Here is a 288,358-nt window from a genome sequence, read left to right as displayed (position 1 = left end):
GGAGCAACAGAGCGATGAGCACCCCGCCCAGACCTGCAAGATGCTCAGCATGTGCTGCTAAAATCTAATGGTCCGAAACTAAACCACACGAATAACAACACTGCACATTATGGAACACAAAGCTTTTTACTGGAATATACAAGGTCTGAGGTCATCTGCCTTTGGCCTAAAGAGCAGGAACCCAGACTTCACCAAATAAATCAGAAATGCAGATTTTGTTGTCCTAAAAAGACATGGTATAGAGGAGATGGACCCACTGGTTGCCCTCTAGGTTGTAGTCCCATCCACCAAACTACCAGGAGTAAAACAGGGAATGGACTCAGGGGTATGCTAATTTTGTATAGATCAGACATAATCCACTCTATGAAATTAATAAAAACAGGAGCATTTCACATCTGATTAGAAATTAATCCCTTGAACTTCCGGCGCCGACAGAGATGGCCGCCTCGCTTCGCGTTCCTAGGAAACTATGCAGTTTTTTGTTTTTTTACGTGTTATTTCTTACACTAGTACCCCAGGTCATCTTAGGTTTCTTTACATACAGCCGAGAAGAACTACTGAATATAAGATCAGCGTCAACTCACCATCAGTACGACCAAGAATATGTTTTTCGCGACGCGGATCCTGTGTCCTGCCTTACAACCAGTGTAACCGAGTGGATTACATGCAGCGACCAAAAAAAAAAACGACTCAGAAAAGAGGGAAACGAAGCGGTCTTCTGGTCAGACTCCGGAGATGGGCACATCGTGCACCACTCCCTAGCATTCTTCTTGCCAATGTCCAGTCTCTTGACAACAAGGTTGATGAAATCCGAGCAAGGGTAGCATTCCAGAGGGACATCAGAGACTGTAACGTTCTTTGCTTCACGGAAACATGGCTCACTGGAGAGACGCAATCCGAAGCGGTGCAGCCAGCGGGTTTCTCCACGCATCGCGCCGACAGAAACAAACATCTTTCTGGTAAGAAGACGGGCGGGGGCGTATGTCTTATGGCCAACGTGACATGGTGTGATGAAAGAAACATACAGGAACTCAAATCCTTCTGTTCACCTGATTTAGAATTCCTCACAATCAAATGTAGACCGCATTATCTACCAAGAGAATTCTCTTCGATTATAATCACAGCCGTATATATCCCCCCCAAGCAGACACATCGATGGCTCTGAACGAACTTTATTTAACTCTCTGCAAACTGGAAACGATTTATCCGGAGGCTGCATTCATTGTAGCTGGGGATTTTAACAAGGCTAATCTGAAAACAAGACTCCCTAAATTTTATCAGCATATCGATTGCGCAACCAGGGGTGGAAAGACCCTGGATCATTGTTACTCTAACTTCCGCGACGCATATAAGGCCCTACCCCGCCCCCTTTCGGAAAAGCTGACCACGACTCCATTTTGTTGATCCCTGCCTACAGACAGAAACTAAAACAAGAAGCTCCCACGCTGAGGTCTGTCCAACGCTGGTCCGACCAAGCTGACTCCACACTCCAAGACTGCTTCCATCACGTGGACTGGGAGATGTTTCGTATTGCGTCAGACAACAACATTGACGAATACGCTGATACGGTGTGCGAGTTCATTAGAACGTGCGTTGAAGATGTCGTTCCCATAGCAACGATTAAAACATTCCCTAACCAGAAACCGTGGATTGATGGCAGCATTCGTGTGAAACTGAAGGCACGAACCACTGCTTTTAATCAGGGCAAGGTGTCTGGTAACATGACTGAATACAAACAGTGCAGCTATTCCCTCCGCAAGGCTATCAAACAAGCTAAGCGCCAGTACAGAGACAAAGTAGAATCTCAATTCAACGGCTCAGACACAAGAGGTATGTGGCAGGGTCTACAGTCAATCACGGACTACAGGAAGAAACCCAGCCCAGTCACGGACCAGGATGTCTTGCTCCCAGGCAGACTAAATAACTTTTTGCCCGCTTTGAGGACAATACAGTGCCACTGACACGGCCTGCAACGGAAACATGCGGTCTCTCCTTCACTGCAGCCGAAGTGAGTAAGACATTTAAACGTGTTAACCCTCGCAAGGCTGCAGGCCCAGACGGCATCCCCAGCCGCGCCCTCAGAGCATGCGCAGACCAGCTGGCCGGTGTGTTTACGGACATATTCAATCAATCCCTATACCAGTCTGCTGTTCCCACATGCTTCAAGAGGGCCACCATTGTTCCTGTTCCCAAGAAAGCTAAGGTAACTGAGCTAAACGACTACCGCCCCGTAGCACTCACATCCGTCATCATGAAGTGCTTTGAGAGACTAGTCAAGGACCATATCACCTCCACCCTACCTGACACCCTTGACCCACTCCAATTTGCTTACCGCCCAAATAGGTCCACAGACGATGCAATCTCAACCACACTGCACACTGCCCTAACCCATCTGGACAAGAGGAATACCTATGTGAGAATGCTGTTCATCGACTACAGCTCGGCATTCAACACCATAGTACCCTCCAAGCTCGTCATCAAGCTCGAGACCCTGGGTCTCGACCCCGCCCTGTGCAACTGGGTACTGGACTTCCTGACGGGCCGCCCCCAGGTGGTGAGGGTAGGCAACAACATCTCCTCCCCGCTGATCCTCAACACTGGGGCCCCACAAGGGTGCGTTCTGAGCCCTCTCCTGTACTCCCTGTTCACCCACGACTGCGTGGCCATGCACGCCTCCAACTCAATCATCAAGTTTGCGGACGACACAACAGTGGTAGGCTTGATCACCAACAACGACGAGACGGCCTACAGGGAGGAGGTGAGGGCCCTCGGAGTGTGGTGTCAGGAAAATAACCTCACACTCAACGTCAACAAAACTAAGGAGATGATTGTGGACTTCAGGAAACAGCAGAGGGAACACCCCCATCCACATCGATGGAACAGTAGTGGAGAGGGTAGCAAGTTTTAAGTTCCTCGGCATACACATCACAGACAAACTGAATTGGTCCACTCACACAGACAGCATCGTGAGGAAGGCGCAGCAGCGCCTCTTCAACCTCAGGAGGCTGAAGAAATTCGGCTTGTCACCAAAAGCACTCACAAACTTCTACAGATGCACAATCGAGAGCATCCTGGCGGGCTGTATCACCGCCTGGTATGGCAACTGCACCGCCCTCAACCGTAAGGCTCTCCAGAGGGTAGTGAGGTCTGCACAACGCATCACCGGGGGCAAACTACCTGCCCTCCAGGACACCTACACCACCCGATGCTACAGGAAGGCCATAAAGATCATCAAGGACATCAACCACCCGAGCCACTGCCTGTTCACCCCGCTGCCATCCAGAAGGCGAGGTCAGTACAGGTGCATCAAAGCTGGGACCGAGAGACTGAAAAACAGCTTCTATCTCAAGGCCATCAGACTGTTAAACAGCCACCACTAACATTGAGTGGCTACTGCCAACACACTGTCAATGACACTGACTCTACTCCAGCCACTTTAATCATGGGAATTGATGGGAAATGATGTAAATATATCACTAGCCACTTTAAACAATGCTACCTTATATAATGTTACTTACCCTACATTGTTCATCTCATATGCATACGTTGATACTGTACTCTATATCATCGACTGCATCCTTATGTAATACATGTATCACTAGCCACTTTAACTATGCCACTTGGTTTACATACTTATCTCATATGTATATACTGTACTCGATATCATCTACTGTATCTTGCCTATGCTGCTCTGTACCATCACTCATTCATATATCCTTATGTACATATTCTTTATCCCCTTACACTGTGTATGACAGTAGTTTTTTTGGGAATTGTTAGTTAGATTACTTGCTCGTTATTACTGCATTGTCGGAACTAGAAGCACAAGCATTTCGCTACACTCGCATTAACATCTGCTAACCATGTGTATGTGACAAATACAATTTGATTTGATTTGATTTGATTTGATTTAATAGGGAAATTATCTTAACAGAAGAAAATGTCCTCCTGTGTGCTACCTATATTCTCATGATAGAATCACCATACTTTAATGACGTCAGCTTCCCTAGAGGGGAGATAAACCATTTCCAGGCCCAGGGACATGTACTAGTCTGTGGGGACCTAAATGCCACAACTGGACAAGAACCTGACACTTTCAGCACACAAGGGAACACCTACCTAGAGGTGACAGCATTCCCTCCCCAATATGCCCCGCTAGACACAACTACGACAAAACAACCAACAAAAACGGTTCACAACTCCTTCAGCTCTGTCGCACACTGGGTCTGTACATTGTCAATGGTAGGCTTTGAGGCGACTCCTACGGTAAGTACACCTATAGCTCATCTCTTGGCAGTAGTACTGTAGACAACGTCATCACTGATCTCAACTCAGAGTCTCTCAGAACATTCACAGTCTGACACCACTATCAGACCACAGCAAAATCACCATCTACTTGAACAGAGCAACACTCAACCATGAGGCATTGAAGCTGAACAAACTGCATGCTATTAAGAAATGCTATAGACAGAAGGACAGTAGTGTAGGAACCTACAGAAAAAACAATATGCCTACAAAAAAATCCAATCCCTCCTAGACAACTTCCTGGACAAAATGTTTCCCTGCAATAGTGAAGGTGTAAACTTAGCACTAGGAAGCCTGAACAGTATATTTGACCCATGAGCTAACATATCACATTTAAATTCAAGCAGAAAACCTAAGAAAACTAACAACAATGACAAATGGTATGATGAAGAACGCAAAATCCTTAGAAAGAAATTGAGAAACCTATCCAACCAAAAAACACAGAGAACCAGAAAACCTTCATTTAGGCCTTCACTACGGGGAAACACTAAAACAGTACAGAAGTACACTAAGAAAAAAGATGGAACAGCATGTCAGAAAACAGCTCAATGTTATTGAAGAATCCATATAATCAAATCACTTCTGGGAAAATTGGAACATACAAAACAAAAAACAACACACAGAGCGTGTGATCCAAAACTGAGATGCATCGATAAACCCCTTCTCCAACCTTTTTGGTTATATAACAAAGAACCAAGAACAAAAACATATACAGTGCCTTGCGAAAGTATTCGGCCCCCTTGAACTTTGCGACCTTTTGCCACATTTCAGGCTTCAAACATAAAGATATAAAACTGTATTTTTTTGTGAAGAATCAACAACAAGTGGGACACAATCATGAAGTGGAACGACATTTATTGGATATTTCAAACTTTTTTAACAAATCAAAAACTGAAAAATTGGGCGTGCAAAATTATTCAGCCCCTTTACTTTCAGTTCAGCAAACTCTCTCCAGAAGTTCAGTGAGGATCTCTGAATGATCCAATGTTGACCTAAATGACTAATGATGATAAATACAATCCACCTGTGTATAATCAAGTCTCCGTATAAATGCACCTGCACTGTGATAGTCTCAGAGGTCCGTTAAGCGCGCAGAGAGCATCATGAAGAACAAGGAACACACCAGGCAGGTCCGAGATACTGTTGTGAAGAAGTTTAAAGCCGGATTTGGATACAAAAAGATTTCCCAAGCTTTAAACATCCCAAGGAGCACTGTGTAAGCGATAATATTGAAATGGAAGGAGTATCAGACCACTGCAAATCTACCAAGACCTGGCCGTCCCTCTAAACTTTCAGCTCATACAAGGAGAAGACTGATCAGAGATGCAGCCAAGAGGCCCATGATCACTCTGGATGAACTGCAGAGATCTACAGCTGAGGTGGGAGACTCTGTCCATAGGACAACAATCAGTCGTATATTGCACAAATCTGGCCTTTATGGAAGAGTGGCAAGAAGAAAGCCATTTCTTAAAGATATCCATAAAAAGTGTTGTTTAAAGTTTGCCACAGGCCACCTGGGAGACACACCAAACATGTGGAAGAAGGTGCTCTGGTCAGATGAAACCAAAATTGAACTTTTTGGCAACAATGCAAAACGTTATGTTTGGCGTAAAAGCAACACAGCTCATCACCTGAACACACCATCCCCACTGTCAAACATGGTGGTGGCAGCATCATGGTTTGGGCCTGCTTTTCTTCAGCAGGGACAGGGAAGATGGTTAAAATTGATGGGAAGATGGATGGAGCCAAATACAGGACCATTCTGGAAGAAAACCTGATGGAGTCTGCAAAAGACCTGAGACTGGGACGGAGAATTGTTTTCCAACAAGACAATGATCCAAAACATAAAGCAAAATCTACAATGGAATGGTTCAAAAATAAACATATCCAGGTGTTAGAATGGCCAAGTCAAAGTCCAGACCTGAATCCAATCGAGAATCTGTGGAAAGAACTGAAAACTGCTGTTCACAAATGCTCTCCATCCAACCTCACTGAGCTCGAGCTGTTTTGCAAGGAGGAATGGGAAAAAATTTCAGTCTCTCGGTGTGCAAAACTGATAGAGACATACCCCAAGCGACTTACAGCTGTAATCACAGCAAAAGGTGGCGCTACAAAGTATTAACTTAAGGGGGCTGAATAATTTTGCACGCCCAATTTTTCAGTTTTTGATTTGTTAAAAAAGTTTGAAATATCCAATAAATGTCGTTCCACTTCATGATTGTGTCCCACTTGTTGTTGATTCTTCACAAAAAATACAGTTTTATATCTTTATGTTTGAAGCCTGAAATGTGGCAAAAGGTCGCAAAGTTCAAGGGGGCCGAATACTTTCGCAAGGCACTGTACATATACATGATGATTTACAAAACTTAGAAGGAGCTATTAAAAACTACCAGAGCTTATTGGACTATCCAATTACATTGGATGAGCTACAGGACAAAATACAAACCATACAACCCAAAAAGGCCTGTGGTGACGATGGCATACTTAACAAAATTATAAAATATACAGACCACAAATTCAAATGGGCTATTCTTAAACTATTCATCATTATCCTCAGCTCTGGTATCTTTCCCAACACTTGGAACCAAGGTCTGGTAACCCAAATCTACAAAAGTGGAGACAAATTCAACAGCAATCTCAGGAAAAATCCTCTGCAGTATCATCAACAGCAGACTCCAACATTTCATCAATGTCCTGAGTAAATGTCAAATTGGCTTCATACCCAAATACTATTTGACAGATCACGTATACACCCTGCACACCCTTTTTTTAACCTTTATTTAACTAGGCAAATCAATTAAAAACATATTCTTATTTACAATGAGGACCTACCGGGTAACAGTGGGTTAACTGCCTTGTTCAGGGGCAGAACAACAGATTTTTACCTTGTCTGCTCAGGGATTTGATCTTGCAACCTTTTGGTTACAAGCCCTAACCCCTAGGCTACCTGCCGCCCCTAATTCTTGAATAGGCAGACCTGGCTCTCAAGAGAAGACAAGATATGTGCCCACTGTCCACAAAATTGGGTGGAATCTGAATTACACATCTTAACCTCGTACCAAATGTATGACCACATTAGAGACACATGTTTCCCACAGATCACACAGACCCACAAATAATTTGAAAAGAAATCAAACATATTTGTTAGGTGAAATACTGCAATGTGCAATCACAGCAGCACAATTTGTGGCCAGTTGCCATGAGAAAAGGGCAACCAGTGGAGCACAGAAAACATTGTAAATACCACCAATATTTATCTGTTGATTTACCTTCCCCCAGTATTTGTACTACAACTATTTGTACATTGCTTAAACACTGTACATAGCTTATAAGCTTATAATATAACACCTGAACACTTTTTGAGTGCAATGTTTAACATTTTTTGTTAATGTTAAATGAGTTTTTTCTCACTTTTGCTAATTGTTTATTTCACTTGCTTTGAAAATGTAGACATATGTTTCCCATGCCAATAAAGCCTCTTTGAATTGAGAGAGAGAGAGAGAGAGAGAGAGAGAGAGAGAGAGAGAGAGAGAGAGAGAGAGAGAGAGAGAGAGAGAGAGAGAGAGAGAGAGAGATGGAGAGGGAGCTCATGTACATGAGGATGTCTCCAGTCCTGAGAGGAAACACTGCTGATCACTGTCCAGCACATTATCACTACTATCTCCCCACGGTTGAGGAGGTTCATACAAAATCATCTGCTCATAGGCAGAACACCAACAGGGCTGTTATGTAAAAATAGATCTATAACAACAACAGATACTCCAAAGTAACACTTATCGGTAATGTGATACCAAGCAGTATATAATTTGAAAAGGATCACCAGCTGTAAATGTCAAGTTTGAAGAAGGTCGAAGAAGATGAAATGATAAAGAATAAAGGCAGCTTTTTATTTAACAATTAGATAAGGAGACAGCCACAAGCTTGGTGAATAATATGGGGCATGGCAATAGATTAAGAGTAATATACGTCTTCTCTTTTACATTGTCAATAGAATTGGCGTTCAATCACTAATGAGATCAATATGAGGACAGGATAGACAGGACATTGAACCAGTTTAGATTCTTCAGTAGCATTCATAATGCTATGAATAGAGAACACAGGAGCCTGACAATGCTATAGTTCTAGAGTGATATACACTTGAGCTTTACTCTTCTATACACTTAATCCCCATTTACCCTCATATTCACTCAACAAACAAGAAAAGGAAAATGGTTTATTTAAGGTAGTTGCCAGATCTGCAACGGTTAACACATTTGTACTTCCTGAATGCTTCATTTACTGAACCATGTTGGCATAATCTGTTCACTTAGTGTGCGACCACCTATTTGTTCCTCTACATGGCAGGGTAGCGCTTTCCTGTCAGAAGTGTTTTTGTTTCCTTTTAGTATGCTTCCAGCCTTGAAATGTGCTGAACACAGAGAAGAGAGGGAGGGAGAGGCAGAAAGAGAGAGAGAGAGAGTGAGAGTAAACAACGCTTTGGCTCTTTAAATAAAACATTTGTTTGTGATTGAGGCTTCATGATGTGAACAGCATGACCTGTTTTACTGGGAGCCTCTAAACAGCCACCCATTCTTCCTCAGAAACAGATCCCATCTCTCTACCCACAGACTCAGGGCCTATTTATATTGCATGAGAACAAATATTTCTGACAACTTGAGTGATAGATTTGTACAAGGCCTGGATGTTTTTTTGGGGGGAGGCCCTGTCTGAGTGACATAAATGGCTATTAATAAATATTTTAACAATACATGGCAAATTCGTTTTTTCTGTTAACATGGTATGAGTGGGACCAAATTGTGCTTGTGGTGGGCTTCTCGGGAATAGGTTTGCTGTCTGAGTCAACATTGGGAGACAAAACTCAGTTTGGCTCAGTTGTAAAAGCATGACACTTGCAATGCCATGGTTATGAGTTTGATTCCCACAGGGGATCAGTATTAATGAAAATGTATGTACTCACTACTGTAAGTTGCTCTGAATAAGAGTGTCTGATAAAATGTAAAAAGTGATGGGAAATGAAACATTCATTGTCTTTGTGTGTGTTTTAACAGTTGGTATAGTCCAGCCTGCTACCATCTACTGTAAATTTCACAATATAGAAAGATTTATTGACACCAATGAATTATTTACCCATTAGCTACATGTTTTATCGTCAACACAGCCTTGCTTGAATAAAATGTTTTTTCCTCACAGTTTCATATTTACCTATAGTAAAGCTTTTCCCCATCCTTTCTTGTTTTTGTTGTTTCAATCCCTCACTTTTATTTAGTTTAGTTTTGGTCTAATTAAAGAGTACACCCACGGCTGTGTGTTGTAGAGTCAGTTGACAGGGAGAAACAGTAGGCATGGAATCTAGTTTTGGTTGTAGTCTGGATCCCGCCTCACAGCGTTTTGTCTCTCTCTCGCCTCAACTGAAATAATTGACTGTGAGCATGTTTGAAGGCGGAATTACAGTTGTCTAATTGTGGTGTGCGTTGTCATGGATACTATCAGGCAATCGGTGAATAAACAGCCTTACTTGGCAGTGTTTGGCTAAAACAGGGCTTTGTGCAGATGTCAGCCACACAGTTTATGATGTTGAGGCAGATTATATTTGGCAGGGAAATCAATATGGATTTGCTGCTTATTTTGATAAACAACTCTGTTTATGTAGGCTGCTCAGAAGCTTGTCTCCTCATTTTTTTGCCTTGAATTAATTCATGTAAATGTTGACTTAATGTAAAGCACCATGGTCAGCCATTACTTGCCAAACCCTCATTACACAATTCTTAACTTTTAACTGGAAAGGTTACAGACCTTTTGAATGTGAATGTGGTTAAGATAGGATCAGTTATTCATAACCAAACAGATAAGCTGCCTACCCGTATAAAACAGGGGCCTGCAATAAATATATTTATCTTAATGTTTGGCATGTAACACTTTATTGGTGACCATGAAGCAGATGCTTGACTGACCTAATATCCATATTAGATATTGTCAGTGTTCATATTGTATTTGCAATTTTTTTTTTTTTTCAAGTACCTTCCCAGTCTCTTGGTAGATCACTGGTAAGAAAATAACCACCACTAAATAACCCCTCCAGCATTTAACTTTCCAAACACACTGGCATCCCTGTGTACTGAAACTTGTCCAGTTAACTAAAAGACAAGAGAAAATGTTGCAAGAAGTCAATAAACTCCTATCTCCCCCAGGGTGTGCATCTCCATTGTTGTGAGCCAGGTTAATGTACTCCAAACAAGGTTTGTTTCATATTGCAATATGCAATGGAGGTGTGCATTGCATACATGGAGATGAGAGTAGTGGCAGGCCAGACTGTTCTATGTCTGAGGGGAGAGTAAGTATTGGATCTGGTGAAGCATCTTATCTCAAATGGTGATCTGACACCCAATATCCTTGTGTAAAAGCTGCTCTAGGTATATTAGTATAATGATGCCAAAAGCTGCACAATGTAAGTGAAAGTGCATTACTGCCATGGACTATTTAAAAAAAGAAACACAGTGTAATATAAGTATAGGAATTGGTTATGTGGCGAATACCCTCTTTTCTATCCCTGTCTTTTGATTGTGTGGGAGTAATTGTCCCAGTCAGACCAGTGTGTCTGTGCTCTCCCAGCCCACTGCGGTGTGCTGCAGCCCATTGGGTCAGATGAAGTCAATCTCCTCTCCCAGCAGGCCTCCTGGCCAGGGAGAGGCTTTTAAGGGGGCCCTGCTCCACTGAGGGGATTGCCTGCCTATTAATATTGTATTGGCATAAAATAGAATGGCACTGGAGAAGAAGGGTACTGTGGCCTAATGCACAACCATGTCCACAACCCTGGAAAGTATATACTAGGAATATAGATTTATTGCAGCATGCAATAGTCCTGTGTGGCTCAGTTGGTAAAGCATGGAATGTGCAACACCAGGTTTGTTAGTTCAATTCCCATGTGGAACCAGTATGAAAATATATGCACTCAACTGTAAGTTGCCCTTTTAGCGAGCGTCTGCTAAATGACTCAAATAAAACAAATGTAAACATTGATTTAATTTTTTAATTTTTATTTAACTTGGCAAGTCAGTTAAGAACAAATTCTTATTTACAATGACGGCCTAGGAACAGTGGGTTAACTGCCTTGTTCAGGGGCAGAACGACAGATTTTTAGCTTGTCAGCTCGGGGATTCTCTAACCACTAGGCTACCTGTCACCCCATCCTGTTGAATAAATGATAACAAACACACAGGGTTTACTGCACAATTTCACAATGGTAAAGGAGATGAGATCTGTTTGAGAGAGATGCATGGTGGTTTTTGCTGTAGAGCTCCACGCATAAAGGTCCATCAGTACCCACTGGGCACACCATGTCTTTCCAACATGGAGAATTGGGAAATATTTGGTAGATGTGTTGATCAATGACATTCCAACCTATTTTCAATCACACAAAAAGACAGCCAAATGTTTGTTGAATTCCCAATGTGTTATCACTATAATTTCAATCATTTAAAGCACACTAAAGTTCAAATACAATGCAGATATTTTGTTTATTTACACAACTTAATGTGTTATCTATCACTGTGCTTGATTTAGTAACACAACCAAATAACCTGGATTGCAGTTGGTTGAGATTACATTAAAGTACTGTAAATGGTGCAAGTGATCAATGCCGTTTGAGATTCTGTGCAGACTATTATAGCCATTGTGAAGATTTCCACAGATTACAAAAGACATGTATTGTTACAGTAACCTCCAAATGTGGCCATGGGACGTGTTACTCATTTTAAGGTTGAATAAATACTGTTACATAAGTTTGTAAGACTTAACATTAGTCTATTTACTGTCTTACAAAAGTAATATTGAATTGTGTTTGATTGACATATCGACATTTAAACGAGATGTACTGTATCTATTGCTTCGATAGTTCCATCTGAGCCATTAGTTTAATCCTATTCTTTAACTTTTATTTTTGGTTGAGATGGAGACGTGAATCCAACATATAATTTGCTAACGTCAACGAGTTAATAGGCTATTTATCGTAATGCAAAAGTGATATTGAATTGTGTTTGATTGTCAATGTAGCCACATATCAACTTTGAAGGAGATGTATTTTTTGCTTGGATAGCTCGATCTGTGCCACTGAGTCTGGCTTTAAATCCAGTTTGTCTACAAATTAATAATTGATATTCTGGATTCACATCTCCATTTAAAACAAAAATCTAATTTAAATGCACTTTAGATACAATTTGATTTGATTTAATCCTATTCTTGAACTTTTATTTGTGACCAACCGGCTCGATTCGGTCTTATGTAGCAAAATTTGAAATGGCGTTTTTTTTTACATTGGATTAAAGTAGAGACTCAGAGCTAGAAAATTGTATATCATACACTACAGTTGAGGAACAATGGGAAAGTAATTATGCTCTGAAAGATGATAAACTTGTATCCTCACTTTTGATCAAATGGCCTTTAAATGTTTTGGTACCTACTGGAGAGCCCTTCTTTGTCTACACCCATTCAGCATTGTTCACACCCTCTTAATTTTAGTCCCACCCCTCCACCCCCTCTTTAAGGGTTGATTCAAGTATTCTGTCCTATCAACAGCAGTCAAGCACCCAAGCTAACTGGCTAACATTGGCTAGCTTGCTAGCTACTTCCAGACCCAAATGAGAGCTCACTGCTCACTGACCATTTTACATGACCTAGCAGAGCTAGTCACAGTATTTTTATGTTATCCAGAGCATTGATGACTGCAACTGTGCTGCTGGCAACAATTTATGCTTTTTTGCCAACATTTACTGACACCGGCCATATTCAACAGGTGTTGAATGTTCATAAATTCTTTCAGTGATTCTGCGCTCTGGCACACTCAAACGAGTGTGCCAACTTAAAGGTCTCAGAGCAAGTGACGTCACCTATTGAAATGCCATTAGCGTGCACCCCGCTAAATAGCTAGCCATTTCACACTGGTTACATTAAATGACATGTAGCTAGCTAGCTAGGTAAACAATGAACCATAATCCCAACTCATGACGTTACTACCCTGCAGGAATCTACTGGTAGCTAACCAACCAGGTTCAATGTTTGCTAGCTAACATTAGGCTATAACTTCAAAGCAAATGGCTCTGAGATACGAATAATATTACTACACAGATCATACAGGTAACATTAAAGGTCTCAGAGCAAGCGACGTCACCTATTGAAATGCTATTAGCGTGCACCCCGCTAAATAGCTAGCCATTTCACACTGGTTACATTAAGACATGTAGCTAGCTATCTAGGTAAACAATGAACCATAATCCCAACTCATGACGTTACTACCCTGCAGGAATCTACTGGTAGCTAACCAACCAGGTTCAATGTTTGCTAGCTAACATTAGGCTATAACTTCAAAGCAAATGGCTCTGAGATACAAATAATATTACTACACAGATCATACAGGTAACATTAGCTAGTGAGCTAGCCAGCTAACATTAGCAAACTAGCTAACAGTACACTTGAAATGAAAATTACTTTCTGTGAAAATTTGAAACGTGTAATATCTGAAAATGTAGCTAGCTAGACTATTTTACCCGTATACATGGAATGGACGCTTCTCTCTGTCATGGATGCCATGGTTGCCCTTACTTAGTTTGAAGATGTAATCCGGAGACAGGTGTTTTCTCCATCTCCTTAGCTGTTATACTCTAATTCCACTGATTTCAAAACTCGGTCCTCCAGAAAGTGGAGAGCAACACTTTTGCAGTACTACTACGCAATATTTGTTGTTTTAAAGCCGCGTTAGGATTACCTACACATACGGATCAGCTCACATAGACAGAAGCGTGCTACATGCATACCAATCAGAACTCACCTCTCAGCATGTCCTGCCCACTTACTATCTCAGCCAATCATGGCCAGTGGGAAGGCTGTTGTATTTATCTGTGGCTAAACCAACGAGGCTCGTAAGTTAACAATTGTATTCAAATTTACAGATGGCATACAAGTTTGTTATTAAGGCACATGAAAGTTCACATTTTCCAGAAGGCATTTCTGCCCAAAAAAAAAACACATTTTGATTTCAAAAAAAGTTTACATTCAAATGGCTCTCCTGTAAAATAGTGACGCGTGACATATGCCTAGTTTCCTGAAACGGGTCTCAATTTTGGTTGAGATGGAGACGTGAATGCAACGTATTTATTATTAACTTGTAGATTCCATTTGAAGACAACCAAAGCTTGAAACCATAGGCTTATGTCAATTGTTTATTTTTAGTTGAATCCTGGGCTGGATTTCAACAATAGGCCTAGCTGGTGATGACTTCCCAAACGCTGTATAGGCCTAAATAGCATAATTGATTCTATATTATTAATAAAGTATGGTTACGTTTCTTTTGCTCTGTTGAACCTACCCTTTGGAATGACTTCGACGGCAACAGTGAATGTATTAACTGGGGATTTTTCAACAATTATTCTCACAATAACACATTGGTAATAGTCAGTGACAAATATCAAAGCTAAGCAGGGCTTGGATGAAACACTGGATGGGAGACTGAAGGGATAGCTGTAGATAGATCAACTCTACAGTAGGAGGTGTTGCCCAGCCTATTTTTTTCTTATAGTGGATATTATGTTGAAGATCTGGCATTGTTTCAAAGGTACAAATTCAACATACAGTATTTATAAGGTTCGTCTATTGAAAATTGTTTACCATGATGACATAATCCTGTGGTTGAAATGATTCTAAATTACACAGAAATGTTCCCCCCAATTTATGTAGACTTTCAAATCCAATGTATTTTCCACATAGATTCCATGTAACAATACTTTGACAAATTACGTTGAAACAACATTGATTAACTAGTTTGTGCCCAGTGGGTAGGGTGTTGAGGGGCACTTTAACCCCTCTCTTTGACCTGCTTGGTGGTAACCGTGGATTCCCTTTCTTTAATGGACTGCCAAACCCACCAGGTCTTCACACATCTTACCCTGCCTACAGAATTATCTGTTCTACCTCAAAGGGATGGAAAGATTACCTTTATTTCCATTATAAAGTACTTTAGATATGACTGACATGTTGAACACAACAGGGACCCCAAATCCTGTGCAGTATTCCTTCATTATAGGGCTAGCTACCTCAGATGAAGGGCTACGGTGCCTCTATAAAAGACCAATGAACGGAACGCATCCTGTATTGACTTGTTTGCTGAATATCAAAGTGGATTTCTGATGTATTTATAATGGCCTTATTAAAAAATCTTTTGATCTGAAGAATGCAATAATATCACAAAGGTTTTTATATTGTTTTGTACCCACACTATCCAAGATTCACCAATGTAAAATCGACATTTTCAGTGGTAGGTTTGGCGGAGCATTTAATAATTTTTCCTTTGAATCATAAAATGCAATAATTATGTCAGATAGGATAGTTGGTTCTCTTGTGCAGATATCCTTTTCTATCATTGACACATAGCTGTTCATACATTGATAATGCACTGTATAGGACTTTTTAAATAAATTACATATTCTATTTGATATACAAACATTTTAAATAATTTAACTTCATATTGCATTCTACTCTGAATGAGGAATTGATTCCCATTGTGTATCATATCAAAATTGGATACAGACACAGTTTGAATGGCATGTGTGTTTCTTACATGAACACAGTTACGAGGCCCCTCTCGTGTAAGTGTTAGTTAGAGGGTGAAGACAAACAAAGTCACTTGACAAATGTTTACTTATTTTAGAAGAAGGCAAGTCAGACATGGTGTGCTCTGTATTACTTAATACAGCACTTTTATAGTAAACGTTAAGTCATACCCTGCAAACAACAATGAGTCATTGGGACATCACAAAATGGTCACCTGAAGTCGTCAGGACGCTGTGTCAATGTCCCCTGGAGGTTTTTGTCTAGTTCCCTGTTTGTCTCGGGGACGTCACCTTATGGCCTCAAATAAACGTTCTATCTAGGGCACGCAAAGCCTAGTTTCATCACACACACATCACCCCTTGTTCTTGTTGTCAAGCTCATCTAGGCCCTGATTGGTGAACCACTGATCCATTCACAACTCTTTGTCTTTTTGGCAATGCTAAGGGCACCTGAAACTCTACAGATTTTGTGTTGATGCAGAAAGATCTGCATATCCCAAACCCAGTGGTTGTGAGTTTAAACCCCAGGTGTGGTCATATTGAGAAGTCAGTACTAAGTGATCATGTAATTGTATTTTCATTTATTAAAGACTTTAGCTGAACAGCGCACCACTTACCTTAAAATCCTGATACCATTTCATGAATTTACTTATAATGGTTTGGGACACCTGGGACAATCAGGGGAGCTTCAGAAGACCATGACACAACGTCCCAAGAACGTCTTTGGGACATCCCCGGGACAAACCGGGAACAATACCTCCAGGGACCATGACACAACGTCCCAATAACGTCCTAAAAATGTGTTTGGAGATGTCCCCAGGACAAACCGGGAACTAGACAATACCTCCAGAGGACCATGACACAATGTCCCAATAACATCCTAAAAATGTGTTTGGAGATGTCCCCAGGACAAACCGGGAACTAGAAAAAGGTCCCCAGAGAACGTCCCCTTGGGACCATCACACAACTTCCTAAGAACTAGTCAAATTAAAGTATTGACATGGTCCTCAGGGACATCCTGGGGAACTTACAGGGAACTAGACTAAGGTCCCCCAGAGAACGTTCCCTTGGGACCATCATGTGACGTCCTAAGGACTAATAAAATGAACGTGCTGAGAAAGTCCTAACATGACATGGTCCTCCTGACATGGTCCTCAGTGGCATCCTGGGAACTAAGTCTAAGAAGTGGTAGATCTGTTCTATGTGCACTATTTCTGTGCTTCCTGTGCTTAAGTTTTGTTTTTGTGTCTCTTACTTTCGGGTTTGTAGACCAACTTCAAACATCTGAAAGTACAATATTTTGGGTTATGTAAAATATATTTCACAGAGGTTTAGATGGTACAATGATTCTCTACATTACACGTTGCTTGTTTTGTCACATAAACTGAAATGAGGCAAACTATTTTAATTTTAGCAACCAGGAAATGACAGAGTGATTTCTGAATATTGCAACTTTAAGGGAACTATACAAAGGTCCCCCAGACACTGTTCCTTTAGGACCATCACGCAACGTTCTTAGAACATTCTCAGAACGTCAGAGGGATAACGTTCCACCCAAATCATGGGAACCTCACCGAATGTCCACAGGACGATCCCTGCTTGCTGGGTCGAAATCCAACCTAAATCCACATTTTTAAAGGCTTGGTATGTTATTGGATGTTAAATTTAACTTCTCGTCATCACTTTCCGCAATTGTCATCAGTGTAATGTGCAAACGTTGTGTTTTTAACAACAAAAATCTGTTGTCCATATTCGGGGAAATTTGGTCAATACCCAAAAATATACGTTTTCTTGGCAGGCCTTTGTATGCGACCAGTTGCTACTGCCTTCTGCCTTTGTAGTTGTAAACCAGCAACAAATTTACACTCCTTATGAATCCAGTCACAAATAACTACTGAGCTAGACAATTTATGAACAGTTATTTCCTTCAGATGGGGTGTGCATACCTGTTTCAAATTAAGAGTCTTAAAGAGTTATGGATATCCTCAGCAATTCAGATGTGCTCAAATGGTTCTTCATTGGTTTTGCACATAGTCTACATTCTCTGAAGCAAAAACACACTGACCTCATCTGCTTGGGGCCTAAGAAAATGTTGCAAATGAAGAAAAAGGTCAGTATAGCATTTGATAAGTGCGAATGGCTATTCAATAGGGACACTATACATATTCTGAAAATATGCTGAAAGTCATACATTCTGTCAAAGATGATTAAAGACAGATGCCAACACATACAAATGACTTGTTCTGTTGCTAGTTGTACTGTACTTGACAGGATAGGGGGCAATAAATAGAGTAGCCAGAGTAAACAAGGCTCTGATTGCTTGAAGCTGAGACTGTTCCATTTGAGTGGATCACTAAGTCCCCATGCACATACTACAATGTGTCTAGTGTTTAGTTTGTGCCTATGTGTGTGTGTGTGTGTGTGTGTGTGTGTGTGTGTGTGTGTGTGTGTGTGTGTGTGTGTGTGTGTGTGTGTGTGTGTGTGTGTGTGTGTGTGTGTGTGCATACGACTCACCATCAAGGATGTACTGTGGAAAAACGTGATACTGAGACACTATATCCAGACAGCTTTCTGTAACTTTTGAACTGTGTGACTTGAGTAACTAGCATTCCCACGTGAAAACACCATGATGGTGCTCTAGAGTTTAGTGGCCTCTTTATGTTTTCTCTTTATAGAGTCTATAGAGTTGATGGTTCATTTATAACCATACTTTGCCTTTTATACCGTATCTGTTCAAAGTGCATAACTCCATCAGTACATTTTTATATCACAATATCACTGTACAAGAGGAGATTGGTGAGGCAGTAAGCTCTGTCCAGATGTGCTTGTGGCAGCGAAGGTAGAATAGTCATTTATTCTGTTCAGTTGAGTAGAGAGAGACTAAATATTTGACTTCTCCTCGAGTACACAGTTTTAGTTTGCCACTTGTGACAGTAGCACCATTGTTTCATTTTCAGCTAGTTCACTGAACAAAAGACAGATTGGAAAATGCAACTACACCACAACACAACTATACCACAATGCTACTATTCCACAATGCTACTATACCACAATGCTACTATACCACAATGCTACTATACCACAATGCTACTATACCACAATGCTACTATACCACAATGCCATGGTTTTGGGGGTCTTTTTGTGAAATTCCTTGGCAATACTCTGCATTCAACACCTTCACCCTGCCTTAATTACATATGCTGCAGACATCTCCATTACACCCAATCAGACACAAGTCTTAGTGAAATTTGCTTATTTTGAGAGGAAATGAAAACAACGAACCTAAATAAATAAACAATGCTATCCGTCAAATGATTTCATTCTTTCACATTTCAAACAAAACAATAGTTAATTATAGCCTTAAGACATGAGCTTCGATGCATTTCCCCCAGCTGGATTCCTTTACCGTTCTTTTCCTGCAAGTGTTTTTCTTTAGGTCCTGAGGTAAACTGCCCGATGGCGCGCAGCAGGCTCTGATTATACTGAGCCTATCATACACACAGAGGTGTGTGTGTATGTGTATGGATAAGAGTATGGGTTAGAGTTAGGTTTAGGGAAAATAGGATTTGAATGGGACTGAATTCTGTGTCCCCACAAGGTGAGTTGTACAGTGTGTGTGTGTGTGTGTGTGTGTGTGTGTGTGTGTGTGTGTGTGTGTGTGTGTGTGTGTGTGTGTGTGTGTGTGTGTGTGTGTGTGTGTGTGTGTGTGTGTGTGTGTGTGTGTGGCATACGACTCACCATCAAGGATGTACTGTGGAAAAACGTGATACTGAATAACTCACATAAATATGATAAGTGAATAGAGAGGCTAAGGATCTGCTACTGGTCACGAGCGGAGGGTGTTGACTTAAGGGCCTATTGAACTAAGGCACAAAGCTTTGTCTCACACATCTTGCAGAAAACGGAGTATCAATGACCAAAGAATACCTTCCTCATAAAATTCTATGTTGTTGGTGGTTAGATTTCATTTTTAACATTGAACTCTTTAGAGAATGGGACCAAGATCAACAGAGGGAACACAAACCACCTAGCGTGTTGGTGTACCCCTTGTCACATGCAGTGCATTTCTCCTGTCACACTCAAATGGATGGTCATGGGGTCATGCATGCACACACGGGTGAAAGTGTATACCCTGGGCACAGCCATTTCCTATTGGCATCCTTCCCAGTCTCTTTTAGCAAGCCCACACCTCAGGCCGACATCCAGCCGGTCTTTCTCTCACCCGTGTGGAGAAGTGTGAATAGGGGATCCACTATGGGCCGCGCTGTGCCGCTCAGCTAGTGGTTTATAAGATATCCCATTTCCCTGCATTAGAGTGAGACAGCTTCATCTGACCCAGGGCAAAGCCTCTCCTGTTGAAGTGGGACTGTGGTACCATATGACATACAGACATGCGAGTGTAATTGTTTTTACTGATGCTCCTAAATGCAGTGCCTCATCCATGTATGAGGCTCCCTGTCTCACGGCCACACTCATGTGTTTCACATCAGGGAAGTCTGTGGTTATCTTCCTGAAAAATATAGCTAATATGGTGTGATCTGGAAAAAGCTTTGATGCAAGAGCTTTACAAATAAACCTCTGAATGCCATATGGTTTACATTCATCTCTTAATTTATTTTCTATAAATGTCTATTGAATATTCTTTTGAGGCAGCACGTGTGTAACAATGAATGTGAGGAGCAACAGTTCACTAGGACTCAACAACCAAACTAGTTTTGAGTTGAAGATTGGGTTACCATGGCTGTAGGTCTCCTAGCAGACCAGCCAACACTGGAGAACATGGAAATTGACTTTTCCAAAAGCCTCAGAGTTTACTATAGTGGAATCCAAAGCTGCTAGAGGTGAGACAGACAGACAGACAGACAGACAGACAGACAGACAGACAGACAGACAGACAGACAGACAGACAGACAGACAGACAGACAGACAGACAGACAGACAGACAGACAGACAGACAGACAGACAGACAGACAGACAGACAGACAGGCAGGCAGGCAGGCAGGCAGGCAGGCAGGCAGGATATAACCTGGTTTCACTTTGAGCCCTTCCTCTGACACAACGATTCAGGCATTTCTCATCGACATTTCTGAGCCACAGATGGTTGCAGGTGTGTTCTCTGTTTTGCCACACCACAAGTTCCAGTGCCACTTGTTTAAACTATGTAATTAAGACATTGAACGTGCATTTCTTTCACAGTTACAATCAAATGTGCTAACAATCACAATACACAAATAATATAAACATGTTCCACTAGCCTGCCAATGTCATCTTCCATGTTGTTGATTATTTGTTGATTTGTTTTCATCTCTGTAAGTGTATGGAAATCAAAACTTCTGTCACGAGGGACTAGGTGTGTGAGGTAAGAATCAGGCGCAGAGAGCCGACAACCGCCGAGCACCGTCGAACAGGCAGGGGAGCCAACTTTGGCGGAAGTCATGACAGTACCCCCCCTGACGCGCAGCTCCCGCAGCGCGCCGCCACCGGCTTCGAGGGCGGTGGAGTGGAGGCGGTGGAAGTCTCTCAGGAGTGAAGGGTCCAAAATGTCCCCCACCGGTACCCAGCACCTCTCCTCTGGACCATACCCCTCCCAGTCCACGAGGTACTGTAGGCCCCCCACCCGGCGTCTCGAGTCCAGAATGCCACGTACTGTGTACGCCGGGGACCCCTCGATGTCCATAGGGGGCAGAGGGACCTCAGGCACCTCACCTTCTTGAAAGGAACCAGCCACCACTGGCCTGAGGAGAGACACATGAAACGCTGATTCCTGGACGGCTTTTCAGGTGTCCTTTGAGCGCTGTACCCCTTCCTCTACCGCAGGTGCCTCGGCCTGGCCCTGATGTCATGGGGTCAGGACCAGCTGGTAGCCCAACACACACTGAAAGGGAGACACGTTTGTTGAGGAGTGGCGGAGGGAGTTCTGAGCAAGCTCAGCCCAAGGAACATACCTCGCCCACTCACCTGGCCGGTCCCGGGAATATGACCACAGAAACCTGCCCACATCCTGGTTTACTCGCTCCACCTGCCCATTACTCTCGGGGTGGAAACCCGAGGTCAAGCTGACCGAGACCCCCAGCCCTCCAAACTCTGGACGTGAATTGGGGGCCCCGATCAGAAACGATGTCCTCAGGCACCCCGTAGTGCCGGAAGACATGGGTTAACAGGGCCTCTGCAGTCTGCAGGGCTGTAGGGAGACCGGGCAATGGGATGAGACAGCAGGACTTAGAAAACCGATCCACAACGACCAGGATCGTCTTCCTTCTCTGGGACGGGGGAAGGTTGGTGAGGAAGTCCACCGATAAGTGTGACCACGGCCGTTGTGGAACGGGGAGGGGCTGTAACTTCCCTCTAGGCAAGTGTCGAGGAGCCTTGCTCTGAGCGCACACCGAGCAGGAGGAGACATAAAATCTCACGTCCTTAGCCAAAGTGGGCCACCAGTATCTCCCCCTAAGACTCCGCACTGTCCTCTCGATGCCAGGATGACCCGAGGAGGGTAGAGTATGAGCCCAACGTATTCGTTTTTCACGGACCCCCTCGGCACGTACTGAGCCCCTGCTGGACACTGAGGGGGGGGGCTCTAACCGTGATGCCCTCTCTATCTCCGTGTCCACCTCCCATACTACCGGTGCCACGAGACATGAAGGTGGAAGGATGGGGGTCGGCTCGACAGACCGCTCCTCGGTATCATAGAGGCAGGACAGCGCGTCGGCTTTAGTGTTTTGGGAGCCTGGCCAGTACGAGATGGTGAAGCGAAACTGGTTAAAGAACATGGCCCAATCTAGCCTGACGCGGATTCAGTCTCCTCGCTGCCCGGATATACTCGAGATTACGATGGTCAGTCCAGATGAGAAAAGGGTAATTAGCCCCCTCAAGCCAATGTCTCCACACCTTCAGAGCCTTGACTACAGCTAACAACTCCCGGTCCCCCACGTCATAGTTTCGCTCCGCCAGCCCGATCTTCCTCGGGAAAAAAAGCACATCGGCGGAGCTTTGGTGGCACGCCCGAGCGCTAGGACAGCACGGCCCCTACCCCAGCCTCGGATGCGTCCACCTCCACTATGAATGCTAAAGAGGGGTCCGGATGCGCCAACACGGGCGCATTGGTGAACAGCTCCTTCAGACGACTGAAAGCTCTGCCCGTCTCTGCTGACCAACGCAAGCGCACTGGTCCTCCCTTCAACAGTGAGGTAATGGGAGCAGCCACCTGACCAAAACCCGGGATAAACCTCCGGTAGTAATTGGCAAACCCTAAAAACCATGCACCTCTTTCACCGTGGTCAGAGTCGGCCAATTACTCACGGCTGTAACGCGGTCACACTCCATCACCACCCCGGAGGTGGAAATACGATAACCCTAGAAGGAAACGGCCTGTTTGAAGAACACACATTTCTCGGACTTGACATACAGGTCATGCTCCAGCAGTCGCCCAAGTACCTTACGCACCAGAGACACATGCGCCGCGCGTGTGGCAGAATAGATCAGGATGTCATCGATGTACATTACCACTCCCTGCCCGAGCAGGTCTCGGAGAATCTCGTCTACGAAGGATTGGAAGACGGCTGGAGCATTCTTCAACCCATATGGCACGACAAGGTACTCATAATGGCCAGATGTAGTACTAAATGCGGTTTTCCACTCATCCCTTCCCCGGATACGCACCAGATTATACGCACTCCTCAGGTCCAGTTTTGTGAAGAAGCGCGTCCCGTGAAATGATTCCACCGCCGTAGCGATGAGAGGTAGTGGGTAACTAAACCCCACTGTGATAGAATTTAGACCTCGATAATCAATGTACGGGCTCAGACCACCCTCCTTCTTCTTCACAAAAAAAGAAGCTTGAGGAGATGGGTGATGCAGAGGGCCGAATGTACCCCTGTCCCAGTGATTCAGCAACATATGTCTCCATAGCCACTGTCTCCTACTGGGACAATGGGTACACGTGACTCCTAGGAAGTGAAGCGTTCTCCAGGAGGTCTATCGCGCAGTCCCCTCGACGATGAGGTGGTAATTGGGTCGCCTTCCTCTTACTGAAGGTGATAGCCAAATTGGCATATTCAGAGGGAATGTGGAAACCTGGACTGGACTCTCTACCGTAGTAGCACCAACGGAAACTCCTATACACCTGCCTGAACACTCCTCTGACCACCCTCTAAGAGCCCCCTGTCGCCAGGAAATCACCGGGTTGTGATGAGCTAGCCAGGGAATTCCCAACACCACTGGAAACGCAGGTGAATCGATAAGGAATAGACTAATCCGCTCCTTATGACCCCCCTGCGTTACCATGTCCAGTGGCACCGTGGCCTCCCTGACCACTCCTGCTTCAGTCTGGTTTTAGACCCCATCATAGCACTGAGACTGCACTTGTGAAGGTGGTAAATGACCTTTTAATGGCATCAGACCAAGGCTCTGCATCTGTCCTCGTTCTCCTAGACCTTAGTGCTGCTTTTGATACCATTGATCAACACATTCTTTTGGAGAGATTGGAAACCCAAATTGGTCTACACGGACAAGTTCTGGCCTGGTTTAGATCTTATCTGTCGGAAAGATATCAGTTTGTCTCTGTGAATGGTTTGTCCTCTGACAAATCAACTGTAAATTTCCTGTTCCTCAAGGTTCCGTTTTAGGACCACTATTGTTTTCACTATATATTTTACCTCTCGGTGATGTCATTCGAAAAACATAATGTTAACTTTCACTGCTATGTGGATGACACACAGCTGTACATTTCAATGAAACAAGGTGAAGCCCCAAAATTGCCCTCGCTAGAAGCATGTGTTTCATACATAAGGAAGTGGATGGCTGCAAACTTTCTGCTTTTAAACTCGGTCAAAACAGAGATGCTTGTTCTAGGTCCCAAGAAACAAAGAGATCTTCTGTTGAATCTGACAATTAATCTTAATGATTGTACAGTCGTATCAAATAAAACTGTGAAGGACCTCGGCATTACTCTGGAGCCTGATCTCTCTTTTGAAGAACATATCAAGACTGTTTCAAGGACAGCTTTTTTCCATCTACATAACATTGCAAAAATCAGAAATGTTCTGTCCAAAAATGATGCAGAAAAATGTATCCATGCTTTTGTCACTTCTAGGTTAGACTACTGCAATGCTCTACTTTCCGGTTACCCGGATAAAGCACTAAATACATTTCAGTAAGTGCTAAATACGGCTGCTAGAAACCTGACTAGAACAAAAAAAATGGATCATATTACTGCAGTGCTAGCCTCCCTACACTGGCATCCTGTCAAGGCAAGGGCTGATTTCAAGGTTTTACTGCTAACCTACAAAGCATTACAAGGGCTTGCTCCTACCTATCTCTCTGATTTGGTCCTGCCGTACATACCTACACGTACGCTACGGTCACAAAATGCAGGCCTCCTAATTGTCCCTAGAATTTCTAAGCAAACAGCTGGAGGCAGGGCTTTCTCCTATAGGGCTCCATTTTTATGGAATGGTCTGCCTACCCATGTGAGAGACGCAAACTCTCTCTCAACCTTTAAGTCTTTACTGAAGACTCATCTCTTCAGTGGGTCATATGATTGAGTGTAGTCTGGCCCAGGAGTGTGAAGGTGAACGGTAAGGCTCTGGAGCAACGAACCGCCCTTGCTGTCTCTGCCTGTCCGGTTCCCCTCTTTCCACTGGGATTCTCTGCCTCTAACCCTATTACAGGGGCTGAGTCACTGGCTTACTAGGGCTCTTTCATACCGTCCCTAGGAGGGGTGCGTCACTTGAGTGGGTTGAGTCACTGATGTGATCTTCCTGTCTGGGTTGGCGCCCCCCCTTGGGTTGTGCCGTGGCGGAGATCTTTGTGGGCTATACTCGGCCTTGTCTCAGGATGGTAAGTTGGTGGTTGAAGATATCCCTCTAGTGGTGTGGGGGCTGTGCTTTGGCAAAGTGGGTGGGGTTATATCCTTCCTGTTTGGCCCTTTCCGGGGGTGTCATCGGATGGGGCCACAGTGTCTCCTGACCCCTCCTGTCTCAGCCTCCAGTATTTATGCTGCAGTAGTTTATGTGTCGGGGGGCTAGGGTCAGTTATTATATCAAATCAAATCAAATTTATTTATATAGCCCTTCGTACATCAGCTGATATCTCAAAGTGCTGTACAGAAACCCAGCCTAAAACCCCAAACAGCAAGCAATGCAGGTGTAGAAGCACGGTGGCTAGGAAAAACTCCCTAGAAAGGCCAAAACCTAGGAAGAAACCTAGAGAGGAACTAGGCTATGTGGGGTGGCCAGTCCTCTTCTGGCTGTGCCGGGTGGAGATTATAACAGAACATGGCCAAGATGTTCAAATGTTCATAAATGACCAGCATGGTCAAATAATAATAATCACAGGCAGAAGAGTTAAAACTGGAGCAGCAGCACGGCCAGGTGGACTGGGGACAGCGAGGAGTCATCATGTCAGGTAGTCCTGAGGCATGGTCCTAGGGCTCAGGTCCTCCGAGAGAGAGAAAGAAAGAGAGAAAGAGAGAATTAGAGAGAGCATCCTTAAATTCACACAGGACACCGTATAGGACAGGAGAAGTACTCCAGATATAATGGGTTGGTCCACTGCTGCTCCAGTTTCAACTGTTCCAACTGTTCTGCCTTATTATTATACGACCATGCTGGTCATTTATGAACATTTATGAACAGTTATAATCTCCACCCGGCACAGCCAGAAGAGGACTGGCCACCCCACATAGCCTGGTTCCTCTTTAGGTTTCTTCCTAGGTTTTGGCCTTTCTAGGGAGTTTTTCCTTCTACACCTTCATTGCTTGCTATTTGTGGTTTTAGGCTGGGTTTCTGTACAGCACTTTGAATTATCAGCAGGGCTATGTACAAAGGGCTATATAAATACATTTGATTCAATTTGATTTGAACCTAATGGTCGGCTATCTAAGGAGTGCACGGGAAAGGTAGGTCTAACGACACCAGGGGAATCCCTAGCCTTAACGTGAGCCCACGATCCATGAAGTTCCCAGCTGCGCCTGAATCGACTAGTGCCTTATGCTGTAGAGAGGGAGAAAACCCAGGAAAAGAGGTTAACACAAACATTTGACCGACAGGAAGCTCTGGGTGAGTCTGGTGCTGACTCACCTGGGGTGACCGATTAGTGCTTTGCCTGCCCTCCCGACTTCCAGACGAGGTCCTCCAGCACCGGTCGGCCGTGTGTCCTCTCCGACCACAACTGGTGCAGGAGGAAACTCCACCTCCGATCCCCCTCGATGCAGCCCCCCCTAACTCCATGGGGATGGGAGCAGGAGGGCCTGGGGGTGGAAATAACAGGGCCTGTTCCGGATGCCCGCGGGCAGCCAGCAGGTTGTCCAGACGAATGGACATGTCTATGAGTTCATCCAGTTCATCTGGTGGATGATCGAACACAGCTCGGAATCGGCGGGTGAACTCGGGGTAGTGATCCCTCGCCGAGTCTGGGCCATTCCACACTGCGTTAGCCCACTCCAGGGCTCGTCCCGTCAGACAGGAGATGAGGAAGCTCACTCTCTCCTCCCCTGAGGGAGTAGGAAGGACGGTCGCAGGGTATAGTTCCAGTTGGAGGAGGAACCCCTGACACCCAGCCGCCGTCCCATCATACTCCCTAAGGAGCGCCAGACGCAGAGCCCCGGAGCCGGATGCTGAAGCAGGGGTGGAAGGGGTGGGGGGGTGCTGGAGATGAGGTGGGAAGGCCACTCCTCTCCCATCAGTCCATCCTCTCCATCATCAGATCCATTGCCGATCCTATTCGGTGGAGAATGCTGGTGTGATGGAGGACCCTCTCTTCCATCGACGGGAGAGGAGTTGCGGCTGCTCCTGCTGATTCCATTTTGGAAGGTGCGGGATTCTGTCACACGGGACTAGGTGTGTGAGGTAAGAATCAGGCGCAGAGAGCCGAGAGTTCCAAAGGGAGAAGTGCACTTTAATATGGCACCAAAAAGCAATGCCCAAAACACAGGGCGCGAAAAATATGGACCAACCCAAAACACAGGGTACCCGGTCCGGAGCATGAACACAACACGTAACACAAGCATAATCCCGCACAAAACAAGGGCGGGTTTATAGCCTTAAATAAGGAAGCCCATCAGGAAAACACAGTTAGACACTGGTGCAAGTAATAAGACAAAACAAACAGAAAACGGAATAGGGATCGGTGGCGGCTAGTAGGCTGGTGACGACGACCGCCGAGCACAGCCCGAACAGGCAGGGGAGCCAACTTCGGGGGAAGTCGTGACAACTTCCTCCCTATTTTCAGAACTTCCTCCCTGGTTTCGAGTTGAAAATGGTATCCTTGTCACGCCCTGGTCTTAGTATTTTGTGTTTTCTTTATTATTTTGGTCAGGCCAGGGTGTGACATGGGTTTATTATGTAGTGTGTTTAGTCTTGTTTTTTTTGTAGGTATTGGGATTGTGGTATAGTGGAGTTTTCTAGAAAAGTCTATGGTTGCCTGAAGTGGTTCTCAATCAGAGGCAGGTGTTTATCGTTGTCTCTGATTGGGAACCATATTTAGGCAGCCATATTCTTTGAGTGTTTGGTGGGTGATTGTTCCTGTCTCCGTGTTAGTTTGCACCAGGTAAGGCTGTTTAGGTTTTCGTGTTACGTTTATTGTTTTTGTACTGTTTGTGTTCTTATTCATTAAACATGAATCTAAATAACCACGCTGCGTTTTGATTCGCCTCTCCTTCACCGCAAGAAAACCGTAACAATCCTCCACTGCAGTAGTCATGGTAAAGATCTTTCACTGAATATGCTGAATAAAACCATACAATACACAAATTCAGTTAAAGTAATTGTCCAGTGTTTTCAGATTTCTACGAAATATGACCTATAGTGAATTACATGAGTGAAATAGTTTTCCTTACAAAAATGTTTAATTATGTTAAAAAGCAGCATTTCTGTGTTGGAAGTGGGCATACCCTAACAGAATGGTGTGGGTGTATAACGGGCATAAGAAATATTCGTACTAGTAGACAGCTGATTGAACAGCTCAGCCAATGAGTCAGGATGACATTCTTTATGAGGAAATAGCAAACTTGTATCTGTTTGAGATACAAGTTTGAGGTGGTGTTTTTGAAGTGTTTTTCTCCAATGTATTCTTTGGGCACAAATATGAGTATGAGATGAGTCAACCACATTATTTGGGTACTATGAACATGAATATGAACTTTTAAAAGTGTGATTTTGTAACAGCTTTCTTCCGCTGAAGGAGAGGACCAAAATGCAGCGTGGTTAGAGTTCAACATGTTTAATAAAGACCATACACGAGAACACTACACAATACAAATGTGAAAACCGAAACAGTCCTATCTGGTGCAATGACAGAAGACAATCACCCCCAAAATACCCAAAGAACATGGCTGCCTAAATATGGTTCCCAATCAGAGACGACAGACAGCTGCCTCTAATTGAGAACCAATCTAGGCAACCATAGACATACAAAACTACCTAGAAAGGAAACAGCCACATAAACATACAAAACCCCTAGACCGATAAAACACATAAATCCCCCATGTCACACCCTGACCTAACCAAAATAATAAAGAAAACAAAGATAACTAAGGTCAGGGCGTGACAGATTTTCACTGGACATTTACTTTAACACAACAACTACAACAAAAATATAAGCCTTTGATACTTAATGTATGGGCAGAGTAATAACAATTATGAAAGGGTATATTATAACATACAGCACACAATACATATATGGCATATAGTATATACACACAACATTCATTTCCAAAACACACTATTCATGTGGCTCTCTTTCATATGGTCTCTGTATGCATGTTAGATTCTGAGTGATATAGATAGCAGAGTCACATATTCAGTGGTTCAGAGTAGAAAAGCCAGCTATAATCACTGATTAAAATGGAAATGTGAGTATGCGGAGTATCAGGGCGAGTGAGCTGAGTGGATATATGAATGACAATCTCACTGAAAAAGATTTTCTCATGACATTATGTAAATAGCCTTGTAAATGTGAAGTAGTATTTTAAACAAAAATCGATGTTGGAGTTGATAAGAAAGGAGGATGGTTGATGGCATGTGACTGAGGTGCAAGTCTGCATACACAGGTACAGTATATACAGTATGGGTCCTATAATTTATAACAAAGCAGAATACATTAATTTGATATAGCTCTCTGAAGTTGCATGTTATTTTAAGGAAAGGACAACCAACTGTTTCAGTGTAATATTACTTTCCTGTGTTGATTCTTGACTTTTTGTATACAAAATGTGATTGGTACAAATGTGAATGTTTATTGTACCACTTACAGTAGTATCTTCTTCATTTTGAAAATTATAACAGAAACTAAACGACATTGATGACTTTGTCTTTATTTTCTTAAGACAAAAGGTCACTATTTTGCCTCTTTATTATTTAATTTTCTCTGTGAGAGGACTGGCCTTGACAGGCTGGATTACAAGCAGACTACAGTGACAGGCTGGATTACAGGCAGACTACAGTGACAGGCAGGATTACAGGCAGACTACAGTGGCAGGCAGTATTACAGGCAGACTACAGTGACAGGCTGGATCACAGGCAGACTACAGTGACAGGCTGGATTACAAGCAGACTACAGTGACAGGCAGGATTACAGGCAGACTACAGTGGCAGGCAGTATTACAGGCAGACTACAGTGACAGGCTGGATCACAGGCAGACTACAGTGACAGGCAGGATTACAGGCAGACTACAGTGACAGGCTGGATTACAGGCAGACTACAGTGACAGGCTGGATTACAGGAAGACTACAGTGACAGGCTGGATTACAGGCAGACTACAGTGCAGTGACAGGCAGGATTACATACAGACTACAGTGACAGGCAGGATTACAGGCAGACTACAGTGACAGGCTGGATTACAGGCAGACTACAGTGACAGGCAGGATTACAGGCAGACTACAGTGACAGGCTGGATTACAGGCAGACTACAGTGACAGGCTGGATTACAGGAAACCTACAGTGACAGGCTGGATTGCAGGCAGACTACAGTGCAGTGACAGGCAGAATTACAGACAGACTACAGTGACAGGCAGGATTACAGGCAGACTACAGTGACAGGCTGGATTACAGGCAGACTACAGTGACAGGCAGGATTACAGGCAGACTACAGTGACAGGCTGGATTACAGGCAGACTACAGTGACAGCCAGGATTACAGGCAGACTACAGTGACAGGTGTCTGCAAACTGCCCTGCCCAATTTTACAACTGTAAACAATATGAGTGTGAATTAGTTTGGAAACAATGTGTTCATTTAAAAAAAAAACTTCCTGTACGGATTTAACAACTTTTCCATAAATGTTATTGGTGGCGGCTCCAGTTTCCCAAATCAAAAAAAGGGAACATTTCACATTTGCAGTTGGTTCCTGTGAGATACAGTAAATGCATTAATAGATTTCCTGATGCTTATTTGTTCAGTACAATCTCAGGAATCTAACATCAGAGAAAAAATGAATGATTCAACATTTTGTTGTTTTTGTTAAGACTGCATTACACTGCTCAAAAAAATAAAGGGAACACTTAAACAACACAATGTAACTCCAAGTCAATCACACTTCTGGGAAATCAAACTGTCCACTTAGGAAGCAACACTGATTGACAATACATTTCACATGCTGTTGTGCAAATGGAATAGACAACAGGTGGAAATTATAGGCAATTAGCAAGACACCCCCAATAAAGGAGTGGTTCTGCAGGTGGGGACCACAGACCGCTTCTCAGTTCCTATGCTTCCTGGCTGATGTTTTGGTCACTTTTGAATGCTGGCGGTGCTTTCACTCTAGTGGTAGCATGAGACGGAGTCTACAACCCACACAAGTGGCTCAGGTAGTGCAGCTCATCCAGGATGGCACATCAGTGCGAGCTGTAGCAAGAAGGTTTGCTGTGTTTGTCAGCATAGTGTCCAGAGCATGGAGGCGCTACCAGGAGACAGGCCAGTACATCAGGAGACGTGGAGGAGGCCGTAGGAGGGCAACAACCCAGCAGCAGGACCGCTACCTCCGCCTTTGCGCAACGAGGAGCAGGAGGAGCACTGCCAGAGCCCCGCAAAATGACCTCCAGCAGGCCACAAATGTGAATGTGTCTGCTCAAACGGTCAGAATGGTATGTGCTTACAGCCCAACACCGTGCAGGACCTTTTTCAATTGCCAGAGAACACCAAGATTGGCAAATTCGTCACTGGCGCCCTGTGCTCTTCACAGATGAAAGCAGGTTCACACTGAGCACGTGACAGACGTGAGAGTCTGGAGACGCAGTGGAGAATGTTCTGCTGCCTGCAACATCCTCCAGCATGACCGGTTTGGCGGTGGGTCAGTCATGGTGTGGGGTGGCATTTCTTTGGGGGGGCCGCACAGCCCTCCATGTGCTCGCCAGAGGTAGCCTGACTGCCATTAGGTACCGAGATGAGATCCTCAGACCCCTTGTGAGACCATATGCTGGTGCGGTTGGCCCTGGGTTCCTCCTAATGCAAGACAATGCTAGACCTCATGTGGCTGGAGTGTGTCGGCAGTTCCTGCAAGAGGAAGGCATTGATGCTATGGACTGGCCCGCCCGTTCCCCAGACCTGAATCCAATTGAGTACATCTGGGACATCATGTCTCGCTCCATCCACCAACGCCACGTTGCACCACAGACTGTCTTGGAGTTGGCGGATGCTTTAGTCCAGGTCTGGGAGGAGATCCCTCAGGAGACCATCCGCCACCTCATCAGGAGCATGCCCAGGCGTTGTAGGGAGGTCATACATTTAATTTTGAGTGTGACTACAAATCCAGACCTCCATGGGTTGATCAATTTGATTTCCATTGATCATTTTTGTGTGATTTTGTTGTCAGCACATTCAACTATGTAAAGAAAAAATTATTTAATAAGAATATTTCATTCATTCAGATCTAGGATGTGTTATTTTAGTGTTCCCTTTATTTTTTTGAGCAGTGTATATATTTGGTGCTTCTTTGTTTCCAGACAAGAAATTCAAGGAAAAGGCCTTGTCTGTTCATTTTTGTCTTTCAACATAAAACTCCATGCACAGTGTATTTCGGAGTTGAGGTTCAGCAAGCACTAGGGAGAGCCCAGGAGCTATACCCGCAGGCCCTTCTTCCCAAAGCCACTTCCTGTCCAAAAGGAGCGGGGTTGCAGTTTTCTCTGAAGGAGAAACAGTTGAATTAAGCTAATTTGGATTAAAAATACTCTGCAAACGTCTTTAGGAAGAATCCTACAGGAATACATAGTTATCATCATACAGAGATGATTACTTATAATTTCATATTTTAAAGTGTGTTTAGAACATGGTGCTATACTCCACAGTATAAGAGTTTTTTTCCCCTCACTAGTTTACATCCCTGATATTGAGTAGCCTCAACCAACACAGTTAGTAAGTTCATTTGCAAGACTGACAGATATGGAGGAGCATGAAAAGGCATTAGAAATCAGCAGTGCAACCTAGCCCATACAGACGTGTGATCAGAGGGCGTAGGTGTTAACAGGTAAACTCGGGGGAGGGTGTTTAAGCCCTAGTTAGGCATGTAAATCCCACCCTTTACAGGCAAAGCGCTCCAGTATATCCCTGTCAATTTCCTGCAGCTGTGCTTGGGCGGATTTACATGAATACACTCTATCACTTGCGCTTAGCCTCCTATATTATACATTTCCTTACATTTTGGGGAAAAGGTTACAAAATCTTCACAAAGTTTTTCTTTCATTCTTTCAATTTTCTTTAGTATTTTCCAGAGAAACTAAGATTTTATTTGCAAGACACCCGTACAGAATCTTTTGTAAATTGACTCCTCAGTTCTGTCCATGGGCCAGCCACAACAAGGTTAGCTGCCTGTTCCCTGATAAGCTGGCAGAACCTATCAACCCCCGCAAGAAGATAGTGCTGTGTATTGCTGTCATGCTTTATCATCAGCTGAGGTGAAACTAAACCGGTTCTAAGCGAGAGTAGAGGGGCCATTTCCGTGGATTACAGACGCCGACTTTAATTTCAAAGACCAATGGCGTATCCAGGGAAGGTGTAGGCTTCGCTTGCCACAGATTGGCAGCATGGCACAGATAAGAGCTCACTCTAGTTGTTCGTATTCACCATGGGAGCCTATTGATCTCTGAGCTGGTGGTTCATTTCATAAAATACATGGCAAATGGTGTTAGAGCAGTGGTGTGGGTCTCCATACACCAGGCACAGTGAGCCGCTTGCCAACTCTTCTCCCCTTTATGCCGACGTATACAGGAAACGCACCACAGGAAGTCAGGGAATTTGTCAGGAGTCATTAAGGAAGGAGGTGACAGTTCAAATGAACAGCTTTTAGCATTTACAATACTGTACAAAAAGATTGTGCACAGAACAACTGAGCTGCATCATTAGGATGCAGGAGATACATTTGACTGTGAATTCTTCTAGAATCCCAGTCTGGATTGGAAGAGAGAGGTCCTCTGTGGTATTTTCAAGAACAATAAATTAAAAGTTGTCTTGCATGTCTGGTTAAATCATGCTATATAATTCCATAGTTGACCAAGACTCTTTATGAGAAACCTTGGGGAATCTTTAATATCCATTAGATTTAGGAGCACAATTCATATCGACATGTCTCTCTGTCTCTGTGCAATTTTTCAAGACCAAATTCGTGAAATGCATAATCACAACGAGGGCCTCTTATTTTAATATCAGTGGGTGTTATTATTAGACCATTTCAAATGATATGTCACAAGGGAGCAAATATCATTTACAAATCACTAATGACTTGCAAACACTCCTCTAGCCTCCGGTGGAACATGACGCCTCGACACAGTATGTGCTCGCCATTCTGCAGGGAGACTCAATGGGATCCAACATTTTGGTGGGAGGAAATAGAAGGGATAGATCTAACACACGGTGACCACTGTACACATAAGAAGAGTGATTCAGTCGTGATTCCCTGTCTTAACTCTTAAAATCCAATCACTCAAACAACTCATTACTATGGCTGTCTAATGGTTTTGTGGTGTGCTTGTTCAAAATATGCAAATGAGACACTAAAATATGTATCCTGTGTAGAAATGGATTGGGTTTTGATATCAATTATTTAGCGGGCATTATTATTATTACACTTTGCATCCTCAATCTGGGTGGATCGAACTCCCCTCATTGCCGGACTGTCTATAATGAGTCATCAATAAAACATTCATAATGTCAGAGAAGACACTTTACTAGATCCTTGATCTAATTTACATGGACTTGTTAGTTCAGTATGGCGTGAATACCATTCTACGCAAAACATGGAGGGGCGGCCGGGGTGCTTGATATGGCCTGACAGTTAGTGCATCAAGCTGGTCCTTCATTAATGTTAATCATCACACAATTGCAAATGATCAAATCAGTGCACCTATATGCATATATTCGAAAGCACTTATTTCTTAATGTGAAAAATGTGTTGTTGTTTCTGGATTGATCAGCTGCATGAGTAATGCTGGTTCCTGGTACTTCTCCCCTCAGATTCACTGCAGGTTAAGCTACCTGCTTTTCATGAACCAGACATGCTGAAATGTGTAACTAAAAGTTATAGATGGATACAAACATATGACAGATGTTGTAGTAATTATGCCACCATTTCCATTTCAGTTAAGTTTTAGCCACTAAAGGAAAAGTTGTAGCGACTGTTGGATTGAAAACATTACAAAGTTTTGTGAATTGTAATAGAGAACTGAGAAAAAGAGAGACAGATACCACAAGGAGGAAGCTGTCTTTATCCACACCCAGACATAATAACTTCATGCAAATTGTAACTAGTTAAGCACAGCAAAATTATATGATATCATTGTCTCCAGCAGATTGGTATTATAATGATAGCATGTCAAAATAATTACATTTTCTTCCTGATACAATTACATTATTTGTTCTGGTTGTATTATACACCAATAAAAGCAAACATCATATTAGGATTCATGGCACTTTTCGCATTACATTATCAATATGTGGAAATAATTGTCTGCTGAGAGATTAAATTACATTATTGTGTATCTTTTTCATGCCTAATAAATAATGATGGATGTCTTTTATTTTCAGCACCACCTGCAACCATTTTGTCTTCCCCCTGCAAGTTAACAATGAATAAAATAAATACATAAAAAGTATGAGAGTGAACACCACAAGCAATCTAAACCCAGAGGTGGCTTTTCAATGCTTCTCAGACTCTTACATTTGAGCATTTGTTCTTTGTGGGAAAACACCAAACAAAAGCTTATTATTTCTGTCTAACAAATTGAATCAGCTTGCCATCAGCACGGCTGTATATTTATTCATTGATTCCTGTCTTGAATAGGAGACAGACTTAGATATGGGTAGTTAGTAATGTGTGTAGACATGACATGGGGAAGATACTGTAGTAGGAGTAGATTCTGTATCCACATTTCTTAATAAGCACATCTTTTTTTAGTATTATCTATATTTAAAGCACAGGGACACAGTCTCCAAATATATGTGTTTCCTTAAAAGCTGTGTCACTAATTAGGATGTCTGTTGAATTCCTTTTGGCTGATAAATGTATTGACAATGCCTCTAGGTGTGCATAGATCCACAGTGTAATCCTGCCTATGACTAATGGCATTGAAGCTGGCCTGACTGACAGGGAGACTTTAGGCAAGCATTCTACAGATTGTTTCCCATCCTGGCAAATGCCTTAGATTGTGTCCACACACAGAGGCATTTTTCTCATTTACAATTCTGTTTCAGTATAGTTTTTTTCTACCTTCAATTTTAATCAGTCAATTTGCACTTTGTGAAGATAAGACAATTGATTAGCTACCAGTCTTCAGGAGGCTTCATGTTTAATTGGGTTCTATTTTTTGCAGTCCATGTATCTTAATAGTCTATACGACTCCCTCAAACTCCTGTTGCATTTGATGCATTGGTTGGCATGCTGTTATTGAAGATAAAACAAGGTGAGGACACTATAGTCCCAGTTAATTGGCATCAGAAAGAAAAATGCTGTTATAACTTCATAACTTCTTAAGTCATGCCTTGTGCACAGCTAGACGTACACCATTGTAAAATTTACATTTTAATGAAATATTTGAATAAGTACTTGCAATTCACTCTACCAGGTCTCCCAGTTCTAAAACCAACATTGCATGTTTGTGTTTTGAATGGCAGCATCAGGGAAATTAGCATGCCAGTCATACAGATTAGGAAGGCATCAGTGTGAAGTCACAGACTGCCTCAATCAAGGTTAACTGCAAGTAAACACTGGCCATGACATGTTTAAACGATAGCTTTTTGGAGAGAGAAACTTTTACATTTAAAGGGAAATGAGAGGGGGAGACTGAGAGAGATTGAGTGTTCACACAAACATCAAACCTGGTTTCCATTTGGATTAATATGCTTTGCCAGAGGTGTGGTGGGATAAATGAGTACAATTCTTTAAATCATGGATCAAATAACAATTTAATTATGTAGGGTCAGGGTTAGTTAATAAACAAATAATTATGTAGTTGTATAGGGTCAGGGTTAGTTAATAATCTAGTAAAAATGTAGTTGTGTAGGGTCAGGGTTAGTTAATAATCTAGTAATAATGTAGTTGTGTAGGGTCAGGGTTAGTTAATAATCTAGTAATAATGTAGTTGTGTAGGGTCAGGTTTAGTTAATAATCTAGTAATAATGTAGTTGTGCAGGGTCAGGGTTAGTTAATAATCTAGTAATAATGTAGTTGTGTAGGGTCAGGGTTAGTTAATAATCTAGTAATAATGTAGTTGTGCAGGGTCAGGGTTAGTTAATAATCTAGTAATAATGTAGTTGTGCAGGGTCAGGGTTAGTTAATAATCTAGTAATAATTTAGTTGTGTAGGGTCAGGGTTAGTTAATAATCTAGTAATAATGTAGTTGTGTAGGATCAGGGTTAGTTAATAATCTAGTAATAATGTAGTTGTGTAGGGTCAGGGTTAGTTAATAATTGAGTAATAATGTAGTTGTATAGGGTCAGGGTTAGTTAATAATCTAGTAATAATGTAGTTGTGTAGGGCCAGGGTTAGTTAATAATTGAGTAATAATGTAGTTGTGTAGGGTCAGGATTAGTTAATAATCTAGTAATAATGTAGTTGTGTAGGGTCAGCGTTAGTTAATAATCTAGTAATAATGTAGTTGTGTAGGGTCAGGGTTAGTTAATAATTGAGTAATAATGTAGTTGTGTAGGGTCAGGATTAGTTAATAATCTAGTAATAATGTAGTTGTGTAGGGTCAGGGTTAGTTAATAATTGAGTAATAATGTAGTTGTGTAGGGTCAGGGTTAGTTAATAATCTAGTAATAATGTAGTTGTGTAGGGTCAGGGTTAGTTAATAATCTTATAATAATGTAGTTATGTAGGGTCAGGGTTAGTTAATGATCTAGTAATAATGTAGTTGTGTAGGGTCAGGGTTAGTTAATAATCTAGTAAAAATGTAGTTTTGTAGGGTCAGGGTTAGTTAATAATCTTATAATAATATAGTTGTGTAGGGTCAGGGTTAGTTAATAATTGAGTAAAGATGTAGTTGTGTAGGGTCAGGATTAGTTAATAATCTAGTAATAATGTAGTTGTGTGGGGTCAGGGTTAGTAATAATCTAGTAATAATGTAGGGGTTGTTGGTTAGTTTGGCCACGGGTTGGGTTCTAAATGTTCATGTGTCAGCCAACTGTTGTAGTTTTTAATGGCATAATAACTGTATGTGTCTCCATGCAATTGTCTGTGTTTGTCAGTGCTCCTCCGTGACCAGGTTGTCATCAACACATTTCCCCTGAATTTTGAAATACAAATTTAAAAAAACAACTTGGTCTCATCCATTAATTAATTGTGACATAAAGCGAGAGAGTGAATTGTAAATATTCATGTTTTGCATTTCTTTAATTATTCAAACTCAAGAACACTTCTTAATATTTAATATTGGAACATGATAATAGTTTGGCTGCTTGTTTGGGTGCATTTATTTTCTTATTTGGTCATGGGGTTTAGACAAAGAGAAGAATACAGATACCTGTAGTCAATACCACAGTCACATGTAACGATGCAATTGTCAGATACACACCTACTTCTTAAAGGCCATTGACTTGCCTGTACAGACAACGGGACAGTATGTATGTACTATTATACAGAAGCACCAGACGTCTATCCTATCTACAATCTCCCCTTGAAGTTGTTGGGTACATCTATGAAAATTGGGCCTGACATTGACAATACATTTCTTCTGTGCAGTTTCCTTGTTTAGAGGTGATGGGAAACCATTGGAACACAATAAGGTGATGGGTGAGGTGAGTTTGCTTTATCTGACTGATTCATGCTAAGGATAGGAGACCAGAAACCTTCTGAGATAACTTACTGACATACACAAACATCTCATTCTAAAATCATGGGCATGAATATGGAGTTGGTCTCCCCTTTGCTTCTATAACAGCCTCCCCTCTTTTGGGAAGGCTTTCCACTAGATGTTGGAACATTTCTGCAGGGGACTTGATTCCTATCAGCTACAAGAGCATTAGTGATGTCGGGCACTGATGTTAGACGATTAGGCCTGGCTTGCAGTTGACGTTCCAATTCATCCCAAAGGTATTCGATGGGGTTGAGGTCATGGCTCTGTGCATGCCAGTCAAGTTCTTCCACACCGATCTCGACAAACCATGCACGAGGGCATTGTCATGCTGAAACAGGAAAGGGCTTTCCCGAAACTGTTGCCACAAATTTGGAAGCACAGAATCGTCTAGAATGTCATTGTATGCTGTAGCATTAAGATTTCCCTTCACTGGAACAAAGGGGCCTAACCCGAAGCATGAAAAACAGCCCCAGACCATTGTTCCTCCTCCACAAGCTTTACAGTAGGCACTATGCATTCAGGCAGGTAGCTTTCTCCTGGCATCCAACAAACCCAGATTTGTCCGTCGGACTTACAGATGGTGAAGCATGGTTCATCACTCCAGAGAGTCCAATGGCGACAAGCTTTACACCACTCCAGCCAACGCTTGGCATAGCGCATGGCTATCTTAGATTTGTGTGCGGCTGCTCGGCCATGGAAACCCATTTCATGAACATCCCGACGAGCAGTTATTGTGCTGACGTTGCTTCCAGAGGCAGTTTGGAACTCGACAGTGAGTGTTGCTACTGAGGACAGACAATTTCTACGTGCTACATGCTTCAGTACTCGGTGGTCCCATTCTGTGAGCTTGTGTGGCCTACCACTTCGCGTCTGACCTGTTGTTCTGTTGTTGCTCCTAGACGTTTCCACTTCACAATAACAGCACTTACCATTGACCCGAGAAGCTCTAGCAGGGCAGAAATTTGACGAACTGATTTGTTTGAAAGCTGGCATCCTATGACAGTGCCACGTTGAATGTCACTGAACGGTTCAGTACGCGCCATTCTACTGCCAATGTTTGTCTATGGAGATTGCATGGCTGTGTGCTTAGTTTGATACACCTGTCAGCAACGGGTGTGGCTGAAATAGCTGAATCCACTAATTTGAAGTGGTATCCACATACTTTTGGCCATGTAGTGTATTTGGCAAAGGATTGTATATGGTACTTCTTGATACACCTGTATTAAAGCATGCCCCAACCATTCACTATCACACAAGCCTACACGCCAGCTGTCATGTTGTCAGTATTACAAGGCACAACAGTTCCCTCTCCTCTGTAATGGTGTATAGAATACAAGGAACTTTGTTATTTACAGGACTAGTTAGTGTTGGCTACACACAGAGGAGTGCTATACCTGATGTGATAAGTACATTTATTCTTTAATCAGCCCTTCCTAACTTTCCTTTTAATTGCTTCGACTCTCTTTGAAACCTAGATGTGGCTCCTAATGATGAAGAAATCCACGCCAGGCGGGTATTAATATGTGTTCTGTTGGAGCTGGGGCTGGGAGCCATACAAGCCCAGCCTTGTTTAGACTGGGGGCATCCAGGCATGCCTTTTGAACAGCAGGTGGTAATTGAAACAAAACAAGGGCTGATTAGCGAAGCGTCTGGCAACTCATGATCCAAACAGCACCGCTACAGAAAAGACCAAACACAAGAGCCCTGGAATAAAGTGGTCATCATCTAATTAACAGAACATGTTTTAATTACAGAGTAAACCAAGCAGCGCAGTGTGTCAATTTAACTGACGTGGTAAGTGCCAGTTTACAATATCAGAAACAGACAAATAATTGGAATCTAATTACAGGCAGGTCTATTGCACATCAACGCCTCTAGCCCTTCTTAATAAACACGTTTTTACATCAAACCATGAATAGCAAATACTGCAGGGATGCTAAATCCCACACTGCAATATTAAGAATTGGCCAGCTTTGCCGACTAATATATAATAAAATATGCCATATTAGCAGACACTTTTATCCAAAGCGACTTGCAATCATGCGTGTATAAATGATACTTATGAATGGCCCCAACGGGAATCTAACCCACAACCCTTGTTGTTGCAAGTGCCAGGCTCTACCAACTGAGCCACACATAAACCTCATGTGTGGGTAGCTGTTGCTCTGCAATGCTTTAATTACAATGAAATGGAAAGCAGGAATCAAGTTGTGTAATCCAATAGAAATAAGCAGGAAGACTCGCTAATCTGCCCATTGGATTTCTCTGAGGTGGGTTTGGTCCTAGTCATATAATATCTCTATGCAACTCTAGTATACTACAGTGACTGAAATGTGAGTACACACCAATGATGACTGGATAGTTGTAAGTAGGGTTTCTTCCAATATGAGTTGTTTTTAACCATATCATATTCATACAATGATTGTTCATATTGTGTTACAATATAATTAATTGCTTCACTTGTTTTGATAGATGTTTGATGATTGATGAATCGAGACATCTGTATCACATGCAGCATCACAACACAGCAAAGCCCATAACTCCATTCATTCTTTTGAAAAAGTCAAATGAATGATTAGTGGTTTGATTTAATATTGTGTTTTCTTACCACAGCAGATGCATGTTGATGGATGAGCACCACAACTTTGTTAGGCTAAAATGATTTTCTCTCACTCAGGGTTGTATATTTCAGCAGCATGCCACTCAACCTTGGATGTAATCAACGTAAGACCAGCATGTTATTTGATGCACACTAAATTATTGCTTTCTATTCATGCTAACTATACATATATTAACACACAATTGACACATTGAGTTTATAATGACAGTTGGTGTAACAACCGTTGGTGGAAGAAGGTGAGGACCAAGATGCAGCGTGGTAAGTGTTCATCATTATTTTAATAAACTGAACACCAAATACAACAAGGAACAAAATAAACAACCGAAACAGCTCCGTCAGGTGCAAAACACACTAAACAGAAAATAACTACCCACAACCCATAGTGGGAAAACAGGCTGCCTAAGTATGGTTCTCAATCAGAGACAACGATTGACAGCTGCCTCTGATTGGGAACCATACCAGGCCAAAACTAGAAAACAAAACAAAGAACAAAAATATTGAAAAAAGAACATAGAACGCCCACCCTAGTCACACCCTGGCCTAACCAAAATAGAGAATAAAAAGCCTCTCCATGGCCAGGGCGTGACAGTTGGGTTGTTTTGTGTTGTTTACATGTTGGTATGACATTAAAATAGCAGTTATTTTGTGTAAATGAAGTGTTTGAGAGCATGCATGGATGAATTGTACAGTTACCCTGCATAGACTACCACTCTTTTTTAGATCAGGTAACTTCCAGTCATAGAAAAATCACAACAACCTCGTAATCATCCAAGCTACAAGTCTCTTGAAAGCACACCACTGGAGATACAAGGAAATTCAGGACCTCAAACTAGATAAAATGTTGCCTGCAAAAAGATTTGTCGTGATTTTCTATATTTTTCCATTAAATCTAGTCTTTCTATGGCTTTAATTAATATTATTAACTGGGTGGTTCGAGCCCTGAATACTGATTGGCTGACAGCAGTGGTATATCAGACCGTATACCATGGGCTCTAATTACGTTGGTAACCAGTTTATAATAGCAATAAGGCACCTCCGGGGTTTGTGATATATAGCCAATATACCACTGCTGAGGGCTGTGTCCAAGCACTCCACTTTGCGTAATGCGTAGGAACAGCCCTTAGCCATGGTATGTTGGCCATATACCACACCTCCTTGGGCCTTATTGCTTAAATATACTTATGTATAGGAGCAATAAGCTAAGCGAGAAACAATTTATGTCACCTAAAGCTTTTTAACGACTCAATGGAACTATTTGTAATCGCTTGTTTCACAAGATTAAAAGTGCTTAGACTTGATCTCTGTCTCCTGTTTTGTAGCCAACATGACCTGTGCTTCCATTATTAAAAAAGCAAGTCTTGGTCATCAGCATTCATTCCCATCAAGAAATCCATATCGCTAATATTTCTGGAATTTTAATGCAGTTACAATTTATAGCTCATCAAATGCTGTTACCTAAATTGCTCTTTTTAATCACAAGATAATTTAATGTTGAGGCTGAAATGATGATGGTCACCATCACAGACTCATAAGTCCTGCAGAAGATGACAAACAGGCCTGTATCTGTGCACTTAAAAAATGACAATATCAGTGTATAGGTGGAATCGCTGTGAGGAGATTTTTGGAGTATAAAGTACCCACTTACTATGGCAAGATAACATGACTCTGTCAATAAATGAATGATCAAGTTGCCTTTTATCCTTTCTGCGTCCTGCGTTGGTACACACGGACAAAGCAACTATCATTTCAGTGCTTTTTGTATACAGATCCCTGCCATTTAAACCAAGTAAGAAAGGACTTCAGATAACAAACATGAACAACCAGCATTTTATTGCATTTTTAGAAAGCTTACGTCAGTTACTGAGACTGACTGTACAACAAAATAGTCTGCATCAGACAGACCAGGAATGATGAGGAGAATACAGACTGATGATGGAGGTGATGAGCAGGATCTTTAGTTAATAAACAGAAAACTACAGAGTACAGCTTCAACAGAAAACTAACTTAGCTGCTGCATTAAAGCACTGTGACAGCTATTCTCCTGTACCCTCCTTCCTCTCTCCATCCATCCTCCCTCCACCCCTCCTCCAGAAGCATGGGTTAAGAGGGTGATGGTACAACACAGTGGTGAATGACAGTGGGGTGGTCATGATTGATGGAACCGTGGTAAATTAGCATGGCTGCAAGTGTCTTGAGGGGAAATCTAATGCCACCTACCACAGAGCACAGCAAAGTCATAAGGTTACTGATATTTCTTGTTTTACAATCAACATATATCAAGGATGAGTACAGAGTCCGATTCACATCCGACTTTTAGCCTTTAACCTTTGTGCTCCACTTAAGTCGGCTACCTGCTGTGCTTGATTTTTACTGATCAAAAAATAAACATTTCCAAACAGTTGAGATATAGATATTTAGAGGCCAACTAAAAAGCGATATGTATTTCACCTAATGAGGATGTACTGAACATGATGATGACACATCTTTGATAATATATGTAGGAATGAATGGATTCCTCTGGGGAAAAAACAAAGCATTTAACAAATATTCTTTACATCTTGGCACTGCATATTTTTCTTCTTTTCCCTATTTGTTTCATATAAAATATCATTAGATTGATACACCCTTATATTATTACTGACCACTTAACCATTATTTTTCATCTCTGTGACCCTGGAATTAGTCATGCAAGATATCTCCGTCTTGTAGAGAAAATATACCTGTCTGCCATTTCTCTGAGCACTAATGTTTATAGCCACAGAAGGCAGTGGTTAGACCATCAAAAGGAAGTATCAAAAACAGCTTAACACACGGAAGAAAACAATATGTACAAAATCCTTAGGTCAATGATAACAGAGAAAAGTCTGTTTTCTATTTTACAGTTTAAAATCCAAAATCTGGGATAATCCCCAACCCTGCCCCGCCCATCTCACACAGATGTCTGCATGTATGACTTTTTAAGCAAGGATTACTAAGTAAAATACATTTGCAGCACAGTTTGCTATTCCAATACATACAGCAGTTTTCATAGCTATTTTATAGTTCATACAAAGCCGTTGTGATAAAGCAAAAAGAATAACACAAATGCATTTTTGATCTTTGAAAGACACAAGGAAAGAAAATGACAAGAAAAAGACAAGGCTATACTGACATGTACGTACACCCTACTGTTGGAAAGCCCATGACCAAACAAATGACAATAGATTGTGGAAAATGGGATGAAATAAAGCTGGGTGATTTCTTAATGAAAAAAGGCCTAAGGTTTGGATTGTGAGACCCTCAAGATAACCAAGGTCTAATTTTATATTCATATACTTTTTTGGGGTGTTTTTTACAAAAAAAATCTCTCTCTCCAGTATTAGACTACACATGCAAGACATAGAACAAAGTACAACTGGGTGAAAGTTTTTTTTTCACTTTTCATTGAATTATTCCCTATAGGTTGGAACTGAGGTATGCATACAGTTTTCGCAGGCTGTTATCTTTAGTAATGTCAAGCTACACATACTGAGAATGTTCAAATCTCCCCCTTTACAATACCAAGCAAACCAGCAAAAGACTAGATTTGGATGAGCTCAAGTTGTTCTCACGATCCCAGTCCGGCTGTTACTGACCCATCCCACAGCTGCATGATAATGGATATTAAATACATTTTCTGAAAACCACAGACTGCCCTTTTCATGTGTAATAGTAAATGCATGGTGGAATGTTCAAATAACTGCCATAAAGTACCCTGTACCCAGCTTATTAGTTGACAGGAGTGTTTTTTAATATAAAAAGTAATACGTTGACAGAAACTAAACACAATCATAAAGCCTTACCAATGTTAACAAAGAACAGTAGAATCCCATCAAGATAGCAGGACTCACTCAAAAGTGGCATACAATCATTGGAAAGGATACAAATTCATAAAGAATAAAACAAAATATTTAATCATTGGGTGGTCCAGTTGAAGTATAGAATCCTTTTCACATTGTTCTCTACAAAGCTCTCCTGTCTACTGCTAAATCATTGCCATCCTCATTGTGACCATAATCTCCTTTCATCCCTCTAGGTTGCACAGCAATCTGCTGCTGATAGACAGAGTGATGCCTTTTCCTCTCGTTGGCCCAAAGAATATGTTCCCCTAATTTGGTCATAATGTTTGTCTGACTCTCTGCATCTCCCTTTCAGTTGTGGTCACTGCAAAGTCCTGCAGCTACTGCACTCAACAAGAGACTCCTTTGGCTTTAAAGCTAATGACAGTCAGACAGCTTGAGGAGCGTCCTCTCTAATCAATGTGCAATTGGATTGACACAGTTGAGACTATACTCCATCTTTAGATCCTTTCACAGCCAATGGGAGAGAATGGAGGATATTTGGCCTTATCTGCTATTGCATGAAACAGAGAACATTGTTTTTACTTTGTAGTTTATCTTTGGTAGTCACAGAACAAGATTTTAGAAACATCAACAACTAAAAACAAAAGTTACAAATAAAAAAAGAAATAATAATAAATAAAAAATGCAAAGTGGTTGGTTGCAGTCTTTAAAAAGTAATGTTTGTGAGTCTTTGTATGAGCCTGTTTCATATCATAAACCAACACTACAGTAGGATCAAGCCCATTTGTATTCAGCCTCACAGCCCCAGCATCAATCCCATCCACCCTATTGCAGGGTCTACATCACTACTCTGACTTAGTCATTGGGTTCTGCTGATGTTGACCCCAAACAGTACCCAGATCATCAGTTACCTTGTGGTGTGTGGGTTTCTGGGGGCATAACATGTCTGCCAATACTGGAATGAAGCAATGATCAGGTCTTATTGCCAGTTTTTGGGATTATCCCTAAATTAAGAACATGAATATTTCATCTGATGTGTGTAATTATTAATAATCACAAACAAATTTGAGAGCCAACTGGTCATGCATATGGTAAAAAAAAATAACTTTGATATCTTCAAGCAAGGCCAAACAATCCTTCCATGACTGAAATTACACTGTGGAAAACTATACATGTTTGAACTACAATGAGAGTTGTGTTCAGGAATCACAATTAGTTGGTCTAAAATATTATCTTTGTAATACACACCTGACATTTGATTTTCTTTCTTAAACTGGGAGCTTGCGAATGATCAGAAATTTGGTTGCAGCTAACGCACTGCCCTGAAGGGCTGTTTTAAAATATAATTGAATGAGGATAAATCATAACCTGCATGATTTCTCTGTCATTCATTCCCATCTTAAATGAAACTTCATTGATGCGTGGAGAGAGCCTTCATTATGAGTAGTGCATTGTGGATGGACTTGATGAGCTTGGGGGGATGCGATGAGGATGGACTTGATGAGCTTGATGAGCTTGGGGGATGCGATGAGGATGGACTTGATGAGCTTGGGGGATGCTTGGGGGATGATGGATGGACTTGATGAGCTTGGGGGATGCGATGAGGATGGACTTGATGAGCTTGGGGGATGCGATGAGGATGGACTTGATGAGCTTGGACTTGATGAGGGGGATGCGATGAGGATGGACTTGATGAGCTTGGGGGATGCGATGAGGATGGACTACATGTTAGAGGGGTGGCATTCTGAAGCATGTGGAACAAATGACAGAAAAATACTACATGGTATTTGACATTCTGCTTCATGTAAAAAAAAAAGAGAGGAAACAACAAGAAAGGAAATCCTAAACATCCATCATTAAGTGCTGACCATACAGAATCTCCACAGCATGGGCATGAGGTCTGATCAGTTACAGAAATGAAATGCAACAACAACAAACAATGGAAAATACATATTTTAAACCCCTCACCCTCAAAACACACCAAAAAACATCCCTCCCACCCTAGATGGAAGCAAACCAATGAAATTTTGAAGGCAGTGACCATGAACAAAATCTACACACACACACACACACACACACACACACACACACACACACACACACACACACACACACACACACACACACACACACACACACACACACACACACACACACACACACACACACACACACACACACACACACACACAGAGCGTAAATTAAACGTCATTCAATATCTCTTGAGTTTATGGGCATGTGTGTGTGTGTGTGTGTGTGTTTGTGTGTGTGTGAGAGAGAGAACCCCTCTGCAGTCCATGCTCAGTGTGGTTGAGTGGGCTGTATGCAATCCATACTGGCTGCACAGTGCAGGTCCAAGTTCATACTGGCTGCACAGTGCAAGTCCAAGTCCATCCTGGATTTGAAGCCAGCATGCTGACCAAGAAGTCATCCCCAGTACCAAACATGTCCATCCAACGCATGTAGAGTAGAAATTACTTTTTTCTTTTTTTCGTTCACTTAAACCAAAAAGTAGATATAAATCAAAAATACTCCCAAGTGGGACGTATTCTCTTTCTTGTGTTTTTCACTATGTATTTAATGGCACTAAAAGTCAATTGGAAACATTTGATAGCTGTCATCAGAGGACTGAGACTGCAGTCTTGTATCTGTATTATCTGTGACGTTGTGGCGTCTCACAGATGACTAAGGTTAGTTCTGCCTCTGGGAGGGGCCCCTGGGGGCCCGACCTTACAGCATGTCATCGTGGCCCTGGTCGTCATCGTAATCTCTGTGGTGATCGAAATCTGGACTGTGGTTGGCCGTCGTCACCAGGGAGAGGGGGCCTTCGTGGTCCTCCGGGTCCAGCGGTTCCTCTTTAATGTGATGCCTGCATGGAAACAGAACACAAACAGACAGTGGATGTTCCAGTTTATCTTTAGTTAGTTAATCCCTAGTTGAACCTTTCATTCCCTCCTCAAAAGAGAATCACAGACATGTATTGATTCAGATTTAAAAGAGAAAGGAGGAACAAAAACAAACAAGTGGCTCGAATGAATCTCTGAGATGGGCCTCTCTTGGCTGGTGTTGATAACTTCACCTTCTTTTAAGGTATTCCAATCCCGGGAAACCTGCAGGCTTTATTTTCATAGCAGCCGACAACAGGGTATTCACTTAGAACTGATAAATGAGGAAGATTAACAATGTGCGACGGGGAGAGAGGAGAATGGACTCTGCGGAGGGAGAGAGTGGGCTGTTGTCAGCTTCCTGGTGGCGGTAGATCAGTGACAGCGAGCGCTGTGTGTTCCTCTTCCTACTCGTTAACATGCACAACCTGCGAGGCGGGTCTCCAGAGGACGACCCCGAGCCGGCTTCTATCATTAATCAACTTCAAGCAAACACAGCGACCAGACACCGCTATACATGCTTTAAACTCCAAAATTAATGCATATTTTCACCAAGTGTCAATAATGGAAGAAAAGCGCTGGCAGGAAGGCGCGAGAGCAGAGCAGAAAGGCGAGCTCAACACAACACTGTGATAAGAAAGAGAGCCCTTAAGAGAATAATAACGCTGTCAGTTGTAAACAAGGCAAAACATGAACCCAGCCCACTGCCTGGGCAAAGGGGGCTCTACGAGATCTGCCAAATTTCTCATTACAGAAACACCGCAGGAATAAAGCGCACGGGAAGGAGGCCCGACTAGTGCAGAGAGGAGGGAAAAAATGAAAACATTATGAAAAGCTGCAGGATATTTCCCATTCTAACCTGTAGTGCCAACCCCGTGCTGTACGGCGTCAGTAGGAGACGCTGAGCCCATTTTGAACAGCGACCAGGGACAAGCATGTTCTCTGTCCCCCCAGACTCATCTCATTTATTTATGCACAAATGTCTTATGTGATATGCAAATATTTTGATGGAGACATTTCTATGCCAATGAGCTGACACATTTAGTGTAGGTGTGATTATAAAACAGGTGAAAAAGTAAAGTTAGCTTTTCTATTGGTTTCAGATCAAAGTAACTTCACAAGTCACATCGCCTCAGGTCTCAATCCCTGGCTGCAGGGCAAACATGAAATTGTTATTATTATGCTATTGAACTGCATGCTGACTCCACACTCTGCTAATTAGCTGGCTGGGTCTGGATACCTGATTATAGTCAGCCTGTAAAAGAGAAAAGCCCTGGTTTCTTCTCTGTAGTAAAAGTCTAACTCTGTCTAAAACCATGCAGGGCTTTGAGCTAGACAGCTGGTAAACACATGTAAGGCCTGGACCACTCCATAGCCAGTAGTTGTCTGTAAGCCAGGTGAAGACCTGTGAGACGTTGGGTCTATGAGCTAGGTTTGGTTTGTATGGGATGAGGATGTAGTGATTCTGTAGCTTGTGTGAGGTGTGTCTCTTGGAGAATGGAGAGGAGAGAGGGAGCTGGCTTTAGAGCAATAGAGGTGCTAGCAAGTAAACCTGAACTTTTGTTTGAAGGCGTGCTGCTTCATAGAAGATAGAAGAAATGGTGCTTTGCACGAATGCACTGAAGTTTTACGCTCTGATGCATTTTGTTCTTATATAAAGTTTATCCACATACAGTCATTGTGAAAATAGCTCAGTATATGGGTTTTATCAGCCTCAAGATAAAGAGAGGGAGAGAGATGAGGCAGCCTTTGGGCCAGCACACCCATCCTGTCTCTGCCTTTCCTGTTCCAGAGCAATGCCCAAAGCTATGTTCACAGTGATTAGGGATGGCACTTTCCTCCATTTCGCCACAAGCTCATTACTGCACCTTTCTGTTTTCAGGCACAATTTCCCTCTAGCTGAGATATTTCACAGGGCCATCCCTAAATCTAGCAGAGCTGCACATCGGTGGTCTGTCCCACATCTGGAAATTATGCTGCCTGCCCCATATTATTTTAGGCTTAGAACATAGAAGACAGTGCTATACAACAAGTGAATAGGGAACTGCGGTTTCCAGGCAGACCACAGTTTTCCTACATGGCAACCTTGGACTATTTCTTCTAGACTGATTATGATTTTTTCTTTTTTTTTCTTTCGACGACCGAGAGGGTTTTGAATGTGTTCTAACTCATGTTTCAGTGTAGAGGAGACAACAGCTCTTTCACTTTGTGTTCTGGCATTTTGTAAATATATTTTTTTTAATTGGAGGGGTGATTATGGCGGGACTCAGCCGACAGTAGGACAATTTTTAAAACCGTAATAAAGGAGAGTTATAAACTTTGTGTTGAAATAACAAGAGGGGTCCAGTCTTTTCTTCCCGGCCTGCCTGGCTTTGGAGTTTCCTTTTTCAGGGAAGGCTACAGCCATAGTCACGGTTCTGACCTTCCATTCAACCGCTCCAATGTCATCCTTATTTTATTTAGCATTGTTTCATGTTCCTTAAATATGTCATTTACATGTAACATCCAATTTTAAGGCATTTTTGGAGATATTAAAATGCTAGATCAAAAAATGTGTTTGGGCATCCCGAGTGGCGCAGCGGTCTAAGGTACTGTATCGCAGTACTAGAGGTGTCACTAAAGACCCGGGTTTAATCCCGGGCTGTATCACAACCAGCCGTGATTGGGAGTTCCATAGGAAGGCAAGGGTTTGACCGAGGAGGTTTTACGAAGCTCATCGCGCTCTAGCGTCTCCTTGTGGCGAGCCGGTTGCCTGCAGGCTGACCCCAGTCGTCAGTTGAACTGTGTTTCCTCAGACACATTGGTGCGGCTGGCTTCCGGGTTAAGCGGGCGGGAGACTTTTTCGAACATTCTGTTAAAAATCGCGCAACAATTCAGCGCCCTGCTACTCAGGCCAGGAATATAGTATATGCATATGATTAGTATGTGTGGATAGAAAACACTCTGACTTTTCTAAAACTGGTTAAATCACGGCTGTGACTATAACAGAGCGTCTGTTTCATCGAAAAGCGCAGGAAAATCTGATCACTGAAAATGGAAAAAATATCCATGCGCCACTTCCAGGAATTGTTAAAGGTGAACCGGATTAAATGAGGCCGAGGTTGCAGTACCTACAGCTTCCACAGGATGTCTAGAGTCTCATTTGCTTCGGATTTAATTCTTGGTCGAACCGACCCAAGGGAACCGATTCCCTCCGGTCTCCGGCAGGATGTTTTGGTTGAGATTTCTCCGGACATTTTTTCCAGACGGACACCTATAGAATTTACATCGCCTCCTGATGAATTTTATCGCTTATTAACGTGTACTAATACCTAAAGTTGCATTACAAAAGTATTTCGAAGTGTTTTGTGAAAGTTTATCGTCGACTTTTTTAATTAAAAAAAATTACGTTACGTTATGAAACGCTATTTTTTCCGTTTATCACACAGTCTTCATAGATCGATATCTAGGCTATATATGGACCGATTTAATCGAAAAAAAGACCCAATAGTGATTATGGGACATCTAGGAGTGCCAACAAAGAAGATGGTCAAAGGTAATGAATGTTTTATATTTTATTGTGCGGTTTGTGTAGCGCCGACTATGCTAATTATTTTGTTTACATCCCCTGCGGGTCTTTTGGGGTGTTACATGCTATCAGATAATAGCTTCTCATGCTTTCGCCGAAAAGCATTTTAAAAATCTGACTTGTTGCCTGGATTCACAACGAGTGTAGCTTTAATTCAATACCCTGCATGTGTATTTTAATGAACGTTTGCGTTTTAACTAATACTATTAGCGTTTAGCGTAGCGCATTTGCATTTCCAGAGCTCTAGATGGGACGCCTGCGTGCCAGGTAGGAGCAAGAGAAGCATGGTTTGATGGGTCATGTTTCGGAGGACGCATGACTCGACCTTCACCTCCCGAGCCTGTTGGGGAGTTGCAGCGATGAGACAAGATCGAAATTGTGGAGTAAAAGGGGGTAATTAAAAAAAAATAAAAAATGTTTGATCAAATCCATTCTGTTTGGGATCTATTTGAATCAGTGACCAGCTGAAACTCTTTCCTTCCCTTCAGTCTTAAACAGATACTGTAAATAGAAAGTAAGGAGCCACTCACATAGCTGGCAAGGGAGACCGTCCTGGGCTGCTGTCACTGCCGTTGCTGTTTCCATGGTCCATCGCTCCAATCATCTCCTCTCGGATGGCATTCGCCAGCGAGTTGAGGGTAGGACTTCCAATGGAAGCAGTAGTGTATAGAGGTATATTGTTTTCTGCCATTGAAGCCTAAAAAGCATGCACAGTGTTAAAACAGTGAAACGGAAGAGAACTGTCAGCACATTTCAGCTTCCCTTCATCCCACCAGCACTACATCCAAAAACAAGTAAGAGTGACCAGGAGTCGGAGGTGGAGACAGTGTTATGTTTATTATTTCCTACCTTTCTTTCCCCTCACAGTGAAAGGGTACAAGGTAAATAGAGCTTGATACTGAGACAGTATTCATATTTACCTGGAAGGCTGCAGAGAGAGCCGGACCATAGCCCAAGCTGGTCTGGATGTTCTTCACTAAGGCTGGACTTCTGCAGACAACAACTTTAGTTTAGAAAATGCTCGTAGTTAATTTAATAAAATGCTGGTAATTTTATCACACAATGAAAACGCACTGACTCATTTAAATTCATTGTTTTCATTGTAAGGAAGACAAGACAAGTTGATGGAAGCAGTTTTTGTAAAAGCATGATGTAAAAAGGAAGAGCTAAACACAGCGGCATGATGGGAACACAGAGGCAGAGCATGCAGGTAGTGGGGGGAGGAGCTGGGGATCAAGAGGCGGGGTGGGCCAGGCAGACGTTCTTACTGTACTAGGAGCTCATCAAAGTTCTCATCAGCTGTGTATTTCTGAGGCCGGCCTCGCTGTATATGGCGGCCGCATTTAAACTCCTCATCATCAACAGTCCAAAAGGACCCAAACTCGTCCTCTACTCTCACAAAGCACTTATGCTGGGAAAGGTTGGTGCGGATGGTACCCTGGGTGGGAGACAAGCAGCAGGGCAGCCAGATGCATATGCAGTGACCACAACACAACAGCACAGAGGACAGACAGACAGATAGACACAGGGACAGACAGAGGGACAAGGGAGGAAAGGGTAAGGATCAAAATGAAAATGAAAACGAAAACAAGTACAAGCCAATGTGGGTGATGATGCGACACCAGGGTCAGAGTACTGAAAGCATGGGGGATGCTGCACACCAAAGCAAGCAGGGACTTTGGGGGGCATCGTGGCACACAGACAATGAGATGGAGCAGCCTCTTCCTATAGATCCACAACCAGCCAGACACGAGAGTCGGCCAGAGATAGCAGACCTACCCAGTGATCTTTTGTGGCCTTCTCTTTTGGAACTCTAGTTCATCCACTGTCCACACAGCCCCTTTAACGTTTTCTACTCGCACAAAACATTTGTGAAGACTAAGATTATGCCGGACTGCATTCTGCAGTTGGTTTAAAAAAAGAAGGGAGAGAAAAACTCTATCAACACACGAAAACGTCTAATCATTAACATTTCATTTCAGAGAAGAAACATTTAGACAGGCACATACATGGTAGAACCTTGTACATTTTTTCAAGTATCAGTGATCTATCGGCAGTAAAGTTTCAAACAAGAAAAAGATTGTGGAAATATTTTCCAGTTACTATGGCAATACAGTTTCATTTCATCAACATCCTTTAAAGATATTATTCACAGAGCCTTAAGTTATGATGAGCCATTTGAGAAGAGTCACCAAGACCTTGATAACAAAAACCCAGACTGAACAAAGACCTTGATCAAATAAACCAGGCTTGTTAGTTTCAGTTATGACTTTACCTACAATTTAACAATAAGGAAAAAGACACATTTCCAAAAGCTTTAGCTGTCGGCTTACATTATAAGCTTTTTCATGAGACCATTGAGTATGAAGGTTACCTTTTTTAAATGAACCAATCACTGACACATGAGATTAGAACTCTGTAAATGTATTGGCCCCTTGTCATCTGAGTACCTTAGTGTGTTTGTGTGTGTGTGTGCACGCCAATATGCAGGAGTGTGTCACAGTGTAGGATTTTTGTTTATAACTCAAATGTGCCCCTATGGTCGGGCTGTCAGCGGCAGGGGAAACAGGCAGTTAGAGAGCTGAGGGAGGACAGTGAGCCGTGGAGAGGGGCTAGGGGGTCTCACTCACAGCTGCACTGTGGATACGCTACACTACAGGCCCTCCCTGCCTTATGAGGGTAGCCTTCAATGCTTCATCACTCTCTTTTCTCTTACTCCTTCTCTCCTCCTCCTTTTTGTCTGCCCTCTCTCTTTCTCTGGGGTTTGTCTGCCTGTGTGTGTGTGGCCCAGTGGAAAAGAAATAAGGTGTTCTCAGTTTAAATTCTGTGGGAGGGTCTCGGCCAGGAGTCCCTGGCAGCACATTGGTGTGTTAAACCGATGCCACCCACCGCCAAAAACATCTCCAAATATTAGCTGGGGATTTTTTACAAGAATGAACGTTTTCCCTCATGATTTGTCTGCAAGGCAACGGACAGTGTTTGTGTTAGGAGTGGCTCTATTTAGATATAATAAATGTGGCAAGGTTATGAATTGGATACAGGCTCATTCATTGCATTTAAACTTGATATATTTCACTATCATTTACACTGAACAAAAATATAAAGACAACATGTAAATTGTTGGTCCCATGTTTCATGAGCTGAAATAAAAGAATCCCTGAAACTTTCCATATGCTCAAAAAGCTTATTTCTCTCAATGTTTCTTTATATCCCTGTTAGTGAGCATTTCTTCTTTGCCAAGATAATCCATCTACCTGACAGGTGTGGCATATCAAGAAGCTGATTAAACAGTATTATCATTACACAAATGTACCTTGTGCTGGGGTCAATAAAAGACCACTATAAAATGTGCAGTTTTGTCGCAAAACACAATGCCACAGATGTCTCAAGTTTTAAGGGAGCATGCAATTGGCATGCTGACTGCAGGAGTGTGCACCAGAGCTGTTTCCAGTTAATTTCTCTCATATACTGCCCCCAACGTCATTTGAGAGAATTAGGCAGTACGTCCAACCGGCCTCACAACTGCAGACCACGTGCAACCACGTCAGCCCAGAACCTCCACACCCGGCTTCTTCACCTTTGGGATCGTCTGAGGAGTATTTCTGTCTGTAATAAATCCATTTTGTGGGGACAAACTCATTCTGATTGGCTGGGCCTGGCTCCCCAGTAGGTGGGCCTGCCTGCCAAGTGGGTGGGCCTATGCCTCCCCATGACCTGTTGCAGCCCTGCCCAGTCATGTGAAATCCATAGATTAGGCCCTAATTAATTTATTTCAATTGACTGATTTCTTTAGATTAACTGTAACTCAGTAAAATCTTTGAAATTGTTGCATCTTGCATTTATATTTTTGTTCTGTGTACAAAAAACAAGATAGCTTATGCATTGTAAATGTCCACAGAACGACATTATACAGACACAGGCCCTTTAGCTCTTAGATGGCTAACATTTGTTTCTGTTTGCTTCAAGAAAGGAAAAACAGCAGAACATTGCTTTGTTTTGTGAATATTGATTTCCTTATACGAACTGTAACTCAGTAAAATATTTGAAATAGTTGCACAATGCATTTATGTTTTTGTTCAGTATAATTCCACAAGATCAACACAACAATCCCTGCCCTTTATATTAGTCTAAGGTGAAGACTGATTTTACCTTCCATGTTGCGGCATTGCGCCTGAAATATGCAAACATTCGTGTGAACCAGTTGTAAATTTCATTTAGTGTTAGCTGCTTTTCCGGGGATTCAAGGATACCCTGGAAAAGACCAAGAGACAGAAACAACATTTAACATTTTGTTCCCTCTGAAAAACAAACATTATTCACAAGTGGCATGCAGGTTGTCTGTGCTCTCCTGAAAGAACACAGACAACATGGTCTGTCTGTGTGATTTTGTGCACAATCTGTACCCTCTTGCTTTGTTTATGGAACACTGTCTGGTTCCCATTCAAATTTCGCAATTTGAATATATTTCTTTTGTCAGTGTAAATGGAGGGAAGCGAAAACATTTCTCAGGCAGATTACAGGCCAGCAATTACGCCAGGCTCAGATTAATTCCTGAGATCACAGATTACTGCGAGCCGGCCGATAATTGACTGGCCATCTTAGAACAGGTTCAGGTTCATCCCTACTGTTGTGTGAAATGAATTTCATAATCACATTCACTGTAATGCTTAATCAAAAGTAATTGTTATATATGGCTGTCCCGAGCGCATTCTTCCACTCATTTGCAGATGGTTAATCTTCCGCTGCACGTCTAAATTGTATTTGAAATTTAACAAGGAGGCATAGAGAAAAAAATAAGCAGTTTGTGTCTTGGCCGAATATTTATCTGCTGCGTGCCCTGTTAACGACGGAAGCCACTGAAGCAGATTAAAGGCCCTATTCCTTTAAGTGACAGATTAAATGCATTACAAGTTACCAGCCCAGAGCAGATCGGAGCCTGCCGAGCAGAGGATCCTTACCTGGCGTATTAACGAGGCATACGTGAAGGGAGGTCTGACTTCAGCATTCATGTAGAACTCTTTGTTCTGGACAATATCTGTACAAGGGTAGCAACCACAACATACAGACGGACATAGACAAAAGCCATAGTTAGTAGCTAGTATAGACACAACATTTCCATTTGCAGTCTGATAGATTTGAAATTGTATGTGTGTCTGTGTGTGTGTGTGTGTGTGTGTGTGTGTGTGTGTGTGGGGGGGGCTATATTGGTCCAGTACCTGGGGAGATTGGCATGTTGTACTTATCAGAGTAACGTCGGCGCATGGGGCCCACACTGTGGTGGATGCTGTTGGGGGTGATGACGGAGTGGGCCTGGGACAGGGGCGTCAGGGGGGCCGTGGGGGTGGTGGGGGTCTGGGGCAGGCTCAGGGGGGGTGAGGCCTCATGGGGGGCTGTCTTGGACAGGGTGACGCTGGACACCAGGTTGAGCTGGGAGAGAGAGTAAACAAAACACAACACAGACAGACAGGCAGGAGCTTGTTAATTATCCAGTGTCTCAAGCCTCATTGGCTAGGCTGATCACAGCTTTAATTATGAGCCACCCTGAGGATGATCCGTGAACGTTTGCTAAACGTCCTGTTCATTCTCTCTCCACCTCCTTCTCCATCCTTCACTTCTTTCACCTCCTCCTCATGGATCTCTCTCCTCTCCTCCTCCTTCCATAACGGCTCAGCTTCCTGCTCTCTGTTTGCCTCCCTTTGTTTGATCTGCTGGCAGATCACACCCACACACTTCAACCAACCCCCTCCCCTCCCCGGGGATGGGCGACTGGCAAGGGTGAGGGGAGATGGGCGGCACTAACAGCCCTGACAAATGACAGTGAGATTCTCACCTCCCGCTGAGCAACCACTAATAAGCCACGTAGAGGAAGCAGACAATCTGGGCTAATTACAAGCTGAAATTGTATTGTAAGGACTCTAATTAGGAGATGCTTATGGAGGTGATGTGATGATTAAATGCTGTATCTAAATGACCCCATCATCAGGTCTAGGCTGGCTGGCGCAAAATGGCTCCGGAATATTTTGTAGAAGGGGGAGAGAGAGGGTTTGCTGTTCTTTCGAGGGGTGGGGTGTGAAAAGGGAGTGGGGAGAGATATTAGTAATAATGTCTACAAGGTAAACTAATTAAGCCAAGTGCTCCAAAGGTATACCATGGCTTCCAGCAGCTGTGGCTGCTTCCAAACACTGCCTCCACAGTGGAGCAGCAGTCAAGTGGAAAATTCTAGCCTGACCCTTTGCTCCAGTTATTAATTTGCAAGAATACTAATGACACATATACATATTCCCACAAAATTGTTATAATTGCTAATTTGCCCGAAGGAGGCCAGTTTCCAAATTAAACACCACTTCAGTCTGCGAGGAAAGAGGGGAGGAAAAAACAGAGAGAGAGAGAGAGGGCAGGATGCGTCACCTCTTTGACAATCATTTGCGGACTTTGCTAACAAATTAATGAAAAGTCGAAGCTGTCAATTGCTTTGGAGGTATCAGATGTCAAATTTTTGCTGATAATGGTTGTGGGTGCCTGCAGATGCAAGGAAGGCGGGGGGCTTGAAGGTGAAAGAGAACAGACAGTGTTTAACATCTCACCCCCATCACATGGAGCCTACATGGCCACCCAATTACCACAACCCTATTAGCAGTCATTACCATTGAGATGGCCCCGTATGATAGACAGGTATATAATAAAGAAATCTGGGGCTAGCTGCATGGCTGGCACCACTGCTTAATTCATCATTGACATGGCATTGACTTAACCAGGTTACGGCTAGTGTGATTTTTTAAATGAAATGTATTTTTTGTATTTGTATTCATTTGCATTTCACTTGCTAAAACAAAGGAATTGTGTCTGTTTTTTCTGCATCAATAGAGATATGCATGCATTTAATGTTAATTTACAATTCTGAGGCCGAAATATGCCTGTTGACAGAGTTCTTCACAAATACATGAGGGATCTGAATTTGATCACCCTGTTATAGGATAATTTTCCTGAAATGCAGGGAATGTCAAAATTCTAGTGTATTTAAAAAAGCCTCAGAAGTATGTAATTTCCACTTTCAAATTTCAGACTTAATCAACCCCTGAAAAAATGTCCATTAACACATAACTGTATACTGTAGATTCACTACTGTAAATTCACTACTGTACAAGTGGTGTTACTCTAAATCAAGACCCAAATAAATCACATGTGGGTTTATTGTTTTCTGACAATACTATCAATAGGCTGGGCGTCTGACTTATTTTCCTGTTGACTAGCAGTCTTTGTTTCATGTTTCATCCATATTCCCCAGCCATAAACAGTGAGTGGCCCTCAACAATAGGCCAGACAGCCTGGTAATAGCATGGCCTTTGTTTCCCTCACCATTTGGGCTCACTCCAGTGCAGAGACAAAATGAGACTTCACACAGAAATTAATTAAATGGTAATGGGTGATCTAATTATACTGGCTTTGATTCGCCAAGCTGCTAAAGAAAAAATAAACAAAAATTCCCTCCTTAATTTTAATTATGTACTGTGAAAAGGTCAGATTTCTGACAAGAATGCTTAGTGACACCAACTACAGACACACAATCCCACAACCACACAATCACAACTACTAACACATATGCATCGCACACACAAAACACGCACACACACACAGTTTATGCGCTGCATTCTGTCTTGAATTTTTTTACAATCAAGCTCAAAGGAATAAACACAATCCTATTCAGTTGACACTGTGTATGTACAGTATATGCTTGCTGTGTATTTAATCTAGGCTAACTATTAATTAGACCATTTATGTAGGAGAGTGTACTGTATGACGTGTGCTGTAGATACACTACATGATCAGATGTTTGTGGACACCTGCTAGTTGGACATCTCATTCCAAAATCATGGGCATTAATATGGAGTTGGTCCCCCCTTTGCTGCTATAACAGCCTCCACTCTTCTGGAAAGGCTTTCCACTAGATGATGGAACATCTAGCCTCCATTCAGCCACAAGAGCATTAGTGAGGTCGGGCACTGATGTTTGGCGAATAGGCCCGGCTTGCACAGAATTGTCTAGAATGTCAATGTATGCTGTAGCATTAAGATTTCCCTTCACTGGAACTAAGGGGTCTTTGCCCAATCCATGAAAAATAGCCCCAGGCCATTATTCCTCCTCCACCAAACTCTACAGTTGGCACTATGCATTTGGGCAAGTAGTGTTCTCCTGGCATCTGCCAAACCCAGATTTGTCCATTGGACTGACAGATGGTGAAGCATTATTCATCACTCCAGAGAACGCGTTTCCACTGCTCCAGAGTCCAATGGCGGCGAGCTTTACACCACTCCAGCCGACGCATGGCATTGCGCATGGTGATCTTAAGCTTGTGTGAGGCTGCTCGGCCATGGAAACCCATTTCATGAAGCTCCCGACAAACATATATCGTGCTGACGTTGCTTCCAGAGGCAGTTTGGAACTAGGCAGTGAGAATTGCAGCCAGGGACAGACAATTTTTATGCTTCAGCACTTGGTCCCGTTCTGTGAGCTTGTGTGGCCTACCACTTCGTGGCTGAGCCGTTGTCGAGACATTTCCACTTCACAATAACAGCACTTACAGCAGCTCAAACAGGGCAGGAATTTGACGAACTGACTTGTTGGAAAGGTGGCATCCTATGACGGTGCCACATTGAAAGTCACTGAGCTCTTCAGTATGGCCATTCTACTGCATGGCTGTGTGCTTGAGTTTATATACCTGTCAGCAACGTGTGTGGCTGAAAGAGCCAACTCCACTCATTTGAAAGGGTCTCCACATAATTTTGTACATATAGTGTATGTGCTCCTAATTAATCAATGGAAACTGGTATTGTTTCTAAGATCCACGATTCCCATTATTTTTGCTGATGATAACAACTTAATTTTATCACACAAGAATTCGATTCACTAATCAATGAAGCCAACTCAGGTATGGCCAAGTTTTCTAAATGTGTACTGTAAAACATAACTTACCAGAATGCTAACAAAATGCTAACAAGTATTAAGGAATTGTCATAGCGGAAGCTAGGTAAATGCTAACGCGCGCATACATTTAAGACAGACAACCCAGCTCATAAAGTTATGCAAGTATCTAACAAAATGCTAACGAGCGCATTGCGAACATTTTGTACAGTTTCTGACCTAAACTATACAAGTAAATAGCTAGCTAGCTACTAATTTAGCAAACCAAATGCACAACTGCAGAGCATTTAGCATATTTTTGCCAGTTAACTTAATAGTTATAAGATATCTAGCTGGCAAACATTTAGTTGTGAATTCCATACTGTAATTAGTTCACCTGGCACATGCTGCATGACAGTGAGTGACTCACAAGGCTCTGGTCTCTGGTCTCTGTGTGCTTGTAAACAAACACCATGTGACACGTGACTGGGAACTACTGTAAAGTACATATTCATTTGACAGATGAAATGAAGAAAGCAACCTATTACACAAGTTGACTGCAGGTATTTACTTAAAAAGTAAAACTTTTTTTTTTTTAAACATCCAAGAAAAAGTTAACGGTATTGACAGTATTGAAAAACCATCCTGTGGCTTTTTCCAAATACCCCAGTATAATGTACACCGCCCAAGCCAAAATCTACCTAAACCTTTCAATGGATTCTTCCAGGTTAATTCCCAAACCCATGCATACAACACAAGACACAACGATAACCTTCACTCTCCCCACTGCAACACCTCACATAGTCAATTCTCTGGCTGATACAGATGTTCCATACTCTAGAATTCCTCTCTTCACATTGTCAAAACATCATCATTCCTCAATAACTTAAAGCATAGACTAGAGGTCAGCCTGAAGAACCAAACTATCCAGTAGTTTCCTCCATGTAGCCTAACTCTCATACACACACGCACACACACATATATTTAAAAATTTATTTTCTTGTATACTGTCACGCCCTGGCCATAGAGAGGCTTTTATTCTCTATTTTGGGTAGGCCAGGGTGTGACTAGGGTGGACATTCTAGTTTCTTTATTTCTATGTTTTCTGTTTCTATGTTTTGGCCAGGTATGGTTCTCAATCAGGGACAGCTGTCTATCGTTGTCTCTGATTGGGAATCATACTTAGGCAGCCTTTTTTTCCTTTGTAGTTTGTGGGTAGTTGTCTTTGTTAGTGGCACGATAGCCCTAGTAAGCCTCACGTTTCTTGTTGTGTTGGTGACATTTACATAAATAAAGGAAAATGTACGCTTACCACTCTGCACCTTGGTGCAGGTCATTTCCACGATGACGTCCGTGACATCTACTTAATATATCATGTACATTTATAATTAGTATGCTCTGTTGAACTGATTGAACAAACTTTTTTTTGGACTTATATTGTACAGTTGAAGTCGGAGGTTTACATACACCTTAGCCAAATACATTTAAACTCAGTTTTTCACAATTCCTGACATTTAATCCTAGTAAAAATTCCCTGTCTTAGGTCAGTTAGGTTCACCACTTTGTTTTCGGAATGTGAAATGTCAGAATAATAGTAGGGAGAATGATTTACATTTCTTTCATCACATTCCCAGTGGGTCAGAAGTTACACTCAATTAGTATTTGGTAGCATTGCCTTTAAATTGTTTAACTTGGGTTAAATGTTTTTGGTAGCCTTCCACAAGCTTCCCACAAGGAATTGGGTGAATTTTGGCCCATTCCTCCTGACAGAGCTGGTGTAACTGAGTCAGGTTTGTAGGCCTCCTTGCTCGCACACGCTTTTTCAGTTCTGCCCACACATTTTCTATGGGATTGAGGTCAGGATTTTGTGATAGTCTTGGAGTATTGGAGTGGCTATGTTGTCCTTAAGCCATTTTGCCACAACTTTGGAAGTATGCTTTGGGTCATTGTCCATTTGGAAGACCCATTTGCGACCAAGCTTTAACTTCCTGACTGATGTCTTGAGATGTTGCTTCAATATATCCACATAATTTTCCTACTTCATGATGCCATCTATTTTATGAAGTGCACCAGTCCCTCCTGCAGCAATGCACCCCCACAACATGATGCTGCCACCCCCATGCTTAACAGGTTGGGGTGGTGTTCTTTGGCCTGCAGGCCTCCCCATTTTCCCTCCAAACATAACGATGGTCATTATGGCCAAACAGTTCTATTAACATCAGACCCGAGGACATTTCTCCAAAAAGTACGATCTTTGTCCCCATGTGCAGATGCAAACCGTAGTCTGGCTTTTTATGGTGGTTTTGGAGCAGTGGCTTCTTCCTTGCTGAGCGGCAATTCAAGATATGTCGATATAGGACTCGTTTTACTGTGGATATAGATACTTTTGCACCTGTTTCCTCCGGCATCTTCACAAGGTCATTTGCTGTTGTTCTGGGATTGATTTGCACTTTTTGCACCATAATGAGTTCATCTCTAGGAAACAAAACATGTCTCTTTCCTGATCGGTATGACGGCTGCGTGGTCCCACGGTGTTTATACTTTCGTACTATTGTTTGTAGAGATGAGCGTGGTACCTTCAGGCATTTGGAAATTGCTCCCAAGGATGAACCAGACTTGTGGAGGTCTACAATTTTTTTCTGAGGTCTTGGCTAATTTCTTTTGATTTTCCCATGATGTCAAGCAAAGAGGCTCTGAGTTTGAAGCTAGGCCTTGAAATACATCCACAGGTACACATATAATTGACTCAAATTATATCAATTAGCCTATCAGAAGCTTCTAAAGCCATGACATCATTTTCGGGAAGTTTCCAAGCTGTTTGAAGGCACAGTCAACTTAGTGTATGTACAATTCTGACCCACTGGAATTGTGACACAGTGAATTATGAAATAATCTGTCTGTAAACAAATGTTGGAAAAATTACTTGTGTCATGCACAAAGTAAATGTCCTTACCGACTTGCCAAAACTATAGATTGTTAACAAGACATTTGTGGAGTGGTTGAAAAATAAATTTTAATGACTCCAACCTAAGTGTATGTAAACTTCTGACTTCAACTGTATATTGTTTTTATATTTATATTATATTTGTTTTTATCTGTTTTTTACCTGTACTGTTTTGTCTGTCACTTGTTGACTTTGGTGCGAATAAATAAAACCTTATGCTTTACTTTAATTGTTAGGGTGAAGAAAGTAGGCGTTAATTTCTGTTGTAAGCTTTTTCTCCCATCAACACCCACTCCCTGTCTAAAGTCTAAAGCATAGTCTAACTCAGTCTATATTCTAAAGCCTGGTGTAACCCAGTCTATAGTGTAAAGCCTGGTCTAACTCAGTCTATAGTATGAAGCCTGATCTAACTCAGAGGGCATCTCCAGTTATAGTCTAACTGAGAGCTCCAGCTCAGACTCAGGCCTTGACCTGTGGGATTGCCCCAATGATGCAGCCACCGAGCCACGCCATGACTAGACACATTTATCATAGCATATCATTGTAGCTACCAGCATGCACTGCACTGCCACTGGAGAAAAAAGGGTGTAAAAAAAAGCAGTGTCCCCCTGAGCTTTAACACAGAGCCCTGATACAGGGGAGAGGAGAAGTAGAGAAGTCAAGATGCTATCTGCTGCCCTAGCCACTTTTCATATACAAATGTCCCTGTGTCAAGCCCTCGTTCCGAAGCCTAATCTACACAATCCGTGTGTGTGACAGAGGCAAAGCTGCAACAGACAACCTACTGTAACTCTACATCTCCAGGAGCTTTATGTTGCCTGCCTGCCTGCCTACCTACCTGCCCACCCACCTACCTGCCTACCTGCCTGCCTGCCTACCCACCCGCCCGCCTGCCTGCCTGCCCGCCCGCCTGCCTGCCTACCTGCCCGCCCGCCTACGTGGAGCGCCGTACAGAGACTGACTGGAAATAAATGATTGGGGCTTTGGAAGGAACTCGTCAGAGGAGAGGACCTCTGTGTGTGTGTATCTGTGTGTGCCGCTGTGTTCAGCCCCACAGTATTTGCCCTCATGCTTGAGGCACTATGAATGAACTGTCACAATGACTGAACTATGGTAATGGGGTTCCTTCTTAAACAGGACAAAATAGCAGCTATATGTAAGCTGTATGTTAAGTGGTACAGCCTATAAGATAAGGATTGAACAGTAAGTCACATAATGGTATGATGACATATAGAGTAGGGATGGTGTTATGGTCCGATGAATGTGGCAAAATAAGACATTAAACAGCCATCAGAATTGCTCTTAACTTGAGAGACATTGTCTTTCTGAAGCTTATTTGGTGGAATCAACAAACTACTATGTTCACAACAAGATGTTGAGGTGATTTTTCAATTAAAAGAAATGTCTATATTTAAAAAAGATATATAAATATATATACAGTACCAGTCAAAAGTTTGGACACATCTACTCATTCAAGGGTTTTTCTTTATTTGTACTATTTTCTACATTGTAAAATAACTGTGAAGACATCAAAACTATGAAATAACACACATGAAATCATGTAGTAACCAAAAAAGTGTTAGACAAATCCAAATATATTTTATATTTGAGATTCTTCAAAGTAGCCACCCTTTGCCTTGATGACAGCTTTGCACATTCTTGGCATTCTCTCAATGTTTTTCCAACAGTCTTGAAGGAGTTCCCACATATGCTGAGCACTTGTTGGCTGCTTTTCCTCCACTCTGCGGTCCAACTCCTCCCAAACCATCTCAATTGGGTTGAGGTGCAACTGAGGCCTGGACTTTCTGACGGGCCGCCCCCAGGTGGTGAGGGTGGAAAAAACATCTCCACCCCGCTGATCCTCAACACTGGGGCCCCACAAGGGTGCGTTCTCAGCCCTCTCCTGTACTCCCTGTTCACCCATGACTGCGTGGCCATGCACGCCTCCAACTCAATCATCAAGTTTGCAGATGACACTACAGTGGTAGGCTTGATTACGAACAACAACAAGACAGTCTACAGGGACGAGGTGAGGGCCCTCGGAGTGTGGTGTCAGGAAAATAACCTCACACTCAACGCCAACAAAACAAAGGAGATGATGGTGGACTTCAGGAAACAGCACAGGGAGCACCCCCCTATCCACATCGACGGGACAGTAGTGGAGAAGGTAGAAAGTTTTAAGTTCCTCGGCGTTTGAATTTGGTGCCCTGCAATTTCACTGGCTGTTGGCGAGGTGGGACGCTACCGTCCCACATATCCCAGAGACGTTAACAGATAAATGAAGAGATGAGGATATAAATTAATAAATATTTGTGAGACAATTAGACAAATGAGAGAAGAATAATGAAGGAAAACGGGCACGTGACAGAGCTGCTACTCACTGGCTGTGGGGTGGGTTTGGGCTCTGTGGATTTGACGTGGAGATGCGTCATCATGGCTTGCAGACGCTCTTTGTCTTTCGCTAGCTGTAACGAGAAGGAAAAAAATGAAATCCTTTACGAACAAAAATCGAATTCTCTGTAGTACAATCCAACACATGATGTTCTTTCTCACTGTTGGTCAAATATCCAGTAGGAAGTAGTTTTATAATATGCTAGGCTGATGTGACGATAAACCTTTGTGCATTTTGATACTTTAGTCATCATGCACGAGTCTACCGTGCCATGTCTCTTCTTCAAGGTCAAACTACAAATGTTTTGTCTTAATTTGATCACTCTGTTGTCGCAGAGAAATTTCCATTATGAAAAATGTATCAACGCCTACAAAAATGTTGATTAATTAGAATCAATATATTAGTTCACATTTCCTGTTGCTGCAGGATTATTTTCCTGCAGTGAGAAACTGTTCAAATGACCATAGAATATCTGTATACTCTGTGTCCCATTGCAAATAACAAACTCTGGATCTGCCTGCATGTCCTAAAATGTTCTCTCTGTTTTACAGTAGCTGCCAGGTCAGATTATAGAGATATGCTGTGTTAGGAGGAGGACGTGTCTGATAAATTCTCACTCTTTGAGTCGCTCTCAATGACACACAACCAGAGCGGAAATAATGAGTATGACTGGACTGTAGTGTGGTGCAATGCTGAAGGAACTGAACTTGTAACCTCATCGTTCAAGGTTACAATTCTGTTAATCATGAAACGTTGTACCTTAAGTCTACTGTATACAGCACATTTGCTATACATAAACATGCCATTGATTCGAAAGCCTGCTTAGCAACAAAAAAAAAAGACAAAAATAAGTTAGTTAATGGCATGGTTTGTTATCTCTACCTTTCAGTTGTAATAAAACATATGCAAACCTTCCACAGAGACATCTGACTCCAGCCTAGAAGGGACGGTTTTATAGTGACCAGTTAGAGAGTGTTCAAACCCACCTCTCCACAGACCTTTACCAACACACACTAATGGGCCAACAGTGTCCCATCCATTTTTCCATAAGTGCATACTTAATGTACATTATACTTAATGTACATACTGATTGCATATTTCCAGGGTCCGTCTTATGGAAGAAGTGCCTATCAGGCCACTCATACTGATGACTACATTAATATCTCTGATCGCCGTTATTTGTGAGAAATTTTGCATCTTCCTATTCCAATAAACCCAGTCGACAGCCCATCGTTGGCTGCTGCCTGAGCATTTCAATAAGTGTTTTATTGTTGGTGCCAAACAGTTAAAAGTAATAAATATCTATAAAACCCAGTAAAATTCAAAATGTAATTATCTTCTCTACTTAGCCCGGGGGCCCTTCATATATCTTTGCCTGGCTGTCATGCATACATAACACATTTTTAATGACTGGTTACTCACAAATGTACAAAATCATTTCATTCTTCCACCCCCCTCCATGTGTGACCCATGGTTCATTTCTGCGAGACAAGGAGGGGGCAGTAGACAGAGGAAGTGTCAGGAAAGGAGCCACAAATATTTTGGGCGAAAACAAAACTGGAAACAATACCTGCAGTTCCAGCTGCTGTACAACCTGCATTTGTACCCGACACTGGGCTGTGCTCCTGTCGTCCAGGGCGTGCTCATTGTTGAGATGCCTGAGAGAAAAGAGAAAACAAAGATTCTCAGCTCAGTGTGTCTTCACATGGTTTAACTGCAGCCTTTTATACAATTTGACACAAATCCTATCATGCTTTTTATGTGATTACGTGATCTAGTAATTCCTCTGTACGGGTACTGTGGAAATAACGTAGGAATGTCTGGTGTACACACGCACATATAATAATGGGTAAAGACTGTGCAGATCTAGAAGTATAAAACTACCCAAATATTACCAGGATTTGTATAACAATATATGCACAACCTGAAAAGGAATAATCCTTTAAGCAAAGAAGAATGGAATCCATATTTCATGAGGTGGCCATATCTGCTCAAACTTAACTTCATAGATAAGAAAAATGACTTAAGAATTTCAGGTTGGTTTCATTTAGTAAATTATGCAGTGCTTCAGTGTGCACCCTTTCTCTTTAAAGATGGCACCATCCTACTCTGGTCGGCACATTCTCCTTATTTTGGTGTATTTTTCGGTTAATTATGTCATCAAGATTTAGAGATCTCAAATGAAGCCAGAAGGAATGGCAAAGGACAACAAGAAGAAGATAGATGGAATCTGTCAAAAACTTGCATTATGAATATAATTATGCATGATTATTTTATTCTGCAAAGATGTTCTCTTTTTCTGCACGTTTATAACTAATCTAAATAAGTAGCTTGCCCAGCAGCAGACAGGGTTTTTTCCATGATTTATATAAAATGGTAGAGATAAGGTTCACAAGTGAAGGAAATATGATTGGAGGATTTTTATCAGCCTCCGCATGAATTACTGTTTGAAAATGCTTACGCAGGGGCATTTCATTAATCATTTAATCATAATCCGAGCAGGATGTTTGAACTGATTTCACAAATACCCTTTCATTTCACTACTTCATTATGCTCGCTAATGGATCCAATATATTATATATATCATAAATTATATCACATCTTCGGTGACCATATAGGTCACTGTCACTAGGCATGCCTCTACGCGCTCACAGTAGCGCCGGTGGAGGAAGGAATGGTGTGCGACGTGCCTGTCTTCTCAAATGCACTTTTTCTGTCATTTACTGCAAATCAAATGTAGCCAGACCTGACCGGCTGCAGAAGCAGTGACAGGCCGGACTGATATGATGGCTCAATAAATCTAAAGGCCTCCCTGGCAGTTTTGTTGTGGGCTGATTGCTTAACATACAGACAACACATTTGTGCATTAAAAAACACACAGACACACACAAAACAGAGATATGTGAAGGAGGGGAAAATGGATGGCATTCTGCTTGGATGTGAAGGTTTCGCTTCTAGTGGGCTATTTTCAACCTTGGGGAATTAAAATCTTTACGGAAAAATACACTGCTTTTCAGATGGCCGTGTTTTATATATATATATATATTATATATATATATATATATATATATATATATATATATATATGAATTACTGTAATTACTGAATTACTGTATATATATATACACTCAGTATTTCAATTGTATTATTTTGACAAAAAGACAGAAATTAGAAAAGGCATATCTAAGGAAAGTGTAGACGATAACTGCTGAAATCATAGCTGCTGAAATCAATTCTGTTCAATCTCAGCTTTACATTTATCTTAATTAAATAAAAGGCCATTTAATTAAGTAGGTTGGGAATTGAAACTGGTAAACATTTCAGAACGTCTAACTAAAATTTGAAAGAAAAAAAGGAGTAAGTAAAGACATTTCAACTTCAATTTAAACGGCATAGACCACATCTTCAATAAAGGGTGCCCTACGTGATGAGCTTTAGAATTTCTCTGTTCACAGAAACCATGCACCTTGCTTCTTTTCATCCTTTGTTACATTACTTTTTTTTTAAAAATTCTAATGACATGGAGAGCCACAGTGCATAATTAATAGGAAATGAAATATTCAAATGGCTCCTAATGCAGCCATGCGAAGAGCATCTGGATACAGGGAGTTGGCTGGGGATACAGGGAGCTGGCTGGGGATACAGGGAGCTGGCTGGGGATACAGGGAGCTAGTTGGGGATACAGGGAGCTAGCTGGGGATACAGGGAGCTAGTTGGGGATACAGGGAGCTAGTTGGGGATACAGGGAGCTAGCTGGGGATATAGGGAGCTAGCTGGGGATATAGGGAGCTAGCTGGGGATATAGGGAGCTAGCTGGGGATATAGGGAGCTAGCTGGGGATATAAGGAGCTAGTTGGGGATACAGGGAGCTAGCTGGGTATACAGGGAGCTAGTTGGGGATATAGGGAGCTAGCTGGGGATACAGGGAGCTAGTTGGTGACACAGGGAGCTAGCTGGGGATACAGGGAGCTAGCTGGGGATACAGTGAGCTAGTTGAGGATACAGGGAGCTAGCTGGGGATACAGGGAGCTAGCTGGGGACACAGAGCTAGCTGGGGATACAGGGAGCTAGCTGGGGATACAGGGAGCTAGTTGAGGATACAGGGAGCTAGCTGGGGATACAGGGAGCTAGTTGGGGATACAGTTGAGGAGCTAGCTGGGGATACAGGGAGCTAGTTGGGGACACAGGGAGCTAGCTGGGGATACAGGGAGCTAGCTGGGGATACAGTGAGCTAGTTGAGGATACAGGGAGCTAGCTGGGGATACAGGGAGCTAGTTGGGGACACAGGGAGCTAGTTGGGGACACAGGGAGCTAGCTGGGGATACAGTGAGCTAGTTGAGGATACAGGGAGCTAGCTGGGGATACAGGGAGCTAGTTGGGGACACAGGGAGCTAGCTGGGGATACAGGGAGCTAGCTGGGGATACAGTGAGCTAGTTGAGGAAACAGGGAATTGCCATCGAGAGAGACTATGAATGTTGGCATGTGTCACTTTCTATACTTTAAATTAAACAGATTTTAAAAGCTTTCTGGCAATATGACAGCCCCTAATGTAAATTGACACAATAAAACAAGTTAAATAGATATTCCTTAAAGTCAGCTTTTTACATATCATTTAGGCAGCTTTCCTTTTTTATTGGTTTTAATTAGATATACTGGACCCACTACTTTGGACCAGCCCGATGCCACATGTCCATATAGTTGACCATTGTGTAAATTAGAATGTCTATTTTCATAGTTTTTTATAAAAACTATTTGCACATCAGTTAAAACCAAATTTTTTAAATATGAAATATTCAATAATATTTTTCTATGATTTTTAAGAAACTATTTTTTGGACACGTGTTGAGAAATATGAAAAATAACATTTTCTACAAAAGAAGTAATATCCACCAAATAGCCTATTATTTCTTAAGCAATTGTCAGAGAGTGTTGCGGTATGAGTCAGTTAGTTTTATGAGTGCCAGAGAGAGGCAGAGGGTGCAGCACTAGAGGGCAGTGCAGTGTTTCACTAGCTGTGACCTTTGAATGGTCACTGAAGAGGGGTTCTTGACCGTCACCAATATCTGCTGTGACTCGACCCCACCCCACACAGCACTGGATTGAAAACAGGAATAGGATTTGACCCTTTTTATTTATCAATATAGTGCATGTAGGTATGTTATCTTTAAAATGCATAATAAATACACACACTTCAGTCCCGTGTAAGTTGTTACTGCTGGCATGCCGAGCTGAAATCTGGTTGACGTTAGAGTCCTCCTCACCTTTCCGACTCTCCAATACTCAGTGTTCTGCTGTCTCTTATACACACTGTCTCTACTGTCTCCTCCGGTTCACTTCCACCATATCTATCCACCCCAATAATCTTTTATTAAGGTGTTATTAGCATATGCCTGATTTATTGTTTGGAGACGTGGAGTAAACATCCGTCTCTGGGTTTCTTGTGGAAGTGGTTAAGGGTTTGAGACTTAACACCTTGGTGAGCTGCTCATTCTCTTGCCCGCTGTTAAACAAAGGCAGCTTTGTGGTGAATCTTCCAATGTTTTCTTAACATGTTCCAAGCAGTTTGGGCAGGCAACTAAAGTAAACAAGATGTTGCCATGATAACCACAGTTGTAAAAACATAGCAGAGTGACTTAGATACTTTTTTTCTAAAGGTGAGCTTTACCTGGTGGACAGATTGTAATTACTCTCCCTTCTATAAACAAAGGGTGAGGCAATGTCAGAATACAATGCATAGTGATTGATTGAAGGGGACACTCACAAAACTGAAATGTTGAGGGAGAGAAAAGAGATCTGTTTTTCTAATTTGTAATGAACAACTTGGTGAAATGTGTTATAAACAAAGTTTTTAAAAAACGACTCAAACTTTCTGTGATTTCTCTCTGTAAACTGAAATCCAAGGTAGCTCACATTATTATCATCAAAAATTATTTCAAACGTGTTTTGTGGTGCTGCAAACATTTTAGGGCACTTTTTAAAACCACCTTCTCTCGAAGTGGCTGGTTGCATATGATGAAATGAGAAGTTAAACACAGAGTAGGAAGAGCAGAACTGTAAGTACCGTAAAGCTTCCACCGATCTCCTGTGTGTTTGTGAGGGACCTCTGTGTGCTGTGACTGCTAGGCCCAGGATAATGGGATTGTGTCATATCTTGTTTAAAGTGCTACTAATCCGGGGAAACAGACAACCATTGATCTGCTGCCACAGCACAGATGTTTTCATCGTCTGTCTCTGTAGCCATGGTGGTGTTATGTGTTGTATTACCCATAGAACATTGCACACAAGGTTACTTAGTAAACCAGGGTTAGGCCTATACAGGGGATGATACAGTACAACGAAGGCCCAGTTCAAAGTGGATATGAATTAGGAGAAGAAGCCAAAACCCTGAGACTGGTTCAGTTTGAGAGGGTCCAGTGGGCATGGTATTGCTTGAGTTTTTTGATGAGTAGAACTATTGAATCTGACTGAGTACAAGACGTGAAAATAAGTTACTTCTGGTGCTGTTATTAAGGGATGAAATAGAGATACAGCTAGTTAGGCAGTTGAGAGACAAAACGAGATTCAGAGCAAGAGAAAGACAGCAGGAGAGAAGAAGAGAACAGCAAACAGAACGAGAGAGAAAGAAAGCAAGGGAAAGACAGAAAGAGCTGAGTGAGGAAAGCAAAAGCACAAATCCCTGTCCAGTGACAAGGACAAACATGCGGAGCTCCCTGAGTGTTGGCTGCCACAGATAAACATTCTCCCGTTGTTTGTTTGGGAAAAATGGCCAGAATCACCATGGGGACTGCACTTATCACAGGAATTAGAGGCCCCTGCAGGGCCCAGTGGAGACCACACCCCATCACTATCATAGAGGAACAACAACACACCTAGCATCTCCACACACACACACACACTACACTACACACACACTACACACACACACACACACACACACACACACACACACACACAAATAACCCGTTACACCTGTAGTGTCACTAAGCCCCAGGGGAAACATAGCCTTAATCGGCCCAAGAAGAGGGCCAAGCAGAGGGGGAACATAGACAAGATACTGGAATGTCTGACGGACGAAGAAAACAGAACAGTGAGATGCAGCCTAAAAGCTATGAAACTTACTTCAGGAATGACTGGAAGTCCTCAAACACCGCCTCGCATCCAGGCCACTTGCAAACCCCGTGCCCATAAAGCGGGTGACTGTGGTGAGAGTGTTGGTAGTCATCTAGCGTGGATCTGTAAGAGACAGACAAAGAGATAAACATTCATTCCCACTTATTAACAGTGTCAGTGCGAACAATGTTTCATTGGCATGTTACAGAAGTACACCACTTAAAATTGAGGATGTTGATGGGTTTGGTGAGAATTCCCCTTGTGTTGTCTCAACACAAAAGCCTTTCTTTGAGTTGACCTTTGAACTGCGGGCAGTGTGAAATCAGTGTAGCTTTGTGATCTCTGCTTCCTCTCTGGCTGGAGGGGGTGGTCCTTGTAGGGGCAGTCCTTGTGAGAGGGACTAAAAGCAATCAATATGTCATTATTTACTGTCAGTGATCCGAGTAGCTGCCCACTTTGATCCAGGCAGCCAGGGGTTCCCTAAGACCTTACTGCTGAACCCTTTCCCAGAACCCACCTGGAGGAACAGACAACAGGAAGCCCCGAAATCCATCTGCCAGCCTTCCGTCAAGCACAAACAGTAAACACCAAACACTCCCGTCTGCTAGCAATTTATTTACCGGTCAACGGACGGACCAACCGACGTCAGCAGGGGCCAAACGCGCACGTCGGAGGAGTGGCTTTACGGCTTCACAACATCAGCTGTAAATACCAGGACCGTCCAGATAAACAAACTATACAACAACTTAAATATAGCGTTGCAAGTCGAAACAGTAGGATGCAGAGACATGTACATGTAGAGAACGAGACAGTCTACCATATGGAGACAGGCACTGTACAAGCCACACAAGTCTCAGCTACAAGAGCCTGGGGGACTTTCCTGTATCACCACCACCTGTGTTTCTAGTGGCCCTGTCGTCTAGCACACCACTGCAGCTTACATACTGGCCCATTCTGCAGGAGGCTGAGAAGGGAGAGGGCAAGGGAAGATTCATTAGACCCAAATCCTCACAGATTCATATGGAGATGCTCTGTGTGTATTTTGCTCTCCTTAGGATGACTGTTAAAAATCCCTGGCAAAATTGAACCATTCCTAACGCATCCATCTGCAATTGCATTAAAAATAAAGTAGCAAAGCTTTACCTCAAGAGGGTCGTCACAGGTTTTCTTGTGTTATAATTACTTGCTTAAGAGTTCACATTGTTCATAACATGTGATAATTGCATTGCAATTAGGGAGCAGTGAAGCATTCATGAATGTGTTTAACATTCAAAAAATCTGAAATATAAAAAATATATATGAATTATGCATATGCATTAAGACCTCTGTTTTGATACAGCTAATAAATAGATGGTAGAATAAATATTATAATGACTTTTTAACAAGAAAATGTGTGGACTGGTGAATGTTGCGCTGATTTTATATTTAAAGAGATGCTTTTTAAAATGATTTCTGAGTAGCCCTGTTGGTTAATTGTGTATTAATAAGATATTGAATTGTGGAGTGTGTGCTGGGAGTCAGTGAGCACAGAACTCTGAAGGAGCTTGTGGCAGAAAGACCCTTTTAAACAGCAGATGACTAAACAGTGGTAAATGACAGAATTTACACCAAATCAGCTACATTAGTGCAATAGGAGAAGTGCCTGGGATTCTGGGGCGGGGGTTCTCCCTATTGTGACCTCATTCTCATTCAGCACTAGGAGAGAAAAAACATCTCCTCTCCTCAGCTCTCTCTCTCTCAGATCCTGTGGTGGAGTTAAATGTGACTCGCACCCTGGGCAGGTCTGTCAGGATGCTATTATTGTCAGGCTGCCTGGGGGAAGATAACTCTAATGATCTTGTAACAGCAATGAGGGAAACCATGCCATCTGCATCCTGTATAGAATAGGAACAAAAAGCTTCTCTACCTAGACGGAACATGGCCAAATCTTCCAGGTGTTGTTTATCCATACACACCAACAACGCATAGGCATACCATAATGCCGGCAAAAAGACAACCACAGCACACAATCTGTCTGTTTTTGAGGATGGTGACTTATATCATCAACAAGGCATGATCCTAGGGACTATAAAGTACACTAGAGCACTCAGTGTGATTATTGGTAGCTAACAGAGAGAGGATTGATGTTTCTACCAAGCTGGGTCAGAGTCTGGACATGGCCTGTCTGGAAAGTCAGTCACAACACGGTCTATCATCTCTCAGAGTGGGTATCGATGACTGCCTGCTCTTCTGTGGCCTCCCTAGGGCTCTCCAGACCCCCCGCCAATCAAGTGTTTACCCCGTAATTATTTAATTATAATTTTACGTGTGTAAAACAAATTAAAGGCAAGAAAGGGGCGTGTCGTGCCAAATCAGATTATTTATCTCCTTAACAGATTGCTGAGCTGAAGTCCCTGAGCTGTGGTTACTGATGGTTGCTGGGAAGTAAGTGGGACAAATGCTATGTGAGAAGAATGCTCTCTCTCTCCCTCTCTCCAGCTCTCCCTCGCTTTCTATCTCCATCTCTCTCTCCGTATCTCTCTCTCTCTATATCTCTATCTCCATATCCCTCTCTCTACACTCTTAGAAAAAAGGGTTCCAAAAGGGTTCTTTGGCTGTCCCCATAAGAGAACCCTTTTTGGTTCCAGGTAAAACTATTTTGCCACTCTGCAGGTAACCCAAAAGGGTTACCTGGAACCAAAAATAGTTACAGTATACCTGGAACCAAAAAGGGTTCTCCTATGGGGACAGCCAAATAACCCTTTTGGAACCCTGTTTTCTAAGAGTGCAGAGAGAGGGATATGGAGATAGAGAGATATATGGAGAGAGAGAGACATGGAGATAGAGAGATATATGGAGAGAGAGAGACATGGAGATAGAGAGAGATGGATGTGTACCGGTACTTTTTATCCATCTCTCTCTCCTTCTCTCTCTCTCCATGTCTCTCTCTCTCTCTCCATGTCTCTCCCTCTCCATCTCTCTCTCCTTCTCTCTATCTCCATGTCTCTCTCTCTCTCCATGTCTCTCTCTCTCTCCATCTCCATGTCTCTCTCTCCTTCTTTCTATCTCAATGTCTCTCTCTCTCCATCTCCATGTCTCTCTCTCTCTCCATCTCCATGTCTCTCTCTCTCCATCTCCATGTCTCTCTATCTGTCCATCTCTCTATCTCCATGTCTCTCTCTCCATCTCCATGTCTCTCTCTCTCCCTCTCCATCTCTCTCTCTCTCCCTCTCCATCTCTCTCCTTCTCTCTATCTCCATGTCTCTCCCTCTCCATGTCTCTCCCTCTCCATCTCCATGTCTCTCTCTCTCTCCCTCTCCATCTCGCTCTCTCTCACACACAAAATGAGCGCAGCATAGGGATGGGGAATTTAAGTCAGATACAGATTGAATGCATTTAATTGAAATAAGCAAATCATTGAACTAAGAGACCTGGCTCACAGGGGCATTTCTCTCCTCACATCCCGAAACTCAGAGCGGGATGAATGACAGACAAACCTATCTTCACCATATTGGTGTGATTCAGTCAGGATCCCTGTCTGTGAGTGAGGGCTCTTTGAGGCTGCTAAAAGCTGGAGCAACGTCTCATCTGCGCCGGCAGTGATTGAATTTCTCCTCCTTCCTTAAGACGGAAGTGAAAAGGCTGTGAATAATGCCTGTGGATGCACTTAAGGTTTTAGTTGCAGGCGTCGCTGTGCCTGGGCAGATTTTATATGACACATGAAACTAACTACATGGTACTTAGGGCTAGCTGTAAACCAATCTGAGCTCGGACGGGAAAGCAGGTCCATCAGCAGAGTGGCTTGTTTCTGTTGCATGACAAAAGGACTTACAAAACCACATCAATTAAAAGTTCATTAAGTTCAGCGCTAGGAGGATGAGTGGATGCTCTCTATTTACACGCAGCCCAGGCCATTATCTAAAACCTGATTATTCAAATCCCTGGATTATAACAGACATTTCTCACAGCCTTGCATGGAATAATCACGCCACATAATATTTCCTTAATTTTCTATTCTTCCCAAGGATTCTGATTAGAATGGTGTCTGCATCATCAAAAGAGAGGAATAATGTTCTTTATAGTTATATGATTTAAGCACATGGAAATTAACACAAGCAGGATTATTGGTTGTATGAATTTAAATAAGCATCATGCAGTGTTTAATAGGGATTTTTTAATGCTCATTTATGTCAGTCATCTATATTTTAAAACCTGTCTCTCTGCATCCACAGCAGAGAGACGGGTGAGAAATCACCTGTTTGGGTTTCTACTCTGGATATTCAACCCCAGATTGCCTCCTTCACTTGAACGTGTGCTAAACTGCTGTTGACGTCTTTTTTCATCTCTGTCAGGGAGCGCAAGGCATCGGGGGCAGCCTTTCACACACGTCTTCTCCAATGTTTCATGGAGCCTTCAGCTGGGCCTAGTTGTTTCTCTCTTCCCACTGATGGTTGTTGTTGTTGGTTCACATCTGAAGACGTGTGATGGAGGGAGCGTGTCAATATTTCCCCCTCCGATTAATCTTCAGCCATAGGGACGAGAGCGCTGACTGACTGGCTAACTGACTGACTGAGCAGACTGGATGCATCAGAGCCTGTGGATACTGTCTGCAGTGAGCTAGGAGAGGTGTCACTGAAGCTTGATGTGTGTGTGTGTGTGTGTGTGTGTGTGTGTGTGTGTGTGTGTGTGTGTGTGTGCGCGAGTGTGGCTGGAACAGTGTGTGAAAAGGACAGGGGGGGTCTATCTTTGTTTCCATGTAACGTTTAAGCGAAATATGGACATTTTGAGAGACCTTATAGTCAAAATATATGAAAGGAGAGTCAAAATACTGATGTCATACCACTTGACCTAAAATGTCTCACATTATTGTTAAATAAATGTACACCACCGTTCAAAAGTCGGGGTCACTTGTTTTTGAAAGAAAAGGAAATGTTTTGTCCATTAAAATAACATCAAATTGATCAGAAATACAGTGTAGACATTGTTAATGTAAATTACTATTGTAGCTGGAAATGGCAGATGTTGTATGGAATATCTACATAGGCGTACAGAAACCCATTATCAGCAACCATCACTCCTGTGTTCCAATGTCACGTTGTGTTAGCTAATCCAAGTTTATCATTTTAAAAGGCTAATTGATCATTGAAAACCCTTTTGCAATTATGTTAGCACAGCTGAAAACTGTTTTTCTGATTAAAGAAACTGGCCTTCTTCAGACTAGTTAAGTATCTGTACTATTCCCTTAACCAGAATAGAAAGAGGAGTGGGAGGCCCCGGTGCACAACTGAGCAAGAGGACAAGTATATTAGAGTGTCTAGTTTGAGAAACAGATGCCTCACAAGTCCTCAACTGGGCCAGCATCCCGGAGTCACCTTTTCACCGTTGACGTTGAGACTGGTGTTTTGTGGGTACTATTTAATTAAGCTGCCAGTTGAGGACTTGTGAGGCATCTGTTTCTCAAACTAGACACTCTAATGTACTTGTCCTCTTGCTCAGTTGTGCACCGGGGCCTCCCACTCCTCTTTCTATTCTGGTTAGGGCCAGTTTGCGCTGTTCTGTGAAGGGAGCTGTACACAGCATTGTACGAGATCTCCAGTTTCTTGGCAATTTCTCACATGGAATAGTCTTCATTTCTCAGAACAAGAATAGACTGATGAGTTTCTGAAGATGGTTCTTTGTTTCTGGTCATTTTGAGCATGTAATCGAACCCAGAAATTCTGATGCTCCAGATACTCAACTAGTCTACAGAGGCCAGTTTTGTTGCTTCTTTAATAAGCACAACAGTTTTCAGCTGTTCTAATACAATTGCAAAATTGTTTTCTGATGGTCAATTAGCCCTTTAAAATGATACATTTGGATTAGCTAACACAACGTGACATTGGAACACAGGAGTGATGGTTGCTGATAATGGGTCTCTGTACGCCTATGTAGATATTCCATACAAAATCAGCCGTTTCCAGCTACAATAGTCATTTACAACATTATCAATGTCTCCACTGCATTTCTGATCAATTTGATGTTATTTTAATGGACAAAACATGTGCTTTTCTTTCAAAAACAAGGACATTCCTAAGTGACCCCAAACTTTTGAACGGTAGTGTATGTGATGAACGAGTATCCCATAATCAGTAAAACATATAGCATATAACATATAACATATAGCTTATTTGCTTCCAAATAAGGCATTCCAAGTTCCCTCATTACGATTGAGAGCAGTGTGAGATCTCCACTACCACCATAGAACACTATCTATCTGCCTGCCTGTGTTTGAACCTCTCTCCACCTCCCTAGGCTTGATGGTTTATAGTGCTAAACGTGTTTTCATCTGCTTTCATAATGACACATAGGTTTTGATCAGCGAAACACAAGTCAGATGTTGTGCAGTGAGCTCATGGCGCCTGGAGGCTCCTCACCAGCAGTTCAGAGATCAGTGCCTCAGTGCAAGAAAACAAGTCAATGTGTTGGATGCCAAATTAATTCCTTCCTTAAAGACACAGTGGCTCAGGGAAATATTTCTGAAAACGTACAAATATCACGTCAAGCATCCAGTGAAAAGAGGAGTTTTCTGACATAGATCTTACATCGTATCAACATACTTTTCAAATATGTATAGTGTATTTTTTTAAATCATGTAATATTAAACAGTCTCTGTTTGACATATTCAAATTAACGTTGGAATGTACTTGACTTATCTAATATAATGATAATTACTATTTGAATAAAGAATGCATTCTGAACATATTGACGCAGAGCAATTCAGACACTACAGTTAATTCACTGTCACACCCACAGAAGGCTAGTTGTCATAAACGTCCCTATCCGGAAGGAAAGCGAAGGTTGCAGTGTGTGTGTGTGTTTTTCTGTTGTTGAGAGGACGTTGGTAATTTGAATTGTATTTAACCAAACAGAGCACTGCACGTCACAGCTGCAGTTTCCTAAGTGCAACTGAAATAACAGCACCCTTGACCCTCTAATTAATAGTGTGCTGATCCCATTTCCATTACTGCAATCTAAAGTCCAAATCACTCCCTCGCTCCCAGGTGTTTCACTGCAATTCCCAGGTGCATTCTGACACAGAGAACAAGCTTGTGTCTTAATGAAAACAGTAAGGTACTTACAAACTATAAATTGATATTCATCTGTGGGCAAAGCCCTATGGGAACATGTCCATCAACTTAGGCCCCTTCAAGGAATTGCAGTTTTAAATGGGGAATATGTAGGCCTCCTGTTTTCTTTATTCAAAGATGACAGTAAAGAGAATGTCACACATAATGAGTTCCAGTTTTGTTTCATAAAGTAGAAAGGACACGTATGCCTAGTTGCACCCCAGTTTAGAAAAAGAGGTCAGATTGTGGCGAATATCATAATCTGTGGTTGTTAAATCAATGAACAGAACATCCTTAGTGATACATTCAGTCACAACCCATTCCCTGGAAATTTAAAACCTATTGTGCCCAGCGTGTTACACTAAAGCTGTTGGATCAGGAGGAAGAGGACGACAGACAAGAGAGAAACTCACCCTTCTCTCTTCAGAGAATGGCTCATGTACTGTCCATTGGTGGAGGCGTGTTGGTTGAGGAGGGGCTTCTTGGGGAGTTGTGGCGAGGACAGGTCCAGGCCGCGGCGGCCGTTGCTGTTGTTGCTGTTCTCTTCCTTCAAGTTCGTCACCTCCTTCCACAGCTGCTGAAGCTCTGCTGGATTTATGCCTGAAACAAACAAATTGGATAATTAAATCAATTAACAGCTAATCTAACTCTCTTCGTCACGTAATTAAATCAAAGGGCCTGTAAACAAAGCTGAGTATTAATGAGAAAATATCCCACTAGAGGGTAATGCACTGAGAGCGCTTGTACCCTCCCGCTCTCTCTCTGTGATCTGAAGCGTGTTTGTATACACAAATCCCTGGCATTCACGCGCATTTCATGCCCACAGTAAATAATTAACATCCAGACAAGGCATGAAATCTGAATAATCACCATCATTTCTTGTACAAGAGGAGAGGCAGAACACACACAAAAAGTTTACAATAGCAATGTTACAACCAAAACAGCCCACACCACCCCACCTCCTTCAGAAACAGGACCCTGGGGTAATATTCTGAAAAGCGCATTAATGTGCAAAATACTTAAAGCTCTGCACCGCCTCCAATTGACACAGAAGACTTAAACCTCGTTTAACGAGTCAAGCACACTGCAGCTAACACAGCAGCCTTCTAAAGAGAAACATCTCTTGAAGACAGCAGACATTTTCTTGTGTCGGAACACATACACAGAGAGAGCGTGTTTTCTGTGCTGCTGTCTGACAGCCATCCTGACACCCTGGGCCAGATTGGGGATGCTGTGTTTGTACATCCCAGTTTCCATGTCTGAGAGAACCTAGCCATTGTTTGCACACAATGTATATGTGTCTGTATATATAGTGTCTGTTACCACAGCACCCACTAGCAGGAGAAGCCTGCTTTCATTTGACATAAATGAGGCAAAAGCTGATAAGAAAAATAATATTCCGCCCGTGAGGGTATGTTCTCTAGCCGTTTGTATTATGGTTCAGAAATGTATTTGGTTAATCCATATTTTTTATAGCATATTAAAATATCCAATATGGGAATGTGTGCACATTTGTGAATTTAATAGGAGCGCGATGGGCAAGACCACTCGTTTAACATTACAATTAATTAAATCTATTCTCAAAATGAGCAATGGCAAATGAAAGATGATTTGCACATGCTTATCTCGGGTGGGTTTATAGTCTCCAGATGTTTTATCGCTCGCTCTATAGATACCAGAAGTGGCCCTTTCAAGCGCCAGATCGTAATACATTTTGCAAAATGCTTAGTCTTAATTTATTCCTGTTGTGGAAAATAACTGTAAGATGAAGATCTCAATAAGATTAGCAAAAATATATTTTATTTGATAAGCTACAAAAGATTTTAATTATGCTCGTAATGGAGAACATTGGCCTAATGATGCGAAGGACTCTGGAGAGACACAGGGGCTAAGAACTGTGAAATGAGTCTGATAGGATTGCTGTAAATTCACACTAGATCGTTTGCATATCAAAGAGCAGGAAATGATTGCAGGACAAATCAATAACCTTTCCACGTGCTCTCCTCTATTCTGCCTGCCCTGTATTCTCTCATTCTCTCTTTCTGTCTTACTCCTTGATGTACCTTCATCGAAGGACACAGCCCTGACAGACAAAACATGCCAAATGATTCTGTTTGCACAAAAGCATGCTAATCCTACATTTGTTGCTTCTCACTTGTCTTATTAAAGGCACATTGTTGTTTTGATGGAGGGAAGGATCCTTGGAGGGAAAGTTTTCTATGATGATGGTTTGTCTGGATGGGGAAGGTCACTGGTAGAGTGAGTGTCCTGTGCTTCGACAGCGGGAACAATAATTTTCCCCCCACTTTGTGCCCAGTGACAGTGGGCGATGTATTTTTAGCCTGTGTGGCTGACAGGGCAGCCCACTCTCCCTCAATTACCAGTCGGTCCTGGTGACCCCGACACCACTGTTTACTCAGATGAAACAGCTCCCATAGACTCCACTGATGACAGAGGTAACGGACTGGGACCAAGCGGTCTCCTTTATTTCTCTCTCTCCCCCTCTATCCTCCACTCCCACGCCCTTCTCTTATTAAACTACCTTGTCCTCATTGGATCTCTGGAAACCGAGGGTCGTTCAAGATAACACCATGAATGACAATAAAATGTAGTGCTATGAAAATCTCAAATAGTATTATATTCTAGGTTTGGACAAACAGCTTTTTATTCTACCTGAGAAGGCAGCATCTGATTTAAATGGTAGACATAGAGTACAACATACAGTATAACACTGATGTCTAAATCTATGGTAGACATACAGTATAACACTGATCTCTAAATCCTTTTCTGCATATCTAGGATTTTCAAATGCAGGATTAGTTAATCCCCTTTTCCATTTTTCAACAAAACTATTCCACACACTATAGGTTGGAAAAACAGACAAGCACTTAAAAAAATGTCTGTTGTTGGGACACTTGATTGATCACCGGCCTGGCAACTCAATTTTACCGCTGCAGGTAGCTTAGGCACCCAGACAGGACGTGCTCCTCAACCTTTTCCCGTCCTTGTACCTCCGTACCCAGGTGACCATGATCAAGCAAGCAGAATGTTGATTTAAGGTGCATAATGACATCAGTTGCAGGTCATCATCCACAGAATAAAAAATAGCCCCTATGCTTCGGGCTCTTTCAACTCTGCTGTTGCTTTTCACACAGAGCCAATACCATGGGGGACGGTGACACCGCTATTAGTTTATTGTTCCATCCGGCAGAGACCTCTGGTGCACCACTGTTTATGTTCCTGTAATCACCGGCCTAGTGATATGCATCCCTTAGGCCTAAAATATGTTAACTCCTAATGCTGCAGGAACTATTACCAATGTCGCGCTGCTGGCCAAATCAATCACTGACTGGGGGAGCGTATTACCTGCCGCTGTCCCTGATGTGCCACTGCTGCACTGTGAACGGCTTCGTACTTTGCCACATTTTTTGCATTTGTCTTGTCACTGTCCCATTGCCCTCTCCTGGACAACTTAACTGATGTTCTCCAGCGATGAGAGCTCAGTCTGTTACAGCGCAGCCTGGGAGGCCATGGAGCCACAAAACACACTTTAGCCAATCAGGGGAGGCACGGAGAGGGGCGAGCAGCGACATATACACACACACCTGGCAGCTGCACCTGGGAGAATGGAGAGTGGAGCGTGCACTGCTGTCTCACTCACTCTCCACAGGTCAAAAGGAAAGGCTTTTGGGGGGAGGGGGGGAGGTGGGCGCTGGATCAAATGTATATTTATGAGAGTTATATCCTCCCCAAACACATTGTTGTAATTTATAACAGATATTGTCTGACTGCTTCCAAGACTTTGAACATTAATGTCAAAAGAATGTACCGCGAGAGAAACAAATTAAAGTCCAGATAAAGAACAACTGGTTATCATCCAAGTCACACTCTTCAAGCTTCTACTAAATGACTTCCTTCACTTCTGGTACTAAATGACTTCCTTCACTTCTGGTACTAAATTACTTACTTCACTTCTGTTATTAAATTACTTCCTTCACCTCTGGTATTAAATGACCTCCTTCACTTCTGGTACTAAATTACTTCCTTCACTTCTGGTACTAAACTGGATGCAGTCTATCACAGTGCCATCCGTTTTGTTACCAAATGACCTTATACCACCCACCACTGCGACCTGTATGCTCTAGTCGGCTGGCCCTCACTTCATATTCGTCGCCAGACCCACTGGCTCCAGGTCATCTATAAGTCTATGCTATAAAGCTCCGCCTTTTCTCAGCTCACTGGTCCCGATAACAACACCCACCCGTAGCACACGTTCCAGCAGGTATATCTCACTGATCGTCCCCAAAGCCAACACCTCATTTGGCCGCCTTTCCTTACAGTTCTCTGCTGCCAGTGACTGGAACGAATTGCAAAAATAAGCTGAAGTTGGAGACTTTTATTTCCCTCACCAACTTTAAACATCAACTATCTGAGCAGCTAACCGATCGCTGCAGCTGTACATAGTCCATCTGTAAATAGCCCACCCAGTCTACCTACCTCATCCCCATACTGTTTTTATTTTTATTTACTTTTCTGCTCTTTTGCACACCAGTATATCTACTAGCACATCATCATATGCTAATTTATCATTCCAGTGTTAATCTGCTAAATTGTAATTATTCGCTCCTATGGCCTATTTATTGCCTACCTCCTCATGCCTTTTGCACACTCTGTACATAGACTTTCTATTTTCTACTGTGTCATTGACTTGTTTATTGTGTTATCGGCTTGTTTATTGTTTACTCCATGTGTAACTCTGTGTTGTTGTCTGTGTCACACTGCTTTGCTTTATCTTGGCCAGGTCGCAGTTGCAAATGAGAACTTGTTCTCAACTGGTCTACCTGGTTAAATAAAGGTGAAATAAAAAATAATAAAAAATGACTTCCTTCACTTCTGGTACTAAATGACTTCCTTCACTTCTGGTACGAAATGACTTCCTTCACTTCTGGTACTAAATTACTTCCTTTACTTCTGGTACTAAATTACTTCCTTCACTTCGGGTACTGGATGACTTCTTTCACTTCTGGTACTAAATGACTTCCTTCACATATGGTACTAAATTACTTCTGGTATTAAATGATAACTCTATGTGATTATTCATGTCTATTGATAATGAAAATATGTTATATGGTCTCTATCAACATTTCCAGTAAGCATAAGACCATACAATACAAAAAATAAGCAATGTTATACATGTACAATATGCATTACACGCCTCCTTATTCTAAAACATTCAGGGCGGCTGTTAAATGTTTTGTTAAATCTATTTTCCCAGAACACCATGAGAGCACAATATAATTATACTGCAATGAGAGAATGAATTTTCTAATAATATTATTGTGATATCTGAATTTGAATAAAGAGGGAAAAAGGCATATCTCTGTCTGATCATCACCTCAGTGTATAAAAGTCATCCTAATTCATTGGCTCAGTCCAAACACATAATCACCATGGTCCAAACAGAGCAGCAGAACACATTCTTTCTGCAGTGCTGCTTACTACGTGCTGAATATAGTAGATTAGATCTCAGCTCTGTAGGTCTCGGCTGCTGATGCATGAAAGAGTTTAGTGATGTGGAAAACAGAAAGGTCATCAATAACTTCAAACAGTCAAGCAGAAAATGTGTAGAATAGGAAGGGAAACTCAGCCTGATGGCAAGTGTTTTAACAGCTGTCTTACCATCAATGGTTTCCAAGGGCGGGCTAGCCAGGATCAACTCAGTAAAATAGTGAAACCAACCAACATTCTGTGTGGTAAGGTTCAATTCCTCATTTCAGATTGTATAAATAATAACAAAGAGAAACGATACCATATTTGTATCTTAAACTGTCATCTGACAAAATATGGCTATAGTGTCCTGTTTGCTATTAGTCATGCTGTGAGACAGCCTAAGAGATATTTGATGACACTAAGCGTAAGCAAACAGTCAACAGGATGTTCAGTAACTGTTGTGCTATTCCATAAAGAACAGTAAACTGCCATATCACTGGTGTAATGCTTTACTCAAAAGGGCGTGTGTGTGTTTGCCAGATATCCAAAACAAGGTCATTCATAAGCGTACACTAACAGGCAGCACACCAGTTGCCACGCCTGTGCCTATGGCAATCGTCAGATTCCATACACAGTCCAAACAATAACATGATTGTACAAACCTTGTTTTTGTTTGCCCATTACCTAAGTTCCCCAGCCAGCCCTTCCACTTTATCGCCTTATCTTGTTTTTTCAAAACTGTTTGTCTTAGCCTGGAATGAATAGTCTATGTCATGTTCCAAAATGGTATGGAGGCTTTGTCATAGGGCTGCTCCTTAAGAAAATATTAAAAACAAATAAAGAAATAAACTTCCTGGCTAAACAACAAGCATTGACTCACACCACCATCCCCTTATGGGATATTTCACAATGAGAGGTTAAGTGGCAGTTTAGTAACAATGAGTATGTTTATGTGCACACTAATAATTCGATATTAAACTGATTATGGCTGTCGGTTGCGTATGGCATTAGTCATGTAAACACCTTACTCTGCTTATCTTAATCGGCGTGAGGTCAAAACCAAAGTAAGCATACGCCGATTAAAACACCTGGTTTTCTGAGCAACCTTTTGAGTTATCAGGACATGGAAACAGCTGAATTGGCGTTCCAGCTGTGTATTTGATCAGCATATGTGCTATCACAGGTAGCGCAAAGGGAAGTGAGTTGGGAAACACTGAAAGTACGCATCTTAGAAATACTTTTCACATACAAACTTTATATGTCCCAACTCAAAAAGGCTCGCAAAAAGAACATGTTTGCTGTGGTACAACATTTATGCTGATTTGCAGCATTTATCTAAGTCCCATCAGCAGCCTCATTTCAAATGTTTCCATGGAAACAGGATTATTAAGGAAATCATTCTTCTTGCAAAACATGTAAATGTTTAAAGAAACTATTATTTTAATCTGATTATCCACAATAATGGTATTATTGTGTGCATGTAACCGTACTCATCAGTTCCACTCTTCCTCTAGCCTAAGGAGGCATTTCCCCCTGGTCAACACCCAGTATGATGTAATTCTAAGGAAAATGTATGAATAGAGAGACCAGAGAAAGAGGCTGGAGGGGAGAGGGCATCTCTACACCATGGTAGTCAAAGGGGGGGAACAGGGAAGATACACAGTACAGGCAGTATAAATAAAACAAGGGGGTAGATGGGGAACACTTCTAACAAGAGTTAGAGGGCACTAAATAAGGTGAATACTGTAGTCAAAGCAGATGCAATATGATGTTTATCATTGGGACAAAGTGAATGTAGGGTATTTTAGAGTGTGTCTGTGTGTGTGTGTGTATGTGTGTGTTTGTGGGGAGGGTGCTGGAGGCAGGTGTGGTACGCAGTATAATCCCGTGTGGAGGTGTGTTTCGCAGTAGAGTAGAGCACTGACCCTGAGTGAGCGAGTGCAGGGGCAGGGCGGTCTGTCCAGGCTGGATGGTGAGCAGGCCTTGTCTCTGGAGGTTGAGCAGGTGCTGCTGCTGGAGCTGTTGGACCTGCATGAGCTGCTGCTGGAAGGCCAACTGCTGGGCCTGCTGCTGCTGCTGAGGACGACACACACACACACACACACACACACACACACACACACACACACACACACACACACACACACACACACACACACACACACACACACACACACACACACACACACACACACACAATAACAAACAAACAGGACATAGGTAATCCAGGGCTGATACATGATGATGATACAACGGACAAACACATGCTGATCACACTGTATACTGTATACCTGAACATTTGCTTCTGCACGTTAGGCCCTAGGTTAATACATACAGGATACAGTATGTTTACACACACACAACACACACACACACACACACACACACACACACACACACACACACAATCCCAATCAAACACATCAAACCCTACCACCTAAACTCTAACACATTCAGCACACTACAGTATGTGGGTTTGTCTGAGCACACTTCAGAACAGGTGCAGTATATGTCCCTCTTTCTCTTAATTAACCAGAAGTGTGGAGGCAAATGACAAACAATTAAACAACATAGTTAATCATTCATAATAAGAGCCATGGGATTTTAATTACACCTATTCATAATTCAGCAAACAACGTGTGACTAAATCAAAGTGTTTAATAACCACACGAGCTAGTCTCCCAACTCTCTCAGGCGTAGCACTGCTCTCAGGTAATTGCAGCAAGTAGAGTTGAATCATAGAGTGACTGAAGATCAGAGTCTTGCTCATTTTACAGCACTACATCTGCATTCTGAGAAAGTCAGTGTCTTCATTGAAATATGTATTTTTGACTTTAACTTTAATAATTTAATTTGTTTATTTCACTGTTGTATATTATCTATGTCACTTGCTAAGGTAATGTTAATATATGCTTCCCATGCTAATAAAGCCCCATGGAGAGAGAGAGAGAGAGAGAGAGAGAGAGATGTAGTCAGAACAATAAACAGGAGGAAATGATCTAATATATCCCCAATCTTTTCCAAATCAAAACAAGTAGGTAACAGCGGAGTGGAGGAGTGGAGGAGTGGAGGAGTGACCCCAGTCTCAGCTTCACCATCAAAATATGGATAATTATTCCTTAAACAACAACTGGAGATAACAATCAATCAAGACAAAGCTCACCTTGTTATGTTTTCTATGACACATAAGGACGGCCAAACAAAATAAGCCTGGGAGAGGGCAGGATATTAGACTGTATATAAGTACACAGCGCCAATTGTCAAGGCGGGGTGGGGGGCATTAAAAGCAACCCGGGCTGCCAAGCTGTGCACCGCACCCTGTTACCAAACACAGGATACACCACTATGTTTACTTCTCACAACTGAGCGCATACAAAAAAGGTCTCGGTGCAACGCTGCTGTCAGGTCACCCGCCGGCGGCTCAGAAACCGCTGAAATATCCAGATAAAATGTTCCCCCCTCCGCACGTCCTGGTCTGCCTGTCAAAGGTCTGCCGGGCTGGGATTCCCCTCCCTTCCCCTCCCCTCCCCTCATCCAGCCTCCTGCCCCACAGGCCCTGAACACAGTACAGTACACTACACTGGTCTGATGTGGAGAGGCCTTCTCATTACAAAAGGTCAAATAGGGGGCGCTTATATTTGTCCTATTTCACATGCACAAGTGTGTAACCTGCAAAATGTAAAAGTGTTTTTTTGCATATCCCACTCTCCCTGAGACACCCTCGGAGAGTGAGGTCACGGCCAGGGATAATATACGTTAGTCTGATCAGGAGGATTATGTAGTGGAATATTCATGGGCTAGCATTAAAGCATGGGGCTAGATGAGAGGGTGCATTCATAAACACCTATTTCTATGGTTTATGACCTAAACTATATTGACGATTTGAAGCAAATTTGATGAAGAGCTCATGCAGGCTTCAGTGTAATTAGTGATGCAGATAGCCTCTGATTCTTCCCATCTAAGAGCCTGTTTTTGAAAGGGTGTTGATTTTCAACAACAGTGTAAGAAGTTTCTCGTGTCTTCAATGGGACACTTCTCTGTACTGTAGCTCCTGTCTGTCTGACAGCATAAGACAATGCTAATGGTACTACGGGGGCGGGAGTTCACAGGGAACAATGTCTTTCATCAGTGCCTTAAATAAATATAGGGTGGCTTTTAAATTGCAACTGAATTTAACTCTCTCCCCTTCAGATTTCTTTCTTGTGGTCTCTTCAGCTGACAGCAGCTCCTGTGCTCTCCCAGCGCGAAGACACATTAAAACCCCCGGCCCAATAGACCAAATAAGAGGTTAACAAGAAGTGGCACGAGAGAAAAAAAACAGTTCCTGACAAGGATAAAGAGTGACAGTGGCAGCCCTTTATTGTCAAGCTTCAAATATAAAGTTAAAGATCTTAGAAAAACTACATTTTGATGTCTTTAAAATAAAAGAGGCACAAAGCAACAACAGGGGGTTATTGTCTGCCTGCCACAGGGGAGTTGCAGCGTGATTCTTATTCTGTCTTTTGATGGTTGTAGCAGCTAGAAATGCAATAGAAAGGGGAAAAAAGCAACACATCGGAGAGCAGGAGAGCCTCTCGAGGCTGCATCCATTTCCTGTGATCATACATAATACACTTCAAAAGATCTCCGTTCAGCTGATCAATTGCACCTCCTTCTGACTAGTACCCCCCTCCCTCTCAAACCCCCCCAGCTCCAGTCATGTTTACATCAGATGCCACTTGGTGACAGGCCCTATCTGAGGCCGAGGAGCTCTGCTGTCACGTTGATTTATGGGAGCATCACACCACAGCTTGTCCAAACTGAAGCTTGCAGTTCATTAATTAGAGAAATGGGACTTTGAAGTCGGTAGCTTGTGTGTGTGCGTGCGCGTGTGTGTGCGCGTGTGTGTGTGTGCGTGCGCGTGTGTGTGCGTGTGTGTGAGAGCATGTGCGTGAATGTGTTTTAAACATTTGGCTTCATTTATATGCTTTTTTCCCCCACCTTCCCCAAACGTGGCTCTCAGATAGAAAATTCCCTGATTGTCGTTAAACTTCTTTTGACCGCACAATAATAATTTATTTGTCCAGAGTGATGCCTGTATCCGCGAGTCACTAACATGCATTGAGCCGCCGCTGATGAGCCAGTCCGGCTGAACTGGGGGGAGGGAAGGGAAAAAGACGGGAAAAAGGAGAGCGTGGGCAACACAACAAAGCTGGGAGCGTACTGATATCTCACAATTACACACCTTCTCTTCCCGTTACATTTGCATGTTAATTACCAAGCAAGCCTCTCAGATTTCTGCCTTTCTTTTTCCTTCCTTTCAGTATTTCTTACAAGGGGGTGAAGGGCAATCTCTGTGTTGTAAGACACTTGTTTACTGGAGAGAACAAACGATTAAACAGCACAAAATGTAGTTATTTATTTAATTGCCCGAGAAGCAGTACGAGCCCCATCCCCTGGAAGAAGAGGGATCATCAGTATTCCTGGTTTATTCAGTTATTACTGGTATTTACCCATCGTGCCTGACATGCTAATCAGAAGCAGAACTACACTTGATTCTCTCTCTCTTTTTTTCTTCTTAAAAACCACAGCCTCTGAACAGATGGTGAGAGTGAGAGAAGACATGCCTTCCACATACTGCTCTGGGCTCTGGGCTCTGAGCTCTGGGCTCTGGGCTCTGAGCTCTGGGCTTGGCTGGCTGAGGATCGTACCACCGGGGCAACATACGAGTTCAGTAAAGCGATGGCATGCATGGCGGAGGTGGAGGTGATGATGTCATCATAGTGAGCCTACCTCTTTACTCTGCTTGCCTGCATGTTGCTGCTGGAGGAGCTGGAGGTGGAGCTGTTCCTGCTGCTTCTTGTAGAACTCTTGGAGTTGCTGCTGCAAAAGACATGGGAGCTACGTCTGAGTGACAGCTCACCAACCAATCAATCCATCAGGGCCAAGCTAAACTCAGCAGTGGGCCGCAGGCATATTTTCAGCACTCTGGCTGTTCTCTATTTGAGACAGTCTCATATTCAGAAGGAACGCCAGTGCACAGTATGGTGGTTGGTGTGAGGATGTTGATGTGTTTTATGTACAGTATGAATGTCCCGTGTGTTTACCTGTTGTAACATGAGGGCCTGTTGCTGCTGCAGGAGCACCTGGAGCTGCTGAGGGCTCAGGACCTGCTGCTGGAGGATCTGCTGCATCTGCTGAGGCGTTATTACCTGGGGTGTCATCATAGCCACTGACACTGGAACCTACGAGAGAGAGAGAGAGAGAGAGAGAGAGAGAGAGAGAGAGGGAGGGGGGTAGGCAGAGTAGTCACTAACCTGGTCTACTAAGACAGTGGTGTAGTATAAGACTGACATAGCCAGGATACATGCTTTATAGGACTATATGACCACAGCAAAAAAAGTGAGCTGGAGGACAAGCAGAGACAGTATAGACTACAGCAGCTCAACCAGACCACTTGTCAGGAGTTACACACACTATAACAGCCACTGAAATGAGAGCCCAGGATAGCCCCTCAACACCTCTGGTCTGTGCTGGAAAAATCACCTGGAGTGTCATCACAGCAAGAGATGCTACACCCCCTGAGCAGTAATGACACGATACTAGACACAGGAGTAATGACAGGAGATGGCCTGCAGTAAAGCCTGTGGAAACTCTACAACAGCCCCCCGACCTTCAGCACAACAGCCCTGCCCAGACAGACACACACAACCTAACACTAACAGGCTGCCCAGACAGACACACACAACCTAACACTAACAGGCTGTCCAGACAGACACACACAACCTAACACTAACAGGCTGTCCAGACAGACAACTAACACACAACCTAACACTAACAGGCTGTCCAGACAGACACACACAACCTAACACAGACACACACAACCCTAACAGGCTGTCCAGACAGACACACACAACCTAACACTAACAGGCTGTCCAGACAGACACACACAACCTAACACTAACAGGCTCCAGACAGACACACACAACCTAACACTAACCCAGACAGACACACACAACCTAACACTAACAGGCTGTCCAGACAGACACACACAACTAACCTAACACTAACAGGCTGTCCAGACAGACACACACAACCTAACACTAACAGGCTGTCCAGACAGACACACACAACCTAACACTAACAGGCTGTCCAGACAGACACACACAACCTAACACTAACAGGCTGTCCAGACAGACACACACAACCTAACACTAACAGGCTGTCCAGACAGACACACACAACCTAACACTAACAGGCTGTCCAAGGTTTGATTGTTTGTGTTGAGGTGAACTGCTACTACACCAGAAAATGCAAAGATAGGCCACACACTGTAGGCTACAACGAACCTGTGTGCATAAACAATGTCATTTCATTAGAATATTGTCAACAGCAATTTCTTTAATGTACAAATAAAGCTGTGGCGCCATGACAGGAGGAGGACATACATACTGACACAGGCCCCTAACTAACTCCAACAGAAAGGTGTGAGTGGATGACTCTTCAAAACAAGTGATTTGTTATGACACTGAAAGAACCTCACAGTTCCCCACAGTTGTCAGGCTGCCTTAATTGCTCCGGCGGCTTTGTGGCTTCTCAGAGTGTCTGGATGCTGCCACTCACTGCTGTGATGTGCCATACCATTAAAAGCCCTTTTCACTGACATCTTAGTGACAAACAGCTACTGAGATGTACTTGATAGCCGTCTCACATTTGCAACTGTTAACATGCCGCGGTGTGTGTGTATGTGTGGTAAACCCGTGTTCTGTGTCTCCGAGGTTGCTGATAGAGCGGACATTAGGGCTGACACTCAGTCTTCACCAAGGTTACCCAAATTGTACTGTGACCTCATAGCCAATGACGGCCTTTGAAATGTCCATGCATCTCTGAATGTCCTTTAGCTGTTTCCAATCTATCTAGCAGGAGAGGCGTTCTCTGGTACACGGAGCATGCATATCACCTGATTCATTTCCCCCACTAGAACAGAAAACAAAAACTAAATGGGTCATAATGAGCAGCTTGTACTCTCACGGCACTGGAAAGGGTAGCAGCGTCAAACAGGACGCGGTGGCGCTGACGCTCTCTGTAAACCTAATTTGAGAGCTGCTCCGCGCTGCGAGATTAGAGGTGTTTTGTCCTCCTGTAGGGGAAACTCGAGGAGGTCACGCACCACCTAGGACTCAACGCACTTAACATTTCTCATTTTCAGTGGGAGGCGATGAGAGGATGAAAATGCTATGTGAATTCCTCCTGTATTATTGTCTTAATATCCATCTGGACTTTTTCACGTGGCTTTTCCTGTCATTTGCATAGCCAAGACCCCCGTTCCTAATTTCACAGTCATTATGCACTGATGTCCTTTTTTCTCAGCATCACTAATTTTGATCAACTATTTTGAAGGTCAAGCGGGCAGCGTGTCTCGCTACAGTATAAGCCCTCTATGTGATGCGATAGATATAGACCTGCCTCAGCACCACTAACAATTACCTCACACGCCAAGGATAAATAATCATGTATCTTCTTTGATGCTTTACATTACATTACAGAAACTATCTACTTTAGATTTGACATGCTCTACTTTTATTGTCATGTTAGGGCAGTAAATGTAACCAGGGTTATTTTCACATGTAGTTAACCATTTGTATTATTCATCTTTGATAGTACATGTTTTATAGAGTCTAACATAGAGATCCAGCGTAGAAAAATAGAATTAACACAATATTTTACACCATTTCACACTTAATAACTGATCATTTCTTAACAAATTGGATTGGAATTTCATTCAATTAATTTCAATATTTTTACACCTTGAGCAGCACATCCTGTGGTTCAATCAGCCTCACACCTTTCTTTTTCATGGAAGGGGGGGTCTGGTCCACTGTAACTACCCCTAGACACCAAGAGACGGCAGGCTGAGCCCCGTCAAGCGGCTATTACAGCCCACATTTTATTACACATTACTACTGAGGTCATTAGCAGCAAGAAGGAATGTACGGTTCTTACCTATTGATCATTATAACTACTACCATTTAATCCAGTGTGTTGAATGAGTGAAAATCTGACTGAGACAGGGGGCTATTGAGGGGAAGGAGCACTTTAACCGAAAAATGTGGCCCCTGGCTGGTGTATCATGCCAATTTAACACAAACACAGTACACCACTCTCCATTTAGAACGCTCTCCATATGGCATACTCACTTATTTCTGGTTAACCTCACGACTCCAGATGATGCACAGAAATATATGTACATCTGAAGAGAATCTAAGGGAGAATTCTCTGTCGGTCTGGATAATTCACAGAGAACTAATACTAGGATAGTTTCTTTGAGCAGCTACTTGTACACCAATATGTGGGTGTGAAAAAGAAGACATTCTGGGAATGCCAGAAACAGCTGACGTTTATGGATTTCAGTAAGGTGTGGTACTCGCCAGGTGCCTCGCGTATATAAACATTCAAACCTGGAACATTCTCACACAGCTGCAGTGTGAGCAACTAACACAATCACACACACATGCACATAAGCATGCAAAAACTCAAACATGCACACACAGGCACTTAAAGTCCATACAGTATGCATGCTCAGTAAATTGTAGCGCATGGTTGTACAGTACGTAATTACAACGATGTAAAAAAAAATATACGAATATTTGTCTTTGTCTGAGAGAGGTTACTGTACCAGGCAGCGTCTGATGCCGTGCTGCCTGGAGAACAGAGCAGGAGCGTGTTCAGAGTGAAGGTAGGCCACAAAGTGATGGGAGCCTCTGCTGCCTTTAAAGTACACTACGTCAACTTCTCTTTGTGCGTCGCCACCGAGAACAAGCATGGAAATGATATTCTAATGAGGAAACATCGGCCACACATCTGACGACGTCAGGAATTCACAGATTCACACTTAATGAAGACGCTCTTCAACCAGCGTTCCCCCACAAGCCAAATGTCAAAGCGTGGTGAGAGAGAGAGAGAACGAGAAAGAGAAATAGAGCGCGAGAGAGAGAGAGAGAGAAAGAGAGAGAGGGGAAGCAGACCCAGGCATGAGACATGAAGCTAGCCACCCTCCCTTCCCTCCTGGTGATACAGGGGCAATTAAGGAGAAGAGAAAAAGTAAAAACAAGCCAACTTCAATGAGACCATCGCTGATATTAAACCAGCCATGAAGGACCAGGTTAGATGAAGAAGAAAAAAACGGTCATTTTTACATCTTTCTCCCTGGTGTGATCTTGTTCTGTAAGGACATCAAATAGAATGGAGAAGTAGAAAATAACAAACCCTTGAGAAATCAGAGGCCAGCCTGTTTGATACTGTTGGTTTACCTTGGCCTGAGACATTTGAATAGTAATGGCGCTCCGTCTTGAATAGCGTATAATCTCGAGCATGAAAATGTCTCCGAAAGGAGGATTTCACGGGAGGCATTGTATTGAAGTGATGCATGAACATAATTAGTCTACGACAAGATCGGAATGAATTACTCATTCCTCATCGTTCAGGTTTATTGAAATATTAAAGGTGGATAGCGGTTTAGAGAATATGTCAAGCATGTTTTCTCTGATGGAAAAAAAGGATCAACCAAAGACTGTTTCTTATATTGTATTTTTGGTGTATTTCTGTGTATTACTATCAAACAAATATAATCATAATCATAATCATAATTTCACAATAACCAATGTATGTAGTCCCAGACTACAACATGCTTGACAAAGAACATAAGGAGACAGAGCTAACGTTACCCATCCTGGTTTGGCTAAGCTCTCACTAATTCCTCTCTGTCATCCAAATTCAATCTGCTTTCAAAAAGTTTACAGTTCAGATAAACTGGATAATCACAGTCATATTTTCTGCACATTTGCTATATATATTCTGCAGGGGGAATGAAACGACACGCAACAACTGTAAAAACAAAACTCAAGATTGCATTTTAATTAACTTTTAAACCACAAACAAACACGTTTTCAGCTAAGCTGGGCCAGCATTCCGTAAAACAAACAAACTACACTGGGAAGTGAGTGAGCCTCTCACCCCAACAATAACAGTAGAGCTGCGTGGTGTCATCTCTTTCCCACACTCTGGGCAGCCGCCACTGCAGGTGCCCAGTGCATGGCCCCCACCCTGGCACATGTGTACACACACACACACACACACACACACACACACACACACACACACACTTGGGGGCCATTTCCTGTAGTTCGCTGTAGTATGAGCATATTACTGAATAAAAGGATAATTTCTTTCAGTTTGTCTTTATGTTCCACTGTATTCACTGATAGCCTTTTTAATGAGGCTTTCCATTCCATTTTCACTGATAACATATCTTGTCACTCTTTCTGACCTTTCAAGCACTTACCACGCTAGGTTGAGACAAAATTAAAATAGGAGATGACAACTCTAGTGCCTACAATAGCACCATTCACCTGGTCCCAGACCCAGTGGGTGCTACCCCCTCTTCTCATCCTGTGTACCTCCGTGTGCCTGTGATTTATGGTTTATCAGCTCAGCACCATTACGCAACCCTGCGTGCCTTCAGATGCATTATTTGGATCAGTTGAGATTTAATTAAGATCACAGCCTTTAAAATCCCCTTCAAATGAAAATGTACCCAAAGACAATGCCTGACACATCCTCATGCAGATTGTTTCCATACTCTGCACACCAGCAATGCAAACCTAATCCTTGTTTCCATGACGGCAGACAAGGGGCCACAAATTGTGTAGGCTTTTTTAAACTTGGCTTGTGCTGTTGTCTTTTGTGAGTCAGAAAAACCACGTGGCCAATTCATAATAATAAAAAGGGGAGAAGTCAGCAGCTGGTTCACAGAATGTGTGAAAACCATCCAGAGATAAATCTAGATCCAACACATATGCCACCTCTTATATCTGGATACAGCCTACTGAATCATTCCACAACTACTTCCACAAAGAAAACATATATTATGTTATTTGAGGAGCACAGCAGTAATTAACACCGTATTACATAATGCTTTCTAGTAGCAGAGCAGGACGGGACAAGTGGCAAATCTAGACTAGTTTATTTTGTTACACCATATCACTGTCTAAACACCATGTAGCCTAATCATACTGTTAACATACTATCTCTATACTTTGAAATATATAACATCTTTTGTGTCCACCTATCTGATAGAGACACCGTGACCAAGAGCAATGAGCAGTAATGTACCTAACGCAACAAAAGCTGTTTTCATGTCAAAATGTTCCTCAATCCAGCGAGGAGTCAGGAGAACAGCAGAGAGCAGCTGGTGGTTTTCTATATCACCGGTAAACTATTCCCCCTCACTCACTCACTCCACACTACAAAGCAGTGGCCACTCCTGTAAAGGATATCCCAGAGATCTGTGGGCTTTCGCTGGCTGTCGGCTGCCACCATGCCCGCTTCTCTGGGTACAGGGTAATATCTGGTTGCCTATGTCATGGTTTAAAAATGACAGGTGCTGGCAGCCTCTCGCCTTGACAGGCCGTTGCACAAATAATGGCCCTGCCTGAAAGGGCTAATGCACTACTAATGAACAATAAATCAACTTTGATTACAAAATGTCATCCCAATCAGCTCGCACTCCAGCTCTCCCAAACTGCACCCCCAGCCCAGCCAGTGCAGCTGCACAGCATTACAGTGCACACTGGCTGTTTAGGCTTCATTTTCCTCACAATCTGATGTTAACCTCCACCGGCCCCTCTCTGCCAGAGAAATTCACCCTCTCTCTCTAAACTCTACCAGTACAGATACACCCTCTCATCGCCGGGGCTGTTCAGACACAGTCTGGAGCTCAGTACAAACATGGCAGAGGGGGTAGAAGGTGAAAACATTAGCCTCAAAAGTGAGGAAAATGTTGTTGTTTTTTAAGCATGTGTTAATATATTAATTGAAAATGTTGTTGTTTTGGAAGACTCTGAAGGCTCTCTCACATTAAAAGTTAAACCAGCATCACAAAGTAAATAACAGTCTTCAGTCTAATATCTAAGGGGTGTTTCATGGGGTTCAAATCTACCACCAGGGAAGAGAGGGAATTTGGTGTAGAAAGGTTAAACTTTATCTCTCAATTCACTCAATTCACTACACACACGCATGCAGGCTCAAGCACACCCAGGTATGCATGTGTTCACGTGTGTGTGCATGCACACAACAACAGAAAAATGTCAGTTCTGACATTTCAAATGATTGAGTCTGGCTAAAATGGTTACGTAGTGGCAGTGTCAAATATAGAGTTGTGCCTCCCTCTCCCTTAATTTCAAGTGACAGAGTGAGGAGAGGATCAACCCCCCATCACTTCGCTGCCTCCTTCCCTTGACAGGGACACTGTCCATAGCCTGAGTGGGAGCCAGGTCTGACCGGCAAACACACACTCAGCTCACAAACACACAAACTGGGAATATCTCATGTGTAACTAACAGTAAACAATAACAGCTTGCCCTACTGAAGCTGAGGGCTACATGTGCTTGTTAGTAACACACTGGGATGCAGAATATATTAAATAATAATATGTGATAAACAACTTCACTGCTAAAATACAGCCTTTCCTATAACTTTCCATATCTTAACAACACATACTGTAGTACCAGAGCCTGATGATCTGGTTAGTACAGTGTCAGAAGAAAGAAACAAACATAACTAGAATCGTAACTACAGTATATCTAAATTGGCATATGAGCAACTTTATGTAAAGTGTTCCTTAATGTAAAGTGTTGCTTAATGTAAAGTGTTGCTTAATGTAAAGTGTTAACTTAATGTAAAGTGTTGCCTAATGTAAAGTGTTACCTTAATGTAAAGTGTTGCTTAATGTAAAGTGTTGCTTAATGTAAAGTGTTGCTTAATGTAAAGTGAATCTAAATACACAAAATTATTAACAAAATATTTGAACATTTCATTTGTTGAAGCACAATTCAGCAAATGAAAAGTGTATCTCTGAATGGCATCAGCAACTATCAGCAGGTAAACACAAACATCTAAACAACACATAGACTATCTTTAAAAACACAGCATCTCCCCACAAATCACAATGTACTTGTAGTGTAACAGCCTTCAGGGAAAGCCTGTACTCTGTCCCTATCTACAGAACACACTAAAACCTGGATCCATTCTCTCCTTAAACAAACTGCATGACAAAATTAACCAATTACAATGATAGAACATCAACCACAGATAGATAAAAGCCCCCATCTTTTCCCGGGACAAATGACATTGTCAAGTTTTATACAAGAAAGCTGGCAAAATTGCAGAATCAATCATATTGACAAACCTGACAAACTCCATTTAGCTGGCAGGGTAAACAGAGATCTGGGCCGTGCAGTGTTGAGTGGAGCGGAGAGGAGCGAGAGAGAGAGAATGAAAGGCAAAGAGGCAGGCAGAGAGGCAGGCGGACACTACTGTTCTGTGGCGTCTCCAGGCTTCCTCGGGATACAGACAGATTGCACGTGCAAGGTTGCTCCCTGGCTGACAAGATACAAAACTATCCAATCAACCACGCCCTTCTCCACCAATCACAACCAGCCCCCTAAACATAATCAATTCAAATGGCCTACACAATAGGGAGCCTCAGGCTGAGCTGCAGGTGAACCCATGCCTTTGTGTGGGACCCCTTTGAAAAAAAATACAAAGTTGACGGCTGTTAACCCTTTGACCTATTGAAACAATGGATGCCTAAAGAAAAGAAGCCCTTTAATTAAACAACAGATAAGTAAACACAGCTATCCAGCTGAAAGAAAGAATCTAGCCTGCTATCAGACACTTTATTGTTCTGGTAAATGGAATTGTTTACAGCGTCAGGACAAAGAGTCAAACTCATTTTATATTCTGAGAACAACAAACAGCCAACAAACAATTTAGATGCTTTGTTGATTTAAAAAATATATATTTTTATTTTTTGGGGGCAATACCATAAAAAAGCCTTTCAGTCTAAAATAAATACTTTTTAATATAAATGTTTTTTTGTATGTTTTTTTAATATTGTTTTATGAGTAAGAAACAGCTTTTCCATTAACTACATAATTTCTTTATTTTTCCAGATACCACATCTATCTTTTTCCAGATATCACATCTATCTTTTTCCAGGGTATCTTTAATATTTTTGCCCTTTGTAAAAATAAGCATAGTAATAAATAAACTCATTGATCTACCAAAATACATGATTTTTCCTCTGATTACTAATATCACTTGTTCTAATACTTCCCTACACAACATATACTACTCCTGCCTCTGGTGCTGTCACTACTACTCAGTCACGATAATAAGAATTAGCTGTCTTAATAGAATCACATGGTTCAACAGCAGGTATATAAAAGAGAACAAGGGGAAACAGGACCCTGCCCTCTACTGGACATGCATGAACTGCACAGGAGAGGGAGAGAGAGAGAAAGGAGATAAATAAATATACCAACAAAAAATGTTATACATACATTTTTGCTCTTTTTTGAAATAATAGTTTTTAAACCATGATAAATCTGTCGTATCTGAAAATTTACTATTTACAACTATTCATTTCAGTTTGAGAAGAATCAAAAGGATGAAATACATTAAGACACAAATACTAAGACATCAAAACAAACCTTTAGTCAGGATTAACACATAACTCAGTTAATTAACATGTTAACATGCACAACAAATTCAAACATTGCCATAACATTTTTTTCATATCAATGTCCATAAAAGCTTGGCTAAGGATGAAGGAATGCTCATGGAATACGAACATTCCAGAACACAAATCAACACAGTCCATACATACAGTAACAAGCCACTGCCCTCATCTGCTAATAACTAACAACAAGCTTTGTTAAGCTGGGTGACCTATATAAATTATTGACTGGGTGACCTCAAGTGTCAAAAGTGACAATTCCAATACATATCTTAGTGAATAATTAAGCAGAAGAAGAAAAGGCTCTTTACTTTCTATCTGACACACTCAGAGGGCTCAGACAAAGACACAGACACACAGACACAGACACACACACACTGATCTCGGCTCTGGCCACACTCTTCTCCCCAGCACTCTCCCTGGGGTGGCATGTCGGCATATTCTCAATAAAACACCTTCTCTAAGCAGTAATAGGCCACTGTTCTCATTTCAATGCTCCCAAAGGCCTCATGATAAATTTAGCAGACATACAGTTCAAGCCTCCCCTCCCTCACACTCTACTCTCCTCCTCCTCTGCCTGAGCCTGCACTGTGCACAGTAATTACACATAGGTGTGTATCGATGTGATACATATATATTTCTTCACCAAACATATTTTGTCAACACAGAGAATCATCAATATCCTTGAGCCTTCAGTTTTATCATTCACCCATCCTCTTCATGATGATCCAGAAAGAATTATTGTGCTTACGACACAGTGAGATGACATAATAAAAGACTCCATTTCCTGCCTATGTTACAGTGAAAGTATGAGTTAACGTCTGGTAGTCTGACTAGTGTTTGTTCTGGGGTTAAAGACAATGACAGCTCCCATATACAAACACAAAGGGTGAACGACATAAAGGGGTGTAGACTAAATTCATTCTAAGCCATATCAACATGGGTATACTAAATAACTAGATATGTCCAACTCATGTTACAATTCAAATTAAAATAATAACTGTATTTTTATTTTTTAAAGATAAATGGTCAAACCGTATACCAAAAGGAACGTGTAACCTGAACATTTATCATGAGAAAACAAACATTGTTGGGTTCCCTCTGAGAAATGGAAACCATTGTTTACAGACCCAGGCATCTTCAGACCAGTGATGTATTCACTAGGAACCAAACAGAAGCAAACGGAATGAAATGGGGAATAACCTATTGCTATTGTGTGCACTATTGATTACACCCCAGGTGAGCGACTTCTCGAACAACAGCAGCTCTGTGTACAGTCTCTGCTGTATCTGAAAAGACAAACTTACCTGAAATTCAGAATCTTTTTTCTGAGTTTTGGGTTGAACTAATGTGTACAGACCTCTTTAAATCCTCTCTCTAACCCCTGACATCTGCACTTTAGCCTCATCTGAAATGGGCAGGGTTATTGGCCAAGGTGAACTCATATTAAGTCATGCCTGTTGCAATGTGTTACAAGGATGTATTATGTTATTGGTTTCAGACATTAAAGAACACATTGTGTAGTCTGTATTTGCTAAATATTTCCTTGAGGTGATATGCCAGCCAGCGCAGAACGAGGTTTGTGTTTCTTTGTGTTCCGTCTGCTGTGGTTTTCACTTAGTCAAAACAAGAACATCTACAGCAAAGTGCAACATAAATTCAGGGGGGTGGGGGAATTTTGTGCCGTATTCTATCATGATTGATTCATATAGAGTTCTTCTTTTGAATCAGACACTATATTAAGACGTACAGTGCCTCATCATGACATTTTGTTCAGGAAAAATAATCCTGTAGTTGAATGATGCCAAATGAAATGAGCAGTGGAACTGTCATCTCTATCCTACAGGATTTCTAAAAGACACGTCTGGGAGCTATGATTACATCTACAAATAGTTAGTTTGAGTACATTTTGGGCGCACGAGTGCATCCATGCCAACTATTTGGTATCCAGGAACTAGTCATAGTTACATGAATTACCAGGGTGTGGACTATAAACATGTACTCTTCAGTGCCCAACACAAATATAGACGTACATATATCTACGGACTGTGTCATTCAATTCAGAACATCTCTCATATATGGTTTTAGGAACGTAGACCCTCTCTAAACAGGGTGAGTAGATAGCACTAACTGAAACTATGTGTACACAATACTCCTAATCTTAATCCTAAAAAGCATGCTGGTCAGTTAAGCATCAGTTATGCTGGTCAATTAAACAGGCTGGTCAGTTATCCCCCAGGTAGTTAAAGTCCCTCCAAGTCAATGTAAAACTTCAGGACCTCGTGTCCCTAGAGAAGCACACAATACAAATAGATTAATGAGTTGTTGAGGCATGTAGTTGTGAAGCTCTGATGCTTGACATATTGCACTCTGATGTTTTTCTGACTTGTGTCGTGAACATGTTAGTTACTGACGTACTGCTTGTTGTATTGATGTGATTTTCACCTGGTTTATATTTAATGTGTATGTTTATCTGATACTGATGTGTTGATGCAGTTGCCTTGGTCCAGGTCTCTCTTGAAAAAATATACTTTTATCTCAACAAGACTAACCTGGTAAAAAAAGGTTAATTAAATGTAGTGATGCATGAGTGGATGTTTTTGATATGGCTCTTGGTGTTTATTAATGCTCTGTCCTTACAGTCCATGCATCCACCCATTACCACCCAAAAGGGGGAGTGAATCATTTCAAACAACACATGGCTGAAATCAAGATACTGTGGCGGAGAATGATTCGAAGATACAAGATTGGGGGGAGGGGGAGACAGGGAGACAGGGAGGGGGATAGAGCTTGAAGGGAAACATCAGTCCTCAGAATAAAAAAAGGTCCTGCAAATGGCAGTGGCTTAAAGCCCTGTGTCTGGAGTCCGGAGTCAGACCGACAGTCATCGCATGGCTGAGGCTCACTAACAGGCTGAAACAGACTGCCTGGAAATACAAGGGATGACTTCATTCTGACAGAATGATCCAAACCTGTTTCTAATATATACAGTACACATAATACATTTTTACGATATGACAAGAAAAACAAGCGGTGAAAAAGACTGATCCCTGGTTACACACAGATGCAGGGATCAGCGCTGTGCTGATCATTCCTGGCATATTAAATCACCTCAAAGACAGAGACACACGGAATCATGCACATACACACACGCACAGATGTATGTGATTTGATTTTGAACCTAAAAACTGTGCTGATGAACCTGAAGAATATTGATGTCTCTTAGGTCGTGTTTACACTTGACACTTACATGCGACTTCTGCTGTCAGAATATGAAGATCGCATTGAAAAGACCGGTCTAGACGCACAAAAGTCACTTTGTGTTCAGATTTGGAGGTGGTCATGGATGCATTGTGTGTGTATTTCACCTGAGTCTGAATGCAATCAGGCTACCGAAAGCGCATACATTGGGCAATGTCATCAGCACTCCCACAAGTATCCAGAAAACAGGTTTTGGGACGGAGAGGCACCTTTCATTATAATGTTGGAGGAAATATGTTCCGAGTGTGTAAATGCTAGCCAACTAGCTAATAAATAGAAAATATTTTGGCTAGAGTTATGCTATCCCGTTAGCAATCCCTTTAGCATTGCTTGCTAGCTTGCTGGCTAGCTACAGAGGTTAGCTGGCTAGTTACCTACAGTAGTTAGCTACTGCCATCAGTTGTTATTTTATTATCATATTTAGCCTATTCCACCATTTGTAGAATGCATACTGCCATTTGAATATAGCGCGGGAAAAGGGAATCTGGACACACTGTGGACACTGTAGACACATTTGAATGTACAGTATGTGTAAATGCATGACTCGTTCGGTATTCCACGATCAGAATACTAACGCTGCATGAACTGTGAAGTCTAGACATGGCCTTACAGCACAGTATCTGTCAGAACATTCCCATTTCAATCCTCATTCAACACTAGGAGTAGGCTTAGTTTCTGCTTACTGACCACTGAAAGGATTATCCATCCACTCTGGTCGTGATTGTCTGAACCTGAACGTGTCTGTTTAAAACGAACAACTTGGTTCATTTAGGGTGAGGTTCACAGCTTGGGTGCTCATCACAGAGAGGCTGTGTCTGCCTCAATTGTACCGTTGTCTCAGCTGGCCTTCCTCCTTTTGGCAGGGAGCCAGAGTGGGCCAGCCCGGGCTCATTGTCACCTCACCTAGCTACGGTAGTGGGCTACGGTAGTGGGCCACGGATAGCGCTCCACACCACAGGGCGGCTGGGCTGCAGGAGGGAGCTCCTCGGAATGCTGCCTCTGATTGCTTTAGAGCGCTGGTGGAGGTCCAGCCGGCAGTCTAATGATTTACAGATTGGAACACTGTGGTGTACATGTGTCAGGACGATGCCATAGGTCTACCACAAACAACAGTAGCAGAGCAAGCTGGCGGCTTCTCCTCCCCTGTCAGAGAGAGGTGTGGCCCCTGCATTCTGTCACACAACACTCCCCCAAAGACCACAAATGAAGGATATGAGTGGCGGAGGGGAGGGGGGCAAAACTTAAAAGGCTTTCATCTTGTCAAACTGAAAATACATTATCTATTGACCTGGAGATGCCCTCTGTAAAACAGAGAGGGGGAGAGAGAGAGATTCACCTGGCAAAAATTTACGGTAGATGATGGGTTCGTGTTTTTTCCCGTCTTATTTCTGAAGAATAACAAGCACTGCTCCATTGATATCATGAATATGTTCAATGCAAAATCTATCAGATGATGCTGACAAGATGACCTATCAAATGAATCATGATCATTTCATTTAAATATTAAAAGAAAGCCAACGCATCATTTCAGTGAACAGAGGAAGTCAGGAAACTATACAAAAGCAGTTTCTCTTTTCTTGTTTTCCATTGCTCACCAGCTTCAAGGACTCAGCTTCAGTAGAACTAAGAAAGAAGTGATCTTTACAAGTTGCTTTCAGAGAACACACAAAAGATTCAACAAGGGATTTTTTTTTCAGTAGTCTGCCGCCCTATGTGACGCATTTGCCTGTGCTACAAACAATCTGTCTACAACCAAAAATATAATAATTATAAAGGGGGATAGGTTATTTGTCAAGGCCATTAACATGATCTGTTTTTAACTACACAAACATTCTCAGGGTTGTATTTTCTGACCTGCTAATAGTGGCAAATAAAAGTCAACTTTCTTAATGGAGAGTTCATATAGAAAAGAGAGGATGACTTGCAGCCTGCAGCACCTCACAGTACCTAATGGTACTAGCGACATGAAAAATGAAGGCCCATCAAGGCCACCATCCAGACCTGGAACAGAACAAGTCTAATCTAGGCACTGGAACCATGTTGACATAACATCTTCAGCCCAGTTGCATGTCACATATTCTAATGTAGGCGCTGGGTGCCTACCCAGGAACCCTTGCAGTGTGGCATAGTTAACTGAGCAGGCTCCAAAGCAATGCCACAAACAAGCCTCTTTTTTCCCTTCTTCCTCCGCGGTGCGAGTGGACTATCAGCGAGGGTCCGACAGTGTTGTGCCTAATGACCTATTTCTCCACTCCTGATCCTGCGGCTGGCATAATTAGTTACCTGGGGCTGCAATCCAATTTGAAGTGATGACAAGAAAGTGATCCATGAAAAAGTAATAAGTTAAATCCAATTTCAGCCAGCCTCTAATTAAATGCACATGGAACTAATGAGTCAAACCCTACCATTTCACTGATAATGCTAATTAGAAGGGGTAGGAGTTGCTCACTCTCGTCCCGCGCCACTGTAGGTGTGAAGCGCGAGGTAAAGTGGCATAGACTTTTAATTACACGTCATTCTGTCAGTAATTTACTGGCTTTTTGACCAGTTAAGTATGTTAAGCTGCTCTCCAGCCTGCTAACAGCTGTTTGTATGATTTAATATGATTCAAGGCACTGGGAAACAGTATGCAAGCAGCACATTCAGTATCTAGTCTACACATTACATTGGGGGGGTTTGGAGGTAAAAACACCCCCTCTTCTTGGAGATATAAAACACAGCCATTTCATGCTGATCAAGGATTCTCCTGCTTGGTTCCCCCCCCCCCCTTTTATGCAGGTCATTTTTTTCAGATGTTTCAGATATTCTGTGCTTCATTATTTTTGACTTGTATAAAATGAATTGGAGTGAGTCACAGAGCTTGTGCATCTCTCTCTCTGTCTGTCTAATGGGGATACTGATGAGATGAATAGGTCTTCACCACAGATATATCTTCACAGCTCTACACACATCAGGTGGCAGCTCACTGCAGATCTCATACAGTTGAAGTCAGAAGTTTACATACACTTAGGTTGGAGTCATTAAAACTTGTTTTTCAACCACTCCACACATTTTTTGTTAACAAACTATAGTTTTGGCAAGTCGGTTAGGACATCTATTTTGTGCATGTCACAAGTAACTTTCCCAACAATTGTTTACAGACAGATTATTTCACTGTATCACAATTCCAGTGGGTCAAAAGTTCACATACACTAAATTGACTGTGCCTTTAAACAGCTTGGAAAAATCCCCAAAATGATGTCATGGCTTTAGAAGTTTCTGATAGGCTAAGTGACATCATTTGAGTCAATTGGAGATGTACCTGTGGATGTATTTCAAGGCCTACCTTCAAACTCAGTGCCTCTTTGCTTGACATCATGGGAAAATCAAAGGAAATCAGCCAACACCTCAGAAAAAAATTGTAGACCTCCACAAGTCTGGTTCATCCTTGGGAGCAATTTCCAAACGCCTGAAGGTACCACGCTCATCTGTACAATCAATAATACGCAAGTATAAACACCATGGTACCACGTAAATGTCATACCGCTCAGGAAGGAGACGCTTCTGTCTCCTAGAGATGAACGTACTTTGGTGAGAAAAGTGCAAATCAATCCCAGAACAACAGCAAAGGACCTTGTGAAGGTGCTGGTGGAAACAGGTACAAAAGTATCTGTATTCACAGTAAAACAAGTCCTATATCAACATAACCTGAAAGGCCGCTCAGCAAGGAAGAAGCCACTGCTCCAAAATTGCCATAAAAAAAGTCAGACAACGGTTTGCAAATGCACATGGAGACAAAGATCGTACTTTTTGGAGAAATGTCCTCTGGTCTGATGAAACAAAAATAGAACTGTTTGGTCATAATGACAATCGTTATGTTTGAAGGAAAAAGGGGGAGGCTTGTAAGCCGAAGAACACCATCCCAACCGTGAAGCACGGGGGTGGCAGCATCATGTTGTGGGGGTGCTTTGCTGCAGAAGGGACTGGTGCACTTCACAAAATAGATGGCATCATGAGGCAGGAAAATATGTGGATATATTGAAGCAACATCTCAAGACATCAGTCAGGAAGTTAAAGCTTGGTCGCAAATGGGTCTTCCAAATGGACAATGACCCCAAGCATACTTCCAAAGTTGTGGCAAAATGGCTTAAGGACAACAAATTCAAGGTACTGTAGTGGCCATCACAAAGCCCTGACCTCAATCCTATAGAAAATCTTTGGCCAGAACTGAAAAAGTGTGTTCAAGCAAGGAGGTCTACAAACCTGACTCAGTTACACCAGCTCTGTCAGGAGGAACGGACCAAAATTCACCCAACTTATTGTGGGAAGCTTGTGGAAGGCTACCCGAAACGTTTGACTCACGTTAAACATTTTAAAGGCAATGCTACCAAATACTGTCACGGCTGGCTGAAGGACTGGACCAAAGTGTAGCATGGTAAGCGTACATTTTTATTCAAAAAAATGACGCCGACAAAACGAAGAACAAAAACCAAACCGTGAAGCTTTGGGCTATGTGCCCTGAACAAAGACAAAGTTAACTTCCCACAAAACAGGTGGGGGAAAAGGGTACCTAAGTATGGTTCTCAATCAGAGACAACGATAGACAGCTGCCTCTGATTGAGAACCACACCCGGCCAAACACATAGAAATAGAAAATCATAGAACATAGACTGCCCACCCAAATCACACCCTGACCAAACCAAAATAGAGACATAAAACGCTCTCTACGGTCAGGGTGTGACAAATACTAATTGAGTGTATGTAAACTTCTGACTCACTGGGAATGTGATGAAAGAAATAAAAGCTGAAATAAATCATTCTCTCTACCATTATTCTGACATTTCACATTCTTAAAATAAAGTGGTGATCATAACTGACCTAAGACAGGGAATTTTTACTCGGATTAAATGTCAGGAATTGTGAAAAACTGAGTTTAAATGTATTTGGCTAAGATGTATGTAAACTTCCGACTTCAACTGTAATTGTTGTATCATTGGACCAACAGGCTTCAATACAGCTTCTGCCCCAAATCCATTAGACTGCTTAATAGCCGTAAGACTGCTAAATAGTTAACTAAATGGTTACCCGGACTATCTGCATTGACCCTATCTTGCACTGACTCTATGCACACTCACAAGACTAAATTCAGTGCATTCGGAAAGTATTCAGACCACTAGACTTTTTGCACATTTTTTGTTAGGTTACAGACATATTCTAAAATTGATTAACCCCCCCAAAAATCCTCATCAATCTACACACAATACCCTATAATGACAAAGCAAGAAAAGGTTGTTAGAAATTTTAGCAAATGTACTCAGTACTTTGTTGAAGCAACCGTGGATGTGATTACAGCCTTGAGTCTTCTTGGGTATGACACTACAAAAGGTTTGCATACTTACATAAATAAGATATTTCTATTTTAGATTTTTATACATTTTCAAACATTTCTAAAAACTTGTTTTCACTTTGTCATTATGGGGTATTGTGTGTAGATTGATGAGGGGAACAAAATAATTGAATCCATTTTAGAATAAGGCTGTAACGTAACAAAATGTGTAAAAAGTCAAGGGGTCTGAATACTTTCTGAATGCACTGTATCCTCCAAACACCAGGCATTATCTGGCATTATCACTTACATAAACACTTGTCTGTACTTGTGGCTTTCATTATGATAGTTTCAACCTAGCAAAATGTAACATAACATACAACACATTACAAAGCAGGCAATTTAGCATTTTATTTAGATACTATGGCCAACTAGCCTGTGCTCTTCACAAGATTTGGGCAGAGGAGGAAAAAAGGCCCAGCTCTCTTTTCAATAGCTTAGCGACAGGTTGGGCAACATCTTAGAATTTGTATTTTTTCTTTGTCTGTGAGAGAATGTGTAGTACTTCACTATGTACCAAAAACTGGCTGTACGCTGGAATCTTCCATGTAGCCTCCCGTGTTTGTTGACCTCTGCTATACATTTTCCAGCCTGACTCGGGAAACTCTTTAGTTTGATCCCTTCAACTTATTTGAATCCTGACAAATGCACACACAACTGAAAGGTCAACACAACTAAAATATCAACACAACTAAAAGGTAAACACAACTAAAAGGTCAATACAACTGAAAGGTCAACACAACTACAACACAACTGAAAGGTCAATACAACTACAACACAACTAAAAGTTCAACACAACTGAAAGTTCAACACAACTGAAAGGTCAACACATCTACAACACAACTGAAAGGTCAACACAACTGAAAGTTCAACACAACTGAAAGGTCAATACAACTGAAAGGTCAACAGGACTGAAAGTTCAACACAACTGAAAGGTCAACACAACTGAAAGGTCAACACAACTGAAAGGTCAACACAACTAAAAGGTCAACGCAACTAAAAGGTCAACACAACTGAAAGATCAACACAACTAAAAGGTAATCCTCTAGAGCTATTATTGAGACAAAAAATTGCCTCTTTAATTACAGATGTAGGATCTTCATTTCAGTCAGTTTGCTACAGCGGGAAAAGAATCCTGCCGCAACAGGAAATGTGATTGATCATGTGGATTATAATTAATGGAGATTTTTGTAGGGGTTGATACATTTTTCACTAGGACATATCAAGTATGAACTTTCTCAAAAACAATACTGTTAATATAACCGTGTGTTAGTGTGGGTTTTCAGTGAATTTATGTAAATCATGAAGCTCATCTGCATTTCCTGCAGTGCAGGAAAATTCTCAGCGATAAAAGAGAGATTAAATTAAGATCCTACATGTGTACCTGTCATCAGACCTAGCTGCTAAGGGAAAGGGGCTATTAAATGTATATATATATATATATATATATATATACGCATATAGAACAGTCCTTCGTATTAATGACCAAATATGCCCTGAAGTCATTTGCAATTTCGCACTGAAACAAACGTTCAAACAAAGATACACATGTGAGGGGGTTCAAACGGGTGATCTGCTGTAAGTGGTGATCTGCTGTAAGTGGTGAAAACAGTTTCTCCTTGATATTACTGCCCCCATTGAGGGTAGTGATGAGAGAGAGAGAGAGAGAGAGAGAGAGAGAGAGAGAGAGAGAGAGAGAGAGAGAGATACCAAAGGGCACCTAAAGCTCCTAAAGGTTCAGATCTTCTGCTGGAGAGTTGGAAACATCACCTACTCTTCCCCTTTATCCTCCTTTAAACAGGCCACTCATGTTTCTATCACATATTAACCACTGCTACAACAGGCCTCGATCAGCAACACACATCATGTGTGCATTATTTCCTTGGCTTTGTTAAAAAATCGAATACATCAAAATATTTCCAAGAGGCTGATTTCTGAGACTAGGCTTTATTTTTTAATTTGTACTTTATTTAACTAGGCAAGTCAGTTAAGAGCAAATTCTTATTTTCAATGACGGTCTAGGAACAGTGGGTTAACTGCCTGTTCAGGGGCAGAACGACAGATTTGTACCTTGTCAGCTTGGGGGTTTGCACTTGCAACCTTCCGGTTACTAGTCCAACGCTCTAACCACTAGGCTACCCTGCCGCCCCAGGCATTCAGAACTGTGTTTATTCTACATAGTAATATAATTAATGTGTCACAGTTTGATATGTATGTTGTTGATCACACTCACATTGCAATCCACACCCACGAACACACACACGCAAACGTGGTTGGCCTACAACCGTCACTCACTCTGCCTCTCTTAATTTCCTGTTTATGAAGGTTGCTTGGTACATTCACCCATGACAGAATGAAAACAGCACACAGTGTACTATAGAAAAGATCAAGAAAGTTCAGCTCTCCATTGCTCAACTTAATAAGTGACTTTTACAACAGACCAACCGCTTTTGTTTGTCTTGAGGTCTCCAACTTGGAAGCAACAATATGACAGTTGACTGGTGTAAGCATACACTGTTTGCATGTTCTTAACAAGCATATGACAGTGTGTTCTGGTACCTGTAGGCTTGGCTGATTCTCATTGTCTTTGGGGGATTTTAGATCGGTGCCTTGCTGAAGCTGCAGTTGTTGTTGTTGTTGTTGTTGTTGCTGTTGTTGCTGTAGAAGGATCTGCCTAGCCACTTGAAGAGCCTGAAAGAGAGATGAAAATTATGGTGGGTTAAAAAAGGGAACAACATTGAAACTAAAAGCAGATATTTGATTGTGTCTTGGGGCTCAACCCTTCCCTTGAGACCACTCTTCTTTTAACACAACAGATGTAACCCAAACAACGACGTGTTCTTGGACTGCTGATAGATAACAAAACAAACAGGATGTTACACAAATCAATAGCCACAGGCCAATGCAAATATTTTCTGTTGATTTAGATTTGATTTTATTAGGATCGCCATTAGTCGATGCCAATGGTGACAGCTAGTCTTACTGGGGTCCAACTCGTAGCGAAAAGACAATACAGAAAAAAGTCTTAACAATTTACATACATTTAAAAACATGAACATGTAGTGCGTGTGTATACTGTAGGTTGCAATTACAGTAAACAGAAAAAGTCAGAGGCACAGAACGGTGCTTTTTGATCCTCCTCTCCCCCTGTCCACTCCCCTCCAGAAAGTAAATAAATGGTTTATTGCTGCTCCAAATATCTGTTAAAGGACACGGCCTTCTCAGTGGAAAACAAAATACAGTGCAGTCACATGTTTATTGCTCCAGCTACTCCCTTTTCCCTCACGATAAATAATCAAACATGCCATCCAGAACAAACAAAGCCGGGGAGCCGGGAAAAACAGTGGTCATGAAAACCACACTGATACCAAGAAAAGCAAGCGTGTATTCCCACAGTGAACCGCCAGCCTCCTCACACCTACACCAGTAAAACATCTGAGTAAATAACTAGGCTCATACTTTCCATACTCCACAGACGATTACTCCCACAATTAAACTAACAGTCCGAGCCCATCCCGCACAGCAGAGTAATAGTCCTCAAGTCAATTATTTGATGAGTCAGGTTGATTGCCAGATGCAAATTAAAAGTGGTATGTTGAAGATGAAAATCGGAAAAGGTGGAGGGGGGTGGGTGGAGTGGAGAGAGGAGGTGCTCAGAGTACGTAAGAGGGAAATGTAAAGAAACGCGCGAAAGAGTAAGAGGAATGTATGGAAGATGGTAAGAAAGTGAAATAGGAAAAGGAAGAGGGTATGGTGAAAGGCTTATAGAGAAACAGAGAGAGTGATAGGAGAAGATGATCTATAGGCCTGTAAATGCTCTATAAAAGAAAGGATGAGAGGGGAGTCCAGCTCAGAGGCAGGGGCAAACAGCTGTGCGCTGCTCTGCACCGTGTGTGTGTGTTGACCCTCTCAAACACAGGCCTGTGGGATGACATCATGAGGCAAGAATATAACCACAGGCTACAAAGAGGCCACTCTCCTGGCGTTTTACCCTTCCACCATTAAAACATGCTCTCTCTCTCTCTCTCTCCCTGCCTATAGCTTGTGAGGGGAAAACCCCAGCCCACACATTCATAAAGATAGTGTACCCTTTTCTTGATACAGTGTGAGATTCACTCCAACACAAACAGAGAAATCCAACGCAATGCTAAGGCACAAACAATAACCAACTATTTATAGCCCTAGTTATAAGAACATGATATTTAACCCATTCAGTTACAGTATGACAAACTTCCTATCTTCCCGCCTACAGTGGCAGACCTACCTAGCACTTAAAGCATGCAATACATGATCAATGTAATTCAATAACCTCAAGTAGGTTATTGTAGGTAAGAATAAGTTGACGGTTAAAAGTTATATACACATTGCACTACAGTACTTATGCAAAATGTGCAGCATAAAGTCAAGTTTAAATAGACAATAGACCACAAATGACAGAGCTGTGTAATGGAATAAAGGACAGAAGGTTCTTCTTCGAAGACACAATAATCTTACCTGGTGAGGCAGCATGGCACAAAAGAGCACCAAATAGTTAAGCCAAGCCTAGGGATTACTACAGGGGAACATTTATGAATAAACAAAAGTAGTGTTTAGTTTTCTCTGTAACTTATGACACATGCATGCTTTGGTGTAATCTGTCTGGGTTACTAAGAGGGGTGTTGGAACTAAGATACTTGAGTCAACAGGATATGATGGGAGTTTTTAGATACTAATGGGTGAAGACATATATTTATGGGAATCATTAACAGAAAAAAACCTGGCACAACACCTACAGTACTGCATCATCAATCAGCATAAATACAGTAACTGTGACGTTGCGATGGAACACTGTATTGTAAGATCATCCACGTTGATCTCAAGTTGATCATCAAATAGAAACTAACCTCATTAAGACTTTCATATTTGATAAAGTGGAAAAACAGTCAGAAAATAATCACTTACAGTATTAGTCATACTGTTTGGGCTCTGTTTTCCCCAATGACTTTATAAAATAGTTTTAAAAGCGAAAGACACAGGATGAGTCAAAAGACCGTCATTATCGAAAAATAACGATATAAAAAGGTCTAGCTGGGGAACCTATGTAGAGTGTTTCCGAGTTGAGGCCGGCTAGAGGCTGAGGAATGATTTGTTGTTTAACAAGGCGACTGTAGCTGGCTGCCTTGGAGAGGCCTGATGCTGTGCTAAAATAACCCATTGTGAGCTGTCACTGTGATGTTTACACAGCACCCACTCTTCTCTTCACACAAGGCCTCTTCTCTCTCTCTCTCTCCCCTCTTTCCCTGGAATTCATCTCCTTTTGATCTCACATTCAAAGGTACTGGGGCTTGATAGACGTACAAGCCTAAAAGCAGCTCCAGACGCGCTAAACTGCCAGCGGATGACAGACCGGAGCATCTAAAGAGCAGAGAAATGAGGAGAACAGCATGTTGTCTGGGCACTACAATAGCACAAATCAAGAGACATATTAGGTGGAACTGATCAGATACAGTTCAAAGACAGATAATACAAACAGATAACTAGGATGCAAAGGGAACAGGAGACTGCCATGCTTTAGGGCGAAGCAGATGTCAAGCTAAGGGGGGAAATACTGTATGTTTATAGAATTAACTAGGGTTTTACACAGAAATACACGTATTCAAGTTTTGACTTATTCTAATGTACAGAACCAGTAGATTGAACTGTGTGTATTTCTAACTGGCAAAACATGTCATGAGTAACATGAGGCTTGCCAATTGGATGTACATATTTGTATGTGCGGAACCTGTCTATGTACAGGTGCAACTGAAGAAGCTTCATTGCAATGTGCTGCTATGGTTATTTGTACTACAGGCTAAGTTGTAGCTGTACAGTACGAGCTAGGATAAGGAACAAAATAAACACGCACATGCACACACACACACACACACACACACACACACACACACACACAAACAAACACCCTCCAGGATCTGACAAGGTCTTATTGCCAACAAAGACAACGCAATTTGATATCCTTGTCATTTGCACATTCTCTTTCAAATGTGTTCAAAGTTCACACCTTCCCCTCTATTAAAGGGTCTGTTTTAATAAACAGCGGCTGCCTTATTTCTAAATCTACTTTCACACCATATTAGTGAATAGAGCCTCTGAAAAGGCAGGAGCAGCTCTCATGTCCCAGGGCTATCTAGCAGTGATAAGGGAATGGCTAAGTACTAGATGTCTTTATATGCAGTCTGCACATGTGGATTATTTACAGGCTTTGGGTTTCCTGCTGTTAAAGCCAGCTCTGGGTGCCATACAAATCCCTGCTCTGAGAATTACCACAAGTCTTTGCTTTGATTCAGCCCTAAACTTTTTACTATGTTGTAATGGCACGCACATTTTGGACATGACCAAAGGCACTTCTTTATCTCTCTACATCTGTTGACCTTGAGTAAACAAAAAATACAAACAACTTGTGTTCAACTGTAGAGGAATTCAAATGCACTGGTTATTGAGAGATACGTCTAGTGGTAGGCTACGTTCCTCAGAAAGAAGAGACCAGCAACAATCATCCTCCAGTTCAAACTGACAGACAAATGTGAGCCAGGTAAAGAGAGTGGTTGTGTGAAAACTGAGAGGGCTCCATTCAGGGTGGCTCCACTGCAAGGTGACGTGGGTCTGGTCTAGTGTGTTTGTTCAGGCCCATCAGGAGAGAGCCCTCTTTATTTCCTCCGACTCACCAATGTCCTCCAACTCCAACGTCAGTGTAGACCTTGAATGTGAAATGATTTCAAACAAATTGACCCTAACTGCTAGAAGATGTGCGCGCAGATGTAATCGGATCCCTGTGGCCATTGTGGAGACTGGAGAGAGAGGAAAAATGGCAGAGAGAGGAGAGGAGTGGAGGAAAGCGGAGAGGAGAGCGGGGTCCAGTGCTCGCTGTTTACCCAGTGGCTGGAGTTAACTAGACAGGAGACCAAGGTTCTCATACGGCCAGCAAAAACACAGCTAATAGGTTTGTCCTTAATGTAGTCCTGCTCAGCAGACACAGGCATTTCTCCCCCTTCTCAGGTCTGTGGGTTTGCCTGGTGATGGCCTAAATGTCGAGGTTATCCGCTTAACTTTCTAAGTGAAAGAGCACACCTCTCAACTCATCTGACATTTATGGCCCTGGCTCTACCCCTGCAATGTTTTATCCAAACAAAGGGCCTGCAGTAGCCCTGTGCAATAAGCCCACTTCTCTCTGGATCCTCCGGGTGTGTTCATAGTACAGTAGGCTGACTCCCTCCTACAGAGTGGAAAGCTGTTCCTTCCATTTCTGTAAATTATGCAGGCTATTGTAAGACTGGCGGGAATTTATTGAAACTGGGAGAGTTACTCACACATTTTTAGAATAGGACAAGTAGGATGATGTGTGATCAGCGGGGCATTGAGTGTGCAAACATATAGTAATGGAATTCACTTACAATAAGTGTAATTTCTATTGAAATGCATATGATTTGGGACCATTTTTAAACATGTGAGCAGATAAGCAGCAGTAGGAATCATGTCAATTTATATGAATTGAGTTATATACTTTTTTTGTACAATGGCTGTTTATCTGTAATGCAAAGTAGGCAGGGCTGTATTCCCTGTAAGTATATAATTAATGCCATTTCCAAAAAGCCTCTCCACATGGAAAACAGGCACCCATGTTTAAACCTCACGCATTACAGGCCCTCTGAAAAACACTCTCTAACCCATGTTTAGATTTCCAAACTAATTCATGTAGAATACATAAATAAATCAATGTTTTGTACCCACTTCAAACCATTATATGCCTTTCCTTTGCTGCACTTTTCAACTAATCTATTAATATTTATGACAACACTAAACATTTCAAATTGCCATGTTTAAACAATATAAAGCACAGCACGCAATTATATAAGATGCAAGCTGACTTCAATAAAAATCTAATTTTGTTTTGTTCTCCCCATAACAGGTAATGCAATGGCTTGACAAATGTTTTTAATGGGGATAATGGAGTGAAAGAAAAACAGGGTAGAAAGTAAACTTATTAAACATGAGTGTGGATGGAAGAGGGTGCTGTGGAGCGGGACTAATGATGGAGGGCAGGGAGTGAAGGGAGAGGGGAGGGAGGGTAGAGAGGGGAGGGAGTATGGAGCAGGCGCAGAGCAGAGAGTAAACAGTGGGCCCGGAATCTACTCTGAGCCTGGTACAGGCGGCCCGGGAGGTCAGCTCAGCTATGCAGGCCCAACAGGTTCCGTTTGTTTGGATTCTCCAGCCTCTCTTAGCTAGCAGCTTAACAACAGATGGCAAAAAGTAGGCCTCAATTCAGAGGTCTGGGTTAAAAAATGCACATAAAGAAAATCACACATACTGTAGACACAACACACACACACACACACACACACACACACACACACACACACACTCAAGTGTCATTTAGCATCAAAATAACGGCCAAAACCTACAGAAAATAAGACAAATGTAAGAAAATTTGAATGGCTTCACTGGCTTCACACAGGCAGGATAAACACACACACATACGCATGCACACATGCAGTTTTGTCTGATTATGGGACACCAACTTCCTATCATGATTCAATAACATAATGCAAATCTCCCCTCCGTGAAGGCATTTTTGTCCCCGCCATTCAGCAGTTATTAAATGAATACTGTGTTTATTACTGCTTTAGAGCGGTGTAAACTCATAAACACCCTCCCGACTACAAGGGAAGCTGTCAACTAATATTGTTTCCCTCATGAGTCGCTCTTCCACCTCAATTACGCCTTTCAACTTCCTAGGCACTGTATGATAAAGTGGCCGTAAAAATCATTCACATTAATACACCATTGTGCATCTGCTGCTAAAGGTAATTAAAGAAGTAAATGACTCATAAGAATAGACATATGAGCCGCAAAATGAAAGGCAACTGGGCTGCCTCATGAAAATATGTATCATTAAGATACTGCATTTTCATATTCAGGGTAATCAGCTCCACTAGCCTGATGCTGATTTAATCCACTTCACTAGCGAAGTCTATCAGAGCGCGTCACTCTCTCTCCCCTTGCATTCTGCTCCAGCACCGCCCGTGAATGGCACCACTAAAGGGAGGTCACACAGAGGCAAATCAGTAGGGGAGCAGTCAATGCTTTGGTTCCGTTTCGATGGAAGAAAGAAAGGGAAAAGAAGATTGAGTGAGGAAGAGAAAATAAAAAGATAAATAATTTTTTTTAAAGAAAGAGCTGGGAACAATGCAGGGCAGATCTCAGTCTATACCCTCCTGCTGCCTTTCCCTTTTCCTTGCCAATACCAACGCCTGGGGATGCCCACCATTGCATTCTGCTGTAATTTCCGTCAAGTCGATAAAACACAGAAAATGTCTTGGGCATGCAAACTATTTAGACGGGTGCTTGAAAAAAACCTTGTTTCGTTTGTTATTGCATTTTGGTCTGCAGAGTTGCATCAGGTAGTGGTTAGGAGTGTCGTGCTTGGGAAAGGATGATTCTAAAACGCAGCGTGAGGATTCTGTGGAACTGATCCAGCGTTGAAGCGTAGTGTTTAGAATGGGAACGTTGTTTTTCATCTCATTCACATTACTCAACTTCATCAATACAGCAGCAAACTCACAAGTTACTCTCAGCAAAGCCCTAAATCTCTGATTTGAGTTGCACTGAATATAGATGAATACAGGCAGCCTACACATTACACACACAACACCCCGTAACAAAGCAGTGCTTCAGGAAGAGACTGATATACTGCATCAGACAGTACATGGGGGATTTAGACTGCTCAGGGCACTGGCTGCTTCTGTGTTGTCAGTTGATTGGTCCTCAATTCCTCTACTATGGGTTAACTACTCTGCTGGTCATCTGTCTGACACAAAAATAAATCCGACCCATAATATGATGCATGCCACCAATCAGAAACACCTAAAAGGTAGAGTGACATTACCTACAGCCTATCACTGCTGTCAGGGCAGGGTAAGGAAGTCCATAGGACAGGATTTAATGTGGTGTGCTATGTCCCTAGAGAAAACACTATCTTCCCAAACCTTGCTGTTGATTTCACAAACACGGAATTCAGTCAAATGATATGGCACAGAAGCCATCCCTTGGTTGCTACTGCATTTTGGTTACACTTAATATATCTGTGGTATACTAAACATAAAAAGAAATGCTTATATCATAGCTCCACTGATCCAAAACTACAGATGTAGGATATTAAGTTGATAACTCTTTTGTTGCTGAGAACTGTCCTGCACCACAGGAAATGCAGATGAGCTTTGTGATGTACATAAATTCACAAAAATCCCTAAGAAACGGTTATATTAACAGTATTGTTATTTTCATGTAGCCTACTTTTGGCCAACTAATAGCCTAACCACTGTTCAAGCAACATTATGGACTAAACGTTCAAATCCTATTGCTGCAGGATTATTTTGGAAAAATTAAGATCCTACACCTGTATATATACATCATCTGCCATTGATTTCCCTTGTCTTGACCTGGGACCTAAAGCACGTAAACCCCCTGTATGAGGTCTATGAGGTGCCAGTGGAGGAATCCCAGTGTGGATGGAGAGAGAGTTACTCTACGGGAGAATAATTCTATAAATCACAGTGAGCCCAATTGGCCATGGTCTGTGGATTGAGTTGCAGTGGAGTGGCAGCTCCCTGTGAATAGCACTGCCTCTGTTGAAGTCATTCCAAGACGGGTAATATGATCTCAGACAGACAGGAATAAAGGAAGAGGGAAAAAATCTGATTGCTTTGGCCATAAACTATAGTGCTCTCCTGGCTGAGTCTGGACAGATCTCCAGTCAGCTTGGACTGAATATGATGCATAGTAGTGTTCTAACGAAAGACAAGAGGGCAAAGACAAGAGGGCAGCCATACTCTTTTAGTTTAATTGGCTTGAACATGGACACTGGGCGTTACTCAAACTCTCACAAGTCATATTGGCGTGGACAAGTGTGAGTGAAGTAACAACAAGTCAATGCAGGTCCTGTAACTGTAAGTAAGCACTTTTGACTAACATAACATCCTGTAGTAATTAGCATGCAAAGCGCAGCGCGGTGACAGAATTGGCTGGCTTCAATCAGCCTGAGACACCTTCAGCACTCTGAACAGACACCTCCTGAGCTGCAGGCTTCAATAAACGTTGCAGGAGAAGATGATCACGAGGAAAATTAAGTTATCTGGCAAGCTTAAAGGCCTTACATAAACATGTGGTGGAAATATTAAACAACGCAGACTGTGGCCTCCAAAAATCTGTCTTCTCTAGAAAATACACTGAGTGTACAAAACATTCAGAATATTGAGTTGCCCCACCTTTTGCTCTCAGAACAGCCTCGATTCATCAGTGCATGGACTCTACAAGGTGTCGAAAGCATTGCACAGGGATGCTGGACCATGTTGACTCCAATGCTTCCCAAAGTTGTGTCAAGTTGGCTGGATGTCCTTTGGGTGGTGTACAAACTGTTGAGCGTGAAAAACCCAGCAACATTGTAGTTCTTGACATACTAAAACCGGTGTGCCTGGCACCTACTACCATTCCCCGTTCAAAGGCACCCAAATCTTTTGTCTTGCCCATTCACCCTCTGAATGGCACACATACAAGATCCATGTCTCAATAGTATCCATGCTTAAAAATCCTTCTTTAACCTGCATTTGACAGGTGGCATCAATAAGGGATCATAGCTTTCACCTGGATTCACCTGGTCAGTCTAAGTTATGGAAAGAGCAGGTGTTCCTAAGGTCTTGTACACTCAGTGTATGTCCTGATGGAACTTGAATGAATTTGAAATTAATGCAATTAGGTGATGAATCTCTCTAGATCCTGATCTAGCATTAGTCAATAATAAATCATCACCATCATTCTATTTGACTTGTTCTGTCCACCCCTAAAAATGAGAAACATACATACACAGCATGGTGAGAATGAAACAAACCCTAAGTGAAATGCAGGCATAGCTACAAACAGTAATAGCCCAAACAACAAGCACTGCAAGAACCAAGGGCATATGGGCTTTAGAATAGGGGGGCCAGGCGGGAAATGACAGACTGCTGTTCACCTCCATTAGCTGCTACAGTATGTGAGAGCGGTGCATCTAGCAGCACACGACCTGTGAAGAATCTTAGATATCGCTCTATCTTGGAATGGGATTGCCGCATTAATTCTTGGGAACTGTAATCTCTCAAGCAAATCAAATTACTCTCATTAACCCCACAAGAAAACTGCCTCTGTAATAAGTATGAATAAAAAGTATTTATTACCAATAATCACCTCTTTAATGTGAGCCAGCTTACAACAGCTTTTATTTTTGCTGATTAAGTTTAAAAAACGAGAAAGAGGAAGGACGTTTGTGCGCACAGTGCGAGCACACACACACACACACACACACACACACACACACACACACACACACACACACACACAACTCATGTAGTTTATGAGTGATACAGTGATTAAAGGGGAGGGTATAGAGATACAGTGCTTTAGGGCCTTTGAGAGGACGTGCCTTACCTAGTCATAAACATCTCTGTCTTTAGGCCAGTGACAGAATCACTTTCAATGGGTTCACTTAGAGGTGAATCACTAGAGAATGTATATGTAAAGTAGCCCATGTCATCACCCAATCAGTGCCTGCACACAAAGCTGTCCCTGGCAACTCTGTACAGTCACTGTCATGCCCTGGCCATAGAGAGGCTTTTATTCTCTATATTTGTTCATTTTCCTATGTTTTTGTATTTCTTTGTTTTTGGCCGGGTATGGTTCTCAATCAGGGACAGCTGTCTATCGTTGTCTCTGATTGAGAACCATACTTAGGTAGCTCTTGCCCACATGGGTTTTGTGGGTAGTTGTTTTCTGTTTAGTGTTTGTATCACCTTTCAGAACTGTTTCGGTTATTCCTTTTGTTACTTTGTATTTAGTGTTCAGTTCTATTCAATAAATATGAACACGTACCACGCTGCATCTTGGTCCTCACCATCTTCCTCTGAATGCCGTTACAGAACTACCCACCACAAACGGACCAAGCAGCGTAGAGAAAAGGAGGAATGGACTTGGGAGGACATTCTGGACGGGAAGGGATTCTACACATGGGAGGAGATCCTGGCTGGAAGGGATCGCCTCCCATGGGAACAGGTGCAGGCAGCCAGGAGAGCGGAGGCAGCAGGAGAAGGGAACCAGCGTTACGAGGGAACACGGCTGGCGAGGAAGCCCGAGAAGCAGCCCCAAAATAAAATTTGGGGGGTAGCACACGGAGAGTGTGGCAGAGTCAGGTTGGAGATCTGAGCCCACTCCCCGTGCTTTCCCGGGTCGAGCATGTGACTGATTAGGCCCGTGCTATGGGGTGATGCGCACTGTGTCTCGGCTGAGCATTCACAGGCCGGTGTGCTCGGTGCCAGCGTCCCGCATTTGCCGAGTGGAAGCTGGCATCCAGCCTGAACGGGTGGGGCCAGCTATGCGGTCGAGACCGCCAGTGCGCCTCCACGGCCCTGTGTATCCGGTGCCTCAGCCAAGGAAGAGGCCGCCTGTATGTCTCCCCAGCCTGGTGAGTCCTGTGCCTGTTCCCAAAACCAGGTCTCTTGTGTCTCCATCCAGCCCGGAGCTGCCAGAGTCTCCCAACACTCCGGAGCTGCCAGAATCGCAGACCCTCAGTCCAGAGGCGCCCCTCAGTCCAGAGGCGCCCCTCAGTCCAGTGGCACCCTCTACGAGGGTCTTCAGTCCGGGGCCCGCTGCGAGGGTCCCTGCTCCAGAGGCGCCACCTAAGTGGGCCAAGACTGAGGTGGAGCGGGGTCCATGCATGTCCCGCACCCGAGCTGCCGCCGTAAGGAAGGTCCACCCGGACCCTCCCCTTTAGAGTCAGGTTTTGCGGCCAGAGTCCGCACCTTTGGGGGTACTGGGGGTACTGTCACACCCTGGCCATAGAGGCTTTTATTCTCTATTTTAGTTAGGCCAGGGTGTGACTAGGGTGGGCATTCTATGTTCATTTTTCTATGTTTTTGTATTTCTTTGTTTTTGGCCGGGTATGGTTCTCAAACAGGGACAGCTGTCTATCGTTGTCTCTGATTGAGAACCATACTTAGGTAGCTCTTGCCCACATGGGTTTTGTGGGTAGTTGTTTTCTGTTTAGTGTTTGTATCACCTTTCAGAACTGTTTCGGTTATTCCTTTTGTTACTTTGTATTTAGTGTTCAGTTCTATTCAATAAATATGAACACGTACCACGCTGCATCTTGGTCCTCACCATCTTCCTCTGAATGCCGTTACAGTCACTGACCTCTACATATTTGAGAACGCTTGTGCGGATTGCCAGACTCAGTGCAGACACTAGCATAACAATGCTATTTCTGAATCATAGACAGCTGCTGACATTGTTACTGCTCAGCTCATTTACATCATTTTGGTTGTCTGAAAGCCCAGTGCACATAACAGAGTAAAAAAACATGTCTGCATTATGTATTTCTGCAAATAGAGAAAAACAAACTGATAATTGTATACTTTATCACTCCCCAGGGAGTGAAGTATTTGCTCCCATTCCAGGATATGACATCATTACTTCAAGTAAATGTTGCCAAGTATAATTGCTCTGCTCGTAAACATAGCAGACACTGATATCCTCTCTATTTGAAGGACTGAGTTTTTCCCCCCTGAAAATACCAATTAATTACATTATCAAAAAAGGTCATAGAAAGTAAGAAAAAACATATTAAAATGGCTGATAAATATGAATTCCCCCCATTAAATCAATTATAATTGGAGGTCAGCAGTTCATTCATTTACAGGTTTAGCATAATTACCTGTTTTTCCCTCATTTACTTCTGTATGCACCTGGGACACTGATGTCCCTGTTATCCAAAGTAACGCACCAGTGATTATTCAAATTAAACTTCTATTCCAGTGGGAACATGTCTATCAAAATAAAATGCAGAGAAGTTTATACACCAAAACGAAACCCTATAGTATACCATGAATAATTATGTTAGCACTTATCTAGAACTGGATGTAATGTGATAGCAGTCCTGTGGATACTACATTATCTATACTGCACATATGCTCTACAAAAAACAAGATAATCTGTGTGTCAATCATTTTGTTGAGCTAGTGCATCAGTACAGCAGTACAGCTAGCAGTGATTGGGGTTTGGCAGCAGGACAAGTTAAGGCAGCGCTGCCCCATGGCAACAAAACCAAAGCTCTCCTATATCTTCTCAACCTGCCCATCAAAGAGGACCCAACCGCCTGCCTGCCTGTGCATGGCATCTCCTGTGATTCATGCTGGGCATGTGAGCCAGGCTGCAGGGACTGTGAGGAGCGCCACGCAAACCTGTGACCTGTGGCTATGCATCATAGCAAAGGAAATTAGCTCATCTGCAAGGGTGTATGTTCGTTAAAAACCTTTTACACCTTTTTCGTGATATCCAATTGGTAGTTACAGTCTTGTCCCATCGATGCAAATCCCGTATGGACTCGGAAGAGGCGACCTGGCCAAGCCACTCTGCTTCTTGACACACTGCTCGCTTAACCCGGAAGCCAGCTACACCAATTTGTCAGAGGAAACGCTGTACAACTGGATTCCCCGTCAGCTGCCACACAGCCTGGGATCGAACCCGGGGCTGTAGTAATGCTACATGCACTGGGATGCAGTGCCTTAGACCGCTGCGCCACTCAGGAGCCCAGGGCGTTCATTTTATAAATGATAGGGTTTTACACACATAAACATATTCAAATTGGCACCCTCAAATGTACTTCAATATTGATAGATGGAGGTATTTATTGTGTTTAACACATGAAAGCCACCTCAGTAAGACAGACTGCAGAATATCACATAAACACTTTGTAAACATACAGCTGTAAAGATAATTATTTTGATTGCGGGACTCTCGTAAGGCTTTTCTTCCCCTCCCCTACATCTGTTTGAAATAGAGTGCAAAACCAGCGTTCTGGCTGGAGCTCAGGTGGTTCAAATAGAACACACACACACACTTCTGTGTATAAACGTTCATTTCCCCCTCTAGTTTACAGTTTCTCTCTGGTTCTGTGGTGAGTCAGCAAAAAGGCAGAAGCTGCAGCTCCCCACTGTACAGTCCACCTGCCAGGAAGAGATCTGTTGTTCTGTTCTCTCCTCCACCCAGCCCAGGCCAGGCCCAGGGAGATGCAGCGAGACTGGGGGAGAAGCAAAGACAATGCTGCTGCTGCTGTTGGAGTCTCAGTAATGTACTACATAGAGCAGAGAGCAAGAGAGAGGAGAGAGTAAGGCCCTGCATTCCTCTATTTATGGGATACAGTATACCAACGTAGAGTCACAAAAGACATTCTATGGAATCACCTTGGGATGCTTTCAGTCATGTCTGTCTGTGTGGTTATACTGCACCAGTGCTTCATGGATGGATGTTATACATAGATCAAATGAACTGAAAGTGAATTACAACAAATAATGGTGGAATTAGCTAGCTGATATGCAAGCAGCCCTTCTGTAGGTTATCCCAATACATGTAGTGTTGGCTTTGTAGTAGTGACCCAGTCTGTGGGAGAGAGCAGAGGGAAAGGAAGGTGTGGGATAATCCATCAGTCAGCCAGGCCCACAGTGTCCCCAGTACCCCCAGTCTCCTAACCCCCAAATCCCACTGGCCCCTTTTTCAATTTCACACAGCACTCCTCTGGATTTCATTCACTTCAGGCTTGTGCACATCTCTCTTGTGATAAAAACCTCTTCTCTCTCTCTGTCTGTCTGTAATGTGAGATGGGTGTCCATTTTCCAGTCTCTTTCTCTTCTCTCTCCAGAACCACAAATAACTCACAGGCCTTTGAGCCCATCTTGATTTTGCTCAAAAGATAAGGACACAATTTATTGTTTTCATTGAGCTTGAGTGCAAAGACAGAGAGTACAAAGTCACTCCAAGATACAGATAAATATAGCAAGAACGGCCAGTTTAATCTGCCTCCACACGAATGACAATTTCAAGTGAACTCATGGAGATGGGCACACATAGTGAAACCAGCACAGTGTAATACCAGCTAGAGACCTCGCTACAGATGGAGAAAAACCCCCAAAATGTTTTAACGCCAATCAAAATCCCCTCAGAGAACAGCCAGTGCTGGTTCAATACGTGTGTATGTTAAATGAATCATGTGCTTAATTTTCTATGTCTCCCATAACCCTGGTTTGAAAGAGTAGATCAGGGATTGGACTAAACTAACATCGCAAGTGGAGCTCACATACACCCCCACTGACGCAATACAACCTCACAATGAATTCCCAACATACATCAGTGTTCTGTAGCCCCAGTGATGCCCTCGGTTGTGATTGTGGAGGGGGAGGCTGTGGAGTACAGAGTATTTACTGATGCGGTTATCTTGTCCTGTGACAGGCAGAATCAATCAATCACCACGCCACGGCTCAGCTCTGCCGTGCATTCCAGGCACAGCCCCTCACTTCTGGGGGAGGAGATGGCAGTGTTAGCCAAGCCAAATTTGATCAACAAATGCAGTTCCCCTGTGCCACAGCTATCTGAGATGAAGATGATATTATGTGGAAGAGAGCAAACTGAGGAAGACAGCACAGAGAGAGAAGTCCAGGTGGATTTACCCTCCTCAAAGGCTCAGCTTCTTCTTAAAGTAGTGTCTCTCTTCCAGAAGCAAGGGTAAAAGCCACCATGTCGCGAATAAAATAAAATAAAATATTATTGGTCACATACACATGGTTAGCAGATGTTATTGCGAGTGTAGCGAAATGCTTGTGACCAATGTCTTAAGGACCACGTGCAACACAGCCTGTTTTACAGATCAAGGAGCCAAGCATTTATATGCTGAAGATAAGATTGAATTACTTATCAGAACTTGAAATTAAAAAATTCAACTATTGTCTGTCTACCACAATTACAAACCAATTAAAAACAATCCTGGCAGAGGAATTCCTCAGACTGACATTTCACATAATTCCTTAAACAGATTTACTGAGATGTACGCAAGGTTACAAAATTAGCATTTAGAAATGAGGGAAAATAAATATAGTGTTGAGTCTGCAGATAAAAGTTGGTAATTAAGAGTACCCATGATGGTGGAAAACATTTCAAGAATAAACCTCGACTAGTTAGCTTTTTCTCTGTTGCCCTACAGTTATTTTACATTATTCAATCCAAAATACCATCTTTCTGATTCTAACTTTCTTTTTGCATTTTAATGTTTAATAAGGGCCCTCGGCTATCTATGGGCACAATTATTAGATATCCGCAGAGAGAAATTGAAAAATTAATCATACTCTCAATTTTGTACTTCTCTGACACATAGGAAATGGCTCTAAGAGCCGTGCCTTTTCCCCAGTCATATGCTCAGTATGGACACAATCCAATGGTTGACAGGGAATGTTGCTCAGGAGAAAGGACAATTGCATCAATATAGTAATTAAAATATTATTTACAACGTTGGCACGTCTCATATGCCATAACACCACAACACAGATTACCCTGTTGCAAGCTGCAATGATTAACGTTTATCCGAAGCACGACAAAAGAAAATTGAGTGTGTGCATAAATACAAAAAATATGACACAAGTGGGGTAGTGGGGATTGTTATACGGCAGATATTAGGGAAATGACTCCGCCTCTCTCGCTCACTCTAACACACACATTAACACACTCCCAGAAGTATCAGCCACAGTAATGTGTATATTTACACTGTCAACACCTGCACACATACAATTATACTGAAAAGTGTAAAGTGTTGGTTTCATGTTGCATGAGTTGAAATAGAAGATCCCAGAAGTGTTCCATACGCACAAAAAGCTTATTTCTCTCAAATGTTGTGCACAATTTGGTATATCCTTGTTAGTGAGCATTTCTCCTTTACCATGATAATCCATCCACCTGACAGGTGTGACGCTGATATCAAGACGCTGATTGAACAGCATGATCATTACACCGGTTCACCTTGTGCTGGGGAAAATAAAAAGCCACTATAAATAAAATGTGCCGATTGTCACACAACACAATGTCTTAAGTTTTGAGGTAGCGTGCAATTGGAATGCTGACTGCGAGAATGTCCACCAGAGCTGTTTCCTGAACATTTAATATTGATTTATCTATCATAAGCCGCCTCCAATGTTGCTATAGAGAATTTGGCAGTACGTCCAAACGGCCTCACATCCTCAGACCATGTGTAACCACGACAGCCCAGGACTTCCACATTTGGCTTCTTCACCTGCGGGATCGTCTGAGACCAGCCACCCGGATGGCTGATGAAACTGTGGGTTTGCACAACCCAACATTTTCTGCACAAACTGTCAGAAACCATCTCAGGGAAATTCATCTGTGTGCTCGTCGTCCTCGTCCTCACCAGGGTCTTGACCTGACTGCAGTTCGGCGTCGTAACCGACTTCAGTGGGCCTTTGATGGCTACTGGCTGGAGAAGTGTGTACTTCACAGATGAATCCCGGTTTCAACAGCACCGGAAAGATGGCAGACAGCGTGTTTTGTGTTGTGTGGGCGAGCGGTTTGCTGATGTCAACGTTGTGAACCATGGTGGTGGTGGGGTTATGGTATGGGCAGGCACAAGCTACGGACAATGAACACAATTTCCTTTTAACGATGCCAATTTGAATGCCCAGAGATACTGTGATGAGATCCTGAGGTACATTGTCGTGCCATTCATCCTCAGCCATCACCTCATGTTTCAGCATGATAATGCACGGACCCATGTCGCAAGGATCTGTACACATGAAAAAGCTGAAAATGTCCCAATTCTTCCATGACCTGCATACTCACGAGACATATCACCCATTGAGAACGTTTGGGATGCTCTGGATCGACGTGTGTGACAGCGTGTTACAGTTCCCGCCAATATCTAGCATCTTTGAATATCCATTGAAGAGGAGAGGGACAACATTCCACAGGCCACAATCAACAGACTGAACAACTCTATGTGAAGGAGATACAGTTGAAGTTGGAAATTTACATACATCTTAGCCAAATACATTTCTACTAATTTTTTAAAATCCTGGTAAAATAGTTAGCCTCACCACCTTATTTGAAGAATGTGAAATGTCAGAATAATAGTAGAGATAATTATTTATTTCAGCTTTAATCACATTCCCAGTGGGTCAGAGGTTTACATACACTCAATAAGTATTTGGTAGCATTGCCTTTAAATTGTTTAACTTGGGTCAAACGTTTCGGGTAGCCTTCCACAACCTTCCCACAATAAGTTGGGTGAATTTTGGCCCATTCCTCCTGACAGAGCTGGTGTAACTGAGTCAGGTTTGTAGGCCTCCTTGCTCGCACGCGCTTTTCCAGTTCTGCCAACAAATTTTCTATTGGATCGAGGTCAGGGCTTTGTGATGGCCACTCCAATACCTTGACTTTGTTGTCTTTAAGCCATTTTGCCACAACTTTGGAAGTATGCTTGGGGTCATTGTCCATTTGGAAGACCCATTTGCAACCAAGCTTTAACTTCCTGACTGATGTCTTGAGATGTTGTTTCAATATATCCACATATTTTTCTCCTCATGATGCCATCTATTTTGTGAAGTGCACCAGTCCCTCCTGCAGCAAAGTACCCCCACAACATGATGCTGCCCCCCCCCGTGCTCCACGGTTGGAATGGTGTTGAAATTCATGCATCCGCCGATACACAACCCAACCAAGCCGCACTGCTTCTTAACACAGCGAGCATCCAACCCGGAAGCCAGCCACACCAATGTGTCGGAGGAAACACCGTGCACCTGGCAACCTTGGTTAGCGCGCACTGAGCCCGGCCCGCCACAGGAGTCGCTGGTGAGACAAGGATATCCCTACTGGCCAACCACTCCCTAACCCGGACGACGCTAGGCCAATTGTGCGTCGCCCCACGGTTATGACAGAGCGGCCGGTTACGACAGAGCCTGGGCGCGAACCCAGAGTCTCTGGTGGCACAGCTGGCGAGCGCCCTTAACCACTCCGCCACTCAGGAGGCCTAGTCTGGCTTTATTATGGCGGTTTTGGAGCAGTGGCCAGCAGACTTTCAGGTAATGTCGATATAGGACTAGTTTTGCTGTGGATATAGATAATTTTGTACCCGTTTGCTCCAGAATCTTCACAAGGTCCTTTGCTGTTGTTCTGGGATTGATTTGCACTTTTCACCAAAGCACGTTCATCTCTAGGAGACAGAATGCGTCTTCCTGAGCGGTATGACGCCTGCGTGGTCCCATGGTGTTTATACTTGCATACTATTGTTTGTACAGATGAATGTGGTACGTTGATGCATTTGGAAATTGCTCCCAAGGATGAACCAGACTTGTGGAGGTCTACAAATTATTTTCTGAGGTCTTGGCTGATTTCTTTTGATTTTCCCGTGATGTCAAGCAAAGCGACACTGAGTTTGAAGGTAGGCCTTGAAATACATCCACAGGTACACTTCCAATTGACTCAAATTATGTCAATTAGCCTATCAGAAGCTTCTAAAGCCATGACATCATTTTCTGTAATTTTCCAAGCTGTTTAAAGGCACAGTCAATTTAGTGTATGTAACCTTCTGACCCACTGGAATTGTGATACAGTGGATGATAAGTGAAATAATCTGTCTGTAAACAATTGTTGGAAAAATGACTTGTGTCATGCACAAAGTAGATGTCCTAACCGACTTGCCAAAACTATAGTTTGTTATTAACAAGAAATTTGTGGAGTGGTTGAAAAACGAGTTTTAATGACTCCAACCTAAGTGTATGTAAACTTCCGACTTCAACTGTATGTTGCAAGGCGTGCGGCAAATGGTGGTCACACCAGATAATCACTGGTATTCTGATCCACACCCCTACCTTTTTCACGGGATCTGTGACCAACAGATGGTGGTCACACCAGATAATGACTGGTATTCTGATCCACACCCCTACCTTTTTTACGGGATCTGTGACCAACAGATGGTGGTCACACCAGATAATGACTGGTATTCTGATCCACACCCCTACCTTTTTTACGGGATCTGTGACCAACAGATCCATATCAGTATTCCCAGTCATGTGAAATCCATAGATTAGGGCCTAATGAATTTATTTCAATTGACTTATTTCTTTAAATTAACTGTAACTCAGTAAAATCTTTGAAATTGTTGCATCTTGCATTTATATTTTTGTTCTGTGTACATAAAACAAGATAGCTTATGCATTGTAAATGTCCACAGAACAACATTATACAGACACAGGCCCTTTAGCTCTTAGATGGCTAACATTTCATCTACTCCACATTCTATTAATGTACTTGTGTGACAAATGTAGGAGTGTAGAATATGTCTATGCTGTGACTGATGGGAGGCATTTAGTGTACCTGTAGCTGTTAGGCAGATGACAGCAGCCTACCTCTCTGGAGTATGGTACTGAAGAAGCCAATCACTTCCCTGCTGTATGTCTCACTCCCAGATGACTCCCGATGGACATGGACATGCCGTTCCCATGCTCTCCCTCCCCAGAACAGACAGACAGATGGATGGACATGCCGTTCCCATGCTCTCCCTCCCCAGAACAGACAGACAGATGGATGGACAGGCAGGGCCTGCTCTCCCCTCCCCAGAACAGACAGACAGATGGATGGACATGCCGTTCCCATGCTCTCCCTCCCCAGAACAGACAGACAGATGGATGGACAGGCAGGGCCTGCTCTCCCTCCCCAGAACAGACAGACAGATGGATGGACACAGGGCCTGCTCTCCCTCCCCAGAACAGACAGACATGCTCTCCCTCCCCAGAACAGACAGACAGATGGATGGACATGCCGTTCCCATGCTCTCCCTCCCCAGAACAGACAGACAGATGGATGGACAGGCAGGGCCTGCTCTCCCTCCCCAGAACAGACAGACAGATGGATGGACATGCCGTTCCCATGCTCTCCCTCCCCAGAACAGACAGACAGATGGATGGACAGGCAGGGCCTGCTCTAAACATTTTCCCAGAAGCAATGCTCCCTTTTCTCCAGTCCCTGTATCCTAGCGCATGTCATCCAACTCTAGTCAAGCAGAAAATAGTCATAAATATTTCTTTCTGCTAGATTTCATATTCGCATTTCACGCAGAGACATGATATTTTCCCCCTACCTCCGGGGAGCACCTAATGCAAAGAACAGTTACTTATATTCAAGACTCGTTCCCCCAGTAAAATGCAGGACATATTCCCAGTTCTGGAGAAAACAGAGGGAGAGAGAGAGAGAAAGAAGGGGGAGAAAAAGCCATTTAGGCCTGTCTTATTTTCTGTGCCATTTACTGGCTAGTACTTTCACAGCCATCCCATTACATCATGTCAGAGATTGTAAACAACCAAATAACAACAGCGCAGAGAAGCCCAAAGCTAGAGAGCAACACAACACACATCTCTCCCTGTTCTCCAAAGGGGCTCCCACCCGGCCTCCTCACAGTGGAGGAAACATTTGTTTTGATTGTCCATTTAAATAATATATATCCTTTTTTTAAGAGAGAGAGAAAGACCGAATGAGGATATATGCAAGTGGTGCTGTGAATGAGTATTTATGGCAGCCGTCATCCACAGGATGCTGGGTGGCAATCACTTTTATTTATGAGACATCACATCAGAGGCGTAGCATATCATTCTCTAAATGTAATACAAGCATTCACACGCAGGCCCCTTGTCATTTTTCTCTCAAATAGAGGCCACGTCACTACTGAACGCATCGGAGGTCATTATTAATCACTGATACATACATTGATGGGAAGAGACAAGTAAAATCATCCAATGAGCTCTGAAAGGAGGCAGGGTGAGGGTCCACACAAATATACAGTGCATTGGGAAAGTATTCAGGCCTCTTGACTTTACCACATTTTGTTACATTACAGCCTTATTCTAAAATGTATTAAATTAAATAAAAATCACAATCTACACACAACATCCCATAATGACAAAGTGAAGGTTTTTAGACATTTTTTCCAATTTATTATAAATAATAAACAGAAATACCTTATTTCCGTAAGTATTCAGACCCTTTGCAATGAGACTCGAAACTGAGCTCAGGTGCATCCTGTTTCCATTGATCATCCTTGACCTGTTTCTAGAACTTCATTGGAGTCCATCTGTGGTAAATTCAATTGATTGGACATGATTTGGAAAGGCACACACCTGTATATATAAGGTCCCACAGTTGACAGTGCATGTCAGAGCAAAAAACCAAGCCATGATGTTGAAGGAATTGTTCATAGAGCTCCGAGACATGATTGTGTCAAGGCACAGATCTGGGGAAGGGTACCAAAACATTTCTGCAGCATTGAAGGTCCCCAATAACACAGTAGCCTCCATCATTCTTAAATGGAAGAAGTTTGGAACAACAAAGACTCTTCATAAAGCTAGCTGCCCGGCCATATTGAGCAATCAGGGGAGTAGTGCCTTGGTCAGGGAGGTGACCAAGAACCCGATTGGTCACTGACAGAGTTCCAGAGTTCCTCTGTGGAGATGGGAAAACATTCAAGAAGGACAACCATCTCTGCAGCACTCCACTAATCAGGCCTTTATGGTAGAGTGGCCAGACAGAAGCCACTCCTCAGTAAAAGGCACATGACAGCCCACTTGGAATTTGCCAAAAGGCACTTAATGACTCTCAGAAAATGAGAAAAAAGAATCTCTGGTCTGATTAAACCAAGATTGAACTCTTTGGCCTGAATGCCAAGCATCACATCTGGAGGAAACCTGGCACCATCCCTACGGTGAAGCACGGCAGTGCCAGCATCATGCTGTGGGATGTTCTTCGGCGGCAGGGACTGGGAGACTAGTCAGGATCGTGGGAAAGATGAACGGAGCAAAGTACAGAGATATGCTTGATGAAAACCTGCTCCAGATCGCTCAGGACCTCAGACTTGGGCGAAGATCCTCCTTCCAACAGGACAATGACTCTTAAGCACACAGCCAAGACAACGCTGGAGTGTCTGACTGTCTCTGAATGTCCTTGAGTGTCCCAGCCAGAGCCCGGACATGAACCTGATCGAACATCTCTGGAGATACCTGAAAGTAACTGTGCAGCGATGCCCCCCATCCAACCTGAAAGGGCTTCTGCAGAGAAGAATGGGAGAAACTCCCCAAATACAGGTGTGTCAAGCTTGTAGCGTCATACCCAAGAAGAGTCGAGGCTATAATCTCTGCCAAAGGTGCTTCATCAACAAAGTACTGAGTAAAGAGTCTGGATAGTTATGTAAATGTGATATTTCAGTTTTTTTGTTTGTAATACATTTCCCAACATTTCTAAAAACCTGTTATTGCTATGTCATTATGGGGTACTGTGTGTAGATTGATGAGCAAAAAAAACCGATTGGATCCATTTTAGTATAAGGCGTTAACGTAACAAAATGTGGAAACGGGGTCTGAAGACTTTCCGAAAGAACTGTATAATTACCTTTATAGGAGTTCATTTGATTTTACACTGAACAAAAATATAAATGCAAGATTTCAAAGATTTTACTGAGTTACAGATCATATAAGGAAATCAGTCAATTGAAATACCTTTATTTAACTTGGAAAGTCAGTTAAAGAACAAATTCTTATTTTCAATGACAGCCTAGGAACAGTGGGTTAACTACCTTGTTCAGGGGAAGAATGACAGATTTGTACCTTGTCAGCTTGGGGGTTTGAACTTGCAACCTTCTGGTTACTAGTCCAACGCTCTAACCACTAGGCTACCCTGCTGCCTAATGAAATAAATTCATTAGGCCAGAATCTATGGTTTTCACATGACTGGGAATAAAAATATGCAACTGTTGTTCACAGATTCCTTTTTAAAAAAACGTAGGGGAATGGATCAGAATACCAGTATCTGGTGTGACCACCATGTGCCTCATGCAGTGCGACACATCTCCTTTGCATAGAGTTGATCAGGCTGTTAATTGTGGCCTATGGAATGTTGTCCCACTCCTCTTCAATGGCTGTGCAAAGTTGCTGGCTATTGTCGGGAACTGGAACACGCTGTCGTAGCATCCCAAAAATCCTCAATGTGTGACATGTTGGGTGAGTATGAAGTTCATGGAAAAACTGGGTCATTTTCAGCTTTTTCATGCTGAAACATGAGGTGATGTGGGTGGATGAATGGCGCGACAGTGGGCCTGAGGACCTCTTCACGGTATCTCTGTGCATTCTAATTGCCATCGATAAAATGCAATTGAGTTTGTTGTCCATAGCTTATGCCTGTCCATACCATAACCACACCGCCACCATGGGGCACTCTGTTCACAACGTTGACATCAGCAACATTTCTGGCAACAGCTATGGTGGGCAATCCTGCAGTCAGCATGCCAATTGAACGCTACCTCAAAACTTGAGACATCTGTGGCATTGTGTTGTGTGACAAAACTGTACATTTTATTGTCCCCAGCACAAGGTGCACCTTGGTAATGATTATGCTGATTAATCAGCTTCTTGATATTTCACACCTGTCAGGTGGATGGATTATCTTGGCAAAGGAGAAATGCTCACTAACAGGGATGTAAACAAATTTGTGTACAACATTTTAGAGAAATAAGCTTTTTGTGCATATGGAACATTTCTGGGATCTTTTATTTCAGCTCAGGAAACATGGGATCAACAGTTTACGTATTGCGTATTCTATTTTTTTTTCAGTATAGATTTCAGTCATTTGTCATATTTGTGCTTTCATGATAACAAAGGGAAAAAAATGGTTAAAGAAATAATTATTGTTCATGTCTCATTGTATATTCACTACCTATAACCTGCCTCCATGCTAACCCTGAGAAACATGGTCTCCCTATCACCAGTAACGGCCTCTACGTTAGAGATCCTAATGACCTGCGTGAAGAGACCAAGGCCAGTTCTTCATATATCTCCACCAGAGCACTGCATAGTGACTTAATGAAGCCGACATGTCTGTGCCTCTCTTTTTATGGTCTATCCTACAGAGGCCATTTCCCAGCTAGTTAGTACACCATAAGCATTAGGATCACAGCAACTGATGCTGGTGAGACTGTGTTAGTGGTGTAACAGGTTTACAAAATAAAGAATGATTTCCCAAACCCTCTGCACAAACAACATTACCAACCAAAAGTTACAAATCCTCTGTGCTCACTGCTCTATTCTTTGACAGAGAGAATTGATGGGTAGGGACGAGGCAAACAAAAAGGGTGAGGGAGAAAAGAGAAAAAAAAGTTTGCCATTTGCAATGGTGGGCCATTAGGCAGAAGAGGCAATTGCATCAGGCCTCACATCATCAAGGGGCCTCGTGAGCTGGTCATATTTTTTTTTTTTTAACTATTCCAGTAATCTTTTTTATATATACAGTACCAGTCAAAAGTTTGGAGTTCTACAATGTAGAAAATAGTAAAAATAAAGAAAAACCCTTGAATGAGTAGGTGTGTCCAAATTTTTGACTGGTACTGTATATAATTTCTCAGATTGAGGGCCCCGCATACTCCGCTCGAGGCATCCCCAACCCAGCCCACCCCGTCAAATGACCCGCTGTCATGGGCTGCTCAGCTCATCGCTCTCATTCTGTCTTACTTCAGCAAGTTGGTTCAGCAACTGCAAAATCTGCAGGAAGCTTAAAAGTTACAATGGAAATAGTTGGAAGGGGGTTTTGTCTGGCCACTGTGCCCAGGTTAATGAGGCCACATTGCTGACAAAAAAGGCCTCCAAAAAAGTAAATAAATCCATACAGCTGAATAATAATTCATAATATAGATCAATACTTTATTTCCATACATATACAAATATTTTTCTCAGAATAGTAGAAACAAGTGTCATTAATCACCCACGGACTGGTTCATTATAATGGACTATTCCACCCTGACAGAGTTCCCGTGCACTGTTTCACACGATATGATAGCAAACATGACTTTCAGTGAAATGAACTTACAGCAATGAGGAGCTTTCAGAACAGGGCAGAGAAAAAATAATAATAATAATTTTCACAGAAAAATTCAATCTTAAAGCATTTCTTTAGTAAAAAGACAGGTGCTGTTGATAATACTGCCTTTGTTGTCGAGGCAGGGGCCATGTACAGTATGTGTAGCACATGTATCTGCTGCTGTCTGGTTAAAAAGAGTATGGCATGTCATACTCCTTTTGGCCAGACAGCATCAGATACATGAGCTACATATAGAAAGACAGAGGGGCGCCGTTTCCCTCACTCGGATGCTTTCTTCGGTGAGATCGTTTCAACCACTTGGAAGCTGGAAATATTTTTGGATGAACGTGCAAAGGCAATCTACTTTCTGTAGTGATTTGTTTAACAAACAGATGAAAACATGACTGGTTGTGTTCATGATTGTGTTCATGGCACATAGATTTTTATTGTCAAATTACGTGTCTTTACTATATAACCCCTAAAAAAAATACATTGTAGACCCATGGGGGAGGGAGCTCAGACTGGCCTCTGTCTCAAGCCTCCAAATCACTAAGTCTGCCCCTGACAGTTTGGTACCATCAGGCAGCTAACCCATTTAGAGGCATTTTGAGCCCTTTAAGAAACAGGCGGCAGGCACATTCTTCACAAGTTGCTCTGGGGAGCAATATCACAAGCTTGCGTGTTGCTAACAGATGCCTGGCAAGAGTAAACAGGCGTTTTGCTGCCATCACTTTGCTCCCCTCCAGACTCCAGCTCTTCTCTTCCCTCTCTGTCACCCAGCATGCCCAGTTTCAGATCTGGGTTCTGACGGCGTGAATGAACATTGACGTCTGTTTTCCACAGTGTGGCGCGTAGATTATTAATAAAATATAAAAAGCCAGTTTCATTACACCGCTTTTGCATTAGCAGGCTAGTACCTCGATTGGTAATCCATCCCGCCAACCCCAATACACAAATTCACACACACTCTCTCACACACACACACACTCTCTCACACACACACACACTCTCTCTCACACACACACACACACACACACACACACACACACACACACACACACACACACACACCCTATGTATCTGTGTACTGTTGTGGCCTCTGAAGCCCAAATAGATGCTTTAATCTGAGGCAAATGCAGTTGCAAGGATTAGGGCTTTATTGAAACAAATAAGTGTTTTAATGGGAGAAAGATCCAGTTTAAATTTCAATAGCTCGTTTAACCCTTATCTGCCAAATTCCTTAGGGCCCCTTCTATGTTAATGGGATCTACATTGCACTTGCATTGGGGGTGTTAACAAGCACAGCCTATTAATATTAATTACCCATACGTTTTCTGTGTAGGAAATACTTTCTTGATACATATTTACTCTAACTTTATCCCTAATAAATTGGGTCAAATTGGCCATCCTAAAAGGCTAGTTTCTCCAAAAAAGGCATTATTATTCAACTAGATGTAAACATTCCATTCCACTGAATAGTTTTTTTGTTTAAAGAGTGTTTTGACAATGGCTATTAAAACCAGCCATGTTTGGGCTTGTACTTTCCCAACCCAAGCCTCCTGAGGCCCTGTTAAAATGGTTCCTTATTTACAAAACTAAACACACAATCTGCTCAACAAAAACAGACCAATACCAGTGTGTGTGTGTGTGTGTGTGTGTGCGCGCGTGCGTGTGTTGGTGTGTGAGCATACGTGTGTGTGTGTGTGTGTGCGATCGGGAGGTTTAGGGATGGGTTTGTGAGTATTACTTTAAATAAAACATAATCGATGCATTTAGTCAAAACCCTAGTCAGTTCAGCCCTCCTAATAAGCCATCTAATAATGAACCAACACAGACGTGTTTCCCTGTCTGACTCTCCACACTAGCTGCTTCAGACACCTACTCAGAAGTTTACAGTTTCCCTCTTCAGCACTAACGCACAGACACGGCCATCATCCGGGTGCCCCACAATGAGAGTCACTTCAGGCTTCCTAATGATCCCAGCATACACGCCCATAATTTACAAAGAAAGCAGTGGCCACACTGACCCAACATTACACACTAGATGTATTTAGTGGAGTAGGTTGAGATCTTCAAGTTCCTCGGTGTCCACATCACTAAGGAATTAACATGGTCCACACACACCAACAGTCGTGAAGTAGGCACGACAACACCTCTTCCCCCTCAGGAGGATGAAAAGATTTGGCATGGGCCCTCACATCTTGACTGGCTGCATCCCTGCTTGGTATGGCAACTGCTTCGCATCCGACCGCAAGGCGCTGCATTGGCTAGTGCATATGGCCCAGTACATCACTTGGGCTGAGCTCCCTACCATCCAGGACATCTATACCAAGCGGTGTCAGAGAGGAAGGCCCTAATAATGTTCAAAGAGTCCAGCCAATCTGGAAGCGAAAGAAACGCACACCTGTTTAGGCGAGGTGCTGGCTAGCGGAGTAGAACACTTAAAAAATAAAAGATTCCAGCCACCCAAGTCATTGACTGTCTCTCTACTACCTCACAGCCAAGCTGTACCGATGCACCAAGTCCGGAACCAACAGGACCCTGAACAACTTCTATCCCCAAGCCATAAGACTGCTAAATACACTACATGATCAAAAGTATTCCAAAATCATGGGCATTAATATGGAGTTGGTCCCCCCTTTGCTGTTATAACAGCCTCCACTCTTCTGGGAAGGCTTTCCACTAGATGCTGCAGGGAATTGCTTCCATTCAGCCACAAGAGCTTTAATGAGGTCGGGCACTGATGTTGGGCGATTAGGCCTCGCTCACAGTCGTCGTTCCAATTCATCCTAAAGCTGTTCGATGGGGTTGAGGTCAGGGCTCTTTGTCCTGGCCAGTCAAATTCTTCCACACCAATCTTGACAAACCATTTCTGACAAACCATTTCTGTATGGACCTTGCAATCCTTGACCTGAAATCCATTATCCCTGTGTTTCATGTGGCCAGGGTTAGCTACAGTATAGTATGGAGCGACTTACCTTGCAGCGTTGCAGGCTTGTTGGGGCATGAGGGAAGTTAAGAGTCTCTCTGATGACCTCATTGTCAAACAACTCCTCAGATTCCCCCCATTTGCCCAAATGAACCAGCCCCGGGGATGGTGTGTAAACAGGATGTCAACCCATGGATCAGTCAACTATTTTAAACTTAGGGGTTTGGTATGGTATGCAAACATGCAACCTGTGCTGCATCTCTCTCTGCTGCTGATTGTCTCACGGGTTGAAAGGACACGCTTAAGGTACACTTAACAAAATGGATGATTTCATGAGCTTGCCATTTTGGTGCTGCTAATGTGTTTACCTGCAAAACTCAGGAAGAAAACTCAACAAGACATGACAAAAGGCTTCAGAAGTTATACTGGGATAGACTAAACAGATCTCTCTTCCCTGGGAGAAAAATATATTGCATGTAACAATTAACTAGACTCAAAAAGCAATATGGTTCAATTGCGGAAGGCTTAGGAATCGACAAAAACAGTGATGAAGTTTTCTTGTGACACATGGCGTGTTTTTTTCTAATTATCTTTTCCAATTTCTACATACAAGCACATTACTGTTCAATTTTCACCTCCATCAGTATGATTATTAATCAGATCACACATCAATTGCCAGAACCACCCAAGAAATTCAGCCTGTAATAAAACTGTCATCTGCTCCACTATAAAGACAGATGCTGTGAGTTGTGTGATAACATAATTAAACTGTTCTGGGAGGGATTCCATACAATTATTCAAATTGGAAGAGCACTATCGTTTTACCAACAAAGCAATTTAGGGCAATATGCAGTGTCATAACACTGATGTTATCCGTTCTCCCAGATTTCCAATAAGTTGGAGCCTCTACCGTCCCCAGCCCGATCTGACAATATGAACAGTTTACAAGCAGATACCTGAGAGCACTGAGAGATGAAGGAAAGACAATCCACAGCATTACACAGGTGGCTGCGAGTGACACAGAAAAAGAGCAGTGTGTATCCTTTTAACATGATCCTCTCTGAGATGAGGAGATGAGGTGTGTGTGTGTGCACTTGTGTGTGTGGCATGCATATTTGTCATTGACTGCAACCCTCAGGAAGCAAACACACAATGAGAGAATAATGCGTCATAGCCTTTGGACACCAACCACACAGAGAAACCAGCCCTTTATCACACCTATTGGTTATGCAGTACTGAGCAGATATACTGCTGTGAGAAAACAAAAAGCTGAATTGCTGAATTTAATTTAATTAAAATGTGTGGTGATAACGAGTGTTTTTTACTTGTAGTAAAGAGGGGTGGTTCTGTTCCACTGAACTCCACAGTCAAGTGGACGCAATCAGCAGCCAGCGGTCCAGCAGCATGAGAGCTGCTCTGAGCTCACCTCTGACCTGATGATTTTAACCTTTCTGATTTAAATGCCAGTTAGTCTGACCACTAGTCCTGCTCTACTGACCAGGACACAGGCCTCAGCAGCCCTGGCCCTGCTACACTGTACTGTACTAGGCTGTACTGGGCCTGGTTGTCTACTCTACAGTACAGGGTTGGCAACGTGGGAGAAAGTCATGTGAGTCTTCTTATCACTTAGCAATTCCTCCTCCGGTGAGTAGAGTTCAGTGATGATAGACACACAGACAGACAGACAGACAGACAACCAAGGCTGTGTTGAGCAGTGTGTGTGTGTGTGTGTGTGTGTGTATCTCTCTCTCTTCCACCATGTCGAGAGGGACCTTGTTATAGTTTATATTATGCAAACAGCTAACCTGTGTCTGCGGCTCCATGTGAAGAGCCAAAGTGTTGCTCTCCAGACAGTACTGATGGCCCTGCTCCAACACAGAAGAGAAATTAAAGAAGAAAAAAGTTGGTTTGCCTTATCTTGCGATTTGTGACAAAGCTTTAGAGATCTTGTCTGACAAAGAAGCCTGGATCGATATTTCTGCTGTAAAGAAAAAGCAATGATTCATCTGGCTGTTGTTCTTTTTCTGATGATATTGTTGGCGTGTACACTGAGTGGATAAAACATTATGAACACCTGCTCTTTCCATGACATAGACTGACCAGGTCAATCCAGGTGAAAGATATGATCCCTTATTGATGTCACATGTTAAATCCACTTCAATAAGTGTAGATGAAGGGGAGGAGACAGGTTAAATAAGGATTGTTAAGCATTGAAACAATTGGGACATGGATTGTGTATGTGTGCCATTCAGAGGGTGAAGGGCAAGACAAAGGATTGAAGTGCCTTTGAACAGGGTATGGTAGCAGGTGCCAGGTTCACCGGTTTGTGTCAAGAACTGCAACGCTGCTGGGTTTTTCACGCTCAACAATTTCCCATGTGTATTAAGAATGGTCCACCACCCAATGGACATCCAGTCAACTTGACACAACTTTGGGAAGCATTGGAGTCAACATGGTCCAGCATCCCTGTGCAACGCTTTCGACACCTTGTAGAGTCCATGCACTGATGAATCGAGGCTGTTCTGAGAGCAAAAGGTGGGGCAACTCAATATTCTGAATGTTTTGTACACTCAGTGTATTTTCTAGAGAAGCCAGATTTTTGGAGGCCAAAGTCTGCGTTGTTTAATATTTCCACCACATGTTTATGTAAGGCCTTTAAGCTTGCCAGATAACGTAATTTTCCTCATGATCATCTTTTCCTGCAACGTTTATTGAAGCCTGCAGCTCAGGAGGTGTCTGTTCCTAGTGCTGAGGGTAAAAGTGTGTTCAATATTAGGAAGGTGTTCTTAATGTTTTGTACACTCAATGTATTTTCTATCACTGAGGAATATTTGAGGAATCTCTCAAACTTCATTAAAATGACACCTCTAAGAGACAGGATATTAATATTTAATACTCCACAGTTATATCAGCTGAATCCAATTTCTAGCAGAGGAATCCGTTGCTTGCATAAACATGTGCAAGATTACGAATGCAATGCCTAAATCAACCATAAATCACAATCAACAACAGTACATGTAGTAACTTGAATGTGCAGGAGTCAACAGCAGCCTACAGTATCTAACTGTTCAATCACATCATCACTATGACTGCCTGCTTGTCGATGTGGTTGGCTGCATCTGGTCTAATCTGTGACTGCTCCTTTGGACATCGGAACTTCCTCTTGCAAAATCAATAACAACAAAACAAACGGAAAACCCACAAATGTTTAGCTATTGCAAAAACACAGCCCCTTTTTAAAAATACATTTGTCTTTATGATGTCTATAATCTTCACTTCCTCATTAAAGGGATTTCTGAAAACCACAACTTCTGCTCCATCAGCAAACAAGTTGAGAGAAAACATAAAATAAAGGAGTCATATTGAGAAAATATAGGGTGCAAACCTTCTGTTTGGTTGACACAACAATACACTATATTTATCCACCAAATGGGAACATTTCTGTTCAAACATAAAATGAATGACCAATAATGGAATGACCAATAATGGGAAACCACTTCGATTGGAGATTTAGATAAGCCAGGAGACCATCTTGTTTCTGCAGAGGTATTACTGCCCAGTATTTGACTTACTAATAGAGATGTTTAAAGCAAGCTTATGGTCCACTTCCCCCAAATCTGACTGGTCTACAAGATGAATTCCCCTGTCAGAATCAAGATGATCAAACAGATTACAATTATTGTATCCCCTATCTTTATTAATGAGCACTGTCTTTCACAGTTATGTTCCCTAATAAGAATAAATGGTATACCACCACCAGGTTTGTTGTTCACCCTGACTCAGGGGGGAACAAAAACATCTAGATTGATTTCTGCATCACCAAAAGGGAAATGGTGTCTTGGATGTTTCTCAGAGTAGCCCACATATCTGTCAAGTTCCCCCCTATATTAGCACAACCAGCAAATAAAACGTAAAAGACAGACTGCAAAATGCCACAAAAGTAAAAGTTATCAAGTAATTGAGCGAAGATCTTAATGCCCATGGGACAATTAACATGGTTCATGATGCATGAATGAAAATCCTGGGTTAGCCTAATGGGAGAATAAAAACACAGGCGCATTCCCCCAGAACTCTCCACTGGTAAGTACCCTATCAAAGGAGAACGTCAGGAGCGGAGAATGAGACATCTCGTCCTTCATCCCGAACCATGCACCATTTATCACACAGAACAATTAATCCATCCGCCTCTCTCTCTCCATCATAAACCGTATGGTACGCCACAGAAATTAACCATGGGCTTTCTTTGTTCAAAGGGACAAACAGAAAGAAAAACATCTAGGATTTATTGAAATGAATAGGAAAAAAATTCTACAGGACTAAATTCACAAGTAATGTTTTTATTTCTACATTATTTTCCTAAAATGACTGATCTGAGAGAATCATTATCCCATCCATATGACCAGAGAACAGAGACCAGTGTCGGACAGTTGGCTCTTTTCCTCGGGTGAAGGATTTTCTCTCTCTCTCTCCTTGGTGTCAAGTGTGCATCCATGCCACATTTCCCTGCTCTCTCTCTCCCTCTCGTCTGCCTCACATTCATCAAAGTTGTAACCCCTGTTGTCTTTGCACAGCGAATCAGAATGCGCCCCTGGCAAAGAATGAAGGAAAAGTCAACAGGAATTAAGTTTCAGTGCAACTGTTTACTCAACTGTGGCCCGCAGTTATTGAAATTGTATCCATGGTTTTGTGCGACTACTGCAGTAATGAATTCAGTATGGCTGTGATTTTCTCACTGACGACATGTTAATGTTGAGCTGGAGAAAATAAGGGAGACGGCTAAAACAGCAGTGATGGAGGGGAGAGGAGGGAGGGACAGCCATGTGGAGTAGACCACCTATAGGTCTAACAAGTAAAGTACGTTTGCAGACATCTTTATTTGTCTACTTTTTCTATTATTGCTGAAGGAATTATTGTAAATTGTGCATTTGCAACTTTGCTGGTGTTAATGTTACTGGCTTGCAACAAATCACAAACCTGTGATTTCTTGGGCTATTCTTCACAATGTGCTGTACGTGTTCACAAGCTGATTGCTTCAAACAAATTACTTAAAACGAATTACTGTTATTATTGTTGTGACAAAATGCATGTTTCCTCATTGTTCTTTACCTCATACAGATGTTGATAGATATACTGTGACAACAGGCAGCAACAAAAGAGGCTGTGCATCATGACTAAACTGCTCTTGACAACAACCCCAGTCATTCTTCAATGCCAAGACAGCATGAGACACAGTGATCTTTTCAATGCTGTTTCCTTAAACACGCTGTCGTGTGGCACACATAACACTGACACCAACAGAAAGAGCTTGTCTGTTTCCCTCAAGTCTCAGATGCTGAAGATGTTTTGGGCTTCACTAATAATAAATCTACCGCCATTCTATGGGCCTCATTGGTTGGACACAGAGGAGTGTGGCATTAGTTGTGAGTGTGAGGCATGTTTACAATGAGCTAAGGGAAAATACTGTCAGCCCATTGCATAGCACAGCACTCCAACTGTCTGAGAATCGTGTGGCACCTATACACTTAAAATATGTTGACCTACCTCAACAAATACTTCACCAAAATGCAAAAGCTGCATAATACACTAAACATGTCCGCATCCAAACACACAATCATTGAGAGCACTACCCTCTCTTTAAACATTCAAAACGCTCTCCAATATACATAAATAATAATCATGTGTTTATGTACTTGATGTACTTTGGGTCGGGATTAAATATTAACAGGCACTTTAGAGGGGATAGGGACTGCTGTTGCCATGGGAATAATCCACTCATTTTGACATTATTTTCATTAGGCCACTGTTGATACAGTCCCAAAAGGTTTTGCATGTCAGCAATCAAGTTGTGAAGATATAAGACTTTCAAAAAGCAAATAGTAACTTGATTGCTGACATGCAAAACATTTTTAGGACTGTAACAACAGTGAAATAATGAAACAAATACCAAAAGATAGTTTTTGAGGGGATTATTCCTTTCATTAAGACAGGTGTGAAGAGAGGAACCTAGTTGACCTGCTGCTGCTGGAGATGGATCAGGTCAGCTGCCATGACGTCCACTGACGTGGCGCTCTTGGGCCTCGCGTCCCTGGACCCGTCCTCCACGCTCGCTGCTCTGTTCTGACTGGCTGGACCATTGCTTGTCGCCTCGATCCCAGATTCTTGCATCATGACTTAAAAACCTGAGACAGCAGGGAGTAGGAGAAACAGCTGTTAAAACAAGGCACAGTACAGGGGATACAGTACGTTCTAACCTGGGCCAAACTGGAAACATGTGTCATTTCCTTCCCACACGACTTCACTTCTATAACAGGTTTTTCTATTGGTTCATTCCTGACTGTTTCTTGTTTGTTTGTTTGCACTGTATTCATAGACTCTCCTTCCACTGGGTGATGAATTGGTCTTTTGCTTTGTCTTTCCGGACTAGATACTTGCAGATGACATGTCCATACTGGGCTGGAGGAAGGAGCATGGATCAGGTTCTGTTAGTGTTCTGCTTCACGGCTGTGTGGAAAGCAGGGGATAAAAACACACATCTGAGAGAAACCTAACCTCAGTGAGGCAAAGCAATGGAGTCCAAGAAAACACTCACCCTCACAAACAAAACACTTTCTATGGAAATTGATATATTTACTCCCAGAAGAACCACGCAGAATGGCTTTTTAATGGGAAACAGGTCCAACGGGTGGGCGTGCCTGCCTGCCAAAGGATCTCCATGAGAAATATCCATTTTAAAACACTCAAATCCTATGCGGTGCTCAATTAATACCAACATTTGAGTCTATACCAAAAACCTTCTCTGTTGTTACTTCATTTTAAAGGAGAATGTGCTGTATACAAATGGTTACATATGCTCTATAATTGCATGTAATTCTATAATCCAACTAAAATAAAACAAATATTCAGCCGTAGATTTTTTTACATGTTCAAGTCCTTATTGTTTCTAATTTTGATGATGCACAAGCCAGACAGACATCCCCTCACCCTCCAGCCCAACTCCCTCCCCTCGCTCCTGGGATAAGTATGAACTGAATGACACTGATGCTTATCTGGGTCTGCATTCCTGCAATCAGTGGTGAGATTTACATCTTTTGTGTTGGTCACAAGCCTGGTGCGGCGGGAGGCGCGTCTAGTTGCCCAACTCCAGAGCAGTTAATGAAGCTGACCAAGTCAGACAGAAGTAAATTAACTTGGCTGATTAATGATTTATACAAAGTAGAATAAATGCCCTTAAAACATTGGGCCTCATCATGAAAGATGGTTGAAATGAGACTAAATGCAGATTTAAAATGTTGTGTTTAAGCCGTGTTATAGGGAGGCCAGTATGTGTTAATGTGTGCTCAACAGAGGGGCTGAGTCTCCTGAGATGCCAATCTAAACAAGAGACACCCTATATGGATGAGTTCAGAGACCTGGTCGTGCGGTGCCAGGACAACAACCTCTCCCTCAAAGTGATCAAGACAAACGAGATGATTGTGGACTACAGGAAAAAGAGGCCCAAGCACGACCCCATTCTCATCGACGGGGCTGCAGTAGAGCAGGCTGAGAGCTTCAAGTTCCTTAGTGTCCACATCACCAACAAACTAACATGGTCCAAGCACACCAAGACAGTCATGAAGAGGGCACTACAAAACCTATTCCCCCCCAGGAGACTGAAAATATTTGGCATGGGTCCTCAGATCCTCAAAAGGTTCTACAGCTGCACCATCGAGAGCATCACTGTTTGGTATGGCAACTGCTCTGCCTCCAACCGCAAGGCACTACAGAGGGTAGTGCGAACGACCCAGACCATCACTGGGGCCAAGCTTCCTGCCATCCAGGACCTCTATACCAGGCGGTGTCAGAGGAAGGCCCTAAAAATTGTCAAAGACTCCAGCCACCATAGTCAAAGACTGTTCTCTCTGCTACCGCACAGCAAGCGGTACCGGAGCCCCAAGTCTAGGTCCAAGAGGCTTCTAAACATCTTCTACCCACAAGCCATAAGACTCCTGAACACCTAATCAAATGGCTACCCAGACTATTGGCTACCCCTCCTTTTACACCGCTTCTACTCTCTGTTGTTATCGTCTATGCATAGTCACTTTAATAACTCTACCTACATGGTACATATTACCTCAACTAACCGGTGGCCCCCGCACATTGACTCTGTACCAGTACCCCCCTGTATATAGCCTTGCTATTGTTATTTTATTGCTGCTCTTTAATTACTTGTTACATTTATTTATTATTCTTATATGCATTTTTTAAAACTGCATTGTCGGTTAGGGGATCGTAAGGTCTACACCTGTTGTATTCGGCGCATGTGACTAATACAATTTGATTTGATTTGAAACAAGGCACAGCCGGCCCACAGCAGAGGGGCCACAATGGGGACTCACTCTGTCTGACAGACGTCAAATGGAGCTTGACAGTTTGTCATGTTCACATTTAATATCAGAAATCAAAATAAGCAAGATAACAATAGAATAGAATAGTATAGCTCAGAGATCATCAACTAGATTCAGCCAAGGGCCAATTTTTTTCTTGAGTGGATGGTCGAAGGACCAAAACATAATTACAAATAATATGTAGACTGCAAACAGATATAATATTTGACTAAAACATAATAATTTCAAACCTTGCTTACATTTGTATCGGATCACATATATCTCTTTATTATGCATGGGATTAAAATATTTCCTAAATTAAAATCACTTGGAGCTGATTTACTGGTGTCTCTAGTCTTATGTCCAACAATGATAATGCTCTTCTCGCAAGCAGAACATCCTAGTGAGTCCTCATCAGATAATGTGGTCGGTATTGTTTCAGTTGTATGTCAGCCGCCCCCTCACCTCAACTGTTGTGTATGCTGTTTCCCCGATGGCTGAGCAGGCTCTTTTGGAGCTTCAGCCTGCCTTTATTGCCATACAGAGGGCCTTTGTTGAACTGAAGTTAGTGCTTAATGCCTTTTAAAATCAAACATGTTGTTTTCCCATTCACATAGAAATGTATCGAATGATTTATGCTACGTACACTGAACAAAAATATAAACGCAACATGCAACAATTTCAAAGATTTTACTGAGTTACAGTTCATATAAGGAAATCAGTCAATTTAAATACATTCATTAGGCCCTAATCTATGGATTTCACATGACTGGGAATACAGATATGCATCTGTTTCTCACAGATACATTAAAAAAAAGGTAGGGGTGTGGATTGGAAAACCAGCCAGTATCTGGTGTGACCACCATTTGCCTCATGCAGTGTGACACATCTTCTTCACATAGCGTTGATCAGGCTGTTGATTGTGGCCTGTGTAATGTTGTCCCACTCTTCAATGGCTGTGTGAAGATGCTGGATATTGGCGGGAACTGGAACACGCTGTCGTACATGTCGATACAGAGCATCCCAAACATGCTCAATGGGTGACATGTCTGGTGAGTATGCAGGCCATAGAAGAACTGGGACATTTTCAGCTTCCAGGAATTGTGTACAGATCCTTGTGACATGGGGCCGTGCATTGTCATGCTGAAACATGAGATGATGGAGGCGGATGAATGACAAGACAATGGGCCTCAGGATCTCGTCACGGTATCTCTGTGCATTTAAATTGCCATCGATAAAACGCAATTGTGTTCATTGTCAATAGCTTATGCCTGCCCATAGCATAATTCCACCGCCACCATGGGTCACTCTGTTCACAACAATGACATCAGCAAACCGCTCGCCCACACGACGCAATACACGCTGTCTGCCATCTGCCCGGTACAGTTGAAAACTGGATTAATCCGTGAACAGCACACCTCTCCAGTGTGCCAGTGGCCATTGATGGTGAATATTTTCCCAATGAAGTTGGTTATGATGCCGAACTGCAGTCAGGTCCAGACCTTGGTGAGGACGACGAGCACACAGATGAGCTTCCCTGAGACGGTTTGTGCCAACATTCTTTAGTTGTGCAAACTCAGTTTCATTAGCTGTCCGGCTGGCTGGTCTCAGACGATTCTGTAGGTGAAGAAGCTGAATGTGCAGGTCCTGGGCTGGCGTGGTTAAACTGGTCTGCGGTTGGTCGTACTGTCAAATTATCTAAAATTACATTGGAGGCGGCTTATGGCAGAGAAATTAACATTCAATTCTCTGGCAACAGCACTGGTGGACATTCCTGCAGTCCGCATGCCGATTGCACGCTCTCTCAAAAGACATCTGTGGCATTGTGTTTTGTGACAAACTGCACATTTTAGAGTGGCCTTTTATTGTCCCTAGCACAAGGTGAACCTGTGTAATGATCATGCTGTTTATTCAGCTTCTCTATATGCTAAACCTGTCAGATAGATGGATTATCTTGGCAAATGAGAAATGCTAACTAACAAGGATTTAAACAAATTTGTGCACAACATTTGAGAGAAATAACTGTTTGTCCGTATGGAACATTTCTGGGATCATTTATTTCAGCTCATGAAACATGGGACCAACACTTTACATGTTGCGTTTATATTTTTGTTCAGTATACTTTGGATGTGTTCCCGCGTATAAATATATGGAAATCTTGACGATAGGCTTTCATTCAAAATACATGTTGATGAGTTAGTTATGAAGTTATTCATTTAAATGGACGTCTTTTACAGGAATATGCCTTACGTTAAATAGCAGAAAACAAATCATTTTGTCTACATTGATTCCGATCTTACAATAAGGCGATATCATTTATATGAATGCAGCTGCCACTGTATTGAAACCACTGGATGCTGTATAGCATTACGCTTCATTATGGGCGATAGGTTCAGCACACATCAATGTACTCTATATGAGAAAGTAGGCTGGCCCTCTTTGAAGTCTCGCAGATCTATGCATTATGCTCTTTTTGTCTATAAAGCCCTCTTACGTAAACTATCACCGTACATCACTTCTCTGGTAACCTACAGAAATGCAAGCTATCAGACACAATCTCAGGAATGGTTCATTCTAGAGGTCCCTTCAATCTCAACAGTTAAGTAAATCTACCTTTAGCTATTTTGCTACCTTGCTTGTGGAATTGTCTACAGAATTCACTGAAATTCAATGGTGCATCTAAAGCAGTTCAGACGGCTATGTGAGGACCATTTTAAGGAAGAATGTGTTTGTTTTTTACGATTCTATGATTGATCTTGTAATTTATTTTAGATTTTACTTTATTGTGATGTTTTTTTTGCTTCCATATATTTTGTAAGTAACTGGGCCTATGTTTTTTTTTACTGTCCCCGGGGCCATGCTGCAAATGAGAATGTATTCTCAGTCCACTCACCTGGTTAAATAAATAATAAATAAATCTCATTCTGAGCCCCTGCCTCTCTGCCTGCAGGCTATGGGCTGTCGGGCCCAAGCTACAGACTGTTGGGCCCAGGCTATGGGCTGATGGGCCCAGGCTATGGGCTGTGTTCTCTGGGTTCTGGGCTCTGGCCTCAAGCCTCCAGCTCAGCCCACTCTCTCTCCTTCTCTCCAGACAGATGTTGACCCGGCTGACCCCTTCAGTCTGGCACAGCCTCCCTACATAACGGGATTTTGTAAACAAGGAGTGAGCAAGAGGAATACTGTGGGATGGAAGAGAGAGAGTCAGCCACAACTACAAGAGTCAGCTGGCTGCTCAGCTCAGGTCAGCTCAGCTCATACAAACTCCCCTTCCTTCTGAGACACCAATTAGAAACACATTCTTAGGCCAAATGAAATGTGATTTGAAATAAACCACATGCTGACGCTATTCACCCCCACTTCTTTTTCAAATAAAATACATTTTTCCACATGTAAAAAAATGGACTGAGTCTGTTTTTTTCTCTCTAAAGCTACATAAAAGGGGAAAGTAATGCCTATTATGCATGCACTGTCATTCCATGCACAATTTTCGTAATTATTATGGAAAGGCATACATTTACGAATGCAAGGCATCTCCAAAAGTAATCAAGAGAATGAGCCGCGGGGCTATTTTAATGTATGCAAAACTTGTGACCCACAATGAAGGAAAGTAAGGCGCACATGCTTGGAACCGGCACTGATGAGGGACGGCTAAAATTAACACCCAATTCATTTTCGAATTGACAAACAAATGAAACCCATAAATCTACTTTCTCATTAATTTTACTGCAGAATAATTCAAAGCTGCAGAAAAAAGAGAAATAAAGAAAATGTAAAATGTGCATTAAATATCACCCAGATAGGAATGAGCCTTATTGGAAAGTTATCTAGTGACAACTATGTTAATCTGAGCTGCACTGAGGCAGAGACACAGCAACTTCATGTAGGCTATCAGGCACAGCCAACTAGTCTACCACGTGACAGGGCCCCTCGTTCATTTATCTACTCATTTATGTTCAGTTTGCTCAGAAGATACATTTATCTGTGATGATGACTCAAACAGCTTGCAGTTAAACATGTTTTTTTTAAAATTCATCCATTTATACAACAATACATATTGAGGGGGAATCATCAGTCAAGTGTCTCGCTAAAGGTACTATACTTAGCAGGGCTGGAAAATACACATTCATGCAAGCACCCACAAATGCACAAACACAGACACAAACAGCCATACACACATACACACACAAATAAACACACACACATATTCAAACAGAAATGAGGGGGACGTTCATGAGAAACAGGCCTGCTTGTTTATGAGGCATGTCAGCCCTAAATATAAAGAGAAAAACAACAAAAACAAAGAACCCTAAATAATGAACATTCCATGAGGTAACAGAGGTCCACAAAACAGATGCTATGCTTCTCTGTTGATCCTCAGACGTCTGTTCTTCTAAAGAGGGTGGGGGTTGCCGGGGTCTGGTTGCAAAACACAACAAGTGTTTGGAACAAACAGTGGATCATAAAAAAAAGGTCAGATTTTCTGTTTGGTGATGGTTTTGTTCGTCTAATAAGGGGAGTACAGTCCAAACACAGTCACATGGAACTCCTACCTGACGAGACGGGTTCAGAGCACGGCAGGGCACCAAGGACTAATCAAGCCTATCGTTCCACTCAATAGAAAAGCCTGTCCCTTGTCATGGCAGCCTGGAATTGAAGAGCTCAAAGATTCAGTCAACAATCCAAGGTAGGGTCGGCCTGCACAGCTGTGGCGTGGCCTTTCCCCATGTTTGACTTTTCACTAATGCTCATGACAGTAAACCCTTTATGGCCAACTGTTCCGGTCTGCATAGTTATCACATAGCTCCAGTTTACACAAGCACATAACAGAAGCACACAACACAAGCACAACATTGTTGGGGAGGAGATAACGACACAGACAAAGGAGATGACAAAGGGAGAGATTCACTCTGATGCTGCCTGTTTAGGTTGGCTTGGTTGCGAAACTAGACAACATAAAGAGGTTGTACCAAGGTGGTGCAACACCATAACGCTTCACCTGGAAGGGGTTTACAAGGTTTGGAGAGTTTTGTGTTCAGCTATATTTTGGCTCGACAAACATGAGAGAAAATCTCTTTTTTTCACCGTGTTTACAGATAGCTGAACGAACATTTGTTCAACAATCCACAGTCAATCCTCTCATAATACAAAAGAAACTATTCAAAGAACTGAACCCCTCTACTGGCTTGTGCAGAACAGTCTGAATTGGGCTGGGCCCCTGAACCCTCCCGCAGTCATAGAACAGCCAGTGTCCTGCCCTCCCTCCCTCCCTTCCTCCCTCCCTCATCACCTTGGTCTTTACCTGTCACGCCCTGACCTTAGAGATCCTTTTTATGTCTCTATTTTTGTTTGGTCAGGACGTGAGTTGGGGTGGGCATTCTATGTTTTGTGTTTCTATGATTTTCTATGTTTTGGCCGGGTATGGTTCTCAATCAGGGACAGCTGTCTATCGTTGTCTCTGATTGGGTAACATACATAGGTACCCTTTTCCCCTGTGTTTGTGGGAGGTTAACTTTGTTTGATGGCACATAGCATTAAGCTTCACGGTTGGTTTTGGATTGTTTTGTCGGAGTCATTTCTTAAATAAAGTCAAATGTACGCTCACCACTCTGCACCTTGGTTCTCATCCTTCAACAGCCGTGACATTACCTTAATGTAGCCTAGACGTCCATAATCCAGAACCACACAAATCCCTGAGAAGTAGTTGCCACAATATCTGGACTCGCTTGGCACTCAACAAAGAATCCCTCGCCCTTCTCTTCTCCGAGAAGGTAAATTGACAGTATTGATGACATTCCGCCAACGGAGACTTCACAGTGAGACCAAACAAGCACTAATCTCACCAGCCACTTCAACAAAAAGTTGCAGATAAACAAAGTCGCAGAGAAGCAAAGCGTATCTTAAGACTACTATGACAACATTGTAGGAACAGGCCTCCCCTCTCTCCCTCCTCACCCCTTTTTCACAGACACGCAGAAGCTTTTTAAAAGTTCCTTCCAGACCTTATAAGGGTTAACCAACCACTCACTCACACCAGCAAACATAGTTGCTATTTGCTTATGAACTGATTTCTGCCATGGCTACAGTAAACAGAGGTTTTTGTTTATGAACAAACACATCACCTTGCAGGACCAATTTAACATTAACCAGGTGGAATAATCAACAGATTTCATAGGTGACACTCATGGCAGACCTAATGTAAACAGGCTCTGGGAGAAGAAAGGGGCAAGGCTTAGGGAATCATTGTCGATGCAAAGGCAGAGCCAGCTAGAATAAACAGCTGGGGGAAACTCAAGACAAACAGTCATTCTCCTGACATTTGAAGAAGCATTAAGGTGGTGTGTTACAGCTGCTAGCCTGGCGGCCATCATGAACGTGAACAAAGAGGGAGTGGACGGGGGTGGGGAGGGTGTGGTGGGCTGGTGAAGAGGGTCTCATCAGAATTGAGGGAAAACACGGTGGTTGAGACACAACACTTTGACAACAGACAAAATATAGAGCGTCTTCAAAAACACCACAGCAAGGAACTTGTAAAACATGTTAAACATTTACTTGCTTCAATTATTCAGTAACTAGGGCTTGGCAACAACAAAGGACGTCTGAGGGTTCCTGAATCTGTTCCTAAAAACATTAGGACAGGTTGATGGAAAAACAAGCAATGTTGTTTTCATCTGACAAACAGAGAAATAATTGAACTGCAAGTGCCCTGTTTTTAACCCAGATAATACTGGAATCAATAATCTGGGTATACAATGAATAATGTATCTATTTCGATTTCTTTAAAAAGAATACGAGCGTGACTTTGAGTCTAACGCACACAGTGTATGATCTGTGTTACTCTATTTGCATTAGAGCAAATAATACACTATTCAGAAACAGCTAACGATCACAACAAGCATGAAAGAGAAATTGGTGTGGGGAATTTCAAGCTGCACGTCACCTTGTGCATGAATTATTCATGCATACAAGTTGCCATCTGCTCATCTGAATCCAGTCAGAGAGGCCTAGCTACCCTGACTGTTTAGTTACTCGTCTCCTCTTCTCTCCCAAACAACCCTCATAGTCATTTCAGTTAGACCCCAAACCCATTTACCCCCAAATAGTGAGGGCAAAGGAACAACAGCTAAGAGCCCAAACACATATTTATGACACATTGTGAAGAATATAATGGGATCCTCTAGCGTGAAATCCAGATTCAAATGTATTACTACACCATGTACAGAGAAAAGTGCTTGACATCCACTGATGCTGAGGATGATGATTCATATGAATATGAACCTATTATCATGCTACAAGCTCATTTAAATGAACAATAAGGATGGGAGCAGAAGGCACACTCTCCAGTAGGGAGGCTAAGTAGACAGATCATTTCCGAAAATACACAAAACAGTTAGTCTCCTTGGCATGAAGCCGTCCCATATACACCTAACGTACAGGCCTGCTGGGAAGAGACAATGACGGAATGTGCAAAAGTAAGGCAGGGCATGGTATTTTTAGTACAACCACGGCCGATTGAGACTAAGTAAATAGAAAAGTCTAATGAGTTTTAAGCCGCTTGTACATGAATGGAATAGTAATGGTGTGATGTGAAGATGGAGCTGCTTCAGGAGTGGATAACAACTCATTCCTTGGTGACTCTCCTTCATTTGACTTTGATAATCTCACTCACATGAGGCTCACATCGATAACACTGCAGCGAGAGGACAGACATCGAGAGACGTGGGCCTCTTTTCTGACCAGATCAGATGCATGGGAAAAGCAGGCCTCGCTACCCTCAAGCTCATCTTTTCAATTAGACCTGTCAAACACACATGCTGAAAGAAAAACACAGACTTCAATCTCTCCGCATCCTATGGGATCTGCAAAAGCGCTTATTGTTTTAACATTACTTAAAATGTGTCATATATTTTTTATAATTTTTACTAGAATTCATGCAGGGCCCGTTCCCAGGAGTGGACTTCAGAGGAGAAAATGTGTCAGATACATTTTCCAAGGGAAAGGAAGGTTAGCCTATGAACTTATCTAATTAACGCTGTGTGCCTAAACCATACGAGGGTCATATTATTAGAAACACTGATCTTGCGGGGTAAACTTACCCAGTTGCACACGGCTAGTGTACATTGACAACTCTTGAGTCTTTCTACCGTTATGACATTCGTTAAGCATTCAGACCCCTTGACTTTTTACACATTTTCTTACGTTACAGGCTTATTCTAAAATGGATTAAAGAAAAAAAATCCTCATCAATCTACACACAATAACCCATAATGATAGAGTGAAAACAGTTTTTAAGAAATGTTTGCTAATTTGTTCAACATAAAAAAACATAAAAACCTGAAAGAAATAAGTACCCTTTGCTATGACACTCAAAATTGAGCTCAGGTGCATCCTGTTTCCATTGATCATCCTTGAGATGTTTCTACAACTTGATTGAAGTCCACCTGTGGTAAATTCAACTGATTGGACATGATTTTGACAGGCACACACCTGTCTATTTAAGGTTCCACAGTTGACAGTGCATGTCAGAGAAAAAAACCAAGCCATGAGATTAAAGGAATTGTCCGTAGAGCTCTGAGACAGGATCGCGTCAAGGCAAAAATCTGGAGGAGGGTACCAACACATTATGCAGCATTAAAGGTCCCCAAGAACACAGTGGCCTCCATCATTTTTAAGTAAAAGAAGTTTCGAACCACCAAGACTCTTCCTAGAGCTAGCCGCCCAGCCAAACTGAGCAATTGGGGAAAAGGGCCTTGGTCAGGGAGGTGACCAAAAACCTGATGGTCACTCTGACAGAGTTCCGGAGTTCCTCTGTGGAGATGGGAGAACCTTCCAGAATGACAACCATCTCTGCAGCACTCCACCAATAAGGCCTTTATGGTAGAGTGGCCAGACGGATGCCACTCCCCAGTAAAAGGCACATGACAGGCCGCTTTGAGTTTTCCAAAAGGCACCTAAAGGACTCTCAGACCATGAGAAAAAAGATTATCTGGTCTGATGAAACCAAAATTGAACTCTTTGGCCTGAATGCCCAGTGTCACGTCTGGAATAAACCAGGCACCGCTCATCACCTGGCCAATACCATCCCTACGGTGAAGCATGGTGGTGCAGCAGGGCCAGGTAGACTAGTCAGGATAGATGGAAAGATGAATGGAGCAAAGTAAGTGGCCCAGCCAGAGCCCGAACTAACATCTCTGGAGAGACCTGAAAATAGCTGTGCAGCGACGCTCCCCATCCAACCTGACAGAGCTTGAGAGGATCTGCAGAGAAGAATGGGAGAAACTCCCCAAATACAGGTGTGCCAAGCTTGTAGCGTCATACCCAAGAAGATTTGAGGCTGTAATCGCTAGCAAAGGTGCTTCAACAAAGTAATGAGTAAAGTGTCTGAATACTTATGTAAAGTTGTTGTTTTTTTCTCCATTTTTTAAAATATATATTTTTTAATATTAGCAAAAATTTATAAAAACCTGTTTTTGCTTTGTCATTATGGGGTATTGTGTACAGATTGAAAACTATTTAATCAATTTTAGAATAACAAAATGTGGAAAAAGTCAAAGGGTCTGAATACTTTCGGAATGCACTGTATAGCATTGTTGGAGAAGGTTGGGTACTGTCTATTAGCCCACTACTCAATAGCATGGTCATCAACAACAGCAGGAAATCAGTCTGAGCCCTCCTAGCCTAACAACATACACTGAGCTCTGTTCAATATTCAAACTGTGTTAAATGTGTCACTGTAGGGCACAATACACTACAGGTGCGTGTTTCCCAGTTCCTTTGTTTGGAGCTGGTTACACAGAGATACAGTTCAGCTATTGATTGCCAGCCACAATCGTTAACCTTTACACACAAATAATGGCTAGTTATCTTGTGTGACGAGAGAAACGTAATATTTAACTATTGCTCAACATTTGTAAGGTATTGTAAGCAACACATATAAAAGAATAGCTACAATTATATTCTGAATGTGGCTTGAGTTGGAATATTATACAGAAAGTAATGTGTTAGACCAGTGGTTCCCAAACTTTTTATAGTCCCGTACCCCTTCATACGTTCAACCTCCAGCTGTGTACCCCCTCTAGCTCCAGGATCAGCGCACTCTCAAATGTTGTTTTTTGCCATCATTGTAAGCCTGCCACACACACACTATACGATACACTTGTTAAACATAAGAATGAGTTTCCCCGGCTCGTGGGAAGTGATAAAGAGCTCTTACAGGACCAGGGCACAAATAATAATATAATAATAATCGATCATTTTGCTCTTTATTTAGCCATCTCACATATACAACTTTATTTTTCATCGAAAATTGTTAATAACTTACCACAGGTTAATGAGAAGGGTGTGCTTGAAAGGATGCACATAACTCTGCAATATTGGGTTGTAATTGTGGAGAGTTTCAGTCCACTCTCACATAGGTACGTGGTTGCAAAGGGCATCAGTTTCTTAACAGCGTGATTTGCCATTGCAGGATACTCTGAGCCCACCCCAATCCAGAAATCTGGCAGTGGCTTCTGATTAAATTCAATTTTCACAGAACCACTTGTTGCAATTTCGATGAGGCATTCTTGTTCAGATATCGGTAAGTGGACTGGAGGCAGGGCATGAAAGGGATAACAACTTCAGTTGCTTGTGTCATCCGTTTCGGGAAAGTACCTAAGTAATTGTGCACCCAACTCACTCAGGTGCTTTGCTATATTTCATTTGACATTGTCCGTAAGCTTGAGTTAATTTGCACAAATCATACAATGATGGAAAGACCTGTGTGTTGTCCTTGTTAATGCAGAAAGAGAAGAGCTCTTTGTAAAAAAACATCACCCAGATAGGCCATTCGTGTGAGAAACTCGTCATCATGCAAGTGGTCAGACAAGTGAAAATTATGGTCAGTAAATAAAACTTTAAGCTCGTATCTCAATTAAAAACAATGTGTCAATACTTTGCCCCTTGATAACCAGCACACTTCTGTATGTTCTGTACACGAGAGTTCAGGGGCCTGGCTTTAACAAATTTAACCATTTTCACTGTAGTGTCCAAAATGTCTTTCAAGCTGTCAGGCATTCCTTTGGCAGCAAGAGCCTCTCGGTGGAAGCTACAATGTACCCAAGTGGCATCGGGAGCAACTGCTTGCATGCTCGTTACCACTCCACTATGTCTCCCTGTCATGGCTTTTGGCCATCAGTACAGATACCAACACATCTTGACCACCAAAGTCAATTTGATGTCACAAAGCTGGCATATTTTGTTTCTAAATGTCTACGCAAGAGTGAAGGTTTCATCGAGTTGTGAGATAGTACTTTTGCACATATAACACACTGTGGCTGAGGGAAGGCACTTCTCCCAATATAAGTGATCCCCAAATCAATGTAGTTCTCATCATATTTGCGCCTCTTCGATGGTCCAACGTCCCTGTATGTTGTTCGGTGCTTTCCTGGGTAAGGGGGCAGTAGCTCTTTGGCTGCATCAGATTCACAACTGTCAGTGTCCATGCTAGCTGGGATAACAACAAATGTAGAATTACTGATGCTAGCATTGCATGTGCTCGTGGAAGCAGAACAACTTGTGTCTTCGACAGGTGCAGGTGTAGTCCTGCTGGTAGTAGCAGTACTACCAGTAGAGCTGGTATGTGTCTCTATGGACACAGACCTTACTTTGTATAACCATTTATCAATTTTTGAGCAAACGGAATTAGCAGCAGCTACGTTTGGCTACATATGGACCGTTAGTGGAATTCCCGCGAGAGAGTAACGGTTAATGTGATTGGATGACTTCTATAATATCACCTACAATAGCCAATATGTGGTGTTCAATGTAGGCCTACTGTAACGGTCTTCTTCCTCCTCTGACGAGGAGTAGTAGGAAGGATCGGAGGACCAATGCGCAGCCTGGTAAGTGTCCATATTTTTAATAAAGAAATTGAACACTGAACAAAAACAACAAAGTGAACGAACGAAACCGAAACAGTTCTGTCTGGTGCAGAATACAAACACTCAACAGAAAATAATCACCCACAACTCAAGGGTGAAAACAGGCAGCGTAAGTTTGGTTCTCAATCAGGGACAACGATTGACAGCTGCCTCTGACTGAGAACCATACCAGGCCAAACACAGAAATACCAAATCATAGAAAAACGAACATAGACAACCCACCCAACTCACGCCCTGATCACACTAAAACAAAGACATAACAAAAGAACTAAGGTCAGAACATGACACCTACATTCCATGTAGGTGTCACTTTTTGAAAACATTATGCATGGATTAACATGAATAATTTTGGGACTGATGATTTACTTGTTAGAAAGCTCAAATCACTTTACAAAAATAAGAAATGATCTGTAACACATTTGGCCAAATAGGTGACTGACAACTGCATTGTGTTGTGTTATATGTTGCAAGAAATGACTTTACAAAATACAATGAATTGTTATCATTATTATTACCATACAGAGAATCATACAAAGATGAATGCTACCATCTGCCTATTGGCTTATTTGCATATTCAAGCGTGTCTCAAAATAGGATCCTGCCCCTTTAAGTAAAAAAAAAGCTCTTTACCTGACTCGCTTTTCAAAGACAGTAGCTACATAAAGAAAATGTGCACATTTCCCTCCAGTGGTGTTTCCACCAAACTGACTTGTGGAGAAAAATCAGTGTGTTATGATGTAGTGCACACAGAAAGTATTTTTACATTTACATTTTCATGTACCAAATATTCAATGTGTTTCCATTACATTTTCAACTCTAACTCTATAGTTTTGTCACAAAAATGAAAAAAAATGAAGAAAAAAACCAGCTCGCAGATACAGTACAAATAAGCTGTGTGGGTAAGCTAGTCTACATGATGAAATTATTATGTATAAGAGCGAGAATATTTGTATTTGTCAAACGGTAGTCATGCATCGATCATCAAGTCACCAGAATAAGACCCTCGATATTTATTGGAAAGGGGCATTAAGTTAGTGTGCACTTTCAACAGCCTGTGAAGTTCATATGTAGCCTAATAAATTGCATGGTTTACCACCATATCATTGCGTGACTCCAAGTTTACTTCTATGTGATGGTTATTATATCAGTATTTGCGCATAAAGTCGTTTCCACTGACCTTTGCTCTCATAATGTTACCGACACAAAAATATCCCACCATGTCAAGTTAACAAATTATCTGTCAGCATTTATAATTTCCTGTTTCCATCAGAGCTGTCGGGAATTTTTTTATACGGTATGACTTTACTCGCATTAAAATTGTGGATGGAAGGTTAGTTATGTACAAGTTTTGTGCTCTTGAAGGAGGCAATCACTCCCCTTTTTCTGACCAATATTCGCTATAACCGGGCTACTAACTCATTAACTAGCAAAGAATTTAAAGAAAAAAGTGCTCTGCCGTCTCAAATGTGCACCTAGGCTACTCTCGGAAAATCGTGTCTGTTAAAAGCCAGAAAATACCTTTTTGTAAAGTTCAATCTCGTGCATCTCTGGGCGGGCTGGCAATTGTTGTACGTGGGACTGCTCCAGGAGCTGCGCAGCCGCACACCCCGCACAGCTTAGTGGGAACATTGGCCCAGAGTGCAACAGATTGCAACTTTGAACATTTTACAAATAATTAATCTCAATGCCCTCCAATGAGCCAACATGCCGCTACTTAATTATATGAGATGAGGTAAAAATCAATGCAATTGTGTGGAAAAATGCTGAAAAGCTGTATTTTTACGTTAACTACACAACATCCAAGCAAGCACATTCGTTAATGGCCTCTTCCAACTCATTGGATAAGTTATGGGTGGCCATTAACCAATCAGGACAAAGGACCAAATACATTTTGGCACCCCAATCATTGCTTCTGGCATGGGAGTGGTCAGACCTCTGACCCCTGACTCCTCCCACTGCTTCCTCAGGTGCCATGTCTCTTAGACTTTACCGTGCTGGGTTGTGCCTAACAAGCGTGTCATTATTTTAAAGCCATAGTTTTCCAGAGAGAGTACACAGTGTTAAAAAGGAGGGGTACGTGCCTTCCATTAAGCAGTTAAATTGAAGGTAAAGGGCGGCAGGCTAAATACCAAAATACCTTGTATGAATCTCAGAGCTTTAATGGAATCAGGCTTTAACAACAATTTTTCGTTAAATACAGCCCCTTTCAGGAGGATGTGTCCCACTCGTAAAGCAGTGAATGACAATGTACAGTGGCACTAATACAAGGACATAGTTCATCATGACACTCTCTGCAATTCCCAACTGATTAGGGGTCCTTATGTTGGAGGTCTGATTTATGCTGTCATTTCTTCTCACCGATCCTGCATCAATGAATCTTAATGAATTGGTAAATAAGGGTGAAGATTACACTCTGTGACACCGCAACATTGCTCCCCCTCAATGCTAGAGATGTTTGTAGCCAATTAGAGAGTAACAAAGAAAAATTGGCTAGCAGAAAAATTATATTCTTTATGGTAACAAAATGGAAAAGCATTCTCGCTGAAGGGCAATTGTATTGTCAGTGTTAACTCCATAAAATATTTAACCCGCCCACTTCAAAACACAAAGGAGCTGCTGTGTTGGATCTGGACATGATGCTTTCAGGGAAAGAGAAAAGGAAAGTTTTCTAAATGTGAGGGAGGCTGTGCAGCATAGCGGCCTGGTTTCCTAGACCACAAGTAACATAGTAAATGTAAATCCGGGACAATCAAATTAGTATGATATATTCAGTTTGGTATGGTGACATAGGACAGAAGGTTAGTTAAGGCCAAAACAAAAGAAGGGTGGTTCTATAATGCAAACGTCTAGCAACCCAAAGGTTGCATGTTAGAATCTCATCACGGACAACTTTTGATTTACATTTGCTATGTTACGTCTACCTCTGAGTCCAGGTTGAGCACAGGAATTCTTCTCTGAAATGAGCCAGAGACCTTGGCATTGACAATCCCCTGGCTGATCTGTTTGATCAGCATAAATACACCTCTGTGTGACAAACATGTTTACACTCACAGAGCAAAAAGCACACAATGACACCATGAGCTGCTGCTTCTCTAATGAAGACACCCAACTGCTATCAACAATTAGCTATGAAGTGATTCTGTGAGAACTTTCTCCATTGATATATGTAATAATAATAAGGTATTTCCCAAGTGTTTTCCCTTCAGGGAAAGATTTGCATACCCCTTTATATGGACATGAACAACATGTACTGTGCACCTGCACCATTGGCCATTAACACATGATTATACCATTATCTAAATGATCATTCTGTATGATAAAGGTAAAGAGCAGTTTGACTTCATAGTCAGAAAAACATGTAGTTCCTATTCATCTATATATTCATTTATTTCAAAGGAAGAATATCAAAATACAATCAACCCTTTGAAGAAACCTATTATCAACACGTTACTGGAAAGTTTATGTGGGGGGTGGAGGATTAAAACATCCTAAAAATATGAACATGGGGTATGAGTGGCACAAATATATTTCTGTAGGACTACAAAGAGTGAAAAGCACTTCTACATATTAATCCCAATTTCTTAAAGGAACTCTTAAAGCGGTAATGAGCTCTTTTATCTATTATATATTGTGACTGGATTTAGAGTGAGGAAGCGTCTCCACATCAAACAGGCTGGCCTGCTATTAAGCACAGGGCTGAGAGATGCTGCTGTTGCTGCTGCTGCTATGTGAAAAGGAGTGGAAAATTAAAGCTGAAGCAGAGAAAGAGCTTAATTTACTGGCATGTACAGTATGCAAATGAGATTACTCTCAGCTTAACTGCATCATTTATGTCCATAATAACAGCATCATCATTACGGGGCTCAATATTAAATTACACGGTAATTAGCATATCAAAGTGACTGGGTAAAGTTGAAAACAAATACCCAATTTTGTTAATGAACATCTGTAATCACCATGTAGACTCTCAATGAAAACATCCAAAACAAATATGTATTTTGGAGAAGGGGAGGAAGATCCCTCCCAGGTGACAGGTCTGTGTGTCGGGCGGTGGGGGGGGTCTTACCTGGTTGGCTCCACACATTCAGGTTACATTTCCCAAACCCTGTGTGATCAAAGATGACATTTCCCACACTTGCCACTCATCAATAATATACTCATCACTTCACAGCTGATTCAGAGAATGGGCTGCAGCTCAAGGCTTAGTGAAAACTCTTCCATTTTCAAAAAAAACTTCACTGTGAGTCGCACACACGCACGCACGCACGCACGCACGCACGCACGCACGCACACACACACACACACACACACACACACACACACACACACACACACACGCACACACACACACACAGGTTTAACCATTGCCTCTCCAATCCCCCAGCCCCAACTGACCGATGCCTAGCACTTCCTCAGGTCTCTGACAAATCATGCAAATCTTATTTATGTGCCCATGTCTGGAGGCAAAAGGCAGTCTGCGTGTCATATTTCTCCTGTTTGATCCACCGCTTTTATACTTTCACGTCCCAACATTATTGATTTCATTCAGAATTTATGACGCACTACGTTTCAAACGTAAGTCAATCTCACCTCTTTCTCCCCCCTTTTGCCTTTCTCAATCTATCCAACAAAAGAGGTAGCAGGCTAGTGATGTCCACTATCAGAAAAAGAACTCTTCAAAATGTAAAGAAGTGGCATTTTATTTTATTCACTGAGGAATCCATTACAGGCCATATTCCTTGGAAGTATGTAAATTATGTGCCTTTCAAGGTAGAGCTATGGCAAATCCACTCCATCAGCTAATGACGCCGCTCATTACATGCAGAAAGGATGGCTAATGAAGGCTCGGCGGCTAGGCCGGCCGTTCCCTCACCCAGCGTAAAGCCCTATGAAATGCTAATATCTCACTTCTAATTAAAGGATACTAAGTCCAAATGCACCTTCACGGCCAGTAGCCGGCAACATACATTTTATTTTTCAACACTACACTACACCCAAAGATGTGCCCGAGCAACATTCGTTTAATTCATATTTAATACCCCAACTATTCCTCAGCTTTCTCTCTCTCTCTAGTAGAAGCTTCATATTGAGAGCAGGCACATTATTATCCTTTGTGAGGCTACATTTTTGCTGGTGCACTCACTGTAACACACACACACATGCTGCCTTTAAGCACGTGTCATAGAGAAAAAGGTCATTACGAAAAAAAAACAAATCAAATAAGAAAATACACCAGTATCGGCTCTTCACCTGTATGTATACATTTACAATGTTTACACATCGTTGGCTGTAAATATGTTTATAAGAAAACATGCAGCCATGATCAAAAACTGACCTTGAAGAACCTCCTCACAAAGTTCATTAACGTCAGACAGGACAGGCTTCATCTTCCCTGACATAAAAAATTAATATATCTTTTTTAATATAAATGTTTTATAAACATCAATATTGTGAACTACAATACATCAAATACAAGAAATCAACAAGGAAGTACATTCAAATAGGTGTGTAATTATTTATAAATAAATCACAACCTGACAGAGAAAACGTATTTTATGGCATATAATGTAGTTGCAACAATGCGTCAATTACAACAATGCAATATTAAAAAAACATTATCACACGTAAGCTAATTACTTTTTTTCTCCTGACAAACTCCAGATAAATGTCCGGAACCTAGTTGTAGCAGCGACCTTACAGGGATACTTCGGGATTTTGGCATTGAGGCACTTTATCTAATTCCCCAGAGTCAGGTGAACTTCTGGATACCATTTTTATGTCTCTGTGTCCAGTATGAAGGAAGTTAGAGGTAGTTTGGCAAGCCAATTCTAACTAGTGTTAGCATGCTAGCAGATACCATAGAATTCATGTCATTGCACTAACACTAGTCAGCAATTGCGCTAGCGCTAGTTAGCAACTTCCTTCAAACTGCACGCAGGCGTGAGTTGCATGTCAAAGTCTTGAAAATAGAACCAGAGCGTCATTTGAAGCTCCAGTAGTGCAAACCTCTCGTGGGGCCAGCGTGCTCACGCACAGGTTCTGTTGAAATGAATAGGAATGTCTCACGCTCTGCAAAGGTTTTGCGGCTGATGTGTCAGGACAGTGAAACAGATTTTTCTGCTTCTTCCCTGTTGTTTAATTAAGAAGCTGACAAGATATGGCATTTCTAAGTGTAAACAACTATTTTCCCATTTTCGGCAAGTGATCATAACCTTCGGGCAACCAAATAATACTGCTGACTTGGCTGATGGGAAAGTGCCTTTGATACCATAATCAGAGTTATCTAATCAGGCTACATAATGCAGTTTTAAACTCCTGGCACTATAAGGAGGTTGAAAACCCTGTCAAACTACAGCAACCGTATACTCTACTTGCACATCTTCATATAAATTACATTTTAAAACTAGACTAACTGCCGGTTTTCCATTACATAGACACATAGACAACTGTGATTAGACAAAAAAAACTAACAGGGGTGAGCTTGCTACAGTTGAAATCGGAAGTTTACATACACCTTAGCCAAACACATTTCAACTCAGTTTTTCACAATTCCTGACATTTAATCCTAGTAAAAATTCCATGTCTTATTTCAGTTAGGATCACCAGTTTATTTGAAGAATGTGAAATGTCAGAATAATAGTAGAGAGAATTATTTATTTCAACTTTTATTTCTTTCATCACATTTCCAGTGGGTCAGAAGTTTACATACACTCAATTAGTATTTGGTAGCACTGCTATTAAACTGTTTAACCTGAGTCAAATGTTTTGGGTAGCCTTACACACGCTTCCCACAATAAGTTGGGTGAATGTTGGCCCATTCCTCCTGACAGAGCTGGTGTAACTGAGTCAGGTTTGTAGACCTCCTTTTTCAGTTCTGCCCATAAAATGTTCTATAGGATTGAGGTCAGGGCTTTGTGATGGCCACTCCAATACCTTGACTTTGTTGTCCTTAAGCAATTTTGCCATAACTTTGGAAGTATGCTTGGGGTCATTGCCCATTTGGAAGACCCATTTGTGACCAAGCTTTAACTTCCTGACTGATGTCTTGAGATGTTGCTTCAATATATCCACATATTTTCCCACCTCATGATGCCATCTATTTTGTGAAGTGCACCAGTCCCTCCTGCAGCAAAGCACCCCCACAACATGATGCTGCCACCCCCGTGCTTCTCGGTCGGGATGGTGTTCTTCAGCATGCAAGCCTCCCCATTTTTTCTCCGAACATAACGATGGTCATTATGACCAAACAGTTCTATTTTTATTTTGTCAGACCAGAGGACATTTCTCCAAAAAGTACGATCTTTGTCCCCATGTGCGGTTGCAAACCGTAGGCTGGCTTTTTTTATGGTGGTTTTGGAGCAGTGGCTTCTTCCTTGCTGAGCGGCCTTTCAGGTTATGTCGATATAGGACTTGTTTTACTGTGGATATAGATAATTTTGTACCTGTTTCCTCCAGCATCTTGATTTTGTTTTATTTTCCCATGATGTTAAGCAAAGAGGCACTGAGTTTGAAGGTAGGCCTTCACCACCAATTGACTCAAATGATGTCAATTAGCATATCAGAAGCTTCTAAAGCCATGACATCATTTTTGGGAATTTTCCAAGCTGTTTAAAGGCACAGTCAACTTAGTGTATGTAACTTCTGACCAACTGGAATTGTGATACAGTGAGTTATAAGTGAAATAATCTTCCTGTAAACAATTGTTGGAACAATGACTTGTGTCATGCACAAAGTAGATGTCCTAACCGACTTGCCAAAACTATAGTTTGTTAACAAGAAATTTGTGGAGTGGTTGAAAAACAAGTTTTAATGACTCCAACCTAAGTCTTTGTAAACTTCCGACTTTAACTGTATATGCAGGGTTGTATCATGCCTAAATTAAAAAGTTACATGAGCATTAACACAGTCAAGCCTATGTCATCACTATTTCTTGAAAAAAAGGCCTCCGTAGCCTAGCCAACCAAAGTTTGAATATAAACTAAATTTGATCACATTCACCAAAAAATGTGCTTATGCTATAAATATGCAATGTTAGCGCTTTGTTTCCCCTGGCCAGATGGGACGGGTGTATAGGTAGGCTACAGTTGATCAGACTGATACAGCATGTCAGATAACTAATGTTTAGGTGTAGGCTGCTACAACATTGTTACCACCACTTTGTTTCCCCTGGCCAGATGGGACAGGTGTATAGGTAGGCTACAGTTGATCAGACTGATACAGCATGTCAGGTAACTAATGTTTAGGTGTAGGCTGCTACAACATTGTTACCACCACTTTGTTTCCCCTGGCCAGATGGGACGGGTATATAGGTAGGCTACAGTTGATCAGACTGATACAGCATGTCAGATAACTAATGTTTAGGTGTAGGCTGCTACAACATTGTTACCACCACTTTGTTTCCCCTGGCCAGATGGGACGGGTGTATAGGTAGGCTACAGTTGATCAGACTGATACAGCATGTCAGATAACTAATGTTTAGGTGTAGGCTGCTACAAAATTTCTCGAAACTTACAGTTTTTGTTTGTGTCTGTCGAGAGTGAATGAGTTATTTTCCTGTTTGCTAAAATGATAACGGAGGAAAGTGGAGAACGTGCTCTGCAAATTCGATGATTCTAATTGGTTAAGACACACACAACCTGCAGGACTTTGTTAACAAGGACATAGGCTGTTAAGGGACAGTTTGATATTTAATGCACTCCTCTCCCCAACATTAAATCTATTGTCACACGCCCCTCCTGTTGTACTGTAAAGAAAGGGGTGCACCCTCCCACCTCAAAATAATGTATAAGAACACAAATAACAATACCTGTAGCGACCCTGTGTTTATAAACCTGGATATCGACTTTGCCACTTCAGAATGCTTTTGTTGCACAGTCGACGACAATCAGGGCTACGGACCAGAAGGTTGAGGGTTTGCCGACCACCACGGACGAGCTCACTCTCCCTGCCTGTTTCATTAGACCTACACTACAATCAGAGCCTGCTGCAGACAATCAGCTAGGTGGAAATCAGAATTTCTAAATGATGATGCTATATTTATAATTATATAAATATATGCAACACATTTTCCACCAACATGTTTCTGTGCCAATGCACCACAACCAATAAGCAAAGCATACCAACTTTGGGCGCTTCAACTTCATGGTTTGTGTTTTCAACACCACAAACTGCACAGTTTTGAATGAACGTGCGCAGGTAGCCTACAGTAGCCTTCACAATCAAATTCAAAGATTGTGACTGGTTGTGTTAATGCCACACATAAAAGGTCATACATTTTAAAAGTTAAATTACAAATATTTAGGATATATTGAAGAGTAACGTTCTAGGTGCGCAAGGAATAGTCGCTGGTATGGGAAATGAGGCAGAGCACACGTTAAACTTTCCTGAATAACTGGGCCTGTTGAGAGCATATGTGGCCACATTATTATAGGACGACTTGTGAGAATGATGATCCGCAACAGATAGCGCATTTCAGTATCAGAACATAAAATACAGCCAGACTGGCCTGCTACTATGCCTTTCAATACCTTATAAACCGTGGAGAGTAGACCCACAACTGATCCAAACGGAATTAATGGAATTAAATATTCAAATCACACAGCTTTTATGGCATTATTCAAATGACATTTTCACTGCAGTTTACAGCCTAGAGTAGAATTTTGTACTTACTTGAAAACAATAATGCAATTATTCATCGCAATGTGGTGTTGTAGGCTAGTCTGGGTAGGATCATTGTATTGTCCCTAAACAAGATCGATAGCTTTTGAGCTGCATGTCTCATGTATTCACTGTTCTTTCATCCACAATGACGAAGCTGGCCTCTACGCTTTGAAAATTGGTTCTGGTCTGAATAATTGTGTGTGGTATAATTGGTAGGTAGCCTATTGCAGATCTGGACAAACAATCCACCTACCACTATTGTCACAATTTTTTTTAACCTTTATTTAACTAGGCAAGTCAGTTAAGAACAAATTCTTATTTTCAATGACGGCCTAGGAACAGTGGGTTAACTGCCTGTTCAGGGGCAGAACGACAGATTTGTACCTTGTCAGCTTGGGGGTTTGAATTTGCAACCTTCCGGTTACTAGTCCAATGCTCTAACCACTAGGCTACCCTGCCGCCTTATGAATGGTGAATAGAGGGCAGGATAGACAGACTGGTAGACTATATTGACCTGTGGTATAGTTTGTGCGAGGAAAAGCTCAGTGCTTAAGGGACGTACCAAAACACCTTGATATAGGGGACCCGCATCCAACAGGATGGAAAAAATTATATAGTTAAACCTGCAAAAGGGCGATTGTAAACCAGGGAAAGAAACGCACTACCCTCCCTGTGCCCAATAAAAAAACACACAACCCCAAAGCAAAACATTTGTTTCGTTTTAGACAACCCTCCCCTATATAATTCTCATAATACTGGACCAATCACACTGAACAATGAAATATATACACAGTGAGGTGAAAATAATGGAGGTAGTAACACAGCTTGTTACCACAACAGACACTGAGGGTAAACCCAAGTTAACAACCCACGACCTTAATAATTCAGACCAGGTGATTATGGTTTACATCTTCAAATAACATTGTTCATTTCATTTTGAAAATTCTGTTTAAAATCATGTGCAGACATATAAACTTTCAAACAAGTTAGTCTATATAATGATTCTGAAATTGCCAATTGCTGCTTGGAATGTACAGACTCCAAATATTTGTTTTATATACTTGTTCTTTTTACTTCAATGTATTTTAAAGGCCCACTCCACTTTGGTCTTCCTAAACGTAAGGAACAAGATAGCAAAAAGAGAGAAATACATGCATTTAAATGTCAATGTTAAGAATATATCACAACATCTGTTTGATCCCGGCCCAAGTATTTTTCCAAGGGTTCTTATGCTCTATCCCTGTTTAAATCATGGAAGCTGACCTTCAACATTCCACATATCATCAAAGGACACAGATAATGTTGGGCAAATATCATAAAACGTGAGGATTTTAGGATTGAGGTGAGGCTGCCAACATCTTCAACCAACCAGGGAAAAGAAAGCCATGCATCTGAAAGCATAGGCTGGTTTAACCTACCACCTAACCCACCAATGGAATACGCTAATTCCTACCTACAGGGTACATGTCTGGGAAGACGGCACAGAACAAATGAAAGGATTCTCAATGTCCTCTTTGGGGAGCTGAGAGACAGGTATCAGTCAAAGCCTATTTTGACAGAACCATTGACACTTAAACACATTCAACACAGTCCAAAGACAAGAAAAAAACACTCTAAACAAGAATAAAGATATGTTGTTGTACCTCAGGACTCAAACCGTATGCGGAGTGAGGTGATCTCAGTGGAGAATAAGAAGGCTGGGGTTGGGGCAGGTTGTGGGTCAGGGACTGGGGTAGGATTTGGGGCAGGGGCTGGGGTTGGGGCAGGAGTTGGGGTTGGGGAAGGGGTTGGGGCAGGGGCTTGGGAGGAGGTTGGGGAAGGACCTACTGCTGTATTGGCATCTGCTCTGCTCAGCAGCAGAGACAAAAGACACTAAACACATCACTCTTATCCCCCGATAAATAACTAAACAAGGCAAACAGAGACAGATCATTCAAGCTCCAAACAGCTAACACAGCGACAGGGAAAGAGATGGATAGAAAGATAGACAGAGTCATAAAGAGCGAGAGATAGAGAGAGCTAGCACAAGAGAGTGTAGGGGAGACAGGCTGGCGGGGGGATAGTGAGAGGGCACAGCGATGGGTAACAGGAGAAAGTGGATAAATATCTCAGAGTAGCCTGAGCCAAGCACCATGGAAGGTTGAGTATTGCAAGGCTGTGAAAGCTGGGCATTTTTGCAGAGCTGTGACATTTGTTTCTTATTGTCTAAGTGGCAGTTAAAAGCGTCTCCCTGCGAGGGCCCCTCGGGTCTGTGCTGGGCTGCTTTAACAGGGAGGTAACCATATTAGGACGTGTATGGTAAAGTAAACAATAACATAGTTGCAAAGAGATGGACATTTTTTTAGCTAATGGTGTTTGTCATTCCTGTTTTCAGGGCTCTGTATGGTCCTGTACTTTTACTGCTAGACCAGGGAGACTTTATGTATGAAAACAACATAGGAGCCAAGACTGAAACTGGTGCAAATCCCAATAAATAAATATATGTTTAAAAATGTCTCCACCTTTCTTGTTGGATTGCATGAAATAAACTCCCATCTTGAATGAAAAAGCTTTCCACTCCCTCTCAAAAAAGTGTTCCGCTTCATGAGCGTCTTTTAACTGTCTAAATTTAATTCAACATTTTAAATATTTTAACATTCTAATTTATTTGACGATCCAACAAGGGGAACAAGAGGAAAACCTAATTGGCAAAGATGTATGACGTGAATTAGAGCAGTTTGGCAAACTTCCAGTCGAATTAAATCAAAAAGGAATATTATTTAATATGTCTAGGTTGGAGGGTTCCATTTCTCACTAATCAAAACAGCATGTAGTGCTATTTGAATGTAATGTAACACTCATTCTACTTTCGGTTTCAGTGGTCACTTGGTCACTCCTCTCCTTTTACTCTGAGTCACGGCTCTGGTTATTGCTCTATCTTCTCGGGGTTAAAGAGAAGGCATGGCCACAGTCTGGAAAACAATACCCATACTGAAGCCCATGCTTTCTCAATCCATTCATGGTAGCCCACTGCTACCTCAACAAGGGCCAAGTTACTCAAGTGTTTGTTTGTAGCCAACACCAAAGCCCAGCCAACCCAAGTCTTGCATCCCAGACGTCCAGGCTTACTAAGACATTGCGGCTGTTGAAAGGGTCTAGACAACCCTAGTCTAACAGTTCAGCGAGCACAAGCAACCAAAATGTAACATCTAACTGCAACGCCATACATTCAGTGCAACAAAAACATAACTTCTTCCATGTGCTCTTTTTCCACATTTTGTTACGTTACAGCCTTATACTAAAATGGATAAATTCATGTTTTCTTTATCAATCAACACACAGTACCCCATAATGACAAACGAAAACAGGTTTTTAGACATTTTTGCAAATGTACTTCAAATAAAAACCAGAAATACCTTGTAAACATAATTATTCAGACGCTTTGCTATGAGACTCGAAATTGAGCTCAGGTCACTCTGACAGAGCTCCAGAGTTCCTCTGTGGAGATGGGAGGAACTTCCAGAAGGACAACCATCTCCGCAACACTCCACCAATCAGTCCTTTATGGTACAGCGGCCAGATGGAAGCCACTCCTTAGCAAAAGGCACATGACAGGTCGCTTGGAGTTTTCCTAAAGGCACCTAAAGGACTCTCAGACCATGAGAAACAAAATTCTCTGGTCTGATTAAACCAAGATTGAACTCTTTGGCCTGAATTCCAAGTGTCACGTCTGGAGGAAACCTGGCACCATCCCTACAAGGGAAGCATGGTGGTGGCAGTATCATGCTGTGGGGATGTTCTTCAGCGGCAGGGACTGGGAGACAAGTCAGGATCGAAGGAAAGATGAACGGAGCAATGTACAGAGAGAACCTTGATGAAAACCTGCTCCAGAGCGCTCAGGACCTCAGACTGGGGCGATGGTTCACCTTCCAACAGAACAACAACCCTAAGCACCCAGCCAAGACAACGCAGGAGTGGCTTCGGGACAAGTCTCTGAATGTCCTTGAGTATCATATCAATATGGTAGTTGCTGGCCTTGACCCTCTCCAAAAAAAAAGTTATAGGTAGTAATTTTGATGATTAATTCAATTTCACATTTTGATGCGGGAAGTACAGGCCAAAGTCAAAGCCTTCAGGAGATTTGACACATTCTTTCACTTTTCTGATTTTCTTTTCATGTCTCTGTAAGACAACTCATCTGCGGGTGGAATTTGCTTACTGCTGTCGCCTCAGTCAATCTCACACAAAGATTCTGTCATGTTACACGTCTGCACCTGGTAGCAGCTTGACATCAAAGGCCTTCACTCTCCCAGACAGTGCTGAATTTATACATCCATCAATATGTTCCAAACCACGAAAAATAAAAATATGTCTGTGTGATGCTGATAGAAAAATAGATTGAAACTTGCCAAACACACTTTCCCCCAAAAGGTATTTTAAGTAGCTTCAAGATAACACATTGGTGATAACACTATCAGTACAAACCTTTCTACTTTACAAGATAATTCACATGAAAGCGCAGGAAATGACAAGAGAAAAGAATGTTGCTCTATTCTCTATGAAATACTTCATTCTGAATAAAGCATACATTTACCTATGTAACCTGTTTAGCCAGACAATAAAGAGCCTAGATACAGTATCTCCCAAAGCCCATTCTGATAGGAGCTGCTGTGCTGTGACTGGGGATAGAGAGAAGACAGTGTTTAGTAGGTGCTGACATATCCTGTGATCTAGATAAACTGGAACAAATAAAACCCAGTCTTGCTTTTTATGTTGGTCTCCATTGAAATGTCTTTGTACCTATCATGATAACATTTCATTTTCCAACAGCTAGACTAGAGAAGCCACCTCGCAGCTATTTTGCCTGTCACTGTTTTTAACTACTGCAGCCAAGCACTGAGAGTAGATTACAGTAGTTAGAGAACATGAACAGCACTGTGACAAAACTGCTAGCGGCATAAACGTTTAACTTTCTTGTTAGCAATCTCCCCCATGTGGCACTTTAGCAACAGCAAGTTGTTTATTATGTTCAGAGCTCGGCAAAAGCGATTAAAGAAACTCTTTAAGAATCAAAGTGTTATAAATGCATGGAAACACAGCCAGCTGTAAATGCCACAGAATTAGAAGCTTACCAACTCTAATACCCGTATGGCAATTTTCAGCTTGATGCTGATATAAAGAAATTACTTTTTAAAGTAAGCAGTAAATGCAGTCAAGAGAACTATTATGTGAGCTTTCTTCTTCCCAACATAAATCTATATGCAACCTTTCTTTGGCCGGTGAAACAAGTGCGCTGAGAGTCGGGAAGCAAGTACAGGGAGTGAGTGTTTTAGTAAATAAACAAAACAATAACCACGAAACACAAACATGAAACAGAGTCAATAACACCTCAGGAAAGAACCAGATATAGGGAAGATAATCAATGAGGTGATGGAGTCCAGGAAGTTGTCATGAGGCGCTGGTGCGCTTGACGATGGTGACAGGTGTGCAGGATAATCAGCAGCCTGATGACCTAGAGGCCAGAGAGGGAGTATACGTGACAATACCCCCTCCCTGACGCGCGGCTCCAGCCGCAGGACGCCAACAAAGGGGACGAACCCGGGGATCAGCAGAGGACCGGTCACCCCTGCTGAAGCGCGGGAACCTGTCGAGCTGGCTGGGGTGCCGGAACCTGACTGACCGACTTGAGGCAGGAGAGCCTGGTGATCCGGCAGAGGCATGAAAGCCCGACAAGACGGCGGAGGCAGGGGAGCCTGGCGATTTGGCAGGGGAGCCTGGCGATCTGGCGGAGGTATAAGAGCCTGTAGCGGCTCCCGGACCCGACGTCATTTACACTGACACAAAAAAATATATATTAAAAAAAACACTCCCTGATGCTTCCCTTAGGTGAGGTGTTATTCTGTAACGATGTGCACTGAGAGTCGGGAAGCAAGTACAGGAAGTGAGTGTTTTAATAAATAAACAAAACAATAACCACGAAACACAAACAATGCACTGACATGAAACAGAGTCAATAACATCTGAGGAAAGAACCAAAGGGAGTGACAGATATAGGGAAGATCATCAAGGAGGTGATGGAGTCCAGGTGAGTGTCATGAGGTGCTGGTGCGCTTGACAATGGTAACAGGTGTGTGGGATAATCAGCAGCCTAATGACCTAGAGGCCGGAGAGGGAGTATACGTGACAGCCAGACTCATGAATTCACTTTTTATCCTTAATACTCCTATAAAAAGCTGTAGATTAGCAAAGTAACTTGACTGTGATCTTCAAAGGCACTCAAAATAACTGCAGAGTAGCGAGTAATACGAGCAAGCAACCATTGGCATGATATGTTCTTCCTTCTGTTTGAATATGAAATTCAAATGAAGTTCAAACGGAGACAAGTGCATTTAAAAGGAATCTAAATAGAAACACACACTGATGTTCTGAGGGAGAACTTCTTCCTGGAATAGGCATTCGTCTGTTGACTTAAGCATCACCAACATATGAGTAAATTGGAAGAGAAACTAAGACCTGTATGGTGCATGATATGAACCTAAAGATGTAGGATCTTAATCTGACCTATATTGTCACAGTAAAATAAACCTGCAGCAACAGGATATTAATGTTTAGTCCATAATGTTGCTTGTTCGGTGGTTAGGCTATTAGCTGGCCAAAAGTAGGCTACATGAAAAGTGTAATCCTGTAAAAAATGTATAACCGTATGTTAGTGTGGGTTTTCAGTGAATTTATGTAAATCATGAAGCTCATCTGCATTTCCTGCAAATTTTCAGCAAAAAAAGAGTGATCAAATTAATATCCTACAGCTGTAGCATCATTCAGCACAATGATAATTAAACTATCTGGCCAAGAGCCATCCTTACTGAAATCCAACCCTTTGTCAGGCTGCTTTAATTCATAATCCCTTAACAAATAAAGAAAATATGAGCATGTGCAAACATACATACATGAGCACTAACAAACACATACACAACTGTACAATCACACAATGCATACCGTATCTCAAAATAACAAGAGCGTTTCTTCCGTTTTCAACTCCATTGCACCTCAAAATGCCTTTAAAGACTGAAGCATGGTAATCCTATAAACTGCCACAGGGATTTCTGCATTAGCAAAGCAATCAAAATCGCATTGGAAAGTTGTGTAAATAATTAGGCTGATTTTGGCACATTAACATTAATTACACAATAATTTGAAAGATTTAAGTCCTGATCTTACATCTGGAGAAAACAGCTGTGCTGTGGGCCTAGAGAGGACCTGCTTCAGAAGACTACACAGAGAATGCACTCAGTTACATTTTTTACCCTTCAACCCACAGTTGCCTTTTTTTCCAAATTGAGAAGTGATTGGCTGAATTCAAACAGAGACAAGTATATGGCTGTTTAGCACGCTGGAATGATAGCACAGGCAGGAGAAACACAACACACTTCCTGCTCTGATAGTGAGAAACGCACAATCTGTCTCAAATACTTCAACCCGCACAAATGAAAGAGTTATGACATATGAATCCCCTCTGAACTGAACACAGGAACATTTCCAACCGTTGATGAACCTATTCTGTTATCTCTCAATTTCCACAAATTCAAAAAGCCTTAAAGCTCATTTTCTTAACTTCGTCACTCACACCCTGAAGGACAATTAAGACCACTCAATTCTATGTAGTGTTGGCCTATAGTGGTTAGTGACAACATAATATATCAAGGTAGTTTGGCATCTCCCTGTTAAGAGTCTATGGGAGTACACCTGCAGGGGTTTGTGCCCCTGCCTTTAGCTGTGAGCTGAGGGGCTGGGATGTTAAAGCCCATCACTGTCTACAGGGCTGTGAGAGACAGAACACAGACACACTGCTCCTCTGAAGCCTAGAGCTCCTGACGTGTTAACACCCCCACCTCTCCCCACTGGATCACTCAAGCCTGCCCGCTTACATCCTGGGGCCCTAGCACATTTAGATACGGAGAAGGGTGTGAGGAGCACACACACACACATACATGCACAAACACACATAAAGAACCACACTGATCCACCAAGAGATGGAGATTCCAACGGCTAAATAACCAGCAGATATGTAACCATGTATTAATCTACTGTTTCTTAAGAGGAACTTTGACCCTATATCATGACAGAGGCACAGTGTTTAGGGGGAATGAGGGGAGAAGAGAAAATCCATGCCAATAACCCTTCTAGGTAAAATGCCCCTCGGGGAGTCCATAAACCTTAACTACTACATGTACCTACCTGTACTTGCACGCTAAAATATGTTCTCTCTACAGGCAGAAGTCCACTACACACAACAGACCTCTTCTGCTACAGAACAAACTGTGCTGTATAACATCAACTACAATCAATCATACATAGATTCATCACACAGTGGCATGATCATGATGAGATATTTCAACACTTACAGTCTGTGTGTACATTTTCAGGTGTTTGATAGTGAACTTTCGGAGCAAGGTTTTAGTTTCAACAAACGTACAACCAAGGCAACCGGACTGCATCAGGTTATTTATTAATCCAATCCGATACAACATTCACCCTCACACTGAGATTGGAGTCTAATGAATAATCGTGTGTTTACCTTCTACAATGACTTGCTCGTTTAAAGCAATCTTCAGTTCCAGCGTAGTGACTTCAGCCTCCTTGCCCTGCAGACAGAGGACATGGGAATTAGAGGTTGTTATTGAATAATCACTGCAACTAACTACAGCATTTGCCATCAGCAATCACCAAAACAGAATCGCTGAAAGAAAAACAGACAAAATCTATGTTTATTAATAATACTGCTTGCAGTATGAGCCCGCTCAACAGGATTGATCACAATTACACAAATATTGGGTATGGGTAACACACTTCTTCCTGGAATGGGTAACACACATATTAAGAAATAGTACATTTTTGTATTTCTTTCCTGATGTTTTTGTTTGTCTTTCCTTTTAATGGTGTCAGCAATCTTTCTTTGGACATATTATCAAGCATTGACATACAGTGCCTTTGGAAAGACTTCAGATCCTCCCTTATTACGTTACAGTCTTATTCTAAAATACACTAATTGATTGTCCACCTGTGGCAAATTTAATTGATTCAACATGATTTGGAAAGGCACACCTGTCTATATAAGGTCCCACAGTTGACAGTGCATGTCAGAGTAAAAACCAAGCCATGAGGTCGAAGGAATTGTCCGTAGAGCTCAGAGACAAGATTGTGTCGAGGCACAGATCTGGGGAAGGGTACCAACACATTTCTGCAGTATTGAAGGTCCCCAAGAACACAGTGGCCTCCATCATTCTTAAATGGAAGAAGTTTGGAACCACCAAGACTCTTCCTAGAGCTTGCCACCCAGCCAAACTGAGCAATCGGGGGAGAAGGGCCTTGGTCAAGGAGGTGACCAAGAACCCGATGGTCACTCGGACAGAGCTCCAGAGTTCCTATTTGGAGATGGGAGGAACTTCCAGAAGGACAACAATATCTGCAGCACTCCACAAATCAGTCCATTATGGTAGAGTGGTCAGACGGAAGACACTCCTCAGTAAAAGGCACATGACAGCCCACTTGGAGTTTGCCAAAAGGCACCTAAAGGACTCAGACTATGAGAAACAAGATTTTCTGGTCTGATGAAACCAACAGTGAACTCTTTGGCCTGAATGCCAAGCCTCGCGTTTGGAGGAAACCTAGCACCATCCCTACGGTGAAGCACGGTGGTGGCTGCATCATGCTGTGGGAAAGATTTTCAGTGGCAGGGACTGAGAGACGAGTCAGGATCGAGGGAAAGATGAACGGAGCAAAGTACAGAGAGATCCTTGATGAAAACCTCCAGAGCGCTCAGGACATCAGACTGGGACAAAGGTTCACCTTCCAACAGGACAACGACCCAAAGCACACAGCCAAGACAATACAGGAGTGGCTTCAGGACAATTCTCTGAATGTCCTTGAGTGGCCCAGCCTGAGCCCCAACCTGATCGAATATCTCTGGAAAGACCTGAATATAGCTGTGCAGCAACACTCCCCATTCAACCTGACAAAGCTTGAGAAGATCTGCAGAGAAGAATGGGAGAAACGCCCCAAATACAAGTGTGCCAAGCTTATAGCGTCATACGCAAGAAGACTCGAGTCTATAATCGCTGCCAACAAAGTACTGAGTAAAGCGTCTGAATACTTATGTAAATGTGATATTTCCGGTTTTTATTTTTAATACATTTGCTAAATTACAAAAAACAGTTTTTGCTTTGTCATTATGGGGTATTGTGTGTAGATTGATGAGGGAGTAAAAAAACAATTAAAGACATTTTAGAATAAGGCAGTAACGTAACAAAATGTGGAAAAAGTCAAGGGGTCTGAATACTTACCGAGTGCACTGTATACTAGTGCATGTACATAGCTATCTTAGCCTTATTGTCTACCGCATCTCCTCATTTCCATCTGGTTGATCAGCACAATCAGTCACTATACTGTAGCCGTTGAGGACGATAAGACTAACAATGAAGTTGTTAAAAGAAAATTCAAGTTTATTTTTTAAATGCCTTGCGCCAGATGCCGCTATCAGAAAAATGTCAAAGATGACTCCACCTGGTGGAAGAGCAAACCAGTCTTTCTAGACTCAGGAGCACACTAGCTGTTCAGCATGCACTGTGTGCACTGTAAACTGAGCACTCAACCCCCCCCCCAAAAAAAAAAACATCAAATCTTATTTTTATGGTAAACGGAAAAGTGACTATGGGGCAATATCGCAGAAGCATTTGAATAAAAGCATTAAAGCATATCCAAATATGAAAAAATACCAACTCTCTCACACTGTTCTTTTGTACAGTTTACATTTGGCAGTCAAAGCTGTGGCCAGGCATTTGTGGAGCTCCAAAGTGTTTATCTAAAGCAGACTGTGCCTAGATAAAACACATGAGCCTGAACCTTGCCCAGTTACAGCATTAATTATCTGGTAAATGCCCTTGTTGAAAACACTAGTCAACATTAAACTCACTTTGAACTCGACGAGGGTCGAAAATCATACAAAATGGACTGTTCCCACACCACTCTCGTATTATTCTGATTCATTAGACTTCAATTAACATATCATCAATGACATGGTAAATCAATAGCGAGTGGTGACTAATGACAGATATTTTCAGTTTCAAACTACTAAACATCATTAATCCCTATCACCTGAAAAGGCCCAGGGAACTAAATGAGTTTACCCAATGCATAACATCCATTTAGTTAAATGTTCCATCACTTTAATGACGGAAAATGTGTATTGGAGGGAAAAAAGAAACAACAAAACTATGATAGCAGCTGTGATGGTGCTTTTTATCCCTCTGTGCAATACAATGCACATCTTGTAATACCTAAATAGATAATTGTGTCAATTTAAAACTGCACGTGGCGGTAATAGTAGTGTTTGGAGCGGTGGGGGTACAGTGAGCCCATGGTGTGGATAAACAACAGCATGCTGCTCTGCCCAGTTGGGTTGTAGAGCCCATCACACACTCCCACATTGAGATTTCAGGGAACAGAATAACTCTTGGTTGAGATGATTACCCACCCAGGTGTTTTATGTGCACACTCAGTGAGAACATGAATCAAAACGCAACAATTTCCTAAGACAAAAGAGAGTCGAGGAGCATCTTACAATGCTTGCTGCCAAAGTGTTGAAAAGATGGCTAGGTATTTTGTGTGAAGTGGTAAAACAGTTGAACAACAAAAGTGTTCATCAAGGGAGTTACAGTATTAGCCCTATCATATCCGCTGGAAAGACACAGAGAGATACAGACACAGAAAGACTGAGATGATTCAAAAGCATATGTTCCTACATTGTATGTTGTGCTGTACCAACAAATAAGAATTATCATCATCATCATCTACATGAACATAATTGTTGACTCTGTGATGTAATAATACATATACTGTATTATTGTTGTCTCTGTGATGTAATAATAAATACACTGCATTATTGTTGTCTCTGTGATGTAATAATAAATACACTGTATTATTGTTGTCTCTGTGATGTAATAATAAATACACTGTATTAGTGTTGTCTCTGTGATGTAATAATAAATACACTGTATTATTGTTGTCTCTGTGATGTAATAATAAACACACTGCATTATTGTTGTCTCTGTGATGTAATAATAAATGCACTGTATTATTGTTGTCTCTGTGATGTAATAATAAATACACTTTATTATTGTTGTCTCTGTGATGTAATAATAAACACACTGTATTATTGTTGTCTCTGTGATGTAATAATAAATACACTGTATTATTGTTGTCTCTGTGATGTAATCATAAATACACTGCATTATTGTTGTCTCTGTGATGTAATAATAAATACACTGCCTTATTGTTGCCTCTGTGATGTAATAATAAATACACTTTATTATTGTTGTCTCTGTGATGTAATAATAAACACACTGTATTATTATTGTCTCTGTGATGTAATAATAAATACACTGTATTATTGTTGTCTCTGTGATGTAATAATAAATACACTGCCTTATTGTTGCCTCTGTGATGTAATAATAAATACACTTTATTATTGTTGTCTCTGTGATGTAATAATAAATACACTGCCTTATTGTTGCCTCTGTGATGTAATAATAAATACACTTTATTATTGTTGTCTCTGTGATGTAATAATAAATACACTGTATTATTTTTGTCTCTGTGATGTAATAATAAATACACTGTATTATTGTTGTCTCTGTGATGTAATAATAAATACACTGTATTATTGTTGTCTCTGTGATGTAATCATAAATACACTGCATTATTGTTGTCTCTGTGATGTAATAATAAATACACTGTATTATTGTTGTCTCTGTGATGTAATAATAAATACACTGCCTTATTGTTGCCTCTGTGATGTAATAATAAATACACTTTATTATTGTTGTCTCTGATGATGTAATAATAAATACACTGCCTTATTGTTGCCTCTGTGATGTAATAATAAATACACTTTATTATTGTTGTCTCTGTGATGTAATAATAAATACACTGCCTTATTGTTGCCTCTGTGATGTAATAATAAATACACTTTATTATTTTTGTCTCTGTGATATAATAATAAATACACTGTATTATTGTTGCCTCTGTGATGTAATAATAAATACACTGCCTTATTGTTGCCTCTGTGATGTAATAATAAATACACTTTATTATTTTTGTCTCTGTGATGTAATAATAAATACACTGTATTATTGTTGCCTCTGTGATGTAATAATAAATCCACAGTATTATTGTTGCCTCTGTGATGTAATAATAAATACACTTTATTATTGTTGTCTCTGTGATGTAATAATAAATACACTTTATTATTGTTGTCTCTGTGATGTAATAATAAATACACAGTATTATTGTTGCCTCTGTGATGTAATAATAAATACACTGCATTATTGTTGTCTCTGTGATGTAATAATAAATACACTGTATTATTGTTGTCTCTGTGATGTAATAATAAATACACTGCCTTATTGTTGCCTCTGTGATGTAATAATAAATACACTTTATTATTGTTGTCTCTGTAATGTAATAATAAATACACTGTATTATTGTTGCCTCTGTGATGTAATCATAAATACACTTTATTATTGTTGTCTCTGTAATGTAATAATAAATACACTGTATTATTGTTGTCTCTGTGATGTAATAATAAATACACTGCCTTATTGTTGCCTCTGTGATGTAATAATAAATACACTTTATTATTGTTGTCTCTGTGATGTAATAATAAACACACTGTATTATTATTGTCTCTGTGATGTAATAATGAATACACTTTATTATTGTTGTCTCTGTGATGTAATAATAAATACACTTTATTATTGTTGTCTCTGTGATGTAATAATAAATACACTATATTATTGTTGTCTCTGTAATGTAATAATAAATACACTGCCTTATTGTTGCCTCTGTGATGTAATAATAAATACACTGTATTATTGTTGTCTCTGTGATGTAATAATAAACACACTGCCTTATTGTTGTCTCTGTGATGTAATAATAAACACACTCTATTATTGTTGTCTCTGTGATGTAATAATAAACACACTGTATTATTGTTGTCTCTGTGATGTAATAATAAACACACTGCCTTATTGTTGCCTCTGTGATGTAGTAATAAATACACTGTATTATTGTTGCCTCTGTGATGTAATAATAAATACACTTTATTATTGTTGTCTCTGTGATGTAATAATAAACACACTGCCTTATTGTTGCCTCTGTGATGTAATAATAAATACACTGTATTATTGTTGCCTCTGTGATGTAATAATAAATAAACTTTCTTATTGTTGTCTCTGTGATGTAATAATAAACACACTGCCTTATTGTTGCCTCTGTGATGTAATAATAAATACACTATATTATTGTTGCCTCTGTGATGTAATAATATATACACTTTATTATTGTTGTCTCTGTGATGTAATAATAAATACACTGTATTATTGTTGTCTCTGTGATGTAATAATAAACACACTGCCTTATTGTTGCCTCTGTGATGTAATAATAAACACACTGTATTTCATGATAAATGCAAAACATACATCAGCATTGTGTTTTTAATTCTTGGTTGGGACTATTTTAGAGGCCGCAGGATCGCATGTTCAAAAAAGGAATGAATACCCCTCCACTGAAACGCACACAATCCCCAAAAAAGGCCCAACATCCACTCCGGGTGGCTCTTCAACCCTTCTAATGGACAGACTCTCCACTCTCTTCATACCATTCTGACAGAAAAGAAGAGTTCATGAATATTTACCACAAAGTAAAGTTATTCCATTAATTACTCTGAGCCTGCTTAAAACGATATCTGTGACTACTTCTGTGGTAGGTCATGAATGAACTTTCACACGCCATTACCAATGTGAATTAATGCCCAACTCCATGGCTGTCTGTCAATAGAACAGTTTCCTCACTCACTGTCTTTAAGCCTATCAGCATGTTTCGATCACTTAGTGACGCTAGCTGCATCATCCTACACAGATCTGTTTATTTATCATACCATGAACTAGACAGCAAATAAAATCAAAGTTTATTTGTCACGTGCGCCGAATACAACAGGTGTAGACCTTACAGTGAAATGCTTACTTACAAGCCCTAACCAACAGTGCAATTTTTAAGTAAAAAAATAGGTATTAGGTAAACAATAGATAAGTAAGGGGGGAAAAAAGAAAAACAGTAAAATGACAGTGAAAATAACAGTAGAGAGGCTGTATACAGGTGGTACCGGCACGGAGTCAAAGTGTGGGGGCACTGGTTAGTCGGGCGAATTGTACATGTAAGTATAGTTAAAGTGACTATGGATAGATGATAAACAGAAAGGAGCAGCAGCATGAAAGAGGGGTTGGTGGAACACAATGCAAATAGTAATTCAGGAGTCTTATGGCTTGGGGTTAAAAGCTGTTGAGAAGCCTTTTGGTCCTAAACTTGGCGCTCCGGTACCGCTTACCATGCGGTAGCAGAGAGAACAGTCTATGACTAGGGTGGCTGGGGTCTTTAACAATTTTTAGGGCCTTCCTCTGACACCGCCTGGTGTAGAGGTCCTGGATGGCAGGCAGCTTAGCCCTAGTGATGTACTGGGCCTTACGCACTACCCTTTGTAGTGCTTTGCAGTCGGAGGCCGAGCAGTTGCCGTACCAGGCAGTGATGCAACCAGATGTTCTCGATGTTGCAGCTGTAGAACCTTTTGAGGATCTGAGGACCCATGCCACATCTTGTCAGTTTCCTGAGGTGGAATAGGTTTTGTCGTGCCCTCTTCATGACTGTATTGGTGTGTTTGGACCATTCTAGTTTCTTGTTTGTCCCTATAAGCTAACTCGTTGTTGTATGTGAAAACAAAAAATAGCATTGGTTTGTTTGAACATTCCTCCTGTAAATGGGTGGTGGTCTTGTTTGAACATTCCTCCTGTAAATGGGTGGTGGTCTTGTTTGAACTGTCTTCCTGTAAATGGGTGGTGGTCTTGTTTGAACATTCCTCCTAAAATGGGTGGTGGTCTTGTTTGAACATTCCTCCTGTAAATGGGTGGTGGTCTTGTTTGAACATTCCTCCTGTAAATGGGTGGTGGTCTTGTTTGAACTGTCTTCCTGTAAATGGGTGGTGGTCTTGTTTGAACTGTCTTCCTGTAAATGGGTGGTGGTCTTGTTTGAACATTCCTCCTAAAATGGGTGGTGGTCTTGTTTGAACATTCCTCCTAAAATGGGTGGTGGTCTTGTTTGAACATTCCTCCTGGAAATGGGTGGTGGTCTTGTTTGAACATTCCTCCTAAAATGGGTGGTGGTCTTGTTTGAACATTCCTCCTAAAATGGGTGGTGGTCTTGTTTGAACTGTCTTCCTGTAAATGGGTGGTGGTCTTGTTTGAACATTCCTCCTAAAATGGGTGGTGGTCTTGTTTGAACATTCCTCCTGGAAATGGGTGATGGTCTTGTTTGAACATTCCTCCTAAAATGGGTGGTGGTCTTGTTTGAACATTCCTCCTGTAAATGGGTGGTGGTCTTGTTTGAACATTCCTCCTGAAAATGGGTGGTGGTCTTGTTTGAACATTCCTCCTAAAATGGGTGGTGGTCTTGTTTGAACATTCCTCCTAAAATGGGTGGTGGTCTTGTTTGAACATTCCTCCTGGAAATGGGTGGTGGTCTTGTTTGAACATTCCTCCTAAAATGGGTGGTGGTCTTGTTTGAACATTCCTCCTAAAATGGGTGGTGGTCTTGTTTGAACATTCCTCCTAAAATGGGTGGTGGTCTTGTTTGAACATTCCTCCTGGAAATGGATGCTGGTCTTGTGGATCAATATAAAGAATGTATTAATAATAATAATAATAAGAGGGAGTCCAACAGGATAGGCAGAGTCAGTGATATCTATATTCAGGACATTAGTGTTTGTTTTTAGGGTGTGTGTGTCGAAGATTTCCCAAGTCACTGTCCGTGCTCTGAAACACAGGAAAATCTAAGGCATGACTCATTTTCAAACAAATGCAGCTGTTTATATGTGATTCACTAAAGGACTGACTGAACAGTATTTTTCCTTCATTTCTTTCAAGCTTTATTAAGGCAGACTGATTCAATGAAAACATAACTATGTCTCATGAAAACCGCTTCAAAATATCAAGTGTATTTTCTCTTTCATGGTGGCATTATATTGCACACCCACATAGTCTGTAAACAACAGCACTCAAACAGCACGCAAACAGGCTCAAAACCCACCAATTAAACCCAACTTCGCATTTGGAGGTTTTTTTTGCCTGTAAGCTGTAAAGGCAACAGTGCAGCCTGCTGAATGTCTGCCTGTCTGATCCCTGAGATTCTTTGGACCTGCCCTCATGTATTGCTGAGCTAAGAACAAAGTACACAGAGAGAGCTTTCCGCCTTAATACCAAGGAAGTGGAATTTCACTCCTAACCCTAAACAAACAAGGCAGCACATTTCTTTACACTATTTAAATGTTAACAGAGCTCTTTGAATAGAGCATTCTCTTCCTCTGTATACCCAAATTACTTCACTCTGGCTATACACAGATTCTAATCAACTGATCCATGAAGCAAACATCAGAAAAATAACTTAATTTGGTTTCTCCTACAGTTGAGAACTAATAGCTGGGACAGAGGGAGGCAGAGAGAGAGATAGAGAGGAGGGAGGGAGAGAGAGAACCCTACACACACGGAGAGCACAAAAGGGCTAACCGACAGACAGATTATGCAATGCTATTTTTATGGCCAATTCCTTTCCACCCTGTCAAACAGGAGGACTGTCAATTCTCTCCTGTGATATCACGTTTCCACTCTCCCAAGTCTCTGTGTCCTGCTCCTCCATTCGTCCACCTCAGATCCTGTGTGCTATTAATATCAATAACCCACAGATTCCATTTCCCCGGACAAAGACGGAGGGAAAGAAGGAGAGAGGAACTGATACCCTCACCCATCACAGCAGCACATTCACTCCTTTGCTATCACTCCGTTCTAAACTAGAGAACAGGAGCAGCTCAGCTCGCACACTCAGTTTAGTTTGGTTCACACAATGCAAGTCTCTTCTATGAGATCAGCAGAGGACTGCTGGCCAGGCAGCCCTTAGTCTGTCAGAAGCCTTCAATCCAAACCCTGGACCTCTAGAATAACTTCAGCTCTTCAGAGGAACGCATCTTTCTACCTACGGCACAGTTCTTTGCATCCCTTACAGAACAAACCCACAATACAGACACTTGCAACATGAACCCATACAAGGCCAGGGAAGAGAAGGAGAAAAAGTACAATTAAAATCTTTACTGACTTACCCATGAACCGTGAGCCTGAGTTTCATTACATTACTGAAACATGAATGTAGATTCCCCAAGGTTTAACAAGACTTCTACAATCCACTTCTCAAACAGAAGAAAAGCCTGTCAGTGCTAGTAGCAGTAAAAGCAGTAGTTGTAGTGTGAGAGAGCTGAAGAGATCCCTGACTGCAGTGTTCAGAGGAACTGGAGGTATGTGGTCTAAACACAACAAAAGCCAGAGCCTTGCTCTAGATTAAATATGCAGGAAGAGGTCCCTTTGCATAAACACAAACACTCAGCAAATGAAGGACTGGCACAGACCAGGCAGAGCAGAGCAGGCGCCTGCTGAGAGCCATACCTGTCCTCTGCCCATTTAATTAGACAAGAGCAAGCAGAACAAATGAACAAACACCAGAACTGTCACACAACCAGTCCAGAACAAAAAAGCTACTGAGTTTGTCCTCAGTAGAGTGCTCAAAGTTGGTAAAGACACATGCCAACTTCAAACACATTACTTTTGTTGTAGGACTTTTAAAAATTCAACTTGTTTCTATCAGTTGTTTTTAATACATAAATATCAAATACCTCATCTTCAACTTTTAAAATATACATTTCAGCTACTCGCTTAACTTGTGCAAGCAAATGTGACATACTATATCACATATAGGACATTCTAAAGGATAGATCCATTACCTAAAACGGTATAGTGTAATTAAAATAAAAAAATGTAATTAAAGTAGGTCATGTTTGGGTATGAATATTCCTTTCAATATCCAGTAAAAGTATCCTACTGCTACTACTTATCATGCCTTCAGTCATCCGCCTCTCTGCTCCTTGCTGCACTCCTATGGACATCCCCTAATGGATGAATAGAAAATAAAGGCTGAGTCTCTAAAGCCAGGGAAAAAACGGATACGATTTAGAACAGCCACAATTGTCCAGCACTTACAGTCTACAGACCCTTTCTCATTTTTGCTCCCTCTCTCTCTCTCTCTCTCTCTCTCTCTCCTTCCCTCTCCCTCTATCGCTCTCTCTCTCCCTCCCTTTAACTATCTGTCTCTTTATCCCCAACTCTCGGGATATGAATTCAGAAACTCATAACGGTGCAAGACTCCTGGAGTTCTGCCTGAATCTGCCAGGCTTCATGACTAAAACTTCAAGTGAACCAAAGAGAAAGGGAGACGATGCCCAAAGAAAATCTTGAGACCCAGCTTTAGATGCTGAGTGATATACTGATGCCCACTCAAAGATTTCATTGCATGTGCCCCTCTCTAAATTAGAAGGGGGAGAAGTAGAAATGGAGGAAGAGGGGTGCAGACACCAGGCTAGGGAGGGAGTAAGGGGGAGAGAGGGCAGGGAGAGGAGGGCCAGAGAGAAGGAGAGAGAGAAGGAGAGAGAGAAGGAGAGAGCCGCAGAGAGCAGAAATGAGACCTCTGGAAAATAAACAGGGTATAGAGTTTCAAAGGCAGGGGGACACAGGCATTCCATTGTTCAAGCCAATTATCAGTGGAAAACAATAACAACAGATGGATCAAGAGCGGCCAACTTATGCTGGAGCACCCCGGCGCTGGAGAACAGATGATGAAATGTGAGAGTGGTGTCGGGGGAGGAGGGACTGCCCTGCCGCCGAATCGCCCAGCTCAGCTCCACACCAGATGTGAACTTCTACAAGGACAGTTAAATATGTGCTCTGTGGTCGCCACTTGTGCTACATGGCTCAGACATACCAAACAGTGGCTAGTCCACACTTCACTTCCATTCATTTCAAAAGAGATGTCTCCTTGGGCTGTTAGAAGGGAAATTATACATGTGGCACCTGTGTTTCTTCAGAAGTAAATTCAAACCTGTGCATTTGATTTATATTTAATGCATACAGATGTAAAATCTTAATTTGATTAATATTTTGTTGCTGAGAAAGAATTTTCCTGCACCGCAGGAAATGCAGATGAGCTTCGTGATTTATATAAATTCACTGAAAACCCACACTAACACATATTAACAGTATGGCACTTTTCATTAGGGACTTTTTTGTTCAGATAGCTACAGATCCAAGCAACATTGTGGACTAAACGTTCAAATCCTGTTGCTGCAGGATTATTTTGCTGTGACAATATAGGTCATTTTTGGCTACTTTCAGGTAGACCTTGTTAGATGGGCATTAGGGACCAGTGGGTGAGGTATTTTGCCCTTGTATATTTTGCACTGTGTTACTGTGTCCATTCAGCACACATCCCAGAAGACATTGCGATGTTTTCATTTGATGTTGTTTTCCCCTTTACCTGCATGCACCTATAATGGTCAGATTCTACCAGACACCAGCATTGGTGAGTGAGAGAGAGACCTCATTGTTTCTGGCTTCAGCGAGAAATCCCTCATATCAGTCCTAGACTGACAGGCGAGGGGAAGGGGGTGGGGGGACTCCAACCTTAAAACAAAACCAATTCTCAATGTGGCTCGTCAAGGGTGGGACATGTCTGCAGATAGTAGCACAAATGATCTGCCCTTCCTTTTAGAAGAAGAGAGGTTTTTGTTTCATTAACTTAAGACTAAAGCATAATTATCTCCCTATAGACCTTAATCACCAGCAAAGGGATAATAGAACAGAAAGCCGTTTCCAGTTCGGTCACTCATGGGTTTTTTTCTACTCCCGTTTCCTTTAGATGAGAGTATCAAATAATGGCAACCGATCGTATTGCAAGGGCAAAATCCCCCTTTCAAATATCTCTGTTGTGGAGCATGAAAGACAAAATTGTTATCTGGTTAAAATGTTCAACTTTGCTGTAAAATGGGTTCACTTGGTTCAATACTATATCTCTGGCCTGTCTTTATCTGGTCTGTCTGTCTGTTCACAGAGCTAGATGTTAGGGGGCAGAGGAAGAGGGGCCCGGGGGGATGAGCCTACTGTCTTCTGTCTCTTCAGAGGGGGAGATCACTGGAGAGTGAATGTAATTATCCACGTTTGAAATAAAATCAGGTTGAGCACAAACAGACCGGTTTATAATCATATATAATTTTTTTAACGACTTAACAGTGCTTGAAGGTGCTTGTAATACTATCCCCCAAATGGAGGATACCTCAAGGATTTCACAGAAGGACAAAATCTAGAAACTTTGCCTAGATTTAATTAGCTTATAAAAAAATATTGCCATTAGCAAATCTCATCGAAGGGGTTGAGGCGTTTGCCTGAAAAACATCTTCTTTTTTGGTACGGAGTGAAGACAAAGGTTTTTTTAGACAGAAAGTGGAGGGCAAGCATCCGTTTTGTGCACTGACACCGAGGTCGAGTTAATTAGACTATTGTCATTTTAATCAGGACAGCTCGGCGGCCATCCCTTTCTGAATGAACCGGTGGACTTTAAACGGCTGGGGGATGTCTGTGTGTGCATGTATGCATGGGGCCCGAGGTCTCACACAACACAGCACACAGCACAGTGCCATGGGTTATGGAGTACAGTTCTGCTGCTTCTCTCACAGGCTTAGAACATTAATGAGCCGGAGACACACCAAGGAAACACAGACACCCGAAGTATCACCAGAGGAAACTACACACCTTTGCTCTGCTCATGTCTCAGATCATTTGAAAATAATTTAAATATCAAATATTTGAAATAATTTACTTCTCCCTGGCTATCAGATTTTGAATAATGAGTCTATCATGTCATCTTTCTTATGGACTCAACTGACATTAACATTTAAAACATCATTAATGTAAACACATTTTAAGGTGCTTATCACTATGGTTACAGAAATGGATTTTTTTTCTTCTGATTTCCATATTTTATTTATACAATGGGGCAATTGTAAGAACACACTAAAGACATTAAAAAATGTAATCTTTGATAACAAGTTGAAAACTTGTTATCAAAAAGAAGAAAGAAGTAGATAAATCAAAACAGATTATATTCACTGCAAATACTTTATAACTTTTAAAAAAACAACAAGAGCACTGTTCAACCAAATACTCTCAGTTGAACTAGTTGGGTGTCTCAGACAAGCAGGGGTTGCAGGGGTTAAAAGAACAGTGAACAATGCATCTCATTGGGGCTCTACCTGCCAATCAGAGAGTTGAAAGTAGGCCCTAAACAGGGCTCCAAGTATCTCTGCAATGTTCCTCTCCTGCCCTCTGACTGATCTGGAGTCCGCTGCAGACAGTTGAGATGTGACAGATCACATGCAGACGAAGCTCATCAAGTCCCCCCACCTGCCATTACCTGAGGCCCTGAGCTGCACCCACCCATGACACTGGTCAGACAGGAAGCACACAAGACAGCCAACTAAACATAGTTATTCCCTATGAACTGACCCTAGAGGGAGATCTAGAGAAATCCCCATGAGGTCAGTCAGTCCCCCCTGCAAACTTGACTTTGACAAACTTGAAAAACTCTTCTGTGTCTGTTTATGATTATGTTAATAGGTCTCTAACTTCATCGTTTTTAACATCGATCATTAATATTTTAGAGAATGTTAAAATTAATTTGATCATATATTAACTTCATTCAATAATTTAACACATACAAATGAATAATTCAATAAAAATAATGATCAAAAATGTTGAAGAGGAAACCAAAGAGAGACATCCAATAGCTTAATGTGGAGATATTTAACTGGAAAGGTTCACACTACTATAAAGCCTTTGGGTAGTTTACAGAGTGTGAATGGCTATCAAAGTCCAGTCTAACTTGCTTTTCTTAATGACTATGTGATGTTGCTACAGAAGAAGTTTACCCTGAAAACACTCTACCATCCACAAAAAAATTATCAAATCGCCTAATTACTGTACCTGGGAGAAAATGTCCCAATTTAAACCGCTACTTGAAATCTGTAATCCAAACATGTCTGCTGGAGGGATTGACCACAGCAATTGAGAACAACAGGTTGTTCTGTTCACCGAGGTGAACATGTAGAGATAAAGGAAAAGACACAAGCTGTAAAGCCATGCTCCGGTAACAGCTCTCTGTTCCCAAAGTTCTTTCGTGAGAGATTTACAGGGATTAGATGAAGAAATGAAGGCCTAATCTTTATTTGACAGGCTAGCCAATCTCTGGCTGACTGGTCACTCTTCACTGTGTAGACCAGGCCTCTTTCAGCTCTCAGCTCTCAGGTCTCAGCTCTCAGCTTTCAGCTCTCAGCTCTCAGCTCTCAGCTTTCAGCTCTCAGCTCTCAGCTTTCAGCTCTCAGCTCTCAGCTCTCAGCTCTCAGGTCTAGCACCAGCAATAAAGCGCCTTCACAGAGTTCCACACATCTCAGTCCTGTTTAAAACCACATTTAGGCTGATCATACAAATGTATGACAGTATGAGCTCTCAATCCCATTATCATAGAGAATCATTCAATGTCATTTTGGGGTGAGCAATGTGCACAAGCCTAATGCAACAGATAAAAGAATAGCAACTCTCCAAATGGTACTCCATATATGGTCGCAGTCATAACGGTGTACTATGGTTAACATCCTGGTGGCTATTTTTGTAATTTTTTTCAATGTAATTACATGCGTGTCTGCAGTACCTGATTGGAAATATAGAACCAATTTCCATGTGCTGTTTAATGACAGATGGAAAGAGATATTTCATGGAGATGTATAGTTAAGAGCGATAACCAATTAATCAAAGTGCCGGACAATGACACTGGCTAAATTTAAACACAGGAGAAAAAGTGTCAGACGGCAGCCCCTTCCCTTAAATTATTCATTACTGCCTGTTATTACGTAGCATATAGAATTTTAAATCGCTGATTCTACTTAATTACAGTTTGCGTTTATACTTGCTACAGATGTCACAGCTTGCGGTGGCAATCTTTCACAATGTTTAACCCTGTCAAATAGTGGAGGGGTCCTATCCCCCCTCCGCATCCACCCCTCCCACTCCGTCTGTCTTCCCAATGCCTGACCTACAGGCACATTCCCACGCTAACAGAGGAGAGGAGGTGGAGGAGGAGGAGAGAAGGGCTGCTTGTTCGGTGTAACATATATTTCTAAGAAAAAGGCAGATTGAGTGGTGTATTCAAACAAACATCTACAGTTGGGACACAATAGCATCTATTATGCTGGAACTCAAAGAGTAATGATGATGCTCCGTCCAAAAAATGTCTCTCACTGTGGAATTGAGTTCATACTAGCCAGGCATTCAAGGATATTGGATCCTTTGGATAAATAGGAAGAATGTGAAAGGTTTCCAAAGTTGGCATTTCAGGCATTGAATTATGTCATGAGAGAATGCTGAATTACTGTACACATTTTTGCTATTAAAAACAAGTACATCATGTACAGTACATGCACATCAACACTGTACTTCCATTTGCCTACAACAGGAAGACAAAAGGTTTGTTTGTGTGCCACTCACTAAATTCCCGTTTCTCTTTAGCAAGTATCTCTGTTCACCAAACAGCTGTATGCAAATAGTTAGTCATGCAGCATTCAATTGTTTTGTATTAATATTTGAATATTGAAATAACACAATTCAGATCTAGATATTCCATTTCAATTTCCATATACGTGAACTGGAGTTGCACATCAACAGATTAATTCGTCACAACAATGCCGTTTTTGTAAAGTCAGAAATATTGTTGTTTTTCCTTTTATTATTTGACATGATTACATTCCTGTAACATAGCTCTATTACCTAAAAGCAAGTTACCCCTGATTCCTAACTGCAGCCTATATCGCAGAGATAGAACTGTCTGTATTACCCACGTTCATGCCACTTAACCAAATTGGAATTGCCGATAATACTATATTTACATAGCTGTGTTGGCTAGATGTGATTATGATCATAAAAATGTCTCCCCATGCTATGACAGAAAGTTTAGCAGCAGTGAGTGAGTGAGGCTGAAGGACATAACAATAAGTTAGCACAGGTTACAACAGAGCCAAGGAAAATAGCTCAATTATACACATGGGCTGAGTTTACACAGGCAGCCCAATTCTGATATTTTTCCACGAATTTACCAATCACATCAGATCTTTTCACATATCAGAATTGGGCTGCCTGTATAAATGCAGCCATGGAGCTCCAGCATCATGTGGCTTTCCTGTGGTAAACAGATGCAGGGTGACTCTCTACCCTGCATCTGTTCACTTGTTGAGACAAAGTATTCCTGTTGCTCACCCTCACTAACTCAAGCCCACACAATTTACTTACAAGGCCGAACAGATCAGAAGATTAAACTGCAGAGGATATTATTAAGGTTGTCCCTCATATCACCAACATTTGCTACAGTTTTACAGCCAGTCAAACAGACAAAATGGTTTTGCATACACTAAGGATGATAGGATGAGTCTATAGTGTGGCTTAGGTTTCTTCCTCTCAGAGAGCCAGACTCTTCTCTGTCTCTGATATAAGCTCATCCATTTACTAAATACATAACCTGAAAACCATAAACTGGGGAAGGCCATATTACAGTACTAAGTAGTAAACAAGTACACAAAACAAAATGTACCCTATTTCATGATGTTATAGTCAATCAAATCACTCTGTGCTCAACATAGAGCACTCTGTTATCTCACTGTGGCTGTGTGTGTCTGTGAGGGCCTTTGAGAGCATACAGTACGGTCTATCTGATCAGAGCTCCAGTCCAGACCTCAGATGTCAGAGTGACTGGGAGGCAGCGTCAGAGAGAGGCCCAGTAACCAGGACTGTCCTGTCGTCCCTCAGCTCAGACAGAAAGCTAGGAGCAGCGCTTGCCTGCCTGCCACTGCCAGCAGCACAGTGTTCAGTTCACAGGAGCCGTGTCTGACTGCATGCTCAGCTCAGCTCAGCTCAGGATGGCTTGTTGATTCCAGGCAGTGTGACACATCTGTTGCTTGTCACATCATGTCGTAGCTTCATGTCTGCAAGCCAGACACAAGCCGAGCAGCAAGTCGCTCCACGCGCCTCATCCTCTCTATGTGTAGACAAACAGAGCTGCAGCACTACAGACAGACAGACAGACAGACAGACAGACAGACAGACAGACAGACAGACAGACAGACAGACAGACAGACAGACAGACAGACAGACAGACAGACAGACAGACAGACAGACAGACAGACAGACAGACAGACAGACAGGCAGGCAGGCAGGCAGGCAGATAGACAGACAGACAGACAGACAGACAGGCAGGCAGGCAGGCAGATAGACAGACAGACAGAGAGTCTGGGCCAAGAACCTGCATGTCCACAGTTTGGAAGGTCAGGAGGTGGGACACATCACTGGCTGTACAACCACTGTCAAATACTCACGTTGAGTCAGTTTATTGTAAGCAACTACTTTGGGTAACATAGTGTTGAAGTGTATGTTCTCAATCATGCAAGGAGTGCTGAAACAATATTCAAAATGTGTATTTCTTAATGGCCATGGAAAAAGGTAATTTAAGGGAAAAAATTATGGAAAGTATTCACTTAACCTAAGACCTCCTCAATATTGCCATACGTTTATATTGAGAATCAATTTCTTTCCCCAATGTCTATAGAAATACTTTAATGCTTTAAATCAAATCACTATCAAGGGTTTATAGGCTTAACAATGCACATTTTCTTGGACAGACATAAATAGTATGAAGTGCTTTAAGTGCCTTTAAAGAAAGTGCCAGAATATATTCCACGTGAGACTTACATTGTAAGCTTAAATACATCAGTGATGACCATTGCTAATTTATTATTGTACCATACATCTATGAAGTACACATCATGCAATATCAGCAGTAATGAAATGACATTGTTTCTCATCACCAGTCACATCAGCCTGCATTTAGTGGGAAGAGCAGCACTAAAGAGGCTGAGAAGTAGTTACTAATGGCACTGTTTCAGAAGCTCTTTCATACATTCATAAGTGCTTCACTTCTGTGTCCTTGTCTTCTCTAATCAATATTCAAAAGTGCCTAGTAATTGCACGTTCTGGATAAATTTACATGCAAAGGATTGTCTGTGTTATATTCATCAAACACTTGTCTGAGACAAAACTGTCAAAGAGCGTTCTTTTATTTTTGTGTTATCTTCTATTTATGTAATTAGTGTTTGTGATACCAAAATGACATTTAGCCTACCTCTCATCCTGAAACACTTTTTATAATAACAAATAATAATTGGCAAATTAGACAAACGTTTGAATTTCCACAAGTATTAAAGACCAAACTGGTTATGTAAATAGCACAAAAGGGGAATATTTAGGTGGCTCATTTACATTATCAGATGACAAAACATTGATTTGTTCCATTCAATATCAACCTGTTTTGCAAACACACAAAACTAGAAACGACAGATCGGGGCTTAATACAACACACAACAGAATACTAGTGATTGAACACCTGATAATATGCCGGAACACCATGTATGCCCTCTCAACCAGCCGCATCAAACCTCAAGATACCTTCAGTATCACAACATATCATCAGCATACCAAAACATATACCTAAAGAATCTGCAACGTTGTAAATATTCTACAACATTGCAAGACTAATGTATTCTGAGGGATCATTTAAGGCCTGCATCCAGAGGATCTCTCTGGCCTTCATTAGCTTCCTCCTGGCATCTATTACCCATTTCAGAGAGAAGATGTGGCATATTACTTGTAAAAAAATATATACGGCAATGTTTGTATGAACCCCTTTCAAACATCCCCTTACACACAACTTTCTTGCAGGTATACCACTTTTATACATACAGTTGAAGTCGGAAGTTTACATATACCTTAGCCAAATACATTTGAACTCAGTTTTTCACAATTCCTGACATTTAATCAGAGTACGTCAGTTAGGATCACCACTTTATTTGAAGAATGTGAAATGTCAGAATAATAGTAGAGAGAATGATGTATTTCAGCTTTTATTTCTTTCATCACATTCCCAGTAGGTCAGAAGTTTACATACACTCAATCAGTATTTGGTAGCATTGCCTTTAAATTGTTTAACTTGGGTCAAACGTTTCGGGTAGCCTTCCACAAGCTTCCCACAATAAGTTGGGTGAATTTTGTCCCTTTCCTCCTGACAGAGCTGGTGGAACTGAGTCAGGTTTGTAAGCCTCCTTGCTCGCACATGCTTTTTCAGTTCTGCCCACAAATGTTCTATAGGATTGAGGTCAGGTTCTGTGATGGCCACTACAATAGCTTGACTTTGCTGTCCAGTCCCTCCTGCAGTAAAGCAGCCCCACAACATGATGAAACCACCACCGTGCTTCACGGTTGGGATGGTGTTCTTCGGCTTACAAGCCTCCCCATTTTTCCTCCAAACATAACAATAGTCATTATGGCCAAACAGTTATATTTTTGTTTCAACAGACCACAGGACATTTCTCCAAAAAGTACAATCTTTGTCCCCATGTGCAGTTGCAGACCGGAGTCTGGCTTTTTTATAGCGATTTTGGAGTAGTGACTTCTTCCTTGCTGAGCGGCCTTTCAGGTTATTTCGATATAGGACTCATTCTACTGTGGATATAGATACTTTTGCACCTGTTTCCTTCAGCATCTTCACAAGGTCCTTTGCTGTTGTTCTGGGATTGACTTGAACTTTTCTCACCAAAGTACGTTCATCTCTAGGAGACAGAACGTGTTTCCTTCCTGAGCGGTATGACGGCTGCGTGGTCCCATGGTGTTTATACTTGTGTACTATTGTTTGTACAGATGAACGTGGTACCTTCAGGCGTTTGGAAATTGCTCCCAAGGATGAACCAGACTTGTGGAGGTCTACAATTCTTTTTCTGAGGTCTTGGCTGATTTCATTTGATTATCCCATGATGTCAAGCAAAGAGGCACTGAGTTTGAAGGTAGGCCTTGAAATACATCCACAGGTACACCTCCAATTGACTCAAATTATGTCAATTAGCCTATCAGAAGCTTCTAAAGCCATGACATCATTTTCTGGAATTTTTCAAGCTGTTTAAAGGCACAGTCAACTTAGTGTATGTAAACTTCTGACCCACTGGAATTGTGATACAGTGAATTATAAGTTAAATAATCTGTCTGTAAACAGTTGTCAGAAAAATTACTTGTATCATGCACAAAGTAGATGTCCTAACCGACTTGCCATAACTATAGTTTGTTAACAAGAAAGTTATGGAGTGGTTGAAAAACAACCTAAGTGTATGTAAACTTCCGACGTCAACTGTATCAGTGGGTAACTGGCAAACTGGGAGGGGTGAGGGGTGTTGTTAAACCATGGAGGCTGTTTACACTTCAATTTAGGGAGGTGTTTAACAATAGAAGTGTTAATGGGTTTACCTGCAGAAAAGCAGTGAACCAGTCACACTGACCTGATACCTGTATTTTGGTTACAGGGTCCGTGAAAATGCAGGAATCATGACTAGGTCTTTAGCTGGCTTTTATTTGTCCTTGTTTTTCAACCCCCTACCCCTTTCAGATATAGAATATAGTACATAAAAGCAGGCATGGTAAAATGTTGGGATTTTGATCTGTGTATGAAATGAATTTATGTGAACAACATGGCTTGCCACACAATCCCCTCATTCCCCAAGACCTGCCCAGCTCATTCCACTGCACATATCACAGGTTGTTATCATTCCAGAGAGAATTCTACATTGGTGAACGCCAGCGCTTTAATTAGATCCACTATTTGATCATTCCACAGCTGGGCTTTATTAAGGGGGAGTTCACAGCACCTCACAATCACCCCCCGACTCCACTGAGGGAAACACAGAGAAGGATATGAGTTCAAATAAACCAGTATATTTCATATAAACCAGTATAGTTCATATAAACCATTATACAATGGGTGGATCTAATCCTGAATGCTGATTGGTTAAAACCACATTCCAGCCGGTTTCTATTCCACAAGTTACCACCGGCTAAATATATGCCATTAAAACGCCTATTTACTCTTATTTTTAAACTTGATCTCCACTATTTATCAACTTGATCTCCACTATAAAAAAGCATCTACACATTATCTCACATCTTTTAGACTAACATTTAGTTTTCAACAGCGGAGATTTGTATAAACCTTGCTGTCTATCTCTCCGACATTTGCAACATTGTTTCAATATTCAAATTCAATCTCCAGCTGTCCCATAGTAATGAACGTGTTGGGAGTCGGGACGAGATAGACAGTCGGGCAGCGTTTCTCAGCCAGTTGAAATCATGAATCAGCTGGCATCATTTTTTATGGATATATAAAAAGAAATGTCAATTGAAAAAAGGTAACACGAAACGAAGTGCAGCTAGTTTGCAGTCTTTCCAGCTGCAGTTTTAAGTGATTGCGATAACTGTGTTGTTAGCTAGCTCCTCTGAACAACAGTGTCCTGATAAGTGAGCAAATGTTCTATGCCAGGCAAATTATGCCTCGTTCGCTCATTGTTATGGATGTATCCAAATAAATGTTACTAGAAAACCATTGAAACAAATGCAAATGCAGCTACTTTGCTGTTAGTCTGGCTGCACTTTTTGACGTGACCGCAAGTTAGCCGTAGTTGACTAGCTAGCAAGCAAGGGATAATTATGTTACCAGCCAGTATGGTAAAGAACATTTAGAACGAATGACTGCTTGCATCCATAGATACAGAACAAAAAGACTGAATGACTGGGTCGCGTCTCTAGCAACCGAACTGATCAACAAGCCAGCTTGGGTATTAACCTTACATTTGTGTCGGAACTATATCTTGTGGAAGGATGAAATAGTATGAATAAATTCATGAAAATAAAGTTTTAATGAAAATATGTCAATCATTATTTGAATATGCTGGTAACCCATTGTACAAAAGTGTAATGCCCTCGAAACCGGTGTTTGGAGGATATATTGGCACCAAACACCGGCTTCTCTGGCATTATCACTTAATTATAGCGTTGCTGCACAGCTACTTTCATTTCTCCAGAGATGTTCGATCAGGTTCAAGTCCGGGCTGTGGCTGAGCCACTCAAGGACATTCAGAGTCTTGTCCCAAAGCCACTCATGCATTTTCTTGGCTGTGGGATTAGGGTATTTCTCAAGTTGGAAGGTGAACCTTTGCCCCATTCAAGGTCCTGAGCACTCTGGATCAGGTTTTCATCAAGGATCTCTCTGTACTTTGCTGCGTTCATCTTTCCCTCGATCCTGACTAGTCTCCCAGGCTCTGCTGCTGGAAAACATTGCCACAGCATGATGCTGCCACCACCATGCTTCACAGTAGGGATGGTGCCAGGTTTCCTCCAGACATGACACTTGGCATCCAGGCCAAAGAGTTCAATCTTGGTTTCATTAGACCAGATAATCTTGTTTCTCATGGTCCGAGAGTCTATTATGTGCCTTAGGCTGTAATGTACCTTTTACTGAGGAGTGGCAGACCACTCTACCATAAAGGCCTGATTTGTGGAGTGCTGCAGAGATGAGTGTCCTACTGGAAGGTTCTCCCATCTCCACAGAGGAACTCTGGAGCTCTGTCAGTGACTATCGGGTTCTTGGTCACCTAGTTCATATAGACCAGTATAGTTCATATAAACCAGTATAGTTCATAGCTCATATAAACCAGTATAGCTCATATAAACCAGTATAGCTCATATAAACCAGTATAGTTCATATAAACCAGTATAGTTCATAGTTCATGTAAACCAGTATAGTTCATAGAAACCAGTATAGTTCATATAAACCAGTATAGCTAATATAAACCAGTATAGTTCATAGAAACCAGTATAGTTTAGATAAACCAGTTTAGTTCATAGTTCATAGAAACCAGTATAGTTCATAGAAACCAGTATAGTTCATTTAAACCAGTATAGTTCATAAAAATCAGTATAGCTCATATAAATCAGTATAGCTCATATAAACCAGTATAGCTCATATAAACTAGTATAGCTCATATAAACCAGTATAGTTCATATAAACCAGTATAGTTCATAGTTCATGTAAACCAGTATAGTTCATAGAAACCAGTATAGTTCATATAAACCAGTATAGCTAATATAAACCAGTATAGTTCATAGAAACCAGTATAGTTTAGATAAACCAGTTTAGTTCATAGTTCATAAAAACCAGTATATTTCATAGAAACCAGTATAGTTCATAGAAACCAGTATAGTTCATAAAAAACAGTATAGCTCATATAAATCAGTATAGTTCTGCCCAGTAGTGAGCGACATTAACTGGGTCTAGAAGAGCTATCCAGTGCTCTTAACTAATGTCTGATACCCTAATTCAACAACAACACTATCAAGCCCAATGGGAGACAAACTGTTAAATCAAATGCATAGCGACTGAGGATCATGTCCATATGGTCACAGAATACAACCTGACAAATATCAAACCAAAACAGACAGAGACTGAACAGATACATGTAACCTACAACATGTCTTGTCAAGGTCAAAATGAATCTTAATGCAAACACCAGATTTAAGGCTGAGCCTCCTCTGTGTGTTGGTGGTGTGGTCAGGAGGAAGGTCAGCCATGTTTAGTGTTTACAGTGCTTTGAAATAGTTTTGCAGTGTGAAGTCTGCTCTGGGTCATTGTTTGCTTTGAATGTGTTTATACACCACACAGAGTGTAAATGACTTGAGAGGTGGTGCGAGGAGGGTTGCAGACATGAACCTGAATATATGATCTGGTCATGTTTTTGCCTTGAATTCAGTCACAACTGTGACTATACGGTGGTGTGGATTAAAGAGATATCTGGAACCTATGTTAATCATACATTGTCACTATCATTTCTGCTTCATTGAAAGTAAAAAGCAACTGACCAAGTGATCCATTTACATCAGCACCAGTTATTATGCAAAATCAAATTTATCGTTTGCGACCTTTTCATCAGATGACCCTGTAAACATTTGCATTTTTATATTTCTCTGAGATATATCTTCATCAAGTTTACTATGGATGCACCACTCTTAGAAAAAAGGGTTCCAAAAGGGTTATTTGGCTGTCCCCATAGGAGAATCCTTTTTGGTTCTATGTAGAACCCTTTTGGATTCCATGTAGAGCCTCTGTGGAAAGGATTCTACCTGAAACCAAAAAGGGTTCTTCAACGGGTTCTCATATGGGGACAGCCGAAAAACCCTTTTAGGTTCTAGATAGCACCTTTTTTTCTTAGGGTAGAAGGAAACACTGTTCACAGGGAAACACTTGTCCATCGATGTAGTCAATTTAATAGGAGTATTTGAGTATAGATCTGTCATGTCTATTAGGAGTCTGTCTCTGGTTCTACTGTATGGTTGTGTCAATGGGGTCTGACTCCAGTCACTTACTTTGATCTCTGTCTCCACAGGGGGTCACCACTGGAGTCTCCAGGCTGGAGGAAGGCACAGCAGGTGGAAGAGAGCGAGAAAGAGAAAGAGTGAGAGAGAGAGAGAGAGAGAGAGAGAGAGAGAAGGAGAGAGAGAAAAAGAGAAAAAGAGAGATAGAATGGAGGGGGAATAAAAGTGAAAAGAAGAAAAAGAGGAAGATATTATTGTCAGTTGGAAATTATGAAATCTATGGCACTCCTTCAATCCAAAAAATGACAAACACAGTATTTAATTCCTGTTGGGTACCTCCCTATTATTGTGAAAGAGTATTTACAGTATTTGTGTGCGTGTTTACTATCCTTGTGGGGACCAGAAGTCCAGACAAGTGGGGACATTTCACCAGTCCCTACAAGAAAACATGTTAGGCTTAGTGGTAAAGTTTAGGGTTACAATTAGTGTTAGAATTAACATTAGGGGTTAAGTTTAGGGGTTTGGGGTTAAGGTTAAGTTAGGTTAAAGTTTAGGGAAATAGGATTTGAATGGGAATCAACAAATATGTGTGTATGTGTGATATTTGTATGTGTGAGAGAGAGAGAGAGAGAGAGTGCCTTTGGAAAGTATTCAGACCCCTTGACTTTTTCCACATTTTTTTAGGTTACAGCCTTATTCTAAAATGGATTAAAATGTTATCATCAATCCACACACAATACCCCATAACGACAAAGCAACAAAAAGTATTCAGACCCAGTACTTTCTTGAAGCACAATTACAGCCTCGAGGCTTCTTGGGTATGACGCTACAAACTTGGCACACCTGTACTTGGGAAGTTTCTCCCATTCTTCTCTGCAGATCCTCTCATGTTCTGTCAGGTCGGATGGGGAGCGTCGCTGCACAGCTATTTTCAGGTCTCTCCAAAAATGTTCGATCGGGTTCAAGTCCAGGCTCTGGACATTCAGAGACTTTTCTCAAAGCCACTCCTGCGTTGTCTTGGCTGTGAGCTTTGGGTCATTGTCCTGTTGGAAGGTGAACCGTCGCCCCAGTCTGAGGTCCTGAGCGCTCTGGAGCAGGTTTTCATCAAGGATCTCTCTGTACATTGCTCTGTTCATCTTTGCCTCGATCCTGACTAGTCTGCCAGTCCTTGCCACTGAAAAGCATCCCGACAGCATGATGCTGCCAGCACTATGCTTCACTGTACTGATGGTGCCAGGTTTCCTCCAGACGTGACTGCAGAAATGTTTTGGTACCCTTCCCCAGATCTGTGCCTCCACACAATCCTGTCTTGGAGCTCTAAGGAAAATTCCTTTGACCTCATGGCTTGGTTTTTGCTCTGACATGCACTGTCAACTGTGGGGCCTTATATAGACAGCTCTGTGTGCCTTTCCAAATCATGTCCAATCAATTGAATTTACTACAGGCGGACTCCAATCAAGTTGTAGAAACATCTCAAGGATGATCAATGGAAACAGGATGCACCTGAGCTCAATTTTGAGTCTCATGGCAAAGGGTCTGAATACTTATGTAAATACGGTATTTCTGGTATTTATTTTTAATACAGTTGCAAAAATGTCTAAAAACCCGTTTTCACTTTGTCATTATGGGGTATTGTGTGTAGATTGCTAAGGATTTCTTTACTTAATCCATTTTAGAATAAGACTGTAATGTAACAAAATGTGGAGTCAAAGGGTCTGAAAACTTTCCGAAGGCACTGTATATAGAGAGGTCACTTTCAAACAATTCTTCTTCATTAAAGCTGCGTTAAGTAGATTTTTCCTCAGAGGTTATTTTTCTTTCCATGTTTTAAATATCTTTGGATACATATTTAGCATCACAAACGAGAATTCCCTTGATTTAACAAATATTGGCACATTCAGAAAACTGTAATTGAGTTCAAATTGATTCTAGCTGCGCTCTAATTGCATTTAAACACTGTTCGTCCCTAACCCTAGATCCACAGCTCCTTCTGCTTAATTACTACAGCCCTCTGAAGACAAATCCCTCCGCTGTGGAAGGAAAAATAAAAATAGTGTAAGTTTAACAGAACGTTGTTAAAATGACCAATAAACTTTTTTTTATTCAATATAAATTAAACCCCAGCAGAGAGAATAGGGCTCAGAGAACACACAGCAAAATAGCTTGTTGAAGCATTGCACAGTACCCCATCTCAAACAAACGCCACAGATTAAGACCAACCCCCTGTGGCTGACTTCTGTCATACACAACCCTGCCCCCTCCGCCACCTCCCCCCCTCCGCCATACCCACACTTTCTATCCTTTTTCAAACATGGAGGGAAGAAAAGGCTAAATGTGTTTCCTGAAAGGGAGGAGAGGTGGAAAAAGCCCATCCTGCCCTTGGAGTCACCACCATGTGTCTCGTCAGAGCAACCCGCCACCCTCCACTGGCTTTTCTGCAGATGCAGCAGAACTTCCCCGAGAGGAGAGGGGACTGTTTGCCAACTCAAACAGGGCTCCCTCTCCCTCTCCCGGCGGCCAGCGGCCCATGGGCCTGCTCTGCTCAGCACTGGTGCTTCCTGAGGGCTCGCTGCAGCTGGAGCTCTCTGAATAAAGGTAACAGGGAATGTCAGAGCTACTGTAAACTTACTAGCCCGCTTCTGTCAGCAGGACGTTCACAATCAAAGCAAAACAACCCCACCTAAAACACCATGCATTGTTTTTCCACCAGCCCCATCCTAAACTTCCCACGAATCACAAAGAGAGCACGGCGAGAGGGCGACCGCTGTTCCCTGATCTTGCCAAACAAAATGCCAGGAGACCGAGAATGACATTCAACTCTGGTTTAAAAATACGAGCAATTTGAAAATGATTAGAGTCTTATTTTATTGTTGAGCGCCTGACACAGGAGAGGAAACCAGAACAATCAACTCAACTGACTTTTTTTTCTGCTGAATTTAGAAACACTAATTAGTTTTGCTCTCATAAACCCAACCTGAAAACGACCAATTAGAAAGTGAGAATGAGCCATGAGCAGCAGAAACAAGTGCTTGTCATTCTTCTATTAAAGTCCCACATCCACAACTTTACCTCAATGACTTTCACACTGCTCCCATGGCGAGCCGAATGTTACCTACTAAACACTCAGTCACGTACTCATCCTGATAAATTAATAAGCCTTTACGTAATCCTTTAGTGAGCCTTTTGCAGAGTTTTTAGGGAGACATTACAGCTCTACAGAGCCACATCAAACGCAGTTGGAGAGGCATGGTAGAACAGATGACTGAACCATCGGGCTGACCACAGCACCAGCTGGGCTCTACCATAAACCAACCAGGGCCAGACAGACAGACAGTTATCCTCTCGCAGCTGCCTGGTTCACATTAATTTCCTCTTTCAAGGGTATTGAAACCACTATATCCCTCCTACCCATTGACTAACAACTGGGACCTGTACCTTCCTGTGCTAGCCTATCACACAGCGCATTCTCTTGCCAAGTGGTGTGGGTTTCATGTTTAGTCTGTCATAAGAAATTAATGATAAACTTGTGGAAATTGTCTTCAGGAATTTTCACTGCTATTCCCACAGCAAACAGCAGAGAGTGTTTCATCACTGTCGGGCCTAAGATTGATAGCCTGTCAGAGCCTTCTCCTACTCTCTGGCTTCAGCTACATCTTCTGGGCTGGGTAGTGGCTAAAAAAGGCCACGGCTTCACTTTCCTGGCCTGTGCTTTTTACCAGGAGTAATTCTCAGATGCCAGGTCGCTGCCAACGTCCTTGCAGCCGATGGCAGAGAGGCCAGTAAGTTCACATTAACTGCAGAGTGTAACTGCGCTGAACATCTGCTCATGAATGAGAGGGCTGCCCACTAACTCAGCGAGTTGAGGCCTGCTGATGAAAAATGCAACGCTCTCCTCCCTGGCACGCTTGTTTTGCGCTATTCTCCTGAGCCCCTAGAATTATATTAAGAGAATTTCAGTGCAGCCCAGTGTATCTGAGAGAACAGCTGGCACTGAAAAAGGAACTGCTGCTCGCCGAGAGCTCGGGGACTTCACACAGGATCAGCCTTCTCGTACGCCATTTGTCCTTGAAGGAAAAAAATCTGTGTTAAGCACCCAGGTAATAAGAAGAAGACAGCAGCGACATTTAGTTGATTACACTACTCATGTGCGCAAAATCAGACAGAATAACCAACAAAGTCATGAATTGATATGGGGGGGCAATTGTGACAATAAGTAGCAACCTCTGGAGACATCTGCATACACTAACTCATGTCCTTTGTTTGGCTTGTTCCCTGGTGAGAACTCATTAGACTCTGCCTCTTACCAAACCAACATGGAGGTAAAACAGAAACAAGTGTATTCTACACAGTATTTAGCTACATGGTCCCCATAACAACATGATGAAAATATGATTGCTGGTCTACCCCAAACTACTTGGTCATATGCGGTCTTTCACTTATACTATGAGCAAATTTGACATATCACTCCTCATCAGATGGTGAAATAGCCTCTATTAAGAATCATACATTTAAGGAAGTGATGATTCTTACCAAAAACCCAAAATACAAGATTACATAACATTTGGTGATTTCACTTCTGTCTTCCTTTGAAATGGAGATATCTTCTTGAAAGTCTGCATGGTGGGCATCCCTTCACTGATACAAACATATGATACACACACAGTGGCACAAAGTCATTCATTCTCTCCAAACTGTTTTGTCTCTGTTGCTTGCTTGACACAATATTTATCAGATCACCAAGTTGACATTCCTCCAAAAAGCCAGTTTCACTCAAGAACACTTGTGTGGGACAAACTCACTATCATGTTTAAAGATGAGAGAACTACTAGTTTACTAGGCTTCCTGTGTGTTCGGTGATGGCATATGAAGGAGATATACAGTATCTAAATTATCATGACGATACCCACCCCCGCAGAAAACGATGTGGGGGAGTAAAAACTCTTCTCCAAGACATTTAGCTGGTGACAAATCACAGCACTTTGTCTTCCTGAAAACATCCACCCTTCCATCTTAAACCTCCCAACTTCACATGGAGATAGGAAATCACACATTACCAAGCTGACAAACAATTACAACCATGTCATTAACGACAACCGACCCTGAGCCAGCATTTGCCAGACAAAAACAAATCATGATAAATCAGACAACACAACATGTCTCCATGATGCCGTAGAATAAACCTAGGATGACTCTAGGAAATACATCCAATTTTGACAGAAATCTAATTGGGGGGGTGGGGGGTCAGAGCTTTGTTTAAGAAAAGCATCATTACCATAATGTTAAACAATCATACCTTAGTGCCAAAACATACAACTAATATCAAAGCCAGGAGGTAGAAAACTCAATTCCTCACTTTATATTAAAAGTATTTTTTTGGGTTGTTGCAGTTTTCCCATTAAAATGACTTAATCCGATATAGAGCATTAGTATCTCTTTTAATACATCTCCAAGTGTCAGCCGGCGAATGAAAAAAGCCTCTGTAAATATGGCTGCTTACTTCTAACACAAGCATTGTTGACACGTAATGTCATTTCAGCGGGACATCCAAATGAAAGCACTACGGGGTAATGTAATGCTCTTAATGAGAATTCTTTCCAGCTCGAGACCTTGCCGAGATAGCCATAATGCATTGCTTCTTTTTTTAATAAAATAATTGTTACAGTTATTAAAGATGAATCTCATCAGAGGCAAGATGACAAAATAATTCATTACCAAAACCCAGGCTTTAAATAGCTGCAAATTAAAATCCCCTGAAAATTTGCTTCCTGATAAATGGGATCGTTATTTCATATAAATATTGGATATAGTGTGCCCTTGAAAGGAAATAAATATTGCAATAGTCCATTAAAAAGTTTGTAGAATCAACCAACGAACAGTTTAACCAATAAGAAAAACACTACCAATACCCATACTTTTTACACACAAATATCTCTAAAAGATCTGTTAAATATGTCAGGATGTTAGTGTACCCACAATTAGATTCTGACACAAGGATCAAAAGGGAGAAAAAAGTGTTAAGACTCATAATAACTCCTACATATGGGTGTTAACAAGGTATACCACTGAGCTACTGCCGACATGGTGGAGCCACCGTGCCTCTGAGCTTGGGGAACCATGGGGAACCATAGGGAAACTGGGACTCAGTACTCTCACCAGTACATGCATGTGTGAAACAGAGAATGCGTTGGGGTCCATGGCTCCCATTCACAGCTCTTATTTATGTATTCAAAAGAGATCATTTACGGTGATGGCATTGAAACTTCCCAGCATGCCTTTTAACCTGTGGTTTTTCACTCTCGCCACAGCAGGATGTCCAGGGGAGATGCTTTATGAAGATCCTGGAGACATAAAGAGCCTGGGTGACTAACTGCTGCATTACTGTCTGAAAGGTAAAGTTATTTAGACCAATAAAACGCTAATATATTGTTGGAGTGGAATAAAACAGAAGTTATCTCTACCTTAATAGCATCACCGCAACCGCTTACGTTGTTTAGATCAATAAAGCCCATTAAAGTACAGACCTCCACACAGATAGAGCCATGCTGCCACTGTGAAATACTGCTCACTGGCATTATGAAGCGCAGAGATCTAACAAAATAACTGAAGTAAAATCACACACCATTCTAATAGGATTCAAATGTGAAAATGTTGAAGATTTTAGCTAAGTGTTAATGCTGCAATATGTAACGTTTTAGGCAACGCAACCAAATTCACATAGAAATGTGTGTTATAGATCTGTCATTCTCATTGTAAGCGTAACTTTTTTATTTTATTTTATTTTACCTTTATTTAACCAGGTAGGCTAGTTGAGAACAAGTTCTCATTTGCAACTGCGACCTGGCCAAGATAAAGCATAGCAGTGTGAACAGACAACACAGAGTTACACATGGAGTAAACAATTAACAAGTCAATAACACAGTAGAAAAAAAAGAGAGTCTATATACATTGTGTGCAAAAGGCATGAGGAGGTAGGCGAATAATTACAATTTTGCAGATTAACACTGGAGTGATAAATGATCAGATGGTCATGTACAGGTAGAGATATTGGTGTGCAAAAGAGCAGAAAAGTAAATAAATAAAAACAGTATGGGGATGAGGTAGGTAAAAATGGGTGGGCTATTTACTGATAGACTATGTACAGCTGCAGCGATCGATTAGCTGCTCAGATAGCAGATGTTTGAAGTTGGTGAGGGAGATAAAAGTCTTCAACTTCAGCGATTTTTGCAATTCGTTCCAGTCACAGGCAGCAGAGAACTGGAACGAAAGGCGGCCAAATGAGGTGTTGGCTTTAGGGATGATCAGTGAGATACACCTGCTGGAGTGCGTGCTACGGATGGGTGTTGCCATCGTGACCAGTGAACTGAGATAAGGCGGAGCTTTACCTAGCATGGACTTGTAGATGACCTGGAGCCAGTGGGTCTGGCGACGAATATGTAGCGAGGGCCAGCAGACTGGAGCATACAGGTCGCAGTGGTGGGTGGTATAAGGTGCTTTAGTGACAAAACGGATGGCACTGTGATAAACTGCATCCAGTTTGCTGAGTAGAGTGTTGGAAGCTATTTTGTAGACGACATCGCCAAAGTCGAAGATCGGTAGGATAGTCAGTTTTACGAGGGTATGTTTTGGCAGCATGAGTGAAGGAGGCTTCGTTGCGGAATAGAAAGCCGACTCTAGATTTGATTTTCGATTGGAGATGTTTGATATGAGTCTGGAAGGAGAGTTTACAGTCTAACCAGACACCTAGGTATTTGTAGTTGTCCACATATTCTAGGTCAGAACCGTCCAGAGTAGTGATGTTAGTCGGACGTGCGGGTGCAGGCAGCAATCGGTTGAAGAGCCTGCACTTAGTTTTACTAGCATTTAAAAGCAGTTGGAGGCCACGGAAGGAGTGTGGTATGGCGCTGAAGCTTGTTTGAAGGTTTGTTAGCACAGTGTCCAAAGAAGGGCCAGATGTATACAGAATGGTGTCGTCTACATAGAGGTGGATCAGAAAATCCCCAGCAGCAACAGCGACAACATTGATATATACAGAGAAAAGAGTCGGCCCGAGAATTGAACCCTGTGGCACCCCCATAGAGACTGCCAGAGGTACGAACAACAGGCCCTCCGATTTTACTCACTGAACTCTATCTGAGAAGTAGTTGGTGAACAAGGCGAGGCAGTCATTTGAGAAGCCAAGGCTATTGAGTCTGCCGTTAAGAATGCGGTGATTGACAGAGTCAAAACCTTAGCCAGGTCGATGAAGATGGCTGCACAGTACTGACCGTGGCAGATTTCCGATCTTTAGGGATCTCAGATGATACAAAAGAGAGGTTGAATAGGCTAGTAATAGGGGGTTGCAACAATTTCGGCAGATCATTTTAGAAAGACAGGGTCCAGATTGTCTAGCCCAGCTGATTTGTAGGGATCCAGATTTTGCAGCTCTTCAAAAACATCAGCTGTCAGGATTTGGGTGAAGGATAAGCGGGGGGAGGGGCATTGGGCAAGTTGCTGCAGGGGGTGTTGAGATGTTGGCCGGGGTAGGGGTAGCTAGGTGAAAAGCATGGCTAGCCATGGAAAAATGCTTACTGAAATTATCGATTATCTACATGATTCCATATGTATTTCATAGTTTCGATGTCTTCACTACTAATCTACAACGTAGAAAATAGTTTTAAAAAAGAAAAATCCTTGAATGAGTAGGTCTGTCCAAACTTTTGACTGGTACTGTATATACTGTACACTACCGTTCAAAAGTTAGGGGTCACTTAGAAACGTTCATTTTTGAAGAAAAGCAAAACAAATTGTCCATTAAAATAACACCAAATTTATCAGAAATACAGTGTAGACATTGTTAACATTGTAAATTTTAATTGAAGCTGGAAAAGGCAGATTTTGTATGGAATATCTACATAGGCGTACAGAGGCCCATTATCAGCAACCATCACTCCTGTGTTCCACTGTCACGTTGTGTTAGCTAATCCAGGTTTATAATTTTAAAAGGCTAATTGGCTAATTAGCTGAAAACTGTGGTTCTGATTAAAAAAGCAATAAAACTGGCCTTCTTTAGATTAGTTGAGTATCGGGAGCATCAGCATTTGTGGGTTTGATTACAGGCTCAAAATGGCCAGAAACAAAGCACTTTCTTCAGAAACTCGTCAGTCTATTCTTGTTCTGAGAAATGAAGGCTATTCTGTGCGAGATATTGCCAAGAAACTGAAGATCTGGTACAATGCTGTGTACTACTCCCTTCACAGAACAGCGCAAATTGTCGCTAACTAGAATAGAAAGAGAAGTGGGAGGCCCGGTGCACAACTGAGCAAGAGGACAAGTACATTAGAGTATCTAGATTGAAAAACAGACACCTCACAAGTCCTCAACTGGCAGCTTCATTAAATAGTACCTGCAAAACACCAGTCTCAACAGCAACAGTGAAGAGGTGACTCTGGGATGCTGGCTTTCTAAGCAGAGTTCCTCTGTCCAGTGTCTGTGTTCTTTTGCCCATCTTAATCTTTTATTTTTATTGGCCAGTCTAAGATATGGCTTTTTCTCTGCAACTGTGCCTAGAAGGCCAGCATCCCGTGGGTTGCCTCTTCACTGTTGACATTGAGACTGGTGTTTTGTGGTTACAATTTAATGAAGCTGCCAGTTGAGGACTTGTGAGGCGTAGTTTCTCAAACTAGACGGCCGTTTCCAGTGACAATAGTCATTTACAACATTAACAAAAACAGGTTTTTATACATTTGTGCAAATGTATATAACAAAAAAATACATCACATTTACATAAGTATTCAGACCCTTTACTCAGTACTTTGTTGAAGCACCCTTTGCAGCGATTACAGACTTGAGTCTTCTTGGGTATGACGCTACAAGCTTGGCACACCTGTCCTTGGGAAGTTTCTCCCATTCTTCTCTGCAGATCCTCTCAAGTTCTGTCAGGTTGGATAGGGAGCGTCGCTGCACAGCTATTTTCAGGTCTCTCCAGAGATGTTCGATCGGGTTCAAGTCCAGGCTCTGGCGGGGCCACTCAAGGACATTCAGAGACTTTTCTCAAAGCCACTCCTGCGTTGTCTTGGCTGTGTGCTTAGGGTCATTGTCCTGTTGAAAGGTGAACCTTTGCCCCAGTCTGAGGTCCTGAGCACTCTGGAGCAGGTTTTCATCAAGGATCTCTCTATACTTTGCTCCTTTCATCTTCCCTCAATCCTGACTAGTCTCCCTGCCGCTGTAAAACATCCCCACAGCATGACGCTGCCACCACCATGCTTCACTGTAGGGATGGTGCCAGGTTTCCTCCAGACGTGACACTTGGCATTCAGGCCAAAGAGTTCAATATTGGCTTCATCAGACCAAGCTGATCCTAACTTTTATAGGCAAATTTCTATTTTGCCCTGTTTATCGAAAGTGTTGGAAAACCTTGTCAATATCAACTGATTGGCTTTCTTGATGTCAATAGTATTCCCTCTGGTATGCAATCTGGTTTCTGCACATGTTATGGATGTTCAATGCAACCTTAAAGGTCCTACATGATTTCACCATTGCCCTTGATTCATAGCAATGTTGTGCAGTTATTTTTATTGACTTGGCCAAAGCTTTTGATACTGTAGACCATTCCATTATTGAGGGCCGGCTAAGGAGTATTAGTGTCTCTGAGGGGTCTTTGGCTTGGTTCGCTAACTACCTCTCTCAAAGAGTGCAGTGTATAAAGTCAGAACATCTACTGTCTCAGCCACTGCCTGTCACTAAGGGAGTACCCCAAGGCTCAATCCTAGGCCTACGCTCTTCTCAATTTACATAAAAAACATAGCTTAGGGTATAGGAAGCTCTCTCATCCATTTATATGAAGATGATACCGTCTTATACTCAGCTGGCCCCTCACTGGATTTTGTGTTAAACGCTCTACATACAACAAGCTTTCTCTGCCCTTAACCTTGTTCTGAACACCTCCAAAACAAAAGTCATGTGGTTTGGTAAGAAGAATACCCCTCTCCCCACCGGTGTGATTACTACCTCTGAGGGTTTAGAGCTTGAGATAGTAATCTCATACAAGTACTTGGGAGTGTGGCTAGACGGTACACTGTCCTTCTCTCAGCACATACAGTATCAAAGCTGCAGACTAAGGTCAAATCTAGACTTGGTTTCCTCTATCGTAATCAGTCCTCTTTCACCCCAGCTGCCAAACTAACGCTGATTCAGATGACCATCCTACCCATGCTAGATTAAGGAGACTTAATTTATAGATCGGCAGGTAAGGGTGCTCTCGAGCGGCTAGATGTTCTTTACCATTCGGCTATCAGATTTGCCACCAATGCTCCTTATAGGACACATCACTGCACTCTATGCTCCTCTGTAAACGGGTCATCTCTCTATACTCATTGCAAGACCCACTGGTTGATGCTTGTTTATAAAACACTCTTAGGCCTCTCTCCACCCTATCTGAGATACCTACTGCAGCCATCATCCTCCACATATAACACCCTTTCTGCCAGTCGTATTCTGTTAAAGGTCCCCAAAACACACACATCCCTGGGTCGCTCCTCTTTCCAGTTGGCTGCAGCTAGCGACTGGAATGAGATGCAAAACTAACACTAAACTGGACCATTTTATCTCCATCTCTTCATTCAAAGACTCAATCTTTGTTTTACCGACTGTTGTGGCCGCTTCACATGATGTATTGTTGTCTCTACCTTTTGCCTTTGTGCTGTAGTCATTGACCAATAATGTTCTTACCATGTTTTGTGCTGCTACCATGTTGTGCTGCTGCCACGTCATGTTGCTACCATGTTGTTGTCATGAGGTGTTGCTACCATGCTGTGTTGTCATGTGTTGCTGTTATGCTATGTTGTTGTCTTAGGTCTTTCTTTATGTAGTGTTGTCGTGTCTCTCTTGACGTGATCTGTGTTTGTCCTATTTTTATTTTATTTTTATCCCCCGTCCTCGCAGGATGCCTTTTTGCCTTTTGGAAGGCCGTCATTGTAAATCAGAATTTGTTCTTAACAGATTTTTTTATTTTATTTTTCATTTAACTTGGCAAGCCGGTTAAGAACAAATTCTTATTTACAATGACGGCCTACCTCAGGTCAAACAATAATCCGGACGACACTGGTCAATTGTGCGCCACCCTATGGGACTCCCAAGAACGGCCGGTTGTGAAACAGCCTGGAATCGGACCAGGGTCTGTAGTGGCGCATCTAGCACTGAGATGCAGTGCCTTAGACCACTGTGCCACTCGTTAAATAAACGTTAGATGAATAAAAACAAAAAAGAGAATTAGAGAATCTTGTTTCTCATCCCTGACCAAGGCCCTTCTTCCCTGATTGCTCAGTTTGGCCGGGCGTCCAGCTCTAGGAAGAGTCTTGGTGGTTCCAAACGTCTTCCATTTAAGAATGATGGAGGCCACTGTGTTCCTGGGGACCTTCAATGCTGCAGACATTTTTTGGTATCCTTCTCCATGTCTGTGCCTCCACACAATCCTGTCTCGGAGCTCTAAGGACAATTAGTTCGACCTGGTTTTTGCTCTGACTTGCAATGTCAACTGTGGGACCTTATACAGACAGGTGTGTGCCTTTCCAAATCATGTCCAATCAATTGAATTTACTACAGGTGGACTCCAATGAAGTTGTAGAAACATCTCAAGGATGATCAATGGCAACAGGATGCACCTGAACTCAATTTTGAGTCTCATAGCAAAGGGTCTGAATAGTTATGTAAATAAGGTATTTCTGTTGTTTGTTTTATAAATGTGCCAACATTTATAAAAACTGTTTTCGCTTTGTCATTATGGGGTATTGTGTGTAGATTGATGAGAAAAAATATATTTGTTAATAAGGCTGTAATGTAACAAAATGTGGAAAAAGTGAAGGGGTCTGAATACTTTTCGAATGCACTGTATACAGTATATACATGTGATGGGATGTATAGACATTATGGACAGTATGTGGATAGAATAAGGTATTGACTAGAATACATGTATGTACACATATGAAATGAGTAAAAGAGTATGTAAACATTATTAAAGTGACCAGTGTTAAATTATTAGTGACCAGTGCTCCATGTCTATGTACATAGGGGGCGGCAGGGGAGCCTAGTGGTTAGAGTAACCGGAAGGTTGCAAGTTCAAACCCCTGAGCTGACAAGGTACAAATCTGTCATTCTGCCCCTGAACAGGCAGTTAACCCACTGTTCCTAGGCCGTCATTGAAAATAAGAATTTGTTCTTAACTGACTTGCCTAGTTAAATAAAGGTAAAATACATTTTTTTTTAAATAGGGCAGCAGCCTCTAAGGTACAGGGTTGAGTGGTAGCCAGCTAGTGCCAGTGACTAAGTTCAAGGCAGGGCACTGGGTGGAGGCCGGCTAGTGAGGGCTATTTAACAGTCTGATGGCCTCGAGATAGAAGCTGTTTTTCCGTTTTTTGGTCCCAGCTTTGATGCACCTGTACTGAACTCGCCTTCTGGATGATAGCGGGGTGAACAAGCCGTGGCTCAGGTGGCTGAGGTCCTTGATGATCTTCTTGGCCTTCCTTTAACACTGGGTGCTGTACATGTCCTAAAGGGCAGGCAGTGTGCTCCCGGTGATGCCTTGGGCTGACCGCACCCAGTGGGGCTGAAGAGCCCTGCGGTTGTGGGTGGTGTAGTTGCCAGACCAGGCGATGATACAGCCTGACAGGATGCTCTCAATGGTGCATCTGTAAAAGAGGGTCTTAGGGGCGATGAGGGAGAGGTTATTTTCCTGGCACCACTCTGCCAGGGCCCTCAATTCCTACCTGTAGTCTGTCTCGTCGTTGTTGGTCATCAGGCTTACCACTGTTGTGTCGTCTGCAAACTTAATAAATGAGTTGGAGGCGTGCGTGGCCACACAACCATGGGTAATTAGGGCAGCACGGGAGGATGCTGAGCACGCTACCTTGTGGAACCCCTGTGTTGAGGATCAGCGTAGTGTAGGTGTTATTTCCTTCCTTCACCAACTGGGGGCGGCCCTACAGGAAGTCCAGGACCCAGTTGCACAGGGCACGTTCAGACCCAGGGCCCCGAGCTTAATGATGAGCTTGGAGGGTACAATGGTGTTGAAGGCTGAGCTGCAGTCAATGAACAGAATTCTTACACAGGTATTCCTCTTGTCCAGATGGAACTAGTAGCCTTACTCACTGTTTTAGCCAGCTACCACCTGGTACTCTACCCTGCAATTTAGAGACTTCTGCCCTATGTCCATAGAGTCATTGAATTTAATGTTGACTTTAATAATGTTTACATTCTGTTTAACCCACTTTATATGTACAGTATATACAATATTCAAGTCATTGAACACTGATCACTTTAATAACGTTAACATACAAAACACACCACGCCTTCAAAAAGTATTCACACCCCTTGACTTTTTCCACATTCTGTTGTGTTTCAGCCTGAATTTAAAATATAATTTAATGTATATTTGTTTGTCACTGGTTTACACACAATACCCCATAATGTAAAAGTGGAATTATGTTTTTCAAAATGTGTGCGTCAATATAATCGTGTTCTCTGTTTTAATTCAATTTTGAATTCAGGCTGTAACAACAAAATGTGGAATAAGTCAAGAAACATGAATACTTTGTGAAGGCACTGTACATGTACAGTTGAAGTCAGAAGTTTACATACACCTTAGCCAAATAAATTTAAACTCAGTTTTTACCAATTCCTGACATTTAATCCAAGTAAAAATTCCCTGTCTTAGGTCAGTTAGGATCTCCACTTTATTTTAAGAATGTGAAATGTCAGTATAATAGTAGATATAGCATTATTTTCTTTCATCACATTCCCAGTGGGTCAGAAGTTCACATACACTCAATTATTATTTGGTAGCATTGCCTTTAAATTGTTTAACTTGGGTCAAACATTTTGGGAAGCCTTCCACAAGCTTCCCACAATAAGTTGGGTGAATTTTGGCCCATTCCTCCTGACAGAGCTGGTGTAACTGAGTCAGGTTTGTAGGCCTCCATGCTCGCACATGCTTTTTCAGTTCTGCCCACAAATGTTCTATAGTATTGGGGTCAGGGCTTTGTGATGGCCACTCCAATACCTTGACTTTGTTGTCCTTATGCCATTTGGCCACAACTTTGGAAGTATGCTTGGGGTCATTGTCCATTTGGAAGACCCATTTGCGACCAAGCTTTAACTTCCTGACTGATGTCTTGAGATGTTGCTTCAATATATCCACATAATTTTTCTCCTCATGATGCATCTATTGTGTGAAGTGCACCAGTGCCTCCTGCAGTAAAGTACCCCCACGCTTCACGGTTGGGATGGTGTTCTTTGGCTTGCAAGCCTCCCCTTTTTCCTCCAAACATAACAATGGTCATTATGGCCAAACAGTTCTGTTTGTTTCAGCAGACAACAGGACATGTCTCCAAAAAGTACGATCTTTGTCCCCATGTGCAGTTGCAAACCGTAGTCTGGCTTTTTTATAGTGGTTTTGGAGCAGTGGCTTCTTCCTTGCTGAGCGGCCTTTCAGGTTATGTCTGTATAGGACTTGTTTTTCTGTGGATAGATACCTTTCTTCGCAAGGTCCTTTGCTGTTGTTCTGGGATTGAGTTGAACTTTTTGCAACAAAGTACGTTCATCTCTCGAAGACAGAACACGTCTCCTTCCTGAGCGGTATGACGGCTGCGTGGTCCCATGGTGTATATACTTGCATACTATTGTTTGTACAGATGAACGTGGTACCTTCAGGCGTTTGGAAATTGCTCCCAAGGATGAACCAGACTTGTGGAGTTCTACAAAACAAATTCTGAGGTCTTGGCTGATTTCTTTTGATTTCCCCATGATGTCAAGCAAAGAGGCAATGAGTTTGAAGGTAGGCCTTGAAATACATCCACAGGTACACCTCCAATTGACTCAAATGATGTCAATTAGCCTATCAGAAGCTTCTAAAGCCATGAAATCATTATCTGGATTTTTCCAAGCTGTTTAAAGGCATAGTCAACTTAGTGTATGTAGACCCACTGGAATTGTGATACAGTGAATGATAAGTGAAATAATCTGTCTGTAAACAATTGTTGGAAAAATGACTTGCGTCATGCACAAAATAGATGTCCGATTTGCCAAAACTATAGTTTGTTTACAAGAAATTTGTGGGTGGTTGAAAATGTTTTAATGACCCCAACCTAAGTGTATGTAAAGTTCCAACCTCAACTGAACATACAGTACCAGTGAAGAGTTTGGACACATCTAGTCATTCAAGGGTTTTTCTTTATTTTTACTATTTTCTACATTGTAGAAAAATAGTGAAGACATCTCAACTATGAAATAACACATATGGAATAATATAGTAGCCAAAAAAGTGTTAAATAAATCTAAATATATTTTATATTTGAGATTCTTCAAAGTAGCCAAACTTTCCCTTGATGACAGCTTTGCACACTCTTGACATTCTCTCAACCAGCTTCATGAGGTAGTCACCTGGAATGCATTTCAATTAACAGATGTGCCTTGTTAAAAAGTTAATTTGTGGAATTTCTTCCCTTCTTAATGCGTTTGAGCCAATCAGTTGTGTTGTGACAAGGTAGGGTTGGTATACAGAAGATAGCCCTATTTGGTGAAAGATCAAGTCCATATTACGGCAAGAACAGCTCAAAAAAGCAAAGAGAAATGACAGTCCATCATTACTTTAAGACATGAAGGTCAGTCAATCTGGAAAATTTCAAGAACTTTTCAAGTATTTCAAGTGCAGTCGCAAAAACCATCAAGTGCTATGATGAAACTGGCTCTCATTAGGACAGCGATATGAAAGGAAGACCCAAAGTTACCTCGGCTGCAGAGGACAAGTTTATTAGAGTTACCAGCTTCAGAAATTGCAGCCCAAATAAATGCTTCACAGAGTTCATGTTACAGACACATTTGAACATCAACTGTTGAGAGGAGACTGCGTGAATCAGGCCTTCATGGTCGAATTTCTGCAAAGAAACCACTACTAAAGGACACCAATAAGAAGAAGAGACTTTCTTGGGCCAAGAAACACGAGCATTGGACATTAGACCGATGGAAATCTGTCCTTTGGTCTGATGAGTCCAAATTTGAGATTTTTTGTTCCAACCGTAGTGTCTTTGTGAGACGTAGAAGAGATTAATGGATGATCTCTGCATGTGTTGTTACCACTGTGAAGAATGGAGGAGGAGGTGTGATTGTGTGGGAGTGCTTTGCTGGTGACACTGTCAGTTATTTATTTACAATTCAAGGCACACTTAACCAGCATGGCTAACACAGCATTCTGCAGCGATACGCCATCCCATCTGGTATGCGCTTAGTGGGACTGTCATTTTTTTTCACCAGGACAATGACCCAACACACCTCCAGGCTGTGATAGGGCTATTTGACCAATGAGAGTGATGGAGTGCTGCATCAGATGACCTGGCCTCCACAATCACCCGACCTCAACCCAAGTGAGATGTTTTTGGATGAGTTAGACCACAGAGTGAAGGAAAAGCAGCCCACAAGAGCTCAGCATATGTGGGAACTCCTTCAATACTGTTGGAAAAGCATTCCAGATGAAGATGGTTGAGAGAATGCCAAGAGTGTGCAAGAAGAAGAAGAATCTAAAATATTTTAGATTTGTTTAACACTTTATTGGTTACTACATGACTCCATATGTGTTATTATTATTATTATAGTTTTGATGTCTTCACTATTATTTTACAATGTAGAAAATAGTAAAAAAATAAAGAAAAACCCTTGAATGAGTAGGTGTGTACACACTTTTGACTGGTACTGCATATATTTATATTCCGGTCTCTGACATTCATCGTTCTGATATTTCTTAATTTCTTAATTTTTCTGGATTATGTGTATATTTTGTTTTCATGTGTATTGCCAGGTATTACTGAACTATTAGAGCTAGAAACACAAGCATTTCACTGCACCTGCGATAACATCTGCAAATCTGTGTATGCGGCCAATAACATTTGATTTGATTTGATTTAGGGTGTAATTCATACAATGCAATGTAATAATATAAGAATACAGTGCTATAAGTAATATGTTTGCATTGTAATTTCTGAAAATGTCCTTAATGTATTTACAGTAATAGTGGAATGATAGTGTTTCGCAATATTTTTTCCCAAACATTTTTTATTGGGCACACATGAAATTGCATCCTAATGGTGCAGCCTTCTTATTGGTCGACAAAATACAATTTCTTGTTGTCAAATTGACTGGGGCCAGCAATCGGCAAGCGTTAAACATGTAGAAATTTCTCAGCCCCAGACAATTTGACAACAAGATATTTCCTGTTTTAGAAGACTTTTCGATTAAAAAAAATGTATGTGTGTATTTTATGTAATTTCAGTAAAAGAGACCTTGGTCTCAGTATGACTCCCTAATAAAATAAAGGTTGAATAAAAATGAAATCTGCATCATTAGAATACAAGTTTTTTATTTTTTTATTTCTCCATTATTTTACCAGGTAAGTTGACTGAGAACACATTCTCATTTACAGCAACGACCTGGGGAATAGTTACAGGGGAGAGGAGCGGGATGAATGAGCCAATTGTAAACTGGGGATTATTAGGTGACCGTGATGGTTTGAGGGTCAGATTGGGAATTTAGCCAGGACACCGGGGTTAACACCCCTACTCTTACAATACCATGGGATCTTTAGTGACCACAGAGAGTCAGGACACCCGTTTAACGTCCCATCCGAGAGACGGCACCCTACACAGGGCAGTGTCCCCAATCACTGCCCTGGGGCATTGGGATATTTTTTAGACCAGTGGAAAGAGTGCCTCCTACTTGCCCTCCAACACCACTTCCAGCAGCATCTGGTCTCCCATCCAAGGACTGACCAGGACCAACCCTGCTTAGCTTCAGAAGCAAGCCAGCAGTGGTATGCAGGGTGGTATGCTGCTGTTTGTGACCATTCACATTTTGGGGGGAATTTCTTTTGTGAAAAACTATAATTTCACTATAAGATATATAGATATAGATTTATTAAAGACATTTTCTGAAATTACAATACAAAAATATTACATATAACTCCTTTATTCTGCAATTTATGGTCTTAACCCTGGACAACATATGCCTGGGAGGCTCACAGGGATATTGGTATCCATTGTACTCCACCAATTATATATGTTTCAAGTCAATACTTATTGTATTTCCATTTTTTGGTGGGGTTGTTGTATAAATGCACTGTAATTCAAGCATTTTTTCTCTACCTTGTGCCAAAATGTGTAGAATTGCAGGATTTTAGCTTTAAAGCTGTAATAACAAAAAGGCTCTCTGCCCCATGACAAAATGTGTAGAATTGCAGGAAATAAGCTTAAACTCAAAAAGTTTGCAAGAAGTTTTCCTACCCAGGGCCCGAGACATGGATCATCCGGCCATGCCCTGCCAAAGTCATAGTAAATCTCCTTATATGCTATTTTTATCTCACTCGAGTTGTGTTATGACCATGAGGGGCTCCCTGACGAATTTGCTTTTGCTATCACAAAAGGGGTCCCCTGCCACAAAGGTTTGAGAAACCCTGCCCTAGGAACTAGTTTATGACACACTGATTAAAAAGTGTAGTGTGTGAAAAAGACCTTCTCCCTCTAAACCCCAGGAAGGTGACGTCAGAGACTTGGTCTGTAACTCTGGCCCTGTTCTGTCTCTGTCCTGGGTTTCCTGTCGGGAAAGGGAGCAGTCTACAATATTTCTGGCCTCCAGTCTCCACGTCCGCTAACTCTCTATCACCCCCCGCCCCCCCTTCACTTCACCAGCTATGCAAAAAAAATGAATTTCTCTCTTTCTCTGTCTCTGTCATTGTTTCCCTCTCTCTTTTTTCTCTTTCACTTCATCTTTCTCTCTGTCTCTCTCTTTTCTCTTTCACTCCATCTCGCTCTCTCTTTCTCTCTTTTCTTAATTAGTCCATCTCTCTCTCTCTCTTTTCTCTTTCACTCCACCTCTCTCTCTCATGAACTATGTGTGCTAATGCTAACCCATCTGCCCTAAATGAGTAGAGATAAGACTGACAGTAAAACATACAGATTCCACTGTGGCATATGGCAGATTGGCAGGCCATAGAATACAGAGTTGAGGTCCATAGAAGCCCTATGTGGTAGAACCCTGTATGGTGTGGAGTCAGTGGAGCTCTCCCAAAGCCAGCTCCATCTCCGATCAGATGGGATCATTCTAAAACGTGTCCACCAGGTGATGCACTAAATCAACCACAGGCAGCATCTGTCCATCAGCCCGAGGTGGACGATGACCACTGCCCATCCACTCCCCCGGGGGCACGCCTCCCAGTCACCATGACAACACAGAAGGGGTAAAGAAAGGTGCATAGTCGGGTTGGTTGTTTAGCATCAAAACGGACGAGATCACAACATTTCTACAGCCGGTAATTGTCAAGCAAATAACTGTCGGTCTCATGGTAATTGACCATTAATTAACATAAGCACATTTAGCATCTCCTCGCTTCCAAACAAAGCCTACAAGCCATTTAAAAAAGTATTAAAAAATCCATATAATATAGCCTACACCTTCACAATAAATCCATTAATCATTTTAGACAGGCCTAAAGATGCATGATATGAAGAAAATGCAGTCTAATTCAGAAGAAAAGAATAGCATACTCTGACTGATTGTTTTGTTAGGTCCTGATGTGGCTATGCCAAATGGCTGTGGGCTACACTAGTTCATTTAGTAGACAATATTTGCTTCTAATTCCGTGGCATTATTTTATATTATTATATAGTTTGAATAATATTGTGCTTAGGTTTTTTGCGCAGGCTGTACACACTCTAAGAGTCTCTCGTTCACAATTTGTGGTCGTAATGCACCCTAAAAAAAATCTATGTCTTTTGCCTGGAGTGTTGCACTGTGCCCTTCTCTCTGAGTATGCTGAGCAATCCAAAGTGATTCACACTCACATGGCTCTCCGTCATGTGATCGGGTCTTTCTCACAAGCTACAAGTGAAGACAGACACATCGGGGACACAATAGCGTGCGTTCTTATCCAATTACGAGGTGCATATTGAAGATATTGGAAGAACTGAACACATTTATTTTTCATCAGCCAACAAGATGAGTAGGCCTAATGAACAGCAAAAGCACTAGCCTATGTCAATCTACAGTCATGGCCAAAAGTTTTGAGAATGACACAAATATTTTTTGCCCCACTGTATATGTTTTGATATGTTTTTTTTGTATCACAACTAAAGTGGCCAAATAACTATACTATACCTATTGCAGATTCAGTCGTCCCAGCCTGGTGCAGGTCTACAATTTTGTTTCTGGTGTCCTTTGACAGCTCTTTGGTCTTGGCCATAGTGGAGTTTGGAGTGTGACTGTTTGAGGTTGTGGACAGGTGTCTTTTATACTGATAACAATTTCAAACAGGTGCCATTAATACAGGTAACGCGTGGAGGACAGAGGAGCCTCTTAAAGAAGAAGTTACAGGTCTGTGAGAGCCAGAAATCTTGCTTGTTTGTAGGTGACCAAATACTTATTTTCCACCATAATTTGCAAATAAATTCATAAAAATCCTACAATGAGATTTTCTGGATTTTTTTTTCTCATTTTGTGTGTCATAGTTGAAGTGTACCTATGATGAAAATTACAGGCCTCTCTCATCTTTTTAAGTGGGAGAACTTGCACAATTGGTGGCTGACTAATGTTTTTTGCCCCACTGTAGGCCTATGGACTAGGCTACATAAGGTGTGCACAACTATGATTCGAAAAAGTGGCAAAAAAAGTCAGTTTCTTATGCTGGGCATCATTCACAAGTGATAATATATCATTTACAAGTGATAGGCTAATAATGTCACCCATCAGACTATTCGTAATTTGATCTTGTCTTTACATATACTCAATAATATATGTGTGAAATTTGTTTTGATTTAGAATGGACCTGTCTCGAAACAGGTGCAGCGTGAAAAAATACTGTAAAAATCTGTTGTTCTGCTCCTGAGCAAGGCAGTTAACTTCTTATGGCTGGGGGGCAGTATTGAGTAGCTTGGATGAATAAGGTGCCCAGAGTAAACTGCCTGCTACTCAGGCCCAGTTCTTTCTGGTAAGAAGAGGGGCGGGGGCGTATGCTTCATGGTTAACGTGACGTGGTGTGATCATAACAACATACAGGTACTCAAGTCCTTCTGTTCACCTGATTTAGAATTCCTCACAATCAAATATCGACCTCATTATCTACCAAGGGAATTCTCTTCGATTATAATCACAGCCGTATATATTCCCCCCCAAGCAGACACATCGATGGCTCTGAACGAACTTTATTTGACTCTTTGCAAACTGGAATCCATTTATCCGGAGGCTGCATTCATTGTAGCTGGGGATTTTAACAAGGCTAATCTGAAAACAAGACTCCCTAAATTTTATCAGCATATCGATTGCGCAACCAGGGGTGGAAAAACCTTGGATCACTGCTATTCTAACTACCGCGAAGCATATAAGGCCCTGCCCCGCCCTCCTTTCGGAAAAGCTGACCACGACTCCATTTTGTTGATCCCTGCCTACAGACAGAAACTAAAACAAGAAGCTCCCGCGCTGAGGTCTGTTCAACGCTGGTCCGACCAATCTGATTCCACACTCCAAGACTGCTTCCATCACGTGGAATGGGATATGTTTCGTATTGCGTCAGACAACAACATTGACGAATACGCTGATTCGGTGAGCGAGTTCATTAGAACGTGCGTTGAAGATGTCGTTCCCATAGCAACGATTAAAACATTCCCAAACCAGAAACCGTGCATTGATGGCAGCATTCGCGTGAAACTGAAAGCCCGAACCACTGCTTTTAATCAGGGCAAGGTGACCGGAAACATGACCGAATACAAACAGTGTAACTATTCCCTCCGCAAGGCAATCAAACAAGCTAAGCGTCAGTATAGGGACAAAGTAGAATCTCAATTCAACGGCTCAGACACAAGAGGTATGTGGCAGGGTCTACAGTCAATCACGGATTACAAAAAGAAAACCAGCCCAGTCACGGACCAGGATGTCTTGCTCCCAGGCAGTCTAAATAACTTTTTTGCCCGCTTTGAGGACAATACAGTGCCACTGACACGGCCCGCAACTAAAACATGCGGACACTCCTTCACTGCAGCCGACGTGAGGAAAACATTTAAACGTGTCAACCCTCGCAAGGCTGCAGGCCCAGACAGCATCCCCAGCCGCGCCCTCAGAGCATGCGCAGACCAGCTGGCTGGTGTGTTTACGGACATATTCAATCAATCCCTATCCCAGTCTGTTGTTCCCACATGCTTCAAGAGGGCCACCATTGTTCCTGTTCCCAAGAAAGCTAAGGTAACTGAGCTAAACGACTACCGCCCGTAGCACTCACTTCCGTCATCATGAAGTGCTTTGAGAGACTAGTCAAGGACCATATCACCTCCACCCTACCTGACACCCTAGACCCACTCCAATTTGCTTACCGCCCAAATAGGTCCACAGACGATGCAATCTCAACCACACTGCACACTGCCCTAACCCATCTGGACAAGAGGAATACCTATGTGAGAATGCTGTTCATCGACTACAGCTCAGCATTTAACACCATAGTGCCCTCCAAGCTCGTCATCAAGCTCGAGACCCTGGGTCTCGACCCCGCCCTGTGCAACTGGGTACTGGACTTCCTGACGGGCCGCCCCCAGGTGGTGAGGGTAGGCAAACAACATTTCCACCCCGCTGATCCTCAACACTGGGGCCCCACAAGGGTGCGTTCTGAGCCCTCTCCTGTACTCCCTGTTCACCCACGACTGCGTGGCCACGCACGCCTCCAACTCAATCATCAAGTTTGCGGACGACACAACAGTGGTAGGCTTGATTACCAACAACGACGAGACGGCCTACAGGGAGGAGGTAAGGGCCCTCGGAGTGTGGTGTCAGGAAAATAACCTCACACTCAACGTCAACAAAACTAAGGAGATGATTGTGGACTTCAGGAAACAGCAGAGGGAACACCCCCCTATCCACATTGATGGAACAGTAGTGGAGAGGGTAGTAAGTTTTAAGTTCCTCGGCGTACACATCACAGACAAACTGAATTGGTCCACCCACACAGACAGCATCGTGAAGAAGGCGCACCAGCGCCTCTTCAACCTCAGGAGGCTGAAGAAATTCGGCTTGTCACCAAAAGCACTCACAAACTTCTACAGATGCACAATCGAGAGCATCCTGTCGGGCTGTATTACCGCCTGGTACGGCAACTGCTCCGCCCACAACCGTAAGGCTCTCCAGAGGGTAGTGAGGTCTGCACAACGCATCACCGGAGGCAAACTACCTGCCCTCCAGGACACCTACACCACCCGATGTCACAGGAAGGCCATAAAGATCATCAAGGACAACAACCACCCGAGCCACTGCCTGTTCACCCCGCTATCACCAGAAGGCGAGGTCAGTACAGGTGCATCAAAGCTGGGACCGAGAGACTGAAAAACAGCTTCTATCTCAAGGCCATCAGACTGTTAAACAGCCACCACTAAGATTGAGTGGCTGCTGCCAACACACTGACTCAACTCCAGCCACTTTAATAATGGGAATTGATGTGAAATTATGTAAAATATATCACTAGCCACTTTAAACAATGCTACCTAATATAATGTTTACATACCCTACATTATTCATCTCATATGTATATGTATATACTGTACTCTATATCATCTACTGCATCTTTTTGTAATACATGTATCACTAGCCACTTTAACTATGCCACTTTGTTTACATACTCATCTCATATGTATATATTGCACTCGATACCATCTACTGTATCTGGCCTATGCCGCTCTGTACCATCACTCACTCATATATCTTTATGTACATATTCTTTATCCCCTTACACTTGTGTCTATAAGGTATAAGTTTGGGAATTGTTAGCTAGATTACTTGTTGGTTATTACTGCATTGTCGGAACTAGAAGCACAAGCATTTCGCTACACTCGCATTAACATCTGCTAACCATGTGTATGTGACAAATAAAGATTTGATTTAATATATGCATATATATTAGTAGATTTTGATAGAAAACACTCTGGAGTTTCTAAAACTGCTTGAATGATGTCTGTGAGTATAACAGAACTCATATGGCAGGCAAAAACCTGAGAAAAAATCCAACCATGAAGTGGGAATCTGAGGCTTGTAGGTTTTCTAGTCTTTGCCTATCCAAGATACAGTGTAAATGGCTTCCACTAGATGTCAACAGTGTTTAGAACCTTGTTTCAGGCTTCTACTGTGAAGGGGGAGTGAATAAGAGCTGTTTGACTAAGGGGTCTGGCAGAATTCCATGAGCTAAGTCTCGTGCGTGGCCGTGAGAGCGAGCTGCGTTCCCTTTCATTTCTAAAGACAAAGGAATTGTCCGGTTGGAACATTATTGAAGATTTATGATAAAAACATCCTAAAGATTGATTCTATACATCATTTGAAATGTTTCTACGAACTGTAATATAACTTTTTGGACTTTTCGTCTGGACCTAGTGCTCACGCTTTGTGAATCCCCTGTCCTATTCGGTGTCCTGTGTGAATTTAAGTGTGCTCTCTCTAATTCTCTCTTTCTCTCTTTCTTTCTCTCTCTCGGAGGACCTGAGCCCTAGGACCATGCCTCAGGACTACCTGACATGATGACTCCTTGCTGTCCCCAGTCCACCTGGCCGTGCTGCTGCTCCAGTTTCAACTGTTCTGCCTTATTATTATTTGACCATGCTGGTCATTTATGAACATTTGAACATCTTGGCCATGTTCTGTTATAATCTCCACCCGGCACAGCCAGAAGAGGACTGGCCACCCCACATAGCCTGGTTCCTCTCTAGGTTTCTTCCTAGGTTTTGGCCTTTCTAGGGAGTTTTTCCTAGCCACCGTGCTTCTACACCTGCATTGCTTGCTGTTTGGGGTTTTAGGCTGGGTTTCTGTACAGCACTTTGAGATATCAGCTGATGTACGAAGGGCTATATAAACACATTTGTTTTGATGATTTGATTTGAATTTGGATTTGAATTTGGCGCCCTGCACTTTCACTGGCTGTTGTCAAATCGATCCCGTTAACGGGATTTCAGCCGTAAGAAGTTAACCCACTCTTCGCCGGGCGCCGAAGATGTGGATGTCAATTATGGCAGCCCTCCGCACCTCTCTGATTCAGAGGGGTTGGGTTACATGCGGAAGTCACAATTCAGTTGTACAACTGACTAGGTATCCCCTTTTCCTATATAAAGCTGATTGGATGCTCCTCATTTTAGTAGAGGCTATCACTCAGTTTTTTTCACGCAACTGCATAGCCTATAGAAATGTTGCGGAACATGAGCTCACGGGCTCTCATTAAGTGTTTGATTCGATATTTGATTACATTTGCATTGATGTCAGTGTGATTAGAGGGACAATAGAGTGCTGAGTACCAAGCAGTTAGCAAGTTTGGTAGGCTACCAATGGCCATCAGTAGCATCAGAGCTTGGAGAAGCCTAAACAGACTAAACAGTCACGTGGAATATAACTGCCTTCATGACTCGTGACCACCGGTGTGGCGGTAATACGGCCACCACAACAGCCCTACGTGTGCGCAACTATGGGGCAAAACAGATAGGGTTGGCTCAGATTGTTGACAGCATGGAAGCTATATTATGTCTCTAATGTTTATTGAAAAAAATATTCACATTTGCATAATGAGCACTTGTTGTCTCTCAAATACATAATTACAATTGTTGCTTAGCTAGCTAGCAAATTGAAGCCATATTAGCATTAACATGAAATCAGTCAAAACACCTAAAAACAAGACATGGTATCAAGAACAAGATGAAACGAGACACTTACGATTCCCACATGGCAGTTTCTTGTCATTCTCTATAGCAATCTGGCCATCCAGAATCATAACAACACGCACATGGTTTTCGTGACGTTTCACCCAACCCATCTATACAGCAGCATCATGGATAGATCACTCTCCTGTCCTGCAGCTTAGATCCAATCAGATTCAATCAGATTCTGTGATGGGGAATACCCACATAAATACTGCAAAATGTTAAAGGAATTGAAGGAACCTCACACATTGCAGAATCATATGTAAGCAATGTTATGAAATCAATTCAAGACATAGCCCTGGCAGACTAAATATGGTTATTGTTTATTTCAGTAGTATGAACATGATCAGATTATGTAATTGTTCTAGTGGTGTCACAGAGAGAGTTTGATAAGATGCAGTCTGGTCAACAGAGAGAATGTGGTGAGCACACAAATGCTTGACGAGAAAACACTTGTAAGTGCGTCTGTTGTTAGTGTACACAGACACATGGATTGCAGCACACAAAGAGACACCACAACTCAAACCACAGGAAATACTGTTTTGATGTTACCTCTATCAGCAGGCTAGGCGATGAAAAAATACTTTAGTAAAAAAGTCCCTTCGCAGGGTTTCATTTTGTTGTGAAATGAAGTCAGAGATACAAAGTTCTGAGAGCGGTTCAGGCAGGGGAATGACACTCGAAACATAAACAACAGAAATAACAAAAGTATTTAAAAAAAATGTCAGTTGACACTCACCTCAATGCATTTGTAAAGACCACTTTCGGTAGATAGCTGTCTGGGTAACTGGAGAAAGGCAGTAAAGCCACTCAACAACAAAGCATTTTTTAATCTCATCTTTCTAGTTTGCACTGATACCATACTTAAGCATTCATGTATGGTTAGCCTATCTCTATGTTTTCACAACCCCCCTAAGTATTGATATCCTCAGTTGGCCAATTTTAATATAACAAACAGATACACAATCAAGCCAAATCACACAGGTCAACAAATGACCACCATGAGGTGGGGAGATCCATACTTTCCTTTACATCACAGCTTTAAAAGACAGTATGCCTCTAGTTTTTTCAGAGATGACAAACATGTATGAATAATAGTGTGATTAAGGGAGTATTGACAACAGGAGAGAAGTAATGTCTCAACTGGAGGGTCTGTGGTTACTCCAGAGGACTAAACCCAGGGATTATGACTGTACTGCATAATGCTGTCCTCCTTCCTGCAGGGCTCACAGTCAGGCCCACTGCTGTTCCACACAGACAGACTGTCAGACAGACTGTCAGACAGACTGTCAGACAGACTGTCAGACTGTCAGACAGACAGACAGACAGACAGACAGACAGACAGACAGACAGACAGACAGACAGACAGACGGACGGACGGACGGACGGACGGACGGACGGACGGACGGACGGACGGACGGACGGACGGACGGACGGACGGACGGACGGACGGACGGACGGACGGACGGACAGACCACCAGAAACCATAGACAATCTAGGCAATGCAAAGGGAGTGCACAGTGGTGATGATGATGAATAACACCTCTGCAAAATGATAATATTTGACAGTCTAATATTACTGACAATAAATAAATGGGCCTAAAAATGGGCCTAAAAATGAAGAGAGAGAGAAAGAGAGAAACAGAGAGGAAGAGAGAGAGAGAGAGATAGAGCGAGAGAGAGAGAGAGAGAGAGAGAGAGAGAGAGAGAGAGAGAGAGAGAGAGAGAGAGAGAGAGAGAGAGAGAGAGAGAGAGAGAGAGCAAAGCAAAGAAAGAGGAGAGGATATCTGCCGCCAGCCTCAAAGTGAAAGCATAAATAAAGTGTGGGACATCTTTTACCTTCTTCAATTATCTGTCTTTTGACATGCAAGCTGAGCACAGTATAATTAACATCTCTGGAGATAATGGGGTCGCTACTCACTGATCAATCTCACACATATATTATCTGCCTTTTACCAATCTATGCTCCCACAGTTTTCCTAAGGAGGGGAAAACTCCACTACGGCGATTGCCTTTTAATAATGCTCTGAGAATATGCTTTATGACAGTTCCAATTGGGCCCATCTTCCAAAACATAAATAAGGGCTGAGATCCAACAGACATCCAATGTAAATACAAGAGCTGAGGCAACACTATCCAGTTTGTTTTTTGCATGCAAGATCCAATAGCATCATTGTAATCAATTACTTAATATACATATCACTAAACTGAAATTGTATTTAACATTATTGCCTATAGCCCATTACATCACTGGCCTGGTAATCTTGGCACTGAGGTAAGGATATTTGAGAGGTCATCTTCTCAGCCCTATCCCTCTGGGATCACTTGTAAAAGCTGCTAGCCACACCCTCTGGCCAAGATAACACCTGGTTCTCCACTAAAGTCAAAACCACACCCCTTCATAATGTTGGACATGTTCCGACCAAGCTCATTTCTTAACATAGCATGAGAATGGACATAGTATTGGGAGGGAGTGAAACCATCCAAATTCAAGAATACCATTTGGGTCAATAATTTGAACAACTGTTTAAGACTTACAGAGAAGAGTGAATTATTATTTGACATAAAAAAAATGCAGTGCTTGTAGGGCACATGAATAGGCATGTGCAGAGGTGGATCACCACGAGGATAGCTCCACCTCTTTGCTTGCAAAGCCATAGCCACTACAAGAGCCATACAGAGTAGAGGCTGCCCCAGTCTAAATAGTGTTGCTCTCTCAGGTTATTTACCAGAAAGATTCTTTGAACACAGCTGGAGCCATCAAAAGCCCTGAATGTATTTGTTGTTTGGATTATTCCCCTCTGCCTGTCAATGGCAGGATCACAGTCATTTTTACAGCTCTGGAGATGGAGATCTCCCCTGTAGGAACTCACTGACACACTGCACCCAGAGAGAGGGGAGAGGAGGGGGACAGAGTTCACTGGAGCACCCTGCATATTGTCTGCTCCTCCAGGGGGGCTAAATGAAGCTCTACAGATTCTTATTTTAAGGGTCAGCTGTTGCCGCAAATACAATACAGCTGATCATCGTTGGACACAGACAATAATAAAACCTGGATATTTTTCTGGATAATCAAGTAGGCATTGATTTCCTTGTGTCTTTGTAGCATTACAGCCTGGAGTATTCTGATGAAGCATCCAAATGAAGCAGAAGTAAGCATAAGAAAACAAAGATAGTCTTCGTTTATTAGATATATGATGAATTAAGAACACCAGTATATAGGCACCTTGTTCCATCTACATTAGTGTAAGCCCACATTCTGATTTGCATGAACACCAGAGTTCCAAGTATTAATTTGATGAGAAATAATGAGATGTGAGCTACTGCTTAACTCCCACACTGTTAGTGTTAAGCACAGCAGTCTTCCTCCTAAGTTCTACATTATCTCTTGAAGCATGAGGCGGTCAGTATAATATCGCACTACTTAGACAAGTGATCCATGAACAAAACAGAGATACAATATCTCTTTGTATTTGTAAGCCTCATTAAAGCCATTGACCTTATATACTATCAGGAATGATGCTAATGTTCAAGAGCTCCCTCACTCATTCTCGTTCAATATCACTGTTTTAAGCTGTTTTGAAGATAAAGCCTGCCTCCCTTTCTCAATGACAACTGTTCCTTTTATTTACCAATATCAATGAGAAGCATTGAGAATGACTTCAAAACATCACTGACAATGAAATCGTACAATAAAAATGAGCAATACTGCAATTTCAAAGAGACTCAATTGACTGCAAAATGCTTAGGAGGTTTAGTGAGCTACTTAGGTGTATTAACACAATGCTGCCTGTAGACTGGATGGTTTATCACTTTGCACACTCTCAACAGATGTGCATTTTATTTAAGTGGTAGGTTCTCCTGAGTTTGCCCTGGTGTCCTGCCGTAATAAAAACTGCCTTTGAAACATGGTGTGTGTGGACTAATACTAACATGAAACGTGGTGGGTGTGGACTAATACTAACATGAAACGTGGTGGGTGTGGACTAAAACCAACATGAAACGTGGTGTGTGAGGACTAGTACCAACATGAAACTTGGTGTGTGAGAACTAGTACCAACATGAAATGTGGTGTGTGAGGACTAATACCAACATGAAACGTGGTGTGTGAGGACTAGTACCAACATGAAACATGGTGGGTGTGGACTAAACCAACATGAAACATGGTGTGTGTGGACTAGTACCAACATGAAATGTGGTGTGTGAGGACTAGTACCAACATGAAACGTGGTGCGTGTGGACTAGTACCAACATGAAACATGGTGGGTGTGGACTAAACCAACATGAAACGTGGTGTGTGAGAACTAGTACCAACATGAAAAGTGGTGTGTGAGGACTAGTACCAACATGAAATGTGGTGTGTGAGGACTAATACCAACATGAAACGTGGTGTGTGAAGACTAGTACCAACATGAAATGTGGTGTGTGAGGACTAGTACCAACATGAAACGTGGTGTGTGAGGACTAGTACCAACATGAAATGTGGTGTGTGAGGACTAATACCAACATGAAACGTGGTGTGTGAGGACTAATACAAACATGAAACGTGGTGTGTGTGTGGACTAGTACCAACATGAAACATGGTGGGTGTGGACTAGTACCAACATGAAACATGGTGTGTGTGAACTAGTACCAACATGATGGGTGTGGACAACAGGACTAAGGCAGGAGAAGTCAATGTGTGTGAAAATTCTGTTGCTCGTTTACAGGAAATGTATTCAAGATTGGCAGGTCCACCAGATATGTAATTGAATCAATTAAGTGTAACAGTAGACACACGCACAAACAAACCTTTTACTTTCAGTAAAGGGGCTACTGTATTGTAGGGTGAAAACACTGATAATTACACAGTAACTACGCCATACAGTACAAAGTAATTACGGAGATTTACACCTCTGACACCCCTTCCCTCCCATTTTACAAGCCAAGTGAAAAAGAAATTCCTGGCAGGGTGTACATACACTCTCAGACACACACACACACACACACACACACACACACACACACACACACACACACACACACACACACACACACACACACACACACAGACACACACACACATTCTCTCTCTCTGTTTCTCGGCACACACTCTTTAAGTTTCCCACTCCCTTTCCCAGTGACCTGTGCTGACCTTGGTCCTACCTCCCGAGGCCGGGCAGGAAGTCGTGCTGAGTGAGTGCTGCTGGGTCTGTCCCAGCTTTTAGCCTCCCAGCCTCCAGGCTCAGCCTCCCAGCCTCTTACACAATGCAGTCTGCCTGGAACAGGGGTCTCCCAGCACCCGCCTCACACTCGTTTGTGAGATGATCAAACCTGGGGAATTGTGGGAGGGGCAGGGAGGCACATCCTGCGTGAAACCGCATCCTGAACAAGCATCACCGTGTCTCACTGTAAATAAATACTCTCTCCTCACACGGCTTCCGTCAACTGTCATTGCCTCGGCTCCAATCACCTTCAAGTCCAAACAGGAAAGCGCAGAGAGGCGAGGGAGATGGCAGATATGAGCTTTAATTTGCTTCTCGCTGCAGTTTCGCCTCGGCGGCGGTGCTTCCTATTCTCCTGCTCCGCCAGCTGCCCGGGGTCTGTCCCGGACCCCAAGCCCTTCCTGTCATCCTTCATTACCGCATCATCCATGGGGAGGTGGCGGCCATAAAGCCGGCAAGTCACCATTAGGTGCAACTCGGACCATTTGTGAAGCACCCGACGCAGACACTTGAGACCAAACACACGGCTCCTGTAGTAGCCTAGAGAGCCTGTAGTGTACAGCAGCACAGGGCCAGCTGACTGCCTTACTACCTGCTAATCCCCTAAGCATTATCAGATCTACAGCTGAACAACAGAGTATGACAGAGGCAACAACGGAGACATGACAACAAGCTCATCGTTGACAAATTGCTTTCTGTTGAACTGCAGACAGGCTAAACGCGCGATTATCTTACAAACTGAAGGGGTGTTATAAGGCAGCTCATACTTCATGATGATGAACTCAACACATTACATAACAGTGGGGTACACAAGAAAATATAAAACATCTACTTGAAAAATATCGTGTTTATCTACAGTGCCTTCAGAAAGTATTCACACCCCTTGAATTTTTCAACATTTTGTTGTGTTACAGCCTGAATTTCAAATGTAACACATTTAGATTTTTTGTCACTGGAATTTTGTTTTTCGAAATGTTTACAAATGAATAAAAAATTTAAAGAGGAAATGTCTGGAGTCAAAAAGTATTCAACCCCTTTGTTATGGAAAGCCTACATAAATTCAGGAGTAAACATTTGCTTAAAAAGTCACATAATACGGTGCATGGACTCTGTGTACAATAACAGGGTTTAACATGATATTTGAATGACTACATCATCTCTGTACCCCACACATACAATTATCTGTAAGGTCCCTCAGTCGAGCAGTGAATTTCTACCACAAAGACCAGGGATGTTTTCCTATACCTCACAAAAAAGGGTAGATTAATAAAAAATAAAAAGCAAACATTAAATATCCCTTTGAGCATGGTGAAGTTATTAATTACACTTCGATGGCGTATCAATACACCCAGTCACTACAACGATGCAGGCCTCCTTCCAACTCAATTGCCGGAGAAGAAGGAAACCACTCAGGCCATGAGGCCAATGGTGACTTTAAAACAGTTACAGAGTTCTATGGCTGTGATAGTAGAAAACTGAGAATGGATCAACAACATTGTAGATACTCCACAATACTAAGCTAATTGATAGAGTGAAAAGAAGGAAGCCTGTGCAGAATACAAATATTATATATATATATTAGAGGTTGGCCGATTAATCGGAATGGCCGATTAATTAGGGCCGATTTCAAGTTTTCATAATTGGAAATCGGTAGTTTTGGGCGCCGATGTTGCAGATTTCTACATTTTTTATACCTTTATTTAACTAGGCAAGTCAATTAAGAACACATTCTTATTTTCAATGACAACCTAGGAACGGTGGGTTAACTGCCTTGTTCAGGGGCAGAATGACAGATTTTCACCTTATCAGCTCAGAGGATCCAATCTTGCAACCTTACAGTTAACTAGTCCAACGCTATAACCACCTGCCTCTCGTTGCACTCCACAAGGAGACTGCCTGTTACGCGAATGCAGTAGAAGCCAAGGTAAGTTAGTTGCTAGCTAGCATTAAACGTATCTTATAAAAAACAATCAATCAATCATAATCACTAGTTATAACTAAACATGGTTGATGATATTACTAGTTTATCTAGCTAGTCCTGCGTTGCATATAATCGATGCAACACTGGGGGATGTTTTAACAAAAGCGCATTTGCGAAAAAAGCACAATCGTTGGACGACTGTACTTAACCATAAACACCAATGCCTTTCTAAGAATCAATACACAGAAGTATATATTTTTTTAACCTGCATATTTTGCTAAAGGAAATCCAGGTTAGCAGGCAATATTAACCAGGTGAAATTGTGTCACTTCTCTTGTGTTCATTGCACGCAGAGTCAGGGTATATGTAACAGTTTGGGCAGCCTGGCTCATTGCGAACTAATTTGACAGAATTTTACATAATTATGACATAACATTGAAGGTTGTGCAATGTAACAAGAATATTTAGACTTAGGGATGCCACCCGTTAGATAAAATACCGAACGGTTCCGTATTTCACTGAAAGTGAACGTTTTGTTTTCGAAATGATGGTTTCCGGATTCGACCATATTAATGACCAAAGGCTTGTATTTCTGTGTGTTATCATGTTATAACTAAGTCTATGATTTGATAGAACAGTCTGACTGAGCGATGGTAGGCAGCAGCAGGCTCGTAAGCATTCATTCAAACAGCACTTTAATGCGTTTTGCCAGCAGCTCTTTGCAAGCACAGTGCTGTTTATGACTTCAAGCCTATCAGCCTAATGGCTGGTGAAACCGATGTGAAATCGCTAGCTAGTTAGTGGGGTGCGCGCTAATAGCGTTTCAAACGTCACTCGCTCTGAGACTTGGAGTAGTTATTCCCCTTGCTCTGCAAGGGCCGCGGCTTTTGTGGAGCGATGGGTAACGCTGCTTCGAGTGTGGCAGTTGTCGATGTGTTCCTCTTTCGAGCCCAGGTAGGGGCGAGGAGAGGGACGGAAGCTATACTGTTACACTGGCAATACTATAGTGCCTATAAGAACATCCAATAATCAAAGGTACTGTATATGGAATACAAATGGTATAGAGAGAAATAGTCCTAAAAATACTATATTAACTACAACCTAAAACATCTTACCTTGGAATATTGAAGTCTCATGTTAAAAGGAACCACCAACTTTCATATGTTCTCATGTTCTGAGCAAGGAACTCAGACGTTAGCTTTTTTACATTGCACATATTGCACTTTTACTTCTCCAACACTTTGTTTTTGCATTATTTAAACCAAATTGAACATGTTTCCTTATTTATTTGAGGCAAAATAGATTTTTATTGATGTATTATATTAAGTTAAAATAAGTGTTCATTCACTATTGTTGTAATTGTCATTATTACAAATAAATAAATAAAAATCGGCCGATTAATCGGTATCGGATTTTTTTTGATCCTCCAATAATCAGTATCGGTGTTGAAAAATCATAATCGGTCGACCTCTAATATATATATATATATGCCAATCTTGTTTGCAACAAAGCAATAGAGTAATACTGTAAAAAATGTTGCAAAGCAATTCACTTTTTGCTCAGAATACAAAGTCTTATGTTTGGGGCAAATCCAATACAACACATTACTGAGTACCACTCTTCATATTTTCAAGCATAGTTGTGGCTGCGTCATGTTATGGGTATGCTTGTATTCATTAAGGACTGGGGAGTTTTCAGGTTAAAAAATAAACATAATGGAGCTAAGCACAGTCAAAATCCTAGAGGAAAACCTGGTTCAGTATGCTTTCCACCAGACACTAGGAGATTAATTCACCTTTCAGCAGGACAATAACCTAAAACACAAGGCAAAATATACACTGGAGCTGCTTATCAAGAAGACAGTGAGTGGGTGAGTTACAGTTTTGACTTAAATAATTTTGAAAATAATAATGGCCAAATGTTGCACAATCCAGGTGTGGAAAGCTCTTATAGACTTACCCAGAAAAACTCACAGCTGTAATCTCTGCAAAAGGTGCTTCTACAAAGTATTGACTCAGGGATGTGAATACTTATATAATACAAGATATTTCTGTATTTCATTTTCAATACATTTGCTAAAATTTCTAAAAACATGTTTTCACTTTGTCATTATGGGGTATTGTGTGTAGACGGGTGAGAGAAAAACATATATTTAATCAAATTTGAATTCAGGCTGCATGCGTAATAAGTCAAGGGGTATGAATACTTGACTTGAAAAAGCTCAATTTGGTTCTATTGTATTATCAGACTCTGAAACAAACACATCAACACAATGGCTGTCCTAATCCAGCTCTTGCTTAAGGGGTGAGAGCTTCCAGGCCTTCTGTCCCTCAAGCACTCCCTACATTATTTTATTATACTTGAATGAGTCAAGCTGAAAATTGCATGCAGCTGCTGACTCCAGCCTATTGCTGTTCTGCCTAGTCTTATAGCATTGCCCACCAGGCTTGAAAAATCATTCAGTTACTGATCATACATGAGTGGCTATAAAGCTGCCCTGTGTGTGTATGTGTGTGTGTGCAAAATTATGGATAGCTGAAAGTGTCTTACAATGACCCATTTTCTGGTGACGCCTGACAGTTTTTGACAACTATTTTACATCTTTATGGTTATGCACTATTTTGATTGCCAGAAAACAGTGGAATACAAAATATGCCATTCAGTTACTTCTATACAAAATCTGAAATAGTTTTGCCCAATTTGACTTTTCAACTGTGGTCTTATGTCATCACTCCTCAACATAGAGGGAAGACAGGACAGCAGCAGAGAGACAACAGGAGAGGTACATCATTATTTCCACACAAATCAGTGGTAAAGCCAGGCACGTGAAACAATCCACTCCATAGGTATACACTGAGTGAGTGAGTGATCTAAATGCAGTGTTTAGCTCCATCTGGATCCATGGCCGAGTATTTTGACATCTTATCAGGAATCGGTTGAGCGGTGATTAAGCTAGGTTACTGATCTGATGAGGCCCGCCTGCTCTTTACAGTGGCAGTAACGTTTAGTGGGCCGTATGTTGAGCTGCTGTTAAATGTGTGTTAAGTTCTGCCATCCCAGTCAGGTGGCTACAGGCTTCAACACACAGCGTTCAGTCAACGCCTGTGGAGCAGACACATGACTATAATGGTAACGTCTCACTGAGCATGCCTCGGCCTGCCCAAGGGCGTTGTTTGGGAGAGTGTATGCATACAGTATGTCCGTATGTTTGTGTATGTGTGTGTGAGAGGGAGCCCTATATCCTGAGGATTCGTAGTTGTTGTTCATTTCCTGTTCAGTGACAAAATGAGCACATAAAGGCTAAACGGCACTCTTCCCTGGCCTTTAACCACATCACAGCAGTTTTCCACTAACCACAGATAATTATACAATTAAAACAATTTTCTGTGTCTATCTGTCAAACTGATCTAATTTGCCATTAGAATGACACTAGAGCAATGAGGATTCGCTCTCTCTTTCCCTGAGCGAAACCCGTCTCCTCTCTATCACATTACTAGGGAGAAACATCTGCAACAGAGAAAAACACTAACTGAGCTGTGAGGAATAGGAGGTCTACTTGTTAAGCAGGATGTTAGTGAATAAAGCAGGACCCGGTGGCATTCAGTGTGACCCATAGTTTTCATAGGGCCACAAGGAAATGGAGAGGTTCAGTTGACTGTTGGTTTAAATTAACCTTCAGTTGCTGAGAGAAAAGGACCTGAGTGACATTAGTATTTTCTAAGACAATACTCCTTTATGCATGTCGTACTTGACATAAATGATTCATTATGACAAAGAAAAGCAGAGCTAAACAAATAAGTCATAAATTAAAGGTCAATACTGACTGGCATTGTGGGATAAATCAAAATTCACACATGATTGTGATCATTTCACAAAACAGCAACTGTTGACTATGCATTTGAAAGCAAACCTACAGAGAAAGGAAATAGAGGATAAATGTATTATATCCATTATTTCTCTAAATATGTGTTCCTTATATATTGCCCTTACATATGGGCAACATATTAAAGGAAAAGTGACTGTTGCGATCCAGTGACTGTGTGCGAGTGTGGAAACTGCAGTTTGTATCAGGGCCAGAAGAGTGACCTCCCTCTGGGCCAGCAGATTGAGCCCTGCCCCCCAGTCTGCAGCCAGAGAGGGTGTGAGGGACAGTGGGTGGGAGGAGGCTCAGAAGACCTTGACCTGGAAATCCTACCTCTCTCCCAGTCTACCCACTGAGGACAAGGAACACAGATAGGAGCTCCTTTTCAAGAAGTTAAAGGAAAATGTGTGTCTGCCCAGCCCGGGAAGCCTGTGTCTAACCGGTCTCAACCACAATGGAAATCCTTTTATGTTTATGGGTGATCTTAATGAGGATACAAACCCATTAGGTTTCAGACCTGCCATAGAGGAGCTCTGTGGTATTAGCCATGAACAAGTGCACCATCAGCACAGAGAGAGAACAGTATTTTATGGCAACAGATCACTGACTCAAGCCATTGGCCACAGAGACCACAAATGAGGCGTTAAGTGTAGCGGCACAGCAGCGGAGAAGGGTAGATAGATGGAGAGATGTGCCCTTCTTCTCCTCCCATCCATGCATGTGTCTGCTCTCCCTATTTCCACTCCTCCCTAAACCAGTCTCTCTCTCTCTGTCCCTCCCTCCCTCTCCCTCTATACTCCATTTCACATTTACATCAAAACATGTGGAAGAGGCCCACAATGCACTGCCACTAAATAACAACTGTCACCTAGAGTATAATTCATTAAACCAATGTTAATGTTGTCTTCCTCTAATGTCATTTGTATAATTGAAATTTAATTCTCCAACAATATTTGGGGAGAATTTTAATTGACGTTTGCTGTAATGAATTGTTGGGCAGAGACCAAGGCACAGGCACAGAGAAGTTTAAAAAACGCATCCTGACATAGAGATTGAGAAAGAGAGGCGGAGTGGCAAGGCGAGGAGAGGGGCCTGCTGGGACGGTTTCATCATCACCGCCACCCCCCCTGCTGATGGGATGGGGGAGGGGGGGGGGGCGATAGACTCTTCTTCACAGTCTGAGATTTAATTGCACACAGATTCCATTACCTCCGCACAAATGTCACGTTCACTTCTGATCAGGGGCAAGGCAGGCGCTGGCAGCCAGCCAGACAACAGTGCAGAAAGTATTCAGCCAATCAGAGCACCCACTGCAGACAGGGGAGAGGGACAGGGAGAGAATGCCAAAGATATTAAAAACAAAGGATTGTCATAAACAAAGCTGCCGACGCTGCTACGACCGGTGTACTATGCATCATTTAGGGAGTGAAGTGATATCTTTTGTTTTGATTGCTACTTTTCATTGAATTGGCCAATATGACATAAGGTGATCATTTAGAATGATAAGGTCAAAAAAAATGAAAGGCTGCCATCTATATGATGATATTCTGTAGATGTTTGTGAAATACATGTTCTGCATTTTCAAATTTAATGTTAGAAATCTAACCCTAAAACTTCTTCAAAACACAATTGGTAAAACAACAACAACAATATGTTTAGCATAATGTCTAATTAAAGTCACTATTCAACATTTACATTTACATTAAAACTCCATACATAGAGTTGAAGTCGGAAGTTTACATACACTTAGGTTGGAGTCATAAAAACTAGTTTTTCAACCACTCCACACATTTCTTGTTAAAAAACTATAGTTTTAGCAAGTCGGTTAAGACATCTACTGTGTGCATGACACAAGTAATTTTTCCAACAACTGTTTACAGACAGATTATTTCACTTATAATTTACAGTATCACAATTCCAATGGGTCAGAAGGTTACATACACTAACTCGACTGTGCCTTTAAACAGCTTGGAAAATTCCAGAAAATTATGTCATGGCTTTAGAAGCTTCTGATAGGCTACTTGACATCATTTGAGTCAATTGGAGGTGTACGTGTGGATGTATTTCAAGGCCTACCTTCAAACTCAGAGCCTCTTAGCTTGCCATCATGGGAAAATCAAAAGAAATCAGCCAAGACCTCAGAAAAAAAATTGTAGACCTCCACAAGTCTGTTTCATCCTTGGGAGCAATTTCCAAACGCCTGAAGGTACCACGTTCATCTGTACAAAAAATAGTACGCAAGTATAAACACCATGGGACCACGCAGCCGTCATACTGCTCAGGAAGGAGATGCGTTCTGTCTCCTAGAGATGAACGTACTTTGGTGCAAAAAGGGCAACCCAATCACAGAACAACAGTAAAGGACCTGTGAAGATGCTGGAGGAAACAGGTAGAAAATAATCTATATCCACAGTAAAACAAGTCCTATATCAACATAACCTGAAAGGCCGCTCAGCAAGGAAGAAGTCACTGCTCCAAAATCACCATAAAAAAGCCAGACTACGGTTTGCAACTGCACATGGGGACAAAGATCGTACTTTTTGGAGAAATGTCCTCTGTTCTGATGAAACAAAAATAGAACTGTTTGGTCATAATGACCATGGTTATGTTTGGAGGAAAAAGGGGGAGATTTGCAAGCCGAAGAACACCATCCCAACCGTAAAGCACAGGGGTGGCAGCATCATGTTTTGGGGGTGCTTTGCTGCAGGAGGGACTGGTGCACTTCACAAAATAGATGGCATCATGAGGAGGGAAAATATGTGGATATATTGAAGCAACATCTCAAGATATCAGTCAGGAAGTTAAAGCTTGGTTGCAAATGTGTCACACCCTGACCTTAGAGAGCCTTTTTATTCTCTATTTGGTTAAGTCAGGGTGTGACTAGGGTGGGCAATCTATGTTTTCTATTTCTTTGTTGGCCGGGTATGGTTCCCAATCAGAGGCAGCTGTCTATCGTTGTCTCTGATTGGGGATCATACTTAGGCAGCCTTTTCCCACCTGTAGTTTGTGGGATCTTGTTTTGGTACTGTGCTGTTTAGCAATACTAAACTTTACGTTTCGTTTTTTTTTTTTTCTGTGTTCATTGAAATAAAGAAAGATGTACGCCTACCACGCTGCGCCTTGGTCCGATCCTTCCATCAACAAGCGTGACAGAAGATCCCACCACAAATGGACCAAGCAGCGTGGCCAGGAGGAGCAGACATCCTGGACATGGGAGGATATCTTGGACGGTAAGGGATCCTGGACGTGGGAGGAGATCCTGGCCAGAAAGGATCGCCTTCCATGGGAGCAGACGGCGGGGTTCGCGACCACAACAGAAGCCGGAGAGGCAGCCCCCCAAAAATGTTTTTGGGGCACACGGTGTGGTTGGTGGAGCCAGGGTTTGAACCAGAGCCAATTCCCCATACTCACCGTGGGGAGCATGTGACCGGTCAGGCACCATGTTTTGTGGTGATACACACAGTTTCTCCAGTGCGCATCCACAGCCCGGTGCGTTCTGTGCCAGCTACCCGCATTTGCCGTGCGAAAGTGGGCATCTGTCCAGGATGGGTGGTGCCGGCTCAGCGCGCCTGGTCTCCAGTGCGCCTCCTCGGTCCAGGATATCCTGCGCCGGCTCTACTGTATCTTCGGTGCGCGCCTTCACAGCCCAGTGCGTCCTGTGTCAGCTCCCCGCACTTGCCGTGCGAAGGTGATCCTTTGTCCAGAACGCGTTGTGCCAGCTCTATGCTCCAGACCTCCAGTGTGACTACACGGCCCTGCATATCCTGCGCCGGCCATACGTACTGTATCTCCAGTGCACCTTCACAGCCCAGTGCGTCCTGTGCTAGCTCCCCGCACTTACCGTGCGAGGGTGGTCATTTGTCCAGGACGCGTTGTGCCAGCTCTACGCTCCAGACCTCCAGTGTGCCTCCACGGTCCAGTATATCCAGTGCCAGCTCCATGCACCCGGCCTCCAGTGCGTATCTCCAGCCTGGTACGGCCTGTGCCAGCTCCACGCATGAAGCCTCCAGTGATGATCCATAGCTCGAAGCCTCCAGTGATGATCCATGGCACGAAGCCTCCAGTGATGATCCATGGCCCGGAGCCTCCAGTGATGATCCATGGCCCGGAGCCTCCAGTGATGATCCATGGCCCGTAGCCTCCAGTGATGATCCATGGCCCAGAGCCTCCAGTGATGATCCATAGCCAGGGGCCTCCAGTGATGATCCATGGCCCGGAGCCTCCAGTGATGATCCATGGCCAGGACCCTGCAGGGATGATCCATGGCCAGGACCCTCCAGTGATGATCCATGGTCCAGAGCCTCTAGAGACAATCCAAGGTTCGGAGCCTCCCAGTCTGGAGCCTCCAGCGACGGTTCCCAGTCCGGAGCCTCCAGCGACGGTTCCCAGTCTGGAGCCTCCAGCGGGGGTTCCCAGTCCCGAGTATCCGGCGACGATCCACGGTCCGGAGGAGCCTCCGGCAATGTTCCACAGTCCGGGTCCTCCGGCGACGATCTACGGTCCGGTTCCTCTGGTCCGGTTCCTCTGGCAACGATCCATGGTCCGGAGCCTCTGGCGACGATCCACGGTCCGGTTCAACGGAAGCGGAGGGATCCGCGAGCGGAGCGGGGTCTACGTTCCGAACCGGAGCCGCTACCGAGGCTAGATGCCCACCCGGACCCTCCCCCATAGAGTCAGTTTTTGCGGCCGGAGTCCGCACCTTTGGGGGGGTACTGTCATGCCCTGACCTTAGAGAGCCTTTTTATTCTCTATTTGGTTAGGTCAGGGTGTGACTAGGGTGGGCAATCTATGTTTTCTATTTCTTTGTTGGCCGGGTATGGTTCCCAATTAGAGGCAGCTGTCTATCGTTGTCTCTGATTGGACATCATACTTAGGCAGCCTTTCCCACCTGTAGTTTGTGGGATCTTGTTTTGGTACTGTGCTGTTTAGCAATACTAAACTTTACGTTTCGTTTGTATTTTTATTTTTTTCTTTGTTCATAAAGAAAGATGTACGCCCTACCACGCTGCGCCTTGGTCCGATCCTTCCTTCAACGAGCATGACAAAATGGGTCTTCCAAATGGTCAATGACCCCAAGCATACTTCCAAAGTTGTGGCAAAAGGCTTAAGGACAACAAATTCAAGGTATTGGAGTGGCAATCACAAAGCCCTGACCTCAACCCTACAGAAAATGTGTGTGCAGGACTGAAAACGCGTGTGCGAGCAAGGAGGCCTACAAACCTGACTCAGTTACACCAGCTCTGTCAGGAGGAATGGGACAACATTCACCCAACTTATTTTGGAAAGCTTGTGGAAAGCTAACCAAAACATTTGAGCCAAGTTAAACAATTTAAAGGCAATGCTACCAAATACTAATTGAGTGTATGTAAACTTCTGACCCACTGGGAATGTGATGACAGAAATAAAAGCTGAAATAAATCATTCTCTCTACTATTATTCTGACATTTCACATTCTTAAAATAAAGTGGTCCTAACTGACCTAAAACAGGGACTTTTTACTGGGATTTTACTGGGAAATGTCAGGAATTGTGAAAAACTGAGTTTAAATGTATTTGGCTAAGGTGTACGTAAATATCCCACTTCAACTGTAAGTAGTAATATTTTCCGCAATGCATCAAAGTATTCAATTAAAACTTGCTAATTTGACTGAAATAGGAACATCATATTTTCAAAAAAGTTCTTGATAAATTTAGCCAACACATTATTTGCAAGACATTCTGTTTAGTTGTTTCATTATTCAAAATCATAATGCAATTTGGTCAAATAAAATAGTTTTCAATTATTAGCCTGAATAATTAACAGTTCATGAAAATACTTTGAGCATGTGTTGGTATCTAGTTTAACCTAATTATAATATGATGCTAATTAGCCTAACAAGTTAAATCTCACTATGCTGCAGTATTCTAGTTCACAGAGGCAGAGAACATTTGAAATAAAACTGACATCTGAAGTAGATAAGAGTAAGGAAGTGCATATACCGTGTTCACTTGTGTAGGAAAGACTGGCGTTCCATTCTTCCAATGAAAATTCAGCTCAGGGTCTTCAGAGGCGGGACCATCAGGAGTTCACAGATTACACTGTATATAGGTATAAGAAGGACAGAAGAGAGGGTTGTCACTAGTTACCAAAGTCATAATTTTGTCTAAACCCTGCCTATTTCTACAATGTATCTTCTTAAAATTAGATTTTAAATCTTAACCTTAACCTTTACATTAATTATCCTAACCTGCTGCATTAGTTCTCCTAAACCTGCTACGAAAAGTACATTCTGACAAAAGCTGTATCCCTTCAAGACAAAACTATGTTCACTTAACCCACATCAACAGGAGTGGCATTATCAGAGGGAAAATTAAACGTGATCAGCTACAACCACACATATTTTACATGCGTTATGACGCACTGATTCCAGTTGTCATCTCCTGGCCTAAATACATAGTCATCTCACTGTTTTCATCTTCACAAAGACAGATTAGTATGACTGATATTTAACACTATCTCACAATTGCATAATGCGGTGATGATGCTGCTGATGTAAATGTCAGCGTTAACAAAATAACAATGTGTACAACCACAGAAATCTGACTCCCCCGGAACGCTGTATGTTCTCAGTGACATATTGACCTATAAACCTGCACCATTGTGTGTGAGCTCTGTCTGAAAGTAATCTGGATTTTGCAAGGCCATTTTCTGAACACCATTCTGAAAATTCAGTCAGTTCCAAAATTACAATTGTGAACTTGGTCATCGACAGACCTAAAATCAATACCAGATAATATTGGCCTCTTTACATGCTGTACTTGTTGAAGTATTAATTCATAAGACAACAACATGTCTGTCTGTCTCTGTGTGTGTGTGCAACTAGCTCTCACAGTTTCACGTCAGAATTCAAAGTTCATTCATGTTTCTCAAACTTGAATTTCTAAAATGTTTAAGGTTAAGTTAAGGCATTAACTCCAAAATCTTAAAGTTAGGCATTAACTCAGAATGGTTAAGGTTTGGGATAGGCTTAAAACAAAAATCTCAAAAACAACTTTCTATCGCTGGATTCGACCTTGCAACTTATCCACCATCCCCGTCCACAACACCCTAGGCAAAACCTAGTGGCCGGTTTCTATGTAATCTTCAGACATCAAATCAAATCAAATTGTATTTGTCACATACACATGGTTAGCAGATGTTAATGCGATTGTAGCGAAATGCTTGTGCTTCTAGTTCCGACATTGCAGTAATAACCAACAAGTAATCTAACTAACAATTCCAAAACTACTGTCTTATACACACAAGTGTAAGGGGATAAAGAATATGTACATAAAGATATATGAATGAGTGATGGTACAGAGCGGCATAGGCAAGGTGCAGTAGATGGTATCGAGTACAGTATATACATATGAGATGAGTATGTAAACAAAGTGGCATAGTTAAAGTGGCTAGTGATACATGTATTACATAAAGATGCAGTAGATGATATAGAGTGCAGTATGTACGTATACATATGAGATGAATAATGTAGGGTATGTAAACATTATATTAGGTAGCATTGTTTAAAGTGGCTAGTGATATATTTTACATCATTTCCCATCAATTCCCATTTTTAAAGTGGCTGGAGTTGAGTCAGTGTGTTGGCAGCAGCCACTCAATGTTAGTGGTGGCTGTTTAACAGTCTGATGGCCGTGAGATAGAAGCTGACAAGCCAAATTTTTTCAGTCTCTCGGTCCCAGCTTTGATGCATCTGTACTGACCTCGCCTTCTGGATGATAGCGGGGTGAACAGGCAGTGGCTCGGGTGGTTGTTGTCCTTGAGGATGAAATCTTTATGGCCAGTTTACTGTAACATCGGGTGGTGATGAACAAGGTGTATTGCCCCCGGTGATGCGTTGTGCAGACCTCACTATCCCCTCTGGAGGCCGCATGTTTTGGTTGCAGGCCGTGTCAGTGGCACTGTATTGTCCTCCTTTAGTCTGCCTGGGAGCAAGACATCCTGGTCCGTGAGTCTGCCTGGGAGCAAGACATCCTGGCTGGTTTTAATTTTGTAATCCGTGATTGACTGTAGACCCTGCCACATACCTCTTGTGTCTGAGCCGTTGAATTGAGATTCTACTTTGTCTCTATACTGACGCTTAGCTTGTTTGATTGCCTTGCGGAGGGAATAGCTACACTGTTTGTATTCGGTCATATTTCCGGTCACCTTGCCCTGATTAAAAGCAGTGGTTTGCGCTTTCAGTTTCACGCGAATGCTGCCATCAATGTTCCACAATCGAATGCTGCCATCAATGTTTTAATCGTTGCTATGGGAACGACATCTTCAACGCACGTTCTAATGAACTCGCACACCGAATCAGCGTATTCGTCAATGTTGTTGTCTGACGCAATACGAAACATATCCCAGTCCACGTGATGGGAGCAGTCTTGGAGTGTGGAATCAGATTGGCCGACCAGCGTTGAACAGACCTCAGCGTGGGAGCTTCTTGTTTTAGTTTCTGTCTGTAGGCAGGGATCAACAAAATGGAGTCGTGGTCAGCTTTTCCGAAAGGAGGGCGGGGCAGGGCCTTATATGCGTCGCGGAAGTTAGAATAGCAGTGATCCAAGGTTTTGCCAGCCCTGGTTGCGCAATCGATATGCTGATACAATTTAGGGAGTCTTGTTTTCAGATTAGCCTTGTTAAAATCCCCAGCTACAATGAATGCAGCCTCAGGATGTATGGATTCCAGTTTGCAAAGAGTCAAATAAAGTTTGTTCAGAGCCATCGATGTGTCTGCTTGGGGGGGAATATATACGGCTGTGATTATAATCGAAGAGAATTCCCTTGGTAGATAATGCGGTCGACATTTGATTGTGAGGAATTCTAAATCAGGTGAACAGAAGGACTTGAGTTCCTGTATGCTTTTGTGACCACACCACGTCTCGTAAGCCATAAGGCATACGCCCCCGCCCCTCTTCTTACCAGAAAGATGTTTGTTTCTGTCGGCGCGATGTGTGGAGAAACCAGCTGGCTGCATCGACTCTGATAGCGTCTCTCCAGTGAGCCATGTTTCCGTGAAGCAAAGAACGTTACAGTCTCTGATGTCCCTCTGGAATGCTACCCTTGCTCGGATTTCATCAACCTTCTTGTCAAGAGACTGGACATTGGCGAGAAGTATACTGGGGAGTGGTGCACGATGAGCCCGTCTCCGGAGTCTGACCAGAAGACCGCTACGTTTCCCTCTTTTACGAAGTCGTTTTTTGGGGTCGCCGGCTGGGATCCATTCCGTTGTCCTGGGCGAAAGGCAGAACACAGGATCCGCTTCGCGAAAGTCATATTCTTGGTCGTACTGATGGTGAGTTGACGCTGCTCTTATATTCAGTAGTTCTTCTCGACTGTATGTAATGAAACCTAAGATGACCTGGGGTACTAATGTAAGAAATAACACGTAAAAAAAACAAAAAACTGCATAGTTTCCTAGGAACGCGAAGCGAGGCGGCCATCTCTGTCGGCGCCGGACATCATCAGAAATGGATGAACGTTGAATACTGACTTGTATCACGGGTGACCTGGATGTGCGTTCGAGGTCTATCTATATCTTTAGACCTATCTGTTTATGGCATGAGTGTATAATGCATATTTTTTTCCCCATCGGCAGAACAGAAGAAGGAGATCCAGAACCATTAATTGAGCTTGTCTATGAGAGACAGTGCCAAAAGACCAAATATATAACTCTGACTCTCTCTCTGTACAGCACTAGTGTGTCGAGGCCCCAAACCATACACAACAAACCCCAGGCCCGGCTCATAATTCATGAGTGTGGAATTTGGCTAACCCCATTAACACGGCGTTGTTTCCACAGCCAGATCACATTCCTCTGCCCGCCATCAGCCTCTGAACGGCCCCTGATAAGACCCTTTTGATTACCCGTCTGCATGCCTGTCATTATAGGGCGGCAGGTAGATTAGTGGTTAATAGTGTTGAGCCAGTAACCAAAAGGATGCTAGTTTGAATCCCTGAGCAGACTCAGTGAAAAATCTGTCGATGTGCATTTGAGCGAGGCACTTAACCCTAAATTGCTCTGAATAAGAGTGTCTGCTGAATTGTAAATGACTCCCCAAAATATGTTTATCCCAATAGACCGGCTTCACCCATCTGAATCTATGGCTGCAGCATGGTGGCTCCACCTTGCTCAAAAAGGAAAGACTTGGGAAAAGAGTACCACCATGCAGAATTTACAATGGTAAGAGTTGATGAGATCATTCCAAAGAGATTGGATTTATGCATGGTCTCGTATAAGGGATCTGAAGAAAGATTAAAAGTACTTCAATTTTGAAATGAGGTACCCCACTTTTATTTCACTTCGAAAATGAGCACTTAAAAAGTGATGGTTTAGTTTAAAGACGTGCTACTGCTTTCCATCCGTAAAATGAAACAAACAACCAAGCCCTGTAAGATACAGTACGATATCTTCACAGTCATTTTCACAGCGGCAACATCAAATAGACAGATACAACAGCTAAGTTATTCTTCAATTGTGGACTTCCACACAGCAGCTGCTCAACACACAACCTTCAGCTTTAGAAACATGTGGTTTTAATCTCTCTTTTTGACCCAAATTACAGTCCTTGTCAGTTTCAAAAGGAACTCGTAACCAGACACTTTAAAATATACTGAAAAAACATATAAATGCAACATGCAACAATATCAAAGATTTTACTGAGTTTACAGGTCATATGAGGAAATCAGTCAACTGAAATAAATTCGTTAGGCCATAATCTATGGATTTCACATGACCGGAAATACAAATATGCATATGTTGGTACCTGAGGAACAAGGGGCCTCACAATGGGCCTCAGGATCTCATCATGGTATTTTTATGCATTCAAATTGCTATCGATAAAATGCAATTCAGTTTGTTGTCTGTAGCTTATCCCTGCCCATACCATATCCCCACCACCACCATGGGGCACTCTGTTCACAACGTTGACATCAGCAAACCGCTCACCCACACAACGCCATACACATGGTTTGTGGTTGTGCGGCTGGTTGGATGTACTGCCAAATTTTAATAAACGACGTTGGGAGGTGGTTTATGGTAGAGAAATTAACATTCAATTCTCTGGCAATAGCTCTGGTGGACATTCCTGCAGTCAGCATGCAAATTGTACACTCACTCAAAACTTGAGACATGTGGCATTTAGAGTGGCCTTTTGTTGTCCCCAGCACAAGGTGCACCTGTGTAATAATCATGTTGTTTAATCAGCTTCTTGATATGCCACACCTGTCAGGTGGATGGATTATCTTGGCCAAATTCGTGCACAAAATTTGAGATATATCAGCTTTTGTGCATATTTATTTCAGCTCATGAAACATGGGACCAACACTTTATATGTTGCATTCATATTTTTGTTCAATGTAGTTTGTTAATTATTTGTGTGTCATGTTTCCAACCGAACTGACAACAAACTTTTAGCAAAGGTCTTTGTTCTACCCAGGTTCATGAAACATCAGACTGGATGGGGACAAGGACAACCTACTCCACCTACTCTACCTCATCAATATCTAATACACAGAGGACACCACAGTCAACGGGATGTCAAATCACACACAAATAAGAAACCCATTGGCAAAATACCGAAACATTATAGATGGGACCGAATAGCATGTCTTCAATAGCGTTTGGTTGCCTCAGAATGCTGTCTATGTCCAACACAGTCAACAGAGCCTGCAACTCTGAGAGTCATTAGGTAGCTAGCAGGGCTTCATCTGACTGTAGAGACAGAACATTGTGGCTGGATCGGATCAATGGCTTGACCCATTAAGTCACAGCACTCCCAGTACCTCATCTAATAAGAGCAGGGCTTGGGGAGCACCCCTGGCTGACCCATGCTGCTGGGGACAATTATAAGAGAGTGGTCTATCAGCACCGACACCCACTTGCCCAGGCAGCGCGAAGGCAAGAAGGAGATCCACATGATTTAAACTCCTCCCTAAGACGTGCTGACAAGGTTAGAGGGTCAACGCCGACATTAACAGGTCAGTGTGTGTGGCCCACTTGGGAACAATTACTCCCAGTCACAACTAAGTGGACACTTGATTGAACACGACGGAGGCAGGACACACTTCCCACAGATAACAATCCCCAGAGCCATTTAGGATAAAAAGCCCTTGTGATACAGCCTTTAGGGGCAAAATTCATCTCCATTTCCCTTTTAAAAGAATGTGAGCATGTGATAGAAAGCCATTCTCTGGAGGTGATGAGCCTCTGAGCATTAACATTTCTACCAATGCTAATAGCAGATTATGACACACTGGCAAACGCAGAGTTTTGGGCTTTTACATTTGGGTCAAGCCAAAAGCCAAAAGGTCTCAAGGCTTCAACCCAAATTATAGATGTTCAATTTGAAACCAATGCAATCCAAATATCTACGTTTAGATGTTTATTTTATTTAGCAGACGCTGTTATCCAGAGCGACTTATAGCTAGTGTGTTCATCTTAAGATAGCTAGGCGGGACAACCATATATCTCAGTCATAGTAAGTACATTTTTCCTCAATAAATTAGCTATCAGTAACGTCAGTGCAAGTAGGGAAAAAAGTAAAGTGCGAGTGTTAGTTCACGAAAGCCAAGGTTGTTGGGCTATTTTAAAGAACTTGGGTTATGTTGTTGAGGCATTAACAGACATGTTCATTAAATGTGTGTAGATCTGCCGTTGTTGCATTGACTTTTTTTCCCTTTTTTATCTGACCTTTGACCTACTGACAGTTTGACCCTCCTCCCACCACAATGAGTAAAACTTTTCCCCTCCTGGTACAGCTGGTGTCTTATCCACTAACACTCCCCAGATCTAGGGAGATTAATGTCACAACTCAACAACAAATAGTTTATGCATTTCATCATATTGAGTGGGTTTAACATCTTTTTATTTTTTTTACAAACAGATGTGTAGGCCAACATCTTGCAGATAAAGAACTGCTCGTGGTAACATACATCTCTGTGTAAAGCGGTCACTCTAGACTTTTCATGCACAAGCATGGCTTATCGATCTACAAACACATGTTCCCAATTTGCATAAACTGTGTGTTGGTAGAGGTATTGTTTTTTGTATATTGTTTATTTATTTCTCTCTCTCGCTGAAAATCAGTTCCACATTGTCCTCCCTCTGCAGCAGGCTAAAGCAGCTGTTGGCTGTTAGTGGCTGCAGACGACACAATTCACCACTTCTCCAGGAGGAGAAATCGAGACAGAGTGCACCACAGCTGCAGCTGATGAGAGCCGGTATAAAAGTTTGGCAGACAGAGAGAGGAGATGGAGGATGAGAGAGACAGAAAGTGGGAGAGAGAGTGTGGATGAGAGAGAAAGTGTGAGAGAGAAAGAGCGAGAGAGAAAGTGAGAGAGAGAGAGCAGGAGAAAGCCCAGGCATTGTCTTCCACACTCCTGTTCCAGAAATAGAATGGCTTTTTTCATAAGATGGTAGAAAAATCACTTTATCTGACTGAGAGCCCAGTGGACTATCCCATTACAGGCCCATCTTCATCACAGGCACTTCCCCTCTCCACGACAGAGGAGCAGGAGGCCGGGTGAGCAAGAAGTGGAGGATCCAGGAAGCCATGCTTTAGCACAGAGGAAACAATCTGAGGCGGAGGATGTCTACCTTCTATCTCTCTCTCCAGCTCCGCTCATTAACTGGGCTCCTTTCCAATTCGTTTAGGACCCCTGAGATACAACCTTCCCCCAGAATTTACCGAAATGACACAACATTAGCAGATTTGCATATGCAAAACTGTGGAAGCAACAGGATCTCCTGCTCAATTGACCTATTGGTTGTTGTGGCAGCAGAGTTATACCCGGGGACGATTTTGTAACCAAGTGGGCGTCATGTGAATACCATCTGGGTACCACTTACTTAAAGCTGGCAGAAGTCCCGTGGCAACCAGCCTGGCAATGAGAAGGAAGGGAATAAATTGCATCATTTACTTAACATCCATTTGCCGTTGTGCCCGTTAAAAACCCATGACTAAATAATGTGGTTATTTCGGCTGCCAGTTACCGCTGTCGGCCAAATTACGCTGTACATAGGACAAACAGTGCAACTGTCAAAGGGCTGATGAACGAGGTATCATTGATACATGAAATCACATTTACAGAAAGTGTATTAAAAAACCTCAATCCATTTACTCCAATGAAATGTCCAAGTGTTATGTACAACACACCACCCATAAACAGACAATAAACACATTGTAATTATAATGCCAACTCTTTAATTATGTGGGCCATTTGGGGATGGTCAAAATCACTAATTGTGATGTGAATGGATGGGGGGGGCACATAAGGAGATCAAGCCTCAAGCCCAGAGAGAACCATATTCCCTATTCTCCTAGCGTGTTAAAAAGCAGACAATATAAAGTCTTTCAAAATGCTTAGTGTAATTGACTACTGAGACGGTATTCAATAAATAAGTTGGTACATCTAACATGTCCAAGCAAGAATGAATGCTTTGAAATATTTTGATATGCAACCTAATCCAGTAATTGTCAAGAATTTTGGGTTGACAATTAGGCTATTTTTGTTATATTTTACTGTCAAAATAGGACTCCAGATTTTTGTTGTTGTTGAATAGAGATACATTTGCGTTCATCTTTATGTACACTAATTTTATACATAGGCCTAATTCAATTGGTGCTAATTCACCACTTGAGGAAGTTGAAACTCAAAACACATTAGCTAGATCGCTAACACCTACTGCTAGCCATGTAATAATCTAACAGTAAATTGTTATAAGATGTTATAAGATCATAAGGGGAGCACAAGGGGGGAGAGTGTGAGAGGCTCGCTCATTACAGAAGCCTGCCAATGTGAAACAGACACTTTTATTACAGCAATCATGACAATGCACTTTACAGTTAAACAAATTAATGGTTTTATCTGCCCAAAAAATATGACTTTTTGATTGAGGTGACCAGGTAGAATGTGTAGCTTGCACAAGTGCGACCAAATAAATGTTTTACTCACACAGCCAAGTCAAAGGGTCGCAAAATGCAACTAAATGGTTGCAGTCTGAAGCACTGCAGGTGTTCTAGACTAATAATTTCAACTCCAGAGGACCAATGGAAGCTTTAACAAGATCCATCTCCAAAAGTTTTACAATGAAATATAGAGAACATACATGCATCCAAATCTTTGCTAACTAACACTGCTAATTAGCCTGTGGAATATTACACTTGATTACTTAACAGATACCTTGCCTCACAGGCCACTAATTGTAAACACATCCATAACAGGAGAGGAATAAAAATACTTTGTGCAATCCATTTTCTGTAAAATATCTACTGTACTGGAAGTCTATCAAAATGTGAAGTGCATATAACAATGGAGCATACGTACACCCAGTGATGCATCATGTCTTCAGTGGGTGAATCATCCAGCAACAACTACAGTCATGTCAGCCTGGTGACGACCTGTCTCTTTTGTTGAAGTGATGTTGAATGGTCGGTTAGCACTCTTGAGGTTTACCGCAATAACATCACAACACGTGACTTCAGTTCCAACAGAATGATCTCACATTGTGGAAAAGGAGAGTCAGCTCCAATGCGATTGGTATGATGGGAGGGTGTGGACCTATTTGGCAGACAGATATAAGCCCTGCCAATCAGAGGTGGGTACTAATTAACTGATAATGCCCTCAAAGCCGGTGTTTGGAGGATATAATGGCACATGTGTTAGGCCCGTGATAATATATACTGCAAACACCAGCTTTGAGGGCATTATCACTTTTAAACAATGGGTTACCAACATATTCAAATAATGATTGACATATTTTTATGAATTTATTCTGTATCTATGGACACAACCCACTCAATCGTTTAAAATGTTCTATTGTCATACTGGTTGGCAACGTTCTTATCCCTTGCTTGCTAGCTAGTCAACTACGGCTAACTTACAGTCACGTCAAACAGTGCAGCCAGAACAACAACAAAGTAGCTGCATTTGCATTTTTTAAGCAATTTTCTAGTGACATTTATTTGGATACATCCATAACAACGAGCTAATGAGGTGCAATTTCACCTGGTATAGAAAATGTGCTCTCTCGTCAGGAGCCAGCCAACAACACAGCAAACACAATCACTTCAAACTGAATCTGGAAAGCCTGCAAACTAGCTGCACTTTGTTTTCATTTGACCTATTTTCTATTGATATTTATTTGTATAGTATATCCACAAAAATTATGCTGAATCATGAGTTCGACTGGCTGAGAAAAGCTGCATGCCTGTCTGTTTCATCCCGACTCCCGACACGTTCATTACTGTGCGACAGCTGGATCGAATTTATACAAATCTCCGCTGTTGAAAACTAAATGTTAGTCTAAAAGCAATGTGAGATAATGACTGGATGCTTTTTATAGTGGAGATCAAGTTTATAAATTGCTTGGCTGGGCTGATGAGACAGTGGATTGCGCAGTCAGATGGAACAGAGTAAATAGGTATTTTAACGTCATACATTTAGCTGGTGGTAACTTGTGGAATAGACACCTGCTGGAATGCAGTTTAAACCAATCGGCATTTAGGATTAGACCCAACCGTTGTATAAACAAACATAAACAACAGCAATGTATTGGCTACGGAAAGAGTGTAAACTCATTCAGTAGCTAAACAGGTTCCAACAATCAATCTCACCAAGGGATCATATATGTGGTCGGCCCTTTGCTCAACTCCACTTTGAAGAATGACTGCAAACAAAAAGGTCAAATTCCCTGATCCCCCTTTTTTAATTAACCTGTCCATGTGAGGTTCAACCCGCAACCTTATTGTGTTCCACTAGGTCTTTTATGTGAGATCGGCCACTATAGAGGGAAAAGAGGAGAGGACAGGCGAGATAGAGTGAAATATTGTGAGGGATACTAATCTACCATCCATCTCATATTCTAATGTATCCATTGTGCTCTAAAAAGAGGCTACTCGTCTATTCATTTTATGAGGCATTTACAATAAAGATGACACTGCAAGAGGTTCACATTGTGATTAAAACTCTTTGAATTAGACCTTCAATCATCACTTACAATTGTGTATAAAGTACACAGAAATGCACTTCCGATGCCTAATCCTATTGGACTCTATAATATTAAGTGAAAAGATTGATTTACTCATTTCTAACAATGGTGCTCGCCGAGAAATTGATTAGTCAACATGTTGAAAGCGTGTATATCATGCTCTCATTCACAAATCACAACATGAAAATGGTTTTAGAATAATGTCCAATAACTCACAAGCTTATTTCTCCATCCACAACAAATACATTTTCAACTTTACTGTAGGCCTGTTAGTAAACACAAAGGCAAAACTAGAAATTCTCCCAGTGAGTTTGATGCTCTGCTACTGGATAATAACTGCCCTGACCCCATTTAGTCGACTGGTCGATTGTTTGGTTAATGGGCTGTTGGTCGACCGAGATGTCTTTAGTCGAGCAGTAGCAAAAAATGATAATACTTTAATGGTGTACAAGACACCTGTTTGATTTGCGCCTATCTGGGTGGACTAATCCATTGTGGAGGCCATGGAGATTGCACAGTCCATAACTAAGACGTGCTACTGAAATTGCATATGGTTCACAGGAGGTTGGTGGAATCAGTGGAAGGGTATCAAATACAACAAACAAATGGTTTCCAGGTGTTTGATACCATTCCATTTGCTCCGTTACGGCTATTATTATGAGCCGCTCCTCCCCTCAGCAGCCTCCACTGATATGGTTACATTATGTAAGAACAATGGTGCAACACTAATAAAAAATTATGTTATTTTATAACAAATACGCTTTCTCCTGTGTTGGATAGTGGTCACAATCTGCGGTTCTGAAACATCAGTGCGCTGTTGAATTAGCGTCTTTTCCTAGACCATGAAACTTAACCAGCATACTGTGCCTTACAAAAGTATTCATCCCCATGGCGTTTTTCCTATTTTGTTGCATTACAACCTGTAATTTGAATGGATTTTTATTTGGATTTCATGCAATGGACATGAACAAAATAGTCCAAATTGATGAAGTGAAATGAAAAAAAAAAGACTTTTTCAAAAATAAAAAAAATGTATGTTTTCACCCCCTTTGCTATGAAGCCCCTAAATAAGATCTGGTGCAACCCAATTACCTATAGAAGTCACATAAATAGTTAAATAAAGTCCACCTGTGTGCAATCTAAGTGTCACATGATCTGTCACATGATCTCAGTATATATATGCCTGTTCTGAAAGGCCCCAGAGTCTGCAACACCACTAAGCAAGGGGCACCACCAAGCAAGCGGCACCATGAAGGCCAAGGAGCACTTCAAACAGGTCAGGGACAAAGTTGTGGAGAAGTACAAATAAGGGTTGAGTTATAATTAAAATCAGAAAATTTGAACATCCCACGGAGCACCATTAAAACCATTATTAAAAATGGAAAGAATATGGCACCACAACAAACCTGCCAAGAGAGGGACGCCCACCAAAACTCACAGACCAGGCAAGGAGGGCATAAATCAGAGGCAACAAAGAGACCAAAGATAACCCTGAAGGAGCTGCAAAGCTCCACTGCGGAGATTGGAGTATCTGTCCATAGGACCACTTTAAGCCGTACACTCCACAGAGCTGGGCTTTACGGAAGAGTGGCCAGAAAAAAAGCCATTGCTTAAAGTAAAAAATAAGCAAACACATTTGGTGTTTGCCAAAAGGCATGTGGTAGAGTCCCCAAACATAGAGTTTTTTGCCCATCAAGGAAAACACTATGTCTGGCGTAAACCCAACACCTCTCATCCCCCCGAGATCACTATCCCCACAGTGAAGCATGGTGGTGGCAGCATCATGCTGTGGGGATGTTTTTCATCGACAGGGACTGGGAAAATGGTCAGAAATTAATGAATGATGGATGGAGCTAAATACATGGACATTCTTGAGGGAAACCTGTTTCAGTTTTCCAGAGATTTGAGACTGGGATGGAGGTTCACTTTCCAGCAGGACAATGACCCTAAGCATACTGCTAAAGCAACACTTGTGTGGTGGGGAAACATTTAAATGTCTTGGAATGGCCTAGTCAAAGCCCAGACCTCAATCCAATTGAGAATTTGTGGTATGACTCAAAGATTGCTGTACACCAGCGGAACCCATCCAACTTGAAGGAGTTGGAGCAGTTCTGCCTTGAAGAATGGGCAAAAATCCCAGTGGCTAGATGTGCCAAGCTTATAGAGACATACCTCAATAGACATGCTGATGTAATTGTTGCAAAAGGTGGCTCTACAAAGTAATGACTTTGGGGGGGGTGAATAGTTATGCACGCTCAAGTTCTGTTTTTTGTCTTATTTCTTGTTTGTTTCACAATGAAAAATATTTAGCATCTTCAAAGTGGTAGGCATGTTGTGTAAATCAAATGATACAAACCCCCCAAAAATCCATTTTAATTCCAGGGTGTAAGGCAAACAACTGGGGAAAATGCCAAGGGGGGTGAATAATTTCGCAAGCAACTGTATTGGTGTTGAGCACAATGTGGCAGAGGCAGCAGCAAAGTTAGGAGACAGAAAAACAGCACTTGCCCTAATTGTCTAAGAAAAGTGAGGAGAAAGGAAACCCCAACTTAATTAAGTCTATAATCAACAGCCTAACTGTTAAATGTGTCTGGCTTTATAAATCATCCAAATATATCTACAGAAATAAGACAGATCCTGCTTTTGTTTGAGTGTTTGTTTAATAATAGCCTACTGATTCCATGCCTCAGCCTCAGGCAACCACAACATGTTGGATAAAAATGTACCGTTCAAAGGTTGGGGTCACTTAGAAATGTCCTTGTTTTTGAAAGAAAAGCACATTTTTTGCCCATTAAAATAGCATCAAATTGATCAGAAATACAGTGTAGACATTGTTAATGTTGCAAATTACTATTGTAGCTGAAAACGGCTGTTTTTTATGGAATATCTACTGTACATAGACGTACAGAGGCCAATTATCAGCAACCATCACTCCTGTGTTCTAATGGCACGTTGTGTTAGCTTATCCAAGTTTATAATTTTAAAAGGCTAATTTATCATTTTTGAATGGTAGTGTAGATGTTGCAATTCTTCAGCCATTCCTGAACTTAAGACAAAAAACAAGCTACATTTGGACACTACCAATACAAATTGTCTAATTATCCTGTCTCTTCGCAGAAAAATCTGAAGAGCTGGGATGGTTGTATCCCCCATGTCACGCCCTGACCTTAGAGAGCCGTTTTATTTCTCTATTTAGTTAGGTCAGGGTGTGATGTGGGGTGGGCACTCTATGTTTTGCATTTCTGTGTGTTTGGCCGAGCGTGGTTCCCAATCAGAGGCAGCTTTCTATCGTTGTCTCTGATTGGGAATCATACTTGGGCAGCCTGTTTTGCCACCTTAGTTGTGGATAGTTGTCTTTGTTAGTGGCCTGTATAGCCATAGTAAGCTGCATGTTCGTTTCTGGTGTTTCTTGTTTTGTTGGCGACATTCTTAATAAAGGATCATGTACGCTCACCACGCTGCACCTTGGTCCGGTAATTTCCCTGACAGAACTACCCACCACAAACGGACCAAGCAGCGTGGCTGAGAGGAGCAGCGTTTTCTGGAAGAATGGACATGGGAGGAGATCTTGGAAGGCAAGGGACCTTGGGCAAAGGCTGGAGAGTATCGGCATCCAAGGGAGGAGATAGAGGCGGCGAAAGCAGAGCGGCGACAGTACAAGGAGTTGGCACAGCGGAGAAGGATCGAGAGGCAGCCCTCAAAAAAAAAAAATAATAATAATAAATCAGGTTGGAGACCTGAGCCAACTCCTCGTGCTTACCGTAGGGAGCGTGGTACTGGTCAGGCAACGTGTTATGCGGTGGAGCACGGCGTCTTCAGTGCGCACTCATAGCCCAGTGCGCTATATTCCAGCTCCCCGCATCGGCGTCGCTAGAGTGGGCATCCAGCCAGGATGGATGGTGCCGGCTTAGCGCATCTGGCAACCAGTGCGTCTCTACGGCCCAGGATATCCTGCACCGGCTCTGCGCACTGTGTCTCCGGTGCACCTGCACAGCCCAGTGCGTCCTGTGCTAGCGCCCCGCATTTTCCGGGCGAAGGTAACCATCCAGCCAGGACGGGTTGTGCCGGCTCTACGCTCGAGACCTCCAGTGCGCCTCCACAGCCCAGTGTATCCGGTGCCTGCTCCAAGAACCAAGCCTCCAGTATGTCTCCCCAGCCTGATGAGTCCTGTGCCTGCTCCCAGAACCAGGCCTCCTGTATGTCTCCCCAGCCTGGTAATTCCTGTAGCAGCTCCATGCACCAGGCTGCCTATACGTCTCCTCACTCCAGTGATGATCCATGGCACGAAGCCTCCAGGGATGATCCATGGCACGAAGCCTCCAGTGATGATCCATGGCACGAAGCCTCCAGTGATAATCCATGGCCCGAAGCCTCCAGTGATGATCCATGGCACAAAGCCCCCAGTGCTGATCCATGGCACGAAGCCTCCAGTGATGGTCCATGGCACAAAGCCTCCAGTGCTGATCCATGGCACTAAGCCTCCAGTGATAATCCATGGCCCGAAGCCTCCAGTGATGATCCATGGCACGAAGCCTCCAGTGATGATCCATGGCCCAGAGCCTGCAGTGAGGATCCATGGCACGAAGACTCCAGCGTTGATCCGCAGTCCAGAGCCTCCAGCGACGATCTCCAGTCCGGAGCCTACAGCGAAGGTCTCCAGTCCGGAGCCTCCAGCGACGGTCTCCAGTCTGGTGCCTCTAGTGACGGTCCCCAGTCTGGAGCCTCCAGCGACAAGGGTCCCCAGTCCGGGGCCTGTAGCGAGGGTCCCCAGCCCGGGGCCTGCAGCGAGGGTCCCCAGTCCGGGGCCTGCAATGAGGGTCCCCAGTCCAGGGCCTGCGGCAAGGGTCCCCAGTCCGGGGCCTGCGGAGAAGGTCCCCAGTCCGGGGTCGGCGATGAGGGTCACCGCACCAGAGGCGCCACCAAAGTGGGGTGAGCCAGAGGTGGAGCAGGGTCTGCATCCCGCACCGGAGCCGCCACCGAAGTAGATGCCCACCTGGACCCTCCCCTATAGGTTCAGGTTTGCGGCCGTAAGTCCGCACCTTTGGGGGGGAGCATTCTCTATTTGGTTTGGTCAGGGTGTGATGTTGGGTGGGCATTCTATGTTTTGTATTTCTGTGTGTTTGGCCGAGTGTGGTTCCCAATCAGAGGCAGCTGTCTATCGTTGTCTCTGATTGGGAATCATACTTAGGAAGCCTGTTTTGCCACCTTAGTTGTGGGTAGTTGTCTTTGTTAGTGGCCTGTATAGCCCTAGTAAGCTGCACGTTCGTTTTTTGGTGTTTCTTGTTTTGTTGGCGACATTCTTAATAAAGGATTATGTACGCTTACCACGCTGCACCTTGTTCCGGTCATTTCCCTGACGACGATCGTGACACCCCATATATATATATATATATATATATGTATATATATATATACAGTGGGGCAAAAAAGTATTTAGTCAGCCACCAATTGTGCAAGTCCTCCCACTGTAATTTTCATCATAGGTACACTTGTCTTTTATACTGATAACAAGTTCAAACAGGTGCCATTAATACAGGTAACGAGTGGAGGACAGAGGAGCCTCTTAAAGAAGAAGTTACAGGTCTGTGAGAGCCAGAAATCTTGCTTGTTTGTAGGTAACCAAATACTTATTTTCCACCATAATTTGCAAATAAATTCATTAAAATTCCTACAATGTGATTTTCTGGATTTTTTTCTTCTCATTTTGTCTGTCATAGTTGAAGTGTACCTATGATGAAAATTACAGGCCTCTCTCATCTTTTTAAGTGGGAGAACTTGCACAATTGGTGGCTGACTAAATACTTTTTGCCCCACTGTATGTATATATATATATATATATATATATATATATATATATATATATACATATACTGTATATATATATATAAACATTCTATTGATTGCAAGATATTTGTATAATCATTTAAATTGAAAAACTCAGTTTTGAATCCAGCGTTGTTTTATGTATCAGTTCATAAACCATGTGCCATTGAATCGGTACATCGAAAATCTCTTCCCATCTATTTTGAAATCTATACGGCACACCTGTCAATGTTCTGATCCTTAAATGAAACTGGTATACTTTTTTATTTATCACAATTTTCTTTAGCCAATTTTGGTCTTTAATGCAGAGCTGACAGACAAGTTCCTTACTTTCTCCCCCTTCCACTTGCCTCTTCTTTTTTTGCAGTAATGCTGCAATTAGTTGGTTGTGATTTTGAGTAGAGCAGACATTAGCATATATTTGTATTAGCTGAATGTGTAAAATAACTCCATCAGTCTTATTTATGATATCATTTACAAAGAATTTACTTTATTTTATCTAAAATTATTTTTTATATATGTTTGAGTTGAACCATAACATTTGTTGCAATACTTGTTATTTTCCAGTGAATTACACTGAAATTGCAACAAGCTTTCTATGGCTTGTTTTAAAAATAGCAATATTTTGGAGATTATTTCATTAGCAAATAACCGAAAGTGAGAGGTTGTATTATGAATAAAGATAAAAAGGCCATTCTTGATCGTGGGGTGAGATCCTTAGTAATCTGCTAGAGAACCAGTTTGGATTTAAATATAACTTTTGAATGGCTGAAGCCTTTCGTGAGAGTTCTAATGCTTTAATATTGAATAATTTCTGCCCTCCAAATTCATATTCATTATATAACTAGGACCATTTAATTCCAAATAAAATTTAATATTTTTTTCTCATATAATTTTTTAAAAACAAGTCACTAGGTGTAGGCAAGGCCATAAGCAAAGAGGTCAACTGGGATATGACTAAGAGTTAATAGGGGGGATTTTTCCACAAATAGACAGGTATTTTCCTTTCCACGGTAGCAAGATCTAACTGTCTATAAAAATGTATTGTAATGAGATAATTACTTTCTTTCGGGATATGAAAACCGAGTATTAGTGATGAACTACACGGTAATGTAAAAGTTAAAAAATTTTGTGATCCAATAAATAATATACTTATCATAATTTGGTTGTATTCCAGAGAGGTTAGAAAAAGTATCTAGATTATCTATGAGGCTGTGGAGGCATCCAAATTGTGTATTTAAAAGAAAACATGAACCATCAGCATACAACTATTGTCGGATCTGATTTTAATTGCTAACATTTCAATGGCCAAAATAAATAGATATGCCGATAGTGGACAACCTTGTTTAACTCCTCTTGACATTTTAAAACTTTCTGAGAAGTAGCCATTATTTACTATTTTACAGCTAGGGTTACTACGCATAACTTCATCCCATTTTAAAAGAGATTCTCCAAAATTGAAAAATTCCAGGCATTTATATATAAATTCCAGTCGTACTTCATCAAAAGCCTTTTCAAAGTCTGATTGTTCTATTGCTAGTGTTGTTTACATTATTCCAAACGGTCAGAAAAGTTATGTTGTAATCTAACAGCACCTGTTGGCACACACAATATGCACGAAGCACTTGCACCTTACCTTCTTTTTCTTGATCTCCAGTATTTTCCACAACAATTAAAATTTATTCCACACACCTGGCTTCCACTCTAAGCAACCAGTAAACATTCCCCTGTTTCGAGTTTGTCACTTCCTCTATATCCATTTTGCTGTCATATGTGTTAGGAGTTTGTTAAAAAACAATTTATTGATGTGATTATGATATACACTGCTCAAAAAATTTAAGGGAACACTAAAATAACACATCCTAGATCTGAATGAATGAAATATTCTTATTAAAATACTTTTTTCTTTACATAGTTGAATGTGCTGACAACAAAATCACACAAACATTATCAATGGAAATCAAATTTATCAACCCATGGAGGTCTGGATTTGGAGTCACACTCAAATTTAAAGTGGAAAACCACACCTACAGGCTGATCCAACTTTGATGTAATGTCCTCAAAATTAGGCCCAGTAGTGTGTGTGGCCTCCACGTGCCTGTATGACCTCCCTACAACGCCTGGGCATGCTCCTGATCCTGAGGGATCTCCTCCCAGACCTGCACTAACGTATCCGCCAACTCCTGGACAGTCTGTGGTGCAACGTGGCGTTGGTGGATGGAGCGAGACATGATGTCCCAGATGTGCTCAATTGGATTCAGGTCTGGGGAACGGGCGGGCCAGTCCATAGCATCAATTCCTTCCTCTTGCAGGAACTGCTGACACACTCCAGCCACATGAGGTCTAGCATTGTCTTGCATTAGGAGGAACCCAGGGCCAACCGCACCAGCATAACAAGGGGTCTGAGGATCTCATCTCGGTACCTAATGGCAGTCAGGCTACCTCTGGCGAGCACATGGAGGGCTGTGCGGCCCCCCAAAGAAATGCCACCCCACACCATGACTGACCCACCGCCAAACCGGTCATGCTGGAAGATGTTACAAGCAGCAGAACATTCTCCACAGCATCTCCAGACTCTGTCACGTCTGTCACATGTGCTCAGTGTGAACCTGCTTTCATCTGTGAAGAGCACAGGGCGCCAGTGGCGAATTTGGCAATCTTGGTGTTCTCTGGCAAATGCCAAACGTCCTGGACGGTGTTGGGCTGAAAGCACAACCCCCACCTGTGGACGTCGGGCCCTCATACCACCCTCATGGAGTCTGTTTCTGACCGTTTGAGCAGACACATGCACATTTGTGGCCTGCAGGAGGTCATTTTGCAGGGCTCTGGCAGTGTTCCTCCTGCTCCTCCTTGCACGAAAGCAGAGGTAGCGGTCCTGCTGCTGGGTTGTTGCCCTCCTACGGCCTCCTCCACGTCTCCTGATGTACTGGCCTGTCTCCTGGTAACGTCTCCATAATCTGGAAACTATGCTGACAGACACAGGAAACCTTCTTGCCACAGCTCGCATTGATGTGCCATCCTGGATGAGCTGCACTACCTGAGCCACTTGTGTGGGTTGTAGACTCTGTCTCCTGCTACCACTAGAGTGAAAGCACCACCAGCATTCAAAAGTGACCAAAACATCAGCCAGGAAGCATAGGAACTGAGAAGTGGTCTGTGGTCACCACCTGCAGAACCACTCCTTTATTAGTGGTGTCTTGCTAATTGCCTATAATTTTCACCTGTTGTCTATTCCACTTGCACAACAGCATGTGAAATTTATTGTCAATCAGTGTTGCTTCCTAAGTGGACAGTTTGATTTCACAGAAGTGTGATTGACTTGGAGTTACATTGTGTTGTTTAAGTGTTCCCTTTATTTTTTTGAGCAGTGTACTATATATATAAGTCAGACCCTATTGGTCACGTGCATGTGATGCATACATGTGTCACATAAGGAGAGCAAGTGTTGAGGGAATAGGGAATTGTTTCCTTAAAAAATGAGGGATTTCGGTTACAGAACTTTTCAGTCAGAAATGGCAGAAATGATGTTGTAGCTTCAGCAACATGGACAGCGCAATAAACACTGTTGAAGTTCTGTGGTGGTGACTGCAGCAGGGAGGAGAGGGAGACAACACTATAAACACTGTTGAAGTTCTGTGGTGGTGACTGCAGCAGGGAGGAAAGGGAGACAACAGATGCTAGTCACAGTCACTCGCTGTCATTTTTTTTTAACACAGCCCAGCAAGTCTGAGCACAATCAAATCAATTGCGGTCGGCCTCCTTCTAGTCATTTGTGTGTCTTAATTATTTAATCAAACAGTGTTCCTAAAGCATCAGACAAGCTCAGTGCATATAGTTGATTTGATTAAAACACATAGGCACATCTACAGTAAGTGCCTTTGAACAGGGTATGGTAGTAGGTGCCAGGTGCACCGGTTTCCTGTGTGAATCAAAAATAGTCCACCACCCAAAGGGCATCCAGCCAACTCTACACAACTTTGGGAAGCATTGGAGCCAACATGGGCCAGCATCCTTGTGGAACGCTTTCGACACCTTGTAGAATCCATGCCCCAATGAATTGAGGCTGTTCTGAGGGCAAAAGGGGGGAAGGGGGGGGTGCAACTCAATATTAGGAAAGTGTTCCTAATGTTTAGTATACTCAGTGTATATTCCTACTGTATGTGAAGGCTCCAACTTGTGGCAAAACTGAATTTCTTTATTAAGTGCTCCTCCACTTATGTGTACATGATTACTTCTTAGCCGCAGCATGAGTGCTCATTGCTCAACCCCTATTACCCAGACCATACTATACATCATGAACCATGGATATGATAAATGTGCCTCCATCCAAGAACCAAAACAAACAGTCAGCTAAATATCCCTTCCAACACGTATTTCCATCTGAGCAAGTCTATTGACCAAACTAATAAACAAAAAATAGCACCTGAGAAAATAAGCATCTCTCTCTCTCTGAGTGGTTGGGGAAAGGAGCCCCACCCTGTTCACAACACTGAGAACAAAAACAAACTCCCTCCAAGGAGATGGGGAAATACAAGTCACACACTCCAACCAACACAGGTAAACAACAACAATATCAGGGGATCAACTGGGAGACTGGGCTATTAAACAGCAGCTTTAACACAAACAAGGTTGAGAATATGTGTGTGTGTAACACAGAAAAAAAATAGAGAGAGAGAGAGATAGAGAGCGAAGAGAGAAAATAAGGTCATCTGAGTCATCGAGGTAACAGAAGTCACCCTCATTATCTATTCGTCTACTATGTTTTTTGGACAAACCACATCAGTACGATTTCATTTAGGTTAACGCCTTTCCTTTCAATATGCAATATTGTATGTTTCAACTCAACATTCAAGGGACTCTAGTCATGAATCTAGGTTAACAAAGCTATTATCTACAAAGGTAATGTGTCCTCATGAGAAGCTCTAAATCCTCAAGGCCCTCCACAATCACCAGCCTTGAGCACCATGGTTATGTTTCAGCCTACTGTAAGCCTAGTGAAGGGGGAGCTGTAAACCATCCACACAGTTATTCTTTTGATAACTGTTTCAATGAGGGAGAGATCCTATTTGACCCAGTAAATCAAACTAGTAGTCAAGATGTTGACTTGTCTGTCCATCAAATACCTTCATGTGTAACATCTTTACTTGACGTAGCTCTCCATCTCAGACATTGTCAAATGTATAACTAATAATAAGACAACAATTAACATTTTTACAGTACTGCCCAAATTGTCCATCCAGGTACGTTGTGGTGTACCACAGCGAGGGATATAGGACAATGATCCTGTTCTACTGTCTTCCACTGGTACCTTACAGAGACAAAATATTTGTAATAGCAACCTCCAGACTTTCATCTGTGTTCATCAGAGTAATTGATCCTCTCCTAGAGAGCAGTGTATCTCTGATAATTACAGCTCCCCTATTACCACCCAGCTGGTAAATACATATCAAATAAATAAGCAACAACCAGTCAATTAAGAGCAGCATATTTTAATCAGGGTTCTAAACCATGTTTTAAGTACTAACATCTAATGCAGAAGACTAGACAAAAAGGGGACGTTCAACTTCAAAGTGAAGTTACATCAGTTTCGTTGACTTAGAACATTTCAATGTGCATAATTTTGCTCAATCGTTAAAAACATGCACTGATAAGGTAATTAATATTCACCTCTAATTAAAGGTGTTTTAATTGTGAACATGGTGCCAGGAAACATGGCAATAACAGTGTTGTTCAATCTCAAAGTAGTAGTTCAAATAAAACAGGTCCTTTTCTTGAGAGGAGAGATGGAGAGCAAGGGAGAACATTGTTTAATTCAAAGGCAGAGAGAAAGAGTGCATTAACAAACTGTCAACAAAATTTGCATTGCTGCTCTCCCCGTCTGCATACACACTCCTGTCTCTCCTCAAGCCCACAGTGCTGCCGGCTCAGATCTGAGTACTCTGATGGCTTATCACATCGTGAGTGGCAGGGCTAAGCTGGAGCGATGCGCCTAAAACATGATCAAAGCACAGAAACTTTCCGCCCAGCACTGGTGATGGAAGAGCAGGCCTTGCCATATTATGTTTCTTGTCAGGGAGAGGCTGCCAAGTGAGAATATACCAAAGATGCCAAGGCTGAGGCTGGCTCCCATAGAGATGCTCTGCTCCCTAGGCCTTAATGCACATGTGGTGAGAAATACTATAGCAACATACAACTAGTGTTTCTGGTGTTCTGAAGGAGGCATTACTGCTTATGTTTGGGTGTTGTTAATTCTCACTGACAGGCAGCATAGCAGATCCCAGAGTAGTGAGGAAGCATCAGTATAATGAAAAGGACTGTTGTCCAATAGGCAAAGACCTTAAGGTAAAGGCAAGAGACCTCATACATACATGTGCCTACACGTACAAACACACACACACCACACACACAGGCCAGCTGAGAGAAACAGGTGTAGAGGTCTCGCCTGGCAGCAGAACACAGATTGTAGCATATGGCTGGGCCCCTGATGTCTGCCTAAAACTGTTTGCTGCTTATGCCTACCTGTGAAACACCCAGAAGGGAGTGCAGGTATCTCCAAGCAAAGTTGGAGATATTTTGCTGGTGAAATTGTCCCCCCAAAAATCTGAAATTCAGTAAATAGTGCATTCTTGCAAAAACATGGGCAAGACCAAATGAGCTTGTGCTTCAAATACCAAAATAGGGTTCAGTACATTAGGCAGCCCAGAAAATTATGAGTATATAGTCAAGTTCCACCTTTGTCCACTTCAAAACAGCCCATCTCAACTGGCTCAGCAGCGATTCTAAAGACTCAAGTTCCATATAGGCCACATGGTGACAAGTCAGCATGATCTGGCCACTGGTATAGGGAGCATGCCTCAGGTCCAACTTATCTGGACCTTGAAACCTGCACAGAGACAAAGGGCATAAGTTTCCCTCCCAAGCATTCAGTCATTGAGAAGAGCAGCAAGCAGGGGCCAAGGCCACTACTCAACAGGGAAAACAGGCATAGGAGAACATTCACCTGGAGAAGTGTCTCTACACTCTTAGAAAAAAGGGTTCCAAAACGGTTCTTCAGCTGTCCCCATAGGAGAACCCTTTTTTATTTCAGGTAGAACTAGGCTTGGGCGGATTACCATATATTCTGTATACCAAGGTATTTGAAAGAAAAAACCATGGGTAGGTTTTTCAAAACTGTCAATACCGTTGAAACTATTTCTTAAGTTCTTATCTGTAGTCAACTTGTGCAAGACGTTAGGAGATAAAGCAGATTGGGTTCTTCATTTCACCTGTCACATAATTTTACATTATGAAGCTTACCGTAGTTCCCCAGAACAGTTGAGTCAGTCACGTCTTTGTTTGTAAATAGCACAGTGGGATAAAGTTAGTAGTTAGCTGAGACGGGCATCATATAGTGTTAGATTTCTACCGTTTTTTGAGAAGTCAAAGCGCTTTGGAGTAGTTATCTGTACAGCTGCCACTGCTGCTATCTTGATTTCCTTGCTTTTATTTTTTCTCCTCTCTGTTCTCGGCCCATCTCCTCTTCCCCCCTATTCTCCAAGCAGAGCAGGCAAGGCCGTTGTCCTAGCGACTCCAGTGTCACATTCGCTTGTAAATGTCCAAACTCAACAAAAAACACATTCGGTAGCTACTACATATACTTGTATAACTTTATGAGCTGGATTGCCTGTCTTTGCAATTAGTTTATTTTTATTTGTGCTCATTAGCATATTTTGCTAGCAGCCTCTATTGAAATTCGCTAGAAGTTTGTGCTAATGTTTTGTTAACATTCTGGTAATAGACGCCCAATGGGCAATTTTTGGAGTTTTTAGCACCCCTTTGTGTACTACGACAGTAATACCGTAAATCAAAGGATGAGAGAAGGGCAGTTTAATGATATGAAAAATCTGGATACCGCCCAACCCTCTGTGTAAAGGGTTCTACCTGGAACCCAAAAGGGTTTTACCTGGAACCAAAAGGGTTCTTCTACCTGGAACCAAAAGGGTTCTTCTACCTGGAACCAATAAGGATTCTTCAAAGGAGACAGCCGAAGAACCTTTTAGGTTCAAGATAGGTAAGAGTGTAGACTCATTACCAGCCAAGAAGCCTGGGAATAAGGAAATGTGCCACCACAGCACACATCAGTGCACATATTACATGAAATACTTAACATTGGCTATGAGTGCATATCATCACATGTGACCACTACAACCTGCATGGAAAACACACAGATAAATAGTGCAGTGTAACAGAACATTACAGAAACATCTAGATCTGTTCAGTAACGAGAAATGAAGAGAATATCTCTGGATATCAGAGGGGGCATACTTTTTAAAAGTCACATTCCTAGAATGTCTCACCACTGGGAGCAGTGTTGTGAGGTTCCCTCCCTTAACATGTGTGGCTCCTGACTGTGGACCCCTGGATCAAGGAGAAACCCACCCAAGGGTCTGATCCCGCCTCAGTTCATCTGTCAACCCCACAGCTGGCAGAGAGGGATCTGTGACAATCGGGCCAATTCAGAACATAATCTGAGTCCTATTCCAATCAGCCCAGGTCTGCAAATGATGGGTCAGACATGGATATGCTGGCCTGAGCTCTGGCCTGGGGGGGCACATCTCCATTCTCCACTATGGAAGAGGTATACTACAGTATGCCCACCAGACGGTCACTTTGGATTGGAACCATGACAATTGTAACCAATGCATTAATGGTCCAGAGAGGTTATGAACTCTATTTCTTATCGGTCTAATATTAACTAATTTACCGCCTGGTGTAGTTACCAGGCAGGCTAAAACTCCATCCCACCAAAACATGCTTACATTTCAGGTGGCCTTGCCTCCCAAGTGGCGCAGCGGTCTAAGGCACTGCTGTGCTTGAGGCGTCACTACAGATCCGGGTTTGATCCCTGGCTGTGTCGCACCTGCGTTTGGGGAGGGTTTGCCAGCCGGGATTTCCTTGTTCCATCGCGCTCTAGCGACTCCTGTGGCGGACCGGGCACATGCACGCTGTCAGGGTCGCCAGTACAGTGTTTCCTCCGACACATTGGTGTGACTGGCTTCCAGGTTAAGCCAGCAGAGTGTCAAGAAGCAGTGCAGCTTGGCAGGGTCGTGTTTCAGAGGATGCATGGCTCAACCTTCGCCTCTCCCGAGTCCGTACAGGAGTTGTAGTGATGGGACAAGTCTGTAACTACCAATTGGACACCATGTAATTGGGGGGAAAAAATAAAATAATAATAATACAAACAAAATATCTGCCGGTCTTTTCAAACAGCTCTTACACTAAAAGGGCATTATCATAAATTCACAGTATTACTCCAACCTCATAGTGTGGAAATATATATAAAACACAGGAAAATCACATTTTTGACTGCACTGGGCCTTAAAAAACTGATGCAATCCTAGCAATCTTTAATTATATCTTACATCTCAGATGCCCATCGAGGTTTGACTAGGCTAGTCAGCGCTACAGCAAAATGTGTGGAAAAAAACAGCAATGATGATGTACATATTTTAATATATGTGAGGGGTGTTGAGATTTGCACTGGCATTTGCTTTCTTTATGAGTAGATTAAGCCTGAAAGTAAGGTTTCACTCAGTCACTATGCTATCTACTCCTACACACTCCTGTGAAGTTTTCACATCTCAATGCAAACCGACACTACTACAGAGAGTAGAGTTTTCAGCCGTAGACACATTGAAACGGCTCTTTCATTAATAGTCTTCCATTCTAGTATGTAAGTGAACTGATTTTTTTAATCTCCTTTAAATTGATTATTAATGATAAGCAAGTGTAACAAAATAATTGTCTCAGTTGGGCATCCACCAAAACTAAATAAAAGAGAAGCCTGTATGATGTGATGCAGTGTTTCCCAAACTAGGGTTCGCCTGATTTGAAAATGAAGTTGCGAGATAAACTCTGAAAATGTGTTGCTTGCTTCAGAGAACCACAGTTACATGAGTAACCTCCGATATTAGCCAAATGCGATTGAGACAAACAGAGCGGTTTCTGTTTTCTTCATACATATATGGCTCTACAGTGTTTCCTCTGGAAAAATGTGTAGCAGTGGGGGGAAAAGGTCACAGGGAGGGGGCGGGTGCGGTTGAAGGGGAGGTCCTGCCCCCATTTTTGGGGGGGTTCGGGGTTACCCCAAAATGTTTATGTAGAAGGTCTGAAAAGCTCAGTTCTGTTGACTTTTTAAAAGGACATTCTATTCCAAAATGAATGAAAATAAAATATTGCTGACACCATCTAAAATGTAATTTCCACCTCCAGAAATTAGCCCAATAACCTATTATTATTAGTTTAAATTATTTTAACATATTGGACCATGCATATAGCCTATGTATGGTCCATATTATCAGGTATCCTATTAGCAATAAGCATTATCACCTGTAGCCCAACTAATGGAGCATTGTGGCTATAAATAAATAGACTGAAGCATGGGGTTGCCTATCTGCATTTACCCTATTGGGCTAATCATTAGCTAGATCGCAAATGTAATATTTTAACTAGTTAGCATCCTATTGATGAATTTCATGTTTTAAAAACGTGCATAAATACAGTGAATATAAGGTAGGCCTACATTAGGATAACCAGCCACCCGGTGTAACATGCCCCCTGTACTTCTCACAGAAACCACTTAATGTTGCCACAACTCTTACTCAACAAAAAATGTCATCTATCGCAAGTCAAATCAAATCAAATCAAATGTTATTTGTCACATACACATGGTTAGCAGATGTTAATGCGAGTGTAGCGAAATGCTTGTGCTTCTAGTTCCGACAATGCAGTAATAACGAGCAAGTAATCTAACTAACAATTCCAAAAAAAACTACTGTCATACACAGTGTAAGGGGATAAAGAATATGTACATAAGGATATATGAATGAGTGATGGTACAGAGCAGCATAGGCAAGATACAGTAGATGATATTGAGTACAGTATATACATATGAGATAAGTATGTAAACCAAGTGGCATAGTTAAAGTGGCTAGTGATACATGTATTACATAAGGATGCAGTCGATGATATAGAGTACAGTATCAACGTATGCATATGAGATGAACAATGTAGGGTAAGTAACATTATATAAGGTAGCATTGTTTAAAGTGGCTAGTGATATATTTACATCATTTCCCATCAATTCCCATGATTAAAGTGGCTGGAGTAGAGTCAGTGTCATTGACAGTGTGTTGGCAGTAGCCACTCAATGTTAGTGGTGGCTGTTTAACAGTCTGATGGCCTTGAGATAGAAGCTGTTTTTCAGTCTCTCGGTCCCAGCTTTGATGCACCTGTACTGACCTCGCCTTCTGGATGGCAGCGGGGTGAACAGGCAGTGGCTCGGGTGGTTGATGTCCTTGATGATCTTTATGGTCTTCCTGTAGCATCGGGTGGTGTAGGTGTCCTGGAGGGCAGGTAGTTTGCCCCCGGTGATGCGTTGTGCAGACCTCACTACCCTCTGGAGAGCCTTACGGTTGAGGGCGGTGCAGTTGCCATACCAGGCGGTGATACAGCCCGCCAGGATGCTCTCGATTGTGCATCTGTAGAAGTTTGTGAGTGCTTTTGGTGACAAGCCGAATTTCTTCAGCCTCCTGAGGTTGAAGAGGCGCTGCTGCGCCTTCCTCACGATGCTGTCTGTGTGAGTGGACCAATTCAGTTTGTCTGTGATGTGTATGCCGAGGAACTTAAAACTTGCTACCCTCTCCACTACTGTTCCATCGATGTGGATGGGGGTGTTCCCTCTGCTGTTTCCTGAAGTCCACAATCATCTCCTTAGTTTTGTTGACGTTGAGTGTGAGGTTATTTTCCTGACACCACACTCCGAGGGCCCTCACCTCCTCCCTGTAGGCCGTCTCGTCGTTGTTGGTAATCAAGCCTACCACTGTTGTGTCGTCCGCAAACTTGATGATTGAGTTGGAGGCGTGCATGGCCACGCAGTCGTGGGTGAACAGGGAGTACAGGAGAGGGCTCAGAACGCACCCTTGTGGGGCCCCAGTGTTGAGGATCAGCGGGGAGGAGATGTTGTTGCCTACCCTCACCACCTGGGGGCGGCCCGTCAGGAAGTCCAGTACCCAGTTGCACAGGGCGGGGTCGAGACCCAGGGTCTCGAGCTTGATGACGAGCTTGGAGGGTACTATGGTGTTGAATGCCGAGCTGTAGTCGATGAACAGCATTCTCACATAGGTAAGTCACTCCCCAATTACCATTGAATGCAATGATGGTGTTCTTTTCTACACAGATGATCATACACAATTATTGCCTGATGATCTTCTGAACTTTCCAATACCTTTCCAATATGTTTTTGTCACTTCAAACCATACTTCCCTCAGATTGAAGATCTGTCAGACTTATTTGTAATAGACTACCATAGCCCCAAATAAAACATGTAACATTGGCTGTTGATTCCATAAAATTATTTTGAGGTAGGGTGACGTTTTACCCAAAGTTACCCTACAATTGACCCGTGTTACATTTAGCCCCACTCTCCCCTATGCATTCACAGCAAATTGCAGAGCAGTAAAGTGCTTAACCATGACCCTGCTAAAAACTCTGGGTTTAAAATGGTGCAGTTTGCAAATATTTAGGAGTTGAGAAATAAATAAAGTAGGAATGGAAAGCTGTGATTGCCCTCTTTTTAACTTATGTCTTTAAAACTGCTGTTTTTCTCCACGATTGCAAGAATTATTGTGGATTGACTGCTTGTCAGAATGCATGTTTCACTCCCTATGGCACTCGTAACTTGAATGCGCCTCGAGAGGAATATTTATCTCGCATAGAACACACAACAACAAGCCGACTAGGTAAATAGATCAACTATTCTACTATGGGGTTGCCAGATTTTTCTAATCATTACTTGTTTTGTTTAGCATGGTGGCAATGATTTTGCAGTGGCGCAGCGCCACAGTTAAATGACTGCAGCTTAAACACTGTGGCTCTAACTTTTGAACAGTTGAACTTATAAGCTATTATGACCCTTGGAACAAGTATGTCTTCTGTTTCCCTCTAAAATGCTCAAAAGCTGCACATGACTCGTTAGAACAGAGTGGACAGGACTGGAACCAAATCAGCCTGGGGGGGAGAATAATATTATCATTTAAAGCCAATGATGGTGTTCTTTTCTAGACAGATGATCATACACAATTATTGCCTGATGATCTTCTGAACTTCCCAATACCTTTCTAATACATTTTAGTCACTTCAAACAATACTTCCTTCAGATTGAAGTCCTGTCAGACTTATTTGTAATAGACTGCCACAGCCCTAAATAAAAAATGTAACATTGGCTGTTGATTCCATCCCTTTTTTTTATATGGTGGAGTCCCAATTTAGTTTTTTATATGTCAAAATGCGGACACAGGACAAAAAATATTGGTAACCCCTGATGTACAGTATAAGATTAAATATTAGGGCTGAGAATTGCCAGGGACCTCATGATACGATATTATCACAATACTTAGTTGCCGATATGATATGTATTGTGATTCTCACGATTCTGATGATTATATATCAATTGCGATTCAATACTGCAATTTTATTGCGATTCGATGTTCCAAACATATTGCTCGCCATGTTTGCTGCAGAAGGACAAGAGAGAGAGCCATGAGGAAACACGTTTTGATCAGTCATGGAAATAAAAGTGATAAAATCATGTTGGCTCACCATTTAAAAAGAAGACAGAACAAGTTAGAGATGGAGAAATACCGGCGTTCTGGCACAGGTACAGCCGACAAGCGCTAGCTAACGTTAACTACCTAGCAAAATGAGAATTGATACTTGGAGTCATAGAATCGATATAATATAGTCAAAAGGGATACTACAAAAAAAATCATCACTATGAAATGTAATGATATACAAACTAAACTGGCAACTGGTAACAAAATAGCAGCTAATGACTTCCCAAAAAAATCTATGCAGTGAAAAAAGAATGCGTGAAATAAACTAAATTCATATGTCCAGTCTAAAATAACTCATTTTTTATATCTACAATTTTGTTAAACTAAAGCCAACCAACTTCTTTCTTTATCACGCAATGATAATCAATTAATTATGAATAATTAATTGATAGTAATTGCACACTTCCTTTCTTTCCCTTGTTACCAGTGACATTTTGTCAACCTTCCTCCCTTTATTAAGGACAGATGACAGAGGAAGACATTAATTAATGGTTGGCTGAGTTAATGGCTGTCCTGAGCGTGTGCAGTCTCCATGGAGACAGAGGAGTCGTTCCTAGCTCACCTAAAGCCGTCCACTCCCTGACCAATGGCCTGGCAGCCTGGCATGGAGAGCACAGTGTGCCAGGGGCACGGCGCAGAGGCAACAGCTGCCTGGGCACACCACAGGGGGTGGGACACACTAACCTGTACCCTGCAAATATTGTCCTGCTTCCCTTTGTTAGCCATTCCATTAAAATGCAATAGCATACTAATACATACTGTAGGTCTACCTGTCACAGTTGTGCTACTTAGGATCCCACTATTCATTCTCTAAGCCTTTCCTGTACATTTAAGACCAATCTTAATGTGTGAGTCACAAATGTGTGAGTCACAAATGTGTGAGTCACATGAGAAATTCATGGTGTGAATATTCCGACAGTGAGATGATGATAAATACACAAGATACATAGGGAAAGTTACTCATAAGTGGTACCACTTTAAATTATTGTAATCTGTATTAAGCATTAATTACAAGATAAATCAAGCAAATACCCTAATACCAGTCCTAGTCTGGAAACTCTACGTAGTGTGAAACCTCATTCCCACATTGGGACAATAATAACTATTATTATCATTGAGCGAGGGCACAGTCAGTTTACAGGCACTCCATACCCAGCACTGGGCATTTCAGTGTGTGTTCACAAATAGTGAACCCTCAGATGAAAGAGCAAGCCTGTCCACTCTGGGATGGGAGTCCTCCTCAGACTGATTGCATGAGTGGCTGATTTACTTTCTCACCAAGTTAGCCACAACTCTCCAAAAAGAGAACCCCCCAAAAATGCCTGTGTATGTATTGAAGAGGCCAAACTGAAAATATGAACTTTTGAAAACACAAAAGAACATTACGGATTGAATAGGAATTTAATGAGGCTAAGTCATAACACTGCATAAGACTAGCCTGTCTTAATTGTAATATTTTTTACCTGCTTTTTCAGTTGCAATAAGGGGCATAGAAAGTACTGTAGTTTGGTCTGGTGTAAAGCAGTCTGAGAGGACATGGTTAGTGTGTTCCTGCCATGCTTGTCATGGGTTGAAGAATCAGCAGGAGAACAAAGGCTGGGGCTCTCTGGACACTGGCTGTGTTAAACACCAGGGCTGGAAAGTTGCAAAGAAAGTTCACCCTGTGCTTTTTAAACCTGGGTCAGCATTTGCGAAGGTTCATTTCTGCATAAGTGAGCACACAAACCCCAGTGCCTGTTCAAATAGTCTGTACCTCTCTCTCAGGCAGATCATGACAACAGCCCAGCAGCAGCACTGTTTGATCTTCAATGTTTTCCTTAATCTGGGTTGTCAAGGTTCACTTGTTGGAGGCTGTTTACTTTACTTCTCCTACAAAAAGTTTTTTTTTTTCCTCAGACAATGACTAATCCAAAGACCAACGAAGAGGGAGCTCTGCCAATGATAGATGTTAAAGCTGCAGTTGCCTTTTATTTTTTAGATAGCTTTAGCTCCAATGGTGCCAGCTGCAGATTCGGTTCAGATTCTTTATTAATATCTAACTGTTGTGTGCTTGTTGTGTTCCCTCTTAGCTTAGGGAAACAATCATGCTCAGTATATTTCAACAATTATTCACAAATTATAATACACCCTGTCTGCAGGTTATAGTTTGTGGGCCTAGTTATTTTATTTGCAATAATGATTATTTAATATAGTAAAAAAAAATAGTAAATAATAGAATATAATACAAAATAGTGTAATAACTGAAGACACTTAAAAAATACATGACATTATAAAGTGCAAACAAACTAAAAGTGTTAATTTATCTACGTTAGTTCATTACATTTAATTACCTAATTATATTTTGTTAAGAGATCAAAATACTATAGTAGATAGGGTATTTGTTGTATAGAAAACATAAGTCATTTATCAGTTCATGTTCTAATTTCACCATGCCAGAAGGTGATGGGCCTCGCATTAGCTGGTGCGGTGGAATATCTTCTTGCAAATAAAGATGCATAGCCTAATCTACTACAACCCAAACCCAATCAAGAAAGTGTTGTCAAACTTTCAGCCTCCAACCACTAACAAGTCAACAAAGTGGGATAGTACTTGTAGCGAATAATAAAAGTCTAGAAAATATGCTTAGAGATGCTTAGAGTATAAAACCAGTATTCAATACAATTGTAGTTCACTATAATGACGTTATAATAATATTATAACATTATTATAGTGATTTGCAATTATGAGAGGTCTACAGACATGCAGGTGCTACAGTAACTGCCAAATCTTGGTACATATTTGATTATATAAATTCACATGATTGAACTATCAAAAATGTTGCTTCCCACTCTGTAAATCATAAGAAATAATAATGTGTCAAAATGTGAATCTACGGTGAGTCTGGTCCGTCTTGAAGAGTTTGTGGAAGGTACCACGTGGGGAAAAGCACCTTATCCCTGATTTTGGTCCAAAGAAATCACCGTACTAAACTTCCTCTCTCCATTCAATAAACTCATGTTGATTTACAAAGTGTATACACGGAGTATACCAAGAGCATGGTTTCACAAAGTATAACTTGCACTTCTTACTTGATCTTGTGTTAAAGGATATTTACCCGGGGTCACAAACATGCGAAAATAAGTGAGCAACAACTACCGACCTAACTTCTAGAAAAGTAGCAAATGCAGTGTCTCTTCTAACGCTGTATCACTGAGCCTTTCGAAGAGTATACACGGTTTGCAGCGCATAGCACAATACATTACACAGAATTTCAGCTCTCATGTCATATTATTGGTGTTGTTTATTAGTTTATTTCGCCATAGAAACCATTCTAAAAAAACATTGGCAAACAAAGACAAACTCCATGTGTGCAAACTGAAATAGTAGAATCAATGTCTAACGAGACGACATTAGAATACGATAAACTTACCCAATCGACAATGGTAGGTGCACGCAGTAGACAATTCTGTGCTAGAGATAATGAAATGTACACTCGATCTTGTATACCAAGTAAGCATGCAATATTCACACTGTAAATACTACCAACATTACTCCGCTTGGGGGACTAACTTTAACTGCGAGGATACATCTCTGCTGCATTCACGGAGAGCGCTGTTACCGTTAAAATAATCTAGACTTCACGCCACGTTCTGTCTCGAATAAGAGAGCGAGCTCTTTCTAATGTTATTACATTTTAATTCGCATGGAAAGAAAAAATTATCGCGAATTTGGATGTTATTTTCTGATGTTCCAAATCCGTGACGTCATATCCACCTGCTGGGTAAACAACATTCATTGTAGATCTTCACAGAATTTTGACAGAAGTCATATTCGTTACCACTTACAATACACAGTAGTAGCCAATTCAAATAATGCAATTTTGGTGAGAGATATAATGATGCATTAGTTTTAGCAGAAAGGGTCGACACCAACGGCTTGTCATGAAGTAAAAATGTCTAGCTGTAAGCTATCTAATTACAATTGATGCAGAAAGTTGTATTTTCTTTTTTCTGCACTTTGTCCAATGGAAGGAGGGAGTTCGAGAGGTTAAAGTTCGATAGAGGGACAAACTAGACACCTATGTCTCAGCCTTAACTTTTTGGGAAAAAATGTTTTTGTCCCAGATTAATAAGAGATACATTAATTTAACTTCACTTATAGCATGTGCGTGGCGACAAACTATATAGCTATATTTTTTTGTAAATTATTTCGTTATACATTCACTTCACTAACTCCTTCCCCTATATTATAAAGTGCATTATTAGTTACTTCAAAATATATGTTATAAGCCTATAATGACTGCCTTCAGCGACCTGCCTGTGAAAACGGAATGTTCCCCCGTTTCAGCTCGATTTACTGTCACTGAAGGACTTAAGACATTATGGCAGTAATTAAAATGTCTGTCATTTGCCCCCCTACAGAAGAGAATTATCATTGGTCGGTCCAACAGTCCAGGTAACACTTGTTGAAAAGCAACATTCATTTAACCTCAATAGAAAATATTTTAAGTCTCTTTGTCCTTGATCAAGGTCTGCCGTTGATTTCTTTACAAAAGACAGTAAATTTATCATGGCTGCATCTAGGTGGCACAACATGGCTGATGGGTTTTCTTAGAAATGCTGTTTCTTTGGTGTAGAGCGCCACCCACTGACAGCAGTTGAAGCCTTTACTGTCTTAATCCTCCTCATATAATAAAACAGTTAACACGTGAATTATCACTTTAATAACAAAATATCTAAGTTGTTAGTCACACAAAAAGTTACATTCTCATGTAGACATCAAGTCTATGCCTGTATAGACCATTCCTTAAATGATAGAGCTCTCTGCAGCTGAAAGTCACATTTGAGTTTAACAATCCTGAAAAAACACAAAGCTATATAGTAAAGAGTACTGGTGACATAGTAGAGACGTATTGTTATCACATCTGGTCATAGCGGATATTCTGATAGTAAAGAAGTTGAGAAGAAACAAGCAGCCACAAGGTGTGGGAGAGACACATCAAACCTGGCATGGTTAGCATGATCAGACCACAGGGTTGTGTTCAATAGTCCTCTGCTCTTCTCTCATACAGCCACAGAAACATGCAAGCGTGGGATTTGTGTTTGGTCCATGTGAAGTCCAAAAACTGCAGTCAGACAGGGTGTTAAATTAGAAATAAACTTTTGTCAATGAAGAAAACATACAACAGACAAGATTATGTGTAACAAATATACAGTACTTTACACGCAAAATACAAACAAAAAGAATACATAGAATAATATCTATGGATACCCCTTAATACTGGGGAATAGGGAAATTAACTAAATTAACTATTCCAACATAGGATATTATAAATAAAAAGATAGGGGAGGAATCATAGATTAAGTTCATTCAAATTCACACAACAGCACATCTTGCACTGGAGATTAATATTGATCCTTAAAACAAAAGCTGTCACACAATGTTTATGGTGAAATTAATCTAGTTTTGAAATTGATAGTCACATGCACTTACCTATTTTCCACACTATGGGCGTGATAGAACTCTGCCCACAGATTGACGTATAGCACTATGCATAGAATTGATCAGGCTGTTGATTGTGGCCTGTGGAATGTTGTCCCACTACTTGTTAATGGCTGTGCGAAGTTGCTGGATATTGGCGGGAAGTGGAACACGCTGTTGTACATGTCGATCCAGAGTATCCCAAACATGCTTAATTATTTATATATATTATTATTATTATTATTTATATATATTTATATATATATATATATATATTACCTTTATATAACCAGGTAAGACCCATTGAGGTTAAAAATATATTTTGCGACAGCGACCTGGCAAGAAGGCAAAACAGGGAAATAGCAGTGTGTACATAAAATATTACTGAAAAATACAAAATTCAGTTAATGGGTGACATGTGTGGTGAGTATCAAGGCCATGGAAGAACTGGTACATTTTCAGGTTCCTGTAATTGTGTAAATATCCCGGCGGCATGGGGCCGTACATTATCATGCTAAAACATGAGGTAATGATGGCGGATGAATGGCACGACAATGGGCCTCAGGATCTCGGCACGGTATCTCTGTGCATTCAAATTGCCATCGATAAAATGCAATTGTGTTCGTTGTCCATAGCTTATGCCTGCCTGCCCATAACCCCACCGCCACCATGGGGGCACTCTGTTCACAACATTGACATCAGCAAACCACTCGCCCATTGGTCACCTTACACTCCATCTGCCATCTGCCCGGTACAGTTGAAAGTGGTGATTAATCTGTAATGAACACACTTCTCCAACGTACATGTGGCCATCAAAGGTGAGCGTCCAGTTTCAACTGTTCTGCCTGCAGCTATGGAACCCTGACCTGTTCACTGTGATTACTATTGTTTGACCATGCTGGTCATTTATGAACATTTGAACATCTTGGCCATGTTCTGTTATAATCTCCACCCGGCACAGCCAGAAGAGTACTTGCCACCCCTCAAAGCCTGTTCCTCTCTAGGTTTCTTCCTAGGTTATGGCCTTTCTAGGGAGTTTTTCCTAGCCACAGTGCTTCTACACCTGCATTGCTTGCTGTTTGGGGTTTATGGCTGGGTTTCTTTACAGCACTTTGATATATCAGCTGATGTAAGAAGGGCTATACAAATACATTTGATTTGCCCACTGAACTGCAGTTAGGTCATGACCCTGGTGAGGATGATGAGCAAATAGATGAGCTTCCCGAGACGATTTCTGACAGTTTGTGCAGAAATTCTTCAGTTGTGCAAACCCACAGTTTCATCAGCTGTCCGGATGGCTGGTCTCAGATGTTCCTGCAGGTGAAGAAGCCGTATGTGGAGGTCCTGGGCTGACATGGTTACTCGTGGTCTGCAGTTGTAAGGCCGGTTGGACATACTGGCAAATTCTCTAAAATGACATTGAGGTAACTTATGGTAGAGAAATTAACATTCAATTATCTAGCAACATCTCTGGTGCACATTCCTACAGTCAGCATGCCAGTTGCATGCTCCATCAAAACTTGACACACATCTGTGGCATCGTGTTGTGTGACAAAACTGAACATTTTATTGGCCTCTTATTGTCCCCAGTACAAGGTGCACCTGTGTAATGATCATACTGTTTAATCAGCTTCTTGATTTGCCACACCTGTCAGGTGGATGGATTATCTTGGCAAAGGAGAAAATGCTCACAAACAGGGACGTAAACAAATTTGTGCACAAAATGTGAGAGAAATAAGCTTTTGCGCGTATGGAACATTTCTGGGGATATTTTATTTCAGCTCATTAAACATGGGACCAACACTTTAGAAGTTGAGTTCATATTTTTGTTCAGTGATGATTGAGACATTTATAGTAACTTAAAAAACATCAGCTGGCGCATACCCAGAAAAATGTTTTTGTGTGGAGGTGCTAACGGCGAATAAACTATCAAAATAAAGTTGCACACTCCATATATAAACTCCCAGCAATTTAATGGGTATTTACCAACGTTTCGGCATCACTGTGCCTTCCTCAGTGTAATGTCTGGTTCAAGTATTCATGACATTACCCTGAGGAAGGCACAGTGATGCCGAAACGTTGGTAAATACCCATTAAATTGCTGGGAGTTTATATATGGAGTGTGCGACTTTATTTTGATAGTGGGCATTTATAGTAACAACAGCACCCCTCTCAATTTGCATCAAAGTTGTAATCATACAATGTAATCAAAAAATATAATTCTCTAGGTGAACTTCCAATTAAAAATGTTGATCCATTAAAAGACAATACAACACACAATTACAAAGTCAGCTAAATGTATCTGCAGTTGAATATGGGGCATATTAAGCTCAATGGTGTCTAACAAAAGTGTTTTTGTATGAATTGTTTTTACATATTGTTGGTTTGATGTTGCCAATATGCTGTGGATTAGGCCTTGACTTGATAGAGTGCTGCTTTAAAACAAATTAATTGAGGATTACTATCAATTATGTAACACCCTCTCCATATGCACTCATGCACACAACAAAGTAATTAGCTTTCTGTTAATTAGGTAATTAAGCAGATGAAAATAATCTACTCTGAATTTCCAAAGGGGGTGGATTTCATGATGTTCTCCCCTGCTGCTGAGGGCATGATGAGCAACAGAGGAACAATACATGACTAACGTTCTACATGTAATGAAAGGAAACCATTTCTGGGGAGGGTTCACAGATAATGACTTCTGAGGACATTTCACCCATCTGTCCATACTGTATTTTTAAGCAAAAAATACAAAGCCTGGAAACTGACAACACACATCTACATTTCAAAAACAGGCATCCCGTTGGGATAATATTCATATTTTACTTATTTACTGCCAAGGTTGATCGAACCAGTGCTTGCAGTGTGTGAACAAATATAGACAAGCATAGGACTTAGCAAATAAACACTCTTGCTATGTGGCAAAGGACACAGAAAGTTTTTATTTATTTTTTCATTTCAGGGGTGATGATACTGAGCAGAGTATCAGTAGTACTCTGTATTAAGTGACTTGCAGCAGAAATGCAAGTGAAATATACGACAAAAAGTCACCAGTAGGTGGAGATAATGCGGCCAAGACCAAAGCATCAGAATATTCCCACAAATTACAAACATTTTATTTTTCAGTAACCCTCGAACAACAAATGCAACAAAACTCACAAATATAGGACCAAGTTGCATACATTTTTAAACCAAATTCTACAACTGAGACCCTGGGCAGCGTAAGGCACAATTCTAAATGTAAAATGTGATCAGTACAGCTCACTTTGAGATAATGGGATTAAAAACAGAAATAACAGAGATTACACACTACATGACCAAAAGTATATAGACACCTGCTCGTGGAACATCTCATTCCAAAATCATGGGCATTAAAATGGAGTTGGTCCCCCCTTTGCTGCTATAACAGCCTCCACTCTTCTGGGAAGGCTTTCCAATAGATGTTAGAACATTACTGCGGGGCCTTGCTTCCAATCAGTCACAAGAGCATTACTGAGGTCGGGCACTGATGTTGGGCGATTAGGCCTGGCTCGCAGTCGGCATTCCAATTCATCCCAAAGGAGTTTGATGGGTTGAGGTCAGGGCTCTAAGTAATCAAGTCAAGCTTTTTCACATTGAGCTCAACAAACCATTTCTGTATGGACCTCACTTTGTGCACAGAGGCATTGTCATGCTGAAACAGGAAAGGGCCTTCCCCAAACTGTTGCCAGTCGGAAACACAGAATCCTCTAGAATGTCATTGTACTGTATGCTGTAGCGCTAAGAGTTCCCTTCACTGGAAAAAAGGGGCTTAGCCAGCACCACGAAAAACAGCCCCAGGCCATTATTCCTCCTTCACAGTTGGCACTAGCATTCAGGCAACCGCCAAACCCAGATTCGTCCGTCAGACTGCCAGATGGTGAAGCGTGATTCATCACACCAGAGAACACATTACCACTGCTCAAGAGTCCAATGGCGGCGAGTTTTACACCACTCCAGCCAACACTTATTGAGCATGTTGATCTTAGGCTTGTGTGCGTCTGCTCGGCCATGGAAACCCAATACATGAAGCACCCAATGAGCAGTTATTGTGCCAATGTTGCTTCCAGAGGCAGTTTGGAACCTGGTAGGGAGTGTTGCACCCGAGGACAGATTATTTGTACGTGCATCAGCGGTCCTGTTCTGTGAGCTTGTGTTGCCTACCACTTCACGGCTGAGCCATTGTTGCTTCTAGACGTTGCAATTTTACAATAACAGCACTTACAGTTGACCGGGGCAGCTCTGGAAGGGCAGAAATTTGACAAACGGACTTTTGCATCCTGTCACGGTGCCATGTTGAAAGTCACTAAGTAAGGCCATTCTACTGCCAATGTTTGTCTATGGCGATTGCATGGCTGTGTGCTCGATTTTATACACCTATCAGCAACGGGTGTGGCTGAAACAGCCGAATCCACTAATTGGAAAGGGTGTCCAAATACTTCTGCATATATAGTGTATATTAGCAGCACAAGTGTTCTGGTGACAGTGATGTGACAGCAGCATGTGATATTTGTTTTTATTTTGGGCTGAGTTTCAATAAGGTGAATGGTAACTTATCCTATTATTATATT

The 288,358-nt window shown here is 42.1% G+C and overlaps 2 protein-coding genes across 8 annotated transcripts in view; both read right to left on the bottom strand.

Annotated features, from left to right (window-relative positions):
• Positions 1-47,877: 47,877 nt before the first annotated feature.
• Positions 47,878-282,180, bottom strand: LOC112220232 (forkhead box protein P1-B). 7 transcript variants are annotated; one of them, XM_024382000.2, is made up of 21 exons: positions 281,716-282,180; positions 247,802-247,900; positions 243,033-243,133; positions 204,168-204,211; positions 179,378-179,444; positions 146,895-147,061; positions 112,733-112,864; positions 92,078-92,215; positions 91,764-91,853; positions 87,917-88,067; positions 80,915-81,101; positions 73,426-73,539; positions 67,876-67,963; positions 66,295-66,378; positions 57,288-57,498; positions 57,030-57,106; positions 56,221-56,322; positions 53,851-53,972; positions 52,992-53,058; positions 52,602-52,768; positions 47,878-48,487 (listed from the first exon to the last, which is right to left on the bottom strand). In XM_024382000.2, exons 6-21 carry the CDS (start codon positions 147,048-147,050, stop codon positions 48,349-48,351), a joined length of 2,025 nt encoding a protein of 674 aa, XP_024237768.2. In that variant the 5' UTR covers positions 147,051-147,061; positions 179,378-179,444; positions 204,168-204,211; positions 243,033-243,133; positions 247,802-247,900; positions 281,716-282,180; the 3' UTR covers positions 47,878-48,348. The 7 variants fall into 7 exon arrangements, with proteins under 7 accessions (XP_024237768.2, XP_024237761.2, XP_024237775.2 ...); XM_024381993.2 differs by having other exon boundaries at positions 52,992-53,061; positions 87,917-88,064; positions 281,716-282,179; XM_024382007.2 differs by having other exon boundaries at positions 52,992-53,061; positions 87,917-88,064; positions 91,764-91,850; positions 281,716-282,179.
• A 6,081-nt stretch (positions 282,181-288,261) lies between these two features.
• The window catches only part of LOC112220269 (eukaryotic translation initiation factor 4E type 3), a 4,500-nt gene continuing 4,403 nt past the window's right edge, over positions 288,262-288,358 (bottom strand). The window contains exon 7 of the mRNA XM_024382029.1: positions 288,262-288,358. This exon is cut by the window's right edge and continues 970 nt beyond it. The gene's annotated coding sequence lies outside the window, so the exon portion shown is untranslated.

Source organism: Oncorhynchus tshawytscha, linkage group LG02 (assembly GCF_018296145.1).
Source record: "Oncorhynchus tshawytscha isolate Ot180627B linkage group LG02, Otsh_v2.0, whole genome shotgun sequence".
NCBI lineage: Eukaryota > Metazoa > Chordata > Actinopteri > Salmoniformes > Salmonidae > Oncorhynchus > Oncorhynchus tshawytscha.
This window is presented reverse-complemented; position numbering and strand designations above follow the sequence as displayed.

What these genes read in the sequence shown, in the direction of transcription:
- LOC112220232 (XM_042331558.1), bottom strand. Translation starts at nt 147,050, where the DNA reads ATGATGCAAGAATCTGGGATCGAGGCGACAAGCAATGGTCCAGCCAGT. An exon ending in TCCATCTCCAGCAGCAGCAG is followed by an intron (nt 112,865 to 146,894) that starts GTCAACTAGGTT and finishes TCTCTCTTTCAG; the next exon opens with GCTCTTCAAGTGGCTAGGCA. An exon ending in CAACATGCCAATCTCCCCAG is followed by an intron (nt 57,107 to 57,287) that starts GTACTGGACCAA and finishes ACCCTTGTACAG; the next exon opens with ATATTGTCCAGAACAAAGAG.